The following is a 257,420-nucleotide window of genomic DNA, read 5'->3' on the forward strand; positions in this document are numbered from 1 at the left end:
ATCCAACACTGGGATCCCGGGAGAAAGCAAGGCAAGAAGACTGACAGACTTCAAGGGAGCTCAGACCTTTTCGCTTTTGTCTGGTCCCTCTCGCCCCTTTCTGCTACGGCTGGAAGAAGCAATTGTGTGACACTTGGTTCCTGTGAGCCACGGCTGCTATAAGCCAGCAGAGAAATCCAATGCTTTCTGTCACGGCTGTGCATTCAGACTGTTGTTGTTGTTTGGCTGTGGAGGAATCAGAGCAGGGACTCGGGGCTCTACTGTACACCCAAAGGAGAGTAGATTTCATATTCCAGAGTGAAATGCCTTCTGGCACTGTTCCGCCAGCCCTTGATTTGAATAGACAAGAGCTGCTGGGGAGGATTGAGGGATAAAAGAGGCTGAGGGAGAGAAGTGACTGGAGCCTCAAGAACAGACACAAAGTCTATACGCTGTATCAGCACTCAGACATATGGAGAAATGGAGTGCTGAATGTGAAGTGACACTAAAAAAGAATGTCGTGTTAGGTTTTAACTAGAAACCACCACAAATATAACGTTGGTGGAGTTTGTTTACACCTTTCTGTGTGTGGTAATATATTTAGCCGTGGTTCCCAACCTCTCTGAATTTGCAAAGTTGGAGGGTTAGTTGGATCCAGTAGTGTTTTTAACTGTTCTGTGTTCCTATTTCAGATTTTCCTTTTATTGACTCACTGTTACTTCACATAGAAACATGAAATGTAACAAGCCATACTTTGTATCTAATTAGAAAAAACTAGAAACAATATGTTCTTTTTTAGAAACTAAACAGAGTTATGCCTTAAACACCATACACTGAAATTATGCTGTAATTAGAAACTGATATAATTCTATATTGGTTGCACTATTTCACCAAATTGTACCCTAATTAGAAACCAAATAAAAGATCCTAATACGCTTTCAGACACTATTTTACAAGGTCATAGTCTAATTAGAAATCAAATGCAATGCCATATCAGATTCAAAGTGTGCTACACTTAGATGCTTTTCTATGAATCATTTCCCACGATTAGACACTTATTAGACTCTTGTTAAAGGGTCATTTGCACACACACAACACACAACAGAATCCTTAACAACAAAGTATTTTAATCATAATATTCAGGACACATAAATATTCACATCCACATTATTTTCTGAGGTATTAGTGATGACGACGACTTAAAAATTAATCTACTAAACAGAATATCATTTTAACTCAACTTCAACACTTAAACAAGGCTCTATGTGGTTATAATTAATGGTAATGGTAATAATTTTAAAAATTAATGAAACTTGTAGTGCAACAATATACTGGCCTTATACTTGCCACACTGAAAGTTACATTAACTGATCCATTTTTCTCCTGATCGTTTTGTCATGTGTGTGGATGGGCACAATTGTAACGTTACAGTCCTACGCACCAGGAGAGACAGTCAGACTTCAGCACAGGTCCAGCACACTTCCTTCATCTTTTCTTTTCCTCAGTAAGGAGCAGCCAAAGTTTCCACAAACAGGCCAGCTGTCAGTTTATTTCCATTTTAACAATGACAATAAAACTAGAAAAAAAGAAAGAAAACCCAAAGCTCAGTGGAGATGAAGCTTCATTCCAGCACAGCCTCACGTCACGGGCTGCTTTCAAAACAGGTCAGCACAGATGACTGGCAGATAGCATTCTGCTTCCTTACCAGGGCCACAAGTCAACTAGTGTTAGCATGCTTGCTGTTTACCATTTGGCAAACTCTCCTTGCCAGTTCATGTTGGACAGTTGGAGTCAATAAATTGATCAAGTGATCAATGAGTTTAAGCAAAAATGGAAACATTTATGCTCCAGGAATCAGAAAAGATGGGCAACAGAAACTAGGTTTGTGTGTTGGAAATAATAGATGTTTGCAAATTGCCAATGTACACGTCCTGTTGTCTTAAGGTTTTGAGGTTTTTGAGAGGCATGCCAGTGGTCTTTTTGCTAATTATTTTCTAGTTCTTATCTAATTTGATAAGAAGTACATCTTGTTAATAATGCATCATAAAATAAAGAACCACCAACTGGCCAATTAGTGAACAAGCTGCTCTATTGTGGTGGTAGTGAATTCAAAATGCTATAAAAAAAAAAACATATTTACTGATTTTGTCCTGAATTGATCCATAATTTAAAAGTTAACTCATTTAAGATGCAGATTGTGTTTTCCACTTTTTTCAACACTAATCTGAAGCTTTCATCTGCCATTAGCAGTGCACTGAATCTTAAGCGGTTTCTTACCAGAATGCACCCTGGGAGTTGTAGTTAACTTACACTTTCATGTGCACACTCTTGTACCTTCAACTTTCATTAAAGTACCAGATATTTCCACAGCTGTTAACCTCTACTGCTAATCATTTAATCAGATATTTTGTCTGTTTACAAAATAAGAGCTCAATTTTTGGAACCAGGGCACCCAAACATAGCTCCTTCCACTTCACAAATCTACAATCTAACAAAGCAGTATCTATTGACCTTCCATCAGGGTGTGTATGTGTATATGAGCTGTGAAATCTCAGATAGTGGTTTTAAAACCTGAAGATATGCTTTATTATTATTAATATTATTATTATTATCATCATCATTATTATTATTATAACAAATAAAATGGAAACATTTGAGAAAGTTCAGGAAAAACAAAAGTTATTTAGTTCATCTTTGTGACTGCAAAGATTTTTCCTGCAACCCCAGAGCAAATCCAGTTGGTAGGTGTTTGTGTGTGCCTTTGCCTGCATGGAGACTGTTAAAGTGAATAAATTGGTGGTAAAAGGTATTTGTTAAGAGGAGCTCTGAAACTCTGCACCAGTGACTCTCTATTGACGTCCTGTCTCCTGCAGAACAGCAAGAGGTCAACTATCAGAGCGCTGCACTGAGCATCAGCATGTAGAAGCTGTGCTTCACCACTCACACATGCCTACACGGTTTTTACAATGAGCTCTGCATTTGAAGCCCTGATCTCATCTCAGGTTTTTTTTTTTTTTTTATATCCTTTTCTTTCCCTTGCCTCAAAGGATTAATCAGAGGCTTTTATAATGCAGCCACAAATAAGCAGACATGTTTATTTCTCCTCCCTTTGACCTGAATGCAGCAGCAGCAGCAGCCTTCCTTCCCCTTTAGTAAAGACTGCCATGGGAGCACATCAAACACATGCCCTCTGCACCTGAAGCAATGAAAAATAAATCAACAAACAAATGAATAAGTAATCACAAAGGGAAAAAAACACAAGAAGCCTTTAAAATATGTGTGAAAAACACATTTATCTCCCCACTTCTTATGTTCCTGAGCCTTTTGTGTTTGTGATAATCCAACATGTATTTTGGGAAACATGTCAGTTTCTGGGTCCCTGATCTCATTAGATTTATGTTCATTGTTCTTTTTCTGATCAAGCAAGCTGTAAAAGGCTTCAGTGGGTTGGTTTTGTGTACGGCATTGTTGGCTATATAGTATGCATCACTCCCCGCAGGCTCCTTGAATTTGAACTGTGAATATAGAACTAAAAACACTCCACTGCTGCTGGCTGTCGACTTAGCTGGAAGAAATGAATGAAAGCGTGTTTTGTTTTTTTTTTTATTCTGTAAAGGAATGTATTTTAGAAATAGCTTCATAGTGATGAGAGCTTAGATGCATTATCCAGATGGTCACACCTGTGTGCACAGCTATGTGGAATAACTACGTATTTCATGGAGAAATAAACACAAAGGTACTCATTGAGCTAGGAATAAGTTTATTTTTGAAATCCTATAAAAGTAGTATATCACCAGTTAAACAGTAAACCATTCAGGGTGTAATTAATTACTTGTAGAGACCTTGCAGATGCTGCAATGTTCCTGAATTAAAACAAATGAAGACACTGCCGCCTGCATCTTATTGAATGTAGCACAATTCACTGGCGCATGCTGTTTATAGCTTATGTATACCTGCTGAGCCATGTCAGTCAACTCCTGATGTGCATTTGGTTCAGCTTCCAGTGTTGACACAGAGGTCATTAATTCACATCAAGGACACCTCTGTAATAGACTTGTATCGTGCAAATACAGTGGCTGTTAGTTTGCAACCAGCTTAGCAAGCAGCGAGCGTTCCTTGTGCTTTGATTCAATGCTAAGTGCTTCATCAATCACAATCTCAGACAGATCATTAGAGGCTTCTAGGATGACAAGACCAGCCAAAACATCTACAGCAGATTACTTCAGACCACCCTTCAAACCTTTAATTACACCTGAGGTTGGCAGTTATCAAAGACATGTAGTGATAAGTGACTCACTCAGTAGTGGCCATTAGTTAAAGCAACTTGTTAGTGTCAAGGGTTTTAAATGACTTTCCTTGCACTACGGTATGTCAGACCCAAAGCTACACACCAAAAAGCGGTGCTCGAAATAGCCCATTAAGCAAACTACTTCATGCACAACACGTTGCAGTTTTTTTTAATAACAGAGCCATAATTCAGCTGGTTTTTTGCTTCAGATTTAAGTGGCAGACTTTGTAAACAGATGGTTGCTCCATTGAATCCCCAGTCAAAACATGCTCCTAAGCAAAAAGATTATGAAGATAATGCTGGCTTCAGTTTAATGTAGTTTAAATTTCAGCTTGCTTTTAGCCATGCTAGTGCTGTGGCTTTAAGGATGGCAACATCGGTTGGTTGGTCGATCCACCACATAAGACACTGTTGTCACTGTATACAATACAGGGAAGTGTTTTTTGTAGGTTCGGTCGAGACTGAATTTTTTTGGGGGGGTGGCCATGTTGCTTTCTACAGACAGATATAGTTTGCAGAGGATGGAGACGACTAAATTTGGTGCAGAAATTTAATTCCCCCCACAGCTTTGGTGTTCCCTTAACTTTCCATATGGCACCATCATCAGGTCAAAATTTAAATTTGTCTAAGTCTTTAGTTTATAAGAAAATAGTACATATTACAATAATAATACAATAAATTGATGACATTCCCATCAGCCTCAGATGTAAGATACTTAGTCTTAATTAGCAAAGGTTAGTGTGCCAGGATTAACTAAACTAACATGTTAACATGCTAAACTAAAGTGGCAAATGGTGAAGATTATATTTGCTAAACCTGAAGGCATGTTAGCGTGCTAACATTAGCTTTTAGCTCTTGCACCACTATGCAATAAGTACAGCCACAAAGAACAGCTAGCATGGATGTAGACTCTTTTATTGGTTCATTTGGCACGGCAGTATCATTTTATCTTTTTATCATCATCATCAAATCTCATAAACAAACTGAATTATCCAAGAAAAAAATCCAAGGTAGTCACAGCTTGACGTAAGGTATAAAGGCCTCTGCCTACACAAGCCATAACAGATCCTATCGTTGCATTCATTGTGATGATATGAACTTCAGGGGATTTGCTGATAAAAATATCCTTATCCTTAAACAACCCATTGCTCGACTGCACCTCCTCAGACTCCAACATTAGGCAGCCACAGATGCACTGTGCAGATCCCAGTGTTTCTGCAAACAGCAAGCATAGTCTGTCAACTTTGCCTCAAATAAATACAGGCTGTAAATGGGAATTTGTTCAGTGTGTACTCTCATATTGTAAGCAAAACATGCCCTTTTGTCCTTCCTGCCCACCTGCTTAATGAAAACACTGTGCTGCACCAGTGTAACACCTTGGGAATGATTAGTAATGTGTGTGTGTTGTGGTGGTGGAGTGAGGCTATTTGTGCTCTAGGACAGTTCGTTCTCTTCCAGATGAGCGGCTGGGTGATACATACCAGCGCAGACAGGCGTCGGCCAGGGTCACGAGGTAACTGTCATGGGCCCTTCACCTGTATGTGCACTGACAGAGGAGGATCCTAGAAAGAGCACGTCTAGACACATTTACTCACACCATTCCCTCATGAATTACTCTGAGATCCAAGTGCCCCCTGGTGAACGCAAGGGAGCAAAGTCCCTAAGCAAGATGAGCTACGGGTGACTTCATTTAGAGCCGACTTTCTCATCAAACAACTTGTGTACACACATGAAAATCACATAATTTTTCAGTCTAATCATAATTTAAAATCCAACTACACTATCCAGAGAAATATTCAGCATATTTCTGTAGGGCCCACACTTCTATTACCCCCCTCCCATGTTCTTGCTCTGGATATGGATCCAATGTAGCATCAATGACTACTTGCCTCAGGAGAGTTATAGTGCTTATTCCAGCAGACAGAGTGGGGAGATCACATGAATATCAGCTCCCAGCGGAGCTGTAGCTTTGGCTGCTGTTTAAAGCCTAATCAATGAAAGAAACATGACCTCTGACAATCTGTTGTGTATCGGACGGCAAGATGTTTCTGGGAAAACTGCGTGCTCAGTATGATTCAGAAAAGAGATAACGTGTGAACCGAAAAAAACATCTGCATAGATACAGTTTGTAAATGATTTACAGCACTGTTAGGCATATACTTTAATGACTACATTTAACACCTAAGCAAATTGTTGGCAAAATGCAACAGAAGCTCTGTGGATTTCAGCTTGCTGACTACGGAGCTTTGACTGATTTAGCTTCAGGCGCAGGCTACCTTCAATGTCCAAAGCCATTAGTGATTCCTGTACTATTAAAGCACTGCTCCAGGGTACCCATTTCCTTGCATTAATGTCTAACTTCCACCACAGCAAATCAAAGGTTTATTCTAATGCCTCTGCCTACCTTAGTATGCTCCCTAAATAATACAGGTTAGAAGGCTCGGGGGCTTTTGATGGCCAGAACGAAATGGAGAGAGACAGAAACATGCCACTTTTTCTGTTACATTTGAAAGCAGAACAATTTATTATCAAGAACAAGAATATCAAACAAGAGAGAGGAAAAAAGTTCATCGGTTTCATAAACTTGTTTTCGCTGCAATTTGATCACTTAAAACGCTTCCAGCACAGAGAGAGAATGATTTATTAAGCTTGGAGATTCTTCCATTTAATTTTACACCTCTAATTACAGTTTCTCATATTTTTTTCTTGCCTTATCGTGTAAATATAACTGCTCTGTGGACACCAGAGATCACAACAGTAGTTATAAAGAGGATATTCAAAGGGGTTCTGAATGTGAGGTCCGTAAAGTGCTTTATGCCCCCTTTCTGTCCTCATCACAAACAAGGTGGTGGCTCCTTTGAGTCCAATTTGTAATCAGGTTTTCTTATTGCCAGTCGAAGGTGCGCTTCACCAGCCTGAAGAAGGTTCGGTTGTGTTCCTGTAGGTAGGAGCGGAGCTGTTGGAGGACGGTGCTGTTGACAGCTGGGTGAGGACGTCCCTTAGACTCATGCAGACATCGCTCTCGACCGTCACTTCGGATGCAGTAAAAGCCCTTGGTCTGGTTGAAGTAGAAGTTGGAGGACACTATCCTGGGGGGCAGGTTAAGGAAGCGCTCCACCTTCTGAAGTTCCGGCAGGGGGTCACGGATCAGAGCATCCCCGTCTACGATGTGTATTTGCTCCAGGGGGAAGTGACGCAGCCAGTTACGCATGTGAATGTCGTAGAGGCTCCTCTGAATGGCCTTGTACCGGATATTCAGGGCTCCGTTGCGCACTAGCAGGTTCTCAATGGCTTGCACCGGCTTGTGGTTCTCCAGCCGGTTGAAGTACACCTGGGTGTAGTCAGAGATGACCCGCTCCGCTGGGTCTCGCAAGATCAATAGCAGCTTTATGGAGGAGTTCATGGCACAGATGCGTTCAGGTGCAAGGGCTGATGTAAAGTAACCTGGAGTTTTCTCCACTGTGATCTGGTGTGGATAAGAGTAGGGCATCAACTCACGGTACCACTCAAAGCCCTTGGCATAGTTCTCATCCCAGTCAAAGAAGTGTACCTCGGTGGCAGCAGCAGCAACCTCGGGGTGTATGTCTAGCATCTCCAACAGTGCTCTTGTACCCCCTTTGCGTACCCCAATAATGATACTGTGTGGGGCTCTTTTACTAGTTCCTGGGGGTGGAGATGAGGTCACATCTCCAGAGACATTAGCTGGTAGTCCAGAATCAAGGTCCATGGGTTCCAGTGTTATGCCAAACCCTGGCTGGATGAACTCAGGTGGGGCAGCATACGTCTGGAGAACCAGAAGAAAGGCTGATGCCAGAAAACAAGCCATGGCGATGGACTGAAGACTTGGAGATTGGCAGAGACGGAAGCTAATACCGTAGACAGTCTTTTATGTGTGGACCAGATCTGTCTTAGTGAGCCCAGGGGTAATGAGAGCAGTGGGAAATGCAGTCTTTGTCTGCCAATGAATGTGAACTGGAGGAGGTGGAGAAATCATCGGCAGTCCAGAGCACATCTGTAGAGAAGAACAAAGACAAAAAAAGAAAGGGCTTTCAGATTTCAGGTATATAAAGCAGAATGTCTGTATTGTAGTGAAATGGCACTTTCCTCATTCCCCTGAAAAAGCAATCCAACCACAAATGCAAACCTCATCTGTTATAACTGTATCATCTCAAAAGGATAATCTCGGTTCATCTTTCCTTGAGTCTGTTTTCATCTTCCCTCTTCCCATCTGCTTTCTGCTCTCACTCTGTAGAGTCACTTCCAATTGATACTGTAATTTCTCCGGCTGAAAAACATTTAGCCCGACAGCTCGTTATATGCGAGATATGCAAGTCTGCCTGAAGGCCAGAAGACGAGGCCAGAAGACGAGGCCAGAGCGCTTTGTCTTCCTTCACCAGGTCAAAACCCAAACCAGAGTCAATACACTTAACATGCACCCCCGAGCAACAAAATGAAGGCATTCAGAGGTGTACAAAGACAAATTCATTGCAGGAAATCAGATGAGTTCCCACTTCTAGACGACTTTGATTTCCTATAAGAGCTGAGAAAGATCGATTCAGAAATTCAGCAAACAAGGAGAAGGATTTACAGCATTAAAGTAGATTTATTATATTGCTGAAGGGCCCTTCAAAACCATGGGAAAACAAAACGTATCTTTTTTTTTCTTTACATAATATTTTGCCTTGTTTTCTTACCTTCGATATCCACCTGTCAAATGGTTTACCCTCACTCAACCAAGAAAAAACATGTAAAAATGTCCCTGTGCTCTGTAGCAAACAACCATGAGCTGAAATAGCAGAACAACTTTTTTTTTAAATGTCATGGAATTAATTTAAAAAATAAAAGTCTTCAGATACTTTCACAAGGTAAACAAGCTGAGAAAGCTGTTGCTTACACTGTGGTAGTCAAAACAACCAGGCCGGGCTATGCAAGCATCCAGCTTCAACAGAAAAGGTCATGGTAAGGTAATCTAAACAAACAGATATTGCCTGGCTGGGAACACACACACACACACACACACACGTAGAGAGCATGATTCTGGATGCATATTGTATGCCACTGTACCATAAGTTACAGGTCATTTTAACACATTTTCAAATCAAGTCTGCTTTTATTGAAGTCACTTTGGGGGGGGGGGTAACTCCTGCGCCACTTTCTGCAGATGGCATTTATTGCACATTACATTTTATGGACTTAAAGTTACATTTTTACATAAGTGAGTTTGTGAAGTGAAATACTAAATTCACAGTAAAGACAAAAGTGAACAATAAAATTAAATCAAATTAAAAATGATCAAATTTACAATAAAATAATTAAAATAACTATTACTATAGAAAACTAATTAATAAGAGAGCCAGTTTGTGAGAAACACTCATTATAAATCAATATGAAAGTAATGAATCATTTTCATTTCTTACTGACGACTCAAAATGCTTTGCACCCATTTGCACGCAGATTCATACAGCACATATAGGGCTTTTTCCACTACACATTCACACTGATGATAGATCAGGGGCAATTTGGGGTTCGGTATCTTACCCAAGGACACTTCGAAATGTGGGCTGGAGGAGCCGGGTATCGAACCACCTATGTTCAGATTAGTGGATGACCAGCTCTACCTCCTGAGCCGCAGTCGCACATCTTTGTCAAGAGACTGTCAGTAAATTATGCCTGAGAAGGATCATCGACGTGTGAGGTGTGAATAAAAATAACTGTGCTGGAGTCTGTGTACTTGAGTTGATTTTAGTGACCAGCTTTTATTATGATGTCTCTGCTTGTATAAATACTGTACCTCAGGCACAATTAATCAGAGAAGTTATCTCTCTAATGAAGAACATAATTACCACTGAGCGTTGCACATTTCAACAATGTCACCAGTGGCTTCTTTCTCACCTTACAGAGTCTTTCAACCGTATAAACTAAGGCTATGACACATGCCCCTGCTTCACACTACGATCTGTGGCTTGAGTGTGGGACTGGGCCTGTGAGCTGAATGCAGGAGAGCCGACCTGCACTACAGGGCCCGGGGTTGTGCAAGGAAGCACTTATGTGCTGTGACAGCCGCGCCTGCCTGTCAGCATGTCCCTGGCAGAGAGCTGCCAAGTCCAATGCTAACAGCCAGGCCGCCAGACGAGCTTTCTGTCTCATTCAATTCCCCCCACTCCTCTCACAGCACACCACCACCTGGAAGGAGCCATTGTTTCACATTCCACTGGGCCTTATTGCTTTATTCAGCGCTTGATGTATATCTTTCCAGCTTTTCATTTGGCACATGGCAGCCACAGACCACTTAACCAAGATTATTTCCTCTGAACACTGTGGGGCCAGAGGAAGGTTACACAACACAGGTTGGCAGGTAACACCTAAGGCCACAGTGAGACCTGGGAGAAGAATATATCACTCCTTTCTGATTAAGGTGTTTGCATATTTTGCTTCTGTGTATTTCCTCCAGGCTTTCTGGAGGTGCACCATCTTAATCCTCCACAGTGGTGAACACGAAGGTGTGGTCAGACCAGAACTGGCTAGATGAAATTTCCCTGTGGCAAAAAGCAAGTGGAACTGGAAATACTACGGAGAGAGCTGAAAGCAAGCTAAACACTCATTTTGTTGATGTCCCTGCTCTCATTGCTGTTATAGAGCACCCCCCTGTTCTGCAGCTTATTATTTCACTATGCAATATAAACCAGATCATTAACTAGAGATACACCATTCCGATACTCTGAATCAGTACTGGCACATTAATGAGGGATCAGGCTGTGACGAGACTGATCCAGTTCCTTTATTATTGTCATTTTAGAATTCAGTTGCATTTGATCAGTCACATCAAGCCGCCAGATCAGTTTGTAGTGAGACAACAATTCCTGGCATCATGTTAGCCTAAATAAAGATGAGCCCAGTCACATTGAGAGATACAGGTTTAAAATTTTGGTATCAGCAGCTACAGAGTATTGAGGTTTCTGTGCCCAGCAGGCACCGGATGTCAATGTAATGTCAGAAAGACAGCCGACTAAAATGACTCAAAAGCTGGGCAGATGTTAGATTTCAGTTGGAAATGAATCAGACGTTGGGTCTTGCTCACGACCAGAATGTTGTTATTTTATATACCAATATGGCGTTGGCATTCGACATTTTGGTTACTAGGAAACACAACTTAAAACCAACAAAATATCAATGTCAGCTGTCGTCATTATTCTACATTAAAATTAATGCTTGCATTAGTTGTCACAAGACGACACAATATATAATTCAACCAAATATCAACGTCTAACAATGTTGGTGGCCAGCCATCATAGCTGTATCAGTGCATCCATTGTATGATCAGTTAACACCTCCTGGATTACACTGAATTCCTACTTCCTCTTTTGCTTGACATGGGTAATTTTTCATATTTGTAGGGGTCTTGAACTTGTCATGAATTAAATGAAGGAGATGTGAATTCCAGTTTTAGCGCACTTGGACTGAATTATTTTCCTGTGTAACTGGCCACTAATATGCTCAAAATGTCTTTCCACCTTGCGTGCTGGGATCTACTCCAGCCCCTCTTTGACCCTGGTTATGAATAAGTGGGTACAGGAATTGAACTCAGCACATTCAAAGCCACGATCGCTGATAACAAAATCAAACCTATGCAGCATTTCCACTTGAACGCATGATACGATACAGCGCCTCCACGCGGGAGGCCTGCACTTGGCGACCATTATCTAGGCTTTAAAACTCATCTGGCACCAGGGTGAAAGCGCTGCCTACTGCCTGAGCAGACAGCACAGCCAACAGATCTGCACTATTCATTATGTCCCACCAGGACTAGAAGAGGGCTCCACAGGTTCTCAGCGCCACAGGAAACCAGGTTCCCACTAATTAACCCAAACAGCCGCCTCTATACATCTACAGAGCAAACCCTCATTCATATTCAGCAGGGCCCCCTGCCATTAACTGTGGTGGGCAGCAGGTATTGTACAGGGCCGCTTTGTTTTTTTAATGGCTGCTTATTAGAGACATTAGTACAAAACAATTATCACTGCAATAAAGCTTGATTACAAAGAGAGGCTTTTGTGCTATTAAATGGATTGATTTCAAGTGAGCAAGTTAAATTTATTAATCATTATTACTATTCCTTTTTTTTTGTCATCACATACTTAAATACACACACGCAGCTTCGACGGAGGTTGGAGATTGTTTTGTTTTCAGCATGGGCTGAGACAAAAAATTTAATCTGAGGCAGAATTGAGTGCAGTGACAAACCTCCTTATCTCCTGGTTGTTTCTTTGCTTTTTTTTCCATCTCGGGTTTCACTGGCTCACAGCATTGTTAGACGATCTCCTGTAAAATGTACTGACCCTTCCCCCAAAAAACTATCAGCTGGGACGCAGAAACACACTCACCTTCATTCTATTTTCTTCTGCACTTTCCCCTTTGCTCCTACTCCTTTTCCTCAGCTATTCTCTCCAGCAGGCCCTCAAAAGCCAGTACAATATATTTCTCACCCACACACATCCAACTGTAACTCTGAAACTGAACTCCCACATGCAGGATATATTTTAAATTATGAATGCAATTTCGTTCCCAAAGGGATTACTGGCTCAATTTATTAATTTCTGTTACAACTTCTGGCTTTAGTGACTCACTGAGGATCAAGATGTATGAGTTCTTCTCCCCTCCTTGACCTTATTCTTAGAGACAGTGATATGCTTCATACAACACAGTCCCAAGCTTTACATTTCTCAGGAACCAACACGGTTATTAAAAGAAAACTTTATATTAATTTCTGGGCCAAAACAAAACCAGAAAAATCCTTAATTCCCCGCCAAGTGTTAAGTATCCAAAACACTAAAAATGCACTGCATCAGTCTGCAAGGGATTTTAAAGGGACACCTTGAACACTGCTGAGCATTTTAATCCACACACCAAGCTAACTTGACCGTGATGTTAAGAAATAATGAACAAGTAGTCCCCATCTATTTAGATTACTGTTATATTACAGCCACTTACTGGTGAGTTTATAGGTTGGAGGCTGTGGTAGCTCAAGAAAACAGAGTTGCCACTTTAGATCTCCAGCCTGGTCAGCAAAGAGGGACATGAGAAATGCTCCCCCTCCTCTGGAAACTACAGCAGAGGTGCCCTTGACTGAGGTGCCCAAAAGCAAGGCATGTACCCTCCAAAGCTGCCCTGTGGAGCCATTCAGTGGTAAACGGTAAAAGGCTAGATGGTCCAAGACCATGAGCCAGTTTTTCCTGGATAAAGGCTCAGAGCTTTAACCGCAGTGATGAGCACCACCCAAAAGGTTGCAACCACTGGCTTTTTTACACCTCAGCTGTTCTGAATATGTGACTATGTCTTACTCTCGCTTACTCAAACTAGTTCATTAAATAGCATATGTCTAGCAGCTAGAAGAAGATATGTCACTCCAACAATGCTTTGCTGATTCGCACTGGAGAGATCCAGGGGGCTACAGGTATAATGATAGTGCATAATCATCAGTCCTGCAATAAATCCTAGTTTGTGGTGCTGTTGATGATGCATGATTATGATGCACAGAGGTGTTCCTGTCATTTAGCCTAACCTCAGTGATATTAATGGGGAAATAGTAGAAATATCTGTCAGTATAACCCAATACAATTTCACAGCTCTACAAACCGCAGCCTCCAAGATGACCCTCAGTCAACATGTCTCTAAAACAGTTCCAACACTAACGGAACATAATAACTGAACGATGGATTTATTGCAGGACTGGTGTGCTTAGGTGCTTTAGTTTTAGTTAGGTGTACCTAATAAACTGACCAGTCCGTGTCACAGCAACGCCACAGGAACCTGTATCCCAGTAATACTCGCCTCTGGGGCCACCTGGTGGATATCCATCTCAGACTAGTGTCAGATAATTGTTGCTCCTCCTGTGTTCAAACGTCATGATCAACGTCAGCAGATCATGACGTGACTAAGCAGATACAGGCATCTACAGTATTTCCATTCAATGCATCTTATCAACACATTGTACAATGATTAAAAAATGTTGCTTCATATTTATATCCATATTAATATCTTCATATTAAATCATCTTTGCTTTGGATAAGGGTCACATGCATCCTAATTCTGTTTCCCCTGCCTACCTCGAGAGGTGTGTTTATTCCCCTTCCTCCTTCGTTTATCTGAGGTCTCACAACCCACATTTGTTTTCCACCTCCTCTCAGCTCTCCCCCTCTCTTTACAGGAACCGCAGGTGCCCCCACTGTGACACACCCCGGCCCATCTCTGATCCCTGTTAGACCCTCATACTTAAATCCACAAATTCTGCTCCTCGTAAGCAAAATGTAATATAGTCATATTTCATTGTCTCTGGCCAAATCAATTCCAGCAATACAACTATTACTTCTTTGTTCCTGCAGTTGGACATCTGGGCTTCACTGTGCGAAGTGATGTATGTGCAGAGTTTGTTGTTTGAATCTCTACTGTTAATGTGATATGATGTGACTCATATTCCAGCTTTTTGTTTTTATTTTTCTGGATGAGACCAAAGATTATTTTCCTACCTCTGCTGAACAATAAAGATTATTCTATTCTACTCTTTTCTACTGATAGGTCTGATACAGTGTGTGATTCATAGGATAGATGATGGAAACCTTGAACAGACCTTGAGGCTGAGAAAAGATCTATGCCATAATTAGGACAGGTGTCATCTAATATTGATACTCACAGGTCTATCGGACATCTCAGTGGCATTTCACACAGTGATACCGAGGATGGAAAGACAAAACATTTCCTTGATGTGTTAAGAGATTACACTGCAGCTCCAATGGGAAGCCATATTTGGCTATTTTGGGAGCGTATGAGTAAGACAATGACCTAATCCACACCCACATGTTAGCACAGGCATTCATTACGGATGTGCAGAGGGTGTAATCTGTCATTTGCTGGTGCACCCAGACACATGTGGCTCCACGCACTAATTACAGTGTTTTAACTGTGATCTTCTATACATTGAGACAAACCTTCACATGATAGGGGTCTTTTCAGCTCATTTTTTCCTGCAGAGTGGTTCAGTGTGCAACGTTGTCTCTTCCAATTACCAATCCTTCTGCCCACTGCCATCTGTGCCGAAGTAGAACATGAGCCACCCAACTTGACGCAGGCCTGTGCCTCATAAACAAATATATGTTTATGCTACATTGGCAAAATTTGCATAAAAGATCTGTATCAACAAACAACATCTCACTCCATTTTACAATAAATTTGAGGACAGAACCATCTTTGGTTTTTCTGATGAACAATGCAGCACAGAGCCACAAACTGCCATTTCACCAACGCAATAACCCTCCAGTTACGCAGCCCTAACACACCATAGTTCAACTGACACACTGTCCCCTTAGCAGCCTCTGTTACCTCGCTGAATCCCCTGACCCGGGCTTCCTCCAGTTTAGCTTTGACATTTGTCAATGCTCCGAGATTTATTTCAAGCATCAACTGACATTGTCTGGACTCCCAGGAGGCATTTTCACAGATAAAATTGGCTGACTTGCTCATCACCCTTGGATGAGTGGAGGCAACCAATCCCGGGGACGCTGACTCACTCAGCGAAGTGTCCCGCGGTCGGTCAGAAACAACAACAGACTATGAGAAGGAATTCAATCAGAGAGTGGCCTGATGATGCTCATTCAGACTGCCACTTCTGATAAAGCACCTATGCTTTCCACAGTGTCAAGATCCCCCCACTGCAATAGCCTCTTCATCACCAACACTGAGATGAAGCTAATTCTTCTCAGCCAATTTAATGTTCGTGTAATTCTTATCATGCTTTCCCATCAAACCTTTCCTAGTTTCCACGATGAGCTTGATCTTCTCCGTGTAAAGTAATTGCTCTACAGTTCATCGCAGAGGGAACTCTCTGAAATGTCGACTTAATCAAAACAAATGCACCAACTTTATTCTCTCTTCTTGGGTCTGAGCCTTTGGAAAAGCCGATGCTGCTCTCCAGTCTCGCAGGCGTCCTGCAAACTGCAATATACACATACATTATGGATGAATTACTTCATCAAATAAAAAGCAGGGCATGTTGTAATGAACTGTGAGGATACTCTTAATCTTTGATGAGGCCAATCTGATGAATAGTTTAATGAAAAAAAAAAAACTATGGGAAGGCCTGTTGGGTGCTGACAGAGATATCAGAGCTCTGAAGAGCAAAATGCACAGTGTTTAGAGACTTTTATAATCTGGTGTTGTTTATTAAACACCATCAATCCTACAGCTCATGCACAGTGTTAAGTAACACAAGCAGAGTAATTCCACCTGAGCCAAGTCTTGACTTATGTACTGTGCAAGCTGTACTCCAGGGCACAGTATTAATACATATTAACTAAGGTATATGTACACCAGGGGGCATCGTATTTTCTTCAAGGAGGTCAGTGAAGATGTTTTGTGCTCATTTCCACAAACTACAGCTGGTGTGTGCAGTTCTACATAACTTGGAAAACCTTTCCCGCTCTGGCACAACAGCATCCCGTTGGAAGGTGCACGCCACAGATCTGCCAGCGTTTTCCCGCCATCACAAATATGTATTCTGCACAGCAGAACCCGAGGTTTAGTATTTGGACCTTCTGTGATGTGCTGTTGGCTGCCAAGCACTGAAGTGATTCAACACCGGGGCTGCAGTTAGTGAGCTGATAATAATGGATTCAACTTAAAAACTGTTTCCCACAGGGGCGTCCTGTGTTTGCTCGCATCACAAGTCGAAGCATTATACAGTTAGATGTGTCAGTACTGGTTGGGGTGCTCCCTGCAGCACACACCACAGCAAATAAAGAGGGAGAACACTGTGTAGACACCCTGAATACACAGTCAGCAGAAACAAAGCAAGCTGAGGTACAAGTAGAAACCTGCAACTAAACAATCCAGCGTCTTATCAGTGACGATCAGAAAAATCTGATTTAGTTGGAGCTGACCCCCAGTGTACAAGACCTGACTCAAATTAACGCACAGCCTGGATTAGCTTTATTTGTTTGCTCAGTACGTGTGAGTCAGTCAAGCGTGACTGTTTGACATGCAGATCAGAAGTGGGAAAAAGTACCAGACTGACGCTGACAGCGACACAGAGAAAAGACCTTGAGCCTGAACTTTCACAGTATCAATCCACCTCATCTGCATAAGTAATTCAAGTTGTTGCTTCACATGCCGGTCATTGATTGTAACTGGATCAGTGGGATCAGCCTGTGTGGGTTGCGGTGGCTTTAGGCACTTTATCAGTGCGGAATTTGAAACTTGCTAAGTCATTTCTTTCATATATATCCACAAGATTTAATTACAGGAGAGGTTCACAGTTTTTCAAGTGTCTTAAAAAAACAGTCAGATGCCCATATGTGCACTGAAACTGGTCTTGCTTGCATTAAGAGATCCGACACTAATGCGTTTATCTGAAGCTGATATGAGGCTTCAGGGGTCTGAGACAAATCCAGTAGATCTCTTCCATAGTTAGTCTTTAGTTTTATTTTCTTCTTTGTGTTTCCCTTTTGAGCTATTATGGCAGATGGTAACAAAACAAGGAATTTTGTACTAAAGAAACTGTGACTCTTATATCTCTGTACATACTATATCTCTACTCTTTCTCTCTCCCTATCTATCCACACACACACACACACACACACACACACACATATAATATATATATATGTTTATATATACATATGTGTGTGTGTGTGTGTGTGTGTGAATGTGACTTCACAAGCATATCAAAAATGCCCATCAATATGAGATTTTATCAGACACCTGAAACAATGGCTAAAATGGGCTGAACATACTCAGATAGATTTTGGAGACACATATTGGTAACCGTACCCACATATTCTGGTCACGCTCTAAATTGAGAATATTTTGGGGAGAGGTGTTTGATGTGCGCAAGAAACATTTCACCAAAACCTCACACAGGCTCCAAAGGTGGCACTACTGGGCCTAATACTGGAAGGCACTGATGGTAGAGAAAACAGCAGAAATTAAATGTATCATGATCATGTGGCATACAATATATGGACTGAGGAGATATGGGAAATTTACTAGATGGAACAAATAATGTATTCCTTCCTCCATGGCTACACTAATACAGTGAAGTGAACTGAATCCCCCTATGTAATCTGAATATATATATCAGTCTTCCCATTTCATCTCACCTCTTTGAACATATACATACATATACATACACAAATGCCACATTTTAGTTTTGTATTTTTTAAAAGTGTTTTTTTTTTTTTCAATTGATATTGATATTTTTTTCCTGTATCAAATTATTTATAAAGAATGTAGTGGAGAATGGAAAAAACAGCAGGCAAATTTGTGAATATGACTGTATAAGTTTCTGAAACAAACTAAAAATTAAGTTAAAATGCCCATTACATGAAGCCTGAGAGCCCAACATGGTGTCCTCAGATGTCTTGTTAGTCTGACCAACAGCCACAAACCCAAAGATAATCACACAAAACAGCAAATCTTCACATCTAGGGACCTGGAACGAAAAAGTCCTCTTTTATCATTACCCAATTAAACAAACTGAAAATGATCAAAATTGCTTCAGATATATAAATGTAGCCTATATGTTCTCAAAATGACCATCACCAACTGTGCTCAGCATCATTTGCCGTGCACAGCTGGTGACACTGGCACTGCGGAGGCAAATAAAATCAGTGGACTCTGAGCTCGACTTTGAGCAACATCCTTGTAATTTCCTACTTGCAGGGCAAACTAGATTGTAAGGGAAGTGTTTATCTATAATAACAATCTCCAGCTCCATTTCTTGGTGCCGACTCTCTGCCTCTCTGGCAGGGAGTTCTTCAGAGGTCTGCCTGGGCACAGACGCATGAACCATCATCGCTCCACGTGGCTGTCGTAAGATCATTGTTTACTGCATTTGCCTTCGCACTGCTCCACACCACTGCTTAAGTAGCACTGCAGCTGCTCAGCCGCACCTCATTGCTAAATTTCCACACTGCCTGACAGGAGACAGGAGATGAAGACTCTCGTGCCGGCTAAGCTTTACATCTGTTTTAAAGCCGAACTTCCAGCACCGCTCTATTTACAGACATTTTCAAGGAAGGCTAACCACAAGTATTGGCACTCTCTGTTACTTGATACTTTCTCCTCTTGTTCTCTCTGGCGAAGCGGTTTGAATGCAATCCTACCGTACACCTCTTGTGTTCAGCCTGCATAGCGAGGTGGGATTTGCCATCAGTTCAAATCACTAGAGCTTGCACAAACTGAGATGAGGTGTGGGTTTAAAAAAAAAAAACAACAACAAAAAAAACACTCCTGGCTTTAACTGAATTTAATACACGAGAAAAGGAAAACAGAGCAGCTGAGTGAGGTACATGTGGAGAATTCAAACTCATTTAAATGGCTGAAAACACCTGTCTACGACTTAATGACAATATCCGTGCATGTGCAGCACTGGGTATGTGACAGAATCAGGTTAAGAAGATAGAAGGAATAAAACATCATGTCATTTCAGCAGGGTGACTTTCATAGCAGAGCAGAGCCTTGTCTCTGCTGGTGTGATGGTAAACTCACAAGCTAATGTTAGAGCCCTGCTACAGCTTATGAATATTTAATATAATTTTTTATTTCTCCCCCCAAAAAAAAAAAAAAAAAAAGAAAAGAGCACAAGCACTCTGTACTCTATATCCTTTTAAAATCATCATGCTGCATACTGAAATGAAGCCCAGGCCAAAGATTAATCAACTTCAAGTATGAGACAAGTCTTATCAGAACTACATAACAACTTATAGTATGAGGACTTCTCACTGTCAATTTCATCTGTGCCCTCTTGTTGCAACGCTCTTCATGAATAAGTCATCAAATCCCCCCACTATTCCCCTTTGGCTTATTGCTCGTTCCACCGCCTCCATGGTCCTGCAAAACCTACTGAAGTGTTTATGGGAGATAAGAGGCAAAGGAGGTCGCAGGCCCAATAACTCCTTTTATCACCCCACGTTCTGCAGCGAGGGCCGTTTTTATGGGGGAATTTGCTGAAGACGAATTCTTAATTAGAGAAGTTTGTGGACCCAGCATCGGAGGCCTAATGGCGGAATAAAAAGAATCAGAGAAAGGGCGTCTGCAGGATTGCTCGTTGGCCTGCTTTGTTGGTGTGTGTTAGGGCAAAAATCCGGAAACAGCCTTGTGTTCTCCAAAGCGATATCATTGAAAAAGGGAGGCTGTTTAAAAATGGGCTTGTGAGGCCTGTTTGGTTATAGGTGTGACTGCTGTGTTTGTCTAGACAAGTCTGAGTCCTTTAGAAATAAGTTCAGGTTATTGATTTTCTTGGGGGCTCATCTTTATTAAAGGAGTCTACCTTGTCAATGGAATCACAGCCTCAGCCATTAAGGGGAGCTGATTCTATTTCCCATTATTGTAAATTCCTGCCCAAGAGACATAAATGGCTTAGGTTAAAGGGAAATGCAATGTTTTCTGTTCCTGGGTTTATCTTGTTAGTCAAAAAGTTCCCATTAAATTTGGTCTCTTAAATTATATATGGAGTGCAGCAGGGATGATGTATTTTTGTAGGCCAACCTGGATGTTAGCATCAACCTGGTTCCCTTGACAAGAGCCAATGGGATTTTTACATGGGCTTTTGGATTACTGCAGAAAAAAAGCTCAGTGAAAAACAAAAGCTAATGACAAATGTTTTGTTCAGCAGGATAATCTTCACAAATGAAAATCACTTTTGTGACTTTTGAAGCCTAAATACAATCACCAGAAGTAAAACGCTAATGTTGGGCTACAGACGAACTACATCACTGTCACATGACTTCAGCGTCACCACCACTAAACTTCTAACTTGTAGTTTGATTTAGCTCTTTTCCTCTTAGAAAGTTAGTCATAGTTTGCAAAAGTGAGAGCATAAAAATAACAAGGCTGTAAAAGCAGACTGGTGAGTAGATCGGTTTTCATGTTTAATGTCCACGACAACCTGTGTCGTCTCATTTAGCCACTTGTTAGCAACTGGCTTTTTTAAGACGTAAAAGCTTAAAGAAATCATGACTAGGGTATTTACTGAATTATTGTTGTAGAATAAATGTGAAAATGTCTTGAGCTTGTATTAACCACTGACCTTATTTCAGCCATCTAACAGAAAACCCATTCAAATAAACCCAAAGAGACTCTATAGTCTTGTTATGCTGGAACATATATTTTTATAACTATTTATTTTTTATTCTTTCAGGCACTGATGATGTATTTTTGTCTTGATTATATCATCTCATGATTTTATATAATCCATCAAATCATGTCCATTCAGAGAAAACCTTGCTCTTTGTCCTTTTGACCATTAACCTGATAAAGATGAAAGGTTTTTTATTCTAATAAAAGCCACAGTCCAGTGTGCGCATCCTCATGAGATTTTTTTAGCAATAAATCTTGTCACATTTTGTTCTGATATCATGAAGTGCCACCTTTGACAAATATGAACAGGGTGGGAACTATAGCTCAAATTTTAATTTCCTGTGTGAATCCTGAGTTCCCAGTTGCCTGCATATTCACTGAAAAAAAAAGGACCAAATTAATTACACTTTTTTTCCCCAGACCGGGGGAGAGGGATCTCATCCTTGATTGCATGATTTTAAAACTCCATAATTATCTCAACTCCATAGCAACAATGAAGCAAGGGGTAGATACATGGGTTACATTTTCTCCAGTGAACTCCTCTAAGACGAATCAAGGCTCGGAGACTGTCTCAACCTAATTTTGCTTGAAAACATGGCAAGAAGTGGTGCAGTTTCTGAGTTTAGCCCAACTGAATCTACAACTAAATTTAGCAAACAGCGAAACAATGGAACATCAGTCGAGAAGTGTGATGCAATCCTCTCTCCTCCTCGCTCATCAACCCCTGCTGTAAAGCCTAGATTAACCATCTTTCACTTCATTTAGATAGAGGATTGTTTTGGGGTTTGCCTGATTATATCTGTCTCGAGCACACGCCATGCTTCTATTGGTATTTAACAAAGATTAGCTTTAAATTGATGATTAACCTTTGTAATCCTGCGTGCATATTGAAAATGGCTTGCTTGTCTTTACCACAGCCACACAAAAGAGAGGCTGCATTATCGTTCAGGGAAAATTGAGCCTCTGAAAGCAAATGAGGCAGTGTTATCTGCCTGGTGCTTGGCTGGATAATGAAGACGAATCTTCAGACTAGAGAGCCATCTCATAATGAATCCAAACAGATGACTTCTTCTGCGTTCTTAGCGTGCATCTTTTAATAAAACTTCACTGTGACCCTGACAAGCTACCGCCACCCTTATCTTGCAAAGAAGTAGAATTTACTGGTGGGAAGTGAGTGGCTGCCATTGTTTAGATGACTGTATTAGGGAGTAATCAGTCATTAAATGAGTCATTTCTCCATATTTAACTCCAACTGGGGAGGCAATGGTTTAATTTGCTGGGCAATGAGTTTTTCCCATGTGGAGGGCTCCTTGCATTAAATCACAGGCCGGTGCAACTGCATCTGTTGATCTGGAAATCCTCAATGCACAGACACAGCAGCACGAACATCTCTGATACAGCTTCTCTAGTGGCTTCACCCATCTGAAGACAAAAACTCAAATACACCTTAAAGCGTACCCGTGGTAGGTCTGACCAATATGCAAAAAAAAAAAAAAACATATTGTGATCATTTAAAAAAAACTGCACCTCCTGCGAATTGGATATTCCACTGATTTCGTTATCATTAAATATTTCGATTAATTGTTCAGACCATAATATAATATAATTTAACTTTTACTGCTGATTAATTTTTTGTCAATCAACATAGTGATTCATTTACCAGTGGTTTCTGCTCTTAGTGTATTTCATATGAGAATATTCAACTTTTTACTCTCTCTCATCAACTTCCTATCAAAGATATGAACCAGAAAACCTAAGCTAACCTCCAGTGCTATCGCGGACAACAGCCGAAATCATCTTCTTTGTACTATGACACATACTGATGAAATGAGGATGGTATGTTATTCTTTAACACCTTGGAGGCTGACATCAAATGCCATACCTAATACCTACTGTGCCCCAGACATCTGGAGCAGATCATGGCCCACAACTTGAAATCCTATTGCAGTTTATTAAAGGGATATGATGTAAAAAGGAAACCGTGTGATGGAAACTCATTCTAAAGGTGAGGGTCAATTTCTGAGCTAGCCTCAAGTTATCCTATTAACTGGGACAGTTTTTATCACACCTTCATGCTTCAAACCAACTAGAAGATCTGCTCAAACTGAATGAAAAAATAGGAAAAATACACTGAAAAATCTGTATTAACAAAATCCAAAGCCATGTAAGAACCTGGTATGGATGTGTAGGATAAATACTGCATTTATCAGCTCCCAGAGTGAAACTCAGATGAGTGGAAATATGCAGCAAAGCCCCATACTCCAATGATGGAACATTCATACACACACACAGTTAACTGAGCAAATCTTTTGCATGCATGTCATGAAATATTCACCTGACAGTAAAATGCAGACTAGTTAGAGGGTTCATTTATAATAATACATGAATATTGAAACATGGATTTGGACAGGATGTATTGCAAATGAATCATGTCCTCTTACTTAAACGTACTGAATAACAAGGAGAAAAATCAAGCTTTTTAAAGACAAATCATCACCAGATCATTTCAGACTGTGTATTATATACTGTCATTTGCTTGAATCCCATTTATAAGATAATGCGACTCTTGTTTTTTTGCCGGATGATAAAAAACTATCAACAAAAACAATCATTATTATCCTCTTATGCCCAAATTATCACTGCTCAGACTTATTAAATGATCAAACAATAAACTTAATGATAAACATGTCGAACATCTGCTACACACATACAGAAGATTTGTGGAAACAACAAACAATGTAATTATAAGATTAGAATCTGTATACAAACACGGTATCAACTGGAATGGCAAAATGAACAAATCTGAAAGAGCACATGGATAAATTAAAAAGTTAATCTCAATATTTCAAATATCTAAATAAACTTTAAAACTTTTCAGCTGTTTAGTGTGATGGTAGATCCATGCTGATTATATCTTTAAATCCCCAGATATGATACTAAGACACTGTCACAAAGGCTTTTTCTATTTTCGCTCTTTAATATTTGTGTAGTTATATTCTGGAGTGATGTCACAGATCTGGGCTGGGTCAAGTTGTGGCTTCATAACAGATACGATATGCGAGGGAAAAGATAAAACAGCTGTACAGCATTTACTGTAAATAAAATGATCGTTGTCATGCCGACCACAGTTGTTTACAGGAACGTCAGTATGCACAGTAGTTTAACAAGCATACTGTATGTAAGTAGCACTAATTGGTGACACAATTAAACGTATTGTTATCATACTGTTAGGATGGTAGCCTGCCAGTAGCAAGTAACTGGTGATAAGAGAACTGAAACTGGTTTCTCCTTCCCATTTGTCCACTGCCATGTTGTGGTTTCGTCATATGACTACTGACTGCTGCTGTAGAGTGCAGGTGTGAGACAGCAACAGCATGTTGTAGAAAGGCTATGTGTGTGTTCTGCTAGTGTTGAATGAGTGAAAGCAGAATTGTAGTATTGATAAGTATCACCACTGAATGAGGTACTCTGGATTATCATTATTATCATTATTCAGGTACCTGTTAGTGGTAACTTATTGTAAATTTGGTAACACAATCATTTATTTAATTTGTGGAATATTTAAGTTTTAATATCATTTGCAGTCACTCAGAACTTGGAGATAGTGTAACTCTAAATATCATTCAGAAATAAACTGGCTCTGGCCTGGGTAAGACCCTAACTTTGTTTTTCTCTGTGTGTCAATCCAGAGTTTATATACAGGGTACACGGTGCTCCCCTGCCAGTGTGCCGCTTGCTGCTGGTCCAGATTTCCCCCAGGTCTGGTGTCAGTAACAAATATAGCCCCTAACAACCTCCACAAACAAGTTAGGGCAGCCTGTACTTTGCCTGAGAGCCAAAACCCAGGGACAAAAAAAGCCTGAATTAACAGCTCCACTCTCTCCTGCTTGTTAAGCTCACAGCAACATATGGTAATAATTAGACTGATCTACACATCATCCACATGTTGGTGGCTGAGAATGGTATTTATGACAAGATCACAGAGCTGCAATGACTGTTTTCATTGTTAATTAATCTGTCAATTAGTTATAAGTAACTTAAGCCACGAAAATGACCATAAACTTCAATTAATACCTCTCTGAAAGGCTGTCAGTTTCTACAAATGAAGCAGTTTAGTTTAAATTGCATTACATCGTGTTGTGTTTCTGTTCACTCTCTGTGTAACTCTGCTGAAATCTAGAGGGAGCACTCCTCCGACGAGTTCAGAGTTTCAGGAAATGGCAGAGGGTGGAAAGATTCATCGCTTTTATTCTCTTGCAGTAAGGTGACACCAGGGTGCAGGAGGTGAGTGAGAAGCAACATCCTCTTTGTAACAGGAAGATAGCAACGTTACTTTGATGATCAGCTACCAATCACATTGAATAATCATTGATACTGTAAATACACAATCATTGTATTGTATTAAATCTTTGCTTTAGAGTTTAATATACATACAGTTCTCTGTGCGAGCTCTCTGCCTTTGAGCCAAAAACAGAGAGAAAATATAAGGCTGAGGAATATCATATTTCAAAGTTCAATTTCAAGTTTCAGATGAGAGGTATTCCCCTCCAAGGTGGGAAAAAAAGAGGTGCTCATCTGGGCATTCTCCGTCCAAAAAGACAAACGGTTTCATTCAGCACCCTGGACAGCTCCCTGCACCAGAGCCGGTTTAAGCTGCAATGTGAGGGTGGGCTGGTGGAAATAATAGGTGGGCAACCTGAGCGGTAGGTAGCCCAGGGGTTACAGAAGCTGTCTGTCTGCCTGTTTAAGGTACAGTATTTATTACTGATTTCATATGGGCCAAGATCAAAAATTCCTCTTTGTTTATTTCTCACTTCCATTTGACCACATGATTTTCCCAACTCTCCCAACCAAAGAATTTTGAACTAAGAATTAGTGAAATCGAAGTAAGACATTTGTAGTAATCAACGTGGTTGGTGTTTTTTAATTAATTTTCACCAAATAATTTTCAAATATTAAATACTATGTTAAATGAAACATACTGTATTTCTAAGTGTTGAGTGATGACACTGAAATAGTGAGAGTTCACATTAAAATTAACTCATGGTGAGAGCTGTATCTTGCTCTACATGGGATCAGTGTTTTAACTCATGTCAAGAGTTCAGTTTTAACTCTTGAAAAGAATGAGAAGAAGACAAAAATGTTGTAACATTGATATTATCATTAATGCAAAAAGTTGTGACAATCTCATCTTCCAGTCACACATCGTGGACCTCAAACCAGTAACCAGAGGCTTCATCCATTAGACCACAGAGCCAAATACACACTGACACAAAAACACACTTATAGCAACTGTATGTAGTCAACACCAAATCACATCACTGTGTTTATTTAATGCCAAATATTTGGTGCTTCATACCTCTTGGACAGTTTGGTAATCGTTTTTCTACTTCAACAACAGCTCAGCTCTGTTGAAAACTTAACAAGGGCTAAAAGGTTTGTCTCTGAAGGACACTGTAAGGTCATTATTTTCATCTCCTGTGAGCTTAACTTGGAAATCAAAGCACAGACTGTCACCGCTGACTTTGTTAGGTGCTTGACCTTCCCACAATGAACCTAAATCAATGTCTCTAGAGATCAAATTTCATATTTAGACAAACCCAGATCTTCGCCTTTAGAACAAATGTCAAATGTTGCTTCTGGTGGTGGCAAGGCCGCGAGCCAGGAGGACCGACCAACGCTTGACATTTTGTTCTCATGAGTATTCATCTGCTCCTGTAAAATTACTTCCACTGATGTGTAAAGACAAGGAAAAGCTTCAGCCTTACCTCACACACACACACACACACACACACACACACACACACACACACAACCTGTGGTTCCTTTCCAAATAACAGACGAATATTTCCTCTTTTTTATAATACAACAAGTGATCTGGCCTCATTTCATTAAACTGTTACTTAAATATTCAGGCCAGCAGACAGATGAACAACATATTTCACAGACAGAAATCTCATATCACTATCTGTTACTTTCCCTCCCTCAGCTTCACAAAACCGCACACACCCACACAGAATAAATTGATACATATGGCGGCGCGGAGGCATCTGAATCAAAACAAACCTCACTCCACATGACGGGGTCGTGATCTCTCCGAAGCAGCAGATACTATTCATCTGACAAATGCGACAAGACATGGGTGTGATATAAAAATAAAAAAAAGGATGTATGACACGCAGTCACCAATAATGAGGGATGTGGCTGCCTCATCTGAGACAGGCAGAGAACAAAGGTAATGAATAAATAACTTATCCCGTCATCAAGTGGAATGATAAATCTACTTCATAACACTTGGCAATGATGGCGGCGTCAGGCTTTCTTGAACCTCTTGATGAAAAAGTGGCCTGTGAAATGTGCTCGCTGGAAGGTGTCGCTGCCCTCCACTCACCCCTCTTTCACACACTCCTACCCTGCCCCATTATTTCAGAATGGCAGCAAATTAAGCAGGAAGGAGCCTGTTGTCTGATTCTGTCATCAGATCCTACATGCCTTTAATAAGGCTTTCCCAAAGGCTGAGTTCGGGCTCCGAGGCTTTTGATGATGAAGACGCAGCTCCCGAGTCCCTGGCAGTGACAGTCTCTATGCTGCCTTTAATACCATGAGGTTGGTGTACATGGTTGGATGCAACCCCAGAGATATGGCGCGCAGCATATGGACCAAGGTGGCTCTTTGCACCGCTGCCTGCTGAACACTCATGAATTATGGAATTCGGCACAAATATGCAAATCTGGGCATTAGCCTAGTTATGCCCCTGTACTGTAACTTACAGTGACTTATCTATTATGTATGAACCAAGGACTGGAGTGAAGAGGTCCTGGCAGCCGGCTTCACAGCCCTCAGTTGCTGACTTTCACACCATGAAAGAGTATGAATAAGAGGAGAGGTAGCTCCAAAACACTTTCTGCAGCGCTGCATCTCCGTAGACCTGGGAGAATTACCGTTTGCTTCCCGCTCAATTGCCAAGCTACTTAAAATAACAATAGCTTCCACTGGATTTGGAGGCCCGAAAGATACGTAGGGAATAAGCATGAAGTTGTTGCTAATCCTCTAATTTCCCCCCACGAGGCTGATATGAAATGCTAGTCTGATCAGTAATCAGTCCATGGGGGAGCCAGACAGGGGATCCAACCAACTCTACAGGCACACACAAAAATCAGCCTCTGTATGACATTACCATCACAATGCTGGATGAGTAACTGTACTCGGCTGACCTAATCACAGCCGTGTAAATATCCAAAATCAAGAAGCCAGCAGGACTGAGAACCCGCTCGGTCAAACGGCTCCATTTTGAAATCATTCACATATTCTGCTCAGGCCAAAAGCATAATGAATAAGTCCTGCTGCGCCGCGATGAACAGAGTGATCATTAGCTGGGATCAAAGTCAGTCATCAGGCACATGACAGCTGACAATTTCTATTTAAATGGGTGTAGAGGAAATAATGATACCTGATCCTCGTTAACATGGTCACTATGGAAACAAGAGGAAGCCAGTCCTTCACACTGTCCCATTGTCACTGGTCCTGCTTGGAGAATATTTACTTTAGTTGGACTGAAATCTGAATTCTCCTCCCATTCTGTGTCAGGACATTTAAACTACAATGATACAGCAGCTTTTCTATCTGATTCACCATTTAAAAACAGTGGAAACAGTTTCTAAGCTCTACACCTCTAGGTGAGCGTTTCCATGGCAGTGTCTGACTGACATTTACCAGACAGCACTGCGAGGTGAGGCACTGTCAGCTGTGATGCGCTAAGTGCAGCATGTGATAGCATTGTACAGCCTATGAACATTAAAGATGGAGTAAGCAATGCTGGAGAAAGACTGTCGATATCTGAACTCAACAACAAAACAAATCAGCCACACCCCTCCCTTCAGTGCGCCTTCAGAAGCTCCGCCCCCCCAGATTCATGGACATGCTCTGCCAAGGCAATGACATAATGGCAGAGTCCAGAGCGTGGAAGTGAATACTATTGGTCATAGCTGAAACAAAACAAACTTTATGATATAAAGCCTCATCAAACAAACGACATGCACTCAAACATCCAAGACACAACGGAGTAAACACTAGCGAGACATATTTGTTGAGATTTTTTTTACAAAACTGCAGTGACAGAAGAGAGGAACGTAGGATTGTAACTGAGCAGACAAGAGAGCAACGCTACCTGGCATAGCATCTGAAGTTATGCACCCAACCAAGTAGTTTGGTCCCAGCAGATAAATCCAGGGTGAGATTTCTTTCCCAATCAAACTCTACAGTCTCCACCGTTGCAGAGCCTCACCGATGTTAACGCAGCTCTTTGTTCTTGCCTGATCATAGCACTTCTTTTGAAATTTTTGTACTTGATTGTCACAATACGATGAGGTGTCCCGTGACCTCAGTGGAGTCACGGAGAAACGTCACAGGTGCAGCAGCTAACAACATCCCCCGGCTGGCTTACCGCCTGTGTGCCCGTTGGAACTAAAGTTATATTACAAACTATTTTTAGTGAGTGCCCACAGAGATGTTGCACAAATCAAATTACAGCACAGACAGTGTCACTTGGAGCCAATAATTCACACTTACTGAGGACCACAAACATAAGGGGGTAGCTACTATCACTGCAGAAAAATAAATGTGAAAAAAACTCAACTTTTATTTCTACTTTTTGATGATTACAAATAGACCAAATAGGTGACCAAATAAACAGACAACAAAACAAATACCCATGATATATATTCTAATTTCTTAGCAAACATGAATTTTAATTTCTGTTGGATTTAAATACAGAAATTAAGCCCTTGAGATTGCATCGAGCACATTTTACAACAGAAAACACTGGTTCTTTTATGAAAGCTCTTTTATCTCCTAATAAGGGAGAGAATCAACCAACCCCCAGCCACAAAAGAGAAAAAAGTCAGGAATTTATTTGCATTTTAACAAATATTCCCGTATGCCACAGTTTTTCATCCTCTAATTCAGCAAACATAAGTTCATCAAATATTAATTGCATTCTCTTGTTATTTTCTATTGCTCCTGATTAGAAAAAAAAGTTGAGGAAAAGAAAATGCACTTTTTGTTTTGGTGTTCCTCTCTTCCACCCCCCTCTTTGCTCGAGTGGAGCCAACTGGATAAACTCCATCAACAGACATACATAATAACAGGAAATTGTACTCTAGCAACAGTTTCCCTCTCCACCACCTCCTTCTCTTCTTTTCTATCCTTCCCACATGAAACTCTCCACACATTGTGGTGTATCATCCACTGACCCTGTATATTTGTCCAGTCATACATCACAGAGACACCTCCAGTTTTCTTTGGGGATTTAGAAATCACAATGCCTCCCCGAACCACCGTTGTCTTTACACCCTCACTCAGAAACAATCTCCAACTTCACCTTTACTTACGCGTTTGGTTTGAGCACAAGTGAAAGCAAAAAGAAAAAAAAATATCTGTCCCAGTTTAGCTGCAGATGAACAGTGGCCCCATTCATGTTGATTAGTCGGGTATGAAAATAACAAGGGCGACCCTCTTTCATATTGACCTTTTGACCAATTTAATTTCCCACTACAGGAGCAGCTTTTCAATTTAGATTTTTTTTTTTTTTCTTTTGCTTTCATTGTATTACATGTTCTATTTTTGCTGTTTTTAACAGATTCACCCTTTGATTAAAAGTGTTTTAAGATTTTTGTTTACATTTAATTCAGCACAGATCAAGAAGAAGATTAACACTTTTAATATCAAGTGTATCTAGATGAATAAAAGAAGGAAATTTACAGTGTGATCCTAAAGGCTACTGAGTGTTGATTTAAATAAAAGCCTGTGTATGTTACCCTTTACAGTAACCACAGCATCTCTCAAAGTAATGCGCAGTCTACTCACATAAACTGTGAGAACATTAACACCCCCACCCCGCGCTCAGGAACATGGTTGCTAAGCGCTGCCTATGACTAAATACTGAAAAAGCATGAACCTTTTTCAAACACTCACCAATTAAAGCCCACTTTTAGCCATGGGACAGGATGGGGCTGCTGCTGGAAAAAACTGTATGTTTCGTTTGAATTTCATCAGAGAACTTATTCCAGTCAAACACCGGCTTGTACCTCTGAGAAATCCTGCAGCTCCAAGCACCAGCTCACATAGGCCAACACCCACATGCTCATAATTAAAGGTGAATTGCACAGCCTCTGGCAATTTGCATCCTCCTGGAGTTTCACTAGGTAAGCCTGATACCAGATATAGGAGACGTGACGCAGAGGGAAACACAACGCCAGGCTACATCAATACTACATTTAACCAACAGGACAGTGGAAATTGCCATCGGTTGCACATGCCTGATTAAGTCTACCCTGTGACTTGAGCACAAACTGTTATATCAAGATAAAGTATGACATCCTTCAGCTTCAGCAGTCAGCACTGAAAGAAGAACTTCTACGATGTCTGTTTCACTCTGAATCTATTTTAAACTCTCAACATTTCAGCCAAAACTTTTATTGCCTTAACATGTTAATGTGAGGTTGAATTTATGCCACAGCCCATAGGATCTACAAATGATTTTCTTTTTTAAATCTTGGGAGCTTATAAAGCTAATTTATTGGATGTAGCATTTTAATTAGTTTGATCAATACTCTATTACAGAAGATTTAAATGTGAACTGCGGGGAAAAGGCAAGGCAGTCACTTCACATGAATGAATGCTCCTGTTTGGAAATGCCAGAGACTCAGCTTGCAGCAAGGCGACGCTGGATGTATATTATACTCGGTGGCTTAATAACTGATCAATTAAACGCGCATGAACTCAAAAGCAGGAAACATCCTTGTGTCAGACGCTGGAGATTCAAGTGTTGCGTGTGTGTGTGTGTGTGTGTGTGTGTGTGCGTGCGTGCGTGTGTGTGTGTGTGTGTGTGTGAGTGAGAGAGAGAGAGAGAGAGAGAGAGAGAGAGCCGCTGCGTTGTTCCGGAGCGGTGGATTTCACACAGACAAAGTAAAAGGAAATCCTTACGGAAAAATCCGGTTACCTCGCGAAGGGGGGGGTTCGGTGAGGATCTCGCTTCGTGGGTCTGATGTGATCTCAGGTGCGGAGGATGATGAGGATGATGAGGATGATGATGATGCTGAAGCATGGAGCGCACTTCTGCGCACCGCCGGTCCACACAGAAGAAAAGCTTCGGTCTCTCCTCTCGTCCACTCTCATCACTGACTCCTCTGAAAGCAGACACCGGGGGGAGGGGGGGGGGGGGACGGGGGACGGAGTCCGTGATTGTTCAAAGTGGAGAACTCGACTCCGTCTCCGGCTCATGCAGGCGAGCCAGTGCGGGCTGCTGAGACGCGGGCAGAGTTGTGCCCCAGCCGCTGCCTTGCGTAGCAGACTGGAGGGAGCGGGGAGGAGCCGTCTGCCGTCAGATGATCAGGGCAAGGTGTTCTCCTCTCTGATGCTCTGCAATCCGCAGCCTTAGCAGAGCTGCAGTTCAGACCTGAACACTAATCCTATCTAATCATCTACTTTCCGCGGGAAATGCTACTCACACTGCCACTTCTACTGTCTTAGTGTACATCTATGGCAATGTGACATAATGAATTATTTCATCTTGATACAAAATCCGCAGGGAAGCCTATACTATTGTATTAATATGCCTAATGACAAAAAAGCTTATATTTAACTCAGTCTATGATGTGTTTTATGGCTGTGAATGAATACCATGGCACAGTAGACTGCACAGATTTTAGTAAACCCACAGATTTTACTCATGAAGTTCAGTCTACTCCTCATCCTCCCCATCCTTACCTCAGTTTGGGCTTGAACTCATGGGGTGGACAGCACGTGTTTTCAGAGAAGTCTCTCCACAGAGACATTTATAGTGTTGATTTCATTTGCTGACATAAAGAGTGCCACAAAAAGTTAGACTATGCAGCAACAGGGATTTTGGGCCCCATGAAAAGATGGGCCCCACCACCAGAGGTCACGCCAAGCCACTGTGGAGACATGCAACGTTCTGCATACAGTGGAATTCACTATTTGAGGCAAGACCGATGCCCTCTATGAGAGTTGTGCTGAAGGCCTTCTTTTACAGTTTATATTGAAATGGATTTAATTCTTTCACTTTTTCCCCAAAGCTCTCTTGCAATTAGGCAAGTAGCTGATTTAGTATGAATAGTTTTCTAAAAGTTTTCCTGCATTAATTAAATGTCGGCTAAAAGAGGAGCGGCATGTAAATGCTTTGAATTTCTGTGAAGATATTGAGTGAGTGATGTCAGGGAAGCAGAGGTAGCCTGTCTCACTGTGGACTAAGCTAACAGGTTCATTTACACCACCGAAGCACTACACCCACCAGTCTTTGGATGAAATAGGTGACATACTGTTGCTGTTTCTTTTCTCTCCCCAGTTTTTCTTTTCTTTGTTTTCATTTTCAGTAGCCAGATGTCAGATGGTGGAACAGCATCTGAAGCCCCCGCCCCCCACCCTCCACACACCTTTCCCCTCCTCAGCTGACAATGAGAGCTGGGTGAACTTTTCTCTAAAACTCTACTTTCTTTTTCACTTTCTGTCGCATTTTGTGAGTACAACTCTATTAATGCCTTCCAGGGTAAGATCGCCCAGTGACCTTTTCGAAAGTTTTGCTATTGCTACATAGCTAACATTAGCATTAACAGCTGTTTACTTACCAGTCCACAAGGAATGTTGTGCGTTTAGCATGAAACTTAAAGAACTAGCCCCGGCCGTCTCCTCACTTTCCAACTGTGACTCATTGCAGCCTACAATCTGCCCCGAAGATGTGGCGCTGCTCAGAGGGCGTATTATAACCTCTTGTCTTGTAAACACAATGATGGCTGAAGCTTTTGTCAAGCGGCAGTCACCAGCTCCCAGCAGGAAACCACGTTTGGCAGCGGAGAAAACTTACAAATAGCTCCTTTAAAAGATTTCATACTTTGCCCCTTCAGGTGACGGCAGGCTGTGGCTGTCATATCGAGGTTGTGGCCATTCATAAACACTTTTGCCTTTCGTTCAACTTGAGTGGGACCTGGTGACTGCAAAGGCCATAACATTTCCTGAGTGCAGGCAAGTTGTCAAGCTGGAAGACACCACTCCAATCAGCATAAAAGTGTCTCATTATAACTTTGTATTGATCTGCAGGGACCCTCCTCTCTCAGGGCACCAGTGCCAGGAAAATCCCCCACACCTGGAAGCATCTGCATATGAGTTTTTCCTTTAATGTGTCACCAGTCACCTAGTATCCTGTAGTATACAGACTTTGCATAAGAACAGGTGTTATTGTATTGCATTAGGAGGTACTGATCAGGTGGTATTCTTTGCCACCTCCATGTTATGCTGGTCTCAGAAATTGCAGATTTTTCTACAATGTAGAGGAAAGATTTAACTCCACCTTGGTTTAAAAGCAGTCTGACTCTAAGTTTACCCCACACTCATTAACATAAGCACTTTATCACACTTTATCATTCTCATACCCTCTGTCAGCGTCTGCTGGAGTTTGTAAGTCTAAAAACAGACTCATCACCTCACAGGTGGGACATAATGTCTGAAAAAGACAAAGCTCTTTTACAAAGAAACGGTCAGATATGCCTGGGAGCGACGTGTGAATCCAAAATCCCCATTCATAATGGAAGTGTGTGTGTGTCTGACATCCCCACTGACCACACCGACTTCTTCCTGCAGGAGACTGTCTCAGAAACCTGGCTGCTGTAGGCGGATGCCTGAGATGAGAGCCAAAGGGAGGGCGAGCAAATGAAACATTTATATTTCAGCAGCTCAGCCAACCTTTAGAGAGAGAGAGAGAGAGAAAGACAGAGATCATTCTTGATCGCTTAAAAATGTATGGTGTTTGTAGGGCAAAAGATGGCAGCTGTATGCAGATCTTCAGGGTGAGATACAGGGACACTGAACAAGTCACAGCCTAGTCAGCACCAGTGAGTCTGGCATGGGAATCCAAATCTGAAAGGAAAGTCACTTTTAGCTTTAATTGAGCACAAAAGAGCACTTTAAAGTGATGGGGTAACAGTGTGGGGACTGGAAACTAAAATTCTGTCTTTCTTAATAAAATATGGAGCCATGTCAGATGAAAAATGTTGGGATACGGGAAATCTAAGACCCCAAGGGTTTCTGGCCTTACTTTGAGGAGTAGTGGGGTATAAGAGCTGGGAATAGTTGCAGGTTGTACTTTGCAGACGTATTTGATAATTTATCAGGCGCCTGTACTCTAAGAAGCAGCGTTAACGTACAGCCCACAGCTTTCAGGATACTTCCAGTCATGGGGTCTGATGCTCAAAATGAACTTTTAATGCTGGCTCAGTGATATTTTTGATAGATATGTGAAAATCCTGTCCTTAATATTGTTAACTTTTCAGGGAGACTCTAAGATAAAACCTGCAGTGCAAGCTAAGGATTTTATATTCATTTTACTGCGATTTTACCCCGCTCGCTCTCTTTCTCCTCACTGGATCATTGCAGGACGAATTATATGTGAACTGACCCCTACATGCATTAAATCACTCACCAGTAGCTCCTCTACAATTGCTTTTTGATGTAATTTGAGCGTACTGTGTTTGTTGTGGCTGTATGTTGTGTAATCTGCTTCCATGACACTACCAGAGAGCCACACCAGTGCTGCTCAGACTTGTCCCATCCTGATGAAATTTTCATTGAGCAGAGGAAGCTGAGTGTAGTTTCATAATTCCCCAATGGGTTGCATCAGCTTGTACTGATATCATTCTATCAAGACCCACTAAAAGCGTATTTGATGTCTTGATAGCTCAGAGAACCTATTCAGTTTTGAGGGTGATCCTCCCCTTCACACTCATGGTGCATCTGCTGTATTGCACCATGTTGTTTTGTGAAGACAAGGGACTTTCCCTGCAGAGCATTTCAGCTGTCAATACAATGATGCTCTCTGGTTGAAGTGACAAGAGGACGACGAACTTTGAAGAAATGCCCAACAGGGATTGGGCTGCTGGAATATCTTATGTGAACCAGACAAAGCAGATATTTCAACAACGATTTCTTTGAAAGACTGTAATAGTGGGATCCATCAATAACTGTTACTGCAGGGATTTAAGCATCCCCACGGCTTCTTGATGTACAGAATTTACTGGTAATCCTTGCAGAAGTCTGTGGTTAAAATTTAATGCTGATTCAAACATGCAGAGATGCTTGAGATTCCTATTAGGCTCAAGCCAGGATGGAGATGATGATTTGCTCAGTAATGCATCATCACTTGCCAATGGAGCTATTTACCATATTTCCTTTTCAGTGCGTCTGAAAAGTTAGAGCATCTTGCATCACTTCAGACATGTTCAGATACTTTAGTGTTGGAGTAAAAACAATGAAATGTTTCTATCGCTCTTGGGACAATGTGTCTTGCCAAACTGTTGCAACTGTGGCATATGCTTCATGTTTATTTAAACATTTGGAAATCAGAAGAGGCCCTTGGTTAACACTGGACCCATCTGACAGTTTCCATTACATTTCACGTCCATAAAAACAGGACTGTTGTTCTTTCAAAATATTTCAACCCTGGAAACGATTCTCGACTCCAACTTTTTCATCTCGTAGCTGAGATCATTTGATGTTTTACCTCCAGATTTTACTTGTTGCATTTCACAAGTGCTTAAACAGATGTGTTAAAGTTTTGTTCCAGTGGTCAGATTTGTCACATTTACGCTCTTGTTTTGCCACTCTGTGTTTTTTCAGCCCTAACAGCCCAATGTACCAGCTATACAGAAGTTAGCTGTCCGTGGCTAACGAGGTGCACACAGACCATGTGTGTGTGTGTGTGTGTGGCTGTGTGTTTCTGTGACAGCGTTCACAGTGACTCATCTTGTTAACGCTTTGTCACTCACCAGGAACTCACCAGTTCTTTCTGTTACACTGAAGTTGCACAGCAGCGTCCAACAAGTTTGGTCACCTGGGGGGCAGCAGGCATGACAGGAGCAAAGGGAAAAGTGTGGTGACGTAGTTTATAGAGCGACAATGTCCACATCAGAAGGAGGTTGTGGTGGATGGATGAGTCAACAAAACACAGGAATATGACACAGGAGAGCGGTGTTCGATTCCCATGTTAAAGTAGCAGTTTATGTTGTTTCTATTATCCATGACCGTTCTACAACCACTTTGACCATGTTGACCACTTAGTTATTATTGTAACCATGACAACAAAGGTCGTCTAATGTTAAGCAAGTACTTATTTTAACCCAAATCTTTTCCCAAACATAACCAAGTCATTACTGTTATTATAGGAACCACCAACCAATGACCACTAACCATCAGTCTTTTGGGAGAGACTCCTTCTATCAAAGGGTTGGAGAAAAAAAAAAAAACACCTTTATGGTTGTTCAGGTTGGACGACGGGTTGGTTTTTATCAGTAGTGCAGTGTACAGTGGGAGTATCATAGTTTGTTTTGCTGCCTGCTGCATTTGAAAACAATAATTATATAAAATTAATGAAATAAAATTAATTAATAAAATTAGAGAGAGTGGAGTAGGGTTCAGGAAAACTAAATCAATGAGCTAAAAGTTGCAACACTCAATAGAGCCTCTAGATACTTGGTGAAAATTCTCTGAGTTTGTCACTACAAGGAACCTCTTCTACATTACTAATAGTCATTTCATTCATTGTTATTGTAAAAAAAAAACATTGATTAATGAGACTTTAATCTGTGCTAGCTATAGGAAATTTAACACCCTTTGCCTTTTTATGCAGTAGCACCACCTGTAAAATGTACTTCATGTCCAGTCTGAATGTTTTATAATAGTTTTCAGCCTAAAAAAATCCAAAAAGAAATGACTCAAAGCCTCACTGTGACTCTATGAGAAACTCTCCAGGTCATTTATAGTGACTGCTCACTGCTGCTTGCTGAATATGAACAGAACAACTCTGTTTAGTAGAAACCACCACTGACTGAGAGGTGACTCAATCACCATGGTCACAGAAGAGGCCATCCCATAAATTCCTCACATGGCAGTGAAACACTTTAGTTTCAGGGAAGATGGGATGTAGAGCTGTGACCTCCCCCGTCCTCTGCTCATTGACTTACGACTACTGATGAGTCAAAACACAGAGCGCTCTGATTATCCCGTGAACAAAGCCAGATCACGGAGGGCTGTGTTGACCTGTGAGGTATGTTTGAGGCCTGTGTGACATTGTCTCACTAGAGGAGCTGAAAATAGCGTTGGATGTGAATCTAATTTCAAAGAAACTGAATATTAGGTACATCTTAGAGAAATAGTTTGACATGTGTGACACATTTTTCTTGCTCAGAGGCAGATAATAAGTTCAACATTTGACTCTAAGCTTAATATGACGCTACAAGAAATGGTTAGCTTAGCCTGGCATAAAGTGAATTGGAAACAGTCCATTACCCCACCCCACTACGCTTTGGTTTTTGTCCAAATTTAACCTTTAAAAAAATCAGATGTTAACTAATAAGCTTTAGAGCTGCTGCGAGGCAAATGTTGTTCACCTACCTTTGGCCGAAGCCAGGCTAGCTGTTTCACATCGTTTCTGGTCTTCAGCTGTGTCCCAATTCAGGGGCCACATCCTTCAGAGGCTGCATTTGAAGACAGACAGCATCATAGCAGCGCGGAAAGGTCAAGAAGTGCAGCCTTCTTTTCCTTTTCCATCCCAAGATTAATTGAGCGCCGCTAATGAAAATAATGTTGCAGCAAACAACTTCAACAGAGAGCCCGAAGATTAAACTTTTAAATAAAGTTTAAAGTACTGGTCTTCAGCTCAGTTGAAAAGCAAGCAGTACAACTATGAAAAACCAAGGACATTTAAACTTTAAGTTTCCGTTTAAAAGAAAAAAAGAAGTTAGGAGCACCACTTTGCGACTGAACAATAAGGGCAGGCACAGCTGGCGTCGAAAATCCTCCATAGTCCAGTCTCGTTTCGGTTTGGCCTTCACTGTCTATGACGCCCACTTCATGATGCCCCAGGACTGCCTCACAGCTTTTATGCTGATCTAATCTAAAAACTAACTGGCTGTAGCTTCACATTTAACGTATTTAACATTAGTGTGGTATCAGTTTTCTTATCTAACTCTTGGAAAGAAAGAATATGCATATTTCCTGAAATGTCTAAATATTCATGTAACAATAATATGAATCAAAAACAGACTCAGAGGATTTTCTTGTTCACTTTGGTGGATTATCATCATTTACTATCATTATTATTTCATCACCAGCTGAACAATGGGAAAAGAAAGAAGAACCGTCTGGTTTTAAATGACTCACTTTGTGTGTGACAGGAAGTATTTCCAAGCTGTCGTTCCCCCTCTCTGTCCAGCGCCGAGGCTGAATCCGAGGATCTGCAGAGCTAATTTGGAGCAGGTGATGAGGGAAAGTTATAATTGTGCTTTTGTTCACACATTCACAGCTGACAATGTACCACCTGCCACTGTGTGAATCGCACATTGATAATATGGTGCCTGCATTTGCCATGTGGTTTACACCCAGAATTTGTGTTACACATTACATCTAGGCTACTTAAATTCAGAGATGCTTTGCAAATAAGCTCATTAGAGATTCAGAACATAATCGTCTTTAGTGGCAACATATTTAAAGTCCAGAGAATCATTTATGCATTACTTCATGTTTAAATACATTAATACATTACCATACTGTCAATTCAAGCAAGGCTGTCACGACTGGCTGCGACTGTGTTTGTGTTGTGGGTGTGGCTTACCTCCACAGGCTCCTGGCTTCTCTCTACACCTGTCTACAATCAACTCATCACCTTTAGTTCAAGTACTCGTCGCCAGATTGTTCAGCCTGTCAAGTGGCAGACTTTCTCTCTCTCTCTCTCTCTCTCTCTCTCTCTCTGGTATTCTGAGTTTTTTCTTGTGCTGCTCTTCATGCTCTGAACTAACCACACCTTGCCTCCAGACTGCAGTGCCAGATTAATCCTCCCTTTCACTCCGCCAACTCATCTGCCAGACCATGCCACCAGTCCTCAGCCTTCATCTGGTCGCCATCGCTCCGTTCACCTGACAGCCTGCCTCCCTCTGCCCTTGCCCCCAGCCAACCCTTCAACCCTCATCTGCAACTTTATCTTATTAAATCATTTACAAACCCCTCTCTGAGTCCTGTGTCTGCTTCTGGGTCCAAACTAACACTAGGCATTACAAAGGTATTATCTGACACCTAAGTTGAAGTGCATCGTTTCATTTGACTGTGAAATGTGGCCTGGCTGCTGGAGTTCATTACCCTGCTCTTGACCTTGTGCCAGTTAGACAGATATCTGAGTTCAGACCCCTCTCAGATGGTTTTTAGTTAACTCACTTTAACTAGTTTATTCTCACTCGCCTATGAAGCCTCTCCACATGAGCCGCTATGTGTGACAGGCAGGGTATTTTTAGACATGCTATTTGGAAGTGACTGAGGTGCATGGCTTCCCTGTCAAATCTCTGAAACTTTTCTTTTAACCATGAAATGCCTGCTTCGATTGAAACTGATCAGCCCCTCTACTCGAATGAAACAATGCTGCACAGTGCTTCCCGAACCTACCACCTATGTAGTTACTTGACAAAAGCAGTGTTGTCGAAAAGCATTTTGTTTCCCTCCTTTAAAACCTACATCCTGCAGGCTATTTCTTGTTTGACACAACTTCAACTCCCCCATACGCCCTCAACACCCTGAAAAAATAAAAAAAGAGACTTCATCAACAATAAAGAGGCTGACAGGAGCGTGATACAGGCCCATGGTGAGCAAATCTGACAGGGCTACACCAAACGTCTCCTTGCTGACTTATTAGCATCCAGAAAAGTAGGTCAATCAAGGGAGGAGAGGAGAGGCATGTTTAAAAAAAAAAACATATTTTTGTGTCGGGAATAACAGCTGAAATAAAACTGGATTTAAAAAAATGCACAGTAGGACTTTGCTTATCATTAAACTGATTTTAAAATGATATAAATAAAACATGCATAGAGGCCTAATATTGTGAAGTATTTAAGTATACCAATTTGAAACAAAAACAAGTTGCAGGGGCATTTCAGGGCCATCTTTAAATAACTAATCATTGCTCACCAGCACTGTATCGTCTCCGCTTTCAACCCACTATGGTTTCTTACCAGCTAATTGCCAATTAATTCATGTAACAGTCTTCCAGAGCATTCATTCCCCACAGACGGGGAATGAATCTCAGTTTTCCATTGTTGTTGCCAAGCACTCAGCAGGGCACGACACATCCGTCTCAAAGTCAACCAGGCCTTATTGCTCAGATCTCTATCATTGCATTATGACCTTTAAACGGCAATCATTGCAATCAAGAAACGAAGTTCAGTTCCCTTTAAGAAATGATGGTGTAAATTTACATAGGAATTCCTCTGTTGGTATCAACAAATGAATAATAAATGAGTCAATCCTAAAATATGTGACGTGTTTACAGTATAAGACAAGTGCCAGGGAGTGGATGTGATTTTTATCTTTTTAAAGGCAAGATCATCATCAGAGAGCTAATACTGTACATTGTCACACTGTGATAATGATGACAGTGGTGTAGTTTTCGTTTGGTTTGAAGCTAGTTTGAAGTTGGAATCCTTTAGATGTAACCTTGCTGCATTAATGATGATGATGATGATGATGATGATGATGATGTCAGCCTCTGCAGATGAGAAATGGTGCAGATGAAGAAAACGTAGGCAGGCAGGTGGGAGCAAACCAAGCCTGATGTACAAGTAAAAAAAATACTTGGTGGATTAATGTAATGCATGGAACGGGATACAGAGTGTAGGCACATGTGTATATGTGTGTGTTGTTTACATAGTCTATAACTATTTTATGCAGAGTGTCTAAATATTTAATGGCATGTAAAGGCTTTTTTTTTTCCTGGATATGCTGTGTTTGCATATTTATTTGCTTTTAAGGCTCAGCAAACAACTGTGTTGATGGCTCACAGTGGATTCAATAAAGTTGTGATTATGGGGAAGTATGGGCTTTTGCAAATGGACTCCTTGTACATTTATCACTCATTTCACTGGGCCTATAATTCACTCTCTGGCCCATAATTTGAAAACACAATGCACAGCACATAATGCAAATGCACAAATACAGAATAGAGGCCTTTGATGGATTTGTGTTATAGTGTGTATGCAACATCCTAATTATTGTGGCTGCTGGAAGGCCAGGATTACCAGGGAAATGCAAAGCCAAAGTGCCTTGGTATTGATAGTACAGTTGCTGATGGCCCTAGGGAGGCCTTTTTTTCTTGTCTTTTGTAGTCATATTGTTGTCATGGTGGTGCTGGAAGCTTTCCAGGCTAACTTTGATCACTTCTATAATCATGACCGTAGAGGAATCACCAAATATGATGGCTTTGTCCCGCATTCAGCTCTGCCCTCATCCCTGGAAATAAAAGAAGAAGAAAAGGAGAAAGGGCAGTACTTTTAGGGTAATTTTTTTTTCTCTACATCTTTGCCTTTTCTCTGACAGATCTTTGAAGTTATTTGCATCCTCAGGCAAGGCAGACGTACTGAGTGTGATATTTTCTTATTCACTGTTTCATTTGGTTTTTGTTTTGTTTCTCCTCTCAACTTTTTGTTATGCAGTGTAGCATATTTTAGACACACTGATGGCGGCTGAGCCTAAGGGAGTTACAGCTTGTCTGCATGCAGAGTGCACTTGTTAGGGTCTCTAGGTTCTAGCGATGGAGATCAAAATAACACTGTATGAACAGAAAGATACTGAAATGTTGTAGGAATGTGGCAAATTTTCATGACTGTGCTGCTGACATATTTATTTGTTTAAAGGCCTGTTTGGTCCTTCACAGCCTCAACTTTTGACCTAGGTTTGATGATAAGTACCTTTTCAATAGAGCTGAGCTGTCGCAACAAAAACTCCATATTGCACCAATAAACATGGCACTTCTGTTGGGTTTTTAGGTTTGACGTGCAATCATTCAAAACAAATGAACTCTGAGTTTAAGTTAAGATTTAAAACAAGTCTGAAGGGTCAACAGCCATGCTAGCAGCTCTGTGAGGCTGTACTTTGACACAGCTAAATGCTAACATCATCATGTTAAAATGCTCACAGTGCAAATATAGAAAATCTTTCCATTAGTCAAGGTTGGTCCACTTTAGCTTTGACACACTAAGTGGTGATGAAATGCGTTTTCACACAGCAGGGGTATTGGTATTGGTAAAGTACTGGACAAACTGAAATGCCAACCTTTAGTGCCAGCGGAAAAGTGACAGCAATAATTATCTGGTAACAGTTAATATCTTTGCAAAGTTTTGTGCCAGTTGGGGTGAACAATAAGGGTGCCCTGAGCAGTGAGTCCCAGTACCACTTGCTGCATGTTATTAATGTCATACATGTCATTGTCTCTCCTTGAATCTCCTGTCCATATCCACTGGCACTTCCCATAAAATGGCCAAAAGAAATAACTTCAATAAAATTTGAAAGAACTTTATTTATCCATTAACCAATGTAATTTGTGTAAAAACATCAGTGCATACACAAGACACAGCTGGACAAATGGAAAACACAAAGTAGACAACAAACAAGTGCAGCTTAGCCAGTTTAAAACACTTTAAGATAGCAAGGTTAAGTGAGCTTAAAAATGTCAGTAGATAAATAGTAATTAGTCAATAAGGTCAATAAGATCAAGGCCAAATGGCTACTTCACCAAAGTGAATTAGGATTAGAGGATAAATTAGGATTCATCATCTGGGCACCATGAATATCTCTACCAAATTTCATTTGATAGATATTGATTCAATAATTGACAAAACATTTTACTAAAATCCAAAAATCTCAACCCCATGGTGACACTAGAGGAAAAGTCACCACAGCTACTTAGATTCCTTCTTCTTCTTCCATGAATGTTCTTGTGCAGAATTTCATGGCAGTCCAGACCATGGTGGATGGAGGACAGACCAATGAGAGACCAGTCTTGCCATCACCATACCCATACACATGCTGGTTTGAGTATTTTACATTTTATAAACTTTGGTCTGTGGTCTTAACTATAATGAATATTCTGTTGTCTTACAAAAAAAAAAAAAAAACACTCTAGTATGTTTGTGGTTTTCATAATTTGAACCATTACATTGTATCTACAGTATCTGGTGCCTTATAACGATGAATTGATGAGTTATTTTTCTTGCAGATGCAGGTGTTACAAAGTTTTTAAAGGGTTGAAGAGTTTCTCAAATCCACTTCAGGTGACCTGCAGCATTTTGCATATGTGGATCCAGTGGGAACCTGATGTGGAAACAAGTTGGCAGCACATCAGAGGATATTTTCAACTGACTTCTCATCAACTGTCTGTGTCAGCTGTGAACTGTTCAGTGGGCCATTCAGAGCCAGCAGGGACTAGTTTTCTGGCAGGTGAAGAGTACTGGTTGATAAGTGTAAGCCCGACATAATTTAAGCGTCTGAAACACTTGTGATCAGTTTTGAAAGGTTGATACTGCACACAGAGCGATTGTCTATTTGGTTGTGCCTTGTTGTGCCACTTTACTTAGTGGGTTATTTTGCACTTCACGTTCAATGGCGTTTCATTTTCGCACCTATTTAGTGGTTAATAAACCATTGCATGAAAGTTTCTGTGAGTGCTCTTTTAATCACGGATGAGTGTAGGTCTGATCAGACCTGAGTGTGGCCATGGGGGGTATGATTCCTGAATGACTTCTCGAAGTGCTTTGTAATTCACTGAAGCATATGCTTGATAAACCCAACAAGTTACACAGTCCTCCAGCATAGATGGATCACTGAGCAGGCCTATAGGGCACAGGCCCACTGGTCCAAGGACACAGAGGCTGCTGGACCAGAGCCTCCGTTTAACTTGACTATTAACATTTTTTTTTGGAAGTAAGAGAGCTCATTTAAAAGGAGAAATGTCTTGATCGTGTTTTTTTTTTTTTTTCTAAGGCTACAGTAAAATTTTATTAAAATATAGTCACATTAGTGAGGCAGTTTAAAGCAGAGCAGCAGAATAGCTCTGCTTTAAGAACTTAGAACCTGCATGTCAGGCTCTCTATGATGATCTTGATTCTGTGTGGTATTTTGTATAATATCTGTAAAGAGGAGTGTCAGTGTGGATCTACTCTCAGCTCTGGAGTGGGACAGCCTCTCTTCATCTCTAGTGTAAACAAAACTGAAATTCAAGGTGCAATTTTTTTCAAGATCAGTGCCTAAGAATATGATTCATCTAATAAATGTCCCTGAAAGAGAAGCAAAGGGACACAAAACTACAACAGAGACTAAAACATTTAAAAAATAGACATAAAACAACCACAAAGATACAGAAAATGACTACAAACAGACAACAAATGACGACAAAGAGACACAAAATGTCTACAGAGAAACAGCAAATAACAACAAAGATGCACAAAATTACTCAGACAGACAACAAATGACTACAGACACAAAACAGCTACAGAAATATGCAACACAAAGAGGCACCAAATAACGACAAAGAGACATGAAACAACTAGACAGAAAAAGGTTACAAAGAGATACAAAGTGAAACATCGAGACTGAAAGAGGCTCTGGGTGTCTTGCTTTCTCTTGTGAAGGAGGGGTGGGAGGAGTTTTACATTTCTGTGCCCGAGGGTCCATTTTCTCATAATTCATCCATGAAGCCGAGGCAGGTTTCCGAGGAGGTATCAGTGAATACAGCAATATTTGCCTCATATCATAATGTATTTGCATATTGTAATTAAACTCTCTACACCTTTATGTATATATTTATTTATTTATTCATTGTGTTCAAAATCTGTTCAAAAGAGTTGCCAAGGTCAGACCCATCAGATCTGTACACTGTGCATGAACAGCAGTGGTGACTTGTATATTTATTTCTTTGCATTTGCAGCTCCTCTGGAGCCATATAGCTTCAAATGTGTCAGTCATTCAGAGTTAAATGGCATATGCAGGGCCTAATGGATTTGCCAAGGCCACACTTTGCACTATATTCAAGGCTGCTGGCTTGACTGTATGGGGAACACACTCACAGAAAAAGAGGCGACAGTTGGAACATTCATCATAATAACTGAGCTATTGTGACTCCTTTGAATTCATTCATTTATGAGGTTTGATTTCTTATTCACACTATTCATAGTTGTTAAAAAAAGACAGATTTCAGTGACAGCGTTTTTTCACCTCGGTGACATTGCAAAAATCAGGCACATCCTGCCTCAAAGAGTTGCAGAAAAACTAGTCCATGCATTTGTTACTTCCAGGCTGGATTAGTCTGTAAAGACTCTCCATCTGATCCTGAACGCTGCTGCATGTGTACTAACAAGAACAGGGAAAAGACATCATATTACTCCCATATCAGCTTCTCTGCACTGGCTGCCTGTAAAATCCAGAGTAGAATATAAAATCCTTCTCCTCACCTGCAAAGCCCTTAATGGTCAGACACTGTCATATCTTAAAGAGCTCATAGCTCCCTGTTACCACACTGTAACACTGTGCTCCCAGAGTGCAGACTTAAGCCAGGCTCAGAATACAGCAGTTTTCAACCCTGATTCATCAGTTCCCATAATTGGTGGAGAAATCTGGTCCTTGATCTGTACCTTTGTTCAGCCCAGATTATCTGCTAATGTGAGGGGTTCACAGATCCAGCCTTAAACCTCCTGAACTGCTCACAGGCTCAACAGAGCTGCTTCGAATATTGTTAAACGTTTCATGTTTAAATATATGTTTGATATTTAAATGTTGGATTATTATGATTATGATTACATCAGAGCATCTGACAGTGTTGCCAAGCAACAGTAAACATTATGGCCCTTGAGGCTGACGGTTGCTAGCATCCGACTGACAGTTAAAATCTCATCTTCAGTTCTCACTGCGTCTCCTGAACCATCTCCTCACCCAAACTCTTTTAGTCTCCTGCTTTTGTTTTTTCTCACTGGAAAGTATTAAGGTTCACATTACACGTTGTTGCACCACAGTCATTCCCCATGAGATCGCACGAGATGGTGTGTTTTTTTTTCTGATTGCTCCCTCTGGCACGATAATCTTAATATCCTGTAATTTGTGATGCGCCATTGTTTGCAAATCCTGTAGTGTGTGTGTGTGTGTATGTTTGAGATTTGAGAGAAGAACATCTGTGAAGTTCCTCCTTATGTGCTTGATGCAACCTGATGTCAAACTCAGTTCCGATTTTACAATTCCTGCCGTGTGAGCCCGGATTTACTTGTGCTTCCTAGAGTCTCCACCAGCAGAACTGGAGGCAGAGCCTTCAGCTGTCAGGCTCCTCTCCTGTAGAGCTTCTCATTAGTTATGGTACTATAGGCCTAGATTATCAGGGGACTTCCCATGATGCACTGAGCTCCTCCGTCCTCTTCTCCATCTGCATTATTATTATTATACATCTCTGTTTTTGCCTGACAGCCTCTGGGCTGGTTGTCGTGGTTAATACTGACTTCTCCCAGCTGACTTCAAGGCAGCATTAAAGTTGGTGCTGGCTTTCCATGCAGAATGGAAGAAGTTAGGTTGGCTGGAGGTGGTGGAGTTGGAGGTGGTCAGCCACAGTAGCGTGAAATCTGCTGCTCGGATGAACAGTGCCATTGTTCTTTTCCTGGACCAGGTGGACTGGCTCATATATCAGGCGTTGTCATCAGTGGCATGTTTGAGAACTGACGAGTTCCTCAGCAGAGAGCCCTCCCAACACAGGAGAGTTTGTTCCCAAATTAAAAAGATTTTTTCAGCTGCAAATCTCCTTTACTGAAACACATGGCGTCTCACAGACGACAGCTTTACATGAGCTGGGATAAAGAGCTCAATCTTCCACATGAAGGTTAATGATTTTGACTATGTTCTCTTTGCTGCCTCGTCAGTTATGAAATGTTTTGATTGCAGTGACACACAGTCCAGGCCTGTCCCGGTCGAGGAGAGTCAGTCTGTTCTGGCCCAGGGGGAGCTACTGGCACAGACTGGTACGTCGCTGCCAAGCGGTCTGGTTCCGCGGAGCGCTCTGGTGCTACAGCGCAGAACAGCAGGATGGTGCTGGAGAGCCGCCCAGTCGCGACAGTGCTGTTGGTGGGGACAGTGTACAGGACACTGGGAATGAGGGATTTACACGGGACACAGACATGTGGTGAGGATGAGGTTGGTGAAAGTGAGGTCAGTGGTGAGAAAGAGGAAAAAACAAGTGAAAATGGTGTGTGTGTGTGTGTGTGTGTGTGTGTGTGTGTGTGTGTGTGTGTGTGTGAGTGTGTGACACAGGTAAATAGGACAGGTGAAACTAGTAACGTATGTTATGAACAGGTGGAGGAAGCTGAGATGGTGGAGCAGGAGGCAGCATGAAAGCCTGCTCAATGCAAACGTAGGAGTAAAGCTAGCGAGGCAGAAGCAGGCAGAGTGAGTGCGGACAGGTGAGAAGCAAGTGCAGTCAGACAGCAGTGGTAGTGAGGAGCATGTGTCAGACAGAAAATGAGAGGACAGAGAGACGGGGAATGACATGCAGCAAAGAGTCTGGGAATCAAACCAGGGACTCACTCGCTCAGACCATATGCGCTCCTGTGGTAATCGCCCCATTTGTGCTCTACATTAAAGTGATAGTTTGGGTTATTTGATGTGGAGTTGTGTGAGGTACTTATCTGTAGTCAGTCTATTACCTGCAGCAGATTCAGATCAGCACATTCCCAGTTTAGAGAATTAGCCGAGAGCACCGGCTCAGAAGCTGAGTGATGCGGTGCTGTGGACGAGGCGTCAGAAAAACATATTTCAGCCACTTAAAAATACCCCCAAAAAAACTAATATTACTTAAGGTGTGCGCTTTATTCTGAATATTTTCAACGCTTCATCTTGCTGTCACACAGCCCTTTCCTTTGGAACTACATTTTTTCAACCATTGACCTACGGTATTACTATGCACAAGTGCACCTATACACTGACTCAAACAGCTGATCTGCGGAGTAATACAGAGCTCTTGTGCGTATGAATACAGCAGTTCACAAACCGTCTGTAAAATCTCACACTCTGTACAGACACTGTTAGAGTGGGAAGTCTGAATGTAAATGGAGCCAGAGAGGCAGAAAAAAGGGCAGTAGTATATGAATAATGTACTTTTTTCTTTTTTTTTTTTTTTTTTTACAAGAGACACAGTGATGGAAGCAATGAGGCAGACTGGAGCAGATAATGTGAAGGGGGAGTGATTTTAAGCCCCAACACGACACTCAGTGGAGCAGTGAGCTTCCTGTTGTCAAGAACTGTGTCTGTAACAGAGAGGAGGTTCCTGTCTTTCTATGCTTCAACCAACAGAGCAAAAAGGAAGTTTTCATTTTTTCTAAATTAGCAACACATTGAATGACTGTGGTTCAGAGATGTGATTTTTCATTCTTGCGTCAGGATTTTAACTGTGGAACAAGTTTTTAGACTGTAATCATGGAGACCTTGCCAACACGCCCTCAGGCAGCTGATCTACTCTGACGGCCTGGTGGATGTGTGGAGAGGGATGCACACAGACTCCAGACAGTACACATGGTCCCACCTATGAGAGGATAAGATCTCCTCAGCCTGACTGGACCGTTTTTATTGTTTAAAACACCGTTATATTACTGAAATTTTAATTCAACGTTGAATGGTTTAGGGATGCTCTTAGTTATTAATGGACTGCTTTTAGACAGAGGAAGAGTGATTTCACTTGTCTGAGACAGCGAGTGAAATTAAACTCCTGTGTCAGCAGCACACACTCAATGTTACAGACATCACCAGATCTATAAAAGATCTGGAGGCTGATACTGTGGAACTGGAAACAATGAGTCAGTCCACAGGAAATCGAGGATACATTGAAATGCTCAAACAAAAACAGAAAATAATAGAATTACCGTCTCATGGTTGTTTGTGTGAAATTTTGTCATAATTGCTATATGAAGTCTTGAGTAATGGCCAAAAAGTGTTCCATGAGATCACACTGATCTTGACCTTTGACCACTAAAAGCTAATCTAATAAATTTGTCATTGAGTCCCAGTGAATGTTTGTGCCAAATCTGAAGAAATTACCTCAAGATGTTACAGAGATATTGTGTCCACAACAATGGGACGGATGGACAGACAACCTGAAAACAATATGTCTCTGGCTGTGGCTGTTAGCAGAGGCATAAAAAAACGGACTTAGCCAACCTGCAGAACACAGGATGATCTAGAAGGTGCAAAGTCCAGGACATCACAAAGACGGATGCTCCCTCTAGCTTTTTCTTTGGCCTGGAGAAAAAACAGGGACAGATAAAGAATCCACTCTCTCCTCTCGGACCTGCAGGCCAAGAACTAAGAGAACCTGCCTGATAAGAAGGAGAGCCGCTGAGTTTTACTCCTTCTACACCAGTGAGTATGAAGAGAATGATACACCGTTCAAAGGGTTCTGCACTCAACAGCCTCATGTATCTGAAGTCGTCCTTTTTTGTGTCCCCTGGAAACACTTCCATTCTGTTGTGAATATTATTGTGAATTTGGTCTGTGTTGTATTTGCTGAACGTGTTGTCAAACTGATTACAGTTTTTCTGAATTTGCTTGTGTTTTTTCAGCTGTTTGCATGTGTTTTCTAAGTTGCAGTGCGTTGAGCTCTCAGGGAAACCGTAGCTATTAAATCTGGGCACTTTTTAACTGTAAAGATGTGAAAACACAAACTCTCTGCTATGGTTGTTGAAGGAGTCACTGGATGTCTGCAATGAAGCCACACCCAGGCTGATGGTTGCGATTTGCCAAACACCGACTTTGCCTGAAGCAGCTGGTGGGAGACTGTGGGGTCTCTGATGGGCGTCCAGGTGGCTCAGTGGGTCCTGAAGCTCTGGAGGCCGAGCCTCATCATGGAGTCCAGCTGGGGAACCACTAAACCCGACCACAGGGACCCCGTTCCCTGATATTCTCCTGATCTCTGTACTGAGCAGATCCCTGCTGACTGTATTTCACCCTGAAAAACTGAGCCTGCACTGAGGGAACAAAGGAAAACCACTCATATACATGAAACTGTGTGAAAAGCATGAATAGGATGTGACTGAGCCACAGACCACTCACTGTGTGGACGAATACACTAATAGGAGACAATGGACCACACAATACAAAGCTCCCATCAAAAAGTCGACAGTGGAGGACATCACAAAGTGCTATCACCTCAAACACTTTTATCTCTGTTCTTAACCCTGCTGTTGCCAACAAATGTCCTTTCTGTGATCTACGTCTATATTTACTGTGTGCAAGACACTCACAGCGTTCTTCACTCTGTTAACTCATGTTTTAGTCCGGTGACAGGTTGCATTTTAGGTGTGGGTGCTTGGTCATGTTGGGAATTGTTGGGTCTCTGTAAATAACATTGTAAGGATGACAGTCTAGACCTGCTCGATAAGAAAACTGGAGATAACACCTGTTCTGATTTGGTGCTATATGAATAATATTGACTTGACTGACTTGACTAGAAATCTGGACGTGGACTGTGGTAAATCAAGCCAAATGTGTGACAGGACTTGTGCAGCTGATTTGTGCCTGTTGAGAAGCTGATTGCCCTGTGGATCTCATTTCCCATGAAAGCGACTCCCACAGATTATAATCCACTTGATAAGAGAGCGATTGTTCCCTCAACGACAAAATAAATCTGAACAATCTGAAGTGCCACTATGTTGTATAACTACGAGTGCTGTTGACTCAACTAAAATCAATCATGTGCCTGTTACTAAAATTAGATTGGAGAAAAAAAAAAGCTTCATCAGTCATCTGACGGAGCCTGTGCTCATGCAGTTTTCACACATGAAGAAAACAGAGTGTGTAGCCGTTTGTTCATTTAAATTCCATATTTTCAATTCTCCGTTAAATACCCCATTGTAATTAGCTCAGTCACTGAATCTTGATGAAACCTGATCATCAAAGAAAATGATGCTGAATGTCATTCCATGAGCTTATCAACTTATTCATTAATTAATGGGGAACTTAACATAGAAGAGGAGTAATAAAGTTAGAGAAAATAATTAGTGCCTGCTTAAGCCCTCATGAATTTATAGCTATTAGGATTCTTTGATTAAAACACTGCGTGGGTTTTCATTCTTGAGAAAAGGAGAATCTGGGCAATTAAATCATTTTTCATGTTAGTTTAACAATGTAAATTTGAGACTGTCCTCCTGTTAAAAAAAAAAAATCTAGTGGTCGTAGTAATTATTAGTTGTTATTATTGTAACCATGACAGCAAAGATTGTCTGATGTTGAGGAAGTACTTCTTTTATCCCAAATCACCATCTTTTCCTAAACCTAACCAAGCCATTACTGTTAGTATAGTAAATATGGGGACGAAGGTAGGTACGCCTCTGTCAGTAGAGTCTGTGTGTTTATTTATTTTAACCATGGCAACTAACCACCAGTCTTTCAGCTGAGACTGTTCCCATCAAGGGGTTGAATAGGGTTCTATTATCTATGCCACTCTTGGTACGGTTGATTATTAATGTAACCATGACAATCGGTACACCTGCCGCTGTATGGGCGCTGTTTCTGCAGACACTCCTGTGGGTCGTATCCGAGGGTTGAGAAAAATAACCTGCATGTTTTTTCAGGTTGGAGGACTGGTTGGTCAATTTGTATAGTGAAATAGGACCAGGTGAAAGAAAGAGAAAGACAAGAAATAAATCATTTTCTAAAGCTCACTTAGAGAGGATGTAGCAGTACTTACAGATGGCAACATGTTTCAAACTCATTGCACCATAGGCAATGAAAAAGGAGACAGGAAGTTTGAAATAAGAAGACAAAGATGTGACGTAAAATGACCTGGAGAGACTTCTGGTTGTTAAGGTTGATGGACTTAAAACCATATAAAGTACCACATTATAGTTCCATTATTGGTATTATTTAAAATGACCATTCCATAGAAAGAGGCTAAACTAGCTGTGAGAACAAAATGTTGCAAGAGGCAAAAAAAAAAAAAAAATAGACAAACAAAGTTCCTTATTCAGTCTGTCTGCTATTTTGGGCCCAGATCAAAAATCCATTTGGCTTCTGCCTGAAACAGAACCTGATTTCAGCCTCAACTGCTGGTGGGGAGTTCAATCAATGTATGGAGCAGAATTTTAATACTGTGTCTACAGATATATGGTCTAGGAAGTGGTTCACAAGGGGGGAAGATGAGTCTGTATTAATGCTGCTTTAATGTCCACATACAGTTTGCAGTTTGGAGGCAGGGCCACGGAATAGCAGGAAACACTCTTCCTGTCCTCTTGCTACTGTGGTGGACTACATTGAAACCCCTTTATAAAATACTTGAATGAATCACATGTGAGTTGATTAATGTTGTAATCCTTATGATTTCAGTCCTAGGTGATGTGGTGACCCGTGTGGTTATTGTTGGCAGCAGAAAGTGCAGTTAAAACTGCAGCAAACACTCAGGTACTTGGTCAGAAATACTACAGAAGAGCAACAGGTGTATAAAGAACTGGCTCCTGATGTAATGAAGAAATCAGTCGGTAATTAACCTTCTCCGTCATGGCATGAGCATCCATGATCTGATTTCACGCTTCACATGGCAATAGCAGTTTTCCACACAACAGCAGGCGATCACCTGCAACGACAAGAATGATCGAGGTCAGTGCTAACCTCTGTGCAGGTTTCCAATGAATGAAGCCTTAGCTTGACGCTCTAATGAGTCCCCCCGTCTTAAAAAAACATCCACAGAACCACTCAGTGAAATTGAGCTGTTTACTTCGACACACACACAAAAAACCATTATTGGTACAGAACAATGTTTATTTCCAGAGTAATTAAACTAAACACAAAAGAGCGAGAGACAGAGAGGTAAAAACAAAAAAACAGTGTGACTCCACTCTCAGTCTGCCATTATATACACTAGAGCCCAAACGTCTGAGACCACTTTCCCAGAAAAGAAGATAGACATGTTTAAAATTGATAAGAAAAAGCTATAAAATTGGAGCATATTATACCACATACAAAATCATGATCATATAGCTATTTGCAATATATGTACATACACAAATTGTATTATTACATCTATGTTATAAACCTTAATCTTCATACATGCAAAGGGTGTATAGATGTGTTAATAATATAATAATATGTCCCCTTATAGGTTACATAGTATATGGCAACATCCCTCTTGATATACGGACACGTGTATGTGTATATGGACATAAATGGACATATATGGACATAAATAGTGCCAAAATCAGGGTTTAATTTCCTCAAAATCTGAAGGAAACATGTTACTTAACATGTGTAAAGGCTGATATCTCAGGACATACATTTCTGAAAGAAAAGTAATAGGAAGCAAATATTGCTGAATGTTGCCTATCGTCCTGATGCTCTTAAACAAAACGCTTATCCAAACAACACCGACTCAAAAGTCCGTGCACACTGACCAAAAACAATTTGATGGCCCTCATGCAAACACCCACACAGTCACATTCAAATTAACAGGTGCCAATATCACTTCAGGCTATCTGCGGGGGCTTCAGAGTCCACCTGGGCAGAGCAGCTAGGCCGTGAACTCTCTGTGACACCACCGTGCGAATGTACCTCAGCATCCATCCCTGAATAATTTGTGGGCTGCCAGCTGAACCGGGTTAAATGGTCTCCTTCAGAGATGCACTCTGCTCTGCAATCTCAACTGGTCCACATTTCATGCATCCGAGGCTGCTTTTCTTTTATGAAAGAAAAACAAGGTCACAAAGTGGGGCTTGCATAACAGATTTCTCAAATATGTATGTGCCACCCTATGGATGTTTCCCAAATCGTTCAGTTTGACTGACATATACGCAGAGAATGACACATACTCTACATATTTAAATAAGAGCTGTTGTGAATATTGCAGGTATCATGGACAGCTGCCAGCAGACATCATTTCCTCATGCTGAAGAGTACTCTGAGTTATAGAAAATGTGTTCTGGCCTTTTGTAGACAAGATCATTTTGATCCTCTTACCTGCATGAAGCAAAATGTTACTAAACAGTAAGCTACTGACATGTAATTTACTGTCAATGGAAAGGCTGGACTTTACATATCGTGTGCCATAAACACAACATCTTAACATGCATGCAAATTAATGCACATGCATGTGAGAGAAAAGCATTAGCTACAGGATAAGAAACAGGCAGACAAATCAAACAAAAATGTAGGCAAGCAAGGTGGTTGAGGTGAGGACAATGGTTTAGTGTTCTTCATTCAAAGCTAAAATATTTGCATTTTAAGCAGCTGAGTTGAGCTTTTCTTCACCTGAACCAAGGTCTGTGCCACCCAAATCATATTCAAAGTTGTCTAATTCCCAAAACGTAAAGCAGCATTAATAGATTTTTTTCTGTCATTATTATTATTACAATTAATAGTATTATCGTCTTGTTATTGTCTGATTTTGTCGGTCACTTGGGGCAGCAGAGAAGCTGTAAACTGCGTCACATCATAAACTCTTAGCATGTTAGCATCATTCGTTCATCGGGAGTTGTGCTCCTGTCTGCTTGGTAAAAGTAAGCCCAGTATTCACTCCTCTGGAGTCTGTTTTGGTTTCAACCAAATATCTGGCTCTTTGCCTGTTAGATATTACTATTACTAAATATGTTGGTCACTAACTTTGGCTGCATCCACAGCAAACGATCTCCGTCCAGATGAGCGCTTTATCTCCATATCAGAAATGTAAATGCATACATAAATACATAAATACAAATACATACATGACCATTAACTCACACCGGGTACGTGCATGCTGGTGTAAACAGGAAACAGATTGTCAACTCCGAAGTTTGTTAGTTGCAGGAAATACTACAAAAGAGGAACAGCAAAGGCAGTTGCAGCTTTGAAATGCAGAATTTAACTGCGCAACAGCTGCTAGCAAAGACAACACAGTCAGCAACGATGGTAACTCATTATCCATGCTGTACTCACCACTGGTAGCCAAGCCAGGAGGAAAGCTGGAAAAATCCAGAGTAGTGTGGATGCCAGGTGTAAATGTAGCAAAAGTGATGTGGTAACTAAAATGTATCAGTGTGGATGTAGCGTTTGTCAGTCTGCTGTTTGGTGCTGGGTAGGAAGCATACGATCATCAGAGCTTTTCCACAAGGTTAAATAGTGAGGGGAACCAGAACTGTACAGCTGCAGGACGTAAAAACCAAAGTAAAGAGTGGAAAGATGCTTAAAAAAAAAAAAAAGATCAGCAGAGTCAAGGTGGGTTTGTCCTGACAAGCCATCCCTTTCACAGCAACCATTTGTGCTCAGCACCAGGGACAACAAGACAAATTCCAGTACGTATAAAGTGCTTACCCATTAAATGATTTTGAATTATTTATGTTATTGCAATAACGGAGCAATAATGGCAGCGAACTGTAGACAAAACAAATCAAAAGAGAGATTACTGATGCGTAAGATGAACAGTTATCAAAAGATTTAGGGTGTCCAGTGAGATATAACTCCACAGTATTGTAATCACAGTCAGTTCATCTCCACTGAGGATACATCACAAAGATGTAAAGTGCTGGTGGTTTTATTCTTTGTGAATTGCAACACATTATTTGCAGGGTCGTTTCTCCACTGAGATTACTGATGCATGCTTGACCAAGTAGGAACAATGGGGATATCAATTAGAAGAGTGGCTCACCCACCTGTCTGGAAGCCTGAGCTGCCTGTATGGGCCATCTGCAGGCTGAAGCAGACTCACACATAGATCTTCCAATGAGCCAAAGCTTAGGGGGAAACATTGGAGTCACACCCCATTTAGCCCAATATTAACATAAATCATTTTGGAATAAACACTTCTACTAGCTGGAACTACACTGGAGCTCGGCAGTCTATACTCTCACTCTCACTTTCTCACTTTATTACTTCCATATGGTTTTTCAATTTCTCCTTATTAATGATGCTTTTTAAAATTATGACGAGGGATTATGAGCAACGAGGGATCTCAAAGCTAAAGCCCTCAGTTTTCCCACAAGGTTTATGTAGAGTTTAGTATCCACCAGAATCCATTTTTTCACTACTTTCAGAAGTGAAATATTTATTTATGAGCTAAAGCAGAATTTAGTTCCACGTAATCTTGTGTGATCTAAGGTAACTTAGAGTTAGTGTAGCTCTTGCCCCTTGGCACGTACACTCAGCTGTAACTGAGGCTTGAACAACAGTTTAATTGCTCTGAACACTGCAATCATCATTCACCATGAATGCATTTGGCATAAGTGAAAAGAGACGTTGCTAATGTTTTATTTAGCAAACAGGCATCTCATGCCCCTGTTTATCAAAGCTAACTGCTAAGGTGTATGACCTCCAGGAACATTACAGATAAACCAGACCAGACCATGTCCTGTCACCTGACCTCGCCACTGCTCACTATTTAACATAGCATTATTATATTATTGTATGTAATATAATAATATATATGATATTATTATTATTATTATTATATAATTTAAACAATTTAAAATTAATATATTGTACAAATATGTAAATAATATTTATTATGTTGTCAAAATACCACTACACTATTGTCATGTTATTTTACACTATTTTGTTATCATATTAGATATATCATGTATATATATCACAATTACAATGACAGGATATCTTCACAATTATTATTATATATATATTTTTTTATCATTATTATTACATTCTTTCTACAATTATATTAAGGTCACATCATTCATTTCCACTATACTTTGTTCTTCACTCGCTCCGTACATGCCACCATGCCACACTCTCTACCCCATAAACCAGTTTACCCAGGGTCACAAAACACAGATACATACCCAGAGAGAAAGATGCATCTGGCCTATACATGGGTCACATGCTTGTGTCTCTTCTGGCCCAGTATACACTGCAGTTGGCCAGATTCTACTTCCACATCTGGACCAATTCTAGTGCACACATAGAAAATCTTATATAGCTGTCAGCCAACACTGAAGGATAACAGCTGTAATCTACCCAGATGTGGAGGTATCTGGGCCAGACTCGGGCCGTGGAACCGGGGTGTATACTGAGCCAGATGTTTCGTTTTGCTATCTGGGTATAATTACCTCGAATATAAACATCAAATCATGTGCACACACATTACTGAGTCATACCATACACATCATATTCTTATCATTTTTACGTCTCTATAACCCACAGCATACAGTACATGATGCACCTGCTTCATACTGTGTAATATCACATGTGCTATATGCCTCTCAACTCTGCTTATACATTTACTTACCATATTTACTTATGTCAACTTTGAGTTTATAGATTTGATAATAATTTTTTCACCTGAATGAAAATGTGTGTTGCATGATAACATATTTCTGTCACTTTGGCTGTACTTGAGAGTCACTTTATCCTCCTTGCTTTTCAGGATGTCAATATTTAAGACTAATGTAGTTTGCAATGCTGAGTACAGGAAATTATTTTTTGAGTTATCATGGTAAATCCATGAATTATTCATGTTCAGGAAGGTCTAAATGACAACGCACTCTTTAAAAGCATGTATACATGTATTTGCTTTCTGCAGAAGCAAGAATAGCCGAGGATAAATCACTTTTTTGCAGGCATTTGGCAGCGCGAGTCAAGGGTGTGACAGCTACTGTGACACAGGAAGCCTTTGTGGCGTTTTGTCTGCAATCAAGCATTTGCTTTGTGTTTTGAATTGCGAAGGTTTTTATTATACGGTGTGAGAGCTGGTGTGTTTCAGAGACTGCCACCGAGTCATGCTGTTTGCAAGTTGTTGGAATAAACATGGGATTTAGTGCATCACACGTGTATGACAGTTTAAATTTTAGGGAAGACTGAAGACTGCAGCGCTGTTGGTGACAGGCAGTCTTTATACTGTTCTGCTTACAAGTAGCAGTATTTGAAAATAAAAAAATGAAGGTGTGAATATGTTGTTCTCCTTTGTGTAACTTTTCTCCATGTGCTCCAGTTTCATCCCACAGTTAATTGACTCAGCTGGAGGAAAGACGTGTCCACCTTCCTATGAAAGTGAATCTTAAGCCCGTTCCAGACAAAGAATATGCTGAATGCTGGAAGCACTGCTGTGATCCTCTATCTGTGAATTCATGACACAAGAAAGCAGAACAAGTGCATTTAATTAGATTTGTGCCGTGCTGATTGGGTTATGGAAATGTTACTAGGTGCGATCTCGCATCGTAACTCAATGGCATTTATTCAAATATTAGAACAGCACATTAAATTGCTGTCACATTTACGTATATGATAACAAGATGCATGTATGAAAGGGGCTTGAAAGTGATTATTTATGAGTGCTAGCTGGTGAAATAACTCCTGTCTGGATTGCATCCCTGACTTACGCACAAACACCATAAAATCTCCAGAATCCTGCAACCTTGAAAAGTATGAATTACACAGAGGAAATGAAGCTGTAGTGATTGGTGATACACTGGATGCCGAAATGTGTCACTAATGCAAAGCTATTACTACCAGTGTGTAAAATAATAGAAATAACCTTTATCATAATATCACATATCCCTGTGCATCTGTGACTGTCCTGCTCCGATAAACAAAAGGGTTTGGTGCGTTCAGCTCAGCATAAACATGTTTCTTAATGCTCTACCCTGGGAAAATCAAATCCTAGCAGCAGATAATTTATTCATATCTTCCTATTTCTCCATGGCCTGGCACTGAAAATGAAGAAGAGGAGAAGACAAGAAAGGTGTTTTTTTCCCTCTCTTTTGAAAGTCCTCATTCAAAATGAATGGTCCTCTTATTCAGTGGAAAGAAGTCTGGGATAGGGACTGTCTCCCAGATGGAGATGGGCAGAGTGAGACCTCAGTCGGCCCAAGTTAAATATCTACACCTATCCTTTCTTTCTATTTCAGGCAAATCTGGAAAAGAGCATACACGCTCAGCAAACCGTCACTGGTTTAAGGTTTAAAACATGTAGACTGTGGCTGAGATGACTATTCTCTTCCGATGGTAAAAATGGTACCACAGCTGAGTTAATGTCACTCAAATTAAGATCTGTAACAATTTCTCATTACTGTATTGTCAGTGACATGCTGGTAGATCAGACTGAGAACTGTCACAACATCGTACACTGATTAATTCTGCTTTGTTCTTGGAGACACATCAAACCGTTTACACTCCTCTTCAACAGGGTTTTATCTCTGGTGCAGGGGGAAAGGAGAATAACCACACACTAAAACCTCACTCTAGTAAACTTTATCTGTGCAATGTTTCAGCTTGGCTGTGAAAGTTTGGCAACATGTCACCTACAGAGCATCAACACTAGGCTGAAATAGTGCAATATTAAAGTTTTCCAGTGGGCAGGAGGTGTTGAAAGTAACAACTAACTTCCTTCAAGCAGACTCTAATCATTCTTTTCTTCTGCTCATGTTGGTCTTTAGGTGAACAAAAACATACATTAGTTTGAACCACAGCACAAGTAAAAGGGGAAACATTCAGTGTGCAAGTTTTTCTTCAGTTCTCCAAATTTAAAGCCAAAATATGTTGCACCTATGATGTGAAACCAGCCCCCATTGGCAGTTTGACATTCATTTGCTGTGCCTTCCAAAACCATTACAAAGCTCTATTGAAAGATAAATCTGTTTTATGATGTTACAATAGATAAGGTTTCGGGGGGAAAAGGTTGGTCAGGTTAAGAAAAGATCATGGTTTTAAAATAAGTACTTATGGGGCCATGGTCTTCATGGTTACAATAAAAACCACTTCAGGTTCAGGTTTAGTAATGATTGTGGTCGTGGTTTAAAGAAAGACGAAAGAAAAAATCTGCTGGACATAGAGGACAAACAGCAGATCCCATATTAATGTGCAGTGTTTTGTTGGTCCAACCATCCTCCCTGACCATAATAATCTCATCTCACTGCCTCTTTCTCTCCTGTCATAATTACTAAATCTGCTAGACGGCTTCATCATTTGAATGTAAACGTGGTGTTTTGGGGCACTTAGTGAAAAGGCTGATGCTGTTGTTTTTCTTGGGTGGACATTTTCTTCCATAAAGATGACATAAATCAGAGAGTTGCATGGTGCTTGATGGTCTTCAATTTTGCTTTCAAAAATGACTCATATGACATTACAAAACAATTCATGAGAATTTTCTAATCTACCACCTCTGTGGTTATTGTTTGTTTGCGTTTAGACAGCTAAGATTAGGTGGTTAGGGTAAATGTAAGAGTAGTGATGTCATTGTTTGTTGTGCTCTCTTAATTAACCTCTCAAAGGCATTTAATACCATTGATCATAAAATCTTATTAAACAAGCTACAGTCTATATTTCTCAATGATGTCACACTCACCTTACAGAGAGCTGATGGTTGTTACAGCTGATGATGAGTCAGGACTCATGATCATCAGCAATGAGGTACCACAGGGATCTATTCTCGGTCCATTATTATTTATGTTGGTTATAAATAACATTATCTTCCCTAACAGGCACTTGAAATATACATTTCTATGCAGATGATACAACTTTAGATTTCCCTAACTTCACTCTAGACCAGGGTCTTGGATATCTCCAGTTCACAGACTTGTTTAAAATGCAGATAAGACCAAGAACATGGTGTTCTCTACAACCTGGGTCAGGGCATTCATGAGTGTTGGTAGGAAACAGCATGTGAACTGCTGCATCTTATCAAAGTCCGACCCCTTGTATATCCAACCATCCACTGACCGGACTTCCTCTCTAAGATGTTTTATGGCGCTATAATGACATCAGTCTCAGCTTTTTGCTTCTGAGAAAGAACAGTCATTATATACATGACAACAAGAGATCAACAACAGCATGAGCATTACCCAGAGGAAATTTTGCTGTCTTTTCTTTGTCTCACAGAAATAAATCAGCTCTTACTTGGAGATTATTGAATTCTGACCTGTTTCTCTTAAACCCCCTTTAGGAGAAGTAAGGAGCAAAATAAGGTAAGATCTAAGAAATCAATCCTGTCCAGGAGAAACACACGAAAGCAGGAGATCTTTCACAATTTCAGGTGTTGTGCAGGTTTTTTTAATTAATTAAGTTTTCTTAAGGGTCTTACTGTTGTCTTAAGAGCTGATTATTTCCAACATGTAAAGATCAGAACAGTGAGAAAAAAAAGAGTATCTTAAATTGAAGATTAAGAAATATGAAAAATTGGCAAAGTCTTTTATTAATGTTAAAGTAAGATCAATTATATCTAGGAGAAATAGCCTAGCCATTGAATTTGCCAATATGTGAATCTGCCAAAGTTAGAGCAGTTTTGGTTGGGAACATGCGTCACATGTCACATACTTCTCAGCACCAGGCAAATTTAGCTACATTTGAATCAAAATCTGAAGATACTTGCTCACAACGATAATCCACAGCATTAAAATCAGTTAACATTTATAATGTTGTGGCTGATCAGTTTATGTTGTATATCAAATGTGATGAAACCACACCTACACACTCCTGATGAAACAGTAGCAGAATGAAAATGTCAAAGTACCCAAAGATGTATTTTTATTTAACTTTAACCTGATGGCTGATTATTGAGTGATGACTATATAATGTAATTCAATGTTTTTCTGGTGCAGACGGTCTCAGCATAGTAGTCTCCACCACATACATACATTCAGACATAGGGTTTGAATGATGCACAGTAAAAACAAAAAAAGAACATGTTCATTCCTCAATTTCTGTGTTCCGAAAGAGCATCTATTACTGTGAATGCATAAATTGCTCTGTATACCACAAACACAAACACGCAACATATAGAGACACATATAATGACAATGGCACGATGCTGAGTTGTGTTTGTAGCTGTGAATAATTCATAAAGCTTGTAGATTTAATGATGTGTGCATCATTGTGGATGGAGTATTCCTGGTCAGCCGAGATCCCAAGCCCTGTCTGAATCAGAAGCAGAATACCTAACAAGATTGGCAGGCTGAGGATACCAGCATTTTGATCCGTGTGTGCGTGTGTGTAAGTCTGTGTTTCTGTGTGTGTGTGTGTGTGTGTGTGTGTGTGTGTGTGTTGCACTAGGGAGTGGTCCTAAGATCACAGGGCGAAGGCCGCAAGCAAAATGCATCTTTAATTCCGACGCTGTTTATCTTTCCTCCTGTTAGAAGTGCAAAAGTCTGTATGATGGAGAAAACCTCAGCAATAATTACACTCAATTTCAGTTGATGCACTGAGGAAATAGCTCTTGGAAAATCCTGAAAACAATCTCTAACACCCTCAGAGAAGAGTGTTTACATCAAAGAGGCATCAATAATTCCTCGCTGAGACTAATTTCCTACAGGTTAAACTTGTGTTTGTCCCTGAAAAGCTTAGTAGGGGTGGTACAAGGTAAATCGTGAAAGTAAACCATGTCCAAGTGTTTGAGATATTAGGTAATTTTCTTCACTAGCTTATTTAAAGGCATGCAATCTTTGCAACACCAAAACATTCTTTAAATCTTTTTTTTCTCTGTCTATACAGGCAGCAGTGAGGAAGGAGCGCAAGGGCTGAAGCTGCTGTAGCTATTACTGGATTTACGCTGCATTTGCATGAGCCTTTTCCACACTACATTAGGCAGAAAGTGGAGACAGACCTAATAATGAGAGCCCCTTCTTTTCCTACAGTGATGAGCTAATTTCAGCCATTACCCTTGAGAAATCTTCTTTATTACTTTTAGGGTGAGTTTGCTGAGCAGGCATGCTCCTCTTCACTCACATCCTACCGCAGGATTCAAACACTTTGACTCTTGGCAACTTACCAGGGAAAGCACAATGGCACAGGTTACCAACATAGATGATGTCATCAGGGTTAACTTGGTTTGGACTTGGCCTGCCTTAGGCTGGATGTGTGGTGTTTGAAAGACCAGGATGTTTACCAGGTAGGGAGTGTTCAATGAAAGATGGCACTATGGGAAATTTAGGATCCAGTGTATTTTGAGCTTCTACAATATAAGAGACTAAAAGTCATTTTCGCCTCTGTGGCATCGATTTTGATGATTTTTTTTTTTTATATTTCTCTCACATGAAAGTATTATAAATTGCAAATGAAATAGCAAATTATAGTAAGCTGCCAAATTTTGGATTTTACTTTATGCATGGTTATTCTAAAAAATACCACACCGTAACCTACCAATTATGTATGAAAAGGAATTGAGGGAACCTTCAACAGCTAAAATGTTGCTCCAGTTATTTCCATAATAACAACACTTCAAGGTTGGACTCAAGTGTGCAGCTACGGTGTTGTCAGTGAGGTTTGGAGAAGGATTCTTTGTTTCAGCTCGTGATAGTCCTCTTTATTTGAGCAAAACACCAACACCCAAGTTCACACAGACACATAAGCACAAAGAAACAAGTTTTTCCAGGAGATGGTTTTGCAATTACAATAAATACCAGCGGCCCAGTGGTTCAAAGGCTACAAACACAGGTAAGGATGGTTATGAGTCATAAATTCAGCCTTTAGAATAATTGGTTCTAAGAATTCCAGAAAATGACGGACACCTGCGGTAGACACACGCCCCAGGACAAGTCTTAGGCAGCGAGCAACCCAGAAATGAACCTTATTATTATTATTATTATTATTCAGCTCAGAGGTAGGTAAGTCATTACGCTGTGGCACTATAACAGCTGAGTGACAGCATCATTTACCAGTATACTGTGAACATCTGATGTGTTGTATTTGCATGCTGATGTGTGAAACACATTTCTTCTGTGGCGATGTTTTATTCTCTCACTGGTGACAGCTGTTCTGTCTTCAGCAGAAGGACAGTCGACGTGGAGATGGAGCTGATGGGAATGGAACCAAAATTACTGCTTGATTAATGGAATCAGTTCTATAAACAGACTTCTAAATTGACAGATTAAACTAATCTTAACCGTTGATTGAATGTAATGGAAACTAATGAGATCCACAGACACACTTATCTTTAGTCACTGTGTGCAATGTTAAGTTTAATGTTTAATAATTGCATCATTACATGCCATCTGTTATTGCTAATGGAAATCAAAAGGGTTTTAAATTCTTAGTTGTATAACAAACACTAGAACTAAAAACCTTGTAATTCCTCAAAAGCCGCTCTTCAGACAGGATTAGTTTAGCAAGTACTCCCCCCACCCCACCAAATGGGGATGATTGTAAGGGCCTGTGATTGACAGGGGCCACAGAAATGATTACTAAATTATTAGGTAATTTCTTTTCAGTATTTAATTATTAACCTATGATCATTAATAGAATACTTTATTTTTCTTCTCCTGTTTTGGCCAAAAGTAAAAATCTAGAGAGCTCAGAGTTTATTTGCATGAAGTGGTTCGGCCTGTAGCCTAACCAGATGCTAGTGAAACTGGGCTAGCAGTGAAGTGTATGTGCATGTCTCAGCCTCCTAAAGAAAAATTTGGCTTCTAAAAATGGAGGGAAATTATAAAAAGAAAGGAAAAATAAAACTGGGGGCAGCAGTACATCACACAGTTTTTCTCAAAGGCTGTGGTCTGTGAGTGGTGTAAATGAATCTGTTATCTTAGTTTAGTGAAACTTTTGCTCCACTAACATAAGCTACAGAAAATTTGAGTTTACATTTCACTCCTCTTTTAGCCGATATTTTATCTTTTACAGAACTATTCATACTTTAACCAGTTGTCCTCACTCCTGCCTGGTTCCAGATCCAACAGATGTAGCTTCAGGCTCAGCAGCCCTGTGTCCCCGTCCCCATTACACCACCAATGAACCAGCCCCACTCCCAACTGAAGAAGGAGGTGAGCACCACTGTGTTGAATTACAAGTAATTTGGCTTAACTGCAGGGGTCTATGGGAAAAAAGGAAAATATGTATTAATATAATCTGGACAGTTTGATGCATTGAGTGACTCAGTTTGTATTAAAGTGACAGCCAATGTTAAAATAATAATCATCATCATCATTTGCAAATGAGATCTTAGTACAGAAAAGATCAAATATAATAACAATATGAAATAGTAATGATAATAACAGATAAAATAATATAAAATATGTATTACTGTAAAACTGTAAACTATAAAACAGCAGAGATCTGAGTAATACATCCATATAGATAAAATGACAAATCACATATACATATATACGTGCATTTTAATTTGAATTATAGTTCATTTAAGTCAACAAAATGGTAGTAACTGAACTTTTGTGATGATGGTTATGATATATTAATAATTTTCAGAGAATTTTTAATACAACATTTTCATTCAAATTACATTCACGGCCTTTAGCACATTTCTCATAGAGGGTATCAGTCTTGCATCAAATACTGATATTGTACTGTACGCAGCATTGCACAGTCTGCACAGTGTTATATTTTCAGGGGTGGCGTGGCCTGTGGTGGTAGTGGGGCCCAATGGGATATCTCCTCATGGGGCCCAAAATCCCTGGTGGTGCCCCTCAGAGGCTGGGTGATGTAATCTTTGCCAGACCACGTCTGCAATTTCCATCCTGTCTGAATCTGTGGTAGCAGCTATTTTTATGGCCTGCTCATACCCACACCAGTAAAACTTCTGTCCCTGCCTTCTTTATGATGTGCAGTGAAAATAACTTGTAGAAATACGAGTCCAGGTCAAACTGACATCTCTGAGATTGTTGCAAAACATTGGGTCATTTTCTTTGGAAAAGCACTTCTTCTGTATGGTAACGGACCATCTCCTCAAACTGCTATTGGCAGCAGATTTCAGAGCTGCACCAGAGTCTCAACTCTGGCCTGGTGGCGACTCTTTCTATTTGTCTTCCTGCAAATATAACATTTGATGTCCTGGAGTAACAACTATTGTCCTGCAAACTCTGAACAGGATTTAAGGCTGGAGGACAGAATTGCATGATGTCTGAAGTTACATGTGCACAGTACTGTGAATTTATCTGATAAAGCACATAAAGGTAGAATTTAGTATTTCTAAAGCCTATTATTTTTCTTTGATTTGATCTTTTCATGCACCCAGTTTCCCCACGTTTTACTTGGAAGTTGACTTTCAGAGGAAACAGAATTACTTTGGGGGTTTTAATGACTCTAGACAGCGATTTGATCAAGATTAATTCAAGGCATGCAGCGGACTTTTATGAGGTTTGAAGCTATTTAATCTCATAATGCTTTCTACACAATGTTCAGTAAACAGATATGCTTGTTATTAAAAATACCATTACTTGCCATCTTCTCGCCTTAATTTGACCTGTCATCGAATGGCCCAGCGGAGGCCTAACAAATGGTTGTGGACAGCTTAATGCCTGTCAGACTGAGCCAGAGATGTAATTATTCCACTTAAATAGCGTATTGCAGTTGCATTAAAGTCATAATAGACTACAGGAGAGGCCGCCTTGTCATGCATTAAGATCAGATAAATACAGTTAGACAGCGCACAAGAGGTTAGTGTTGTTTATCAGTCCCTCTGCTCAGAGGCCTCGTGTCACAGCAGCATCCATTCTTCTGATTTCAGCCAATAGAACATAGTTCATTCAGTGATCAAGTTTATTGGAAATGCATTAAAAAGCCACAAATGAAGGAATATTTATGGCGGGGGTTTCGATTATTTGTGTGAAGAACTGCAGCATTTTCTTTATCCTGTGTGTCTGTATCAATGTGATGTTTTGTTCTTGGTTTTGTTGAGTACAGTATATTCATGCATGTTGTTGCATTGAGCAAAATGATAAAATTCCAATAAACAAATCTGACAACACTAACTGTTACATTTTCTGTTCTTTTCCACAGGTTGATTTGTGCAGGAAATCGACCACACTGCTTAACAGCACAACAGAAAACAGTGAGAAAAAGACTCTTTTCTACCATCACAAACAAAGCTGAAGGTGTCTGAGCTGTTTTGTCACTGTGGTACAGTCTGTGGTGGAAGTGGTGGTTAGAGAAATCCTGCTCGCTCTATATTGTTTTCCAAAGTCCAATAGAAAACAAATCCCTCTGAGAGGAGGCAGTGTCTTCTTTGAGACAGAAGGAAACAATGGTGTCCTTGTTGTAGTCTTGATTAAATATTAAATAATTGTGAAAAAGGTGACTTAAAGCATGAGACAGAATATGTTTAAGTTTCCAGTATTTAACAAACACTATGTCTTTTTGTTGCCTAAAACTAGGGTTGAATGATATGCAAAAAATAAAAATAAATTTAAAAAAAACTTTGGCAGATCGATATGAGTCATGATTTCAGTTGTAATAGACATTTTTGCATTTCATTTTCACTGAAAAACATGTAAAAATGATGATGATGATGATGTGATATTTGTTGGGTCTTGTACTAAACACATATGTTTCTTTACATCTGGAGAATGTTGTGATTTTGATAATATGTCGATTAATTGTTCATCTGCATCTAAAACTAACCAGATGCAGGATTGATGACATGAACCCTGGTTTCCTGCGTGGTGCTCACCCACCATCCACCTCGACCTACAACTTGTGTGTAATGCAAACATGTGGCACTGCATTTAATCTTAACAAATGAAATCCAGGCAAGAGTTATGTTTCTCTCAAATGTATTTGGCAAAAGAAGAAAAAAACAAACGTAAGACAGGTTTGATTTGTAGCACGACTATACACTGTCCTATCCTGTGCCAGTTATCATATCACTGTGCTTCAGGCTTCCTCAAAATATGAAATCCATCCAATTATACGATCCAGTTGCAGAACAGGACTAATGTGTTTTCACCTTGAAATCATGTGACAGAGTAACACAATGCAAACGTGTGTGTCCTCCTGTGTCAGGCAGTTTTGGAGGTAGGGTTGTTATGTATGTATACATCAGCTGATAACTGACTTGGAAATAAAAGACTTCCCGTCATTGCACGCAGTGTAATTATATGTGTAGCTGTAAAGTGGGCAACACAGCCAGTAACACAGCCTTTGATTATTAAAAATAAAAAGCTAATGAGATTTTGCAAGCAAATATCCATTTAATGGGTCACTCAGGACACGGGATGAGACCTGGAAGGGACAGAAACTGTCATGATGCTCATCACACAGGACAAGACAGAGACTGATCAGAGCAGCAGATGAACTAACTCTAAACTATAAGGCTATAATATTCATCCTGAGATAGTGGGTAAAAAAAGAAGTTATTCCACTGTGTAATTCCATTTTGTGTTTTAGGGGTAGTAGATTATTATTAGATCCAGTTATGAACTGACCTTCATGTTATTAAACTTTATTGGCAGTTCTCTGTGGTAATATAGGAGCTTATTTATCGACAGCAGTGGGCATGCTGGGAGGAGCAGAGGTGTGAGGGTGTTAGAGGTAAATATTTGACTTTCTATGTTTGCACTGTTTGTTGACAATTGTGAGTTCGGTATACCAAGCACTCCATGTGCAGGGTCCTCTCTTCCTCCGCGCTCCTCATCTGCCTATCCATCATTTCTCATGCCAGTCCCTCACTCTGCCTGTCAGTGTCCTCTCCTACTCCATAAATACGACCCTGTAAACACACCTCTGCATTCCTGACATATTCACTCTATAGGACCTGGTGTGTTTTCAAAGTGTGCGTCTGCAGGTGTGTGTGTGTGTGTGTGTGTGTGTGTAGGTGTAGATAAGACAGCAATGTGGGAGTGGTTTGATTAACACTTGAGGAGCAGAAATTTGTCATTCATTAGCACAGACACTAGAGCAGTATTAATTGGATACATGCAATCCCACAGGAATCAGGCTGCAGACGCTCATCGGATGTGATTTAATTTTCACGCTGTTGAAAATAAGTCTTAGCATGTTTTAACCCCCCACACCCCACACCCCCACCAAGAGACATTCATCTGTGTCACTTTTATTTCCCAGTATATTTTTAACATGGTTATCACTATCACTATTATCACTCATATTTCCAATATCATCTGTTAATGATTGCTCACAGCCAAGGTGATGGAGTCAGATGTAAGGATGTGATGAAAGTATGATTTCATCACAGACTTCAAGGTAAGAAAGTCATTTTAGCTCCTTTGCTATGATTTCAAGAGGGCATCCATATTTTTTGTTTTATAAATCAATATCTTTGATTAATAAAATATATAGAATTTTTTTCATAATGAAAAACTGCCAAGATTTATGTTTGTTTAGAAAACATCATAGATAAATTGATAAAATCTACATTTGAGCCTTTATTTCTGCTTCATTCATATTTGCAGGCTGCCACATTTCAGCTAAAAGCTCAAAGAGGTCGGGGGTCACATGCATGCCTGAATATCTGGCAACTCAATTAAAAAAAACTCAACAGGGGTGAAATGTAAAAATAGTTACTCCTAATTACTGAGGCATTTCTTGCATCATTTTAATTTCATGGGCATTTTATGAACGTGCCCTCGCTGCCCATTAACCTCTGGCCCTACTTATAGGTCATTAAACATCATTGGTTTCATAAGATTTAAAAATCCAACCACTTAGCGGGATGACCTTTTAAAGGGTCAAACCACCATATTTACAGTAGATTCTTTATGAGCTTTTGAATGTCATTCTTTAAAGCTTGTAGGAAACCAATTATCTTGTGTCATTTTATTCGTATATGTTATAATTTGTATCCTACAAGCCTAACGAATGACATTTAAAAGCTCTTAAAGAATCTACGGTAAATATTAAAGCTGCACCAATAAATATTTTCATATTAACAATGGGTTAAATGGCTATGTGTAATGTGAAAGGGGCCATTCATAGTGTCAAACCCACAGAGAATTATCACCTGACTCTGCAGTTCCTCTCAACTACAGAGAAACTCATCCAGTTTTAGTTCATTGTTTTGTTTTTTTCGCCACAAAACTCACTGCCTTTGTCAATTTCAAGAAGGGATGATGAATAATAACTTCTGTAATGATAATTAAATGTTCTTTTTTAATTTCAAGGAAAATAAGGGTTGTAATAAAGAACAGGGAGCTTTTGAAAAAAATATGAATCTTAAAGTGCTTAATTTTAGAAAAAAGATACAAAAAATGAAACTGCTTTATTCAGTGTTTCTACTGGTTTGTATCCCCTGGTCCACTGGTTTTGGAGAGGAGGAGACTGAAGGAATCCAAACTGGGAGAAGTTTACGCAATGGTGGTGATGACGATAACTCCCATGATCCCACGCCATGTCATGACATCACCCAACGCTGTCTTTTTTTTTTTTTTTTTGATTGCAAGACCCCTAGTGGCAGAAGGTACATGATGTGCATTTAACAGTCTCAACAAATCTCAACACATCCTAATAACAGCTTTAACACCTCCTTTTCTCTTTCTTTCTAATTTCTCTGACTATTTCCCCTGTGTGTGTGTGTGTGTGCGTGTGTGCGTGTGTGTCTAACTCACTGACTCAGTCAAAATATAATAATTCCCAATAGTATAAGTTATTTATAGGACAGCGTCTGGGTCCAGACCTGGACCGTGTATGTTCTTCTGTGTCTGTTGAAATGTTCATAACTGTTAGCTAACACATTTACACATTAGCCATATCAGCTTTAGTATGTTAAGCTTTACAGCTTGATGCTTAATTGCTGTTTTAATGTGGATATTTCAGATTCATTTAATATTTCAGATTCATATTTGTCTAAGTAGTTAATGTCTCAGTAAAGAGTGCCAATGTAAAGCTCAAAATCAAGCTTTAGTTTTACTCTAATTGGTTATTACTGGCAGAAATATCTCATTATCTTTTAGTTTACTCTGCTGTCTCTGCTGTATCTGTGGAGGATATGTGGTCTCCAGGTGGTGTTTTGGCAACCGTGTACCTGGGCAGCCTGCCATTCCCTCAGAGGTGCCAATATTACCTGGTATGTCATCTAATATACTTGGGTTTAATTGTAGAGCTCCATGTTCAAACTCTAGTAGATAGTTGATGTGTTAGTATAAATTCTCTGTACAGATGTCAGCCAAAGGACGAGCCGTTAGCGGACGGCACCAACACCCTGCTTTATTTAGCAGTGGTGTTTTTATAGCTGCTGAGGCTTCAGTCATTGTGGACTCATGGATGCAGCCCCTGTTCCCGCTGAAGATTCAGCTGCTGTTACTCAGATGATGAACTTATACACACTGAAGTCTCAGCTGATGAAACTTCTCCTGCACCTGTAACAAATGACCTTGATCTGAGGGAGAAAGATTCATCTCCCAGTCGCTCAGGCGTTGAAAGCTTGTTATCAAGCCATGGATGCTGCCACTGGTTCATCTGATGATGATGAGGATGCAGGCGCTTCTGCTTCAACTGAGAACGCCTCATCCTCACCTGTGATGACTGACCTAAATGATGCTGCTTCAGCTCTCAAAGGTGCAGTCACTACATCTGCAACTGATACGGCTTTGATTGATTCAGATGAAGCTGTTCCAGCTGATGAGGGTAGAGTAATGTCTGTCAAATTTTCCCTTGAGGGACAGTAAAGATCTCTGAAGCTGCTTCCGCTCGTCTAATGGCTGATTCCACTGACGTTAACATCGACTCTGCAGGAGTCTCAGCCAACGGCTCCACAAACCCTCAGATCAGAAGATTCCTCAGCAGGAAGATGTTTAAAGCTCAGTTGCTCTGATTTCATGTGATGATTTACCATATCAATATGCATGCAATTTGTCATATGTTATATTTATATCAAAAATGAGTCTAAACATGAACATGGTTGTCTGTCTCTCTACTTACCTGTCCAGCATCTACCCCGTTTCTCGCCCAATGTCAGCATAGACTGGCTCCAGAAAAGTGTCCCCCTGTCTTTGTGTTTTGAGTAATACGGTTTCAGATTAATTTCAAATAATTCACCACACACTCACCGAGCCATTTAGTGAACAGTGTAGGTCTGTGGTTGACAAATGTTATACAGTTTCAAGAAAATAGGGCCCCAGTGTGTGGCTCCATGACTGTGGAGAAGAGAATCACCTTTGAAAATACACCAGCAGTTAATACCATTCACACTGGCTCTAGACAGAAACAGACGATACAACAAATGCACAGTGCACAGTGTTTTGAGAAGTAGTTATACTGATGTACGACAATTTGATATCTGGAGAATCTTGTTTGGGAATAAATGTTATGTCATTTAATGTGGAAAAATATCTGCCAATCAAAATCAGTCTAGATATTATTTGTTTGTATCTGTCTGTATAACAGTTCATCATACAGAACATACTTTTTCATTTTAAGAAATGTTTTCTCCACTGCCCTCACTGTCCAAAAGCACTGTCATCAACAGTTTTCACTGAGAAATGTTCCATATTTTACACTTTTCCTGTGTTTTATTTGAAGTGTTCATCTCCATAAGAAGATATATTTGTGGTTTTAAGAACCAAAAATCATCTCAGTGTAGTTTTACTTCTCCTCTCTCAGGCTTCTCTCAACAACTGGTCGGCGTACCAATCAGAAGGGAGACTCTGAGCCTCTCTTCTGATTGGCTGACTGTTTTCTGAGTGATTGAATAAAAATACAGCAGATTTCAGGTAAACACTCAGAGAAACCAAATCCTGCAAGGTTGGATGATGGGTCCAGGTGGGTGGGGCTTGGGGCATGATGAGTGTGGTGACTGCTTTGTTGTGACATCACAAAGTTGCAGAAGTTCTGACAGCTCGTTTTAAGGCTCAGTTTCTGAGTACAGGCTGTGTGCATTTCTCTGTGGACTGAGCACGTTGATACTTTCACAGTAGATCTCACTTTATACAATATGGGACCATTAAACAGTGAAAAACAATCCACAGCGTTGTCAGTGGCCTGACCCTTTAATAAATATTTTTACAGTATCTGAGAAGCAGGCAGCTGTGGCTCCGGAAGTAGAGCAGGTTGTGCTCTGATCACAGCCTTGGTGGTTTGATGACCTTCTGTCAACATGTTGTCGAGTCCTCATGTAGTCAGGATGGTGAGTGAGGCCAGGACCTTTTTGGCTGCCATCAATATGTAAATGGGTAGATTGTGAGGTACTTTGCATAAAAGCACTTTTAATGAGGTCTATTTAGAAGCATCAGATACAATTATGAAATGAGAATAAAAGAAGAAAAGTTAAAAGCGCCTCAAACTGCATTTGAGTAAACAGCAACATTTGTATTGTTGTTCTCCACCTCTGACCAAATGTTCCCAGAGCTGTGTGCATGTGATAAACTGGAGCAGCAGCTCTCCCAAAGAGGACAGACTACAAAGAGAGACGGCTTTTCTCTGCAGGATGCAGTCATAAAAAAAGAGCATTTTTCAGGGGCTGTGGGTATTGACTGTGTAGGCCTGTCTTCTCACATGATCAATAGCAATGCGTAATGTCTGCTCTCCACCGCTCTTAATAATGAGCTTCAAACAAAGCCAAATTCTCCGTTTGTTTGGCGTTCAAAGAATAACGAGGTTGTTAGTCACGAAGCTTATATTGATTAATATCCCTACTCGCCCATGCTCATCGATGGACTGGTAATTCTTAATAAGGGAACATGCTTTGCTCAGATCGATCAGGCTTCGTGGAAGTCATGAAAACCTATCTGGCTGATATCAGAGAAATTAATTAGAGGACAATCACCGAGGGGGGGGGGGGGGGGGGGGGGGGGGCAGTGAGCCTCTGCTTATTCCAGACATCTTAACTTCATGGAGCAGAGAGTGAGTTAACAGGACAGATAAAAATAAAACACAAATCACGCATTGACAGTTGGTGTTTTCTGCCAAAACTGCAGTGAATCTACACAACCAAACCCTCCTGAGCTTGATGTGCAAAAATCTACTGTATGTGGGTAGTGTGCTTCCAGCCCACATCCTGCTTGACTCATTTGATTTGTAGCCAGAAGTGATAATACATATGGCAGATAAGGCACGCTGTACCCTCAGATAAACCCTCTACCACACATCGAATTCTGCTAAATGAGGCATATTTTTGTCACATTCAAACAAGATATTGCTATTTATTATTAAATTGTTATTTTTAAGTGAAAGAAGAAAAAAAAAAAACAATGAGGTTCTTTTCTGGCTTCCATGTGGCATCAGTCTGGAGGTGAGGGGGAGATGCCATTTTGATCATCTAATCCCCTCCTTCTCCGCTTCTATACACCGCTCCTGCCTATCTCTGTGACTGAGGCAGACATCGGCGGAGGGCCAGATGGTGTGTGTTACACTTGTTTTGCTGTCGTGCGACTGTTATTTATACGCCACAGAGGCAGCAGCAGCAGGCCCCCTAGACGAAAGTTGTTTTTTTTTCCAGAGCTTGAAGAGAAAAGAGGAGGCGAGGAGCGAGGAATGAGCGGGAAACAAAAACAAATGTCCCTATTAGATTATCACCTCAGCCCCTGTGGAAGAACTCTCTCCTCCTGGCTTGTGTGTGTGCGAGCTGTGCTGGTGTGAGCGTGGGCGTGTGCACCCCCCCCCCCCCCCCCACTGCCAGGAACAGCGGTCTGATATCTCAATATCACTGGTATTAGCCCAGGAAAGAGGCCATGGATCATTTTAATGCCACCTCATGTACAGGAAGCCCGCAGTAGCAGATCGATGATACATGTCCTCCGGCCACCCATGACACCTATCAGCCACACACACATCCCCTCCAACCTGGCTTGCATTCCTTCCTTTTTACGCTGTCACACACACACACACACACTTATACTCCTCCCCTACCCACTCAATAAACTGGGAAGAAAAAGCAATATCGCTCTCAAAGGCAGAGGAATATGATTAAAGCTTTTGCACTGCTGTTATCATCGCATGAACCGTTAACACTGAGCAAAATGAAGCAAAGTAAATTACCTCCAGCTGTCACCTTGTAGCCTGCAGGCCCAGAGTCAAGGGCCTGTAATGTTCAAAACATTGTTGACGCCTGTAATGACAGATAGAAGTCAAGAAAAGCACATTGGGCCTTTGTAAAGGGAGAATTACAGTTGTGAAAAGTTTCTGCCACTGGAAAAAAAAAAAACTATAAAAGTGTTTATTGTTACTGTCTGGAGTGCACAAACATCTTGATATTGAATGGACGTGGCCAAATCCACCTACTTGTGTGCTGAAAGGCTCTATACTGTAATTTTTCAAACATTGGCTCGCCTGTAAGGACCATCACCATCTGTTTATGTCACAAAAATATACCAGAGGCGAGCGTGGCTGATGTTGTTAGAAATCCTCCAGTCTGCTTCATTTTATGCTTTATATTGTTTTCCACTGGTGTTTATACTCCCCCATAGGTTTAGTGTAATGTTTTAAACATGTACCAGAATTATTCATTCGTTCATTAGCCATGCTACTTATCCTTTTTGGGGTGCAGGGGGGCTGGAGCCAATCCCAGCTGACGATAGGCGAGGGCGTGGTACCCCTGGACAGACAGAACCTAACCTGCATGTCTTTGGATTGTGGGAGGAAACCTGGGACCTGGAGAGAACCTACGCAGGCACACAGAGAGCATGCTGTGATCAGACTGTGAATAAAGATGGACGTAGCCTCTGTAACGTCACCCACAAGTTCCTTAGGAGTGGTTTTGAAGCTCGGAATGGGCTGCTCCGCCGTCGCCATCTTGGCAGTGCCTGACTCTGCCTAACTCCAGGCTAAAATGAGCAAAGTGGTGGCACCATGGAGCTGAGACTCCGATGCACACCAGTTTGTAGCAAGGATACGCTCATCCACCTGCCACTCAAAGCTACACATCCTCAATCATGCAAAACTTAAAGCCTTAACAAAATGTAAACAGGTGAGTTATATCAAAATCCACACACATACAGTTGTCATGAAGGAGGAAATTAGCTATAGAACTATAAATTAGCTATAAAACTGTCTTTTGTACCAGACTGTAAATATGTTTATTTCTACTGTAAAGTTGGACATTTTACCATGAGAGTCTATGAAGACTGACTCACTTTTGGAGCCAGGCTCAAGTGGCCATTTGGAGAACTATGATTAAATACATAATGTAAAACATCATTTGTATTTAAATGACATTGAAGTAAAATCAACTAGTGGTGAAAATAGAAAAAAATCACCAACCACCTCGCATCATTTTCTGTTAAAAACAGCTCAGAAGCTCAGATTAATGATTAAAAAGGAGAAAACTATTGACAAACATTTGAAACACTCCCTTGACCATTTGCATGCAACTTTGAGCCGATCCCTACCCTCACCTCCTCATTTTCCTGTCCCCTGTCCAGCTGCACACAGTACCAGACTTCAGCATTAAAGACTTTAACCCTCCTGATGTGTTAGAAAAGGGTTTACACCTTAGTGTTTAAATTCATTAACAAACACTGAAAAAAAAACACTAATTATCATCCAGTAAAATGTTTTATCTGCTTATGTAACTTATTATTCATCCCTATCTAAAATAAATACATATATTTACTTTGAATTTTATGTACCTTAGACCTCATTTAACTAATTGTGTTTTTAGTTTAAAATAGGCACAATAGATCTTGATTGAGCTTATTGTTTATGATGAAGGCAACATTTAAACAACCCTTAATTACTACAAAACCACACTTTAAAACCGCACTATAACTTTTTTTTTTAATATTATTTTCAACAGTTATTAGTTTTAACAGGGTTTTTTTTCCCTGGCCTTTGTCAGTGAGCAGTCCTTCTTTGCTCATGCTGTGTGGCTCTTATTTGAATACCAGCGTCTGACTGTTTCTAGATATTAGCTGTATTGTGTTGTTATAGTGGAGCTCTGAATATGAACAACCGTTTGTACTGTGCTAATCAGAACAAATAGTGTAAAAAAACTGTGCTTGTTTAGGAACTTATTCTTAGCTCTTACAAAGAAATCAAACATTCCTTCCACTAAATAATAACAAGAAATGCAATATAATGGCTACATAAGCTGATCTTCATTCCCTTTGATTTGATTGATCTCAGGTCATCATGTGGTGTTTTGTGAACTGTGGCTAAAGATCCAGAGCCAGGTCAGGCTGCCCTGAGTTACTTCATATCTGCTCTCTGGAACAAACTGTCTGATGACCTGATATTGTCCTGTCTTCATATTTAGAAGAATAACACTCAGAGAAAACCTGTCTATGTTTTCAGACCTGGGATTAGTCCCTCTGTGTTTTATCTCTGTTTGTGAAGTGTCTGTGGGGTGGACATCTTTTGGAGGAATGTTTTTCTTCTGTGTTTTTCTTGTAATTGTTTTTTTTATCGTTAAATTTTATTTCTTGTATTTTCTGTACTTGGCGCTGTATGAAGCAAAATGAGTTTACCTGTAATCATCTTATATATCATGTGGATGAAATTGCTTTGCCTTGACATTGGTGTTTGGGTTAAAATAGGGCTCCTCTTCCATATGATATATATAGACTAGAATTACCACCTCACAGTTGTTTACCTCCATTACACAAGTCGATTTACAGGAAATATGGTCACAATCTCCTCTTCCTGAGTTACAGCGTTGAATAATGGCCACAAGTGTTTTTGAAGAACATTATGATATCGCAGTGAAGTTGACCTTTGACCTTTTGGATATAAAATGTCATCACTTCAGTTTATCCTTATGGGCATTTGAGTTAAATTGTGTCATTATTAGTGTATGAATTTGTGAGTTAAGGCCAAAAATGTGTTTTGTGAGGTCATGGTGACCTTGAACTTTGACCTTTGTCAACCTAATTCTAATCAGGTCATCCTTGAGTCCAAGTGAACATTTATGCCAAATTTGGAGATTCCCTCGAGGTGTTAGTGAGACATCATGTTCACAAAGCCAAAACTATGATTGACAAGATTACCAAGACCTTGACCTTTGACCTTTGACCACCAAAATCTATTCAGTTCATCCCTGAGTGATTGTGTCAAATTCTGTCGCTGATGCAGAGGCATAAAGAAATGTCATTTACCTCTCGTGGAATCTATCAAATAACAGCAAATAAAACCAATTTATTTTTATTAACGGCAGGTTGATATTCCCTTTCATTCCCTTTGCTCTGACTGATCATCATCATCCCAGGTGTGGGGTTAACAAGACGACTGTGAGGAGGTGTGTAATGTAGGAAAGTTTAAACTTAAAATCCCTGTCATCTCGCTGAGATGTCTCTGTCTCCTGCGGCGTGTTGAGCTGTTGGATTCCATATGGATAAGAAAAGGCAGCGATATAAGAGGAAACGTTTAGTCATTTACTCAGTTAATCCCATCCCTCGTCACTTCTCTCACTGTTTCCAGAGTGCACTTTGTTTGGTGGGGTGAAAACATCACAGAGAGTGAGAGAGAGAAATGGGTTATAAAGACTATCATTAGAAAATGTAAAGCCAAGGATTTTGCAATTCTTCAAAGATAACATTAGGCCTCACCATCAAACAAAATATCATCAGGTCTGGCTGCTATGCTAATCAGCAGCAGCAGCGACATGAGAAGAGATTCAGACGAGAAGAAAGAAAGTGAGAGAGACGGAATGGGAGGAATGAAATGTGAGGAGACTGATTGCAGCCGTCTGTCTGATCCCTATCGGTCCCCCGTTTGATTGCAGCCCTGTCAACCTGCTTTTTTGTGGTCGATGGACAATATAATGGTTTAGCCTGTGATCTGTATTTAGATGTAGGAAATTCAGCAGGTAGAGTCGTCCTGTCAAACCTCAGGAATCATTAGCGTTAAAAGTAGTGTGCAGGCAAAAACCAACACAACACAGCGACGGTTCCCGCAGCGAGCTGTCATGTGAATGAAAAGACAGCGTGTTGATAAATTAAGTCAAATAAATTAGGACAGGGACTCATTTTGTGCCAGACTGACAATTAAAGATGCCTTGGGATTCGTCCAGTGATAGCATCCATTTCCTCTTTTAAATCCATTAAACAGGAGCAATCATCCAGATTGACACAATGAGTGCTTGTGAAAAAAGGAGACCACGTGGCATGTCTGCTTGACTGTTCAGCTACGACCTCAAAGATCAGTCATCTAGTTAGGACTGTCTTCTGCACCAGCAGTCAGTTATCTTAGCTTAGCATAAGGAGGGAAAGAGATAACAAAATTCAACTGGGAACCTGGGTTATGTAAGGGACTATTTTAGGCAGGGACTTCCTGAAGTTTTGTGATCACCGTGGCCTTTAGATAGAGCCAGGGCTAATTGTTTCTCCCTGTTTTCAGCAATTTTATAAGCCCCAGGCTCCACTCCAGCCCAAGCACTGTCTCGTCTTCAGTCTGCTTTTGATGACATCCAACTGTGTCTCCTTAATCACAGATTAGTTTTAAATGCAGAAAAAAAACAAGTACATGGTTTTCTCCACTTTCAGCGGTGACCATCCCACCATTAAAACTTTACTCTTACTGATTCATACAAATACTTAGGAATTTGGCTTGACAGTAGATTATCTTTCAAGGTTCATATTCATCACTTGATTCAAGGATTTAAAATGGTTCCCTGTATAGAATTAAAGGATGTCTGTCTTCTTCCAGCTGTAAACCTATTGTGCAGTCAACCTTCATGTCCGTCCTTCGCTATGGAGACATCTTGTACTGTCACGCTGCCCCATCAACACTCCAGCAGTAACCCCCTGTGTATCATAGTGCACCAAGCTTTATCACAAATGACAAATACCAAACTCATCACTGTGGCTTGGACTTCCTAACAGTCAATAAGAAGCAGTCATCTCGCATTATTCATTTATAAAGCTCTACTGTCAAAGCTTCCAAACGACCTCACATCACCATCCAGTAACTACTTCACCCTCGATATCCCACATGTTCACTCTAACATCAGCAGAACTGCTTTCAGGTACTATGCACCATTTAAATAGAATGATCTACAATAAACTGCCCTCAAACTAGACTCTTACATTTCCCTTAGAGATTTTAAAGTTTTATTAATTGAGGTATTTTATCACTATTGTATATGTTATTGTTAATTATTTATTTCCTAGTTTCTTGTATTGTGTAGTTGTGTCGTCTTTGTTGTTGACTGTGTCTTGTGACTGCTTCTTGTTCTCAGGTCTCTATCGAAAAAGAGATTTTAATCTCACTGAGACTGCCTGATTAAATAAAGATTAAATTTAAAAAAATTTTAAAAAAAGGTTTGAGTTTGAAAACACTGAGATGGCATCTGGGTCTGGACGGGTAAAAATGGAGACCTTTGGAAACAATGACGTAGACACACACGTTCAGACCCTGATTGGGTCTCACCAGCCTCAACTACTGGTAGTTGCAACACAGATGATGAAATACAAGCGTAACTGACCTTGTTGTCTTTGCTAGCTGCTGTTGTGCAGTTAAATTCTGCATTTTAACACTACGACTGTCTGTGCTGTTCCTCGTTCGAAGTATTTTCTGCAACTAACCTGCAGAGTTGACAATTTGCTTCCTGGTTACATGAGCCAGATTTCAACTGCAGTCTGTGATTCCACTGAGTTATGTGACGTGAATAAAGCTGCGTTTTTTCTCGTGATATGATTTCAATTAAACGTGACAACACATTTCCAGCAAGTGTTTCCAATTCAACTTTGTGAAATATTGCTTTGTCGAAAAAATCTGAAAAACAACCTCATGCCAGACATTTGAGAGTTTTTTTCAAAATTCATGTGTTTTCATTATTGTTTTTAAATTTGCAATTCCAAATTGTACATTAAGCAGGTTAATGTAAACACACCTACTGGCATGCACGGCCAGGGTACATTAATGGTCTAACTAGCACTATGCACTTTCTGATGCACTTCCTTATATAATCTCCCAGCACTTATTAAATAGATGTGGTACCTAATAGTTACACGAAGGTTTCCCACTGCACAGCTTTAGCTTTACTATTGTCCTTCATTTGTAAGTCACTTTGGCTAAAAGCATCTGCCAAATGAGTAAATGTAAATGTATGCATTTTCATGTGTGTTAGTATGGACGGAGATTATTTCTAATTCAGAGCTAAAACACTCATCCGGACAGTTTTTAAACGTTCATGTAGTCTAAGTCTGTGCAACGCGAAGCTTGCCCTCTGCTGGCTGTAAGCTCCACACTGTAGGGGCACTTAACTCTCAACATGAACAGCACAGTTGCACAGCTTGATGGAGACAAGTTGGCTTCATCAGGGGTTCTGACGTGACACTGCTCATGAGGCTGACGTACAGTATGTCCTGTTCAATCATTCATCTGGTCTCAGTCAAGCTGAGGGTCAGACTTGATCACACCGCTTCTATGTCGTCAGTGTCAATCAGAGGGTAAATACAAAGAATGTTACAAATATTTCATCATCAAAACTGAAACAACCGTATGAATGATTTAGTAACGGTCATGTGGTTTTTAGAAGACAGTGTCCAGATGACATGGGCAGCAGATCAGAGAGTGCTTTTATGGGTCTTTTTGGAAGGCAAAAAATCTCCCAAAGCTTTGAGCCACATTTTGTGGCCTCGTAACCCCTGTCCGTATTCAGACGCAGTCTTTCATTATCAAATGTGAATGACCTTGATTTATCTCCAGCTCTCCACTGACTCCTGGTAGACGGCTCTAACACCCAGCCAGTCGATGATGTACTGTAACTGGTTTTTGTCTGGTGTTCACGGGCAGCTTATGATGTGTTCATTCAGTCTCTTGTCCAGAGTCCTTCCTGTTTCACCTGTACTGTTCTCTACAGCAGTAAACAGACCTCGAGTTACAAACTCTATGTCAAACTCCAGTTTTAAAGGTCAAGAACGAACCTTCAAGCCCAAGCTAAGCTATATATAGTCTGTTTTATGTGTTAGACCAGTGCTACATTTTCCTGCTGAGGGGTTTCAGTTTTTGTGTTTGTTATGAAGAGGAGAGAGGAGCAGTGATCAGCAAGCAATTTTAAGCTCATGTAAAGTGGAGATGATGCAATCATAACTGTGTAAATGAAACAGAGTTTCACATTGATCAGAAAATCAAAGCTGTTGCTGTTTTGTGCATGAACGTAACCCAGCAGATTTCACACCTGCAAACGTGAAATTAACTGCAGGGAGGCTGCCAGCCATCCTGACAATGATCTCAGTTTACAGTCATTACCCTAAAAATGATGATTTACTGATAAAACTCCACCTTTAACAAGACAGGACGGGAAAGCAGACGGGGTACAGCTTTGCTTTCGTGTGCTTATCCAGAGAGGCTAAAGGTAATACTTCACTGGAATATTGTCAACCTGCACAAAAGACCGAGCCCTTTATGTTTTCATTTTTCACTCAACCCATCAGGACGGCGTGTGGCTCGGCCCTCGGGGATGGCCAGACGTAGGTGTTTACTCAGCATGAAATGAGGTGAAACCTAAAAATACATGGGGGTCGAGTGGGCGTTGGGCAGGGTTAAATGGTTGGCCCGCCATTCAAAGAGCCACAGAATGAACAGCGCCGCCTCATTAGCAGCTTGATATGGAAGCAGGTCCATCTGGAATAGCAGGCAGAGCAACTGGAGAGACTGGGACTCAGCATGGGGAGGGGTGGTGGGGGGGGTCAGCAATGGCTGAAAGATGAACAGACTGACTGCAGGACACACACACACAGACACACACAGACACACATATATGCACAGTTACAGAAGCAAGTGCACAAAGACTGGCATACAGAGAAGCTCACACAGACGCTGATTAAGTCAGAGACAATGCCAAACTCAGACAAAACACACACACTTAGCTGTACACAGCATGGAGACGCTGCAAGCAGTGACATATATTCAGTCACATGTACACTCACACACACTCCCATACTGTTTATACACACTGTCGTCCACCTAAGTTTTTATACTTAAAATTTGTTTACTTTAGCAGCTGCAATATAGTTGTGCGCCTGCATGAAGCAACTGAGAAGATTAGAAGATTATGTGGTTTCTGAACCAGTGTCAAGTGAGACGTAGAGACTCTGGAGCAGATTTTACAAATCCAACAAAGAGTGTGAGTCAGTCGTAATAGTTTTAAATATCTTTATAATTTATTTTTATCTTGATGTGAACGTGCAATCCAATGTATAACTTGTAAGTGGGACCTGTTCTGATATAGGATGAGGCAGTAAACATGACACACATCTCTCTCCCTGAGTGTTTTTAACTGGTCATGTCTGCACTGGATATGCTTTGCTTACTTAAGAGGGGCTGCAGAACTTCAGCACTGTCATGAAGTTGTGGGGATTCGGGCTAAGCCCCGAACCACCACAGACTTAACTGACGTCACCTGCTGAGGCTGCTCGGGCTCCAAATGGTATAAAGAGGAATTTGACAGCACTTTACCTTGATGACGCCAAAACATGTTGTGTAAAGCTGTGGGTTTGGATTGTTTGACTTTACATTTTTATTCCTTCCCTTTGCTGTCTGGTAACCACGGTAACCTCATGAGTAACGTCACAATGCTATGAATGGTGGGTAATTTCCTCAGGAAAAGTCTGCAGAAATGTGGACTTTGTGGGGCCTTATGAATTAAGGCCCCACAATGTCTGTTAGAGATTCCTTGTGCACTTTATGGTTTTACAGTGTGAAAGCCCTGAGCCCTCATGGGCTCGCACCTAAAAGTCCTGAGGGAGGACACTGGGATTGAGCCAATGGTCAAAACATCCTGATTTCTACTCTTTTTGGGTCAGGCTCCAAAAACCCTGGCTCCTTCATTTCCCATAATGCAGCCAATAGCAACACCATTATGAACTCTTGTCTCATCACTTCCTGACAGACCACAGATGATCTGACTACAGCTCGACTGACCATACTAATACCCTTGTTACATCAAAATTTATAAGCGGTATGAGTGGGTTTTTTTAAATGCAGGTAAACCCACTAAAGCACTGCAAGTTGAATTTTCCTCTCTGTTCGGGGGCACACACAACTGCAAGGAGCCATGTCATCACATACGCTTCGAGCACACACACAGACGCAGCGGAGAGACGGTGAGCTGCTAGCTGCACTGCAAACTGGTAAAACAGATCTGTGACATCTCATCCCCGGGTCGGTGCTCCTGTAAAGGTGTTGGAGTCCCCATGTGAGATGTTTCTGCCAGTTTTTAAAACTTATTTCGAAGCTGCGCTCACTCTTTCATCCCAGAGCACAGTGTGTCTGCGGTGTCTCTGGTTTAAAAGCCCTGTCCTGGACAGGTGACAGGTCAGTCTACAGTGACCGTGCTCCGACAGACATTACAGCAGCAAAGAGGTGAAAATTTAAACGCAACACACGGGTTCACCCTGTCAGAGCCGCAGCCGATAAATGCCCACATCTCCTGCACCTGTCATGTGACCTGGGTCTCAATGCTGATTGAACCCTTTTCCATTGTTGACAAAAGCCTGATGTTAGCAGGTCTTAGGGGGTTTTTGACCAGTGGAAAAACTGTGTGCTGGAGGGATTTTCTTGGATCTACCCCATTATCTACCTCCTGTAGACTGATTTACTACCATCAGGAAAAGCTAATCTGATTACAGATGTACTTTATTGTTGGTCTGAGGCTGGTCACACTGGAGGAGGAGGCTGAGGACAGAGTTCTGGCAAAACTGCTGAAAATCATGGACAATGTCACCCCCCCCAATGAAACTCTAGACAAACTTAAGAGCACATTCAGCAGCGGTTTCATACAACTGTGCTGAGCAAGGGAACAGTACAGGAAGTCATTCCTGACTACTTTAATCAGACTCTGTAATACACCTTAAGATTCTTTGTACATGGGTCCATATACATATACTAATATTTTTATGCATGTGTGGATCTACTTTCTAATTTCCAGTGTAGAATTTCTGTCTTTTGTGTGTACTGTATCTTATTGTATTTTAATTAAACTGCTGTGGTACTATCTATCTATCTATCTATCTATCTATCTATCTATCTATCTAGGATGTGCGTGATGCAGGTTATTTGTTGTGCTGTCATTTCAAATTATTTAAAGCAGCTCCTGTAATTACTGCAGGAGATAATCACTTAAACACCTGAAACATTAATATACACACAGGCAGGAAGCATGATATCTATCTATCTATCTATCTATCTATCTATCTATCTATCTATCTATCTATCTATCTATCCACTTGCACACATGCAACCGTACAGACACATTATGGACACACACTGTAAGAACACACATTCGCACAAAGACAAACAGATCAGATTCTCTCCCCCTGCTCGTCTCTGCCACAAAGCTGAGAGCAGAGGGAAGAGTGGAGTGTGGTGACATGTTGCAGCAGATGGCTCATCTCCTTCTCCTCATCCTCCTCCTCTTCCTCTCAGTCCTCTGCCACCTGTGGAGGATGACACAGGCTCTCTGAAACCGTCCGCCCTCCCTGAAATCAAGCATGCAGGTCATTTATCTCGTGAACAGAGCAGGTCACTTCAAATTAAAGTTTGTGGTGCAAGCACATGATTTATTTATTTTCTCTCTGCACATCACTCTGAACTTGTCAGACTGAACGAGTCTGTAGGTCACAGTGACACCGATGGCTTGGTTTGTCTCGGAGAGCGAATTCTGTCACATTTAAATCTTCATTTGATTTGTTTTGCTTTTTTTTCAGGCTAATTAAAAGGGCTCAGGTTTTGCAGAACCTGGTATTTAATCAACATTAACATGCACTGTATCTGATCTGTGCAGAACTCATACACAGTGACAGGGTCATGAGGAGAACTTTAAAAAAAAAAATCCTTTTCAAGTCTTTATTTGTATTTAATGCAGGCGCCCCAGAGCTCACAGTCTCCTCCTCCCTCTCTGTTCTTGTGGCGGCCACAGCCTTGCATCGGCTTCACTTCTCTCTGCCTGAGCTGATGTTGTGACAGGCCTTGAGAGGCAAGGATACACAGTGTCCTTATTCTGTCACCTTCCCCCATTGGCTTCGACTGGCCCCAACACATGCATTCAAGCCCCTACAGCACAGCCAATAAATCACTGTCTTCTGATACAATACAGGAAAAAAGTTTGCTCAAGGAACTGGGCTCAGACATTTTCAGCGTTTGGTCCCAATCTATTTTGGTCCTCTCCTTTTCAGTCGCTGCGCGTCTGACATGAAAGGATAGATCCGCCAGTGGCTCAAACTGTGATGAAAACTGCTCTTCGCTGCATTGATGGTTTGGATAATAATCAGACTGATCTAGTTTTGTGTGTCGGCTCTGCTTCCTTTTTCGGCACTTCGTTCACAGATGCCTGCTCTCACCTCTGAGCAATGTGTCCTCACAATTATTCACATTACGCACTTACTCACTCATCATTCATCACGACCTTTTGTCACATAACTTTGAGGGGAAAGTGACACTTTGTATTCTATCGTCAGAGCGTCTCTGGGGAATCTTTATGGTTGATGCATGTTCCCCCAGGTACATGTGTCCTCCTCAAAGACCCACCCATTAATCTCTGAGCACGTCCTATCAATGCAAACTGTCCCCATATTATCAACTCTCTCAATCACCCTCATAATATCTGCAGTGACAAATTGTCAGAGCTGCAGAATGACCTTGTGCCCTTTTACATTGTGATGTTTCCATGGACGAGTTGTGAAACATCGTGCCCCTGAGCACAGGCATGTGAAAGGCCACCCACCTCCTTGTTCATAAGAGCAGGACATCGAGACGGAGAGAGACACAAAGCGGCCACAGAAGGAGGGTGTGTCATTTTAGGCTTGCTTTGTGGTCATTTTGCAAAACCTTGTGGTTGTTTTGCATCTCTATTTTATATTAATCTGTGGTCAATTAGCATCTCTTTGTGGTAATTTGTGTCTCTTTACTGTCATATTGTGTCTCTTTACTGTCATATTGTGTCTCTTTACTGTCATATTGCATCTCTTTACGGTCAATTTTAGTCTCTTTACTGTCATTTTGTGTCTCTTTACGGTCAATTTTTGTCTCTTTACTGTCATATTGTGTCTCTTTACGGTCATTTTGTGTCTCTTTACAGTCATTTTGCATCGCTTAGCAGCTACTTTGTGTCTGTTTGCAGTCGTTTTATGCCTCTTTGCAGTCGAATTGTTGACTTCCCAATAAGAAATGGCAACAGTCACTTTAAACATTCATGGATTAATTTCTAAATAGGTCTGTCAGACACAAGCCCAGAGGGCTGGGGGGGTCAGGGGGCCTCTGAGCTTGTGTCCAGCCGACCAATTCAGTAATCCATCCATAAATGTATCCCAGTGCACACGTTTGTTAAAAGGTCAGGAACGAGGCTGCAACGCTAAGAGACACATACCATCAAGGTGTCAATATAAAGCTCATGGGCCATGATGGATCTGGCAGAGTTAAAAGAATGGGTGCCAACTGGCGATGATTGAAGGCTTTGCTGCTGGAATGCCACTGAGAGAAAACTGGGGGATTGGAAATGATTGCATAGGTAGAAATGAAAACTGATTGGATGCCAAAATACATTATTGTCAGCAAATTGAGCACTTTTATGCAAATTCCTCTGAGCAATTTTTCATATATTCACACATCTGTCATCTCAGTCAGACCTCAGACATCAAGTATGCAAAAAAAGGGGAGTGTTTGTCAGACTGCAAGGAGCCAAAGGAAATGATTTGCATAGAAAATGGCCACATGTGATGTGGCTGAAAGTGACGCATAAACAAATGTGTTTGATCTGAGGGTTTTGAGTTGGACCCCAGAAAAAACAATATCTCTGGATGAAACTGAAATTCAGACAGTAAGGAGTTAATGACATTTCCACCAAATATTCAGACCACAGAGGACTCAAAGCTCTCCTGTGTAACTTTGAGTTTTAAACATATTCCAATAAAAGTCAAGGCTGTTTTACTGGGAGATGATAAAAAAAGAGTCAGAGTCAGACTGTTTGTTGCAAGGGAGTAGGTTTGTTTTTAAGTTTGGTATAGATACGTTTTCTCTCATACCTACACACACTCACACAGACAAAACGCCAGCAACTCAAGAGATTCCCGCAGCTAATGAAGTGATGCTTCAACCCATCTCTTCACTTGGATATATTTTTAATTATCTCCTGAACTTATTGCCGGTGAGGTCACAGTGACATCAGAGCCTGTGTTTGTTCTGTGATCTGCCACTGCTGAGAGGATATTTCTGATAAAATGGCAACTGCTATTCACAAATGCATCAGTTTGACATGCAGATGCTGATTTACCTCATAACCGAGTAATAATACCAAACAATAACTCATGATCTGCTCATTAATAAGGACAAGGTAATAGGGAGTTAATTTAATTAATATTCATGCTACACATGATCCAGTATATTGATGTCAAAGATGATAAATGTTTGATCTGATTACAGAACTTTATGATACTCACATTCAGGTTCTTTTGAAAAAACAATTTTACGTCTCTTATGTGTCTCATCATTTACTTTTTGGGGGAAACTGTCATCAAATGTTTCACATATTTCAGCAGAACTCCCCAATAGTGTCATAAATATACAATAATATTAACTAGTACTGTACTGTGATGTTTAAATGATCAATCAATAATGTGCTTCAAATGTACCACAGTCCATCAGTGGTAACTGACACATTTACTCATGTATTGTAGTTGAGTGCAGTTCTGAGCAACTTGTACAATACTTGAATTTCTATGCTACTTTACACACGACCTCGACTGCATTTGTGTCTGGACTCTCCAGTCATTTTGCGTCGCTTAGAAGCTACTTTTTGTCTCTTTACTGTCAACTGTATACTACTAACTCTGTACAGATGTGATATGATTGCTTTGGCTGTTCTATGGCATGACTCAGGTTAGACACTTTGCAAAACATGAATGCCACAGAATCTCTCTTTTATTACACTGGAAACCTCTTATAGTGATCAAAAAGCTTTTTGGGTGTCTTGACAACATATGGAAAATAATTTTAAACTGTTGGACTCTGCTACTGTGAGCTGTCATATGCTGAGTCACTCCAACTTCTCCAACAGTCTCTTGACTCATCCCTGTGTGTGTGTGTGTGTGTGTGTGCGTCTCACCCACTGACTCAAGTTGCAGTGATTGGATGAGTGGTATCACATGACAAATACTGTGCCAGTTAAAACAGAAATACTCCATCAAAATGTTATAATTCTCAGTACTGTAATTTATAGCTTTTAGGTCTGAGCATCTGGGTCTGGACCCAGATGCTGTCTCCCTATCAGTGGCCAGTGACTGACTAAGAAATCAGTTCTTCTTTGCTGCTCTATAGCAGTAGTTGCCAGTGGCTGAACAGCACAACTTCCTGCGTAGGGTTCTGTTTTAGAGCACTGAAGAAGAACTGATTCCCGGGAAAACTGCTGTTTGGGTGTGAAACTATAAAGTTCATCATTACATTACATTATGTGGTATCAGATCCGTGCACATACTCGAGTAATTCCCAATTTCCAAACCAGTATTTCAGGCAGTATCGGAGGCATTTCCGATACTAGTATCACAATCACAACAACTCTACTTTTTACTAATATATTATGTATTGTTATTGACGAAATTACTAAAACTATTATCTCAACCTTGCATAAGTATTATCAATCCAATAATAACTCATGGTCTGATTTTCATTTTGGATGCAGATGCTCCTTAAGTGAAGAGTCTCAGTACTTCTTGCACCACTGCCAGCCATCATCTCACAGATGCTACTGACTGTGCTGCAGCTGGTCGATATTGTGTAGTACAGCCTGACAGTGATCACCTGGTCAAGCATCTTCTATATCCTGCTCTTTTAATCTCAAAATAGCCCAGTGTCTGCAGAAAACACACAAACCTGGCAACTCTGCATAGACCTTAACATACGGCAACATTATGAGGAGTTACCATGACAAGATCATTTATAGTGATAATAAATTTTGTGTTAGAATTAGTAATGGACTGAGGTTCACTAAGGTTAAATGTTGATGCACTCCAGTGCTGTGCTGTAATTGTTGAGCATTCACAGCTGTTTCCTGCAGTGTAGCCGGATGAAGTAACTAAGAGAAAAGATGGTCTCACCTAATAATCTGTGATACCTTGCAAATATATTGTTCCATAGGGAAAGGACATTGGAGCTCATAGTTTTGCCACACTGCACTTAATTCTTTGCTTTTGAGCTTTACACACAGTTTAAGGTTCCCCAAGACCAAAACAACAATGTGTGAATTCTTAAATTGAGTGCTACAGCCTCTAAATCCCTTTACACTAGTGAATATTTAATGTGAAAGAAGAAAGAAATCCCACTCGCACTTGGAAAACAATTAGGGAAAAAGAGAGCAGGACAAATGTAAATTTATTGAGGTCAGCTTGATTTTATTTTACTCTGGAGAGAACTCCAATTTTTTGGTGGAAAAAAAAAAATCCCTGTTTTAACAGCAGAAACATTAGATAACCCAGGAGAGCAGGGTGCCTGGTTAACACTGCAACCCAGAACCTTTAAAGTTTGTTTTGTGTCAGGGAGGTTGAGAGAGCAGCACAGCGGGAGAGATAGAAAGACAGAGACCAAAAGGGGGAAAGAAGACAGGGTGGAGGGAGGAGGGCCCAGGTCAAGTCCTCAAAGTGCTGGACTGTTCTACTTAAAGATCTTTAAATAGGGTGATTCACTAGAATGCCTTGCTCTCATCTGCTCTCATTGAGGCACCATGGGATAAACCAGAGGCTGAGCATCATGGGAAAGTGGGTTGGGGTGCGGACAGCAGGGCGGGTTGTGTCATCACTGAGAGAAACAAGTCAGACTTACCCAAACTGCCCACACGGATCAATAAAGTTTGTTCATTAGTGGGTCCTTGTCCTACAGGGCCACCGTACATTTGAAAAATAAGGACGCAACTCTTGATAAACAGCAGTCATACATAAAACATAAGGCAAAGTCAAAGCAATAAGATAATGGATGTTTTATGCACTGGAGCCAGAGTCACAGTGAATGCCAAGATCCATCCATGTGGTTAGTGGACTCATTTACCTTCCATCTGAATTCTTCATGATTTCCCGGTGCAGCTGATTGCCTCTAATTTCAGCCGAGCATCTGGGGAAGGGGGCTCCATTGTGGAACAAGAGCGGAGGCTATGGGTCTTTGGATAGTGGAATGCCAGCTAAATGAGCTCCAGTGGACGTAGGTTTAAATGGAGGCTAAATGGCGACGGCGAACGCTCCTCTTTCTGAAGCTCATTACCCGCCTCTCAATTCCCTGGAGACCTGGCTCAGCTTCATGCTGAGCACTTTCCTGCCAGGAGGAGGGTGATTATAACATTTTGCTCAACAAAAGCTCCCCTCCCCCTCACTTCTCCCTTTGCTTCCTGTCTTCTCCATCACCCTCCCTCTCCCTCTCTCTCTGTGGTCACCCCCTTCCCTCTGTGCTTCTCTCAGACGCTCTCTCTCTCTCTCGCTCTCTCTCTCTCTCTCTCTCCTGCACCTCGATGGCACCCCAGGCGATGCGTACTCTGACTGATTTGTCTTTGTGTCCTGCCTATGATTACAACACTTACAGACAGGCAAGACATGAATGGTGAAGGAGAGTGTTTACTCGCTAACAAACAATAGTGAATAAGAAGAATTATGAATCATACAGCAGCATGTAATCCAGACAACAACAGCAATAATGGCAACAACAACACAAAAGTGTATGGAAATCAAAAGCTGTTTGAAAGTGAATCACAGGAGAGCTGCAGAACAGCAAGCAGATGGGATAAACACGGATGTACGCGGAGAGTATCATCCAGCCGGGGAGGAGTGGAGGCCTACGCATTTCTCTGCCAAGGCTCGATGTACTCGAGACCCAGATGGGCAAAGATGTCCTTTTCAGTCGTGGCTGCCAGGAACTCTTTCTAGAGAGAGGACAAACAAAGAGAAAGTCATTGACTTGTGCATATATGTGCAGGAATTTGTCTCGGTGACACTAGAGCAGAACCACAGATTCTCAACTCCGAGCTTCACTATTCCTGACAACGCTCAGGTCTTGTACTCGCAGCCTGACTGTGTGTGTTTGGGCTTGTGTCTCCACTGCAAGCTGTCAATTTCAATTTAGGATTTTATTCACCCACTTTGAGCCAAGGCCCAAACATGCCGTGACTGTACCGATTTACATTTGCCCGTCCACCTCCCCGCCGACCCATAAACACTCTAACCTTGCTCTAAGTGATCGCACTCTTCAGCAGATGAGCATTTTCCCTGACAAATCATGACAGGGCCATTAACTGCTGGCCGTCGACCAACGCCATGTGATGGGTTGTGTCTCTATAGGAGTGGTGACGAGGCCTGACTCACCTTGGGAGTGAGACAGCCTGGAGAGAGAGAGGTCTGTGATTCTGACACATCCTGCCTTCAAGTGCTAAACTGGACCTGACACGTTGCTGAGAGATGGCAGAAAAACCATGAGCATGTCAGCTCCCACTGCCAGCCGACGGCAGAGAAAACCGAGAGCAGCTAGCAGGCAGCCAGGGGAGGGAAAAACACTACAAGACACTTCTCCCTGCGTACGGGCTTGTTTTTTATAATGCAAATGACAGGTTAGCCATGCGGCGGGAGGGTCTGGGTGCACGCTGCATGAGGCTGTGTTCATCTCTTTGAAACACAGTGGTTAAAGCTTGTTTCTTTCTATGGTTAAAGCTTGTTTCCATCTATGGTTAAAGCTTGTTTCTTTCTATGGTTAAAGCTTGTTTCCATCTATGGTTAAAGCTTGTTTCCGGCTTAATTTATGGTAACAGTGAACAAAGTAACTGATCTGGGAACGTGGCAACTGGCAGGCAAAGAAATGAGGGCAAGAAAAAAACATTTAGTCAAATCATCCAAATCACTCAAAGTAAAAGTGAAAGGTCTGTAAAAATCCCCCACTGCGCAGGAAAACTGTCTGCACCATGAAGTGTGGATTTACAGTGAGGAGATTACAGAAATCTGGTTTCCCCAGGTAGATTTCTCCTGGAGAAATGTACAAGTAACCAGGTTTCTAATTGGTTTTTCACAAGTGTGCAAGTGCATCACAAAAGGCTGCAGACAGGGAAATTAACAGCGGATGAAATTAGAAATGTGTCCTTGTATTTGAAAAACTCCATCCAGTCCAACTGAGACTGAAACAAAAACAAAATTGGTAAGTTGGTTTGATTATTTGTTAAATTCAGACAGATGTGATGTGTCCTTGTCCTTCTCTCACTGTGCTGTCAGTCTGCTCTGACACAGAGACACACACTAGGAAAATAGTCAGGTAACAGTTTCTTCTATCAGTGAGAGAGACACACTTTCAAAACAAGGTTGGGAGAGGAGGAGAAATCTGTTTAGAGACCCTCTGCATGTACACGTGGATTTTCAGTTACAGGTAACTATGGTGGATGAGTAACCTGGTTAGTGAAGTACATGTAAACACACTAACTGTAACCATGGACACTCGATTGATTCTTAATAAAGCATATAAAAATAATGATTCCTAGACAAGATCCAAAGTTATAGGAAGAATCTTCTTTATGGTTTATAAGCAGATTCACAGTTTATTGTGAATCGGTTTATCAGAGGTTGGACTTGGTTAAGCCAAGTGGTGGACAATAAGAAAGTACATTTACTTGAGGGCTGTACTATTTTTCAAGTATCTGTACTTCACTTGAGTATTATTACTCAATTTACTCCACTACATTTAGAGGATGGATATTGTACTTTTGACTCCTCTCCATTTTCATGAAGTACTTTGAGGCAGCTTTTAGTCAGTGAATGAATTGTCTTTTATTTTGAAAATGTGATAAACCATAGACTGTGTTTGTCACAGGAGAAAAACCCATCACAGCCAACTCCTACACTGTCAATCACGTTGTGCTGCTTGAAGTTTGTGTTTCAAATATTAGAAATAAAGAGAGATTCTTACCAAACTCCATCACTGCCAAAAAAATGCACCGTTCAACTCGAGAAAACAAGTTGAGGTTTGTAGCTTTGTTTCATTCCAGATACACTTTTAAACAGACAGCTTGTAGTGGTTACAGTTAGTAGCTATTGTTATGCTGTGTTTGGTCAAATTACTTTTTATGGATTTTGTATTTGGTGCTGTGTGAATCCATGCTAACACATAGCATACTAACAGTTAGCTAATAATCATACTTAATGAAGTCAATTCTACAAGCTTTAATTTCTACAGGTTCTTCAGTCAGTCAGTCATTCAGTAGGTTCTTTCAGTCATGAGGTTCTGTAAATGTGGAACAATACAATATGTGTGTTGTGTTGACATAAAAAAAATACTTTTGAATACTCAAGTATTTGTAAAGGCAAGTACTCCAGTACTTTAAGTCAACTGAACATTTGACTTGTGATGGAGAAATATCTGACCAGAAGTATCTATTCTGTGACTTAAGTCCTGGAGCTGTGAACTTTGTCCACCTCTGGTTCAGACTCTGAAAAGAAGAGGCACCAGTTCAGATTCAAAAGGTGAAACTTTTATAATCATCTGACTGTATTACTGTATTATTTTTGTATTACTTGCCCCTATGGACCATGTTGTACCTGCCTTGGGGCTGATAACAGTAACAACCGAAAGTACAAAAATAAGACCAAAGATGTAATAAAGCAAAATTACCTCTCTGAAAATCTATGTTTAGTTCTGTCTCCATCGCTCATCTTTTCTCTTTTCTATTCGTTTGTCTCTTTTCTCTTGCACAAAAACACACGTAATCAGTGTTTTCCTGGGAAACATTATTCCTCTTTCACAAACAACAGTGTATTGTTGGTGAAACAGTATTTATATTTGAGTGAAACAATCCCAAGGCCCATTAAGTTGTCCACTACAGCCTGTATTCTTTCACTCTTCTCATAACCTCGAGCCCATTTATTGCTCTAACCACTCAAAACACATGAAATGCAGACACACAGCGCTGCAATTTATGGTGCTGTAAGCCATACTCTATTAAACATTAATATGAAAGATATGATAAAGTGATAAAAAGAAGAGGCAGGGAGTGGAGGAGAAACAGAAGAAAACAGGAGGGAAAGGAGAGCGCTGGACAAGGCTGATGTGATTTGTAGTAAATCCACATTTCTAACAGCACATGGCAGGGCTTATTGCTCTGAAGAAACACAGGAGGTCCAGCTAAAGAGGGAAACACAGGGCGCAGCTGTGATTCTCAACATTACCAATTTGGCCATTGTCCTGGATCAGGGCTAAAGCTGTCTCTCCACTGCACTGTCCACTTTCCTCAGTTCCTGCAATCCTCACATGCCCTGAGGGAAATGCTGACTTATTTACTTAGCACAACACAGTGTGGGCTCTCTGAGAGATAAATCCACAAACCTTATGTAGCTCTGAGATCTGCCCTTCAGGCATTCACAGAGAAACTACAGTTGAAATGGCAAAAGCAGCTTTTATTCCAGAGCTTTCTGGTTTATCAAAAGCAGCTTGGAGTTTAGGAACAGAGCAGCGGTTAATTAGACAGACAGGTTATCAGCTTTAGACACTCAGGTTCTCAGTGACTGGCAAGCCATCAGCACCACCAGCCAGGATGGAAGAGGTGTGTGTTACTGCGAGCCAGTGTCCTTGACTTAATAAGCCACTAATCAGCTACATGTTTCTCTGTCCGCTGCGTAATGACATCCCTCGTGGACGCGAACACGTATCAGTTCCTGCAAAACATCTGCCCCTTCTCTGCTGCCCGTCATCCTCTCTCCACCACCCAGCTCACTGCTTGATGGATGGAGCTGATGGACATGGCTGCCTGCCCGACTCCAGCCCGGCACATCAAAGAGAGAGAGGGAGACAGAGAGACAAAGAGACAGAGGGACATCCTGGAAAACCTACCAGTCAACCTGCCAACAGGCGTTTGAAGGACAGACACATGAAGGAAGCTCAATATCAAACCAAATAAGCATTTTCAACACTGGCATGGTGAATCTGTAGTAAATTCTAGTATATCATTAACTCCATTTATATAAGGTTCATACATTTAAAGCTGTCAATTTAAAATCTTTTGAATTGAATTAATATCCTGCTGAGTTTTTACTAAACTCATTAAAATAAGTTTCTACAGAAACGTGGTAATAAAATAAGCATGGCATGTGGGTTAAAACTCAACACACAGTTTTCTTTCTTCTACTACAGTAAGAAAAGATCCCTGATAGCAACTTGCAGTGAAAGCCATTGTCTCCTCTGATTATAACGAAAGCCAGGATACCACACTGAAGGTTTATGTCTATGTCAGTCAACAGACATCTACTTTGTTTTTCAGACATTGTAGTTTTCTTCCTAAAGTCTGGCAAAGATGGCTATAAATACTATGATACCCATGAGCCTTGGCTGCAGCTGCTGAGAAGAAGCCAGTGTAACTTTACTTTTTCATTTGGACACAATACACAGTGCCAAAGGAACCGACTTTAAACTGCTAAATAACTGGTCAGACTGGACATCTGGGAAAAAATATCCCAGTGGGCTTTTTACCGTCCCTGTCAGTGTCTGTACCGGCTCTCTCTGTGTGCCTGTCATTCAGGGTGCACATGAGAGTGGGCTGTGTGCATCTTCCAGGACTGGGCTCACTGGCCAATCACAACCAGGTTTCAACCCTTACAACCCGACTCAAGAACTATAGGCTCTTTCAGCTTATTTTGAGGTGGTGGAGCTAAAACGTGCTGCTGCTGCTGTCCTGCTAACATGCTGCTAACGCTAGGGCTCTAAACACAGGGTGTGATGGGCCATTGCAAAAAGCACCAGTATGAGGGGCTCCCTTTCCTCTTGGGGGCCTCAAGCATTTGGCTGGTTTGCCTCTCCTGACAGTGCACCTCTGGGCACACACCCTCGCTGGACTGGCTCATTGCATCGTTTTTTGTTTAGTTTTGTGCAGACAAAAACATGCTATCATGGATGGAGGGATGCAACATGCAGCAACTCTAAATGCTGGATTCATGTTTACCAGGTGGCCAGAATCATGACTTCAAATGAATGCTAATGTTGGTGTGTGTCTCCTGGATGTGTTCATAAGGCTGCTGTTTGCTGAGAATTTCACCTAACTACATTATAGGATGAAAATATTTAAATGAAAGCTTGCTGCGCTGCCTCATATGGCCAAAAATCTGTTACTGCAGATGCTGAAAATATTTTACAGTACAGGTCATAAGAAACAAACACAGTGCCTATGGACAAACACAGATGGAGGTTTATCTCATCTCATCTCATCTTGATGTTTACACACATTTGTTGTAGACTGCTGCTGTATTTACACACCTAATGCATGTAACGTCAGGTTGTTGGGTTAACTGTAGTTCAAAGACAGAAATAAAGGAATAACATGTGATGAATTATCTTATATAAACACCGCAATTCTAACAATTAGACAGAGAGGTATGTTTAGAAACACAGAGAGACAAAAACAGAACAGACGTCTGCTAAGAGAGCCAAGCTAAAAGGTCACACAGAGCAGTATGCAAACACAACCTGAAATCCATGCAAATTCACTTATACAAACTCACTGGTAGGAAAATGTACCTGAACAAAAAAACCTCAGTGAAATTGCTGTCATCTCACTTTCAGTCCTACTGTCTGCTCGGCCACAAAAGCTGACCCTGTATCAAGAGCACAAGTCTTGAGGTCAAACTAAATGGCAGACGCACATAAAGATTTCAAAAGCATCACTTTAAAACATGCTTTATTTTCACAGGTCTAAGGGTGGTAGGAATATACTTGAGCTAAAAGACTTTATGTTGGAGCCAGCCACCTTCATATAAGGAGCCCAAGGTACAATTTTTTTCACACATATTTCAGGTTATCAAATCAGCGAATGTTCTGTTTCCTTTTTTTTTTTTTCATTTGGACTCTCTTCCTCTCACTGACAGTTAGAAATAGATTACTTTATTGTCAAGAGATCAAGGGAAAAAAATCCTTTGATTGCCTCTAAGTTAATTTGTCTTTATTGCAGCACACAGGAAAGGGCTGACAGGGGCAGAAAAAGTGGGAAGTCAATTATGCCCCTGTGTCTTCCTCCTGTAACGATCCGCCGTACGCCCACGCCTCCCCTGTGCTCCAGTCTGCAAGAGCTCAGTTCACAGGACAGCTTGAGCAACCGGAGAGGGCACAGACACCTCGCTAATCACACCAGCAATTAGTGCAAGCGTCATAAAGCACCGCCGCCTATAAAACAGCTATTGAGTTTAGTGTTATCGTCATTACCTATCCTTCCTCGGCTTGCTAATCAGCCCATGCACTGGGCAGAGAGGCAGAGGTAGCAAATAATGAATTCCTAATCAGAAACAATGGGATCCTCACTTGACATCCCTGGTGTTATGGCTCTTTGCTCCCATGGAGGAGTAAACATTTGCAAATCAAAGTTATTTAGTTGATTAGGCTGCCCAAAGGTAATGAACTCATACAGCACAGTCTGAGAGAAGTGTAATAAAAGCTCTGTGTTTGGGTTCTTATAATGTTGTCAAAACAGAACTTTGAAACTCGAAGAAAAGACACTTCATGACATATTTAATCAGTAGATTCTGTTGTGACACAACAGTTTCTTGCTCAGCATGAATGCAAAGAACCTAGTTATATGTTAGGACACTAAAAGTTCACACATTTTCAATATATTTATCACTTCAACCTAAACGACTATATAAGCTGTTTTCAGGAGCTTCTCCTGATTTAACAACCCTTCGGCCACAGGAGACATGTCCCAGATAAACTGCTGAAAAATAAATGACTATTCAAATAACATTTTTATGATGTGACAGTGCTATGGTGAAGGTTGAGTTTAGTTCTGGCACAGAACAACTTGGTAAAGTTTACAGAACGATCATTGTTTGTTTTAAAATCAGTTCTTTGTTAAAAGAAATAATGCTGACCATCAGTAATACCCAGAATGCACTGTGCACCATCTTGCTTTTCATTTCGGTGCCCATGTTAACAGATTAAAGTGGACACACTGACTGTGTGAGACACCTGTCTCGTGTGCGTCTCATGCCTCACGGCTGTGTGGCATGATCCAGAGATTTGGCGCCCGGCCTATTTTTGATGCAAGCCGCTCCCAGCAAAAACACACAGGCAAAACATCTGTTGATCGTGACATTGGTATGATACCAGCAACATTACACAAAACTGATACCTTTCACTATAGTTTCAATGTCTAGGCTGCATCTGAAGATCAGACAGACATGAGAAAAATATAAATATTATATTTTCTACCCATTTTAGTAACTGCATGTGGAGCCAGTGGGCTCCATACGTATTATATGGTCATAGCAGAAACCCAGCGTAGGCTAAAATTATACTACATCAATAATTTAACAGGTGAAGGGCAGTATTTTGCCGGTGCACACTCTCTCAGTGTGAGTGTCTTTCTCTGAAAAGGCCAAATGAGGCTAATAAGGTTTATAATGAAAAGAAATCGAAGATTTGTGTATCAATGGTCATATCCAAGGCAAACTCAGTGTAGAGACAGAGAGCTGGCAGCAGCAGTGATGCAGCAGGTTAGCGACGCAGTTTCCCCGCACACACAACGCAGGAAGTGTGTCTCGAAACAGAAACAAACAGCATTCTTATGTATTAAAAGTCCAAGGTTTTGTGGACTCATCCATCTGCTCCAACCTCCTCCCCATGCAGAAAAGTCATTCGATCGATGGGTAATGTGAATACAGATGTGATATTTACTAAAGTAATTAAGTTAGATGACACTGCCATTGTTAAGCAGAGCAGAGCAAACTGACAAACAATCAATATGTCTGAGTTGTGGAGAAAGAGTGTGTTCAGCCACAGGAAATTGTTGCTCATTTATCACAATACTCCATAATACAGACAGATATAATAACAACAAAACATCAAATATATTTATTTCAAATATAAAGTATTATTAAAATACTTCAACTCTCATTAAAGTAAGACTAGGTAACTTCTGAGGCCTGCCTCTGACTCATTGACTGACCAACCAACCGACTTACTGACTGATAGAGTTGAGTGATCATTGGTCAGCTGAATACCATGTGACTGAGTTGAAGTTTCCCCATTGGCTGTTACTCCTTCAAAATGAAATGGTGCAAACAGTTTCTATTAGAGGGCGGAGACTTTGTACATGTAGTCTTAATGGGCCACATTTCAGCCATTATTTCAAACTTGTTCGACAACAGAAACAAAAAAACATGTAAATGAACTCAGCTGTATTAAAATATTAATATAAAATATTAAAATGGAAGAGACACAAACAAATGAAACCAGCTGACACACGGCAGAATGCACATACAACTCTAACACTGGCTGTTTACAGCGGTTCCACAACAGTTTTCAACTACGTCCTCAATTTCACACATTGACCACACACAGTCCAGCCACATACTATGCTTTGACCCTGTTTTGTTTACACATGGAAGAGTGAATTCAAAAGCAATAGTCTTACTTGGTCTGGTATGTCCAGTAACTTATTATGGCTGATGTTAGCTAATGTTTACAAAGTTTACATAGTCGTTGCAATATAAAAACGGGAGGGCACAGTGACGACTGTTCAGCAGAAGTTTCACAGTCTTGCATTAAAGCTCATAAGAACAAGAACTAAGTTGTTAGTTAACTTTTTCTTCTCACTTCAAGTGGTTGAACTTCTCATCTTGGTGCGTTAATGCAGAAGAGTACTCCAGGATGTGTCAGTACACCATGACATCACTGAGGGGTGTGGTTAGGTAGTGGTAGTGCTGCAAAATACTTTTTTAGGTTAAAATATTTACTTAATTAGTATAATTATTCCCCCTAAAATACAACACGTCAACTTGGTTGATGTTTATTTGCTGCCATCCTTTTAATATGGATTTATTAGCGTCTTCATCACTGAAGTTCAGAAGTCTGGTGAAGTTGTGACGTGTCAGATTGGCTGTCTGCCACAGTCGTATGAAGTTCTCTCTAATCTGCAGAGCCTGTAATTGTAGCTTGACTCGTCCTCATATGGACCCAAACAGAACAGTCTTCTGATGATAACAATAAATTAACTTTCTCTGCTCCACTGAAGCCCATAAATAATTAATTGGTTTGTTAAAGAGGAGCTGGTTTTGCATGACCAATTTGTTTCCTGCTCCAGACAGTGTGATCGGATGCTGCAGCCTCAGCACTCCTTTCATTCTGCTCAATTAAAACAGCACATTGGCAAAATATGAGCTTTGTTTGGGACTTTTCACGTTGTCTTACTGATATGAACCAGGATCTTCTAAATCATTTGTGAAGTCACACCATGGGAGACACAGCAAGTTATGGGATGGGGCAGGAATATGCCATACCTAAAAGTTGGAAACGCAGACTGTGGCCTGCAAAGAAATTCTATAATAAACATACAAACAGTACTCGAACATTTAATAAAGTAAGCTGCCATTACATTTGCACTCACACTGTAGTAACAGACAAATTTAGGTGGAAGTTGGAAATAAACAGGCCACCATCACTGTGGGGTGCCCCTTCTTCAGCTTTCTCAACCGCACTGTACTTTAAGAAAGCATTTTCCACTAGCTCTTTTGTTGTCTACTCTGTATTTTTCATTTCTGGCTACATTTTTCTTGAGTTTTTAATACTTAACACACTACTAAACACACACACACATACAAACACACATATATAAGAATTCACAATGAGGACGTTATGACAATATCTATAGATATCAGTCAAATTCATCTTTATTCTGAATTTTTTTTTCTATTTTGACAAATGAATTAGAGTTAAAAATCAGTAACTGTAAGTTAATGCATAGTAAATGGCAACCAGCTGAACTGATAAACAGATCCACAAAGCCCACCATCTGCCATCAGTATATTATGTGTATTATTAACACGATATCTAATTTTTTAAATATCATGGTTGTCATAGATATCAATATACCTATATATAACAGCCCATAAGAGAGAACAGCACATAAATCCATCAGGCACCTGTGACAGTTCTGGACTTTCTGGATGCATTTTCGCCACATGCACATACTGTAGCTTTATTTTCTTATGGCACTCATCTTGTATTTTGGTAACTACAGTGTTGTTAATGTACCATCAGGGAGACAAAGGTGCAATATAGTGTGTATCAGCAATAATCAAGCAGTGTGGGGTAATTTTGGTGTCGAGGTTGAGTTTCATGGCAGAGGAATCAGTCGGGTTGTGTGTTACTTTCATGGCTGTAGCAAACACTGCACATACCAAGAGATCCTAAAACCTAAAAATGAAAGATGGGAGCATGTAGTCAAATGCAATACCTCCTGGCCAATTTCATTTGAGGTACCATAAAGTGTACTGAGACTTCAGAGTCCAGTTAGGAGAGGTTTTTGTGACAGAGAATCTTTGGTGATGGATTTTGGTCTGAATTTTTCTCTTTATTGCAAAATAGTCAGATAGAGCTTGGTTGCTTAGAGCAGCCTGCTTTTAAAGGAAATGAAAAGACATGATCTGATGTGTCATGACTCATGTCAGAGCCTACACTGGCTGATTAATGTATTCCTCCTAATCACACCCTGGTTCTAACACAGTGTCGCTGCGGCCACAGGGTGACAAAAAAACATCAGTTGCCACATCCTCACGCCTGCACCATTGCAAAAATAGAGCCTGGGATGAGCCGCGGCTTCTTATCTTTGCTTCGCCCTCTCATATTTCATCCAAACGAACCAAACACAAAATGCATCACCTCAGCCCAGGATGGCTCTGATCAGTGAACAGTGTTCAGAATAGCTTGTGTACAACCTTTCATGAACTGGGTACAGACTGAATCATCTCGGTATGACATCAACTGACAACAGCGTTGCTAAACAGACGTTTTTATATGAAACATTTGGATATTTTTAAAAATACTGGCAGCCCTTCAATGTGCTCTCTGGTAATCGCCCATAGTTAGATAACAGTTCATATTTACATGAGTGTATTATAGGCTGGTTAGTGGGAGCCACCACAGTACCTGTTATTATTTTCCACCTGTTCTGCTTAATGATCAGCCTGTCAAAGTTGCAGAGGAGTTCAAATATTTAAGAAGCTTTTTTAGATTGCACTTTAGGTTTTACAGCCAACACAGAAAGCATTTTTTAAGAAGCAATACAGCGCTTGTATCTAACCAGGAAGCTGGACTCATATGATATAAGCTAGAGCATTTTTGAGACTGTTTACCAAAGTCTTGTGGAAAGTGCTTTAACTTTTAATATGTGTACATGGTATGGCCACTAGGGGTCTAAGAAGAAAAACAGACTGACCAGGATTACAAACACAGTTGATAAAATTATTGGGTTAAAGCAAAAACAAGTGGAGTGTATATACAGACTGCAGGTGAAACAAAGCTTCTGTTCATCCCCTTTTCAAAGAATTCACAAAACTGCCCTCAGGAAGACGCTGCAGAACCGCAACAGCTACTAAGACCATTTACAGAACAAAAGCAGTAAGTTGGTTAAACTCGTAAGCATTATTCACACTGTAATCATGCCCTTTATTGTTGTCTGTTCTGTGCATGTTGTGCTAATTTACACATGCGTGGACAATTAAGATTGTTATTATATCACATTTACACCACTATATAGATGATGATCACGACTACAGGTGTGAATTATGGCTCACTTTGCTGATTCAAATGGTTTTTGTTTAGTCCAGCTCAAGATTTTTAATCACTGACTTTGTAGCTTGTTCATTTTTGTCAGTGTGTAGTGATCTCACCACTGTTGCACCTGTATATATGTCAGGTCTGAACAATGGCTTGGCCTCAGATGCAGACAGACAGAGTTTGCAAGTTCTCAATATGTCCTTTAATAAGGCAAAGTCGGTACACGGGTGATCAGTCAGCGGAGCAAAGGTATCCAAATCAGCAGGCAAAGGCAGGGTCAAAAACCAAAAACAAGACAAGACACTAATAAGGCTCACGGGGAATAAAGGCTGGAACGTAGTCACAAAGAACAAGACGAACTGGCACAGAAGGAAGGGAACACTGAGACTAAATACTCTGGGAGAGGGAAGACAATGAGACACAGGTGCAACACATTAGGGCAGGGCAGGTAATCACACAAGGGGAAGACACATGAGGGCAGGAAGTGAAGAACCTGAAACGAGAAAAGAGGTGAGTATCAGAATAAAACAGGAAGTACAAGACAAAGAACACTGGGGGAAACAACAAGGAACTCAGCTATCCAGCTGAGGTATGACAATATACACATCATCAGTAAGTGACACCACTCATAGCGCGGTGATGTTCAGCGCGGATTCTGGCTGTCATCAGTTTAGTAGAATGCTCAGATTTAGCACTGTTCTCCTATAACACGAACGAGCAGTTCAACCCGGCAGCTGATAGGTCGGTCAGAGATTCAGGTGCGTTATCCTAGTAGGGGATAATGAAGCCTGGAGCTGCTAAAGTTGAGATGAGGAGCGGGTTACAGAGGTCTGGTAAGATCACTCCTTTTTAACTCCACACCTGCAGAAGTTTCTCATCTCCAAACTTGTAACATTCAGCCCCAACACCTGGAAACATACTTTGATGTGGAGTTTCACTTTAAGTCAGTTGCTGATTCCACCTGTTATCTTGAGTTCAGTACAAAAGTAGCTCTGTCTGGGACTGTCTCATTCACTGTGTGGGAGGTAGTGGGTAAAGACTTCAAGTCTGAGAACTAGCTGGTAGCTTTGACAAATCTTGAGGAAAAACATCTGTGTGTTGCTCTTTAGGTGCCCAGTCACCAATGAGGGGAATACTGTTTCAGTCAGTGACAATGGTGATTCAGTGTAGTCAGTTCATATTAAAGATTCAGTACAAACATTAAACACCTCCAATTTCAACATGACTTATCTTTTACTTCAATTTTCCTGGTGTTCTTCAGTGAAACCACCCGTGGCTTTAAGAGGAGACGATTGTACAGAGATAAGTCTGAATCAGCCACAGGACTGTTCAGCCAAGCGTCCCTGTAAATAAATCATGGGGCAAACTGAAACGGGAGCCTCGGACAGGTCGGTGCCTGTGCCACAGCAAAGCCTGTGTCAATTAATGTTACACAACAAGCGGACATGGCCCAAAACCAGGCCTTCCTGAAACCTTCAGCCATTCACCTTCATCAATAATGGAGCAGGATTTGGCTCCTGAGTGAGCTGACACCCTGGTTCACCCCAATCCCCAGCCCCCCCAGCTCCAACATCCTTCTCCCTCATTATATTCCCTTTCTCTGGCCTCTCCTTCCATCTCCCAAGTTCACAGATTCAACTCACTTTTTTTTTTCTCTGTACTCTAATTCCAGAAAAATAGAGGATTCGGTGGGAGGGGGGATAATAGCCTGCTATTGAATTCCATTTTTTTAGTCATGCAAAACACAGGCTCAATAGAATCTATAAATACTTCCCATCTTTTTTCTTTTTTTTTTTTTCCCACCCATTAAGTGCTCGTAGCAGGCACTGCGTGGGTGGATGGGAAGCTGGAGAAGTGGAGGCAGAGGTGTAGTGGGTGAGGTGGCAGTGGTGAAACGGGTGACACCGAGGAAAGAGGGGGTGGTAGAGCTCAAGTACAGTGAGTGAACAGGTAATATTCATGCAATTATCCTGAAGGCGCTTCTTTTAGAAATGTTCCTTCCTTTGAACGTGTCCATCAGTCTTCTTTCCCCTTTAATTCCCCTTAATTTCAGTCTATTTTTCAACAGCTCTGCATTCCCTCCTCTATCATTACCCCCCTTCTGTCAGGCAATAGCTGTCAATATGATTTATCATTGATGCTAACTGATGTAGTTGTCCCACTGTGAAGGCTGATTAGATGACCATCCTGCTGACACAGCCTCGACAGGGATAACAGTCTGCGGGAAAGGCAGCAGAACCATCCTGTCTCGTTCCCTCTCTTCATGTGTCTCTCTCAGTCTGTCTCTCTTGTTTTATTGTCACAACCGCTTGCCTTCCCTTAGCACGTTCCCACATTGAGCATCACATGCCAGCCTCTGAAAGCTTCACTAGGCAACTATTGCATGGAAAAATATACTTTTCCTGTCAACTTCAGTTACATTTTTCTTTATTTATTTATTTATTTTTTTTTGTGGATATGTCCTCTTCCCTGTGACACTGTATTTTGCCCCTAGTTGCCCCATGAACAAAGCCATGAACAAAATTTTCTCCACCCACAGAAAGTGAAGCACTGAAAGCAAAGCACAAACAGCAGTGAGAAGCACTCCATTCACAGAAAGAGGAAGTCATCACTGTTTCATCCCTTTGCCATCATTTGGTAAGAAGTGCATGTGTCACCAGTTCACTTATGCTTTTACACGACACTCGAGCGGCGTCAGTTTGAAACCAGCATTAACAGTAGCATTCTGACATCAGTGTTTAGCCTGTATGTTGTGTAACATGTGCAATGGTTGTGAACAGCGTGACTGATTAAACTTATGGAAAGTAATATTTCTGGAACCTTTTTACCCCAATTACATGCCTAAATTTAGCCCTATATGAAAAATGTAACAGAAAAAAAAACCCTCAAAGAGAAAAAAATAACTACAACTATGATTATCAGCATAAAACCGAAGCATTTATTAACTGGCTCTGTGACACTAGGCTTACTCCAGCACTGTGCACCATTACTGCAGCAGCCCTCCCACTTCACACTCCCCAATGATTCCTATTAACGTCCCTTAATCGTTTCTCTGACCTCTATGTGGAATGACCCAGTCACATGGCAACAGTATCCTGAAATGAATGTCCATATTTGCATCTTTCAGTTGTCATGGGGGCGTCATTACTTGGGTGGTTGGAGCGAACAGGGGAGGGAGGACAAAAGCGGGGTTCTCACACATTTGTGCTCATAAATATTTCCATTTTTCAATGACTGTGGTATCACATGGCAAAAAGTGTTGAACTGATTTTAATTGTCCAGCCCTTCCTTTGTCCATGTACAACTATTACTTGAGATCGGCTAAATAAAAAAAACAAACCCTAGAATTAGGTGGTTGTTGTTTTCCTCTGCCAACCAGCCAAGTTGCAGGAAGTAAGGTCACAATCTCCTCCTCCTGAGCTACACCATTAAAATAATGGCCAGAAGTGTTTTTGCAGAGCATTATGATGTCATAGTGAAGTTGACCAATCAATGACCTTTGACCAACAAATTCTAATCAGTTCATCTTTGAGTCCGAATGAATATTTGAGCCAGATGTAATGATATTCCCTCTGGGCATTCCTGATATGTTGTATTCACAAGAAAGTGAAATCACTGTGACCTTGAACTTTGACCTGTGATCATCCCAATCTAATCAGTTCATCCTTGAGTCCAACTGAAAGTTTGTGCCAAATTACCTCCAGGTGTTACTGAGATATTGCATTCATGAGAACGGGAAGGACGGGCTGTCACCAGTACAGAGGCATAAAAAAAAATCATATACTGACTTTTATGTGGTATTTTCTCAAAATAACAGTAGAGCATAAATAATGACAATGGATTGTAAAGAAAACCTCAAGAGAGGAAGGAGATGTCACCTCGCAGTACACTCAGTGAATGCTGTTGCTGTACAGTCCATCATGCACCCATGCTGATTTACCTGTCTGCATTCATTCCATTTGGCTTCCATCTTACAGTCAGAGCCTTTCAAGACCAACTCAGGGACACAGAAAACGTCCAAACTGGCACGATCAAAGCAAATCCTTGAAATTGAAAATTCCTTGAACCTTTTTTTTTGACTGGCAGAAAAGAAAAATAAGAAATATGTGCAGGTTTTTTCTGGCAAACCAGCAAACCCCCGACTTTCTAATGCGGAGTGGCAGCTCCCTCTGAGGTCAACGGGGATTTTAATCAGAATAAATGCGAGAAGACACTCAGACCTGTTGCGTGCCCACGGCATTAGCATGGACAGAGAACTGACAATGACACTGCAGCCTTGTAGAGGAGATTGAGATTACAGCACCTGCACACAGACTGGAAGCAAATGACTACCAAAGATAACATGAAGCAGAAAGTGTAATGATAAGTGATGAAACAAGCAGGTTTTCTATGTGTTTAAGGATTTCATGAACATGTGTGAAAGCACAAAGTAAAAAAGTAAAAGAGCTGTATCGCCTCTTTTACCAACTGCTGTGCCTCTGTGCCTATAAACAAAGCACTTAAATTGTTCTAATGGAATTGGTTTCTGCGAAAGAATACAAAGACTTCATTTACAGCCCTAAGAATACAATCTGGATGAGGATATACCATCCAGATAATGAACAAGCTGATGGTATTTGCTGTTATCTGTGTTCTCTGTAGTCTTTATTGATTAGATCCTACTTTAGATGAGAACAATGCAAGGCAGGTAAAAAGGTGAGGAGGTTTGTATTGAGAAAAAAACAACAACTTTACTTACAAGGATTTTGTTGTTTTATTGTGCCATGGTCATTGCAGTGACCAGGTAATGAATCCATTCTTTGACATGTGTGGGACTTCCAGATATGAACGTGTGACCGGAAATAATAAACCCTCGTTCAGCTCCACCTTTGTTCCTTATATACGCTGCCACACATCCTGGCAGTGACGCAGAAAGGGACTGAGTGTACCATTGTTTAAAGCCATCATGCAGAGTTAATGCTGCTGATGATGGTGGATGCTACTTTCTACCGATGCTTCATCCAAGGTCATCCCCTGGTTTGCAATCTTAAGGGACTGATATCAGGAGATTGTGGTGGCCGGGGCAAATTGGTTGTTATACCCCACAACTGTATTGTGATGTTATCTTACTTCTTATGACCCGAACCACCGAACACCTATCATGTTCATCTTCCAGTGGCGGCCACCCTTATAACCAGCATTTTGAGACTGCCACTTTCCAAGAGCCAAGCAGCTCTACAGGGTTGTGATACTCAGACTCACCTCTCTGACACACAGGTTTTTATCTGTCAGATCTGGCTTTAAAGCTAGTCACAGTAATCCTTTCTTCAGTAGTGTGTGGAAATTGCACACCCAGCTGCATGAATCTGTTAGTGTTGGACCACATTTACGAAGGGTGAAGGAGTGCTCATGTTTTTGCAGGGGATGGGTTTCTTTTTTCTGTTCTCCAAGTAAACATCAAAAACAAGACTGGATTTATTTCTCTGGGAGGTGTGGGGTTATTTTAACATTACCTCAGGTCAGTGATTTTAATCCTGTCCAAAGCGCATATATGGATTTTTCACCTTTGCCCCAGAAATGATTACAGCCACAATTACCTACTGTATTTTTCGCAAACATCACACAACAACAGCACATTTATGATTCACTAGCAGCATTGTAAACCGACCTGATGCTGCAGTAAGCCGTTTGTACGTGAAATTTTCAGGGACCTTCTTCCTTTTAAGTCCTCTTTGTCTGCAAACTCTTGTTATCTAGCAAGCTAACTTTAGCCTACTGTAAAACTCACAACATTAGCATTAGTAAGGTGACTTGTTAATGGTGGTTTGTTTATGAATGTAATTTGGAATTTAAGTTGGCCAGACCGTACTGGAAAAGTATTCATCCTACAATAACTTATTTTTATATAAACATTAAAATAATTAGCAATGAGAGTAAGGTGTTGAAAATTATAATTGCCTTCAATAATACTTTTTCTTCTCTACTTCTTTTCTTAACTTAAATCAGTTTTATTGAATGTGGTCTTGTTATACATGATTAAAAATTATCTGTCACGTCACATGATGAAAAAGTTGGCTTTACAAAGAACCAACTGGTTTCAGCTGATTTACCTTTATATTGCAAGTCACTCGGTTCTCAGTGGCAGACTGCCTGTCAGTCAAATCCCAAAAGTAAGATGGCAGCTCCCATATTTACAATATATTTTCATCCATGTTAATATACAGTCAATGACTTAACTATATCAACATGTTTCATATTTGCACTTTAAGATTTCACTGAGTTGTGACTCAGAGAAGAAGTAAGATTTTTCACTCAAACTAACAGAAGAGGAAATGATCTTCTCCGAACCTACAGCTATCACTTTTCTTCTGAGTGTAACTGAGTTTGACACCTTTAATGCCTTTAGGATAAACTGTTTAAAAGTTTGTGCAGTTGTCCCCAGTTTCACATTTCATAGAGTCTTGCCCCTGTGACGGCAGATTTCACCCCACTTTGAAGTGTGGCCATTTGAAACGGATAACACTTCTGCCTTTTTATACAGCTGAACTACTCTTAATTTCAAACATACACTAGCTTCAAGAATAGTAAAAGCTTCATCTTACAAAACAAAAAAAAAACTGAAAAGAAATGTCACAGCTTTAGAAGAAAAGCTAATTGTCTAAACAGTAAACACTGAGAATGTTTCCAGCTCTTGCTGCAAAACCAAAGCTCCTGGTTTCCACAGCTGCACAGCCCTTCTGTTATCCACATGTTTCTCACTTCACTTTCCTTCCTTCAAATTATGACTGCCGCAGGATTTTATTGCTGGCGTAGCTCCATGCTTGTTTTGGGTTTGTCACCACACATTCCAAGAATGCACATGTTTGCAACATTTGAGATGGGCCAATTTTACAAATCCTATTTACAAATCCAAATTAATCTTGTAACCTATAATTTCCGGTCCTTATCTCACAGCTAGGTGGGAGCTTCTCTTGGAACGTAAGACAAGGTTTTATGAGAGAAACCTAGAGCGGACAGTCTGTAAATATGAGATATGTTGAGATTCTTTAAATCCTGCCGTCTTATCCCATCTTAAGAAGCTACTCCTCATCCAGCTCTCCTCTGCTCCAAGATGTCTTCATGCAGTATATTGGTCTATTTTTATAACTGCCCAGGACAGCGCTGTCACATCACAGGGTGATGTTTTTGTGAGGTTCTTGTTGGCTCCAGGGATGATAATCGCCCATCTGTGACCAGGAGTGGGGGACAAAGTGAGTGTGTTATTACCTGAGATGACGAGATGACGTTTCTACCTGCAGTGATGACATTGATACCCATGGTGATGACATTTCTATCTGCAGTGATAATATTTGTGCCCACAGTGATAACTATTCTACCCACAGTGAGGATGTTTCCAGTAACGATGACGACATATTTACATTTCATTACCATGGCAATGAAGCGTTTTGACGATATTTCCACCAAATAGTGATGACAGTGTAACTTGCAACTGATGGATTCACTTACTGAAACAAACAATGAATTGCTTCTTGGGGGGGGGTGGGGGGGGGGGGGGGGGGGGGGGGGGGGGGCAGGGCTGGTATGCATAAAACGTATAAGAAATGGTCTCAAGAATGGTCATAAATATAATGATAAATGTCCTCAAGTGATGTCACTTGAGTCAGCATCAGGTGACGCTGAAGACTACAAGACAGAAGTGAGCAGACCTCTACAGCCTGCTGCTCATCTCTGCCTGAGGTTCCAGGCTGAAGGTAACATTAGCCACTGACTCAGATGACATCAAGTGGGACTGGGAGAGAAATTCAGCCCTCGACTTATGGGGTGGGGGCTCTGGTTGGATTGGTGAGGGTTATTACTACAGTTGCAAAGATTGCAATTTTCTTGGTCGATTCTAATTAACAATTTTTCTAAAAACCTGACCTGCCAATAGTGGTTTTGGCCCATTCCAATTTTCTTTCAAAGAACTATATAAATGACAGGTTCAAGTGTATGTTCACAATGAAAAATAAAATAAAACACTATTTAACTATTAAATAATTGGGTGAAGGGCTCTCTCTCTCTCTCTCTCTCTCTCAATCTCTCTCTCAAAGGTTATACAAATTGCAAGCTTTGTGCCTTTCTCACTCACAGTGAAGAATTTCCATGCTGATGCCATGTTGTGTGTCTGTGTAGGTGTGTCTGTGCTGTTGTGTGCATGACATAAGTCATGCACACAACATGTGGTGTATCAATGTACATTTGACCAGCAAAGACTCGGATATCTGAGACTAATCATCCTAGTGCACTGTGCTGATTACGATACAGCGCAACCACATTGCCGTGATGCTGCAATTGCAGTTACAAATGACAGAAATCCGCCGAGTGAAACGCTTGTTAGAAAATAGTGTTTTCCATGAAGACACCTGTAAGAATTTGTCGAGAGCTGGAGGCAGCACGAAATTTGACTGAGGCGGCCGCCCCCTAATTCTCTATGCATGGAAAACCCTCTAAACTCTTCTATCTTCTTACAAATACATTACAATTTTGCATACCTACGACCAGCATCTTACTCTAAGTGTCTTTACACATACCAGTCCTGATCACCTCTAAATGGGACTACATGCCTCAACATATTCCCACCACAATGTGCATTAACACCTTCAACTTACTTTTTCTTATCTGGGCATTTTAAATTCTTTAAAAGGTGTAAATGAGATTGAGACTGAAGCTGGGGCACCCACATGCATGTTTTATGCTCCATAATGCACTCCATAAATTCTTGGCCAATTTATGTGGCTAAATAAGGGTTAAAAGGAAAAGAGAGAGAACAATCTAATACTGGCTGCAAAATCAACCACTAACAAACCGCTCGGAGCCTATAATAAAACCGACCATCCACAAACAAGCAGGAAGCCTGGAGGAAGGGAGGAAAGAAAATAAACTTTGAATCAATTTCTGCTCCTGAAAATAGAATAGCCAGTGTAGCAATTACCAGTGTAATGTTCCTGCAATACTCTACTTCCATAATAATACACAGTGACAATGGTACAACTTGTAATCCACTTAGTGCGCTTAATGAAATTCTACATATAGTTTGTATCTGTGTAAGACAAAGAAAAAAAAAATTAACTTTCCCTCTGGCTTCTAACTCTTTAGCTTCACTCAGCCCTTCTCACTTATGTTTCATATTAATATCATGAGGACACTGAGCAGAATTGGGCACATGTCTTATTTTAGCAGCATGATTCTTGCTCTCCCTCCTATTGGTTCATTAGAATGTGGGCAATGAACAGGGATAATTTAAGGCTTTTTTATTGCTTATTTTAAGCAGCATTGGATTAAAACTGTCAGCTAAAGGTCTATAAAGGAAACAGAAATGATGATAAAGTAGCATGAAATCCCTGCGTGCTTTTAATTGCTACAGGATCATATTTGTTCTTTTATGATCACAGGGTTGGTGGTTTTGATGCTAGCTTCAGTGAGAATCTATAATTCTCATTCATCATGGAGAATAGTGCATCTGCAGTGTGTCCTGCTACAGATTAAGATAGGTGTACAAATTAGTGTGCGAGTGTGTGGTTCAGTAGCCATACGTGCGATTTCCTTTTTTGGTTTTTCTATACTGTGATCCTCTTCTTTCTATTATCACCAATAAACAGATACATTCACTATTGCACCAAATACAAATCTATTTATCTGGTTTGAAAGCTTATAGTTGCACACAGAGCATGGAATGAACTGACCTTAAAAAAAAAAAAAAACTTCTGACCTCGAAATAAAAGAAAACATCACAATGTAAGGCTCCTCTGTCAAACACAGCTACACCAGGTCTATTTAGCTACCACTGTTAATTAAAATCCATATCCAACAGACGTGCCACCAAGGTTGAAATGAAACGTTTGCAAATGTGAACGGTTTCTGAACAACACCCCTCCCCACCCCCACCCCCCCCCAAAACGGCCCACTTGTACTCCACACATAACTCCATTTATAAAAGCCTAATTTTCCAGTTCTCCCAGCACCGGGATGTTTTGAGGACAGAGACCGCACCTTCCTCGGCCCGCTTGTCTGTCACAGAATATGCTCAGGTGTGTGTGAGTGTGTGTGTCTAACAGTATGTAACACCCTGAGGGTCCGTGTGCCACCATCCGCTAAATTAAACTTCTCCTCCCCTTCCTGTGCTCGCTGAGAGGGGCCTCCTTCCAGGTGGCTCCCATCCTCAGTGCAAACACTGCCAGCGTGAGCGCCAGCCGAGGGATTGTTCAAAACTGTCGCTCCCCAAAGCCCAGTGCAATTGCCCTCTTATTGTCCACTCATCCACTGCTCAGAGGCTGGAGGAGGGTGGGGGGTCGAAAGAGCAGTGAGCACTTTACGTCCAAGATATTGTAATTTGACAGTGAGCTTCATATTACCCAGGTGGCCAGATGAAGAGAGGAAGTAGTGGAGGAACACACAGAACTATCTTTATTTTGTAATCACTTTTTTTCAGGGGGAATTAGAAAAGCAATCTGCAAAATGATGTTCACTTAATTATTTTAAAAATTTAAAAGGAATTTCTTGCGGACCTTTGTGCTTCTGTTTGAACTCAAATTTGTGCACAAACGCTCTGACAGAACAGAACCTTTTTTTACATATTAAAAGCCGGCCTGCAGGAATCTGTATTTGAATTTTGAATGTTTCCTTGAGGTCTTTTTAAAATCAAGGCTTTCCCGGAGGTCACACATAATGTTTTATTTGCAACTACATCACTATGCAAAAGAAGTTCTTCTTTATTATGAGAGGTTTTGTTTTCATCACTAAAAAAAAAATAAGTTTTCAACAATATAGTTTGTCGCCTGCTTTCAGCCCAGATATTCTACATGGAGCCTGTAGACTTTAACTGCTACAAATGTCATTAAATTCCCTGACACACCCAGAAACCTACTTATGATAGAAAAATCATCAAATTTCACTTTAGAGTTTGTAGGTTTGGAAAATAGGTAGCAGTATTAAATAACCCTCTGAGGTGTTACCATTTTTTCTGACAGGCTAATCCTACTGTTACCATCCATGTGATTAATCATGTGATCACTTGAGAGCTGCTCATTAGGGTCACTGTAAGCAGGAGTAAGTTTCTATTTAACTTATTATTATTATTTTTTTTTACTTTAAAGTTTTTAAGTCTTAAAAGATTGGTAAATACATTGCGGTTTCTTTGGTATATGTACAACATATATAATGGTACTAATATTTAAAGGCACAGTATGTAATTTGCTCTCAATCAAAACAATAATAAAAAACAGAGTTTGGGTGGAGTCAGCTTCGCCTGGTTAGGATGCCTTCAGTGTCAGTCATTCAGGAGGTTTTTACTGCGGTCTCCTCCTCTCCAAAACAAACTGTGGCTTTTATCCCGTTAAAATATATAGATAAAAGTGACCAAGATCAAAAACGGTATTGTAAAAATGAGGCCCACAATACATAAACATCTATTTGGAGATTCTGGCAGACAACAGTGCTGCTGCATGCACAGGGGGGTATGATGCCACTGACAAGCAACCAAATTAAACTGTTGTCTTGATTAAAATTACAGATTTCTCTCATTTTGAACATTGATGGAAACATCTGGGACACAATAAGTACACAACTTAACAAAATATATGTTGTTTTTAGACCTTCCAATGCAGAAAAATTACATATCATACCTTTAACTGCGATAAAACAATGAGAAGCAAACTAAACAATTTTATATGTATATATTTATTTTTATAAAAGTATAAAAGTGCAGTAGATTTTATCATTATAAGTCATAATCCCTTACATTACAAGTTTCTTTTTGTTCACAGCTGATATTACATGGGCAGTGCTGTATTTTGGTCGACACTGGGTTAGTTGAAAGCTACAGTGAAGTGTGGTGTAGAGAAGGAGATTTGTCAGGCGGAGAGAGAATATGAAAGGTCCTCTCATATCAGTAACTGTGCCTCAGGACTAAAGCCAGGACAGCTATGCTCACAGCCTTTTGACCAGAACCTCATTAATCACACTCCTACACATGACATAGAGTAATTACCCTCTAAGAAAGACACATACTGACACACACACACACACACACACACACACACACACACACACGGTATATAATTCACTTTGTGCACATGGTATGTGAAAGTATGCATAAAAAGGCAGAAAAAAAAAACGACAATGAAACACATTTTTAACAGGTGTACTTTGGTTTGCAGCCTGGGAACCCCTGAGCGGCACCTCTGAGTATTCTCACACTCTCACACTCTCTCTCACACACACACACACACACACACACACACACACACACACACACACACACACACACACACACACACACACTGAGTTTCAAGGGTAGATCCTGCCGCACACAGAGGGGTGTGTTTTTTCGAGGTGTTGGGCAGGTCATGGATCCCTCCTGCCCGGGGAGGGAGTCAGTCTGTCTAGGCATGATGAAATCCTACACCTGTCCTCATTCATCAAGCCCACTACACATATTAATTATCACAAACCTTCAGCCTTACAGCAGAGGACACGGCCAGCTCCTCTGGCCCACACCAGTCCCTAAGACCTACACTTCAGTTAAAGCTCATCGGTGGAGGCCAGATACTGATGGTGGTCAGCAGAGCGTTTTCAGAGGATGCCTAGATGTCAGTTGAGTTTTATTGTTGTGTTGTGTCAGTTCTGTTTCACAGCCACCAGTTACAAGAAAACCGGACTGACTCTGTAGCTTCTTTATTGAAAAACAGAGCCCTTCTACACAGCCAGACCTTGAAACCAAAGGAACAAGGATCTGAATTTGGTTCCTGTCACAATCAGTGCTGTTGCTTTCTCATTACGCAGGAACTATGAGGGTGGGGGACATTTTCAAAGAAGAGATTTTGACAAGTTACAGCGGGAAAAGCAAAGGGTGTGATAATATTAATGATGGTTGAATTCCATTTAGCTGCTGCAGTTTCAGGATCCTGGTGTTGTTCATGCTGGCTCACTGTCACACTGTCATGACTTAGTGTGATACATGAATAGAACAGAGCCATCATTAACGCTGTTAGTACCTGTACCTGTGCTTATCATTCATACAATGGGAAAAAGCTGCCAGTATGACTGGGGACGGCAATCTGGCTGCAACTAATAACTATTTTCATTATGAAATGAAAATTTATCATTGAAGCATCTACAATCAATATGTTTCAAATAATAATGCATCAAATGTCAGTGTGAAAACAAGTCACATTGACATTATATAATTATCACCTGAATCTGCTGCTCACCTCCACTCATTGAAAAACACTACAAACCCACTGACATAGTTAGCGACAAGCTGGTGAACACAGTGTAGCATTTAGTAGCAGAAGAGCCAGATATTTTCCACAAATATCAAAAAGACTTATTATATTATTAAAGTTATTGAATTATATGTAATATATATATGAAAATACACAATGTGCAACATAGACTTGTAATATCTACATAAAATAAAAATATATATACCTGTATAAATATATACATACACAAATAAACAGTATACAATGTATAACATATAACAATAAATAAATTACAAAATAAGTTATACATACAATGTACTGTATACTGCATCTACACCACAATAACTATTTGTGCACAGTGACAATAAATAAATAAAAAAATGCCAACACTGTTCCATGTAAATAAGCAACTGGCTAAAGCTTTGTCATATCAACTTGTTCAACATGATTCTGCTGCCCCTAAGTGGCCTAAAAAAATGGGGTTATCTATTACATTTACGATTATTTTTTAGTTTATCTGAGTAACTGTTTAGATAAAATGTCACAAAATAGTGAAAATATGACCAGCCCCAGAGGACTTCTGCATCTTGATATATGGGATAAAAAATGCAAATTGGCATAGACACGTTTTTTTTTGTGAACTGGCCAAATAAATGAATCAACTAAATGTTTCATCACTAAAGCAGAAATAAATAATCACAAACCACTTGTAACACATTTAGTTGTCGCTATTTTGGAGATTGGTGCTCTGATGTTTTCAGACCGTCTCCAACTCAGGAACAGAAAACCATCACTATGGCTCTGCTGTTGTCACTGTGTGTGAAAACTGCCTCCGTGACAGATTCAATTAACACACTAGCTGGATTTTAAATGACTGATTTGGTTCCTTCTCGGGGCTCTGTATTAAAGTTTGGTAACTTGTCATCATGTGGCAGGAGGAGGAAAGGCAGAGGTGGAGAAAATGGTGGAGGCAGAACAAACTGAGCATCACAATATGACTGTGTTTACTATCAAAGAGCTGGAAATGGTGCTCCTCAGCCCATAGTCTCAGCACAGCTTATAGTCTGTCCATTTTGTTGTAAAAGGCTTTATGAGCACGAGGAAGTCCAGCTGATACCACCCATCTCCTGATGCCCATAAAGCCTTGTGTTGTGGGGTCATTCCCTGTTATTGGTTTGTATTATATATTCCTGCTTTGGACCAGAACCTGCATCTTCAGCCATTTCACTGCTTTTTTGGTGGCACCTGTGTCCAAATGACATCATTTTAAACCTATGCAGGCAAACTGAATCACAGTAAATGCCTCAGAGTGAAAACATGTCTTTTGTGTATGGACTGTATGTCATTGTTTCTCTGTGACAGTTGTCAATTCCCCCTCCCACAGCGATTCAAGGATTCCTCCTGAGTCTGTTCTTAATTGGGAGGAGATCATTAGCTTGAATATAACCTTCTAATCTTTTTTTAAGCATTTTATAATAAGACAGAGACCAGCTTGTACCCATTGAGAGCCTGTCTGAAGCCCACAAGATTAAAGTCCTCTAAATGACCGCCTTTAGTCCATGAGATGAGCTGAGATGTCTCCACTATCAGTCCTCATCGCTGCCCTGCTACTCTGACACCAGCCACACGAGCAGGGCTGAATCTCTCCAAAACCATCGGCCAATTAGAAAGAACACGAAAAAGATGAACGCGCCATCCTCGTGTCGTCCTGGGCTACAGATCGAACCAATTAACAGCAATGAGTGCAGACAAGAAGGAGGGGACACTCCTCCTCTTCTGTCCAAGGCGAACATTCAGCTTTGTGTGAAGGCGGTGACAGGACACACACCAGGACAGTTAATTGATCTTCATTACGTTAATTACGGCTGTGATGTGGAGCGAGGAATGAAAAACGGGTCACACTGCCGTGCGATTCTGACTGAATGTACCACGTTAAGCTGTCTGCTGACCTTGAAACTAGCCTGGGAATTGATGGCGCAGCTTAAACGAGCGAGTGTGTGTGTGTGTGCATAAATAAGTTTGGGCTGTTTTACTGCACTTTTAAATCCAGACGTCCTCAAAAGCTTTAATCTCCTGTTGTTCCCACATTTCCTCTCTCTTCACACTTCATAGAATCTACAGCCTGACGTACTTTCTTACTCCATCAAACTCCAACAAACACATGCGACAATCCTGTAAGACAGTGTGTGTGTGCTTGCATGTTTGTGTGTGTGCATGTGTGTGTGTGATTTCTCCCTGTCCACTCCAGTGCACGGATGGCTGCTCTGTCAGCAAGCCTGGCTCTGTCCTTGCATTTGAATAAACACCATCTGAGTTGGCTGCTTGTGTATAATATCTGTCAGGATGCTGCCACCCAGTGATCCCGGGGACTCTGACCTCTGTCCCCAGGGAGCCACTGACGGGACATCACAGTGACAGGGTGTCTCCCCTGTCGATCCATGCAATGATACGCCTTACACCCTTGTCCCGCTCCGCTCGCAACTCATACGGCTTTCTGCTCTGCCCTATGCATTGGAAATGAGATGGGCCTGCCTTACAGGATGCAATGAATAGTCGCAAGGATAGGATAAACACAAGCTTTGGAGATGCCTGTCACGAAGATTGATGGTTCCCTGGAATTTCTGTTGTCATCTTGCCAGTACTATAAACTTTTCCCTGCTGAATTAATGAGTTCTTCAGCTGAAGAGTCATGTCAATCTTTTTTAAGTTCACACTCAGGCACAATAAGTGCTGTATCTCACTCTTCACTGTCAGTCATGAGGATAAAAGAAAGCTGATTCCAACTGATGTTCAACATACAAATGACTTATGTGTAGATTTCACACAAAGACTCCACGTGGCTTCATTGATCACAACATGTCAAACAAACTTGAATTTGTTTGGTCTGCAGTTAGCTATATCTTAACCATACAGCACATTATTCAAACTCCCTCAATTGTTGCTCTCGCAAAAATCACTGCTACCTGTCACCCTTTTCTCTGTGCTCAGGACACCTGTTGTCAAAACTGATAATAAGAAAATGACTTCCGGGGCGGCCCGATGGTGGAGTGGTTAGGGCGTGTACCACATGAGCGGAAGCTCTTAGCAGCTGAGCGCCGGTTTGACTCCCGACCGGCCCGACTCTTTCCTGCGTGTCATTCCCCTCTCTCTCTGCCCCTTTCCTGTCACTCTCTACTGTCCTGTCAATAAAGGCCCAAAAAATATCTTAAAAAAAAAAAAAAAAAAGAAAATGACTTCTCTGCATTGGTAAAAATACATGTTGATCATTTAGTTGATACAATGCCAGAAAAATCACATCAAGTTTATAAAAAAGATAAAACAAAGCTTAACATCTGAGAAGTAAGAATGTGGATTAATTGGCTCAACACTCAGTAGAAATAGTGTGTAATGTTAACTGACATACTGAAAAGAAAATTACCATGAAACAACAGAGCTTCTCTGTATGTCACATTCAAACAAAACAACAACCAATTGTGTGGATACTGCCTCAGACAAAGACATCACTTTTTCATCTTTTATCAATCTAATTTGCCATGTCATTCTCTCAGTTTTTCAGCACAAAAACAAACGGCCAAAAGAGACTTTTGGTCCCTGATTTAGTTTCTGAGTTTAGGGTCTAAGGGTCTGTTTGGTAGAAAAAGTGCAATGGTTTGGAACGAGTGTATCTCACTGTCTCATAGTTGGTTTGTTTTGTGTTGTATTTACTTAACAGTCTAGAAGAAACATTGTTAATTCGGCATCAAACTTCATTCCAATTGTTTTGCTTCCTTTCTTTCACTTCTTCTCCTCTAATGCTTACCAGTTTACTCCAGCCCAGTTGGCTCATCTGGTCACTTTCCGATACCGAGTCACTGTAGTGTCCAGTCTGCTCTGGTGAGGTAGCGGTGCTCAGAGGGCCTCTCTTTTATATAATGTAGTAATGGCCAACTTAAGCAAACAGCTGTTCATGCTAACTTTGGCATATAGCAATAGCAAAACCTATAAATAGCTCCTTTAATCATATTGCAAACTATTCAAACTCCCTTACTCATTGCTCTGTGCATGGAAACTGTAAAAATCACTTCCATCTGTTACCTCTGCCTCTGAGCTCATCATACCTGTCAAAACTGATTTTCACATGTGGAAAAATACTTCTCTGCATGGATATAAATATCTCATGTAACATGACTGAAGGGGCCAGCTTTGTCATAGGTTACCAGCCCATGACAGCCCATTTTAACAGCTATTATCACCACCGCATGAGACTTTCAACCACTAGATGAAAACAAATGTACCCACTGTTTTATCTCTTCTGAAGCTAATTCAGTACATGATTCAAACACAGGCAAGGCAAGGTGTTCCTCATCAAAACCTAATTAGCTCCAGCATTGTAGGCAAGTTAAATTGTTAAGTTGCAGGGTCTATGCTGTAAAAACATGTACTCTCCTTTACTGTGTGACTTTATATCAGTGTATAAGGTAAGATGTGGTTTATTTAATTTAGAAATGTGTAAATAAACTCCCCAGTGCGATTACCTTTACATTAACAAGCTTGTGCTTTTACATACTGAAACATTAAGATGCTTTTTGTTCACTCAACTTGCTCTGATTTAGTCATGTTTGCTGTGCATCCATTTGTGTGTGCATCCATTTGTGTGTGTGTGTGTGTGTGTGTGTGTGTGTGTGTGTGTGGGATGACGCATTGCAGGGCATCTGGCCAACTAAACCCTGTCCACCTCCCACTAAGCACAGTGCTATAATCAAAATTATTGTTCTCACTCCAGTATTAACTGTCTGCTTGCTCAGAATGGAAACAAACATTGCATAGAATAGATGATTTACCAAAGTTTCCTCAGGCTGAGACCTTTGGACATGTGGCCCTAATCCTTCCGGTAACCTTTGAGGACTGGTACTTCAGCAGTAATTCACTCTGCAGATTCATAAACACATACTCAGGTGTGGAAGATCCCACCAAATAGTATAAACACTGTGGAAAACACTGATCCGATGACCTTTGAACTCACTGCTGGTGGATTTTGGTTCACATTCTTTCAAACACTCTATTTCTATGTCTGTGTATGTTTGTATATGTAGATAGTAGTACATTTATAGTATATTTTACACAGGAAAACATTGTGCTTGTGTCCTCCCCTGAGACTTGAGACCACTGAATCACAACCCATTCAGTTTGTTCAGTGATTCAAATAGGCTGGTTTTTGTGAGCTTTGTAAGCAGGCTAGCTATAGCGACAGCTACAGCTAGAGGTGTGACTGAGCTATCATTCCTGCTAGATTGTGTGGATAAAAGAAAGCTGAAATTTGGTTTGCAAATTAATCTGTTATCATATTTGCTGTTTTTATGTAATTTCAATAACGTTTGTTGCATGGTAGAAGCTGCAGTTTAAGGTCAGTTAACAACTGTTACCTATTGGTCAGAGAAAAAATTCAAAATGAGTATCCTTACAACTGGGCATACACTGGACGAGTGTATAAATGTCATTGTTAAATGAGGAAATCGTCTGTGAAGCCAGTTCATTATTTATGTGCTTGCATTGTATGGTCCAATCATCAAGCCACGACCTGACTGCTCACACTGTACATGTGAAATGGTCCTGTCAGCCCCTGTGGAAAGCCCCTCTAATCAGGTAGAAGTTTGTTTCAGCTACCAAAGAAAGCTCATATTATCTCTATCTCTATGTCCCCCTGTCACACATGTCCACACACACACACACACAGGTCATCAGTTCCAAAATATTGATAAGCTTGCTAAATCATAAGCTTGGCGCCTATTTCCTGCCAACATTTCTCTCTGGTATATCGATCGTGACAGGAAGAGGAGGAATCATCAAAGAGGCACAGTTTGACCAACTGGCCTCCATATTTTCTGTCTAGATGACGCAACGTGTTCAAAAGTCTGAGACCACTAGTGATGTGTGGTATCACTCCTCTCTGATCTGATTATTAAGCAAAACCCTGGAGGGTATTGCCAACACCGATACCATCAATATTTTGTACAGAATACATGAATCTACAGGTTACATCAGCTTGCTATTTTATACAGAATCCTGTGTTATTGAAACTGAAATAAAAAATGTCAGCAAAATACAAAATGAAATAAAGAAATGTGTGTTAGTACCTGCATTTTGAAAAATTGTCAGCTGTCAGTCAAAACAAATGAGACTGAACATGTTAGCTGCTCATAAGGTTTGCTGACTCTGGAGCAAATAATTTAAAATGGATTTGTGTCATTAAAATATACAGAGTATTGGCAATAAAACAGCCATTTCAGCATCCTGGGCTTTGAATGTAACAATACAACTGATAAATATTTTATCAAATTAGCTGACACATTTATTTATATCCATTTGAATGACACGGCTTTCTGTGGTATTAAGAATGTGGGGAGCTCCAGTTGTTTGAACATCAACACACAAACTGAAGCCTGGACGGACATGAATCACTTCCTCACAGTCAGTGACAGTGAGAAACGTCACCAATAGCTACTCTCTCTCTCTCTCTCTCTCTCTCTCTCTCTCTCTGTGCCTGGATGATGCCACTGACAAAGGACTCTGTGAATGAAGTCTGTGTCAGCCTAGCAGCACCTCTGCTGCTCTTCAAGATGCCGCTGCATAACCTCATCATATCCTGTATTGTGACTAAATCTGAGACACTTAACAAGGTTTGTGGTGTTGCCACAGTACTTCACAGCCCTCCCACACACATCACATACAGTGTCACTGCTTTTCTGAGGGCTGCAAAAGTTCCACGCAAGGCGACATTTACGGTCAGTCATCATAAATGTCAACACTCTGATCAGTGGCTTACGTTTTTAATAGAGCCATCATTCGCATGTGACTGTGACAGGTGGAAGGAGGAGTCATTTCTATCAGCTGGGTATTTTTAGGCTGGTGATAGATGGTGGTTACATTCTACTGTGTCCTTGTTGATGATAAAATACACATTTACCCCAAATTAATGAGTTCAGATATCAACCTTTTAATATGAAAATCAATCCTAGAACAGAAGCACTTGGGATCGGAAGTATTGATACTTCTCTCCTTTTTTAGCAAACCCTTCTGTAAATGAAGGGGACATATTTTGAGGGGAGGTTGGCCAGCTGCAAGTCTTTGGTTTGTTTCTCTCAGAATAGCTACAGGTGAGCTGTGGTCCTGCATTAGTCTGACTCACTGGATATAGGCTGCCACTGGCCGCGTGTCTTATGTAGCATTCTCATCCCTTTCCGCCTCCCCTGCCTGTCACCGTTTTCAAAAGCCTCTTTGTTTCAGGAAACACCAGCCTCTGAGCTAGCAACCTACACTGAGGATGGCAATTTATTTGACAGAGATGTAGATAATTTAATCACGGTAGCAGACATACACATTTTGCTGTTTTTTGTGGCTTTGCAGGGAATTAGTTCCACCAAAACAACTGTCGCTGCATCCTGGGCTGAGTGCCACCCAAGACAACTGTGACTGGTTTAAGAATAATAATAAGTCTGTCATGTGCCTTGCATTGTAGCTGTTCTTCGTTAATCATTTAACAGTCTACCAGGGACATCATCTTCCTTAGCTACACAGCTAGCTACCTACCTAGCAACATTAATTTAAAAAAAACAACAGAAAATTGCAGACAAACGTGGATAGATCGACACAACTGTACAAGTTGTTGAAAGTTCACTCTCAGAATCTACATATTCCTTTGAGCAACATAAAAAATAGTATCTGCTTTTAGCAACCACAACCACAACCTCTGTGATGATTGAAATTCATCTCAGTAGGATTGATACATGCTCACCAGCACAACGTGCCCAAGACTGTATGAGCTTAGATATTCAGCATACTTCAAACTGTTCATAAATCAGGATGCAACAAAAAATGTCCCATCCCCACAAACTGAACTGACACTTTTTTGCCTTTACTCTTCAGAGAAATGTAATCGGCAGTACTTTACCAAACAAATCTGAGCCTTTCTCATACCTTTTGAATACATTTGGTATTTGGTATTTCCACATAGACCATAATGCCTTCTGCTGGCAGTGGTGGCACAAGTTCCAGTTTTAGCTTGTATGGTGAGCTGTTTATGTATTTGTTTTTAAGTTTTTGGCATCTTCTGCTGTGTGGAACATGTTTGACATATGGATGGGCAGCAAGCAGGGAAGTGGATTCTGTAGTCAGAATCCTAAATTACAAGATTTTGTATATTTTTAAGATATTTAATAGCATAAATCAAAAGGTTAGAGTAATTATGTCCTATATACAGTGAGACGGTCTGTGGTATTTCACTCTGGACCAAAGAGTTTGAACAGTATTTGTATGCAGTATTGTGGCTTGTTCAACTCACACTGCTAGTATGAATATTATGCAATAAATTATTGCTGATTTTTTTAATGTTATTGGCTTACTAAGAAAGAAATACGTTCCACTAATTATGTATGTGCTGATGCACTGAGTACCTTGGTTTTGTCGTACAGGCAGTGGTTGTCCAAAACCATCTGACGCTCTGTTTGAGCAAACCTCCTCAGGTCTCTCTCAAACTGCTGTGGAAGACAAAGATCAATAGTCTGAAATCAAATATCTGTTTCATTTGTCTGTTTTTATGGCACTGAAAGGAAATAGTGATTGCATTTTGTCTTCCTGGAGGATTTTCTAACTTTTTATGTCATAGCAAGAGGCTTTTTGGATATCAGACATTACAGATATGGTATTTTTATCATGGTATACACTTGCACGACTTTGTATATTTTCACTATCTTTTAAGGTTCTTTCAAGGTCACCTAGATGTTAAAAATGCATGTCTCCTTAGAAACAGACTGTAAATTAAATCCCTTCTAGGCAAAATAATGTCTACCTAGACCTTGATATGGTTCTTGCACCCAAAGAACCTTTTGCTGGTGTTGTCACACACAATGAATGATTAGAGATTTTAAAAAATCTTTTGCATTTATCCTACTCATGGATTCCACCTGCAGCAACTTCAGTGTCATTCAGTCTCTATACTCCTTCATACCCTTGAGCCGGTCCAGCCCAGAAGAGCGAAGGCGTAGCGATCCATAGGTGGCGACACCAAGTCCACACGCACCGCCCTCCAGCACCTGCTGTCCTCCTCAGCACTGTTAAGACCTCCCTCCACTTTGCTTCCCTCCAGCCGCAGGATCAGGAAGCACTTTGCAAAGTGGTCCATAGCCTCAAACCTGTGGCAGGGAAGCTTGGACATATCGAAGGTGGAGGCGTGGTAGTCCCAGTAGAGCAAAATACCCTGGTAAAGAGAGAGAAATAAAATATTGTTGCATGAAGAACTGTGGAAGTTAATAATTTATGTTTTTATAGGTTTTTATAGATGTACATTTTCTTCATGAAATAGCAGTTAGATATTCTCTACAACAATGAAAACATAATAATATTTGGAAAATCTATTGGATAAATAAAAATATTAAATTTAGTCATTAAGTCATGCAACTAAAATGATGAAAAAGCCCCATGGGTCTTGGATAGCGACTTTAAGGAGGACAGTCACTCTATCGAGCTCAAGCGAGCACCCAGGGCCCCTGACAGCAAAAATCCGGTCATCTGTATCCCAGACTTCAGAGCAGTCAAAAACAGCCCTATCTGAGGATCACAGTCTGCACACTGGATCACAAAAGGTTAAATGTGCTGGAGTATAATCTGAGCTGTTGATCAGACTTAAATCTGACAAATAAACTCTTTCATCAACTCCAGAACTGACACTAAAGATCGGACGCCACACCTGAAGATACAGTATGTGGTCACTGAGGAGTCCTGTTTTGTCAGCATTACAGTCATTTAGATGAGAGGAGGATATACCAGCCTGGGTGATGATGTCTGTCACTGACTGGCAGGAACAATTTCATTTTTTAATTTGTTTTCAAAAAACTCAATTACTGGAAGGTTTAAACTTGGATCAAAAGGCATAGTAAAATGTTTAAGTGGGTGGCTTGATGTCATTTGTTAAAGGACAAATCAAAACAACTTCTCTTTTGTCACAGATTAACTGTAGAAACTCTTCAGTCCTGTACATCTGTCCAAAAGTGATGCAAATCTTTATTAATGGTTTTACTGGACGGACAGCTAGGCCATTCTGCCAGACAACTGATGACAATTGCTCCTGCTGACTGACCGAAATTGAGCCTTTAAGTACACCAATTCATGTACAGCCGGAGACAAAACAGCCCTTTATTTGAAATCTAGCGAAACCTTTGGGATCATCTGTGGCCAAATGTTGTACTTCACTGCAACAGCCACATCACACAGTGTAGCTTTGTTTCTTGATTCATTATAAGCTCATTCAAAATCTCAACACATACAGTTTCAGAGCTGTGGTGGTGCTGTCAGAAACCTGACTGCAATTTTTATAAAATGTTATTGCTCTCCATGAGCACTGTGGCCTTCTTTAACATCAGACTCTTCATGGAGGTATTGAAAATGGTTGAGTCAAGGTTATGTTTCTTTAAATGAGGTTGGATATTTGCCATCTTAAAATAGTGGGTGGAGGAATGAGATGAATTTTTAGGAGGAGGAAGATGTCTAGTGGACCAGTGGATGGTAATATTTATAGTACTTTTTTGTCACGTGAATGGGTTATGTGACGCTCTTAGTCATTTAAGAAGTGTGGCTCTAGGAAGCCTATCAGTCTGAGGTCCACTTTGGCCTAGACTGAATTTTTTCAAAAACTACTGGGCCATGAGGTTTGGTACAGAGATGATGAATTCTCATGACTTTGGTGAACCTCTGATTTTTCATCCAGCACCATCATGGGGTTGACAATTATGGTTTTAAGAGACATCTCACAGCAATCCCTGGAAATTTGGTACACATTCATGTCCTCCTCCCATAAGCTCAACATTTTAATTTGTTACTTTGGTTTATGACAAAATGCCTTCAAAACTGGGGGAACTCCCATTAGCAAATGCTAACATGCTAACACACTAACCTAACAAGGTTAACATCAAAAACATCACACCTGCTTAACATCACCATGTGAGCTTGTTAGCATCTAGCTTCAAACACAGCTGTGTCTAAGTACAGCCTAACAGAGATGCCAGCATGGCTGTTGACCACTGATGGGCTAGTTCTGACTCACGGGCCAAATCAAGCCTTATAACAAAAATATCCCCCCACCAATATTAGCCACCTTCAAACTATAGAATTTATCCCTTTTATGGTCTATACAAAAGTTTTAAAGCAATCTTAAATACAAGGTTTGTGTAAACCCTGATAAATATGACATTGCAGCATCTCATAATAAAAAAAAAATCAGTAATTTGTGTTTCAAACACAATCAGGTGGCAGTGTAACAAAAATGGTGCTAATGGTGCTATATATACTAATAAAATCTATGGCAACAACAACAACAACAACAGACCTTTCATTCAACCCTGACTAAAACAAGTCAGGTTACTGAGTGGCTCACCTATTACATTTCAAGTGCCATTATGCATCTCACCCCTTTTGTAGGAACACTTTAAGCCATGACTTAGTAATAGCTAAAATGACCTGGGCTCAGATAAAATCAGAAAACAACCAGATTTATATGTCTGAGATAAGATACAAAAAAAAAGAATAAAAGAACTCTGCAAAAAAATAAAACACTGACAACATATATAGTGCTGCATCTCTACCAAGCCTGTATACCTATGTTGGACATCCCACTGAAAAATGCTTAAAAAACTCATATTTTAGAGGTGATGTTGCAATCAAAAAGAGCTATATTTTAGATTCTGCAGTAAATAATGTTAATACTTCTAAGATTAATACATGAATGAAACCTGCTTAGTGATTATATCAATGGCAAATCAACTTGATTGGATAAATTCAGCTTAAAAAACTGTGACTTTTGTCATGACAAATGAAGAAAGGTAGGCAGTGAAAGGGCTCTGTGACTACTGTGTGAACATCTGCTCAGACTTGTCATCAGACTGATTTGAGCCTGGAGTGGTGAAAAAAAGGGGATGGTAGAGCATTAGAGCCAATAGAGAGACGAGCCTCCAGTCAGCCATAGTAGATGACTGAAGCCCATTCCCTGGTAAATGGTTTCACTCCTTAGATAATGGAAATCTCTGCCAAGTAAGATGTCAGTGTGTTGAAGGAGAAAGGGCCACTGATGAGAAACAAAGAGTAAGTGTAGAGAGAAGTGAAATGGAGTGAGTGCAAGAGAGTTAGAGAATTGAGTGTTCAACCTGTAGATAGCAGGAAAAACAGAAAAGGAGAGCGAGGAAAAAAACAGGGAGTTTGTGAATTGATTTCCTCCAGGCCTCGCCCTGGCTGATTATGCTTCTCCCTGGATGGAGGAGTGTTAAGGCGATTAAGATTACAAATTGTCAATTTAATTCCAGCACCCAGCATAATTGTTGGGATACTACTCTCCTCTCACTGGCCATAAATCTGCCACACACTACTTAAAGAGCAATAATTGGAGAAGCGACTGCAGTGAGCAGCCACTCAGCCTGTCCAGGCGATGACTTAGGTTAATCACAAAACATTAAACACCTTGTCAGCATAGCCGCTTACTAAACAGTCCTGCCTGACTGTCGAACCGCACGAGTTATCAGACGAGGACAGCGTTTCCCAGAGGGCACTGAGGAAAGGAAGTAGCGAGAAATCCAAGGTGGTGATGGTGAAAACCTTGAGTGACACGCAGAGGGAGCAGATCTCAGAGAAATCGCCAGCTCCCTTCTCTAATTATCTTCAGGGGTCGACTAGTTTGTCGTGTAGTTGCAGGGAAAAAGTTCTCGATGCCACCCTCTGCTGCACCCCTGGATCACTCTCCCTCTGCAATTACAGATAACCATTCACCTTCCAATAATAGGCAGGGAGAGGGATTCTTAAACTTCCCTTTACATTCTGTAATAGCTTTGCTAAAGGCAGTGGCAGCTCCCACTTAGATAATGAGGCCAGAATGACAGCATAAAAGCACTTAAACACTGACTAATCTGAAATTAAAATCCCCTCGAGCCACACTTCAGACAAGTTGTGGGAGAAGGTCTGCAACCCATCTCATACATAGGGCTGCAAATGTAGGTCACTTCTTATTCCTGTATTCCAGCAGATATTCTGGTCCCTCCAGGCAGTACATTTCTCTCAGCCCTGAATCTTATTGATGCCTTCCGAGAAAAGTATTAATGCATTATGGCAACAGTTGCACAGACCATTAAGTACCTCAATATGGATGCCCATTGTTCAATGAGGTTTACGGCCCTGCTTCCTATGCACATACAGTACAGTACAGCTGCGCCGCTTTCTCTCAGTCTCTCTCGTTGTGTCTGACACACATACACTCGCAAATCCACCATAAGAACAGGATGTCATGAGGTTCCCCGTCTCAGCATCGCCGGGGGCTGTTTAGCCCAGTAGCGCTCTGTAATCATCTCCCACACAGCAGGTAATGTCAGCGAGCATCTGAGAGTAAGCTTATTCCACCAAAACTGTTTACAGAGGGAATTACAGAGGAGGACAGCGGGAAGATAATCTTTCCCCCAAAGCTTTGCCTGTGAGCGCTGAAAGAAAAAAAGAGTCAAGTGAACATGACTTTTGAAATTGTGATCTAAAAGCTGAGCTTTTTTTTTTTTTTTAATTTGATTATTTACTCAGGGTCTTTTCTTCAGAGAGTGTGAAGTGTGGTCGCAGTGTCCAACGCAGCCACCTGCATCCAGAGGACCAGCACAGGCGCTCAGATCTCATCTCGCATTCTCTTTGACTCTCAGAAAGAGACTTCAAAACCTGCCTTCAAGTCGCAGATTAGCGTGTGTTAGCCGGGACCATTTGAACTGCGCTTTGACTTTGATTTGCAGCTTCGCTGGAATGAAAGAGACTGATTGCTGAAATTAAAGTGCAGCGGTTTGTGTGTCTGTCTGTTTGTGTGTCCTCTCAATGTCAGTCAAAGTAGCCTTTACTGCTCAGATTTTATTTAGATCTCACAGTGACTAACTCTGTGTGACTGGAAAATAACCTCAGCTATATGGGCAGCTCTGTTTGAATAACTTATTCAACCAAAGAGAAAACCCTCCGATCCCTAACCACATCGACTCGCATCAAATCCAGAACAATAAAGCCTGAGCTGAATGGCATTATAATGGCAGCAACACATACACAGCTCAGCCTTCAGAAAGCAGCACTTATACAGTATTTAGAGACGGAGATGACAGATGGATGGAGGATGAAACACGGCCCTCTCCGTCTCTCCGTTGCTATTAGCAGGGCCACGCTGAATCTCATCTGTCTGCCACAGGAGCTGGTGACTGACCTTGCCTCTGCCCCCAAGTTATGCTTTCAGAATATCAGCAGGAGGAGGGAGAGAGAGGAGAGAAAAAATGATGAACCTGATTTTACAAGGACGTTTTTAGATAGATGTATTTTTAACTCCCTGTAGGCTGATGAGGGGTGCTGAATGTGAGAGGGGGGTGCAGGGGCTGCCCATGATATCAGGCCTGCGTGAAGACACGTGGGCCCCCAGGGGCTTGATTGCAGATGACAAGGTTACACGACTTAGAGTCAACCTCTGCTTCCTCCACTTAATCACTGTCTCTTGTGTCCTCGTCCCTGCAGACCAGTCCCCGCTCCAGCCCTACTCCATCCAGCCTGCTGAGAAGAAAGGCTCTGGCTGTATCACGCTATCTCTTTATCTCTCTAAGCCTTTTTAACACCTGCCCTACCTGCCTAATTCACTGTCTCACATCCATTCTACCTCCTTATCCCTGCACATTCACACATACTTTCACACCTTCACCTTGTTCCCTCCACTTATAGTGCATCTAAGTGGCTGCAAAAGGTGTGAGCTTCCTGCGATAACATACAGAGAGGAGGAGGTAATTATCATCTGGATGGACCTCTGAAGGAGTGGGGAGCCATGTGGAGGTGTAGATGGAAGAGTGGTGGAGGACAGAGGGATTTATTTTTAAACCCAGTGATGACAAAAAGAAGCCTGCAGCTAGACTAGACAGCGAGGTCCTGCTCTTCATCAAACACTTGTCTTCTCTCATGACCACCTCCAACTATGCAGCATTCATCTGAGGGAGAGGACTGTGTTGACAAAGAAAATTCCTTCCCCATCCTCCCCCTTGTTTTTCACTAAATGTCAGGTACTGTACATTTCCTGTAAGTGATATTGCCCATATGTATTTTCATTTGTTTTAGGAGATCCAGTTTTGTTGAAACATGCTGTGTCATCATGTTCAGTGGAAACTGCGCTGTCTGCATGATATAAGTATTTTATTTGTACAACAAGTATATATGATCTGTCCAGATTCACAGAAGACTGCTGTGAAATGCATTAACATGCATGATCAGTGGTTCAATCACAAGCTGTCAGCTCTAAGTATGTCAATTCACATCTGGGATTAAAATGCGTCTCCACATACATCTCAAGTGACCACTTGAGATCAGATCTCACCTCCCCGCTCTATATGCATATAAACACATATACCTGAATGGGTAAGTAGTCTCAGACTTCTGGACTCCACTGTCAATCATTTCTGTTTAGAGAGACCAAATATATTGTTGTTTTGACCAGTCCGACCATGACTGACAGGACTGTTGTCAATGAGAGAGAGAGAGAGGGAGCAGGGGGGTGGAGGGGATGAACCAATCAATACAATTTGACCCTTCTGAAATAGTAAAATACTTTCATATTCCTAAAAGAATGTGGCCATGTGCAGCTCAGACCACCTCCTGATGTGAAGTGATCGGATCTCAAAAGCATCTTCAATGCATCTTGCACATGTTAATACCAGGTCTGATCAGGGTCATCATTAATGACTTTTTAGAGATATACAGTTTTCATAAGACATTGTTGCATACAATGAAGAAGTTTTGGGACACTAATTACTCCCCCTCTCTGTATTAGTTATGTAGCTCAAAGCTTTTTAGAGCAATGCGCTATACAAGATGGCCTCAATCCACAATTTCTCTCTGTGCAAAAATGTGAAGTGAAACTCAGCCAAAGACAGTATGAAGCCTCGGCAGTCAGAGTTAGCCAAATTGAGTGTTAATGCAGGTGTTTTGCATGGTGTGAAAACAGACTCAAAACTAGAATTACAGCCGATGTACAGTTGCACGCCTCCACCAACCAGTCAAGTTGCAGGAGATATGGTCACGATCTCCCCTTCCTGAGTTACAGTGTTGAATAATGGCCAGAAGTATTTCTGCATTATGAACTATGACAGAACTATACATATTATGACGTCTGGATATAAAATGTCATCCCTTCATTTATCCCTATAGACATTTGAGTTAAACTGTGTCATTATTAGTGTATGAATTCATCAGTTATGGCCAAAAACGTGTTTTGTGAGGTCATCGTGACCTTGACCTTTGATCTTTGACTGCCAAAATCTTATCAGTTCATCCTTGAGTCCAGGTGAATGTTTGCGCCAACTTTAAAGAAATTCCCCCAGGGTGTTACTGAGATCATGTTCACAGGAATGGGACAGACGGACAACCTGAAAACATACTGCCTCTGGCTCTGGCTGCTGCTAGTGCAGAGTGCAACTATGATGTCAACTTATGTAACACGTAAAACACAATGCACATATAAGTGCACAGTGATTTGCATCTGAAAATCTGTATCTGTGCCTCTAATTTACACCTTGTATATTGTATATATGTAAATTAACTTAGAATTTTTCACTGGAAATATTATTGTGAATTTCAACCTATTTGTGTAGATTCTTTTGAGACTGTGAGAGTTATCTGTATCTGTGCTCCTAATTCACCACTCATGGATCCTTTTGTGTCAGAGATGAAGGAGGGCCCAGCTCTTTCCAGATGTACAAATGATGGTATATGAGTTGTAAATTGAGGCACAGATAAAGACACAGATTTACACATGCAAATCACTATGTCAAGTTGTGTAACCTGACATTTGTTTGTGAATATTGTTGGGACCCTTTTAACACCATAGTTTTGTCCTTGCAACAAATCTACGCGTGTATGCCTGGACACTTCCACCCTGTACAGCTGAGCAAGGAAACGCTGGCCATAGAAATACAGAAGAAGAGAGAATTTCGTACTGAAAACAGTAATTTTTTAAGACTGAATTTTTTAAGAGAGCCGTATGATTGGACTGGATGATTCATTTTAACTTCAGTTAAACTTTACACTACATTTTCACTAAAATAAGTGCTGTGGAATTTGCCACCTGGTTTCTTAAAGTGTCACCTGGTTTCACCTTTGACTAAATGTATTTTCAGATAGCCTATTGAAATGTGAAGCGAAAAGAGTTAAACAGACATTTTTCTAATAAAACCAATATTTACAGCCTTTCAATAACCAATGAACACATTGTATGCCATTTCCACCTGTGTTCTCCCTGCCATGGAAATTCAAACCATCATCATCATCATCATCATCATCATCATCATCATCATCATCATCATCATCAGAATAAATGTTTTTAACAAGGAAGAAAACATTACAATCTGGGTGTAACAGAAGAGCCTCTCGTCTTTTGTATGGAAAAACTTTGGCAGTTTAGATAAAGTTAGATTTGCATTTCTAACTAATGAGAAACATGGAGACATGAAGTTCATGTTCTTAATATTCTTAATGTTAATGATATTCTAATCAAATTCTACTTTCGAAAATTGTGATGGGTTAATGAAAATGCAACAAACACATGCGCTGAATGGGATTGGGAAAATCTTCCAGCTTCAAATGGGGCATAAGAGAAACAGTTTAGGAACAACTGCTTTAAACCCTCAAAGTTGCCCTCATAAGTGCTCATTCATGGATGAAAAACAACTATGTCCCTTTTTATTTTTTATTTCTGATTCATGTTTTCTAACTGCACACCCCGTCAATGGTTGTAAAACTGAACTTAGAGAACTTGTATTTTCCTCTTGAGAGGTGGCACACAATACATGTTATTATACTGTTTTTTGATTAAATGCATAAGGTACTGTTGTTGAAATTTCCATCCTCGTATAATCGAGGTAAAAAGAACGTAAAAGCAGTGGGGTATAAATAAATATGAAAAACACTTGACTCCTGTTTGCACTATTGGGATTTAGACCTTATTTTAATGTAATTAGATGAGTGTGTTACATGCAGTGGGTTTTAATTGGACACTTCTATAGCACATTGATATTTGTCACATTACTGTGATATTAGCAGCAAATAATTGTCATCATTTGATTACAGCCAATAATTAAACCACTGAGTGTATTTAAACATAGCCTGCCATTAACATTGTTTGTTTCTGTGTTTTATCTCTCGCTCACACATTTTCTCACTGTTCTCACTTTCTACTTTCTCTCTGCTTCAATCAGCCGTTATCTGTCTCTTTCCCACATTCATCTTCTCCCTTTTCTCTCCTCTCACCCACCTCTCTTCTTTGCCCATTTTCCACTAAAGGATCCATTTTCCATTTAGGGGTCTCCAGTGCTGCCCAAGGTCCTTGAAAGTCCTGCTAAAAGTTCTTTAAGTAACCTACCAGACTGTACTTTTTCTCTTTTACCTGATTCACTCACCTTTCAAAATCTCTTTCTATTAAAGGCAGTGAAATCAGTAGAACCACGACGACCTTTCTGTCTAAGTTTTATGAAAAGGCTGCAGTAATTTTCCAAGGACACAATTCTGAATGATGGAATAGTGCCAAACTCCATTTAATGCCTTATTAGTGGAGCATACAGTATGCGCTGCAGTCAGAGATACAGTATGTCCTTAAGGCAAGAAGACTTGTTAAAAAAAAAAAAACACAGTCTCCATCAGTGGTCCATGGCAACACTGTTTGCACATGTGCAGCTCATGGATGTCTGTCTGCTGCCGTACAGGATATATGTGCTCTGCCTCTCTGCCATGCACTCACAGGTAGATTTGTTGCAGGGAGAGGTGTGCCTTTCATTCATGGAGCATTACTTAGCTTCTGTGGAAAGTAGCTAACGTTTAGCCAAAAAGTCACTAGATTTGTTGCTGGGTGCTTTTTTCACAAAAAGCCATTAAGTTTGCATCAGTGGCAAAAATGGTTACGTTTAGTAATTTCAAGGTCAGGAAAACACCAGACAGTCAGAGCACTGGTTGTGCTGGTCATTGCACTGCCACAAAAATAAGCCCCTCCCTAGTTCTCTGTAACTGTTGATTAGATTCAAACTAATGATTTTTTAAATGTGGCCACTCTATTAAAACTTAAAATAAGGTCTTAGCTAATGAAAACCTGTGTAAAATCAGTTGCCAGGAAACATCAATAGCATCATCTAATCAAAAGTAATTAACTATATATGCAGGAAGCCTCTATAGCATCTCACTGCCAGAGGACTGTTATACAATCAAACTACATATTAAATGTGACTGTCAATCCTTTGTAAACAGACATTGAAAAGTATATGTGTCAGAGTTAGTAGTGGAGTTGGTAGAATGAATAGAAAATACCTGATCATACTAACCTTACCAATGCTATTTTGTCATTTAGTGTAATGTTGACCATGTTGATGTAAACATGCGGACCATGCTCCATATTAGCTATTTTACTCTTAAATTTATATAGGTCAGTTATTAGCATGCTAACATACAGTTGGTTCAGTTACATCTTTCAGTACTAGGTTTTAATATCTAAGAGCAACTTTTAATTTGTATTCTGTACTCTGTATTCTGTACCAATCTTCTTCACTTCTTTAAAGAGCAAATTAAAAGCCAATTTTAGGTTCAAGATCAACAGCGTAATAAATTGACCATGCATGTAATTTACTAGCATTACCATTATGAACGATAGTTAAGTTCTGGCGTTCTGAAGCTCTATACCAGTTTCAGCAATTTAACTTTCATAGTGTTAAAACAACTATTTCTGTAATGAAACAGAAAAAGGACTTTTAAGAGGGTATTCTATGATACCCTGTTTATCATGTTATTTCTTCCACCTAACTGTGCCATTGTATTTACATTAGGAAGTTGTTTTTTCCAAAATATGTTTAAATTCAGTGATTTGGACTTAAACCAATTCTCCAAACAAATTAAAGAAAACATAAAACACAAAACCTGAGTCACAAAACACTTCAACATCCTTATTACTTCCCCCAAGTGCAAAAAAACAATGAACATACTTACTTGTTGTGTCAGTCTATCAATAACGTCAGGGAGTAGACTCGTCTCCCTCCCCAGCTCTGGTGTGGTCACGATGAAATCTACATCATGACCAAACTCCTTCCCCCTGGAGATAAAAACATAACACTGTTAGACACTCACTGTGGCCATGAAAAATGACAAGAATTATCTTTCAGTCACAGTCTTTAACTGATGAAGAGGGAAAGTGGCAGAAGGAGCTATTAAAAGCACAGGCCAAGCTAATGACACTAACTTTTTTCATTATTCAAACAAGTCATTTGTACTAAGTTGTTAAGTGTAAATGCTCCCTCTTTGTTGCCGCAGCTGTCACAGCTTAACTTTTATGAGAATCATCATTTTCTACTTGGATCAGTGTCATAAAGCAGACCCGTATGGAGTCTGACTGGGCTTACACAATGCATTTTCTCTGTCAGCAAAGCTGCAGCAAAGGGGTGTTTCAGTACTGTAAGTGATTGTCAAGTGATTATCAGGCAGAAACAGCTACAACAAAAAGCTCAGCCAGACCTCTGTCTGGAATCAGCCCAATGAATCAGTTACAACAGAGTTGTCAAATCAGAACACTGACTGAAGATGCAGACTACTATGATTCATGTCTGACTGTTTATTTCAGAAATATGACTTGGTTAAAGCAGGTTTATAATTTCAGGGTTGGAATTGTTTTGTTACAAGTGTGGTACAATTTATTGAAATGCATATAAATAATTGGTGAATCTTAAACTGGCTTTTGTGATAACTAATAAGAGTTGTTGTAACCTTTGACACCAGACTGCTCAGTGTCTGAGATGTGGTTATTGTAAACTGCTCCTACTGGACTTTGTTATTCAGAGAAGAGACTAACTATGACCTTGTCCTCATTGCAGTTTGATACAACAGGCTGGTGGAGGAAGCAGTAGCAGATTCCATACTGTATCTCACATGTAGAGGTTGTTTCCCCGGCCCAGAATAAATACATTAATTTAAGTCAACGGAGACTGACCAGAGTCTGTTTTTTATTCATCAATTTGGCATTGTCAGCAGGATCAGTAAAATAGTGTCATGAGCGCTTCAAACTTTTCTGCTTGCCTCTGTATTTTATTAGTTAAACTTCACTATTATTTAGTCATTATGTAGTTGGAAAACTGTCGAGTCTTGACCTGAGAAGTCGGCCCTCCTGTGTTGAGCCAAGCATTTATTTAGTGGTTGTTTGGTTTCACTGATTTATAGGTGTGTGCATTCCTCACTGCACTGAACTGTGAATACACTAGATTGCTTTTCTGGGTGTGCGATGAGCAATCTTTTGGATGTAGCAGTTTTTGTCTTAGTGTGTTGCTGGGGTTGAAAAACGCAGGGATCTGGCGCTTGTTGAAGATCTTCTGGAGTTTCTCAGATACTATAGAGAGTATCGGATGACAATTTCGCTGCGTTTAGTCCTCTTTTCTTCACCACCTACAGTGTCGGTGTTATTCCTGGATCTTGCGGCTGTTTGTGCTCATTCTTGTGCTCATTCATGACCAGTTGTTTGTCTTCATTCATGAGCACAAACAACTGAAGGATGCATTTGAAGCTTGTGGATACCCCAACTGGATCTTTTTGTGAAAATAACCGCAAGATCCAGGAATAACACCAACACCAAAATCACGCTGGGTGACTGAGAATCACAGACATAGAGGATGGGGTAAGCATGGCTTGTTCAGCAGCGATATCCACTAACCTTGAACCTTAGGAAACAGAATCAGTATCGCCTGTGTGAGCTGCATATGATGTAATATCCAACTGTCATGAACCCGCTGAGTTTCCACAGTGCACCAGAGTTGGGCATATATGCAAAATACAGAAATGTGTCTGGACATACATTGTCGAGCAGATGTTTCAGGAGGCACCATGACCACTATAACCCCACCTGTTTCAATGGTTACAGTATAACCTGAAAAATATTGGGAGTTTACAACAAATCAGGCCACAATGATGTAACTGTGTAAACCAACGTGACCAGTTTGGATGGATTTAAAGTGGAGCCCTACAAACAGAAATATTAGAGCTGGACAGAATGGTTCCTTCGTAGCCTGATCTATGAACAGCTGTCATATGCTCTGTGGCACCAGTGTTTACAATATGCAAAACAACATAATGAACAAATCCTTACACGTGGAGTCCATCACAATAGGGATTAACTTTTCAGCTAAAACACCTGTGGCAGCAACAGCTTTCAAGCAAGCTGACACCTCCTGTACCACAGGAGGCAGCTTAGACAAAAAGAAAGCCACAGTGTGGTAATGGAAGCCATAATTCTAAACCAAAATGCCTGAGGTGAAGCCTTCCTTCTCATGCATACACAGGTGAAAACTTGTAGTCTGGCAAGCCCAAGACTGGTGCAGATGTGAATACAGCCTTCAAGTCTCCGAATACAGCTGTCATAAGTCCATGATTGAGCCCAGGTAGGTAATACTTGGCTGACAAACCTCCAGCTTGGCAAGCAATGCTCTATGACCTTTAAGGAGGCAAATGGAGTCTGTTTTGCAGGATTCCTCAGAAGGAAGCCACAAGGAGATCGTCGGCATATTGAAGTAATAAACTTCCACATATCGCCTTTTCATATGTGATTTGCAGAGACTGGACAGTTCTCAGCCGTACATGTTGCTGACCCTCAAAGTTGAAAGCAGAGAGATACTGGCTATCAGGATGCAACGGAATAGAAATGAGAGAAAGTCTACCACTGCATCAAATTTAGAAATGGTGTGACACGGAGGCCAAAAGTGAATTAACATCAGGCACAGTGGGTGTTGTAGGAACAATAATAGTATTAATTGCTTTTGTGAACTTGCATGAAGCACAATTCTCCAAGTCAGTCAGCTTTTGGGACGTTTGGCCTGATGTGTGCCTACTGTGAGACCTGTGATCTTAACTGCTTGTTAATACTCCTCTGAACATGGCCACTATACGGCAATGCAAGACAGAATTCATAGTAGGGATAGAAATATGGCCTATGAATAATATTGCAATATTTTTGGGCTTTTTTGGACATAGGGTTGGAATGTAACCCTTTGATGCATAAAACACACCAATATGATGAGTCCCTGCAACATTTGCCTGCATAACATTTTGTTTATTGTATATGCATTAGTGGTTTCTATTGGAAAATGTTTTAATTTGCATGCAAAAAGGGGGAAATCACAACCAAGTTAAATTTGACCCTTAACAAAAACAGAGCTCAAAATAACAAAAAGTGCATTCAACAAGATATTTGACACAGTGCTCTCTTCTGAACCAATTTGTCTGCCTCCATCTTCAATTGAGGTACACGTATAAACTCACTTTGGTGCTTCACTTCTTTCACTCTCTACAGTTCCCTCCGCTCCAGATACACAAACACACGGCGGAGTTTTCTGTATGGGTGGGGGAGAGCCACAAAGCGAATTTCATGCCGGCGGCTTAAAACTTCTATGTGATAATTTGTACTTGATGTTTGCGGTACAGTGATTTACTGCATTTCACACGGAAGAAGCCACGAAACATCGAATATATTCATTATATCGTGTATCCCTAACTCATAGGCCATCTGTGGGATAGACAGTTTTGCTTGATGCTGATCTTGATCGAAAAGGGGAGAAATGTGGAAGAATTTACTGACACTGATAAATAATATTTCATTCACCTATAATAATTAAAAACCCATAAGGGTTGCTGTACTTCTTCTTCTAAACTTCTAAAAGCAAGGTGACAGGTTTTTCTTGAAGCTTCTTGAAATGTTAATTTCGTCAAGATTGTATGCACTAGCAGCATCACCTGTCCTTGGAATCAAATTCATCTTTGTACAATTGTGCTCTGAAGAACATGTAAGGAGATGATTTGATTGGCTATTAGTGAAGCCCACTCCATCTCCACCTGCTGATAATGTATTCCTCCTACAAGCAACATATTACATCATGTTCCAGCCAGTTCTCCAGATTGGTCCACGCTGTGCCAGGATTGCACATGTACCTTCAGTCCACACAATTACAAAAGCAGTTGGCCACACCCACGTATGTCTACACAGTGAGCTCATATGTGCATTCCTGCTTACATCCAGATTCACGAAAATATATTTAAGCTTGTAGACTCCAGTAGTTTAAGTTTCCTGTGAAGTCTCTGTAATTCAAATGATCAAAGACAGAATCCAAAGACGTGTACCTGCCAGTTGTGGGGATTGACTGGCTTTAAAATGACGGCTTAAAAAAAACACAAACACAGGTAACTCAGGTAAAGTGGAAACCATTCTTAAGTGTTACTATGACAGTGAATGCGTCTGTTTGTGTAAGCTCTGTGATGGACCAGCCACCTGTCGAATGCATTTCCATTCCTTTAACTCAGTCAGAAATGCTGAATTGCAACAGATTATAGAAAGGCACTAAAACCACGTCACATGGCAGGTTTTTCCATCCACAAAGACACAGCAAACACAAACACCCAGGGCTGAAGTTTCCCCGTGAAATGAGAGAGGTTTCTCTCTTCCTCTTCCATGCCTCACCTACACTGGCGCTACCTGCCAAAAGGCCAGGCATCATTTTCAACTGATCATTACCCAACACCCACTCACACACTCACACTCACACTCACAAACAGTACTATGATAAACAATAGGCACAATCATACAGACTTAAACACTAGTGTCACAGCTAATAAAGCGAAATGACAAGGGGTTGATCTGGCGCCTAAGACGCCTCGGCAGCAGCAAGGCTGCGTGTTTGATCTCTCCTTGCCGCCTCTAACAAATGAGTGACGGCAGCGAGAGAGGGGAACATTAAAGGAATGGAGAGAGGCATGAATGGCTTGTGGGAAAGCTTCAAAGGTCACTGTGGCTAATTCAAGGAGCAAGGAAGTATTAAAAACAGCCATTAGGGCTCCAGAAGGCATGATAATGTTAATGGTTAGCATTAGTAGCAGGGAGCATGTACCCCTGTGGCATTAACGGACTGAGTGCCTGGCTCACAGGTTCACTCAGCAGATGTTGCTTTAGTCACAGTCATTTGCACTGTGACTGTATATAATTTATTCTCTTTCTAAAATAATACAAGATGTGGGAGTACTCACTTTTACATTTGCTTTAATACTCAGCGGTGTTCACGTAGGCGTTTTTGTGAGTTTACACTCTTTAAATGAGTTGACCCGTAGTACGCAGCTATTTGAGAATGCATCACAGATTTCCATCTGCTGAATGAGCAGCTTTACTCCAAAACTCTTAACTGGCAAAGCTGAGACTCAACAACACTTCCAGCTTGTACAGTGCACTCAAGTTGTTGAGTGAATCTCACTGCTAGCCTCTGCTGCGCTGGCAAAACTCACTTGAGTGCACTGCATAAATGTGTGCCATGAATAGCAAAAAACCAAAGCGGGAGAGCGACAGAGGGATCATCAGCATAAATTCACTTTACCTCCAATCAGCATTTAAAAAAACAACCTGATGTTATCGAAGCGTGGATGTGTGTGAGAGGCTAACACAGGAATTCATGGTTATTTGAGGAGAAGACAGCTCCTTCTTGATTGCATCAGAGCGTTGGTATGTGTCGAGTCTGTGCAGATAGCTCCTCTAATTCAACCCCAGCCAGCGGAAATTAGACAACACCATGTCAGACACATTCTCTCCAGCATTGAGGGTGTTTTTCTTCTTCTACTTCTCTGCCTCTAATGGGGCACCTTCAGAGCGCTGTTTTCATTTAACATTAGGAATGCTTTCCTGGTCAGTGGGCGATGTGGCTCGGAAGATTCAGCTGAAAATATTAACTTTGATGGACTGTGCCCAGTAATGCTGCCAGCGTGTCTTCAAATTAAGTGCAACGCAGAGTGGAGCAGTAGATCTCTAAACACTTTGTGAGAATATGGCTAGTCTACTCTTTTATTGCGTGACAGAAAATGTTAAATTATTAAAGGTTTCTGCACAAATCCCATAAAATATATATGGTTATTTACAAATTTTGTGTGGACGACAGTGCAACATGTATGAATAATACAGATGTGGGAAGTGTTGCTGCGACTGGAAATTTCACAGCATGCATTCATCTGCAGGAAGGACAGGGCTCAGCAGCAGTTAAACGTAGCTGTAGATATAGAAGCAGCTACATTTGTCACGATGCATTTCACCTTCTATCTCCTTTGTGATCTTTTTCTTTTTTTGCTGACAGAGAAAAAAAGGTGTTATCAGGAAAAAGTTTACATTGCATTATCAAACAGCTTGTTTTTCTCTTCCCCCTGTAAGCTGATAGAGTTAGTTTAAAAAATCACGACACCCTGAACTGAAGTGACAAGGATTACTTATCTCAGTTTTTGTTCCAGGGAAACAGTGCAATGGGACTCAATCCCTGTTTGAGCATTTGAAAGCAGACGCCATTGGCCCCCCTCGTCAGTGTCACTTTGAGTCTTATTCCAGACAATCTGATGTTAAATAAGATCCACAGCGGGGACTTGCTTCACACTGAAATAAATACAGTGCTCCACTGATACCACGTGAGCCTTTCACACACACAGCGGTGATAGATGCTGTATTTTCAAGCCTAATCTATTTTTAATCCCCCACCCAACAAAACCGCTTTAACACTTGTCACCCGCCTTCCACAGCTGTCCTTTCAATGAGGCTAATGTCAGTGGCATCAACAAATCCTCGCCATGTTGTTTACCTCTGAAGTGGATGACAGCTTGAGTTTACTGGAGCACGGTGCCTATTTCATGAAACTTTCGGAAGCTGAGTTATTTCTTTGTGTATCGTATCCAGAGATGAAAGATACGCCAGAGCCAAGTACATCTATTTAAAGAGGTATATAGTATATGTGTATCTCCAGTTTTGACAAGGGCTATCGGCTGAGGAGATAAAGCTAATAAGAGACTCTTCATCACACTAGAAATTATAGGTAATTAAATTGTGCTTTGACAGAACTTTAGAAGGGAGAATTTTCAAATATGTCACACTGAAGAGAATTAGTGGGTTATTAGTGGTGCTGCTGGCATCTTAGAGAGCACATGCACTATTTAGATGTAATAGGCCTTATAACGCTTCCTGCTGCGTTTAAACTATGTCTGGAGAATCAGCTTTTCAACAAGATAAAGGTAAATTACTTACTTACTGAATTATAATGTACAAGTCATCATTCTTCAATTATGGCTCTGCATGATTCCAATTAGGTCTCACATAATACTCCCCAAGCCTACACCAAATATGAGGCGAGGTAAATGTCTGCTTCATCTCCCTGAGTCTGCCATAAAAGCTCTCTCACAGGCCCTTTACGCTTTGCAGAAGACTCCTGGCCCATAAATCTTGTGCAGTTCCTCCCCTTCATTCTTGATGTTAACTATCCATGATGCTCTAATCACTTTCCTCATCTCTTTTACCACATTTCCCCCCCAAGGAGCAGATATTTACATAATCAGATATCATTCTTGCTGTCATTTATTCTCTTTTGAAGATTAGAGATATTAGATTTTTTTTTCTTGTGCTGTTTGATACCATCTTTACTTGGGAAAGTTATGAACCTATAACCACAGAGAATAATTAAATATACACCATAATCCAGCCATTCAATTGAGACTATGTAACTTTTGAGATGAGAAATAACACAATCTTCCTCTTGAAGGAATAAATAGTAAAAGGCATCTTTGCTCAGTTCTGTATTGATTTTATTGATTGAGTTGCTGTATTGATTTTATATTGTTCTTAACTGGCTTGCTAACCTACTGGTAAACCTACCTTCTGGAATCTTCTGATTTAGTTGAGAGTTGGTAGGGTGGTGTAGAAATGTAGACTGGCTGCTTTTTAAACTGCAGTGCATTGTTTTGTATTTCTACCAAGCATCAACCTGAAAAAATATGCAGTTCTTTGAATGGCTGCTTGAGGCAGAGTGAGTCAATCCCCACAGACTCCAGTGTTAAAATGCTCAACTTTTCAGCAGAAATAACATGTTTACAGCCTGGTACAAGAAATAGTTTTGGTCTCTATAGCTAATTTCCCCCTCCATGACAACTGTACAGGGGTGAATTTTTATCTAACTTACCCACTTAAATGTCATTAAGGTTTAACATTATGCATAATTTGAGTGCCGTCTCAGCAGAGTAGCCGCTCAGTGTCTCGCTGCTATCTGTGTGCTAGGCGTCAACTCAGCTAAACTGTGTCACTGAACGTGACCTTGTGGCCATGTTTGTGGCGTTTGTGCCTTTGGGAGATTTTCATGCAAATATTGGACAGATAATATGGCTCAATGTGTTTAATTGACTAACAGAAGAGTATTTTTGAGGTGTGTGTCTTATTTTGATTATATGTTAGCACTAATTAGCACATATCGCTGTCTGCGCTCACCATACCTGGCTTGCTAGCTTAGGTTGTTAACCTGGCTAATCAGTCAGCAAATGAATTAGCCCTGCGTTACCCTTTGTGCAAGATGCCATGCTAATGACGCTAACAGAAGTGCATGCTTGTCACAGTTATTAAACCCACATGCTCCAAATTCTCAGCTCCACATACGAAACGTATTGGTGACGACATCGAGGCTATGTCCATCTTTATTTACAGTCTGTGAAAATGTGCCATGTGGCTATGGAGGATTTGAATTTTTTTTTTAAGTCCCCTTTGTGGGAGCTGAGCTAAGTAATAAAAGTAATGAATAATACAATTACTATTTGTTTTGTATTTTGTAAAGCAAAGTTTTTGTTAATATATAATGAGTTAAAAATTAGTAGACACCAGTAGATGCACACTAATTCTAAGCAGGTTTTGAGTAGTGTGTTCACATTGGAGTAATTAGACAAATTAGTTTCAAATTAGTCATATGGTTAATCTTTGAGTGAGCTTTTAATAGGCACTATTCTCCCACGATGCAATGCACAAAGGAAATGAAACAGCTACTCAAAGCTGAAAAAAAAAAATCCAAAACAAATTGTGAATGTTAGTGAAACTATCTCTAGAAACAAAAATGAACTAGTTAAATCCTCAGCTGTCTCTTTGTTAAGTTTAACTGGCAGTGACAATTTAAAGTCACAGACTTGTAAGTACTTTATCATTTCCTGTTAGTATGAAACAATTTTTTGTGTACAATCTGCAAAACAATTTACAGTACTATGTATTTCAGTGTATAGTGTTCGTACACTACTAAAACTAGTATGTGGCATAGAACTGGCACAGAACTTATGACACTGTTACAGTGCTTGTTATTTATCATAAATTATTTAAAAGTCAGTCTACAATAATTTTGTACCATCCTTTGACAAACTGGAATATTTACAGCAGAACAAACAGAGAAAAGTGAATCTTTTATAAGGTTTATAAGGGGAAAAGATGGCAACATGTAAAGCTCGTAGTCCAGCCACTATTAAAGATCATCAGCTGAACCATGGCAGCTCTGCCACCCCTGCTAAGAGGCAAGTTCCCGTCCTCACTGCCAGACTGCTTTTGAATTATTTACTGTACACGCCACTGGTTGTGGCTGGACTTTTACAACACCACAGAGCAGAGTTCTCCACACTTACTCAGGCACAAAAGAGCGCACATAAAAAAAAGGAACAGTGCAAAGTCGACGCAGGGAGGCACCAGCTGTGAACAAATAGTCGTGCTCAGTAGGTAGCTTAACAAGAGCACTCACCATGCACTCTTAGATTGACAAAGTAATGCATTTCAGCATCTGAATGTAAATGCAAAAGATGTATGATGTGTGCTGTGCACTCAAGTTTCCTCTTTCATTATCAAGAACAAAGACTTTGTGATAATCATCAGACTTAGTGATAAGTGATAGCCACATGGGATTCAAGCAGACCTCCTGAGACCTTTCTAATATCTTGGCATTTCTCTGTTCATAACCAAAATGAGTTTAACAATAGCAAAATAGGAAGTGCTGTTCTGTTTCAACCAGCATATCAATACTGAAAGGAGGAGACAAGTCTTGTACCTGCGAAAGCCACCTGTCAGAGCTATTACAGCGTCCGGTGTGATCGCATGGACAGCTTCGTCAATAATGTTCCCCAGGGCCCGGGCCTCTGCTTTACTGACAGCCCTAGAGATGTCTTCATAATGCAGAAAACCTGCAAGGAAAAGACCACGTGGTTATTAGTCTGGCAGTCAGCCATCAATCATAGCCATTTGCTCTGGGGAGGTGGGGAGTCAGGGTGAATTAAAAGTAAGGTAAATGTGATGTGCTGCCTCCCGCAGATATAAGAGGATTGCAGCTATTGTAGAGGCTGAGCTAAATTATGACTGATGGATTGATGGGTATCTTGTTGATTTTATAAATCTCACTTCAATTTTCTCATTTTTCTTTGCTACATAAAAAGCTTCAATAACCTTGTCTTTCCCTTAGAAGAGACATAGCTACACCATCATTTAATTACAAAATCTTCAATTATATTTCTGTCTGTACTGTAGTAAAAGAAATGAGATAATTCATGTTTCTGCCATTTCAAGATTTACAGAACACAGTGGCGAGATCACAGTTCAAACACATTTTCCATGTCAAAAATGTGCATTATTTCTCTGCACGGAGTGGAGGCCACAGTGTTCCCAGTGATGGATTATGACCAGTTTGATAAAGATGTCTGTCAGCATAATACATCATCAGATGGGAGTTTCAACTGAATGGGACTATGTAAGCAGTGTAATATCATGTTTTGAATTACCACCTCATATAGTGCCACAGTGCAGTATCACATACATGCACACAGTGACATCCTGAGCAGCAGAGGAAACAGAGAAATGCTGCAGAAAAATGAAAGGCCGCATATCAGTGCTTCCCCTTAAGACATTTAACCATGTAAGTTAAATGCTCTGTGGGATTTCTATCACTGGCAACAATTGAAGCTGATGTTATCTGCATGTCAGGCTGCTCCTTCACTGCTGTATTTTTGTTCACTCAGCTGTTCCTTTCAGATTTCAACATTGCATCATCTCAGAAAAATCTCTCAGAATATGCTCTAAACTATAACTTCTTGTTCTGCACTTCCTTCTATCCTGTTTGTTGAACCAATATATTCATTTGTTTTTGGTTTTTTTTGCCGTGCTAGTGACACAGCTCTAGGGCTGAAATATCAGAGGATCTAATCCATGGATTACTGTTACATTTTGTCCAGACATTCATGGTTTCAAGAGGATGGTTTCTAGTGTCATCATCATGGCATATCTTTTATTAAGGAACACTTTGGTTACTGTCAAATACTTTCAAAATGAATGACAATTTCATCCATCGTAGCTTCACTTTATGCTATTTAGCAAATGTTACCATGTATAACATGGAACATGGGTGGTAACAGTGGTAAACGAGTGGTAAATGATGAAACTCTTTTGTTTGAGACCTGCCAACCTTGGGAAAATATTTTGAGTACAATAATACTTAGTTCACATGCTTCCACACCACTTCACTTTGTGCACGGCCATTTCCCTGTTGCATTTACTTCACCTAAAGATCAAAAACTGAAAAAGATGAAAAACTAATTTCAGATCTCAGTTTTTACTGATGCAACAGTTTGTTTTTGTTTCTTTTTAAATGAGCAATACAGCTGTGGCTGTAGACTCTGAGTTGTTCAAACATGTTTTAGCAGTAAATATCTGCTCTGGAAACCTACATCCAAACTCAATCCATGATTAAACTAAATAACAATACAGAAGTAATAAATGGTGATTCCCTACAGAAATATGAACTAAACTTTCAAATCATAACTTTTCTACTGTCAGTCAGCAGCTTCATATGGTCTTTGCTTTCATGGCCCTCTCTGACCAGATGATTGATGAGCGCTTGTTCCACGGCAACCATTCCCTTTCACAGTCACTATTCATTGATTTTTATTAAAAATGCTCCTGCTGCTTTTGCATTGTATTTTCACTGTGAACTCCCCGCTGGTCACATCTCATCTCGCTTCAGAGAAAACACATTACGGCTCAAGCCTCACATAAGGAACCTCCTGTGGGACAAAAAAAGAAAAAAAGGACAAAAAAAGCCAAAAATGATATGCAGGCCTCCTCTGGAGACATTTAACGATTAGGCCTTTGAGTCTTTCTTGGAAGCAAACTCGAGTTGTATTTTTCAGTCGACAATCTGAATGGCAGAGTGGAGATGATGAGATGTTGATGTACCAGTTTGTTGCATCTGGTTTAGTTGAATGCTGGGATCTGTGAGAACGTCACTGAATGAGCGCAGCCCTCCGCGGTACCACTTCTCCGCCGTCTTAGGTCCAACCCCAAACACACTTGTGAACAGCTGGCAGGAAACGAGGTAAGGACGTAATCAAGAAGACATGCACTGAAATGACAGGCTCTTCTCAGAAGGGGTTAGCATTCAAAGTTTTGAAGAGCGCCATGTCCTTAAGAGATAGCAAATGCAAATCATTTTCACAGCGATTTCAAGGCAGCAGGATGGAGAAAGCACACCAACGATGGCGTTGTTTTTCATTCTACTGACCTTTAGTGTTTGATACCTTTCATCAGAGAGTATTTTCTCAACTTCAAACGAGCGGCCATGTTGAAGGATCTCCTGCAAAACATAAACGTAGATGATATTAGGGAAAACACTGTTGGTGTCAGCAACGGCATGTTTTCCACTTGGTTTATGTTTCATGAGCTATTAACAAATGGCCCCAAATTGCTGCACATTTACAAACAGCTTCCACTTAAATCAGATGTCCTCATTTAATTTCTTTTCAAGATATAATGACTTTGTTGTTGTGAAACCTGGGATTAACACCGATTTTATGGCATTCATAAAAAGCCCAAGGTAATATTTTCCCCAGCTTCTATTGTTTTCTCTGAAACAACTTTGTTCTGCCTTTAATTGTCTGCCGTTCTCAACAGAGCACCGGTAATTTGCTGGTCACATTTTAAGTGTCTTCATTATGTGAAGGCATAAAATCAAACAGCAGTTATCCGGTTAATATCGACCATCTTCCACAGGGGAAATTGTAAAAGTTTTTAATGTTGAAAATGAGCCCTTGCATGTTTATGTTTTACAAGCACTATCCATGTGCATTTTAAGCGCATGTGTGGCGGGATGACATCTAGCTTCAATGAACCAGTGAACCTGATCCAGAATGTGAGTACAGTGCAGTTTAAAGCTGCCTTCACTGCTCAATGATGCATCCACCCATCCACCTCTGCTTTTCAACCCCCCAGCTAAGTCCAACCTCAAACGCAAGGATAATGCTTCAACACACTCCCTGCTCCGGGGAAGACATACTTCGTCACATGCACAACGCCTCTCTCTCTCTCTCTCTCTCTCTCTCTCTCTCTCTCTCTCTCTCTCTCTCTCTCTCTCTCTCTCTCTCTCTCTCTCTCTCTCTCTCTCTCTCTCTCTCACACACACTCTCACACCCACACACACACACACACACACACACACACACACACAGAAAACACATACTGACTACACACACTCACACGCACACACACACACACACACACACACACACAGAAAACACATACTGACTATTCATCCCCACCCCTGCCTCAGTGCTCCCAGACTTTCATGTCAGTAGGTTTATATCTTTTCCCACTTTGGATGTTCAGTCAGCAGCGAGCAGTTCAGTCACTGCTGACAGAGTGTCACTCCGATGTTCAAAGGCACATCAAGTGTTTTGTTTTTACTCTGTTTGGTTTCACTTTGTTTTTCGTGTCATGTCATTTTCTTGTTTTGAGCCGCGATCTGTTCAAAGAGACAACCTAGTGGGAAAAAAAAAACAAAACACACAGCTGTGCTCACGTCTGAATCACATAAGAATAACAAGAGGGAGAGGTCAGTCACAGCCACTCTATTTTGGCCTCTCTGGTGCAAATATGTTTTTGTTTAATTTTGTTTAATGAATCAGACTCAGTGCTGAGAGATTTGACAGATTTTGAAACTTGCTCAGAGACCTGCCGTGTTTATGTTAGGTTTAATGTGTCAGTGAGTTGGACTGTGGAGCTCACCTACAGGGATTTAGCGTCCTCTCCAAGAAAAAAATTTTTGACACTTCCTCTGACAACCAGCCATGATTTCTGCCCTGAGCACAACTGCAGGTGATGGGATGATTGCCAAGTGATCCAATAAGACTTTTTTTTTTTTTTTCCTTAAAAGACAAGGTAAATTTGTGTGATGCTTGTCAGTGTGTGCACTCATGTGTGAGTTTTCTTAGCTCGTCTGTCTAGGACTTTCAAAACCATTCTTGATATCTTGTTGAAAGATTGAACTCAACAATAAAAGTTTTTTACCCTCAATATCTCACAGCAAAGATGGAGTTCCACTTCAGTGTCCACAAAGCATATTTGTTCAGATTGTTAATATTACAAGAAGAAAGATTCAGCAACATTCTCCTTGACAGTGCACAAAAACAACCAGAGCAAGATTTTTGAAATACCACATGTAAGATTGAACCAGTCTCTCTATCAGAAAAATGTGTCAAAAAAATCAAAACTGAGTACATGGTGAATATGTTCCTTATCTTTGTAAACTAAAAGAAAGGTGTAAAATATTTGCAATACATGAAATACATGTACATGAGCATCACACATTTTCCTTTTTCATAAAACTGAAAAAAATGCATCTTTAAAAAAAAATACATGAGTTGTATTAAATTGTATGTTCGCCGTTGCCATTTAGATGCTTTTTAAAGAGTCTTTCTCTCTGACACGGTTTCACTTAAATGGAAGTGGACCTGCTGTAAACCTCCAATTTACAACTGACAGTTTCACCAAATATTACTCATTCATATAATGCAGCACTAAAGCACACCTTGACATATTGCTGAATGGATAGGTTTGTTAGTTTTACAGAGCTACATGATTTGGAAAAAAACATTGTAATAACTTTAACTGTATAGGCTATTATAGTCTACAGATAGTTGCTACATAGCAACGCTCTGCATGCGCTGTGTTTCTATTGCTCTTGCATCGTGCCAGCAAAGACTTAGTAGTTGTCATGTATGTACAATTCAAATGTTAACTAACCATCACACTCAAACTACCTACTCAAGTGTGTTTATATGAGATGCTTTAGTTATTCCATTGCTGCAATATTAAATGTATGTCTACCTTAAGTTGCATATTTGTCAGTGTTACTAATTTAGACTGGAGTTAGCCACTTCTCTCAGTCTTGTTGGACTTCGTATTAATCAGTAATAAAAGTCCATAAAGGTCACGGTTTACTGCAGCATTAATTTTGACTGTTCCACTTCATCAATCACATCTCCTATATTTAGCATTGCTGCTGGCCATTTTCCAATGCATTTTCCAAAGTGTTCAGACTGACTTCCCACCTCCGAGACAGGCACTGATTTCAGATCATTTCACAACAGTATGAAAATTTCGTTTGAGAGACTTGAAAGTCATGTGGTGATAGAGGTAATCCATCACATTAAACATTTCATCACTTATTGTTTACGAGCCAGGGCTGATTTGAAAACTCTTGTTTGAAAACTGAATCGCTGTCTTATCCACTTAGTATGGCTGTCCAAATTAAACAATATTTTTTCACGACAACACTACTCTCTACACATAATACAAATGGATTGGCTGTCAGTTAACACTGCATGCAGACTGTAGGCCTTACCTCCATGATGGCCTTAGTATGTTCCCCCAGGCAGGGCAGATCCTGAGTGTCCTTCAGACACTGAACCACAAAGGGCAGACTCTTCAGGACAGATGTGGCTCTCCTGAAGGCCAGACACGGACCCTCGATCTCGTTGAATTCATAGATCTCTGCCAAAACTTCAAATGCATCCTATGGCGAGAGGCAAAGACAGGTGAAGGGAGGTAGAAGACTAACGGTAAAGAAGGTAAGGTAGCAAAAACACAAATCTTCACTTGTGAAGTAAGCAATATAAGGCAGGCTTATTGTATTTACACAAGGGATGTGAAAACCAAGGGAATAAGAGACCAATCGAAAATGTGTCAGGTGTGCATTCACATGTGAGATGCACTGAACCAGACAGGAAACCAGACAGGGAACTGAACTCCCTCCAGTTCCCCCCCCCCCTCCTCTGTCAGCCCTCTCTGTCCCTGTTCCTGTCCCTGTTGCTGTCACTGTACAGCAGGACCTGCTGCATGTTGCTTTCTTCTGGATGACCGGACAGAGACATTAGAGGCTGGTGAACACCAGATTGGAATCCGTCATTTTCCACTTGTTCACAACAGGCTACCCAGAGGGACAGCCATTGACTTTCCCCTTACAAACGCCCAAACACTGAATGAATGAATCTACTGTAGAGAACACATAGAGGGCGCACAACTCTGCTAAGCCCACATATTCCTCTCTTTTTAAATTCTTTATTTGTTCTTTCAAAGCTGCGCTCAATATTCATATAACAATGGATCAATGGTGTACATGAAAGTGCACTTATAGAATTGTACGCAGACTCTGTTGTTCACCTCAGGTCTATGAACTTGGTTCCGTCTCGTCGCATCTTTTTTGGCTGTAGCAGCACAATGAAAAGTAAACAGCTATTAATGCTAACGTTGGCTATGAAGCAATAGCAAAGCTTACAAATGCTCCTTTAATGTATGTGTATGAGTCATATAAATTTTGCTTTAACTGCACAGTGCATTCAGGGATTATGGCAATTCATATTGTTATGTTTATACAGCAAAAAAAATCAATTTATGACTTTTTTTTGGGATAAAATTTAATAACACAATCAAATTTGGTAAAGATTGGATTAAATATTGGTTGAACAAATTTAAATCAGCAGAATTACTGCAGGTTGATGTGTTGAGGAGAATTATGTTATAAAATTTCCTACATCTCATTGGTCAGGAGTTATGAGTAAAACTTTATTAAGTGTTAAATAAATGGCAACATGGTGGTGTTATCCTCACAAAGTTCTAGTTCCAGTTCATCCTGGTTATTCTTTTGTCTATGGTCTTTTTTTGTTTGGTATTTTTTTAAATATCCTGGTATCTTAGAGGGAAGTAGATGGAATGATTCTGTTTGTGTTGAGGGCCATTCTGTATCACTTGCATTGAAAGTTTAAACAACGTACTGTTATTGCAGAGAAAAACACTTCACAAAACAACTTCACTGTCACACTTTCTAATATTGGCACACAGCTGAACACTTGGCTCCGTTTTCAGCCGGACCACTTCACGGTTTGCTGCTGCTCAAGTGATGAGCTACTGTTGCAAAACCAAATGGAGGAAAACCTGTCACCATAGACGAGATGGATCATCAGTAAGGCCATTCATTAGCTTAATAGCTAATATTTTTAGGTGGGTTATGACAAAGTATTTCAAATGAAGTTTCTGTCTGGAGCAGGTTGGTGCAGTGAGGAATGAAGAGCTGCAGGTGGGCTTTGAGTCTGCAACATGAGAACTCCATCATTTCCGACAGCACTTTCCAGAAAGAAACAAGCTGTTTTTTTGTTGACGCAAGAAGATGGTACGAGGTGCCAGGTGTAGTTTTACCTTTTGAAAGATATTATAAAATTAAAGACGTTAACCATAGCTAATCAGAAAAACTACAGAACAATATGTGACCATTTACTCAGACTGCTCAAAAAAGAATTCTGTAGCACTTCTAAAATTTCATGGGAAAGCGACTTTGTACAATTATCACATTTCACTCATTTATACAAGCACATAACACAACATGCTAATGTGTCATTGCATGAAAATGTATTCTTGCCAAAAGTCCTTAGCATTTACTGTTATGTGCTTCTCTAAATGAGAGAAATGTGATAATTGAGTTTTGAGTTGATGTGCTATCTCACTATGTCGTTTTAATTTGGTGTTTTTACTCTGTACAAAATCTCTTCTGCAAACCACAAGTTTTATTATTAAGCTCAGAGAGGAAGCTGCCATCTTGCCAATTTGTCTTCTTTTTAGATACCCATTAGGGTAAAGCTATGTCCCTCCTTCTTTCCAAATTCTGTGTTTGGAATATTGTGTCTGTTCAGGCTATTTCCATGCATCACCAATAAATGACAAAGGTCTGAAGCTGTGTAAAGCTGCTTCTGAGATAAAATAAAAGTTTTTGTGCAACAAATAATGCTCAGAAGCAAACCACTTGTTCTCACCACAAAGGCTCAAACTGAAAGAGTTGAATTAAAGTGTCACCCATCAAAAGAGTCAAACCTACACGAAAGAGACCTCTGACGACACAGCAATGATGTTATTGACGTTATTTTCAGAGTTCAACCGAATGCCAACTTAAATTACCTCAAAGCAACCTTATGGCAACAGTATACTGCCAGCTCGCAGCTGATGTGTTTGCAAATTATTCACAAGTGAATTAGGTGTCATCATAAGGCACTGAAAGACATGTTGTAATTACTGGAACACCATTGTGTGTTGTTGAAAACCAAGTGGTGCAACAAAAAAACCTAAACATAACACAATCAACACAGTATAACACAACGTAAATCCAACAGAACTGTTATTGCAGCCCTGCAGCAGGTAACACAACGCAATTATAGAAGAGGCAACATGGGCTTCACATTGGAGTCCCAGCACTCAGTGAATGCAAGTCTAAGGGCCTGGCTTGGAAAGAAATAGTTAGTATCATGTGTTGTTCGTCCACGTTGGAAGGAAGTGGTTATAGCTGGTCCAAATGGACACATTCAAAGGTGGGTTGGTTTGAAAATAAAATAATAAAAAATAAAGAAAATAAATATGGCATTAACTGTGCATGCTTTCAGTTTCTCCTCGAAGGCTTTCATAGTGTTGCACACTATGAAGTTGTATGAAGAATAATAGAAGTTGTGTCTGCCGCAATTACAATGTTGCAAAGGTTTTGTGAAAAGAGGGTCTCACACACTGTTGAACCATCAGACTTATAGACTTCAGCACCAACCAACGCTGCTTTAAGTGACATCATTTGAACCAGTGTATCAGATTTCACACAGCTTCCTCTGGAGCCACACAACACTTTACACAACTTTTTACTCATTCGCAGTAGCATTCCCCAAGACTTTCCTCTTGATTGCTGTTTGTTCCACCAACTTCTGAGAAACTATACAGGGCTCTAACAGGGTTTTCCACTAGTGCATACAATGTTCAGCTGGGTGAAAATAGTAGCCTGCTGGGGATCTGGGGAGCTTGAGGGAGGCTGTTGCTGCTGCCCAACCATGTCAGCTTAAGCTGTCTATCATGTTTTTAAGTTGTTATTTAACATAGATGGTAATAAACTGGATTCAATGTACAAAGTAATGTTCAATGCACTTTTCTGTTGCTAGGGGTCTCTCAATCAAAACAATAACAAAAGATAGAGTGCAATGACATTGTTAATTAGCATGGGATCATGGGATTTGTTGTCTGCATTGTTAAATATATATATATATATTTTTAGGTTAGGATTCCTTCTGTGTTCATTGTTCAGGAGGTTTTTACCAGGCGCCAAATTATCTTCAGAGGTCTCCTACTCTCCAGAACAAACAGACCAGCTCATTAAAACCGGTAAAAATGACAGAATCAAGCAGTTTAATGCTAAAAATCAGTGTTTCTCTGATGCTCTTGGGCCGACACAGGACATCAGAGTGGGGCTGCGATAGCAGCTCAGCTTGTTTTTTTGATAACTTAAGATCCAGATGTCCGATGACTAAAATCATTAATTTGGTGAAAGGTTATAGTTATAAGGTTATAAGGTCATACAAAGTGACGGTGACATGACTTGAAACTGTTGGAATGTAGTCAGCTGGAAATGTTTTAATGTACGGCCATCTGGACATCCAGCCAGGCACTTATGGAAAACTCTGCTCTAACACTTGATTCACGTAGAGCCCTTTACCTACTCCTCCACCTCTTCAGGCTTGGCAGGTATAGTACAACAGTCCTTTTTCACAGCTGACATTTTATCTTGTCATGATCTGAAAAGCACAGGTGTTAACTTATAACACTGACAGCTGCTCAGTTCTATTCAAGTGTCCCTGAAAGCCATGACAGTGTGGCACTGACCCTGAACTTGGGAAATAGATAGTAATGGAAGATTTCAGGCGCTGCTGAGGTCCTGTTGCCGCTGTGCAGCCAAAGGAGACAACAGTTGATTCTCATCGGGATTGACACCGCAAGTGTAAGAAAACAGTGTGAAATATCTTCTGTAAAACCTTAAATAGCACAAGGAGCTTAGAAATTAGTCTGTAATCACTCATGACATTTGGGTCAGCAGCATGCCATTGCTCTGCTCTTTATGTAATGTATGAATTAGTTATGTTTAAGAATAATAATAACAACTTCATATGAGTGAAATACCACACAGCTGATAAACTAGTCTGCCATGGTACAGTGCCTGAAGGACAAATACTGAAAGCCACTATAGGGACTAAAAGACTAAATTGTAAATCCAGGACCTGGACTTGATGCAGCCCAGTGTGACCAAAGCTCAGGACAAACTCAGCCATATTCATGCCTTCGTTTCCTCTCCTCTAGCCAAGCCACAATCTGAGGTCACTGCACCAGCAGCAGTCTTGTGCAGACATGCAGCCTCAGGTCAGTGAGCAGCAGACTTCAGTCCAGCTCACCCAGGAGACGCAATGACCCGTTTACTGCAGCACATGGGAAGCAACGACCCTTTACATCCCAGCACACACACACACGCACACAAATATAAAAGCACATACACACACACACACAGCTGGGTTTTCCTCGCAGCATGCGACAAATAGGGGAAGCAAGCTAATAATTGGATAGGTGATAGGGCACATTTGTGTTGTACCAGTGGTTAGTGTGCAGGGTGTGTTGCAAGAAGTTTGGCTGGAAATGTCTGGTTTAGTGTTCCTAGCACCTCACTAATAATAATCACTGGGTAAACTATAGATTATAAAAACTAGACACTCTGTGGTACAAAATGCACTAGGACAAGAATGTCTTGTGGTGTGAGGCCAGTGCAAGATTCTTTATGGGGATAATGAACTACATGAAATGAAATCACTCAGTCTGCTAAAAGTGAGGGTAGATATAAAATCTGAAAGTTAGAGTCACATACAGAAACTACAGAGGTGTAAATCAATATTTACACAGTCTAATGACAGTTGAAATACAGTTTTCACTCAAATGATTCTATAAAATGATTCCTGTCTTTGCTAATTAGCAAAATCTTAAAAAAATCTTAAACTAACTTAAGATAGCTTTAGCCTAGCTTACGGTAGGCTAAAAACAATCCTGGACTAATCTCTCCACTGAAATCTTAAGAGGTTAAAACACAGTAGTATCTGTCTTCTTATTGAAAGCTTTTCTAATTAACAATGGGTCGGCCTTTTATTAACATTAGAGCAGAGAAATATCACTCAGCTCTGCAGTTCCCCACAACTCTACAGTGTATTTTAATATTGTTTAGCTAATTAGTTTCACTTTACATCTTACAATTTTATTATTTAGGTTCAATCTCACCTCTGTTATTTTCAGAAAACAGCTGTTTTCAGCAAAAGAGCTACAATAAACCCAATGCCTGGTACCTGCCTGACACCGGACAGCTGACAGAGAAATGAAGCAATTACCCAGTAAATATGATGGAACATTTAGCTGCCAAAGAGTCAGATATTTCAGCTTCAAACTATTGCTATTGTTACTCCGTATCTGCTGGATGTGTAAATAGGAAACTGTTTGCTAACAGAATCAACATATCCACTATGTCAGTGTTGTGCTTGCAGTTGGTGCACTGCCCCCAAGTGGCCAGAAATCGATAGGTTTAATTTCTTGGAGCAAACAATCAAACCTCGGAAAATTATAGCGTAATTCTTTAGTTTATTTAGTGATACTAGATATTATTGACTGAGTGGAACACCCAGTTATACCAACTAAAACACCTAAAAACAGGATTTTACAACCCGACACACACCCACTAAAGCCAGTCTGTCAACTGTCAAGTTGTAGCAACTGCATGAAATCAGCGCTGCAGGCTTCAAAACCCATCCTGCATATGCATTTATCTAATTAATCAGGAGTTAGGGCTGGTAGGGGTACTTGGTGCGCAGGGACGTTGATATAGCACGCCGATTTACCCCCCGCCATCGGATATCACGGACATGCCTGCAAGTCATGTTCGCACAGCAGCCCATCTCACTGCATGCACAAAAAGAAACCATGAAAGGAGGTCAGAGAACCCACTGAGAAGAGTTTTAACACGATTAACAGCTACGAGATGGATTTTATCTATCTCATATCTAATGAATAAGTAGAGGGCATAATTCTAGGGGGGGGAGGTTTCATATAATTTTAAGATTTACCTCAAATGATGAAAAGAAGGGTGTCTAACTTGTTTTCTAAGAACACCTTCAAAGAAAAGTTCAAGGCATTTTAATATGAAATTTAACAAGATTTTATGAAGGAAAGAGTAATAAAACCTTCAGACATCTTTCCAAAATAAACCGGACAAGTACTGACAATGCAGCAATGCCTGACCCATTTCTGATCCTTATAGCTTTTTGTTTGTTGGCTCTTTAAGTTGTGAATGCTAACTCCGCTGGGGGATGGAAGGAATCAATTTGATGCATTTAAGGTTCAGTGCTCCCATACCCCCATCCACCCAACTCCTCATCCGTGGCGTGTCTGCTATCAGTGCATTGGAGGCCTTGTGCTGCAGGGAAACAAATTCTGGATGTTTAGCCCTTTCTCTCGCTAACTCCCCCCCCCCTCCTCATTAGTCTGGCATGCTGTGTGTGTTTCTATGTGTGTGTGTGTGTGTGTGTGTGTGTGTGTGTGTGTGTGTGTGTGTGTGTGTGTATATGCCATCAGAGAAAAGGTATTTGATGCTGCTTGTCAATCAACCCAGACACAAATGTCAATTTTTGTGTCATCGTGTACCAGCTTTATGGTAAAATTGTGACAGCAGAAGACTCAGGACTAAGCAGATAGAAACAAGGGAGGGTGGAAGCTTGACTTGTGTGTGTACTCGCGCAAAGAGTTGTGAGTTTTTCCCAGTCACAGCGAGAGCAAGACAGCAAGAGACAACAAGAGTGAGAGAAAGCACAGTATGAAGGAGTAGATGGGGGCAGCGGGGTGGTGTTAGACACAACAAAAGGCCAGGAAGAAGTGGTACAGGGGGGAGGGAGTGCGAGGCAGAGATGGTGAGGGATAAAGAGGGAGCAGGGATGAATAAATCAATAGTGCACTGCTGTGGAATGAAGGGCCGCTTGCTGCCAGTGTGTGATTGACACCTCACTGGGGTGCTGTTGCTGAGATGATGCTCATCCTCTCTTCCTGATCCTGACACCTCTTCACAACACCTACTTCCTCCTCCTTCTCCAGCACACCCTGCCTCTGCTCCCCTCCATCCTAAAATCATCACAGGTTATTTCCTCTGACGCTCCCTCTGTCTGTCTAATGGATCGTTCCACACATACAGTTGTAAGCACAGACAGCTCACACTAACGCAGCAGTGCACAATCACACACACACATGAATGCACGCACATCATTTAAAGCCCCTGGGTATTGTGTATGTGCCTTACTACATTGTATCTTTGGAAAATAAATTGGTCTGGTTGATTAAATAAATTGGTTTTTGATAGTGGTGAAAATCGAGTGGGTTTATTATTTGTCCTTGGGTAAAAATACCAAAACAAGCAACGGGTTCATTTAAAAATGCTGATGTTAAGCAAATCCCCCCTGGCTTAGGCTCCATAATTAAAGCACAGATATGAGAGTGGCATCAATCTTGTCATGTCATTCTTTACAAGAAAGTGAATTAGTGTATTTCTCGAAATGCTGCAGATGTGTTTCTTTAAAGTTACTACAGAGCCAAGGTCCTGACACCTCCTCCTGTCTAGCTGCTGTTCCACGAGCTTTTATAGCTCAAATCTCTCTTTGACTTGTCTTTCTGGAAAGTGAAACACGATCCTGTGGTTTAGTATCTCTATTCTATAAATATATCTCTATCTCCTACAGCACTTGCTATTAGACGTTAAAATCTTTCAGCAAACTGGCAGTAATCAATATTTTTAAAATAACAATGTCCCTACCAATATTTAAGTGAACTTCCAGTGTCTGCTCCCAGAGGCCACATCTCCAAGTCAACTGATTTAGGAATACTAGGATTTGATAGGCTGAAATGATGGGGACTATCTGGACACTCGTGTATGAATATCGCACATTCTGCTAGACACAACAGAGGCGAGAGCGGATCAGTGTGTGTAAGTTATCAGGGTCAGTCCAGACCTCAAACATGGGTGAAAATGTAGTATTTCAAATGACTCCCTTTCTTCTATTGCCTGAGCACAGCACACATAAGTTAATTCTGTCCATGCCAACACATTTATCATGACACCAAAGAAGAGACATCAGGAGGTTTTTCACCTCCCAGAGCATCAGTAACAGGTAGTGAACTCACCAGCCAGCAGCCACAGTGATTCAAGATGAAAACCTGCTATAGCGACTATCATTACCAGTCTGACATTATTAGACTGTTAATATTGATGCGTCACTCAGATAGCAGCATTTTACTGTTGTAGCTGATCAAGGTGGAGCTAGTTTGGAATGTGAAATCCAGGGGAAAAGGGGAACGGCAACCCTGGTATGACGGCTGAATATAAACATGTTGACGTTGAATACAGAAATGCAAAAAATTATTTCTTTTTTTTCTCATTTCCATTAACAAGTTTACTTTATTTTAGTCTTTTATCAGTTACGGTGTATGGTTTTTATTTAATGTCATATATGATAATAAACTCTTCAATGACAGCATTTAAAAGTTCTCTTTGTTTTGGAGGGATGGGAAAGTTGTTGTGTCCCTACCACTGCTAAGACCAAACTAGACTCCATTCACTGTGCAGTCTGCATTAGTGACATAAAACATTAACTCTGGGGGGCAATATTAAAGAAAGTTGTCCTGGTAGAGTGCACAATGTAAAGGTCCAGTGCAAATGTTGGATTGGCAGGTCTTTCCTTTTTTTTTCCTTTTTTATGTACAAAGATAGCCGCATAAATAATGAAAAAAAACCCTGGATATCATTTGAAGACAAAGTCATATGGTTGTGGTTGCTAGGTGACAGTGGCACTGGCTAGCCATGCCATACAGCAAGGCATGTACCAAAAATACTGCTTGGCCCCACATGTCTGCGCTGCTGTATATGAGCAGCCTGAAAGAAGATAGAGAATAATGTATCCACATGGCAGCTCAGCAGTTGCGTTCAATAAAGTCAGGGGATTTAAAAATGTCTTTGTTCATGAGTGCAGCAACAAATTCACATCACTTCTGTTACAAAGGGAGAGTTAAATATTTCTGATGGGGGTCTATCTCCGCTGCCATCAGACATGCCTCTCCTCTGACACTCATCGCCGCAGTGCAGTCAACTGATATCCGATTCGCTAATGACTGAGAACTTTTCAAGAACATGTAATTAGCAACAGTCATAAAGAAGCAGCAGTAATCCATATTTGGCCATTTTCCAGCTCGCAACGCCTCCATCCAACTACTGCTAGTATAACTGCAGAATAAATTCTGTTTCCAGTATCCTTATATTTCAATTATGAAATTCTTTATGAAATACATTCTCAGAAAAATAAGAATTACATGAACTAACGAGTTCTTGATTGAAAGAATAACTTTGTTCATATCGGTTCTGATTTGTCTCACAAAGATCACTAAGAGATAATTATCAACTCTTTAATTTGCCATCAGATCACAAGCACACACCCATATACGTAATTGCAATCACAAAGACATTCACACACAAACATTTTAAAGTATCTCCAAAAGATTTTTCATTAGACATGAATTCACAGGGACTACATCATTATTGTGACTTGCAATCAAGCAGACAGCAGGACAGATCAAGGACTGCTTGTGGATCAATCGCTCGCCCTTCATTATCACTACCACAGTACAGTAGATCATATGATTTGCTGCTTCTTATTTCTAATCAGAGACTTGTTTTACAGTCAAAAAGCAAGGGAACTAAATTTTCTATTTCTGTCTGACACAGATATTTCAAGTCATTGCATTTTGTCCCCCTCAGTATGAGTGTTTTACCTTTGGCTTCCTCAAGACCACATCTAGTGCAACATTTCTCTCTCATCAGAGCATCTTCTCTGATGTGGCTTTATATGGAGATAATGAGTTAATCGCAGGAATGAGGAAATTGAGTAGGATTATGGTGTTAATGTGAAAAGAAACAGAGGATAAGAAATTGAACAGCAGCTCTCCCCAGGTGAGACGTGCGTGGGTACGCACATCTCTACATGTCTGTCCACGAGAACAAACACGCGTGTGAGTGTGTGAGAGTTTTATTACATGCATGCAAACATATGTGTGTGGATTTCTGTACATGTGTGTGCATCTATTATGTACGTTTACCGTCACTGGGAAATAGGAAGTCATTATGGAACAGATGCCAAACATGCCCTCGGTAAGCTGTGCTTAATAGGTCTTACAGAAGCTCATCAGCAGGTCTCCACACTCCCACACAAACACACACACATAGGTTTTGCCAGTCACCTCACAGTGAAATTGAACATCGCAGACCTCCAGTTTCATATTCTGTGCTGAAAATAGCATCAAAACAAGCAAAATGGAAATGGCAAAGAGTAAACCAGTGTTGGTGTGTTTCTGAATATATTCTCTATTTCGTCCTTCAGAGAGAGTTAGTGAATGTTCCTTGAGGTCTCAGCAGCTCTATTAAACATACAAGTAATTACGGTTTTCATTATAGCTTAATCTTTCAATTATTTTATGACTAATTATTTTCTAGATTAATTGTTTAGTCTATAAAATGTCAGAAAGTATTAAAAACATGTCTGTCAGGATTTCCCAAAGGGACATCTTCAAATTGCCTGTGAACAATCCATAAGCCAAGTCAGGCCATTTGCAATATTAAGAATGCAGCAAAGCCTCGCATTGATGAAGCTGGAAACAGCGACAGTTTGGCATTGTTTCATGATAAATGCCCTTATTGATTAATCACTTATCAAAAATGTATGTCAAATAATATTTTCAGCAGGAGCAACAAACTTCTCTGTGGTGGTTTATTGTTTGTTTGTTTAATTCATTGACTGTATGTAAATACTGGCTTGTTCCTGTTTCCTGGTTTCCCACTGTGCACCTGCAGCTACGCTGCGGTATCTGGATGTGACACTGTTTCCCCTGTCTTTCACTCTCATCAACACCTAAGCCAATCAGCCAATCAACCGCTTCCCCGTCCCGTGCCGGAACCTGAGCGTCCCTTCCTCAGCCACCCACCTCAGCCACCCCTCCCTCCCACCCCTGCACAACCAGATGGCAGAGGGACAGATCCATCATCGCTTGTGAGGAGTGTCACGTCCATCGCCCATCTTGGCGTAGCGCATGGCGCCTCAGGGCGTGTCCGTGCCAGCCCCCAATGCCAGGGATCACGGGCATGTCAGCTGTCGCACCTCCGACGTGCCACAGCTGCAGATGCTACTCATTTGCAGGTTAATGTATTTTGGGGAGAGCTGTGTTGGAGCGCTGGTGAGTGAAGCAAGCCATCCGTCCAATTAGAGCAGAACAGATTAGGGGGCTTTTTACATTGTACAGCCTCTGGTGGACTAACATGAAAAAGTGCAGTCGTGTGCAGAGTGAGGGGAGACAGCAGTTTCTTACTGTGAAAATCTTGTTATTGTTTTCTGTGGTGGTGCGTCTCTGGCAGGCATATCGAGAAACTGTGGCCACAGTGGTGGGTGTAGACCTTCCTGGAAATGTAGACAAGGTTTCCTGCGTAAAAAAATAACCAGAGACTCATGAACACACACGCATAGTCATATATCATCCTAATTTCGGAGCCTTTGCAAACTGTTGACAGGCTGAATGTGTAAATGTGTGTAAGGTTACTCCTGACTAGCACAGAGCCAAGCGTTCAAATTGAATTACATAAAAATGTAGCCATTTGCCTTGGAGAAGTTATTTTTATGACTGTGTGTCTCCAGGGCAACAGGCTAATGACACTCATCTCACAGTCTGATGGCATCCAAATCCATTACACTACCTATCCCGTGGCATTACAAATCTGCTTGCCATCATCCAATTTGCCTCCTGTAAATTGCCTTTTCATTCTATGAAGAAATGGTTCCCCATTTGTAATATATGTGTCAAAAGGATTACCAATGTAATATTAATATTCTTGCAGACAATTAGACATCACAAAAGGGAACATTGTGTCCATAAAATTACCCATGCAATGGGCGGGAGAATGATACAGAGAGGGGAGGAAGAGGAGAAAGAGGAAGATGGAGATACTGTCACCGAACCGCGCTGAATGGGATCGATGCTGCAGAGGGAACAGGGGTGTCTCAAAAAGATAATGAAAAGACCTGGTTACTCTCACACTGCTGGGCTGAATCAATCAGTGAGGGATTCAAAAAATGTTCATCATTTATTCTCTGCCAGGAGCCTTCCTGTTCTCTACAAAAAAAATTGAATAACTTTGAATATATTTCACAGCACAATTTTTCTGCCAATCAAAAGTAAAGCTGCCTTAGAAACTCCCTAACCGTGCTCCTTCTAAATACAACAGGAGGTTCTGCCTCACTCTTCCACCTCAGCTGCAGTTTGTTTAATCCAATATGGTATTGTGGGTCCGTGGAGACAAACGCCTGTGCATCAGCATGCAGAGGCTGGTTTTCCCCATCTGGGCTTGGATATTTTACAGGCCTATAACTCTGTGGCAGCTAAAGCTCTCAGACTGATCTCAGAGGCAGCGTATCCCCTCATGGCTTTCTCTCCAGTGTCCTCTCCACCTTTGCTGTATGGCTTAGATGTAACTAAACCAATGTGTGCAGCCTACATGCCACAGCCTCGTTTCACCACCATCTGCTGAGATGAAAAGGTACAGGAAGTGTTGCAGGACCTCACCCACTCCTGCACCCTCCTCTGCACTGTAGAGACACACCAGGCCTCTTCTTCCCTTCATGACAATGCCTGTCACACAGGCACAGGAGTGCACTCAGGTGAGTAAATGAAATCCTCTCGGGCTGCTGAGCAGGTTAAAGGTCACAGAGGGTCCACCTCTTAAGGGAGTCTGCACCCACGCACCTATACACTAACCCAAATACATCCTCCTCAGACGCCCAGCCCACCTGTCTGCTAACCAGAGTGAAAGCAATCTCTAAATCCCTGGAAATCATTTCCATTTTTCTTCCTGTTAAGCAGCATATTCTCACATCATACCACCTCTCCACTTAAACAGGCTGAGCAGCCTCTCTGCAAGCCAAGAAGTAATCGAAAATGTTACATTTCAATGGCTTTAATGCTTAAAATTCCTCCACAACTTGCTGTAGAATATTTATGATTGTGAAATACATTGCATTTTCTGACTATCAAAAGGAGCTGCAGGCAAATGTGCCCAAGAAGTAGCCTGTTTGGGGAATATTTTATCTCATGGTAGCCTCTTAAATGGATTTATCTCTCATAAAAAACAATCTCCTAGCGCCATGCAGATAAATGCCATCACACATTACCTTGTTGGCTTCGGAGAGGAAAGGCATCACAAAAGCCAGCAGAGAAGTGGGCTTGCGGTTACCTGGGGAGATGGGTCAATAAATGCCAGCATGGCATCATTAGCCTTGTCACTTAATGATGCAGCCGACTAAAAGCATGCCACTGATGTGCCACACTGATGTGGCTGTGTGGAAACAATGCTAGAGCAAGACAAAAGCTTTTCTGGGGTATTTCAAATGGAGGCATAAACACAGCGAATGTCACTGTGACCATTAACGCCGTCACAGGCTGTTAGAAGGAAACATAGAGTGAAGCTGGTAAATGTGACTCCAGGAGTTGAGTGTTTTTCCCTCTCCACCGTGGGAGGAAAAGGAGACAACATATTTCTTTATTTTGGATCCATATGCTGCCAAGCCCTCTGAGCGCAATCCACAAGGGAAAACAGAGTGTGTGTGTGTGTGTGTGTGTGTGTGTGTGTGTGTGTGTGTGTGTGTGTGTCTATGTATGTGCGTTTTACTTAGTGGGCTGCTCGGAGCCCTGACATCCAGCTGATGGGTTTATTTGACACCCCCCTGCAATATGGGGGATGTTTTGTTGCCATCGGCAAGGTGAAATGTGGTTCTACGCGCAGAGACAGAGGGAAGTTAGATTTGTCCTCCCTGTCAGGGGGCTGACGTTATAGATTTGCAGGCAGAAGAGAAGACATTTGTTACATATATGTAGATGTAGAATATACAAAAATACCTCCACAATGTGCATTTCTTGCATAAAAAATAATAAATTATGTGTTTCCTCAAAGCATCAAGTACTGAATGCCTATCTGACATACCCAATAAAACACTTCCTGTTTGGCTCGTAGTGCCATCTAGTGCTTCCCCTACACCTGCCTGGGTATTTCTGTCTAGCTTGTGACACACACAAACCTGAATGAGATGTCTGGTCTCCACAGCAACAGGTCTCCCCTCTCTCATGCTGTCAGTGAACCAGCTGATGTCCAACACGTGCACACTGGGTAGATTCTTCATTTCACACCCCTTAAGCCACGTCCACAGTGACGACGCCTGGCTGTCCTCTGACACAATGTGAGTGACAGCGTCGCTGTAACGATAGGGGACAAGATTTTTACATTAAAGTTCACATGGCTAACATAATAGCAAACTTTTGCCTATTTGTATAAAATTAGCATTTATTTAAAGTCATGTTTCTGGACACTTGGCAAATGTAACTAATATTCACTCTTCTTTTATCTCTGTTTTGGTCTCCACCAACTTCTGACATCTTAATCTGCTGCTAAATGTGTCACTGTGTTCACCGGCTAGCCTCTAATTCTATCTTTATGCCATCTGATGCTAGGTAGTTAGCGTCCAGTGAGTTTTTAGAGGTTTTTTTGATGAAAAGTGAGAGTGAACCAAAACAGTAAGTTGAAAAGTTGAGGTTGAAAACCAAGTTGAAAAACGCTAAAAAGAAGCTTGATAGAGCTGAGGGATACTGCTTCATCAGATGATAATTCCCTGTGCCTTCAGCACCATGAGCAACCCCTTTCAAGTAGTCATGGGATCAATTGTTGATATTAAAATATTTAATACAGCTGCTTAAATATGCCTGAAAACTTAGTTTTAAGTATTTGTCCAAAACATTCAATGACGACAATTAAGTAAGAATTAACATGAAAGTGTTGATTAAAAATCGTTGTGTGAAATTTCTTTGTATTTTACCACTGGTGTTATCAGTTTTCAATGACAGCAGCCTAACAACACAGCCCCTCAACTGCCACCTGATTTTGAGTTGATGCTAAATTCTGATTGGTGCACAGAAGCATGTGACATCACTATTTTCCCACTGAGCCCCACCCACTCTAAACCAATCAGTACAAACAAAAATACAAATAGAGAAATCTCTGAGATGAAATAACCTAAACTGATGGAATATTGTTAGAAAGTTTTGTGTACAACCAAATAAGTCATAGTAAGAGCTTGATTGATTGATTTAAGTTATTATGTTTCTCTACACATAAGAAGAAAAAGCCTTGATTCCACATTAACTAATTAGTAGGGTTCCCAGGAAGCTTGAATTGACTGGAAGATTTCCTTCACAGTTTGATTTAACAAAACAGACCTTTCCTGTCTTGATCTCAGCAGCCTTTAGAGAATGAAACAGTTCAAGTGATGCTTTTGAAATGCAGCTCAGATCTCAGCATCATGGTCTTATCCGTGCTGTTGGGGGATAAACACTGGGTGAACAACAATCAGCACAGACCCTCAGTGCCTCCCTCCACTGTTTGATAGCTGAACTCATTCAACCAGTGCCTTCTACAGCTCCACTGAGACTTTCAACAGACTTTTTATCATGGTCTCCTCCCCTCTGCTTTCTGCAACAGAGTCTAACTACCATACCCAATCAGAGCACCCAGCCGTGCATAATTACCCTCGCCACACTCCTCCTCTTCCTCACTCCTGACGTGGGTAAATCAGTGGAAAGACTCCTTAAGGGAGGTCCCAGCAGAGCTCAGGCTGAGGCCTAATTGACCAAATCACTGGCGAAACTAATCCTCTAGCTGTTTGGCATACCAGTCCAGCCACTGATGGTCCATGTTTAAAAAATAAAATCCTTCCCAGTACAGAGTCATGGACAAAGAGCCTCTAACACAGACACATTTGACAAATCTAAGGGGCACAAGAGCTTGAACTCACTTGCCGTGAACAGCTTATCTAACAACAGTAATAGAGAGTTGGTTCTTAGGTTGATTTTCCTGTAAGATCACAAGGAGCTGAGTTGCTATGTTGGAACAAAATTGAGGATCATAGAGAAAAATAAAGCACCCTCTCCTTGGGCCATGTTTACCAAGATATAATCCAGCCCCTGAATTTGGATCCTTATCTTAACGTGTAGCCGCACAGAATGTAAAACGGCAGATTGGCATGCAAATTAGCTGAAATGCAAGCCCAGCACCAGATTGTACTTCCCTGAATCAGTGGGACTCAGAGCCCAGACACAAGGACAGGCTAAAGTCAGTGGGCTTTGATATGGAGAAGTTTCTTGAGTTGTCTGTCTGCCCAGTTCGTTGGTGGCCACCCTCCTATCCTTTCTAAAAGTGAAATACAACAATCAGATTTAAAAGCAAGTATGTCCATAACAGTGAGGTTTCATCTGTTTGCCTTTTACAGCTGCTCCTATGAGCCATCTTCACTGAGATATACACAATCACCATCAGACGATAGGCAAAAAAATCACTAATAAATAAATTAAAAAATCTAATTAGATCAAGCTAGCACATCAACTGTGTAATATGTAAAATAAGGTTATGTTTGATGAAACAGCTGCCTGATCCTTTTTTCTGATCTAATTTTTCCTTATCATACTTAAAGCACTAGGACTTAATAGCTGTACACTGCTGTACAGAGCATTGCTTTTTCTTTGTTTCCATGTCTTTCCTAACCCATTAGCTTAGGACAATATGTACACAGGCATCATGTACATAGTTGAGAGCCCTTGACAGGGTTCTCGTTTAAAAACAAGTCAGCTGAAAGCATTAAAAAGTCACTCAGAGAACATGTTTTCAACTGAATTGTGATGCAAACACCTTAATTTGCTAGCTACAGCTGATAAAATCTGCAACAGTCATCCAACAAAATCAATTGTCGCCAGCTAGAAATTATTTCTATCACTGTCTGAAACCAAAGATTTTTTGCTTTAAAAATTACTAAGAATTTAGAGTTTTAAATATGCCTCCTTGATCATTGTCAAATACAAAATCAGAAGCTTGACAGGTACAGCAACGGTAGTGGAAGGAGACAGGACGCAGCGAATGGTTAATTATGAGACCCACAGTCCCTGATCTGCTGCTGTGTGTTCACACCGGCTCCGTGTCTGCTGCGTCTCTGCCACTGCCAGCTGTATCTGTCTCCATTGTGTTTGCAGGATACTTGAATGTTGGATTTCTCTCCATTTTAAAGTAATCTTTCACAGAAAATGAATCTAAAATGCCACTGTCTCCACATGCAGCTGCTAAAATATTTAAAAACATATATTCATCATGTCTATGAAATGTTCAGATTCAGCCTAGACATAGAGACTATAGTAGAAGGTGTCGGTTTTGTGTAATATTACTGGTATGATGTCAATATGACATCAACAGTTTTTCTGCAAGATGCACATAATGACAAAATAGGTCAGACACCGAATTTCTAGATCCCGCAACGCAGCCGCGAGGCATGTGACATGCATCCCATGCATGCAGTGTGTCCGCTCTAATCCGTTAACATGGGCATCAAATTGAAAAACAAGACAGCTGCCACGCACACACGACACATCCAGTGTTCCAGAGCACTTAGAGTTAAGGTAACAATTAGGCTTTGGTTAAGGTAAGGGTAAGGGTTGGGGTTTGGCATTTAGTTGTGACGGTTAAAATTAGGGTGAGGGGCTAGGGAATACATTATATCAGTGAGTATCCTCACAGCAAATGTAAGACCAGAATGTGTGTGTGTGTGTGTGTGTGTGTGTGTGTGTGTGTGTGTGTGTGTGTGTGTGTGTGTGTGTGTGGACGTGTTGTCCTGCAGTTCGTGAAAGAGCATTTATTGCAGATCATCAATCAACCAGGACAAACTTGTCGATATCTGGATCCAAGTTCATGTGCATCAGACTTAAAATTAGGACAAAGGGAGACTGGTGTGTGCATGTGTCATGTGTTTGTGTGTCGGTCTGTGTGTGTGCATGCGTGTGCACATGCCTTCATGCACAGAGGAAAGCACACAGTGTATCAGACCATATGCTCAAGGCAGCATGCCTATAACTTGTGTAAGTCTAGATAACGGGAGGTGTTGCTATCAAACTGCAGCTGATATCAGTTTTGTCGACTTGCAGAATTCGTGTCAGTTTGAGGCAGGCACGCTCTACTTCCTGTCGTTGGTTTCAAACAATTGTATCAAGCCAAGTGTAACCGTAGGAGTGCTCAAGCTGTGTTTCTGGGAATGCTGCCATGGCCGAGCTGGCGCACGGCTGGCAGGCACACTTAGACATGCATTTAAACACTCACACTCACACACACACATACACACCTGCTGGTTATACTATACTCCTGAGAACCCTTTATTGACTACATATAAATCACAAGCTAATTTCATCCTTAAGATAACTTTAATTTGGAAAAACTGCCCTCACTGTGTATGTCTTAAAGTCGAATTAATTCTTAAAAATGAAAAGGAGGAACACAAATACACACACCTGCTCATCAGAGGAGCTCAGAGTCTAAGTACGAAGCTGCCCAGGCCACAATAATAAAATCAACTTTTAAAAATGGGAGGTGGCATCAACGGTATGACAAGCCTCAAATGAAGCTGCCTCTGTAGTGGACGTCAAGCAGAGGACCTCTGCTGTGTTCATGGTTTGGGATTCAAAAGATACTTTCAACTGGAGACAGGAAAAAAAAAAGGAAGAAAGCATGCTGCTTCCATAATTACCACACATAGATGATTCATCATCACAAGAAACAAGCTCACCAAGTATCTCCCCTTAAGTGCAACTTAACAGAAAACTTTCACCAAACTCATTAAAATAAAGTTTGTGTGGGCTCTGTTACCTTTCCTTCGATGTTTTTAGTCTCCTCACTACCAACAGGCTGTAGCTGCATTAGCCCATTGCCTCCCTTCCTTAACGTATTTATGTAGGACCTGAGTTATGGCTCAGAGGGAAAAATCCACTAAGGTGCAACAGGGGCAGGATTTATACCCTGGCCCCTCTTAATTAAGTATTCATGAGTCAATAGTGGCTTGCTAACTAGCTAATTGAACCTTAACTTCTAATAAAAGGTAAAAGTTTTTAGGGAAATGCCACAAAGTAATAATGAATATCTCACAGGGGGACTGGTCTTTTTAATTATACCCTGACCTTTTTTTTTTCTTGAGAAGAACAGTTTAACAGCCTGATCTGTCCTTTCTAGAAACTTCTGTGGTGCAGGTTCAACTTTGATGGCTGTGTAAAGACAATCATTACATTATCCACATCATTTCTGCTTCTACAGACTAGCAATTAATGTTAATATAAGCAATAAAATGAGTATATTTTGCATTTGCTGGCCAAGCTGCCATGCTCAAATAGGTCTTTTGGCAATACTGCGACTGTCTATTTCACCAGGGGTAGAATAAAGGCCTCGAAAGCTAAGGTCAAACTGTTCTGGCTAGTACCTGAGCAAAAAAACACAACCACAAAAAACAGCTACCTCTGACTGCACCTCTCTAAGCTGTACATTAATGTGCTGTCCTGAGTTTCACATTCAGAAAAGCTTTTAAGTGCAAAACCCTGCTCAGTCAGTGAACAACAAAATAGGAAGCTTTTTACAACCTGAGGATGTCTTCAACAATAAAGCCCTTTGACCTAGCCAGCTGGGTCAGAAAGCTTCTCCTGCTGCAGCCCATTTTCCTTTCCACCAGGTACAGTCTGACATCCTCAAACTTCACCTCCTCACGCCTGGGAACACTGGCTTCCACTGGTCGCGACCTTTTCCTCACACGAGGTACAATGGGAGTGTGGAACATCTCTTTTGAGGTGAGCTTTCCAAAGTATTTCTGAACCTCTAGGAAATTTCTGCTTTAGTGAGCTTTTTTTGTTGTTGCATGCCACTTAACTTCCACCTAGGAAAAACACCCACTTTGATAAGGCCGTAGTTGTTTATTTGACAGTTGTAGCTTTCCTTTTTTTTTTCTTGCCTGATAGTGGGACAGTGTGTCAGTTGGAGCAGGGTTGGTGAGAGTTGGCAGACAGGAAAAAGCTTCTGGCAACAGGTGTTGAGGATTTGGTGTTTACCAAAAACCACCTGCCAAGATCGAATGATTGAGGATGTGAGAAAAAAAAAAAAAAGATAAAAACACCCAGTTGGCATGGCATTATTCACTCCCAGTAAAAGTTGTTCTGCAAACACACATGAATGGAGGAAATAAACACAGCCTCATCCAGTTGCTTCTTAAAAAGCAACTCAAAAGTTTTCCTGCAGTTGTAAATTTACTCTCTTGGCCGGAGTAAAGTCTCACTCCTGGGAGATGCCTGAATCCTGGTCACCTCACAAACCCCTCACAGCTGTCCTGCCATGTCCAGTTCGTCTCGCCACTCACTGTCTCATTATGTCCAGCCCAAGTCTGCACCATCTGCTCTACCACTTTAATTAGCTTACTGCCTAAAATGAGAGCCTTTGTGGGCATTTCCCAAGAGATCCCAAAAGCTCATGCCCGGCCTTTGCACGCACAAAGGTACTGTATATGCAAGCCACTGATAATCAGGAACATTTATCCAGGGAATATGCAGTGGTCAGGAACACAAACTGAAAATGGATTTAATCTGTTTAACTCATCTATTCCTTTTGTTTCCAGGGAGGTAATTACAACATGATGCATCTGCTTCAGCAGACCAAACAGGAAAGATTTGTTGATTTAGGCGAAGAGGGAAAAAAACATCATTACAGGCCTTGATTCTACATTTAATTACCACTCTGTTCATTCTCTCGCTTTAATAAGCACACCTTGCTTCTGTCTACTATACAGAAATTATTACACGGCTCTCATTAGCGTGGAGTTCTGGGGGTTAACAGGTGTCACAGGGCAGACGCCACTAATTGTTTGAGAATTTAGCCCCCCAATCACTCAGCTGTATATGAGGGTGCTGGCCCCCATCCAGACAGAGACCGATGAAATTTTCGACATCACTGAGACAAATGGCTCTTACACTGCCAGCAGCAATCACTGCAAGAGCAACGAACCCAATTTCTCATCTAACTTTCTGCTGTAGCTCTGTGGGTGCATGATCAGTGTCTGATAATTATAATTATCATATGTATCTAATTTGGTTAGAAAGGACTATGTGACAGTAAGTGAGAGTGTGAACCAAACTGTGTTCTTGGTCAAAACCACAGGACTTCATTTTACAGTAAATTCTAGTGGAGATACTAAACAGCTATGTCAGGTTGAGAAATGTGTATACATATAGTAGTACATAAGTAGTGTTCTTCAGTACAATTTTCAGATATTTGTACTACACTTGAATATTTCCATTTTATGCTACTTTATAACTACACTCCACTACTTTCAAAGAGAATAATTGTGGTTTTTACTCCAACAACAACAGTGTAGCTTAGCTCCACACTGACCAGCTGTGACATTAAAATGCTACCTCTACCTCTCTGTTATTATGTCAGTAATAATAACCTGATATTAAAATATAACACTTGAATGGGGCCAATCTGAGTGGGCTACTTCTGCTTGAGAAAAGCAGTTGTAACTCAAATGGCAATGTGAAAACAACGTGACAGTGAAAGGAAGCACTCAAAGTGATAAACCTCTCTTGAATCTGCAGCTTCCCTCAGCTTTACAGAGCTTTAAAGTGAGTAAATTTACTGTTTTGGTTCTTGTCTCTCTCATAGTGTCTTTTTCAGCCACACAAGGCAGCTGCTTTCAGCAAAAATGCTCTAAAAGCCCACTGTACACCACCTGCTCAGGACCAAACAGCAGACAGAAACAGTTAGAGACTAGCTAGTGAACTTGGTGGGGCATTTAGCAGCTAAAGAGCCAGATATTTATCTCAGGTTTGGTAGAGACCACAGTAGAGGCCAAAAACAAAGCTAAGAAGCTAAGGTGAATATTAAACTAGATATTCACAAAATGATCAGAAACACAAATGAAAATTGTTTGGCAATACATACATTTTTATTCACAAACAACAAGTAGCATCTTAAATGGAGTTAAACAAAACTTTTATGAAATCGCTTTAAGTATGTTGATTAAAACAAAATAAAAAATAAAAAAACAAGAGATAAAACTAGATTGTTTTTGTTTTTCAATGGACCTAGCTTTGAACGTAAAATATACAATGATAGGAAAAGAACATGATGGTATCAGAGGGGCTTGTTGCAAAAAACAAATATTACAAACATAATGCTGAAAGTGAATGTGTAGTATTGAATGAGAAACCTTGCAGAACTCAGAAAAACACTGGGAGGAATCAAACGGATCCATTTGTAGCTTGCAGTACTTACAATTACGCCCAGTCCAGTATGAAAGGTGTTTAAACACAGCACAGCTATGTTATTGATGCTATCCATACTAACTAGCTGCCAGCTGTCATACAGACCCACTGAATAAGTTTAAAAAATACACATTTACACTTACCAAGCGAAGCGTCTCACACAGAGGTCCTGACACTGAGCACCAACCTGCAGATGAGACATGACAGATCCATTTTACCAGTCTGCACAGCGGCTAGCAGCTCACTCTCAGTCCTTAGAGAGTCACTCTCATCTACTGGCAAAGAGCCAGAAGAAAGTGGCGAGGGAGAGGGACATCTGGGCAGCCCTGTTGAGATTGCTGCCCCTGCAAACCAGCAACAGAATATGGATGGATGGCAGGTGATAAACATAACATTAAATTGATACATCTCATAATACTTTATGTGGAGTGGTGGCAACTGTTCATGAAATCACAGAGGAACAGGCTTCTGGTTCTGTGCGATCTGAGCAATTTAATGTTATGTCCCCCAACTTAACCTTCGTCTAGCCAACTAAGTCCGCTAACCTGATTTCAACATGCTATCGATGCTAAAGCTCGCACAACTTAATTGCCACACACATTTCATGTTCAGGTCTTGTCGATTTTAAATAGCTCCAGCTCAGTGTAATCTACTTTCAACATAATGCTTTTTATAAAATGAACAGCATATAACGTAGAAGATTTTCGGCTTGAATAAAATCTGCTCGGCAGTAGCCAGTTGACTAAAACATAGATTGTGTTGTATGCAAAGCAGTTCCAAGTATTTTCTTTACAAATTTATTTAAGTGGTAGTGTAACTATTAGTTACTGCTACTGTATGACACAGTGAGGGGCAAAAAGGGAATTTGTCCCTGGTCAGCCAACTCTCCAGACAAAGCATTTTCGGGGTCTGGGCCTTCAGATACAGTACCTTTATTCCTGCACATGCAAGAATGAGAATTTTATGCCAGTATTTTATTGGCTCACAAAATAAGCCAATAAAGTAAATTTTTAAAACTAGAAACACCTGTCCAGCTTTCCTCAAGTAAAGTTAACACCTCACCTGAACCTTTTGATTACGACAAATAAATTATAGTGTACATGTTAGCCTAGTGGCTGTACAGACAGTATTTTTACTGTCTTCATCGTCTTACTAAAGAGAAAAGACAGGGAGACAAGGTTAGTCTTTGGCCTCTGCAACAGTCATGGTGGTAACAAGCTAATTTCAACCAGACAGTAGCTACAGCAGGTTGAGAAATACAGGGCCAATATTTATCATTTTAGCAGTTTTTGTTTCATTAAACCGACAAAAAAAAGTTCTTACTTGTGATTAGTCTCTAAGTTAATCAAACAAAAAAAGAGTAATCCATCATATTAATGTCTCATGGATACTTGTGTTAGCTACCTCATTAGCCACTGCTATTGCTAAGAGGCAAGCTAGCCAAATAATTCTTATTATCCTCAACCTCACCATGTCACTGGTGCTTAGCCTGGGCCCTGGGGGCTGTGTGGGGGCTGTGTGGGGGCTGTGCCGACTCTGACTCAGCTGTTTTGTTCATGTCTTCGTCTCTGCTGTCTGTCTCTCTGGGCTCATGTTCCCCCCTGTCGCCGCCAGCACAGCGGCCGCCTGCCGGGTATCCTCCCCGGGAACCGTCTCCACTGGTCCTGTGAGAACGAGCTGCGCCACCCAACGAAAAGTCAGTCATTTAAGTAACACCTGCCTGGAGCGACTTTTATTCTTCTCCCTCAACTTTTCAGCACCACCCTTGCGTTTCGTAGCATGTTTTTTTATCCATGTTTATTATCCTCTGATACGTGGGCTGGCGGCTGCGGTGCGTTTCATCAAGGTTTGGTCTCGAGTGTCTGATTGATTGACAGCAGCGGTGAGAAAGGGGGTGGGGCAGACCCAAATTTAATTGGCTTGAGGTAGGGATAAGTAAAATTATTTGGTACACCATAGCCAATCATATTATGACATTATGAGCCAATCAATCAAGACACATACCAATTGGTGCTCCCAGTTGCCAGTTTTCCCGCTGGGCCGCTGGACAAATGGGTCAATAAGTATCAACATAAACAAATAGACAAAAAAAATCTGTAAACATAATATATTTTTTATGAAACTACAAAATATACAAAATATATACACTGTGATGCTAGATAGTGTGGAATAAGATTTTTTTAATAACCTTATAATCATTTTTTGGCCACTGGGAGGAAACTGCAGGACAAGCATAGACTGTATATAAAAAGGACAAGCTGAGAGCAAAGCATCTTTGATATGGCCGAGGAATTAGCATTGCGTTGCCTTCTTAAACTCACAAATAACTGTAAACCCACAGTTACCTCAAAACTGATGCAGATTCTATTTGATCTGAAAAGTGAAGCCAATGCTGAAGAGCCTTAAACCTGCAGTCCATCTAATGACTATCAGGGGGCGACTCCTCTGGTTGCAAAGAGAAGTCCAATTGTGTTAAAGTCTATTGGAGAATGGCCCTACTTCTCACTTGACTTATTACCTCAGTAAGATAAAGTAAGTGTTTTCCTAACTAGTTTACGCTCTCAATCTGCAGTTTCAAGTCTTCTTCAACACAACATGATGTTCATTTTTTAAATGATGGTCCCATTTAGAGGAAAATAGACAATAAAGCAGTGTACGGTGATCTGCCTGACAATCAGGACAGAGTACAGAGCTGGTCAGCTCCACCCCTCACTCCTCCTCAGCTCCACCTTCTCCTCCAAATATGGTTTCTTCTGGTTTCAAAAGACCAAGATGGCGACGGACAAATTACAAACTCGAGGCTTCAGAACGGCAGTGGGTGACACCAATGGGTGACGTCAAGGTGGGTTGCCACTTGGCTGTGCATGATGTACTGTCATAGGTTGGTTGTTGGTAGGCCGTCTCATAGGCAGTTAGGATGGGATGTGCATTTATTTTCATTTCTGTTTCTAGTCATTTCATTCTCATGTTTATTTCACCCACTGCCTGCCCGTGTTGAATTCATTTTTACTCATGCCACCCGTGACCGCAGCTGTCTGCTGCTGCTGGAAACAGGCTTAGTTACGAGAAAATCCTAAAACAATTACCAAATCCTCTGTAAAGCTGAGTGGAGCTGCAGAGTTGAGTGTTTTTCTGTTGGTGTCTACAAACAAACCCTTTTCACATCAGTTAAATAGTCATTTAATTTGATTTTGTAAAAATGTTGAGCAGTGTGTAGCTTTAAAGCTATTTGTGTGAAAACTAGTGGGAAGAACTGAATGTAAAGTGTTTAAAAGTGTTTTCTTCATAGATAGATAGATAGATAGATAGATAGATAGATAGAATTTTTGTGTTGTAACACTGATATAAAAATAAACCTCAGTGCTTGAAGGAAACAGCATCGTTTTGACAGCTGTTTGTTTTCTTATGTCTGTTCCCATAGCATGTCAAAAAGTGTCAGGTCCAGTAGGGTTTTGCATTAAATATTTTGAAATCAATAACCAACAGAGCATCAAAAAAGAAGAAAACACAGCCTGAAGGTGAGTCTTATTATCCTGGTTTCTTGCTGAAGAGTTGCTGCTTTGTAACATATTAAAATATTTCAGGTCAAGGATGCTTCCTATCAAAGTAAAAGGCTGAACTGAAGAAATATCCAGCTTAATAAATCAAAGTGATAAGAAATGGTTTCCTGCTGTTTTATTGGATACACGTCCTTATTCACATTTGAAGTGTGTGGCTATGTTTTAAGGTTGTGTTCAGTATTGAAGGGGTTTTCTGTAACTGAAACATGTAGGGAAAAAGTAATAATAGAAAAAAAAGGGAAAATGTTATAGTCTTCTGTCTAGAGAAGTGATGATTCTGTAGTTTGAGAAAACAAAATTAAACAACTTCCGACCACAAAGACTCCTATTTATCAGTCACACTTCCTGCATTAACAGACCAGTCGAGCGGGAAATAAGCTTATTTGCTGTATTACCAAGATGTAGATGATACGATTGATATCACTCCTGTATCTGTGCTTTAAATAGGGAGTTAGAGCCTAGATGATGAGCTTACCTTTTAAACACTCCCTAGTTTGAGGTAACTGCACCCAGCCTGTGTTCAAAAAGAAACAGCTACAGCACGAAATTCCCTAAACCACAACTTTTCTTTTAAAATAGCTGCTCATCCAAAGATATCTGAAACCAGCACCTCTACAGCTCACTAATTAACAGGTTATTGCTCATTGTGCTCATCTGCTGCTACAAATCTGTTGGATGTGGAAGTGGGCAACTGCTAGGCACCAGTTTTCTCATTTAACTCTCAATAAGGAAGCTCATAAAAGAAATAGCCCAAAATGTTTAACTGTTCCTTTGATTACATAGTAAATAATGTCAGAAACTCGCCCTGACTGGTACAGTACATATAGCTAACATCAAGTAACAAAATAACATCAAATTTAGTGGTAGAGCTTTGTGATCTTCAGTCTGATAAAACAGAAAATAATAACAAACAAGTATTTTATCATATGTTGAGACATACCCAATCACAGTCATATTACTTGTATCTGTGATGCTAGTCCTTTCACTTCCTCTCTTAATGAAAATCTCCAGTCAACACATGCTCTATATAACAATGAAAGGAGTTTTTAAAAATGTGTAATGTTTTTAAAGGTCATTTCATTTTAAAACACATACACAAATATATATTGTACAGTTTTGTATATATATATATATATATATATATATATATATATAAGGTGTGTGTGTGTGTGTGTGTGTGTGTGTGTGTGTGTATTGCTATTTGGTCGGATGTGGGCTGCCAACATTTTTAAGATTTTCAAGTGGGCCATGATTTGGAAAAGGTTGGAACCACTGATAAAGGAGACTTTCAGAGTGTAAAAATACTATATGTATAACAAATGACACACCATTGCTGACTGTAAATGAAGCGTCTCTGAGCTGGGACACCCTATTAAGACACTTTTATTTCTTAAGTCTCCTCTATTTATAAGGACTATGAGGAAGTCCTTGCTTCCCTTTTGTGGATGCTTCTATTGCAATGTCAGCTACAACTTTAGATTTTTACACAAAAAAAAAAAAAACATGAATTGCCACATTACAGCAGAGACGGAGAATATCTTTTGGCCTTAATGAGGTGACCTCCCTCTGTGTTCTTCTCCCTGCTGAAGCTGGCTGATGTGTCAGTGCTGTGGTGCGTGACCGGTCAGTCTATTACTGTACTTCCAAGAGCTCACTCCTGCTCTGAGCTTCCCCATTGAGACAGAAATGAACCTGCCGTCCAGAGAAGAGTGCGAGGGGTGGGACCATGCGCAAGTGGCCTTCTTTATGTGCAAGGTGAGTACAAAAGAAAAAAATGGGAGACAAAATAAGGTATTATCACAAATCCAACTTTGGAGGCATGTTGACCTATTTTCACATGATTTAAAAGTTGTTCAGCAGCGTATTGTGTTTGAGAACTCCTTGTCATACATACGGTGCAGACAGTATATAGCTCCAAGTGTTAAAATAAGGAGCTCATGACAGGAAGTATTTTTGGGATTAAATTGAGTTAATCTCTGTTTTTAAATGTAAATGTCAATTCAGACAACTGAATCAATGTGTTTACTGCCCTCAGAACAAAATGCAAGAATGTGCCGTCACCGTAAAAAGACTGAGAATTAATGGACAAAGGCTTCTGGTGAGTCAGTCTCTTGCATTTTTCTCTTCTCCCATAAATTTTCCAGAAAATAGTCTTTTTTTTTCTGTCTCTCCTTGCCATTACATAATCTACTAATCCATTCAGGATCAGATTGGGACTGTGGTTGTGTCCAATTTGTTATTCTAATTACATCAAAATGGACAAATCCTCCCAAGCAATCACTGTTACTATTATAATTATGGTATTAAAAACAGCAGAATAATTACATTTCCTGGAGTTGTTTGTGCCTATTTCACTAAAATAAATAAATAAACAAACATCTAACAAACTGAACTTAGAATGCCAAAATTGTGTATAATTTTGACTCTTATTATAAGGCCAATACTGCTTGCAGGAGTTTGGGTTTTTTTCTTGTTTAGATACATGAATCCTAAACCTTTAGATTGAATCAATTAATGAATATCTTAAGCAGTAATATATGAATTTACAGAGTTGAAAAACAGAGGAGAGTTTACAGGATATGAAGCAGGACTGACTCGCTTGCATTAGTTCCTACACTCATCAGTTTGTAATGAACAATCCTTCTAACATGGAAGTAAGTCAGTTGCAACTTCTGCTTTGATATCACTCTCATTGCTTTGTCACCGTTACTTACGCAATCTCTGAGGGCCGACACAATGAGCACAGGTGAAAGCTGCCTGTGTCTCCGTTTGGGAGAGAGCGAGAGCCGTGAGGTGAGTCACAGGGCTATTAAAGCTGTGATCCCTACTTATTTCAGTTAAGTATCATTAAATCTGCTTCAGTCATGAGGGAGAGGAGGATTTTACGCAGTGAAATAGCTTAAGCACAGGTTTATAACTTCTTAATGCTTAGTTTTTTGAGGAGCCTAATGATACCTGAGCAATGCCTCCTGTGCACTGGTCTGCCTCTATAAACATTCATTCATATGCTCCTTTTTTGTGGCCACTTATACACACTTGTCACGCTAACAAATGAGAGCAACAATCAACACCTGTCCTCATTATTCACTGCCCATGAAGTGATTTCATTTCAGGTGGCATACTGCATCGCTGAAATAATTCCCCCTGTCTCTCGCAGGCTATTCTTCCCCGAAATATGTTCACTGTGGATTTTTAAGTCAAAATGATGAATGTTTCAGAGCAGGGGCTTTGATGTGCAGATTTCCAGTGCAGAACTGAAAGATGCATATACATACACCCAGTATGTGTATTGACTGATAGATCCCATAGCTACAGACCCAGCCAGTACACCAGAGCTCTATGTAGCTCTGGTAAGCACATGCTCATATTGAACCAGAATATTTCATCATGGCCGTACAGCTGGCCACACACACACCTTCACTTTTAGCAACTGTGGAGTCAGACAAAACATTCAGTCATACACAATCTGTTTACATTTTTGTACCTACAATAGTTGTGTGGACTTTTATTTGTTGTATTTATTTTAAGCCCCATTAGGCATGGCTCAGTGTCCACCTCTGGTGCACCTGGTCTAGATTTAAATATCTCAGATATTGAATTGCCAATGAATTCTGTGCAAGCACCCATGGCCCCCAGAGGATGGATTACACTATTTTTTGTGATCCCCTGGCTTTTCCTTGTGTGCCACTATGAGGCTGACATTTGGAGTTCAGAGTGAAATATATCAACAACTATTTAATGGATTCCTGTGCAATTTGCGGCACATGTTCAAAGTCTCTAGAAGATCAATTCTAAGGACTATGGTGATTCCATGTACAGATCTATAACCTCTTCATTCAATATTGACAAACTAACAATGACTTAATGGCAGCCTAATTTTTTTCTATTTGTAGCCACACTAACGGTGTAGCGTTATGGATGGCAATGTCAGTCAGTCAGTCCACCGACTGGCCAAGACTAAAATATCTGGACAGTGATTGGATGCAGAGACCACATCAGTTCCTATTGTATGGGCTGGCTCCAACATTTGTGCTTCCCAAATTACTTATTACTAATTACTTTTTCCTTGGGCACCATCATCAGCTCGAAATTTAAAATTACCCAAAACAATGACCGAATACACAAAACTATTGGCTTTCCCACCAGCTTCAGCTGTACTTTGTCTTTAATGACAACTAGCAAATGTTTCCATGCTAACTAAACTTATGCAGTGTTGTCAGAAAGTATCATTGTGTTGTATATTTCATTCTAAAAGGATAAAAATGCTATTTTTGCGCATCAGCCTACAATCAATAATCCACAATTACAAAGTGAGAACACTTTTTAGACATTTTTGAAAAAAAAAAAAATCTTTTATTTACAAAAGTATTCAGACCCTTTGCTGTGGCATTCTAAACTTTGCTTTAAGTATCCTTGAGATGTGTCTAGAACTTGACTGGAGTCCAACTGTGGCAAATTGAACTGATTGGACATAGTTTAGAAAGGTACACACCGACACAGGTTTATATAAGGTTCCACAATTTACACCACATGTGAGGACCAAAACCAAGCCATGAAAGCCAAGGAACTCTCTGTAGATCTCTGCAATAAAGTTGTGGTGAGGCATTGACCAGGTTAAACGTATAAAACCTTTTCTAAAGCTTTGTGTGTTCCCATGAGCACAGTGGCCTCAATATTTGTGAAATGGAAGAAGTCTAGAAACACCAGGACTCTTCATAGTGTTGGCCATCCAGCCAAACAGAGTAACCAAGCAAGAAGGGCTTTGGTCAAGGAGGTGACCAAGAAGCCACCAGTCACCCTAAGAGATGATAGAACCTGGTGGGAGGACGACCATCTCGGCAGCTCTCCATCAATCAGGACTTCACCTTAGAGCAGCTAGATGGAAGCCACTTTGAATAAAAGGCGTGTGACAGCCAGCTCAGAGTTTGTCAAAAAGCCTTTAAAGGACTCTGAAAGCTTGAGGGAAAACATTCCCTGGTCTGATGCTTTGTTACCATTATTCCACGTTGAAAATCGAACCCTTTGAGTACTGAGAACATTATGTCTGGCAAACGCCATACAGAGGGGTCCTTGAAAAAAAACCTGCTTTAAAGTACATGTGACCTGAGACTGGGGCTACAGTTCACCTTTCAGCATGACAGTGAGCCAAAGCATACAGCCAGCACAATGCTGAAGTGGCTTCAGGACAAAGCTCTGACTGTCCTTGAGTGGCCAACCAAAGCCCTGACGTAAACCTTATAGAGCATCTGCGGAGAGACCTGAAGACAGCAGCGCAGACAGTACAGTACGTTGCATGATCCAGTGCCACATACCAGAGCATAGATGACTTTAAAATACATATAACTTAACAATGAAATACATACAGAACAGCACAAAACTCAATAAGGAAAGAAATCCGAACAGCACAAGACACAAACAATTTACAAAAAATAATTTAATAAAAGCCGCATACAAACTACAAAAACATGACAATATACTGTAGGTTACTTGATAGATTACCTGCTAATATTACACTGCAAAGAGAAAACACAGTGAATTTTCTCTTTGTCCTTGTGTGTCCTTGTACTTCGTACTGCATACCACGCTTGACAGAAAAGTTTTAATATTTATTCTACAATCTGCATTCTCACAGATTTTTGTATTTAATATTTTTAGCTCTAAAAGTCATTACTCTAAAGACATTTGTCAGTTTGAGACAAGTTTTCTCTCTGCTTATCTTTTGACGGAGTGAGTTTCAGTAGGTGGTGCTCTTTACTTCTTCAAGCCTGAGTGTTGCTGCTCATTGTAATTATCCAGTTCCTCTTCTGTTCCTTGGCAGAAAAACAGAAGTGTTTTTTTTTTTTTTTTTTTTTACAGTTGCCTCTGGCAGTGAAATGTCACTTTGTGTTGCAGGAGGATTTTACAAGAGCAACTGTAAACACTTTGATGCTTCAGTGTAAATTGAATTAATGTTGTGTTGCAAGGCAGAGTGAAATAAAACAGATATACTTAGGTGTATATTTAAAGCCACCCTCACCAAAAAAATTGGTTTTCCTTGCAATTAGCTTAGATGTTTGCCCTTCACTTTGCAAAATGATGTTTGCGTAGAGTCCCTGTAAGTCTGTTTCTACATTATCTGAAAGTGTAAAGTTGAATCAGAGTTTAAGATGCATGCAACCTGTGATGCTGGAACCTCTGCACACATACTGTATGCTGAGAAAGACTTTTCAGTGACCTAGGAGACATCTCTTTATTTGAATTTTCTTTGGAAAAACCATGACAGACACAATATGTCATTCAAAGGATGATATTTCCATATGTCTAAAAACATGTCTGGAGAGAGTCTTAATACCATTAAGACACATTTCTGTGAATTTAATATACATGCATGATCACAAACATTTTTGAAACCTCTGCCTGCTAAAAACAGGAGGAGATATTGTTTAGAGTATGTTGTGTTCAACTCATCAGGAGCTCCGCTCAGCATGTGTCTAAGGGCAGAGAGGGCCTGAATGTCATCCAGAGAGTGTGCTGCTGCTGAGCTTTGCCTTTGGCTTACTTTGCATATTCATACGATGTTTATACAGTAGATGGAGCAAAGGTCATAAAATCCTTAAGTAAATAGATACAAGTAAGTAGGCAACACAGATCTAAGCTGCTGTCATAAGACAGCATCAGGCTCTGCCTCGAATGCATCCCCTTCACATCACACCTGCAATGTATCCTCATCAGTTAAAAATTGTGGGAGAAAATACACAATCTAATTCTGTCTGAGCGTTGGATGGCAGTGCACTACAGTGTGGACAGGAATAACATTCAGCCAGCAAAGCATGGATAAAGGTAATCTCCATCTTACTGATGCCATGTTCGATCATACAGGTAGACAGATTAAAAGAGACAAGTGGTAGATCAAAAGAACTGTCAGTCTCCATCTCTGTGACGCTGCGGCTGGTTGAAGACGTCACTTTCAACTTCTGTGTATGACATCAACACTACAAACAAAGGCCATTCAAAAGAGACAGCCTATGCACACATCTATGGCAATAGAAATCACAGGATTTCTTTGTTGTTGGTATCAGAGGTCTGCAGAGGAATGCTGACACACAAATGTGCTTTATAAAGACGTTTTTAGAAAATGTATATATGGTGTAGTTGAAAAGAGAGGGAAGGGATGAGGTGTTAATACAGTCCAAACCTTAGCCTCACTGAATCTAATTTGAATTTTGACACAGGTCCCTTCTTGAGGAAAAAGAGCAGAAAATTATTCGTGAAGGAAAAAAAAAACACCTCAAACCAGAAATATCTTGTAACACCTGTAATTTTGGGATGTTTAGTGTGAATCTGTGCACATGTGGAAAGTCTCACTGAATGACAGTCATGAGACCTTGCACAACTGCTGTGAAAGAACCGAAGGTAATTTTGTGGGCATGTAGCTGCGAAGCTGTTCTCTGTATCGTGAAATGAAACTCATCATCAAGGAAAGCATTAACAAATGTTCCTCATGTCGAACCCTCTACTTGCCATTCCCAGGGAGAGCCACACGTGAACAGAAACAAAATGTGGTCGTTCATGTGCCTGTTTTTGGGTGAAACTGAGATTTCGCACTTGGTAATGTACCTTAAGCTTTGGCAGCAGAGATGACAATATATGAAGTATATTAGGTTGCTTTAGGTACCATGATATAAAGGGACTGTTTGTAAGTTTTGCTGTAGCTACATAGCCAACGTTAGCATTTACAGCTGTTCACTTAACAGGCGAGAAGTTCAGCATCAACCTTTATTCCTTTACTTGACAAGAGCTGTGTCCTGTGGTGGAACGCAACTCACATGCTACTTCTATCACTTCCTTTCATCTACTGAAGTTAGCATGCTGTCTCGTCACTTTCATATACCGAGTCACCGCTGCGTCCAGTCTGCTCTGAAGAACTCGTGCTGCTCAGAGGGTGAATTATAACATCTCGGTTGTGTCTGAAATCACTCACTCACTCCCTCCCTACTCACTCTCCAGGGACTTCTATGTAGATGACTATGTAATGAGCTCATCAGTAAAATAAAAAAACACACTCGGACACTGCTCGGGTAATTTTCTCTGCGCCATTCTTCTTTCTTTCAGTGCGAGCGCATTGCATGGTGGTATATATTGATTTGTTGTTTAGTTGTACACTACTTTACATGCATGTATTATTGGATACTATGAGTCCACTATATAGGGTATAATAATTCTCATCATACATTCAGACAGCACTATAAAATGGCTTAAATCACTATATGGTGGACTACATAGGGAATAGTGAGACACTTATAGTTGGACCTATATTTGGACACAGCCACAAATTGCTCCTTTAAAGCTGCTATGTGTGAATTTTTTTTTTTTTTTTTTTTTTTTTTTACATCATTATAGTTTTACCATGACTGTAAATTATTCCTATTTTAGACAAAAGAAGCAATCCAGACAATGTATGTCCCAGCCTGAATGTCTTTTTAGCCATGCTAGCAACATATTTCTATGGATGGCAGTGTCGGTTGGTCCACAGCTTTGCACTTTGAAATATCTCAACAGCCACTGGACTGATTGCTGAAATTTCATGGTACCCAAAGGATGAATCCCAATGACTTTAGTGATCCCCTTGACTTTTCCCTAGAGCCAAACAGGTTAAGTTTGTAATTTGTGTAATTAGTTTGTTTTGTTCAGTTTTGACATATGGTATCTGCAGAACTGTAGCCTTAGAGTCAGTTTTTGGTCTTTCAGAATTAGTTTATCAGAAATCAAATTTTTTATATATGATTGGAAGAGAAAAGCCTACTTTCCAAGTGATGGGGGCACACATTTTCAGACTCTCCTGAAAGACATTCAATGTTGCATTTGACAGCACACATGAAAAGTGCCACAAACAGCCATATAATAAGTTACAAATGGAACTAGAGAGAGTCTGTGCTCTAGGTTCAGCCCATTTAATGAGATGAAGATATTTTGTATTCCTGATGTCTTTGATTTTTCTTTGTTGAACCATGCTAGATGCTAAATAGGCCAACATGTTGGTCTTACCACATTTCTGTCTATTAGATTGGCAAAAACATTTCCATACAAAAGTTAAATTTCACAGTGAGACGATTAAAAAGAAAAGAAGTTGAAGGAAAAGCAGCTCTTCTTGTGGAAAAAAAAAATCCGGATCCACTAAGATGTTTCTCTGGATGGGACTGAAATCACAGGAAGACCAGCAAGGTCCCCATAAAATGAGCAGGTTATTATGGCTGTAATTAATAATGGGGTGGGGGTGGAAAATTACCCACATACTCACTCCAGATGGGATTAAAATCACTGACTAGAGCAGGTGATGTTAAAATCACCCCACCTGCTCTATTAAAGGAAGCAGGAAAAAAATAGAGGGACCAATAAAGCGCACATTCAAATAAGCTGCAGCTCAATATCTGGCACAAACACATATCACTATTTACACAGATCATATCATTGCCAGCAAGAAGCTAAATAAAATTCTGTTCAGATATTAATTGGGCTTTATGTAAGTTATAAAAATGTGTAAAAATGAAGACGTGATTTAGAGTGTTGTTTTACACTATGAGTGAGGGCGATAGTACAAAGGAGAGGCTGCAGCTTGTAAAACTGTTGTGTCTCATTCGAACAAGCACAGACAATCCTATAAATAATTCAATGTGGGAGCCGTGCCTGAGTATCCACTGGGGCGGACTATTTGATATTTCATTCAGTGTCAAAAGGCTAAGTCTGATTTTATACAGATAGGATTTTTTTTTTCCCTGTAAGCCAGTGGGATGATCAAGTGTGTATCTGTGAGGCCAGGGTTCAGTTCTTTGAAGGAGGTAAAGCCTTTCATATTAAGTGATCTCACTCTCTGATTTACAAATGATTAAATAACAAGTCCTACTTTAAGGGTTTTTCACTGTGCCAGGGGCTAGAGCAAATGCATGCCTTTGTTGCATATTCACACACTAAGGTAACGCATTATCAAGCCCTCCCGCCCCCATCCCCACAACCCCTTCTCACCCCATGGAAAATGTCTAATAAATCATAAACACCTTTGAAAAACTACCATACAATCAGCTGTAGGCCTCTCAAAAATACATTACACGTTTCACAGGAGACGCTGCAGATAAAGAGCCCTCCATACATTATTCATATCTAAATTAACTCGCCGTATTAGACCCATACCTCACACATTAACCTCCTCTAACAAGATTTTATCTATTTGCTTATTTGACAACTTAAGAGAACAGTGAAGACTTTTACAAACATCTGTTGTCATGGATCTTCATCACGTTACGACAAATATAAAACAGAATAGCGACAGAGCAAGTAACGACCTGGAGCAATGAATTATGAATGAAGAGGGGAATACATAATTTAGTGGGATATGTTGCATATTTTATGGTAATCATTTTCCTTTCATTTACAAATCTCGATTGCCTTACTGTAACACAGACATTAAAATGCAAGAAAAAATTACAATTCAGCGGGTAGTCGGATAAACTTTTTATAAATGTTTGATGATTTTTTTGAAATTGTGTAATATGTTCATGTTTTTTTTTTTTTTTTTGGCTGAAGGAGAAAACTCTTCACCTGAAAGTCTGCACTTTTTATTCACTAAGAAAAGGAAAACCAGGTCACAGAAAATAAAACACATCTCTTTGTCTGTGCTTTTCTTCTGTGAGATTGTGTCTCCTGCTTTGTGTTCTTCTTGTATATCACTGTTGTTTCATTGTTGCATTACATGAGTTCATAAATAAAAGGATTTGACACATTCTCCTACTTTTATATCATCAATGAGCCCTTGACCAAGTCACCTGACCTCTAACGCCTCCACGGAGGTGCAGCAAGATCCGACCTACAATACTGTGAAACTGGGTATTATTATAATATATGTATGAATTTAATGTATGCTACCATCTCTGACCCTGCATCTCCCATAATGTCTTTCAGAATTAGCTCCCCAGAAATAAAATGAGGGTTACATTAAAATAAAATAAAAAACTAGCAGTGCATTAGTGAGATGCTGCCATCTCCTGTCAGCTAAGAGATAATGTTTTTTTAGAACTGCTGCCACCACTGCTCAGATGCATGTGTTTGGTGAAGGTGACATACTTGCAGTATCATCTCTGCTATAAGGAGTCACAGTCGTCTGTGAACTGCGTGATCGCTAATTTATCCCCGACTTGTCCCCGTGTGTTTAACTTGATTTCTCTGATGCTTTCACAGAACCTGTCTGACAGTGACATGAGCAAGTTTAGTCTCATCCACCGACCGTAAGTAACACTTCTATACCGCTGTCAGTCATACCCCCACCCCCACCACCCATCACAGCAATTCATTTACAATTTTACAATTAAAAAAAGAAAAAGTACAGTGTTGTATAGACTGAGGGCCTGGGGCCTCTCTGCGTTCTCCCTGTGTCTGAGTGAGTTCCCTCCTGGTACTCCGGCTTCCTCCCACAGTCCAAAGACAAGCACATTAGGTTAACTGGTGACTCTAAATTGCCCTTTGGAGTGTGAGTGGGTGTGTGTGTGTGTGTGTGTGTGTGTGTGGTTGTTTGTCTGTATGTCTCAGTCGTGTGATAGACTGGCGACCTGTCCAGGGTGTACCCCACAGTATCAGTTTGGATAGTCAATTTCTTCTTCTTCTTCTTCTTCCGCTTCTTCTTATTATTATTATCATTATTATTATCATTCAATTAATGTATCTATTTATTTAGTCATGTAAAATGACAGGATTTTACATGAAAGCAATATTCCTTATTCCTGCCTGTGATCATTATAACGTGCATATTTGCAGGTGTGTGTAAATGCATAAAGTTAGTTTGTATTTGTACACACGTACAGCTGGGTTTGTGTGTGTGCCTGTGCAGATGTGTGCAGAGAGCTCTTGTCTGCCTGTCTGACTGGACTGCAGCTGCACTTTTGTCAGCATGTGTTTGCTCTTGTTTGTGAGGCATGTTCCTGTTCATGTATCCCCCCGTGTATGCGTGTTTATGTGAGTATGTGCACGTGTGTCTCACATAAACTGACACTATTAGATTGAAACAAGTCAGTCAAAGTGACACTTCATTGTGTATCAGTTTTACATTTTTCTTTTTAATTTTTAGAATTGATAAATAACTAATAAGGACATTTGTGTCTGAAAATATGTCATCAAAGGAAAACCTTAGTGGCAAAAGATGTAAGATTCAGTGTGAATTTACAATTTAATATGGATCAAATTATTTAAAAATTCTATTGCAAACTCCGACTATTCTTTAATTTATACAATGTAAAAATTAAAATCCATTTCCAAATCCATTCACATTCAATTTCCATATAAAGATTGTTCTTTTGAGCCCACTAGAAATTATTTGTAAAGTCTTCATTTTAATTTTTGCATTAATGGTGAAGTTTGATAACATGCAGATAAAAACTGAATAAAACATTTGTTGCACAGTATATCCTGCACATATATGCCAAATTAAATGTCTCTTAATTGTATTGTTTCAACTTCCATACTTTCCTCTTTGAGTGCCTGTTTTTATGTGATTAATCTCACACTTGAACCAGGAACTCATGTTATTTCTATAGCGTGCAGTGTATCCATTGGTCCTCCTAGTCAGTTCAACTTAATGTTGGCAAATTTAGAAAGATTTGTTGAACAAAGAAAGAATGAACAGGATAACACTCAGTGAGGCGACAGGAGTTTAAATTTCCCTTCTAAGCATATAGGTAATTTCACATTCATTTCCAGCTGAGCAGCTCCAGGCTGAATCTTGACTACAGGCTTTTTTTCGTATGATGAATCACACACAGTTGGTTCCTTAAAAATCCAAAACTGTCTCCTTAATTCTTGAAAGATTTGGATGTTTCTCACCAATGACAGCGTCTTGGTTTCTCCTCTCTGTGTGATTCACTGATCAGAGGTAGAGCGGACATGTTTCAGACATTTATTTTGCAAAACATCGCCATGGTGATCACACACACACACACACACAAACACACATATGTTGGTCTTTCTATAGTTGTCATGTTATAGTTGGCTCAGCCCTAAAACCAAGTCATGACCATCAAACAGCCCTTTCAATTCAATTTTTCAGCCAAAACTCCTTAACAACCAAAATCTCAAACCAAAATTAGTCTATACAGCTATATGGAGGCACGTGGACACAGACACACACACACACACACACTGTGATAGATCATCTTCCTGCCAGTGAGACAGGAAAGGTTGCGCACTCTTCTATTCTCCATATATAGAAAATTCTCAGGATTACAACATGGTACTTTCCATGACAGACCATGCGTGACCTTAGACACAGACCTGTTGAAAGCTAAACACAGACATGGACGTCCAGCGGCAGCAGCATCGGTAATGATAATAATATCTGTTGTGAGGAAGGAAGTTGGAGTTTGTTCAGAAATGAAAATAAACATTTGCGTGTGAAATGGTGGAAAGTGAACAAATGACGGTTTCAAAACATTCATGAACTAAGTTGAAGGCCTCATCCAGTGACCTCATTCAGGCAGAGGTGGACAAAGTGCACAACTTTATTACATGAGTATAAATGCTCCTGGTCAGATATTACTCCAATACAGGTGAAAGTTGTTCAGTTACATTTTTGTCTAAGTCTATGTAATGAAGTATTTGAGTTTATCAATAGCAAAGTATTCAAAAGTACATTTTTCTATGTCAGTGCATTGTTTTACAGACGCTCATGGCTCTGAAACGACCTGCTGACTGACTGGCTGACTGTAGAACCTGTAGAATAAAAAACGTATAGAATATGATACAAAGATGATAGAAATGGCCATAAATACATCATTAAATCAACAGAAGAACAACCAGCTACTACAAACTGTCTGTTGACAAGTTCATCTGGAATAAAACAAACATCACAAACCTCGCCGTGCTTCCTCGAGTTGGGCAGCAAAGTTTTGCAGGCAGTGATGGAGTTTGATCGTGGTAAACATTAACAACAAAAGGAATCTTTCTTTATTTCTAAAATTTCAAACACAGACTTAAAATATAGCTGAGGTACTTCAAAGTACAACATTTGTCTTTTAAGTGTAGTGGAGTAAAAGTCATAAGTTAAAAAAAAAAAAAAATGCTAAAGTAAAGTACAGATACTCGCAAAATAGAATTCAGCAGAGTACTCAAGTAAATGTACTTTGTAACTGCATTCAGGTGATATAGACAGTTGTCAGCAGAAGTTAAAATGGCTGTGTCTGGATGGAAGTGGAATTGAAGAGAGTCAAGAGAGATGTGATGCAAGAGGTTTGTCGAAAGTGTGGTCACTGAAATCTGTTTGTGTGTGTGTGTCTGTGTGTGTGTGTGTGCACGCGCACGTGCACGCGTGTGCGTTGGGGGTGAGAGAGGAGTGGAAAAGAGAAGTGATTTTTCCCTCCCCTCAGTGACAATGACGTGACTTGTAGCCAAACACAGAGTTCATTTATGCTCCTGTCAACATTGTGTCAGCGCAGGATCAGTGCACGAGAGGAATGAGACGCAAAAATGCAGTCTTCTGTATTAAACATTAATATGGATACGTTAGGCAAACTTGCTGCTCCTGCCACAGCAAAGATTCGGTAAGAGTCTCGGGTTAATTTGAAGTTTTCTCTCTATGTAGACGATGACACACTGTCACTTTTAGCAAACCCTTTATATATATGTGAAACTGTGACTATATGTGGCGCTTTTTCTTCCATGTGTGCACTGTAGCGTTAAGAGAAGCTGGTCATTTTTCTACTCAAGCAACAAAAGGGTTGAAACGGCAGCTTGTGTTCATTTCCTGAAATCATCATTATGTGTTTTGCAGGCAGCTTCAGAAGATTGTTCAGGACATCAAGAAAAACGACGGCAGCTTACTGAATAAACTAAGAAGGTCAGTGTCTAAGCTTTCCAGATCTTTACCGCACTTTTGCTACATGATAGTATTATAGGAAAAAAACACTGTGGAAATACATCAGTGTAAATTAGTTTGAACGGTTAAGTGGGTGACAGACCTTTGGGAAATTTGTTGATCTAAAAAATCTCAATGCCATGGGTATATATGCATCAGTGGAGAATGTCAATTCCTCTTTCACAACCGTTGGAATAAGATAGAGAGACCCACAGACCAAAAATATCTTCAACAGATGTCTGTTATTTCACTTTCCTTTCCTGAAATGAGTCTTCTTTAGACACATGAGGATAGATAGTGTAAAGGCACCAAGTATTTCTAAGGAAATGTATTCTCATGCTGTCTGGAAAATATGCACATCAGTGTGCTAAGTACGTTTAGGTAAATATAGACCTTTCACAGTTTTACAGTACAGGTGTCTGCTGTGATGTATGGAAATGAAAAGTGCCTTTCACCAAGACAAAGTGTCAGTACTCAAACAATCACACTTTGATACATTGGAGCTTGACGTCTTCTTATCAGAATTGACATCTTGTATTAATAGTACAGGGATGTGTTCACACTCAAATCACTGTCAAATCACTGTTGATCGATCAATATCTCTCTGTGTGGCAGACTGAAAAGCAAACCACTTCCAAAGGTACCTGCGCGAGACTACAGAGGTAAGAGCTTTTTGCCTCATGTTTTTAACATTTTTAACTGTAAATACAAGGACTTGTGGATTTTGGCCCAAATATTTCACATGGACATATTGTTTCTGTGGGAAGAGGATGTTTAAATAGCGTCAGTGAAATATTTCCAGTGACCAGTAACTGTTTCAGTGCACATCCTGTATATAAACTGCACATACAGTGTTGATGTGAGGATTGTTTTAAGACTGACTTGGAAAAATGAAGGAAGAAAGAGTGAGCAGAAGAGCTCAGAAGAGCAGAAGTTTGGATTTTTATAACCAAGTCTCTGCAGCACATGTACATCGTACAGGAGAGGTGTAATGATTATTCTCCACACAGACAGTGTTAAATTTTACATTTTCCAAAGCATATACCCAGCATAGTGTTATCGAAACCTAATATGATGGAGTCTCTTTAATGATAATTTATCCCGTGAGGATTTATATTATACTCTCGAAGGAAAGAAAATCCTGCACACTGCTCTTGCCCAGCATCACAGTTTACTGGTCATCATCATGTACGTCTGACAGAGGTCTAGAGAGACCAAAATGTTAGGATGACTGAGCAAGAGCAGTGGTGGGGGATTTTCTTTCTTTCAAGAGCACATTCTCCATCACACCTGCATCAGATGTCTGGATGTGCGAATTACCATATTGAGAAAATTAAATTATACTCTATATTACTCGCTGGGCAGAATAGTGTCTTTCAGAGTATTATATTCTCAAGTCATGTATTTAGCGTGTAGAGCAGGTCTAGACTGTTCTCTCTATAATACAGGGACACTACAATTCCCACCATGCACAGGCACTTGGTGACAGTGGCAAAAGGCTGAAACCTTGAGCTGAACCAGGCCCAGGGGGTGGGCGGCCATCTGGCCCAACCAGTTAGGTTGAGAGAGAGATGAGAGATGAAACAAGGACAGGAAGGAGAGAGAGAGAGAGAAACAGAGAGAGAGAGAGAGAGAGAGAGAGAGAGAGAGCGTTATTATTGTTGATGTTGTTGTTGAATTAATAATAAAAATAATAGATATATATAATTTGTATAAATACTCAACTAACTCAAAATTGTAATAAAGAACAATGTATATAAAATGATGTGTGTTTTGTATAAAACGATGTGATTTAAAAATCACTGAGCTCAGGAAAATTTACTTTTTCTTCTCATGTCACTAATCACGGAGATAATATTGAGATAATTCTGCCTTTGATAATCACACTTTGCAAGTTTCATATCAGCAGCAACTGTTGACGTTCACACCACAGTTTCACTCTGCTTGCAAACAAGTATATATCTATCTATATATATATACATATATATATATGTAGATATGCATGTGTCACTTCAGCTGTTTCCAGATGTTGTTTTGAGAAACATGCTGTGCTTAATTATGTGCAGCTTCTGTTCAAATTGGATCATACAAATTAAATCACAATAAAATCACATGTTGACAGAATCTTCAGCGGTTCAAGAGGTGAGGAGACACGCTCTGCTGGTTCCTCAACAGGCCTGCTGAGGCTTTGTTTTGAAATTACAAGAAGTGCACCTGCTTCGATTGATTTAATGCTGGTACTTAATGTGTTTTAGGCAGCTGGATTTAATGAAATCTGCTCTTACATGTCTGGAATCCACCTCAGGCTTATATTTCCCCTTTAAATTTCTGTTCACAGATGACGACAGGGAAAGTGATGAACTGTCTGAACCTGATTATGTAAGTTGGAAAAAATGTAAATTGTAAGTCATTTAAGTGGTTGTTTTTGTCCAAGATTATTTGTTTGAAACACTGGAATTATGTTGTTCCCAGGATAATGACACTTATGAGGATCCACATGAGGACCAGGACTACAGTTACGAGCCTCCGCCCAGCCACAGAGTCCTCCCCGCAGCTCCTTCTGCTTCCTTCCCACGGGGGGAGTACCTCGGTCAGTACAGTCATTTGACATGAAGAACTGCTCTCACCTGTGCTGTTTTTTTTAAAGCCTCCATCTTCAACTTTAACTGTATTTTATCTGAAGTGTTGATATCTATTACAAAATATATATTTGTGGTTTTAAGAACCAAAAACCATCTCAGTGTAGTTTTACATCTCCTCTCTCAGGCTCTAGTAACAACAGGTCAGCAACTTTATTTGAAATGCATATACAGGGTTTTAGATAGAAGTTTACGTGACACAGTGTTTTGTGTCTGATAAACTGCACACAGTTCAAAGCTCCCATATTTTACTCTTTTCTGGTGTTTTAGTTTAGTCAGCCAATCAGAAGAGAGGCTCAGAGCCTCTCTTCTGATTGGCTGACATATGGCTGACACATCTGAATATGTTGAATTTTTTACTTCTTCTAGAGATGTAATCTAAAATTTGCATGTGTTGGGTGAGTGTTGAGTTCTGATATGTTTCATAATTTCTCCTTCACTGTCATCACTCCCTACCTGCTGAAGTGGAATTGGTTCATTGAGCCTCCTCAATATACACACTGTTCATCCACAGCCACAATACACAGAGGGATTATAAGTAGTCCTTCATGCAAATGCTGATGTCCTGTTTCTGTTTCTGCTTCTGCTTCTGCTTCTGCTTCTCCTTTCCAGACAGCTGCCGTAACCGGCCCAATCGGCCACCCAGGAAGCCCCTCCACCCAGGCAGAGCCTCCAAACAACTGCCCCCTGAGCCCACCCACATGGGGACCGATGATGTAAAGGAGTATTTAAACTCCAGATTACATAAATACTGTACCACAGGCCTGGATGTTGCTAATGCTTCATCTTACTTGTGTATTGGTTAATAGCTTCCATTGAATGTTGACTTCTGACATAGCTCTTTTCTTTCACAACATGTTGTTTTTTTGTTTTGCAGGAAGACTATGTGAGTCCAGACGCCAGCAACGATGACGACAACTACATAGAACCTGCAGAGAATCCACCTGCAAGTAAGATACACATCAAAATATAGAGGAAAAAAGAACTGGGAAATAAAAAATACGAAATAAATAAATAATACTCTCCATGCCTCTCCTCAGATCCTGTGATGCATGCTGGGAGAAGAGCAGGGAGGGACCGGCCCATGTTGCCTACACCTTTACCAGATCGTCCACCCAGTCCTGGTAGGTACAACAACAAACAGAGTTTCACGTGAGTTCACACGTTACTAACCCAACTCACCTGCACTCGCCACAGCTATCCTGCAGTCTAACCATGGGTTGAATGTACGGTGGAGTCCGAACTGCTTTCCCATTCAAGTGAATACTGTATTTGTGACACAGAAAGAAACTGTGCTTGATGTAATGGGGTGAACCCACTCCTTGTATGATTACAGTTAATTAGTTGCTAATTTGTATCTCCGACTAAGGTGATGTCAGAGAGGTTGAAAGATAACATGAATTTGACTTGGAAGAGTTTATTATCAGTAGCTTTAAAATGAGGCTGTTTCCTGAAGAGTTTGTGAAAAGTTTTTGTTTGTTTGTTTGTTTTTTTGTTTTATTTTTGAATCGAATATTTTTATTTTCCACTTTTAACAAGAAGGACATAAACACAGTGATGTACAGCCAATGAACACAGTGTAGCATCAGCATCAAGTACCCTGTCCATAAAACCTAAAAAATATTTAATTAGATAAAGTTAAATGTAAAAAAAAACATGGAACGTGGAACATTTTTTATAAGGAGCTGTTGGACGGCAGAGGATGATGGACTGGAAGTAGGTTGTGAAGAAAACAGATCACAGAAGACACAATAGGCCCTTTCGTGCCTCAGCCACTGAGAGCCACACATTCACATTCAAAAGTTGACATTTTTGAAATAAGTGTTTAGTGGTGATAAATAAAACAATTAAACAATCTACAGCCAAATTTAAAGCGGCGCTGTAATCACTCTGCGCTTTGAGCTAAAATGCTCAGCTAAATGTGAATGTTAGCATGCTAGCAGGTTTTCTGTATACCCAGTTTAGCATTTTGCATACTAACCTTCGGTAATTAGCACTAAAGTAGTAGTGCTAAAGCACAGCTGAGGCTGATGGCAGTTTCATCAGTTTTGCAGGGGTTTTGGTTATGAACCAAAGTATGGGATTAACCTTTGACCTGACGATGGGGCCAGATGAGAAGCTAACTGATTACCAAGGTTATTACAGTTCATCCTGAGGGAAACAATGATGTTTCACAGCAATCCATCTGTTGTTGACTCAAAACCAAAAATGCTGACCTCATGGTGACACGAGAGGAAAAGTCATGGAATCACAAAAGTCTTCAGGGTTCAAATTTTATGTAGTTAAAAGACATGATGTATAAAATAAAAGCTAAATACATTTAAAAAAGTAACAAATATAGGAGTGTAAAATGAAAGCATATCACGGTCATAGATATCCACTCCATCGATCTTTATAGGTCTAAAAAAGGTCCTGGAAGGAAGAACCATCATCCGAATTACCTTTTAATCTGCCCTTCGATTTGGAATTTTAGCTTTTTTTCTTTTCTTTTTTTTAGCTCTAAATATTTCTAGAGGCTGTAATACTACCCACCATAATAACTGAGAATGCACATTTTGATATAGGCTGCAGTGTTTTTTACTTTAGATCAGTCCTCCAATAAACATCACACAGGACTGGACAAACCAATGACCCTGCACCTCCATTCCATTGACCATAAACATTCCCATACACAATATATTCCATCCTGCGCCTCCAACACAAATCCTCCTCCACCAGTTTCATTGTGTGGAGCCTTACTGGAGTATATATCTGTGTAATAGCTTATACTGTGTAAACTCCCCTTTTCTGTCCTTTAGAAGTACGGTACCATGAGATATAGTCAAAAGCAGTTACACCAAACACAAAAAACAAGCTGACAGCCAGGCACTGTTGTATGTTGAAGACATAGTAATGACAAAAACGCAGCAGTAAATGGTGACTATTGTGCTTCTGCTGCCTGCCTAATTTTGGCTCTGGTTATTTTTTCAGATTTTTATGAAGTTCCTGACAAAGAGGTAAGCTGTTACAAAAATTTACAAGCATTTCTGAGGTGCTTTTACATGTGGAATTAAAAGTTGATTACATTTTATGGCATCTTTACAGGAGAGCTCATCAACTCCTCCTGCAAGCAGGTCAGTTTTACACTTCATTCATTCAGTTGTATGGACTTATAGTAGGCCATAAGATTACAGTGTTTTAGAAATAATTCCCACTAATCGTTTCCTTGCATCTATCTTGCAGACTGTGTCCAGTCCCCACAACACAGTCAAACTCTTTACCACCGAAACCCAGCCCCAGGTACGACTGACAGCTCATGTGGATGCCACAGCTTTGCTTCTGTTGTTTTCATTACACTAATACTGAGTTGTTGCTGCTTTCAGAGTGAATATGAGGAGATCTCCCCTTCCTGTAAGTGAGGACAAATGTGCATGGTTTTATTCAAAAGAGGTGTTTTGCTTCTGCATATTCAGCATATTCAGATATTCAGGAGGACACTAACTTCTTGGTTTTGTGACTTTGCAGCTCCAGGAGCCCACAGATGAAGATGAATATGAAGTCTGTGATCCAGATGATAGTGAGTATTAAATCAACCTACTGTTTTCTCCTTGATTTGTGTTCAGACCTCTGCCATGAATCAAACTAGCATGGTGTGCCATCTAGTGGCAAGTCAGTGGCATGAGAACAATAGATTCCTCCACAGTCAGAATATCTGGTGGACCCCCTACATTATATCTGGATTATGTGCTTCTCTAGATTCCCAAAATAAACCTGCACAGGGTCCTCCCCCACGTCTACCCAAACCTTTGCCCAGAGAGTAAGTCTCACTTATCTAACATTTTCCTAATTACATATAAATACAGAGTAACTTATTTGAATTTTAAGATAACTGATTTTCTGATCATCTCTTTTTTTCTCTCAGGAGGTCACCAAAACCCCCTGTAAGACCGGTAGGGATATTTTTTTTAATGCCAAAAGCCAAAGTACTTGCAGCAAATAACACAGAACATCATCCTCGTTTTACTGTATTTTACTTTGGAAGTTTTTCACATGATGAACTGATGTTGAATGACACTAAAAAAAAACATTAAATATGACGTTTGTTGCAGAAGCCAGATTTAAAGCCAAGGGAATTTGAAAGTAAGTGTTAACATTCATTTGCATTATTTTATGAAACACTGGACAATCAGCCAGTTAGAGCCATCTATTCCTGTGAGTGATGTCTTTCCCTGAAACCCACATTTAAATCTTGCCAGCATGCTTTTCATTTACTCTGTGGATTTTCTGTAAATTAATCCTCCATTTGAAGGCAATAATGTGGTCCAGTTGCAGACTTGATGATGATCTAATTAGATACATACCTGCACATACATATGCTGCACTTACTACGAGTGTCTATTGATGTGCACTGATGAGATCGGTTGAAGTAGAAGTCACCTGACAGATTGTCCACATTGAATATATTCCTGTAAAAAGTGGGTGAAGATTAACAGCTATAGCAGACAGTTGAAGATGTGGAGTATAAGCCTAAAAGATTGGAAACTACAACAGATTTCATTTGTAGGATTTGTCTTGTTTTACTAAATAGTGAACAAACTGCAGATGAATCAGTGTATGTCTGGATTTCCATAGGCCAAACGCTGCCTGTGATGCAAACTGACCACAGAGTTCCTCCAAAGGCTTTTACACTGGACTTGAAACGACCACAGTAAGAACTGCAACATGCAGCTTTACACTATATGTGACAGTGTGCATTGTAGACTTTTAATGCTACCTGAATTAGAAAAATTGCCTTTAATCACAGCTGTGTGCTGTGTATTTACCGCACAGCAGTAAGTGCTCTGTTCGTGGTTTGTATTGCAGGATTCCTCTTCCACAGTTTACCTACCTCAGTAAGTACAGCTCCTTGTGTCTGTGTGATCATGTGCACAGAAGTTAGCATAAAGTGACACAAATTTGGACATAGAGTGTTTGCATATTTATAACTTTATGTGCTCTAAAAGCTTCATCATAACAAACTGTGTTTGTGTCTCTGATGTCCCAGAACCAACTGACAGACGAAGTGTTTCTGCTGATAATGGGCCACTAGATGAAGATAAGGTGATCCACATAAACATGGCGTTGTAAAACCAAATGAACCGAATGACTCATCAAACTATATTCATATGTTAAAAAATCTTCTGTTTCCCTCTGAATTCTTCTCAGGATGCAGATGTCTATAATAAACCCTGGTATGCCAGCTCATGTGACCGCAAGACTGCTGACGACGTTCTGCTTCGCTCAAATAAAGTGAGAATCATTTTACTTGCTGTTGTTCATCCATCTGAGCAGTACGTGGATTATTTCCCATCATCCCCTGCTGGGTTCGACTGTGAGCGCTTTGTGCTTTGTGTTCCAGGACGGGGCGTTTATGGTGAGGCAGAGCTCCGGTCAAGACGCACTGCAGCCCTACACTTTAGTGGTGTTTTACAAGGGCAGAGTGTACAACATACCAATCCGCTTCATAACAAGCACTCAGCAGTACGCACTGGGAAGAGAGAAGAGAGGGGAGGAGGTAGAGTGGAGAACGTTTCCTTTCTCTCATTTTGACTGTGTCTAGCGGTCGCTGTGGCCTACACCCTGGAGTTTGCAGGCTTTAATCAATGCTTTGCCCAATATGCTTTAAGTACATACAAACTGTAGAAAGAGCCATGTTTACGTCTGTCTGGGCAGTGTGTCCTGGGTGAGAAAGTTTATACAAAAGGTGGGAGTAAAGTTTGGCTGCAGCTTTTGGTTTTCAAGTCCATTAAAGCTCAACTTGTCTGGAAAATAATGTTTAGAACTGAATTATATTCAGGATGAAAAGGCCTTGAAATAACAGCTCAACCACAGGACACTTAAAATTCATATGAATGTACATGTTCCAATGTCCTCACCTCCTTCAGGCAAGGTCAGGTAGGTTTTACTGCATGTTTTATTCTGAAAGGTCAGATCCTCACCTGCTTCATACTGCACAACAGGATTTTTCACAGTAGACATTTTGACTTCTTATAGCAGGAAAAGCACAGGCGTAACTCAGTCTTTTCATGTCCCACTCAGCCGCCATGACAACTACTGTGGGACTTTACAGCTCTCAGCATCCATCCACAATAGTTGTTATCACGCCTATAAAACGTGACCCATCACATTGTGGGGTTGTTAGCAGGAAATCATGAGGGTGCTCTAATAAGCATGAATATTACACTCAGAATTTGCACACTCAAATTAAATTGAGAACAGTAAATGTGGCGCACTGTGTCATAACTAGGGCGTGATGTCAGACACAGATGGTGATGCTCTAAAACTGAAGCAGTTAAATGGAGCCATCACTGATTTTAATGTTGATCCTTTTCTTACTGTGACATATTAAAAAAAGACCCACATCAAATTCTTATAGAAAGGCTGTAGTAGTTGGTATTGTGAGGAGCACATTCTGGTCAACATTTGAATTCTTGATTTCTTTGTGCATGTTTCCCCTGTGTTCCTGGCAGTGGACAATGTTGCAGGTTTTCTGCCAAACCAACACTGAACTCATTTGGGTGCTGAATGTAGGAAGGCTGAGACCTGTGGGAAAATGATTCAGTGTTTGAATTAAAATAGTCTTATGAATCAAATCAATTCATAATACTCAGGTTAGCTAAAAAAAAAAAAAAGAGTGGCTTACTGCACTGTACTTGAACATTATACTTCACCTAGAAATGGGAAAAGGTGGAGTCAAACGCAGACAATATAACTGTCAATCACCTCAATTGTAGCACAGATCATCTCATAAATCAGCTTTTAAAATCATTTTAAAAAGCATTGGGCAACATTTGGAAAATGTAAAATTTCATCTGATAAACTCCATGTGATAATTTCAGTGGAATTTAAACATCTTTCTTCATCCTCCTTTTTCTTTCAGTATTTCAGCAGCGTCTCCCACATCATTGAGAACCACGTGAGGAATCCTCTGATGCTGATCGACACCCAGAGTAACACCAAGGACGCCACCAAGCTGTGCCACCCCATGAAGCCTTAGACGAGCCGGCGAACGGCCGAGTGATCGGGGTGTGCATCCCAACCTGCTGGGTTTCCTGTCAGACTGTTCACAGCACTGATCATGCGATGCTTCTTTCTTAATTAATCGAGGTGCTGTGTTCAAAGGACTGCACGCTGGACTTGCCTGCACTGCTGGCCATGCAGAGCTCAAGTAGCACTGACTCAGAAGACTTTTTAACTCATGTTTTATTAAGATTTTTTTTTTTAATGCTCTGTCAGTAAAAAAGTGTATTAAAGTGAATGCAAGGAATGAGACAGTGTTTCTGCAGCAGAGAGAAGCAGGAAGACAAATGATTCAGTTGTGACAGCAGTACTTTTAAAATGCAAGGTTGTATATTTTGTTTTAATTAAACTCTTTTCTTATGTTGCATCACTCAACTCACATCTTCAGCCATCACAAAAAAATACAACCAGGAAATGACAACAGCTTCATTTATTCTCTGTTCAACAAGTAATGCTATCATACTCATGCACATCCGTTGCATAACAAAAACTCGTAGGCACTTGGTGAAAATTCTCTGGGAATATTTTACAGTACCTCTAGCTGGACTATATACAATTATAAATCTTTTATCTAAATTGAAAAAGTATATATATATATATATATATATATATATATATACACACACATATACACACACACACACACATATATACACACACATATACACACACACACACACATATATACACACACACACACACACACACACACACACAGCGAGATACTGACTCTCCAGAGCTGGGGATATATGCACGATTTAGGTACATCTGTCCAAATTTCCTTGACTGACAAACACACACAAAGAGGAGCCACAGTTCCCTTTGCTGTGAATACTGAGGGATCATGGCTGCATAAGGAAATGTTTAGCCACAGTAGGACGCTGGTTGAGATTGTCAAAGGCTTAGGCCTGATAAGGTGAGGTAACAGGAAATATAAATCCTCCTTTCATAGTGCAATTAAAAGATAAGATTATCATTTCAAGTCAAACGAGAAAAACTCGTTGAGAGGAAGAAAAAAAAAAAAAAAAGGCCAGGCCTCTTAATCTTTAAAAATCCAAGTGTTTGAGCCACATCACAAAACAATGGTTTACTTTTTTAAATGAATCATGTCTTTAGGGATATCTGCTCCCACTGAATGAATGCATGAAAATATACCTCTTACAGATTTGAATATAATTTGGGGTTTATAAAAAAAAAAACCTGTACAAATCCACTGATTCATCCAAAGGCCCAAAAAAAGCATAAAGAAAAGTGTATAAAGACTAAACCTAAAGTCATAAATAAATGTTGAATAAAACAGCTTATTATCCTTTTTTTTTTTTGTTGTTTTTTTTTTCTCTTCTTTTTCTTAAACACAGTTTTGGTATATCTGAGTAACCTGTGGGTCTCTGCGTCCCATTCCAAAAACATAAATATTATAGCTACCACACTGTATAGCCTACCCGTACATAAACTGATCCATAAGATGGTATGGCAAATATACATGACAGTGTTCTATACAAGACTCCATACGACAGTGTACTTAAATCACCTTAAATAAAGCTATTGCGTAGACAAAAATACAAAAAAATACAAAGAACTAAATTGTCAACACCATGTCATTGTGACTGTAGAAAGTTTGTATCAAGCTACTCAGACTGGGAGAGAGACAAAGGTAAATGTTTAAATTACCCTGAGAACTTGAACCCTCCAGGAAGCGTGACAATGATTTGATTCTCCAACCACTCTTCATTAAGACCTTAAACAACTGAGGAGACTGGATCTCACTGTTTCCATTGTTGTTTTGTTGTATTGCAACGTCGTCTTTTTCCAGACTAGTTTTTGTTTTTTGTTTTTTTTTTTTTCATCCAGTGTGTGCGACATTCAAGAGTTTTCACAGTTTGGCCTCTTCCACTCCATCAGGTGTCGCTGCCGATGGACCATCCACGTTTCCTGACTCGCAAAGACCCTGCCGCAAAACCAGCAGCGAAACTTTGTCGCAGCATCCCTGCTGGGGGAGACTGCGCCCACTACTTCATACTTTTTCCTGCTCAACCTGCGAAATTTCATCTTTAAAATAAACCTCTCCTGTACTGAGTTATTACCAGACCCCACAGGGTCAGGTGGGGCATCTGTTGGGTCATTGGTCTCAGGGACCTCACCGTTCATGGCTGAGAGAGCCTTCAGAGTCCTGCGGGACAGCATGACCTTCTGCACCTCTCCTCTGTACCTGTTGACCACCTCCATGATCCTGGCCACCTCAGGGACGTCAGCATCTGGATGATTTAGCACCACGACAGGCTGGTCTCCCGCTGGACGCTTTACCAACTGAGATGGATTTATGGCTACTAACTTCAGGGTCCTCTCCTGGTTTTTTGGGACCGGTTGCCACCGATGCCCAGAGGCTGGTGAGGGCTCCTGTTGGATGGCTTTCCCCACAGGCAAATGGGTGCTGCTCAGGAGATCTGGGCAGGAGTGTGCAGGCACTTCTGTCTCTCTCTGCTCCAAACAAAAGGCATGGCTCAAATCCTCCAGGTTTACCTCACCTGTAAGATAAAGGCGACAACGCTAATTTGAAAATGCTTTTTTTTTTTTAAAAAAACAAAACAAAAAAAAAAAAAAAGGTTCTCTAGAACTCTTAAAATGTAAAATTTAAACAAAAATACTAAAATGCATGTCAAGAAAATACCATTGCTTGTTAAATCTTTAACTATAATGTCTATGTTGCAACTATAATTTGCAGTCTTACCCTGTGGCGTAATAACGGGTTGGGAAACAGAGGAAGACTCTGTGTAACTGCTGTGAGGAGTCGCTCCGTCAGCTGCTGAACTCTTCTTATTGTCCGACACATGGCGGCCGATACCGCTGCCTGATGTTTGCAGGGCTACGTTCTCCACTCCAGCCCCTCCTACAGCTGTTGAACTTGACTGTCCTGTCTTAGCAGCTGAACTTCTCTGGTCAACCTCCGTTTCTGAGAACTGCTGCGACTTCTCGGCATCATCTCGCATTTCTTGATGGGTCGACGGCGAGCCTTTGAGCGTGCAAGGCTCATTTTCGGCCATATTCTTAGACCCCATTGGCTTTGCAGCGCAACTCAGGATGAGTTCTTCTTTGCCTGGTTTCGACTGCAGACCTGCAGCGATGCCGTCTGGAGGATCATGCAGATCAGTCTTGGAGGCTTTGGTCCATTTCTCTGTTGGTGGCACATTTTGAACAAACTGTGTTGTCTTCTCTGTTGTTCTATGAGGGCTTGGCAGGCCTTGATAGTCATCCATGGGACCACCTCCTGATGGAGACAAAGAGCTTTGTGACACCCACTGCTTCTCCTTCACAGGATTCTTCTTCAGCACTATCTTTAACGGCAGTCCTGACGATCTTTTATCCACTTTTTTAGCAGCAGTCTTTCTTTTCCGTCTTCTTTTCTGCCTCTTATTTTTTGGTGGGACTTTGTTAACGGATGGCTGCTCTGCGCTCTCATTTGTCAGCTTCAGCTCACTGGAGATATTAATCACATCTTCATGCAGAGGCTCCTGGTGCTTTTTACCATGTTCCTCGATTTCCATGTCAGTCTTTAATACCTGATTCTCTCTGTTTTCCTGCATTTGAGTGCACTCGGATGCCCCACTCTGGGCTGACGCTAAGACGTCATTATGTAGTTTGATTTCAGCCTGCGGACAAGTCGTATGGTCATTCAGATTTGACTGACACCCATTTTGGTCAACTACACACCGAGCATCTTCAGCAGCACCTTCAGGGAAAACGGTTTCTTTATCTGATGGCGTCCCCCTTTTCAACCTTTTGGCGTAAGCAGCACCGCGCTGAGCTACAGTTATCTTGTTCTTGACCGTGAGGACAGTGAGATCCGACGAGTTCGACATGATGACATTCTCTGACTTCGGGTGGAGATTCACATCTTGAGGGACATTTGACAGAACAGTCTTAAGAGCCTTGGTCCATTTCTGGTCACCGGTTTCCCCGGCAACAGATTTCATCAAAAACTGTTGTGTCTCCTCTAGTGTTGTTTGTGGATCTGACAGATGGCAGTATTTATCCAGGAATTCTCTCCCTGGCAGAGACAGGCAGTCCTGTGTCAGCCAGCACATTTCCCTAACTGCACTTCTTGTTAATCTAGGCTTCATTTTTGGGATTGGGTCATTTGGTTTCACTGCGATGGAATGAAGCTCCTTCTTCTTCTTCCTCTGATTGCCATTCTGGCAGACATGGACAGCTTTAACGTGTTTAGTAATCAACCATTTCTGAGACGCCTCATAGCCACAGTGCTGACAGCGTAAAGTCTGAGTGGTTGTTTTAGGCCCAAACTGATTTTTGTCCTTTGTGAGCAGCGGTAGATCATCATCAGCTCCTTCCAGGCCCAAATTATGTACATACATGTGTTCTAAAAATACTTTAACGTCACCTGTGGAGAACCTCTGACACGTTTCACATGAATATTTGCCATTTTGGCAGTGACACATAGTCAGGTGAGCACTGAATTCAGGCCAGGTGCGCTGAACGTTGTCATTACAAATGCTGCAACTAGAAAAAGTGTCCTTGTGGCTTAACAGATGAACCTGCAGACAGGAGAACTCATGTGCGTTAAAAGCACACACGTGACAGGAAAAAACTGGTGGGCTCCCTCTGTGCTTCTCCTCAAAGTGTCTCACCAAGTCTTTGGGAATATATTCCGAGTTGTCCCTGCACTGAGAGCACGTGAACCTAAGTGTATTTCCACTGTCATTTGTCCTGGACTGACTCTGCTGTGCTTCCTGGGGGGTCTTCTTTGATGAAGGCCACACTTTGCTTTGCTCCCATTCTTCCGCTATCTTCTTTGGTCCACGCTTATCTTCACTTTGCATAGTTGGGGGCTGAACGGCAGTCTCCCTGAGGTGGAGCCGTTTGCGCCAGTTTCTGCTTCTCTTGTTGAGATGGTGTTTTTTATCTCCTGTGGAGGTAGCTGCAGAAGTATCCATTGAATCCATGAGTTTTCAGCTTTCTGAAAGTGCAGGGGGGAAAAAAACAACACAAATAACCAACTAGAAATAATGCAGCTTCAAGATGAATGTAACAACTCAATGAGTGCTTGTTTCATTCACTTTTGTTATGAAATGCTTTGAAAAGACCCAGCATGTTCTGTGTGCTAGACTGCTGTTACACACTGAACCCACAAACAGAGGCTGCATTCACGGTCGTGCTCTGCATACTATTTTACTGAAAGTCCACCTGTTGCTGGCCATGGTTCAAACTGGCTCTGCATGGATATGAATTCATCACACTCACATCAGGTATAAAACAAGGAACTCGGATCCTTATCAGCCTCCAGGTGCAGGAAACTGCACTTAAACTCACCTGCTCACACAGTAGTTACAAACTTCATACTCTGCCAACACAACTAAATGCGCGGCTAAAAAAAACACCAAAAACTAACAAATGCACTTATAAAAATACCAGAATTGTGTTCGGCAGGGCTTTTTCGCAGCAGGTAAATCGGCAAATCGAGTGGCCATTGTGTAATTTGACTTGACCACAACAAAGTGATGAGACTGCCTTTGTAACGAGCGACAAACGCCTTGGGAATTGAAAAGTTCCGATAAAAGTACCACACAGTGAACCCGTCAAAGCCCCTTCTCCCTTCGCGTAAAACACACGTTGTTACTTAGTAACCGAACCAACCGCTGTAACGTTTTTTCCGAAATAACGTTGGAGTGATTTGAATTAACGTGACGCACAAGAGCTTAGAAACACGAAATAACTTGAAGAATAAAAAGCGTGGCAACAAAGTTACACCGGACCCGTTTTTAAGCTTGCATCGAGTTATTACTGCAGCTAAACGCACCGGGTGGTGCAGATAAGTAATATAGCTGTAGTTCTTTGTGTAGTTGTCTCGGATTTTACCTTTTCTTTTGTGGAGAGCTTGACAGCTCAGCGAGTGGCAGCCATGATGGTCTCATCCGGGGATTACAGCCTCTGAGCTGCTTTAGCCTTTAGCTGGAGCCTCCGACAGAGCCGCGCCGTCTCGGGCCTACAGCCACACCGACGTGTTTCAATGCGAGCACCGCTCTCCGTGCACTAGTATCGTTATGGAGATAATTAACTTCAGTCAGCATACCGTAAAACAACACTAAAATGCTGTAAAATTACATTTCAGGCGATCTTTAATAAACCTCCGATAAAGCCTGCCTTCACCAGCCGGTAGCTCTCCAACAAATTAATTGTTAAAGGTCAGTCAAGACTGCAGGATGGTAAACAACTGGACTGAAATACGGTTACTGTCGAGTACAGTCAATGCATCCTTGTAAGGCTGCCAGGCAAGACCCCTGCAGTGATCTGCCCCAGATATAGCACTTTGCCCCCACCACAACACCCAGGTGAACTATACAAATGTGTTTAACTATTGAATATACTGCAGCAGTGCAGATTTGGAGTGAAAATACAAATGTCAGCCTATGAACAAGGCATTCCAGGACTTTGGTGGCTAAAAGGTTAGAGGCTCCAGGGCATCACATAATTAAAATGAACTTGTGTAAATGTGGAATGATTAAAAGATCAAAAATGCATGAATTTTGAGAAAGTTAAGTATAGACGTACTGTTACTATTAAACTTTTTGTATTAAAGGGCCAGTATGTGAGTATTTTAGTCTGAAGAGTTCAAACCCTTTCTAAGATTATCAATAGAAGGTGAAGAAATAATGATAATAATACATTTTAATGTTATGTCTAAGATCATCAATGTAGGTTTTGCAGCGATATCTACAGAAGTTAGCATGCTAATCAGCTAGCCCCAGCTCATTATACCACTCCATGCTTAAAGAGGTGATTGTGAGTCACTATAGTCTGCCCTCAGTCCATCATGAAAGGATGACGATGTTGTGACTGTGAGTGGGCTATAAACCTGTGTCGCAGTACAGACAGTTGAGACAGGAGTTGGTGCACTTAGTTTCCTGTATCTGTGATGCCTGGGTTTCACCCATGCCCTGCCGCTATAGGAGACTAGCGGCAGGTCTAAGTCTATTCACTCCAATGGGAGTCGTTAACGTGATCACAGATTATGATAAATTCTTTCACCTTATAGTCAACAAAATAAATATTGGATCCATTTTTCAGACAGACAAGTCAGGAGGAAGTTAACTTTGTTCGAGACCTGTCTCCGTCTCAGAGACTCACTCTTGTGAGACCTGGCAACACAGATAACTCTCGGTGGTTCTGGTCTGGTTTCACTGCTACAGCTGACGACGTCGCTTTCCAACCAGATTAACAGATGTTTAGAGGGGCTTAAATACAACTCATTAGACTGATATGACCTTGTACTTGGTTGATCAGATATTAAGCTTGCAGATAAACACAAGCAGCAAAACAATGCACAAATTTGTTATGTATCTAGTGTTGTATTGTTTTGTATTGTATTGTTTTCATGTTTTGACATGGACAAGTAATTGCGACCACACCCACTTAGGAGACAGGAAGTGTATACCATTTCATAGCATTGGTGCTACTTGTAATGTGTCATCTTTATTATAGAGTATCTTTGGTTGCAGCCACCCTCTCTTGACAACTTTCCTCCACTCTTTCCTCAAGCTCAGCAATTGATGCTGCTGCTGAAGCTGCTCTCCCTCTCCCTTGTGGTGCGTTGTCCTCTACTCCTCCGACCATTACATCTTCCCTGACTGACAGACTGGGTGTGAAATCATTGTCGTAACTGAAGAAAACAACCTCTCAGTTAGGCTACATAATCAGGTTTCAAGGTAAATCTGTGTGGAAAACATTGTTCCCAACATGTCAACAACTGCCCTGTGCTGAGGGTAGATTTGTTCAAGTTAACGTTAGCTCAACGCGAGGGTGAGTGCGGTAACTTGGTTGTGATTGGCCAGTGAGCCCAGTCCCAGAACACGCACACACGCACATAATGTAAAGCCCTTTATCTTACAAAACACATGGGAAGTGAAGCTGTAGCATACTTCTGCTATGACAGAGAGAAGCAGGATGCCCTTTGTGTCTGTCTAGCAGTTCACAAATACACACAATGAAGTGCTGCTCCCCACAGTTCAATAACAGCCATAAAAGTAGCTGACTGGGCTTGAGTTCAGTATATGTGAGACACTTTATTGCATCTGGATTGTAGGCTGTAGATTCATTCACCCCAGTCCTCTTTTTTGTAAAAATGTATTCACTGAGCAGCTTTAAAAACATGTAGCAAGTAATTTTAATATTTAACTTCATGTAGTTAAAAAAAAAGCATCTTGTCATTTTCTACTATACTGCCTATATACTGTATATCCTGTACACATAACCTTTTGACCTTTGGACAGAACAACAAAAAGATAAGGTAAAGATGAACATCTGAGTTGCCAAGGAACCTCTGATGTGCAGCAGAAAATCAATGGTTTAAAGTTAGAAACCAGATGAGTCATCCAAGATCTTTAGCATCACAAACACCCCCCTGAGAAGATAAAGTTCCCCCTGCAAACGCTCAGGAATCATTACACACCCGCCGATTCAATGTTACACCACTGAGTGGCAGATCGCTGACAACCTCTACTTCATACTTCTGTCAGACTCTTCTTAGAGAGAACAGCAGTGGGTTGTTCACACTCCTGAGCAGGTCAATGGCTGTCAGCTGCTCTCCACCAAGGAACTGCATGACACCAAGGGGAAGAAAAGCATAGAAGGGACAGCTCCCATCTCTCTCCACCCAGGACACCCTTTGTTTCCTGTGGGAGACAGTTCCAATCCATTAACAACAAGGCTACCCACCAGCTCAGATAGTATTACCAATCCTCTTAAGACTCACCCCCTGCATGCAACTGCAACCTCTGAACTGCTGTTTTTTATTATCTAAGCACAACATGGGACAACTATGATGTCTTTTTCAGTACATTCCCCCTCTTTCCATACAGACATGTTACAAAGAACATGCTTTATAGTTAATTTTCCGGACAATAAATGTCTATACTACAGTGAGATTGCCCCAGAAAGGCTTACACCCTTGTTCTACTTTCAGGAGGTTTTTAAATACATTTTATAATCTCAAGAGACTTCATTTTTCCCCTATAGCTCCAACCATAATCTACTGTACTGCTTGAACACATGTAACTACTGAATACTGTATGTCTTTAAAAAGTAATGCATATAATCTGCTGAGCCTTTAATGACATTTACAAACAACGTTTTTTATGCGTCATCATCAAATTCAGTTGTTCTGGTAACATGGATATAGTGGATTAGCTGAAAGTCCTTTTCTCTTGAAGGACAGTGAAGCCATTGTGTAACATTGATGTTGCCTTTAACCTATTTGGGTCAAATTGAATTGTGCTGTGCTGCTGGGGAAAACTGACCCATTTTGAATTTGAAATGACTCTGAGCATTTTGTCAACATTAAACATGCATGGCTTCTTTTTTGGGAGGAGCAAGTATGAGAATCGTTTCAATAACAACATAAAAAAATGTAATTGTTAATCAACTGAGGGGGTCAGACAGACCTGGTGAAACCAGACTGATTTGATAAATTTACTAATTACACTTCTTGTAACATCAGCTGGGTCTGAATGAAAATAGAACAAAGACAACATATCAAATGATGAAATGCTGAAATTTTAATGTTTTATGAAAAATATATGCTCAATTTGAATTTAAAGCCAGCAACACGTTGGGGCAGGGGCATGTTTTGAATTCAAATTAAGCATATATTTTTCATACAACAATATAAATTTCACAGTTTCAAAATTTGATATGTTGTCTTTGTTCTATTTTCAGTCAAATACGGGTTCACATGATTTGCACATCATCACATTCTGTTTCTATTAACATTTTACACAGTGTCCCAACTTTTTGGAAACAGGGTTGTATAATAAAACTGAAAACTGGCAATATCAGTTCAAAAGAAGCAGACTTTCTAAAGCCTAACACGTAAAACTGAGATTATTTCTTTTCTCTTCTTACTTCTAGCGTTGCTAAATGGCATATATCATTAACTATGAATAAAATGGAATATAGATTTTATTTAGAAATTGCTTCAAATGGCTTAAAATGTCCCAGGTTAATTTGACCTGGCTAATGTCAGCATTACCAAATTAACAAAAGGTGACCTCTTAGAGTGGATTAGTTCAAATGTTTACAATCTGCACATGTGCAACAGTGTTTAGATATCTCACATGCTACAGAATGCCATTTTCTGTTGTCCAAAAACGTATTCTTTGATGTCCCAGTCTATATTTTATAGTGGCCGAAGAGAAGTGGGCTAACTGATATGGCTATAGAGTTTATAGAAAGATTTTGTTTATGGTTTTAGAGTGATTAATTGTAGGGTTATCCCAATTAAGGCTGTATTTTTTAAATACAAGCTTACAGTAAATACTTTCCAGTGTACAAAGTGAAAAAAAGGTTACCAGTAAAAAGTTGTTTGTTTGTTTTTTTAACACATTGGCTGTTGGAAAACGATGTAGAGAAAGAACCTGAAATCTAATCAGATTCTCAATAATAGTATCAGTTCCTTATTATTTAGGTTTCCAACAAATTTAGAATCATCAATCAGTTTACATGTTAGAGTCATCTTACTGTCGAATACAGGACCTTTATGAATCATAATCTTTCCATACCCTCTTACTGGATATTGGCTACATCTGGCTGCCAGCAGTCTGCAGCGATTGGATATTGACAGTTGTTATACTCACTTGTAATTGGCTGCGTCCCGTGTGCACTATGAGTGCCAGTAATGGAATGATGCTTTCAATTGCTAATCGGAAAATACTCACTCGTTTCAGTTGCCTGACAGACAGTATAAATTCAGACTTTATATTAGATTGCTTGTTAAAAATTACATTCTACCAAAGCGTTTATTAGTCTATTTATTAGTCTGTTTTCCAATTTCAACAGTGAATCAAGGCTGTATGACGATGTTTTTAGCCTGCTTTAAAAAAAAAGATAAAAACATAATAAGACGTGATGCATAATTTAGTCTTCTATCAGAAAAATTGGTATTGATAAAATACAAATAATAATAATAAATCTGTTTTAACACCAGTTTTTGTGATTTTCCCCGTAGCTTCATTTCCGCCGGTCGTACGTGCGCTCTGAGCTTGAAGGCGTGTTTCCGGTGGCACTTGAAGGCAACTGCAGCGTTTGCTGAACTCGTGCTGAGCTGGGCTGACTACAAACAATGAGTGTGTGCAAGCATGTCCGGCTAGTTTGAATTGAACTTTACTTCAGTGAAACTGCCCGTAAAATTCTCTATATGTGCTCGTTGGGTGAGTCTCCTCTTGTGAACCTCAACATTTTTTATTCCCTAGTTTAGAGAAACACAGTGACCGACAGGAGATCGATCACGGTGCCCAGTCTTGATCCGGCACCGTGAACAGTTATGTGGGTGTTGCATGACACTGAGTTTAAGTGTCATTGTGTATCGGATAGGCTACTATCCTCATCTGCTGCTCCAGTTATTAGCTGATTTAGTTTTTGTCTCTCACAGGTTTCCAAAGAGCAGTATTAAATGGAGCTGGAGGACCAATGGTGGAGAGGACAGCTGGCTGCAGATATCTACCAAGCGCTACGGTACAAAGTGAGTGGGACACAATAAGTAGTGTGATGTCTACCAAAACATGGAAGACATGGAAAAAAGTTATTCTGGAGTTGTTTGTTTGTTTGTTTTTGTTTTGTTTTTGTGTTTTTTGTTGTCTTGTGTCTCTTGTCAAATTTATGCATAAAATATTGTTTTTGTTTCTTGCAATTTTATTTATTCATTTGTATTTCATCGTCTTTCCATCCCCCTGTTAAATCTGAGTTCTATGTATTAAGTGCATATCTGTGTATGCATTAAGGTCAATTAAACATTTTTGATAAAGGTCCCCCTCTGTTTTTAAATTTATTTTTAAGAACTATCCCTGCAATATATAACCCAAAGGCAAGAGAAAGATTTGCAGTTAAAAAGTTAAAAAGTAAAGTTGTATTTGCGGTCTGGAACTGTCTGATGGAATTATTGTCTTTGAATTATGCCAAGCACGTTTTTGTATTTCTGTACTGCTGTGCCTTATTACATACCAGCTAACACATGCTGATACCAGTATCTCTGTGATGATCTTATATCGGCTCAGACCAATTTATCAATCTAGTATAAGTGTGCGTTTGTATTGCATATATTTTCGCAGGTATTTTGTGTATACATAGTATTATAACAGATTATAACTAAAATAGAATTTGATGTCCATCAAGTTACTGTGCGCTGAGATCTCATCCACAACATGTTCTCTAACAGGAGCTCAAGTTGCCGTCCTACAAAGGCCAGTCCCCTCAGCTGAACTTGAGACGATACTTTGCGGACCTCATAGCCATCGTCAGCAACCGCTTCAGGCTGTGTCCTGCAGCCAGACACCTGGCGGTCTACTTGCTGGACCTCTTCATGGACCGCTATGATGTCACAGTGCAGCAGCTTCACATGGTCTCACTGTCCTGTCTTCTGTTGGCCAGTAAGTGTCACTGACTTCACACCACAGTGTCAAACCAATCAGTGTCTGCATTGGTGTTATGCTTGGTGACCGTGCAAATTTTCCTCTCTGCAGGTAAATTTGAGGACAGGGAAGACCGGGTTCCAAAGCTGGAGATCCTGAACAGCCTGGGATGCATGAGTTCCATGAATCTGGTCTTGACCAAGCAAGGTTTATTACACATGGAGCTGCTCCTGCTGGAAACCTTCCAGTGGAACCTGTACCTCCCCACAGCTGCTCATTTCATAGAATACTACCTGTCTATTGCCGTCCATGAGGGAGACCTCCATGATGGCTGGCCTATGACCTGCCTTGAGAAGACTAAACTATACATGGCCAAGTATGCTGATTATTTCCTGGAAGTTTCCTTGCAAGGTAAGTTTTAGGCCTATTTCTCTTGGAGCAGTTCAGCTGGGTCAGAGAATTGGGGAAAAGTTCAGTTTAAATCAAAAGAAATGATTCAGATTTGACATCGGTTTAACTGTCACCCTCCATACCGCCATAAAGGACTGTAATGAAATCACACTGCTGAGTTATCCTAACAGTGCACCACTGCACAAATGCAGAGGGCAGTAACTACAAAGGTAATTGAAAGAATGAAAAAAAAGGTTTTTAAGTTTTAAGGTTGTCCAGCAAACTGAATAACAGATATAAATACTGTAATCTGATTTTGGGTTGATTATTTTATGCAACAAAAAAATGATTGCCTTTGGATAATCCTCACAGAATACAAGAGGAAATGTACTATCTACCATCATCTTTGAGCTTTTCTTTCACTTTATCTAAATGGTTCAAGACATTCAAGATTGTTTGATTATCTACAGTAGAGCTGCAGAAGGGATTAAATGCAACTGCTTTCCTTCACATCTGTCTATCCACTATTAATATTTAGATTGGTTTAAATTTAATACTTTTTAATAATATATAAATTGATTTATTTTAAGTGATTTAAAGGTATCTTGACCACAAGAAATCAAATTTCTAAAGCTGACATGGCAGTTACTGCTACACCGCTAAGCTAGTTAGCTTCAGGAGTACGTTAGCTAGGTTTTTACGCCCTGTCATGATTGGACTTATGTGGCATTTATGCAGTTATGTGCAACAACACCCTGAATTATTAAGATGTCATTTAATCAAAATTGATTTTTTTCAGTTACACACGACAGTCAGGGAAAAAGTAAGGACTTTTAGTTTTTGCCCTAGCTAAGGCTAGCAGAGGCTATGTCGCTATCTAGCTAGCTTTCATTTGCTGTAGCACTCTTGTTGTAGCTGTTTAGCTGGCTGTCTTTCTATGGCCAGGAGTCAATGAGGACAACAGCTGCTTCAACAACCCACAAATTACTAAACCAGTGTGAAGTTACTAGAGTCTGGGCAGAAATACAAAGCCCAAACCCACAAACTTCACAGCCAGAATGCAGTTATACTGCCTTTTTTTTGGTTTTTAGCTCTGCTTTGTGGTTGCAGCAAATGTTATATGATGTTTTCATTGAACTTTATGGATTAATAGTATGAATATGAAAACGAACATCAGAAAGTCAGATTCTGGCCTCTTCTCCATTTTGACAAAATATGAAGTGACTGCATTTTTTCCTTTGCGTAGGAGTACAGTTTCTCAGCGCATGTGGTGATGGATTGCTGTGTTTTTTTTCTTTCTTCCCTCAGATCATGTGTTTTTGTGTTTTGCCCCCTCACTGGTGGCCGCTGCGTGTGTGGCCGCCTCCCGCCTCATCCTCCACCTGTCCCCTACGTGGCCACCCCGCCTGCAGAACCTCACGGGCTACACTTGGGACAACCTGGTCCCGTGTGCTGAGAAGCTACTCATGTGCGTATCTGTGTGTGGCTCCGATAACGCTGAAGTCCCTACACACTTGACAGTTGATAAAAATGACTGTAGTCAACAGGGACAATTAGAGACAGGAGTGTATCTTGGTGAGAGTGATGCAGATAGATGCTGACATCTCCCAGTACACGCTGACACACATTGTACAGTGACAATAGGATCGCACACACAGTAGGAGCAGACATTACCCCAAACAGTTAAGGCTACACATTCAGCAAGAGACGCACATCAGTGCATCATCTCATACCAAAGAATGTTTTCATTAATCAACAGTGAAACTCTTTGTCCCTTTTTCTTACTCAGGGCACATGACAGTGATGTCAAAGAGGCCAACAAGCAGAAGTGTCAGCAGCCTGGCCAACAGCAGCAGCAGCAGATGGTGTACCACAGTTCAGGCCAGACAGCCACTGTGGCCCAGTACCTGCACCGGCCCGGCGTGCAGTATCCGCAGCAGGCTAACCACAGGCCTGCGTCCTACCTCAGCCACTCCACCACCAGCCTGCAAGCTGCGAACGGCCCCCAGCACGGCAGCACCCAGCCCATCACCGCCTCACTGGATCCAAAGTCCAACATTACCAACAGGGCTTACCAAGTCAGCATGCACTACACCTGTGCTGCGCCGTGCTTTGACAGATGATGGATTTCCAGGAATTCTTCATTTGTGGGAAGGAAAAGAAAAAAGGCGGCGATCTGTTTCTCTTGAACAGAACAGAGTACACTGAAGGAAAAAGTGTGTTTTTAATTTGAAGAGACTTGATGAGATTGGTGCAGCACTTTGAACCATAAGGTGTTCGCAATGTGCAATATGCATGCTCTGCTGTAATTTTCTATGGCGAGCCTGTGTGAGGATTTTTTTTTTTTTTTTTGAGATATCAGGAGTGAATGTTGCTGTGAGCTAACTAGAGGCAGAGTTTGCACCACTGTACCGACTAGTGTTACTGTATAATTTAGCTACAGACCAAAAGTCTTGTATTTAATTAAGCCAAAGTACCTCAGAAGTATTGAACATATTTACCTTGTGCCTGTAGTCTTTATGACTACTACTATGCTAAGTTAAAAGGGCAGTAACAAAAGGGATTTACATGGGTTTGTGGTTGAGATTTAAAAAAAAAAAACACAGTTTGTGTCAGTGTTCTGTACCTTGTTTTTTTTTCATGAGTGTCATTTGTAAAACTTGGAAAGAATATACTCCTCTAGATGTCACAATTTATTTGCGTAATTGTTGCTCTTCTGTACACAGAGGATTTCAGTCAGTGCTGTGCACTTCTATGATGATAGTTTTAAATAAAATACATATCTGTGAGATCATTGTCTCTCTCTCTCTCTCTCTCTCTCTCTCTCTCTCTCTCTATAGTCTTTCTTTGATATGTCATGATATTGCCATAAATAGGTTCTGGTTTAAAACAGTATCTTTATAATTGCGCTGTCAAAATCCTGAGACATGAGTGATTGAGGACAACATCAAGCATCAACTTGTTTTTGTGTCTGTGGGAGAAAACAAATGTCTGAGTTCAGGCGTCTCAATCATCCAGTGCAGCTGAGACCAGTGGTGGAAAGTAACTGAGTAGATTTACTCAAGTATTTTAAGTAAGTACATTTTCTACTAAGTTCTATGTGTACTCCTACATTTCAGAAGAAAATGTTTCTGCTCAACTACATTGATCTGATTGCTTTAATTATTTTGCAGTTTAACATAGTGCACAGTGCAGTCTATTACTGGGTCCTAAAAGTCCTATTTTCTTTTAAACAAATGAAAACATCTGTCACTGAAGTGAGATCATTTCGTCTTGTTTTAATAGGAGTCAACTCATTTCATGAATTTTCTAGTATGAGGTAAGATTTTTCTGAACCTTCTGATCCTTTTTCTGAAGCAGATCCCTCATTCTGTCTAATTTCAAGATTCTTACATCAATTTCTAAAAAGAAGTTGATTTCCATCAGTAACAAGATGAAATGATCTCACTAGACTTTTTTCCATCAATTTGAAGAAAGACACAAGATCGTCATATAAAATAGTTAAAATCAGCTCCATCTTTATCAGCTTACATTAATTTGTCTGTGCATAGACAAGAAACATTTAGATTAAAAGGCCGTTCTGCCCGCTGATTATTTTTACTTATACTTATTACACTGTGCTGATAACATTTATGTAAATTTACAAAAGTAAAACTTAAACTGCAGGACTTTACTATCAAGTAGAGAACATTTCACATTGTGTTATTGCTACTTTTACTTCAATTAAGAATCTGAGTACTGCTGGCTGAAACACAGGAGGCTTCAAGCTTATTTTTGACCCACAGTGACTCGATGTGGTTTTGAGTATATGCACAACAAATATCCTCCCCCTCTCATCTCAACTGATGTAACATGAAGCGTGTCACAAAACGAGACAACTGTATGGTACTGAAATAACAATGTGGAGAACAGACCTTCGTGTTTCTTGCTTGTTACTGATGAGTTACTGTTTTTGACATGACAGACACAAAACGTCCCCACTGCAGTCGCAGCGATGCCAGAAGCTGTTCTGGATTTGGCATGTTTGCTGCTCCTCAGCTCAGCAGTGAGAGCAGCCAGTTAATAAAATGTGATGTCCAACCAGCAATATGTCATTCAAAATAATGAAAGTAAGGGTGCCCAAGAGGTGAAGGTGCTGAACGTAAACTGCAACATTCTCAGTGCACATCTTTATTGCATGTCGTTCCCCATTTCTCTCCGTCATTTCCTGTCATTTTTCTATCCAATAAAAGCATAAAATGTCCAAAGACAGTGAAAGTAATGCATCATGGATGGCAACTGAACGGGGAACAAAACAATATAAATGTGGAACTGAAGCTCCAGAGCAGCTTCACTGCTCCTTGGCGTAGATGCTCCAGGTGTGTGGAGAGCACTGCCCAACATGTCACTCCAAAATCTCCCATAAACCATTCACTGACCCCTTGAACCTGCATGAAGCATTTACATTGATTATCTTTCTGCACTTATTCCTTTAATTTTTTCCCTTGATTTTAATTTGTCACAGTAACAGCTCCTCTTTGTTGAGTGTTAATATGTTAAATCGTGTGTATGGTAAACGTATGGAGGGACCTTTTTGCACAGTTTTTAGTGGACACTGAACCACACCTGTAATACAACCACCAGTTAATAACTCTTTATACTGTTTGTGATCTAGACACTCTGTACAGTGTGTGACTCATACAGTGTAAATATAGGAAACCATCATTAACAGCTTAAGTCCAGTGACAACCCTCAGTCTGCAGAGGGCAGTATGTGTCGCATTTCTGCTGAGGCCTTTCACTTCTGTGTGTGCTGACAGATAAGCCCTGACATTAAACTAAGTAATGTCATAAAACATATCAGCAGTCTGTGTTTCCATATTTCTGATGTGCTGCTCCTGCACTTAGGATTTTGCCTCTTTAAAATCACGTTTTTGTTCTCAAGAGATAAGTCAGAGTTGCACAGTGGATTTTTCTATTTTTGATCAATTGGATTGTTCGGTCAAAGCTTGGAAAGCTAAATATTTATTCTAGTATATCAAAATTGTATGTCTGAGGTGAACCACATGCCCAGAGGATAACTTTAGACACAAAGTCATTCTCTCCTCAGTTACATAAACTCCAAATGACTTTGTTTTCCTTCCACTTCTCTGTTTTGTTTATTCACCTCTGACTCTGGACACTGGGGTCTTGATAGATCCTAATTAAAGTCACTTCCTGTTATAAAACAATGTGGTCTAGCCGAAGTAAGCCTCTGATGCAGTCCTGATTCTTATATGTCATGATGTGGCAGACTTACTAAAATAGCATTTCCGTTCTGGGAATATTTGCTGCAGAGTTTCCTGTGGAGGAGGAAGCAGACTGATGAATATGGTGACGAGGACCAGAGTCGTTCGCTGCTGTCGTTCGTTACTTCCCCCTCCCAAACACTGAGGATATCAGCTCAGCAGCCAAACCAGTAGGTGGACCAAGATTTATGAAGTGAACCAGGCAGTTTCACCACTCTGCTTCATCCTAACCGCTGACCTGTGTGCGGGCAGAGTAGCTACTAATCCACACACCTTTCAAAATACATATTGGCTCTGTGTTAATCCTTTTGTCAGTGTTGTCAGGGTGATGACCACCAGGCAGCATGGGAAACTTGAAATCTCAAAACCATATGAGCTTTTTTTTTTTTTTTCTTTTTTCTTTTTTTTTAACATTTCCAGACAAAGTTCGGGGAGAAAAGCTGTAAAAGGAAGAAGTTCAATGACTTTCACATGCTCTTCTGCGGTGGCAGAGATGTTGAATGTCAAAAACCCAACCACCCACCCATCCATCTGTTACACTAAAAACAAGCACTAGAAAATTTTCTACATTCTACATATATGCGTCATAATCGGTGTGATATCATCCTGAGGGTGACCTCAGAAAGAACTGGTGTGGTTTGTCTTGGTGCCAGAAAAAAAACAACAGCAAACCTGCCACTAAGTCAGAGATGAAAAGTAAAAAAATGAAACATCGGTAAAATAATTGGTCAGACTGACGGGAGCTAGAAGCTTCTCTAAACTAAAGTACACAAGATACAAGTCACCACCACTTCCTCTACTGTAATTCCACGTGTTATTAGTAATGGAAAGGCTCCAATCAAATGAATAAAACCTTTAATTTATTCATAAGACATTTTGTGAGATCTTGATAGACAGGTCCTGAAGATAAACAGGCTGAATGAGACATTGTTCTGAAGAAATGCACGTTCTAAAATAAACATATTTCAACCTGGAGAGACTTCTGGGTGATGGGAAGAAGAGAATGCTGAAGATCTGGAAGTGAGGATGAGGAGTGGGGTGGAGGAGGGGCACAGCGATACACACTAAAATGACAGCTGACAGCAGAGGAGAGGAGAATAGATTTAAAGTTTCGCATTGAATCTGATTGGTTTCCAAAAAACACCTGAAGTCAGCTGATTACAAGAAGTGAGGTGAGAGAGCGAGAGAGAATTGTGAATGAATGAGGAATAAAGATAGTCTTCCTGACTGAACTTACGCTGAGCTACAGAGAAACAGAATAAACGGAGCTGAAACAGAAGGGGGCCGAAAGTTGATCCCACCCCAGGTAAGATGTGTGGAGATGTACGGACTTCATGCAAAGAGGAGGAAGCACAGAGGTTCATCTAAAAGATACAAATGCAACACAATAAAAAAAGAGGGGTTGTGATTCAGGTTCGTCTTAATTCCTACATGTTTGTATATAAGTGGACTCTTTCATTTGAACTCCAGTGCAGGGATATTAACACAAAGAGTGAATTCTGTCCTAAGAAGACAGTAACTTTCAAAGTGACTCACTTAATTTCACCAACTGAGACTGCTGGAGCTTCGTTATCTTATAAATGCTGCATTTAAGCCCAAGAGGTGTTAGAATCAAACATTAGTAGGGATTTATTGACCTGTGTTATAGCTGTATCTCTTTAACCAGACTGGGAGTGTGACAGCAGCTGTGGGGAAACCTGATTTGTTTTTTTTTTAATTGAGTAAAACTGAGGAAGAGAAGAGGATCAAAGTAGAGAAACAGAAACAGAATGAGCAATAACAAAAAAGTTTTGGTTATATCTCTTCCTCAAAAGAGCGTGAAAGCTCCTGGACTTCAAACCAGAAGCAGTCTGACTTATCAAGCTATTCTACTGTGAAAGTGCTCCCTCGGGACATCCAGCCAAAAGCTCACGTTTCTCTGTCTCCGTTTGAAAGACAACAACAAAGGGAGAGTGGTGTAAGGACGGCTCCAAGACTCACTCTCATACATTACTGCTACCAAGTTGTTTTTTTGTGTGTTTTGCTTGGGCTAAAAAAATCACCCTTTCTCATGTGGGGAGATAATTATCGAGAGGACAATAACAAAAACATGACATCATTTTAGCTCTAACAAATAATGCCTGTGTTCACACTACAATAAGAGTGATTATTCAAAGTTGGAGCTATGTCTGGTTTCATCTTGGATTATTTTTTGGATAATTCTGTTAATGAAAGAATGAAAATATACATGATGACTCCTCTGAGCATTCATCTACTTTTATGTCACTCCCCTCAACCAGCTTGGGGTCGTAACAGACCTGAAATGAAACTTGACATGAAATAAAAGTGTCATTTAGAACAAGAATTACAGCCTCACGGTTGTTAGCCTCCACCAAACACTTGGACCACCAAATTCTAATCATTTCATCCTTGAATCCAAATGAATGTTTGTGTCAATTTAGAGGAAGTGTCCTGAAGGTGTTACTGAGATATCGCGCTCACAAAAATTGGACAGACAGATGACCTGAAAACTGACTGCGTCCAGCCCCAGTGGCAGAAAAATGCCAATAAAATTAAAAAAGACTTTAAAAAAGGGGGCATTATGAAACAAAACTATCTGTAATTAAATAAAAATGATATCCTATAAAACCTTATTTTTATGATGATTTGATGATGAAATAACGTAACGTAAATAACACGTTTTAATAATTTAAAACAATTTGTTTATATGATTGTTTATTTAAGTTAAATATTGATTTAGTTAGTTAGTACTCTCCTTTCACTCTGTGTGTGTCTTGTCTCAATATCCAACTGCAGGTCATTGTAAAGGTATATACATATATATATATATATATATATACATATATATATATTTTTTTTTTTTTTTGTGGAATCCCTGCTGTGGAATCCCCAGCAGGGATTCCACAAGAGGTCAAGGTAAATGCTCACTCTGAGGTCACCATCAGATATGTCTGCCTCTTGACTGTACTATGCTTTGTAGTGTGAGAAGCTTTGTCTTGTAATACCATAAGGACGTATTATAGTGTGCAGTGTTCACTGGTGTGATTTTGTTGTAATAGTGTTACATGGGACAGCTTAGTCACAGATTAAACAGAGATCACATCAGGACATAACACAGGGAGAATAAAAAGCAACTTCCGTCACATTGTCATGCTGCAGGGACTGGCGCATCCTCCTCCTCCTCCAGATTCATCAGCTCATTACACACAAATCATGGAAATCACATTGTCCACCGCCTGAAGGAGGATTAATAAGCCCATTACATAGATACAGGTGACATATTACAGTTTCATAGTTTCGACGATCTAGTTGCTTTCAAAAGGCAGGTGGTACAAATGTAAGCCAGCATGAATGTATCCCTGAGATCTCAGCAGTGTATTCAGATAAGATGAAGAGGCCTGATATGTCACACAGCAACATACTGTTTGTGACTGTAGTGACAGAAACTTTTGCAGCTATAGTTTGTATGTTTTATGATCAGATCCCATCATATTTTACATTCACCAGATCTGTTTCTGTCTTTTTCCACTTCACTGCAGGGCTTCCTGTAGGAACTCTGCCTCCGGCATCTGAATAAACACTTGAGTGTTATTTGCTCAGAATAAAACCCCTCATGCCATTTACACACACTGTGATTCTGAAGCTTTGTCTATTTTTAAACATGTTTTTTTTCACTGTTTCTGGATTCTGCCTCAATTTACCGACATCAGGAGGTGAAACAGTGTCAGTTCAGATTGAGACACTGTGGGCATCATTGTCAGTTCTAAAATAAATGTGCTCAGTATTCAGGTGATGGGAAGGTGTTGAAAGGAGGGTGGTGGGTGGCATTAAGCCCAGCTATGTTCAAGTCAAGCTGCTACGTCTCAATACTGCAGTCTACACTGAACATATGTGTCTTACACAATATTGTTGTTAACTGTTGTTAACTTCTCAACACATCACCCTTTAAATCAGTGGTTCTCATACTTTTTCGCATCAAGGACGCCTAAAGGGACAAATTAGACCATGGGCCCCCATCTGATGAGATTTTTGCTTTTATTACTAAAGTACTAAAATTAGTCATACATTCTGTCATCGTGTTAGTTATGGATGGAGTCACAGTGAAAATAAATTATTCCTCTTTTTGCTGGGAACCCCCAGACTCCACCATGTCTGGGTTGTGGACATGTTCCAGTTTTACTTAGTTATAAGCAAAATAAAATATGTCTGTCTGTCCATCGTTCAATTGTCTCAACAACCGCTCATCGGATCAACTTCAAACTTGACAGGTGGACTGCTGAGAACAAGTAGACAGACGTAAGGATTAAGAGAGTAATGTCGGCCAAAATAAACAAGTAAATACACAAGTAAAAGCCAAAGTTATGGAAAACTACCTTAAGCATAATTTAAGATCTACGAAGATGATACATGTGAAAAGGAGGAAGCTGAGGTATTGCTGAGCTTGAAAGGGTTTTTTGTAGAAGAGACAACAGGACAAGGTTTTCAGTGAGACCAAGCAAAAGGTTTCAAAATAACTTGGTCAAAAATCTCACCATCATAAAAAAAAAAAAAATCTTGCACTTTTAGAGCCATTTAAATGGAGTGGTGAATAACTCAAATCATGTCCCTCCACAACCAAAGCCTGTTCCTAAAAGCCTGCCTGCAGTGCCTGGTGTGTTCATTAACATCAGACCTGTCAGACTCAACTAGATCCACTGATCCAGAGGCGTCCTTGCAGCTGGGAAAAGCTCAAAATGGAAGACCAGCAACAATAAAACAGCTACTAAGGAGGGATATGATGAAGAATGTGGACAGGACACTGGCCAACCTGATTCAGGGCAAAATTGTTGGCAGTGGAGCATCTGTATCCTTTGAAGACAATGAGGGACAGGATCTGGCCAAGAAAGCACTCTAAGAGATTGTCATCCTACCTGCCTTCAGACCAGAGCTCTTTAGCTCCGGCATGTGGTTTGCTTTTATTTGGACCACCTGGTAATGGGAAAACCATGCTGGCCAAAGCAGTCAATTCAAATTCTCAACATCAGTGCCGCTGTTTGGGCTCTAAATATGTGGGAGAAGGTGGGAGGTTTGTTTGCTGTTGTTGCAGTTGCCAGAGAATTGCAGCCCTCTGTCATCTTCATCGATGAAGTGGACAGCTTGCTTTGTCAAAGGAGGGGGAGAAGATACGACGCCTCTCGCTGATTAAAAACTGAGTTCCTCATTGGCTTTGACGGGGTGGAGGGCAGGAGGAGATGATGGGGTGCCAGCAATAGGAGCAACTAGCTCAGTGATGCAGCTCTGGGGGTTTATGTTGTGTTGAATTGGAACCATGGGAATCCTCAGAGTGACTGGGGGATATTCAGAGAGCGATCTGGCATCATTAGGAGAAGATGCTGCTCTGGGGCCAATTAGCGAGCTGAGACCAGAACAAGTCCGGTGTGTGGCTGCTAATGAGATACATAACATTGATATGCATCAATGCCAGTCTCAGCCAAGACACTCTGGATATGTCCACCAAATTGAACAAAGTACAACAGTAACAGGGGAACACTTCTAAAGAATTCAGGCCCTGAAATAACCAAAATATCAAGTGTTAATAAAGAGCAGCACTTTGTCTCAGTTGTTAGCATTGTTACTTCACAGCAGGAAGGTTGTGGTTTTCAGTCAACTGACCAGCTGCCTTCTCTCTGTGTGGAGACTGCATGTTCTCCTTGTGCTTGCGTGGGTTTTCTTTGGGTGCTCCAGTTTCCTCCCACAAACTTTTCAATAAAAAAAAACAAACAAACAAAAAAAAGGTTTCATTTTAATTTTTTGTCATGCTTTTCTTATCATTTACTGTCAGAAACGCTTCTAATAAATGGGTCATAGGTCATGGACATGTTTCAATTATACTTAAATGCAAGCAAAACAATGAATAGATAAATAAAACCAACAATGTGTGCTAACACATTAATTAGAAAAGCATGTTGATCATTTAAAAATACTTTGCATTGCCCCGAAGAGATAAAACAGGATTTACTGAAATCTAAACGTGAGCACACATAGCACTCCAAACTGCCAAGCCCTGTGCTTATTTTAGATATTGCATAACAATGTTTCATAACCAACATTCTGCAAACAGACAGGATGTTCATTATATGATAAAATCATTTCAAACTCTATGCAAGTACTCTGTACAGTGATGCCTTCATACGGTGATGAACAAGATAAGAAATGCAGCTCTGTCATCTCAAATCCTGTTCTCTTCTGTAAGGTATGTTTCTCCTTTGGTGTTCATCCTACTGTATAATAATGGGGTGATCACATGCGTGCAGTGTTTCCTCCTCCATACAACAGTTTCAGATTAAACATAATTATCAATAAAATTATTTTGGATCTTTTGCAGAGAAGAGTTCTCAACCTTGGCCTGTGAATTTAACAAAAGGCTGCAAGAAGAAAAAAAAGGGAATAAACCTTCAAACAACAGAGGTCGTACTGCACTTGTAATGTTCAATCATCACATTTATGGAAGAAAAATAGGATTCCTCCTTTGGGATACTTAAAATTTCTGAGAAAGAAATAAAATCTATAATATGAAAGTCTCCCAATCTGAAAGACCATGAAATATTATGAGGACAGACTGGAAAAAGGTCACCCCCATAAAGTCATGCCTTCCTCTCCTGTTCTCTCTCACACTGTACACTAATATTTCAACTACACTCGCTTACACAGCTGCTCTGGAAACAAAGGGTTTCTGCTCCAAAGCCTCTCAGTAAAAAACTGGCATGACAGCAATCAGGTAAATGTGAAAATTCATATGCTTAGTGAGTGTTAGTCTCTCAGTTGACAGTTTTTAGGATGTGTGCTGGTTTAGATGTGTTTTAAATGCCTTTGAGCACCACTTATTTGAATAATAGGCGTATACTGTGGGTTAGGATCTCTGCAGTCATATGGGGACATTTTTCCTGACTTGTTGGGACATTCATGCCATAAGGAAAACTATGCATATGCAGGAAAGAGGAAAAAGGTCATAAGGAAAAAAATCAGAGGTAATGTGATTAGATAAAATGATTAAAATACAATTGTGAGGTGTAGGTGTTGTGTAACTGTGTCTGACAGGTGTACTAACAGTCCCGCTGTCATAGTGCCAGGACAATAAAATACATATTTTAATTGCATTCTGCAAATATTGTAAGATGCCAGCGGTGCAACATTGCCCACTGAATTGTCTGCATATTTGGCCAGCTGGATAATCCTGCTTAAACAGCAGCTATCTGAAACACTAAGCATGATTAACCTTTGCTGAATGGTGTTTTCTAAAACACCATTCCTAACTCAAGGCTATGCAAAGGATTAGAAAACCTTTGGCTTTTCAGGACCATGGTCAGCTCAGGCTTCACTTGCAAGAATAACCGTAAGCAACGTAAACAAAGCCAAAAGAATTGCGAAATAAATGTAGAAACAATTACAGCAATTTGGTATCCAGAGCCCCAGTGTTATCATTCAGACAACATAAATGAATGACGTCTGGCTTGCACATATACAAACGTATACACAAGCAGGTACACTTAAATCTGTATTCATTTTGGTTTTTAGATAAATTAGAGCCGCGTTAAGTACAACAACGTATCTAACATCAATGGGAAAAAAATGTAAACTATCCCTTTTCGTTTTTCCCTTTCCATTCGTTTCCTCTTTTAACGTGCCTTTTGATTGGTTCTCCCCGATGCTTCTAGCCAATCAGCCTCCGCCTGCTATGGAGGAAGGAATAAATGCAAGATGGCTCCTCATATAAAAACAGTCTTCTGGGTCGCCCTCAACGTGCAACAAAATAACTCTTTACATCTTATTAGGTTAAAATATTTATCCGCGAAGAGTTCTGAAGGGTAGCTTGAGCTATAGATTGATATGCGTATGGTACTTGGCGATATTTTGTGGGAGAAGATACCGAAGAGACAAGAGGGACAACTTTGAAGCCATGAATTGGTGGTGAAGGCACTCTCTTCGGTAGACAGAGTTGCGGTGGCCACAAGCAGAAGCCTGGGCCTCGGCTAGCTAGCGGTAGCTGCTAACTAGCTAATGACTTCATCTACTGTTGTCTGTCGCATTGGAAACGTTAAACAGCAAAGAGGGAGAAGCCTCAAATTACCGGTCGCCTGTTGAATGCGGGGCGTGAAAGGCCATACATTTTCTGACCATGGCTGTATCAAGGTAAGTTTGACCGTAACCTAAATACTGACTCGGTTCTGTCTGCCCGACTTTCATTAACAATTAGCTAGCTAACTTGCTAATACCTGCTAGCTCTTGATTTGGCAAAGAATGGCATGGCGACGGCCGACTAACGGTAGCCCGTAAGCTAACTGACTAACGTTATGGTGTAACTTAGTCACCGCTCGTTGCTCCAGTTTGCAGGCCGGTGACGGACTGGGCTCATAAGTCGGTGTGGACTCATGTTCACTGCAGGTGCGAGATGTCATTTCAGATGAATTTCACATCTTAGTGTTACACAGTCTGCTGATGCTCTGCCGTCAAACACCGGCTAACTAACGTTGTTGTAAAGTTGTGTCAGGAAAGCCAGTTTGCAAACACGAGATACCGTCATTGGTTTACCTGTCTAGAGCAAATGTTGTGAAGCGGAATAGGAACACTTGTTGGTGACACAATTTACTCAGATCTGATTTAAACACAAGTAGCTTGTCAAAGTGCAAGTTTGCAGCCTGCAAATGTTTACATCGTGGTAATATTCATCGTCAGTGAAGTGCTTTGGCTAACGTAGTTTTGAAGTGGTCTCATCTTGTGTTTTCCGTTTTGATTGTTGTGATAATTCCACGTGGAGTCAGTGGTCTTTGCATATCAAAGTAGACTAATCTGTAGTTCAGCCTAACTATTTGTGGTACCTGGGGTCACGCCCGTACATCTCTAATCCACTCCACTTTATTAATAGACTGCTAATGACTTCAGTGAAAGAGCAGGATCGTTAAACTGGTTACCTTGGTGCAAAGCCACACAATTAATAATACATAATGATTTCATTCGTGTGTTGCATTGAAAGCATCTGACATAATGAAGATAACTATTATATTTATCTATTATTTAATTATTTAGAATTTAAGGATGAAAACAAGGCTCATATTGATTTACACAAAGATTTTGCTAATCTATTCCGATTTTTCTGATGAGCTTGGAAGTGGTCCTTGCACAGTACAGCACCAAAAATTGGAGAAGAGGGACCAGGATGTTTGTTCAGTGCATGGTCTGTAAGGTGTCTGTTGACCATGTTTTATTTTTCTTACCTGTCTTTAGACTTGATCGTTTGTTTATCCTGCTTGACACTGGAACAACACCGGTAACCAGGAAAGCAGCAGCCCAGCAGCTTGGAGAAGTGGTCAAACTCCACCCACATGAACTTACTAACCTCCTATCAAAGGTGTGTATTTGATATATATTTTTCCTAAGAATCTTATCGTATTTGGCTATCCCTACAGGGAAATGTATAAAATAAAATAAGATGCATTATACCTTGACAAATGGGCAAAAAAGTTTTGTGTCGACTGTTTTACTTTCTCTTCTCTTTATAGGTCAGACAATTTCAGTCCAAGTTGTAAGTGTAGTAAATTAAATCTATTTTCTGTCATTTACAAGGTCTTGACCTACCTAAGGAGCCCCAACTGGGATACTCGTATAGCAGCAGGCCAAGCTGTAGAGGCCATTGTAAAGAATATTCCTGAGTGGGACCCACCCCCCAAGCCTAAAGAAGGTGAGCTCGTACACTTGTTCACTGAAACAGTTATGTTTTTTGGTTGTTTTTTTTTTGCCTTTGCAGTTACAGTACATGTTTTTGTGAAATGATATCCAGCTTTGTTGTGTTCCTTGGATTTAGTTACAATGCATGTGATGTCATACGTGTGGGCTGTTTTACAGTTGATTAGTGTGGATGGAAGGCCGAACAGGGGGGAAAAGATGCTTTGTTGAATTTATCTTCATTAGTGTACTAATGGCCTCAGATTCATTAAGCAGTTACATGGACAAATGTGCAGTGATAAGACATGTTTGTTTGTTTCCTGTAGAGTCTTGTGAAGACCTGTCACCAGAGGACTCCTCCTGTGACCGGTTGAGTTTCTACCACTTTGATATCTCCCGCCTACTCAAACATGGGGCCTCTCTGCTGGGATCTGCTGGGGCAGAGTTTGAGCTGCAGGATGACAAAACTGGTTTGTAGTAATATCCACACTGTTACACTTTTGCACAGACATGGAAAAGATAAGATAGATTGTTCCACTGTGTTAATTCTAAATCTGCGAGAGAATCTGAGTGACCTGAAACTGCAACTGTGAATTTATGAACGGCATTTCAGATGATGCTCTGACCATTTCAGACACCAATGTGTGTGTGTAAGCTACGGCCTGCTAGCATACATAACATATGTGGGGCAACAACCGATGAACTATGAGCTAGGCAATCGAAAACGACATTTCTCCACTTGTGTGTGTTATGGACCTTCTCTAGATGTTTAGACAGATGGCTCCTGCACTTATATGCAAAAGACTTGTTGCACATGTGGAAGCGAGAATTGTCAGCATCGACTCCAGAGAAATGTAACCACACTTGTAAATGTTTAGTTCTCTCCCTTGTTACCGTGTGTGTGTGTGTGTGTGTGTGTGTGTCACGTAAAAGAGGTCTGCCTGCCTCTTGCACACTGCCTTCAGGACACAGATCTCTCCTCTGAGTGGGAATTGTGAAAATGCATCATAGACTAATGTCTTAATCAGTTGCACATTTTATCTCAGTTGCTGAGATAAAATGTGCAAGATGACTTTTATGTGGCAATAATAAGTAGGAAATCTATTTTCCTAATTTCCCCAGTACTGAGAGCAGACTTAGTATTGTCAGAGCTTAATGATACTGTGGTCTTTAGTAATTTAGCCCCGGAGCCTGTTTTTAATGCTGGGTTTCAGTACCCATACCTACAACCAGCTGGGCTACATAGTCAAGACTTTGAATATAATTTGGATAAGGAAAGCTGCTCATCCTTATCTGTTTTGGTCATTTGAATTTGAGCTTATCAGTTTTTCTTTTTCTGCATTATGTTATACCAGTAGTTTTTCTCTGAACTCATTTCTCACGTCAGGTGCCCTGTGCTGTTGAAGTTTACCAAATTTAGCAACTTCTAGGTGACTTTCAAGGGTATTTATGATACTGTTCCTGTGTTTATTTGCAGCCCTAGCTTTAATCATTTTGCCACCTAGCTGCATTTAGCTCCAGAGTGACTCTCTGTTATACACACACACACACACACACACACATACATACATACATACATACATACATACATACATACATACATACATAATCAATATTCCTCACACAGTTACAATGTAGTCTTCTCCATTTTTCCACATCATCTAAAGTTTTCCTCCAACTTCTTGTCATTTGTTCTCAGGTGAGATGGACCCTAAGGAACGCCTTGCTCGCCAGAGGAAGCTTCTTCAGAAGAAGCTGGGTCTGGACATGGGTGCTGCTATCGGAATGGACACAGAGGAGCTGTTCAATGATGAGGACCTTGACTATACCTGTCAGTCCAGTGGGCTTAAAGCCCATGGAAGCAAAGCCACAGCTGGATCCAGCTCCCGCAACCATGTAGTGGGTCTCACTTTAAACTCTTAACTTTGATTTTTCTTGAGCATGCACTTTTGTCCTTTGGTTTACTAATGTTCTGCAAGCTATCGCCTTGGATGGACTGTAAGATAAAAAACAGGTGAAGATGATCAGAAGTTTGAGGCAGGAAGTAGGCGTCTCTGTTTGTCCCTGTTTCTGTCAACATTGAATGTTGCTGTGTAGTGAGATTCGGTGGCTTAAGGTCATCGCCTAACTTATCTGGTCAGCTTGAGTGAAGAGCAGAAAGACAGGCTAAAACTTGTCTCACAGTGACAGAGGCTGTTGCGGTGGAGCTGTGAGCTTATAACGTGTTATGTTAATGTACAGCACCCAGGGCTTGTCTGAACAGGATATCTGTTCAAAGAGCTGTATTGTGGTCATGCTGATTGTGTCATCTTCCTTTTAGCCTGACGGTGTTGGTGAATCAGTTTTATTCTCAGGCTGTTATGAATCAAACCTGGGTTTTCTTTTTGTTTCCAGTTTTTGTCTTGGATCATGTTGTCTGTGTGCCTCTTCTGGGAAGGGCTGCATGCATTCAGTTGTTCTGTCAGTGTAATGATACAGTAGAGTGAGCACCTTTTTATATTTCTGCCTCATTGGCATGTTGTTTGTCAAATGTGCCTCAAATAATAATCCTCTAAACTATTGTGTGGCACAGGTAGCTGCAATGGAACTGGCAGTATGGGTCTTCATGAACAGACAGTCTGTGCCTGCATTAAGTCCTGTAAAATTTAAAACATTAAAATGACTTGTGCGTGAATAGGCAGGGGGAATGTAGTTAGCCTATAAAAGTTTGTGTTGATCTGGATAGGGAGGGTTAGATTTGCTTGAGGTGGTAGGAACCACTTAGAGACTCATGACATTTTAAACTAGAGAATTAATCTGTTAAATGATTCATTCTGTACTGTTCTATATTATAGTGTATCTGATGGTGTGTGTGCTCATTCAGTAATGTCTCAATGTATAATCAGCTCCACTGTTCTGTTTTCAGCCCATTCAAGCTGCTGAGTTGATTGACTCAGAGTTCCGGCCAGGCATGAGCAGTCGTCAGAAGAATAAGGCTAAGAGGATGGCCAAGCTAGTGGCAAAACAACGATCCAGAGACATGGATCCAAATGAAAAGAGGTATGATTATGCATTCTGTGTACCTACACCATGTTTGACTGTGGCTGGAGAGTCGTATCATCTAGATCTCTGAAAAGACACACCCAGGTAGAAATAACTATACTGGGTCTTTAACAAAATTACACATTTTGGAGAATCTTTGTTTCTTCATATACAGGCAAATGTGTATTTTGTCGTCATGGTTTGGACCCAATTCATCCTGACAGATCTAGGCTTTTTATATGTGAATTTGATTAGTTGTAATGATTAAATGATTTACTTTGTGATCTCTCCATCTTTTAGTAATGACAGTTTTGAGGGTGAACCTGAAGAGAAACGAAGGAAAACCACCAATGTAGTTATTGACCAACCGGCAACAGAGCATAAAGTCTTAATCGACAATGTTCCAGATAACTCCAATCTTTTAGAAGAGGTAAAACAAACAATTCTCAACAATTTCTATTGCTATGACTGCTATACATGTCACATTAAAACAATGCAGATTCTATGGATGTTGATGTTCTACTGTGTTGTCTTTAGATACATGAGTGGCCTCTGGAGAGCTTCTGTGAGGAGCTATGCAATGACCTATTCAATCCTTCGTGGGAGGTAAAAACAAAGCATTTTTTAAATTATGTGATACTTAATTTTAGCTGATAGTGGATAGTGTAACATGAGGAGTTGAGCTGAGGTTAAAGGCACAACCTGTAGTCAAACTGTACAACACCAAAAAAGAAAAATTCACCTTTGACACTTTTTATATGGCCCATGCAAAATACATATTAACAAATTAAATTGTGTTGTATGTGGTTGTTTTCAGGTTCGTCATGGTGCTGGTACAGGTCTTAGAGAAATCCTCAAGTCCCACGGTGCTGGGGGTGGGAAGCTGGTGGGAAGCACTGGAGAACAGGTATGTCTTATCCTTGTCCTCAGGTTTTTCAACATTTCAGTGAGAATTGAACATGACACACAGTCTCTGTCATTTCGGTTTAGATGTTGCGGCAGCATCAGGAATGGATAGAGGACCTGGTCATCCGGCTTCTCTGTGTCTTCGCTCTGGACCGCTTTGGGGATTTTGTATCTGATGAGGTAGGACTGTTTTTTTTTTTTTGCCAGACAACTGAGCAGGATGTCTGAGGAAAAGTTACTGACTGATTTTTTTATTATTATTATTATTATTATTATTATTATTATTATTATTATTATTATTATTATTATTATTATTATTATTATTATTATTATTAAGAAATGAGCCAAAATAAGATGAAAACATGTAACACCCTTTTCCATCAAAATTAGAGGGTATAAGTGGGTTTTTTTGAATGTGGGCAAACCCGCTAATAAAAGCTGATTGACGCCTTTTCCATTGCCAGTTGTATTTGCCTGTTTGGACTGAGGACACACACAACTGCAAGGAGCAATGCCACTACATGCACTTAAAGCACACACACAGAAGCAGTGGAGGAATAGTGAGCTGCTAGCCACCCTACAAACCGATAAAAGCCTGTTAAAGTGTCAGAGCCTCCATATGAGATGTTTCGATCGGTGATAGTGTGTTTTCAAAACTGCTGCAGCTCACTCTTTATTCCTGAGTTCAGGGTAGCCCCGGTGTTTATGGTGTAACAGCACTGTGCTGGATAGGTGACAAGTCTGGATAGGTCAATGTCCGTGTGCTCTGAAAGATGTTACCGTAGGAAAAGAGTGGGTTCACATCAGTGTATTGACCTTGTGTAGTTTTTGTTTCAAGGCGTGTTAACAACCTCCTTTGGACATACTAGTATATGTTGATAAGATGCAGAGGAATATGTAATCAAACGGCATCATGTGTCATATAAATGGTGGCTGACTGGCCAACTAGACCAGTGTCAGCCAAATATATTGCCACCTGCTGAGACTTAACTAGTTATCCAGCTAAATCTATATCATCCAATTTATTTCTCCTGTATCTCTCTCACCTTTCTAGGTGGTCGCTCCTGTCAGGGAGACATGCGCCCAAACGCTTGGTGTGGCCCTTCGCCACATGAATGAAGGTGGCGTTTCCATGACAGTAGATGTCCTGCTAAATCTGCTTAAAGAGGACCAGTGGGAAGTCCGTCATGGAGGCCTGCTAGGGATCAAATATGCCCTGGCTGTCCGACAGGTACCATCTGTTCTGTATATACATGATGAGCTGTTAAAAAGCATAGCAAGGTTCTGCAATGTATTTGATTCGAGCGCCATATGGCCATGAACACAAACTGTGGGGGTAGGAGGGTATGTGCATGGACGAAAAGCTTTTTTATTTTTTTGGTCAGGAAGCATATGTGCTCCTTGTGGAGAGATGTCACTGTAGAGGCTGTTCTTTCTTATCTCTCAGCCATACATCAGAGGTGATCTTCATCTGTCTTCTCCTTTGTGTTTTCAGGATTTGATCTCTGTCTTACTGCCCCGGGTGCTCCCTGCCATCACTGTAGGCCTGCAGGACCTAGATGATGATGTCAGAGCCGTGGCAGCTGCAGCCCTCATCCCTGTGGTGGACGGCTTGGTACAGCTACTGCCAAATAAGGTCAGAGAGATAAAACCAGTACCTTAACAACTGAGTTTTCAGTTCTGTGTCACCTCCAGGTTTTTTTCCGGTAGTCTTTATTTAGTTGTAAAATTCTTTGTGTCTCAGGTACCCTTTATAGTGAACACACTATGGGATGCTCTTTTAGACCTCGATGACCTGACTGCTTCTACCAACAGCATCATGACGTTGCTGTCCTCCCTGCTAACCTATCCACAGGTCCGACAGTGCAGGTCAGTATCTGAAGGTTGTATAATAAATACTGCTGTCTCAAAATGATACTGATTTCTTATGTAATATGAGACCTCAAGAGGTTTGTATTGTAACTGAGGGGGACAGCCAGCTCACTACCAGTAGTATATATTGTAATATTGGCATTACGCTAAAAAGAGGATACAAGGTTAAAAAAAAAAAGTAATGCTGCTAAATTGCTAAATGCTTTTACCATCAGAAATGAATGGATGTTGATTTCAAAATAGAAATAGAAGGATTCATGGTATAAAAGTCAAATGAATGTCCTGTATATCCTTTTGAATAAATTTGTCTGACTTCAAGCAACAGTGTAGTGTAAAAAAGGGATGGCAACGGAAGGCAGTGAAGAGTCCAATGAGGGGAACTGTATTACGCAATGTGTGCTGAAACTATGGTGCACTGCTGTGTTCTTGTGAGATAAGATTGCAGATTTCTAGCCAAATCTGATTTGAGTATATTAAAGATACGGTTACTGTTCAGTTAAACAGTAGATGGAGTTTTGTCTATTGGGGCCTTAGCATATAGTCAGAGTTACTAGAAGCTCCCTATTGCTCATCTATGTTGTCATTAAGCTGAAGGTAGACAAATGATCTCCTCTTTATACTATGGTTGTGTGTTAGGTGGAGTATCACCACTGAGCCAGGAGGTCAGACAATGTATGATTTCCTCAAAGCACACAATTAGATGAGTGCTGAATTTTGAGTCTAAGCAGGGTTATGTGTGTAACTTTGTAAAAATGCCTGACTTTATTTAATTTCATTGTATTTTTTTTGACACTGTTATATGACCCTTCCTGACTGTATTTGTATTGATGCACGTTCTTGTCCACTCCAGCATGCAGCAGTCATTAACAGTTCTGGTTCCTCGGGTTTGGCCGTTCTTGAGACACACAATATCATCAGTAAGACGTGCAGCTCTGGAAACCCTTTTCACTCTGCTGTCTAAAGCTGACCAGGTAAATTTGACACTCATGATATATGGCAAAGTACTTGTCATTTTTGCTACAGAACATATACATTAAACAAGTACATTGAATACATTTAACAAAGTATTAAAAATGTTATCCAGTTAGCTTATTTATATTCACTACAACCAGTGTTAGGTTCACATTTTTTGGTGGACTGTAACAGCAGGACCAGCCCTATAAATGCAAATGACTGACTGAGTGAGTGATCAAGTTACACCATTGGTCAGCCAAATGCTGAGTGACTGAATGATGAAGATATGGCACAGATCAGCTGGCCATGTGTTGGAGTTTCCCCACTGGCCATTGCTCTTTCGGGATGAATTGACGCGAGCAAGCAGTGTTGCCAACTTGGGACATTCATCTCTATATTTTTTTCGGACTCCTTTAGTACTTTCTTTCTCTCCTCTCAGTGAGCGGCAGAAAGGTAGAGTATCAGCCTGTTTCTCAGACAGAAGCTGATAAAGTAAAGATATTGCTTCTAGCTTTATCCCCAACTGATACTTTTGCAAGTAAATATAGGCAAAATCACAGCACAGTCTTTGTTTTTATTTTATGTGTTTGTCAGATGATGACGTGGTTATAAAATCAAGATTTTTGCAGAGCAGCAGCTTGGAAGTAACTGCTGGTTAACATGTATCTTAATGTGCTCCATTTCAGTCATTGTTTGATACCTGTTCCCTTGTCTGACAACAGAAACAGAAATCACTTAAATGAGAACACCTTTCTTGCAAACTCAGCTGTATTAAAATACTGTGTATGTGATCACAGAGAGAAGCAAACAGAAAGTGCTGAGACACGCTGACACTAGGCAGAGTGCAAATATGATGCAATGATGTCAGTTGTTTACAGTGGTTCCATAACAGTTTACAGCTTCGTCCTCAATTATTGACTATACACACATGGTACAGCAATTTAGTAGGTTTAGGCCTGGTCTTGTTTTTAGCTCACAGCTTGACTGTGGTTTATGTGTTTTGTTCTTCAGAGCTGTGCAATGTGGATCAACCCCATCCTACAAGATATGCTCCGTCACATCTTCCAGTCCTGCATACTGGAGAGCAATGAGGAAATCCTTGAATTGATCCAAAAGGTTTGTAGCATTACCCACGTTAATTAATTTCATTTGAGTGTTAAAAGTAATAAGTTGACCTAAAGTATGACTTTTGTCGGTACAGAAATTTCTGCCAATTCCATTTAAAGTTTTAATCATTTTTCCTACTTGGATAAGTTTCATTTCTTGTACACGAATGACCTTGCAAGGTTTTTGCCTTGTTTTGTTAATGTGTGTCGTCGTGTGCAGGTGTGGACGGAGCTACTGTCTCAGGCCCCCCAACAGTATGTGGTAGCAGCCAGCTGTCCATGGATGGGTGCCTGGCTCTGTCTCATGATGCAGGCCTCACACATTCCTATAGACCTGAACATGCTGCTGGAAGTGAAAGCCCGCTCCAAGGTTGGACTCTTCTTTCACAGCTAAATCTGACTACTTCATTGTTATGCACTTCTATTCTCAGCTGATTTTTTTCTCTTTACAGAGTGTGTGTGGGTGTAGTGGTTATGTCAGTATGATATATCTCAGGATGGTTGGGGGTTTCAGTTGCAGAATTTACCAACCATGTAATGCAAGTGACGTCAAGAACATCACACAGAGTTAATGCACCCTGCTGAGGTTGCTAGGAGGCAGATTAGCAGACAGTGTGAAGGTAACAGAAGAATCTCACAGCCATGGTTTGAATGGTTTTCTAGCCAAAGGATCTTTAACAACCTGAAAAGTCTGAGGACGTAAAGACAGAGGAGGAGAAGCATATGTTATTTCAGTGATGACAATGAGCTGCTGGTTACTTTGCCTGCCCAAAGCGACATTTATAATGCCACATGAAATTTACCAGGCGTTTCAATTAATTTAACTGTAATAATTAACATTGTGCTGATGCAACAGGATAAGGCTGGTACAAAGGCACGACAGGGGACCAATCAGGTGAAGGAAACGGTCCAGGAGTATATAGCCGGTGCAGAGACTGTGACAGATGACCCAGTGACAAGGGACTATGTGGTGGTCCGAGCTCGCCTCATGGCTGCCAAGTAAGTTTGGATTGTTGCATTAGTAGGAAAAAGTTATCAGTTCTGATCTTTAGGCAAACTTGTGACTTTGTCTCAAGTAAACTTAAATTGCTCAGTAAACAGTTTTAAAAGATGCTAACAGCCCTGACGGTGTTTCCCTGCTCTCTTTGTATCTCTGTAATCCAGATTGCTGGGGGCTCTGTGTAGGTGTATCTGTGACCCTCAGCTCAACGCTGCATCTCAGGAGATACGACCAGCTGAGTCTTTAGGTCATCTGTTGCTCTTCCACCTCAATTCCAAGTCTGCCCTGCAGCGCATAGCTGTGGCTCTGGTGCTCTGCGAGTGGGCTGCACTGCAGAAGGTGAAAAACTTGGGCACTGAGTTTGTTTATTGTGGAATCATTATACATTGGTTCACCACTTTGTGGATCTGGTGTGAGCCTAATAGAATCATGCATTTGGAGGCCTGATTACCCTCTGTTTACTTTTCCAATTTCTCTCTTCCAGGATTGTCAGGTGGTGTCATCCATGGTGCAGCCTCGTCTTCTGGCCATTCTGTCTGAGCAGTTGTACTATGATGAGATTGCCATCCCCTTCACACGCATGCAGAATGAGTGCAAGCAGCTCATTGCGTTGCTAGCTGATGCCCAAATAGACCTTCAAGACCGCCTCAATTGTAGTGTTTTCACCATTGACCAAGCCAATGAACTAGTAAGTCACTCCACACATGCCCACGCACAGAAAGATAAAGTTTTTCACCATCCACTCTAATCCTGAACTGAATAGAAATTAGGTAAATGGATGGAGAGATGGATCAAACCTAAAGCAGAAATGCATGACTTAAAAATGATTTTTATTTTTTTTTTTAAACAACACCTTCACACCATGTCAATACCTAACCCCTCCAGTTTAACTCTTCTAATGCACCTTAATTTCTGAAAAATCATCAAACAGTGGAGTCTTACTTGTCAGTGTTAACGTTTTATGAAATAAATTAAGAGGACTGAAACTTTTGCATATTGTTACACCAATAATTGGAGCAAATCATCCAGTGCAGACATCCTGCAACACTAGTACTATTTGGCTGCTGATATTGTGACATGATTTCCGTCAGCTGTAATTTGTTTTCTGTCAAGGTTTTTATTTCCTGAACTGACAGCTTTGGTATTATGGTTTGGTACCCAGCTGAATCTCAGCTCCAGAGGTTAATGGATATTGCTCTCTGTAACAGATCGTTTCCATTCCAGTCACTCAATTTCTGCGCTTGCTTGTTCCCTAGGTAACCACCATCTTCACTGAGTCAACAGCAGGTCTGAATGTGAAGTCTAAACAGTGGCAGGCGCTGGACAGTAAACGACAGCAGGCTCAGGCAACAGTGATGGAGACTAGCACAGAATGGCAGCAGCTGCATCTGCGTGTTCACATGTTCACCGCCTGTGCAGTTATTAACCTCCAAGTGCTTCCTGACAAGCTCAACCCACTGGTCAGGCCTTTGATGGAGGCCATTAAACGAGAGGAGAACACCCTGATTCAGGGTTATGCTGCTGCTTTTATAGCCAAGCTGTTGCAGCAGTGTGCTGGACGGTCACCATGCCCCAACCCCAAGATCATCAAAAACCTCTGTGCCTCGGCCTGCGTGGACTCTTCGGTCACACCCTTGTCTGCTTCCCCCGTGCCCCCCACACAGGAAAATGCCAAAGGTAAGAGCTGTTGAAGCTTGGACATGTTCTCATTAATTTCATTAAACTTGTCAGTTACCAGCAAGATTAATCATTTCACTGATTTACTTTTCTACAAATGCAAAAACCTAAAGTCACTATGTTGCTTATTTTTAAGTCACTCTTGAAGAACAGCAGCTCTCTGATAATCTCGCATCAACAATGAGGAAGTGCTTGCTTTCTGCTCACTGTGTTTCTCTCTTTTTCTCCTGCTATTAGGCGGTGGGTTGGAGAAAGACGGCATGCATCACATGGTCAACAAAACGCGCGGCATCATTACACTGTACCGTCACCAAAGGGCAGCATTTGCAATCACTAGTAAGAGGGGTCCAGCCCCTAAAGCCCCAAAGGCCCCCTCCACAGAGCTTCCTCCTGGCAGCACCATCAGCACTGAGAATGATGAGGTACTGAGGTTTACTGAAGAACATTTAGCTCATATTGACTTCAGGTCGAGTTTACTATTTTTTTTTTTTTTTCTGTTTTTTTGGGTTTTTTTTTTTTTTTTCCTTTTTAGAGCAAGAAACCATTTCTCATCCAAAGAAGAGGGGCAGAGTTCTCCCTAACAACTGTTGCCAGGCACTTTGGTGCAGACCTCACCAAGTCCCTGCCGTACCTCTGGGAGAACACAGTGGGGCCACTGAGGACAGCGGTGACTGCAAATCAGTGCATTGGTATGCTGACTGGGTTAATCCGATTTGAATCTTTGATAGACATTAGCAGCAGAAATGTCTCACACTTGCAAACTCAGACTCTGTTTAGTGTGTTTTGAGAAAAGGTCAGATACCCTTCTGGCCAGTTTTATAATCAGCTTGTATACGTTTGGCCTTTTTAATACAGCTTGAATGCTGTCCTGATTGTAGAAGTAGAAGTATCTATGATCAATATCAGCAATTCGTCTGTGTGTGTCAATTCAGTTCACTTTATTTCACCAAGATAATCCACTCATTCATGTACTGATGTGGATGCTCGTATACAGTCCAGAACATACGCATTTGGACAGTTACACGTGTTGTTTTTCAGGCTCTGAGTTTCAGCACATAAAATAATAAATACTGCATCAAAATGCCAGGTCTCAGCTTTAATTTGATTAGGTTTACTTAATATATGAAGATCTGTGTGGGGGAATATAGCCCTCTTAACACAGAGTGCCCTATACCAGCCAAACATGCACAGGCCATAACGGAACCACCGTGTTCAACAGATGAGATGGTGGCTTTGAATCATGAATTCTTTGTTTCCATACTTTCCTCTTTCCTTGTTTTGATGGAAGTTGATTTTTGTTTAATCAGTCCATAGCACTGAGGTGTACCAGGGGTTTGTATCTCGTGGTGAATCCTCTGAGGCTCTGGTCATGATGAGGAAACATGCCCGCCTACATTCTTAACTTGCTGTGCAGTCATGGAGGGGTTTTTCCTTCTCCATGCAAATGATTTTCTGCTCATTCATATTGTTCCTTTATCTACTGGCTCATTTGACATTTTCTAGTTTCCCTGTGTGGGCCTGCTTCTTTAGATCCAACTGTTGATTTTGGCAAATCACCTACCTTTGATCTCTGATAGATTTTTGTGTGTACATTTACTTCTGAACCCTTGCAGTTAGGTCTCTATGTCTTAAAACGGCTACATCTCCTACACAGTTCTTTCTGTATTGACGTAAACCTACTCAAATCAAAACTGAGACTTGGCACTTTAATGTAGTATCCATTATTTCAAATTGAACGTGCTGAACCACAGAGCCTGAAAAAACAAATGTCTAAATCCTTAGAGTACTGGCTTCATACAGTCCAGACTTAGTGACTGTCCCACTGAATCAATGTGTGTCTCTTGTGTGTTCTAGATAGGCAGGTCCAGCTGGAGAGGGGAGACACTGCAGCTCAGGAACTGGTGAACTCTCTGCAAGTTCTGGAGGTCATGGCTGGGGCCATGGCCTCTGAGCTCAAACCTTTGGTAAGACTGACTCACTGATACTCTCTCTGATACTTTAGGAGAAGCACTGGAATTGAAGCCAAGTCTTGAATGACCCTCAATCAAATGTCTCTGCTCTCTTTGTGGTACTCTAGCTACTGGAGCACGTACCACATCTGTTCACCTGCCTGCAGCACCCGTACACAGCGGTGCGTCACATGGCAGCACGCTGTGTGGGTGTGCTCAGTAAGATAGCCATGCTGGAGACCATGAACAGTTTTCTTGAGTGTGTCCTCCCGTGGTTAGCTGCTATTGATGATTCCACCAAACAGGAAGGTGCCATCGAGGCTTTAGCATGTATCCTTCACACACAGACATCTTCAGATTGTACCTGGAACAATATAAATGTTATTTCATAACAGATATGCAGTAATGCTGTTTTAAAACTAATTGTTAGGATGAAGAAGGTTTGGACCCTGCAGTCGTTGCTGTGTTATTTCTGTACAGTACATTCCTTGACCAACATCTGACCAGGTGTCATGGAGCAGCTGGAAGTGGACATCATACCCTACATCGTGCTGCTGGTTGTACCAGTTCTGGGCCGCATGAGCGACCCCAGTGACAGCATCCGTTTCATGGCCACACAGTGTTTTGCTACACTCATCCGGCTGCTGCCTCTAGAGGTAGGAGCGCTCAAACTGAAGCAGGGCTTTTGGCAGGGTATTACCACTGATTACTAATTTTGCTTGGACATGAATGAGAACTAATGCTGTAAATTACCTGCTGCTTTATTAAACAAATGGATCTGGATCAGTTACATTAATACAGTGACTGTAAAATGCATATGTTTAAAGATCAATCTCAAGATTTAATGAATCAATTATTCATATGAAGATCGATATAAATTAGAAAATCAATTACTATTTTTTTTTTTTTTTTTTCCCTTCTTCAAACCCAGCCATAAGCAGAAGGCTAATAAAATAGACCGGTCACTTACTTCATACACTTCATTAGTGTTTTGCTTCTGAAGGTAATATTTTTTCCTCATCTCTACCAGGCAGGTATACCAGACCCTCCAGCCATGTCTGCTGACCTCATCCGCCAGAAAGCCAGAGAACGCCACTTCCTGGAGCAACTGCTAGATGGCAGAAAGTTGGAGAACTATAAGATCCCTGTGCCCATTAAGGCTGAGCTCAGAAAGTACCAGCAGGTGTGTGCCAGTTTTCTGGGCTCATTGCATCTCATCTCTCATCCCCCTCAAGCAGCAGAATTAGCACTGTCTGTTTTTACTCATTTAAACAAATGCTGGAACCGTTAAGTGTTTTGTTTCTGACCTGCCTCTCCACCTTGAGACTGAACATTTTTCTGCCAGATTCAGGAACGAGGTTTTGTTTTAAGTGCTGCTGGCTGGAACAGAGATCCATTGTTTTCCTGACAGACTGGGTACATATGTGTGTTTGTATCCAGCTAGAAATGTTGGTTGCTTGCAGCTCAGCTAAGACAGGTTATCAATCTCTTTAATGGAGCAGTGCAGAAATCCAGTTTAAATGCTGCTCGCCCATAACTGAGTCAGGAGAAAAGTTTTTGTTTCTTCTTGCAGGATGGAGTGAACTGGCTGTCCTTCCTGAACAAATACAAGCTGCACGGGATCCTGTGTGATGACATGGGCCTCGGCAAGACGCTGCAGTCCATCTGCATTCTGGCAGGAGATCACTACCTCAGGTACCCTGCCCAAACAGCACTGTCACTGTCAGTACTGTGTGATGCTGTTTGACCTTCAGCACATGGACTCAGTCTGTCACTTGACTACATATATTGAACCATTCAGAGGCAACAGAGGCAACAGATAACATTAAAGCTGCTGTATGTCATTGGTGTCAGATAGTGATAACACTACCACTGCTGTTATTAAAGCACGGAAAGGAAGACTTGTGTTCTTTGCTCATTTTTTTTTAAGTAAATGTAAAGTAAACAATTGGCAGTGCAAGGAAATTCATATCTCTACATGAGACTGAATTCATGTCACTAACATAAATGTATTAACATTTATTTTCTAAACACAAAATACCTTTTGCAAGGCAACCAATGAAATTTCTCATTTAAGTTAAAAAAGTAAAGTTAGATTAGTTTGGCTAGATTAAAAAAAATAAATAAATAAAAATAAAACCTTCATAGGCTAATTATGTTAAATGTTTTGAATATGAGAGAGTGGTGTATAAGATGCTGTTCTTGGTTGACTAAAATGTCATGTCTGGTACTGTCACACAACAGACAAAGCAGGTTTAACAGTTTGAACATCCACAGTGATTTGTTTCAGTGTTGTTGCACTTTTTTGATCACGTTTTCATTGTTGTCCTTTTATGTTTGAAGGCCTGTGTAAGTAAACCTGACTCAGCCTCCTGTATGTGTGATGTTTGTTCAGGGCTCAGGAATACGCCAAGACGAAGGCTGCAGACTGCAGCCCCATGCCCTCCCTGGTGGTTTGTCCACCCACACTGACGGGCCACTGGGTGGACGAAGTGGGCAAGTTCTGCAGCAAAGAATACCTCAACCCGCTGCACTACACTGGGCCTCCTACAGAACGAATGCGGTGAGGATTAGTTACTGCAAGAGAGACTCATTCAGGTTTTCTCAAAACTGAAACAGTGAAGTTTGTTTTTTTAGATATAGATTGGGTCGATAAATATACAATAAATATTTGTATATAGAGTTCATAAATTGAAGTTTGTGTACAGCTAATGTAAGGTTTAGGTCCTCTCAAGAGAATCGATAAAGCTAAATGAACATTTACCTTTTCAGGTTGCAACACCAAGTGAAGAAACACAATCTTGTAGTAGCCTCTTACGATGTCGTACGTAACGACATAGACTTTTTTAGGTGAGTACTTTTTCAGTCATAATAAGCCTTGTTTTGTGTTTGGGAGGAAGGCGTCCTGTTGTAAAAGTATCTTTCCTAATTTTTCAGAAACATCAAATTCAATTACTGTATTCTTGACGAGGGTCATGTCATCAAGAACGGGAAAACCAAACTTTCCAAAGCCATTAAGCAGTTGGCTGCCAACTTCCGAGTCATCCTGTCGGGGACACCCATTCAGGTTAGACGCCGTCTCAGATCTCAAATGAAATTGGCCTAAGAAACTGCAGTTCTTTCCTTAAATCATGATTGTCTATCCTCAGAACAACGTCCTAGAGCTGTGGTCCTTGTTTGACTTCCTCATGCCGGGCTTCCTGGGAACAGAGCGGCAGTTTGCTGCTCGTTACGGTAAACCGATCCTGGCCAGCCGCGATGCCAAAAGTTCCTCAAGGGAACAGGAGGCAGGTATGTGAGCTCTCTGACTGTTTAAAAACACTGACATTTTTCTGTTATTATAACCTTTACTAACATCCCATTTCTACTGCGAGGCTAATTAAGATGGGGACATTAACTGTGGGTATTATTGATTTGTCCCTGTAGGTGTCCTGGCGATGGAGGCCCTACATCGGCAGGTGCTGCCCTTCCTGCTGAGGAGGATGAAAGAGGATGTCCTCCAGGACCTTCCTCCTAAAATCATTCAGGACTATTACTGCAACCTGAGTCCTCTACAGGTGACTAATGACTGTGATGGTCACTTCCAGTGCAAAAACCAGCTGCTCTGTCACATTGAATAGACAGCATATTTTACCTCTTGTCTGAATCCCTCAGCTTTGCTTTTTTCTTGCTGTTGGGTGTAATTGTAGTGAATGTTTTCTCCTATTGGCCTAAAGTAACAAATTATTAAAGGCTTCTATGGAAGTTTAATACACTGTAAATGGGATGAATGCTTAGATCATTCCTCTATGGAAGTAATGTGACCGTTTTCCACAGGTACTACAACTGGATAATGAGTATAACAACCTGTTCTGCTCTCTCACTGCCTGCAGGTTCAGCTGTATGAAGACTTTGCAAAGTCTCGAGCCAAGGCCAGTGTGGAGGACAGCATCTCCACGGCCTCCACAGAAGAGGAGGAAAAGCCCAAACTGAAGGCCACAGGCCACGTCTTCCAGGTGCTGATCTTTTTTTTCTTTTTTCTAAATGTCTTGCAGGCTTAAAAGATAAATCTGCTCTACAACAAGAGTGTGAGGTCACCTGTAGAGGTCACTGACTAGAATGCAATGAGTGTGTCCTTGAGGTCTAACAGATGTGTTTAATGCATTTTCTTTCTTGTGCTCAACAAAAACACAACAGGGACCCACTCATGAAAAACTGCTTCATAGTGTTGGTAGTGGTTAAAACATCCAATTTACTTTTAAATGATGATGTAAGTGCAGTGTTTTTAGAAGTGCTCAACATTTCATAGAATGCATTTTGATTTTGAGTAAAGCTTTAGTTTGACAGAGCAGATGTGCAGTGGTTTGGAATCAAACCATCCATTGTTATACTGCGTTTGCCTTTTCTCTTTTGTAAATGTTCCTCATTCTCACCATGCAGTCATTTTTATTTCCTTCATGTCTTCAGGCGCTTCAGTACCTGCGGAAGCTGTGTAACCACCCGAGCTTGGTGTTGACGCCGCAGCATCCAGAGTACAAACGCATCACTGAGCAGCTGTCAAGTCAGAACTCGAGCCTGCGGGACATTCAGCACGCGCCCAAACTCTCCGCTCTCAAGCAGGTAACGTGCTGGGAAGTCTGCTGTCAGATCTGCTTCATCATAGCTGCTGGTGTGGGCGGCAGTTTGGAATATATGTTTCACATGATACAGAATAATGTGGATTTTATTAAATTAAGTGTGAAGAATAGAAACAACTGAGAATGAATGAAAATGAAAGTGATGTAATGAGATCACCACCAGAAGATGTTCCCTGATCACTCTCTGTTTCACTCTCTGTTCTCCAGCTGCTGCTGGACTGTGGTCTTGGAGGTGGTGGAGGAGCAGAGGGGGGCACTGAGGCGGTGGTGGCCCAGCATCGTGTGCTCATTTTCTGTCAGCTGAAGAGTATGTTGGACATTGTGGAGCACGACCTGCTCAAACCCAAACTGCCAACTGTCACCTACCTGAGGCTGGACGGCAGCGTGCAGGCCGGCCTGCGCCACTCCATCGTTTCCAGGTCAGTGGATTGATTTTTCGTACCATCACTTTTTCAGCTAAATTATTTATTTCTAAACTGTTACTGTGAATGTGAGCTTCCACTAAAGTCCGATCCTTTTCCCTGGCTTTGTTTTTCCTCTCAGGTTTAACAATGACCCATCCATTGACGTGCTGCTGCTGACCACCCATGTTGGTGGTCTGGGTCTGAACCTGACGGGAGCAGACACTGTGGTGTTTGTGGAACATGACTGGAACCCCATGAGGGACCTGCAGGCCATGGACCGTGCCCATAGGATAGGGCAGGTACTGTTGTTGGACACACTTAGCATACAGCAGAATACAGGACACACACAGCTTCATATTAACAGTGTCATTGACTGCTACTGTTGAACGTCAGCAGCGAGGGTTCCGTCCCACTCGGAGTATCTCAACAGCTTTTCCATCATCATTTGTTTTGTTAAATTTAAATTGCATAAAGTTGATACTGAACTCAAGACGCTTCTGCAGCTGCCACAGTAGGAAATGACTTGTTCATCAGTGTTTACTTCATGCATTATTAAATATGGCCTTTAAACAGCCTTGGACTGTGTGACACTGCTGCCCATGTCTGGAACCACTGATGCAAAATACACTGAAATGAAACTGACAGACTGTCTCATACACGCTGTTAACATTCAGCTTTGTGTGTTTGTGCAGAAACGGGTTGTGAACGTGTACAGGCTGATCACACGAGGAACACTGGAGGAGAAGATAATGGGTCTGCAGAAATTCAAGATGAGCATCGCCAACACGGTGATCAGCCAAGAGAACACCAGCCTGCAGAGCATGGGCACTGACCAGCTCCTCAACCTCTTCACTCTCGACAAGGTGAGGCTCAGCCTGCACACATGTCAGGGCTAAATTACATCATGTCGGTCATACAGATTTTTATATGTTAAAGATGTTAGTTAATTTCTTTTCATTGCTAAAGGCTCTGGACAGAGATGGGTTACAACTCAAGGGTAACTCACAGCCTTGAATTCATCTTACTGTGATCTGATCATTTTTACAACCATCTACGTCAAGTGGTCACATATTTATCCCTCAAAAAATAAAATATATTACACAGTAACTATCAAATTATTAGTAAAATTTCACAGAAACCCAATTAAAGACCAAAAACATTCATTGACATTGAGTACATGCATACAGTGGGGTCTCCAAAGCCTGAGGTGAGTGGTCTCACACTTTGGGACCCCACTGTATGTACTTGAAGTAGACAGGTTGTTGTCAGTATTCTTACATTCTAACATGCAATATCTGGAAATGTATTTGGACATTTTTACTGGAAAAGGAAAAACATGTTAATGTAGGTCTTCATTTAAAGGTATGATGATGTCATTACCCAGATAATTTATCCAGACACAGAACACATGTTAGTAGCAGATGTAAATGAGAGCAGAGTTTCCTGTAGGTGTTTATGACAGAGGTGCTTCACAGATCTCCCTGACTGAAGGTCTATTTCTTATAAACTAATAATTATTCTTTGAAAGTTCAGAGCTGTAGAACAGATGTGCTAATCATCTAGTAACTAAATGAGTTGGGAGATGATAATTATCAGGAGTAAAAACCTTGGTATAGTTTATATTGTTTTCATGTAACTGAATGTTTTTACATTTCTGCAGTTTAGTCTGATTTATTTAAAAAAAAAAAAAAAAAAAAAAAAAAAAAGCCTGGTAGCTCACATTCGTATTATCCCTGACATGCACGCCTCTTCATGTTCTGAACATCATGTTAAGCTGAACTTCCTGGTGTCTAAATGTGTTTCAGGACGATAAGGGTGAGAGGGGCGAGCAGACGGCGTCGACCTCGGGGAAGGCCTCGATGAAGTCGGTGCTGGACGGCCTGGGAGAGCTGTGGGACCAGCAGCAGTACGACACAGAGTACAACCTGGACAGCTTCATGCACTCCCTGCAGTAACGCCCCGCACCGTCTCCATGTGCTGGCCAAGCAGGTCCTGGTCAGAGCCTGAGGAGACCCCCACTGCTGCAATCATCTGCCCCACTCCCAAGCCCACCCCCACACCTTCAACAAGGAGTCACTCACAGCTATTAGTTACAGTACATGTCCCAAAGCAATAACTAAAATAAGAACTACATCTATATTTTAGTTTTACTGCAACAGTGTTGAAACATTTTCTTCAGATGTTTGTGAATGCTGTCAGACACCCCATAATTCCCTGTTGAGAGCAAACCACCCAGGTTGTCAACAAACCTTTTACAAAACTAACAGAGTATAAGGGATGACGATGACGGTGATGATGCAGCGACCAACGTCTCCAGTGTTAGTTTCGCTAACAGCAGCTTCACCACTGCACAGTGATGTGACTCTGCTCTCAGGCAGACACTGTATCATGACTCCACTTCTCCTTACAGCACACTGCCCTCCTCTCACGCTGCACTGCCAAGTATACACCGCTTCAGACACCATTACCCAGTTGGACCCCCCCACTTATCTGCCCCTCTACTCCCCCCCAAATCACAGAGTCTTAAAAGCACTGCTGTACCCAGACACGCCTGTCAGCACCTCTCTGACTGATAGATACAAACATGTTTTTGTATGACAAAGGGAAACAGGGTGAGAGTGCCAGGCTCGCTGGAGAAACCACAGGATGTCATCAGTGTTCTGGCTTTTTATAGCACACTGGTGACCGCTGAGCTCGGGGGCCGTTAGTGCTCTACAAGATGACTCCCATCCTCCAGGTGGCGCTAGTTTTTACCCTCTTCAGGGGAATCTACTCACATGACCTGTGGCCATCCAGAGGCTTTGGTGGAGAATTGATCTGGTGTCCAGCTGGAAGAAAAAGGGCTCTGGGAAAGCACTGCACTTGAAGCAGCATTACGGAGACTGAACATGGGGCCAAGCTGAAACTGGTACCTGAAACCTGTCACAAGTATTTTAAAAGAATAATAGACTTGTACATATTTCTGTAATTGCTGCTTTTTGTTTATGATGGTGGAATTGTAATAAATTCTACAGACCTTTGAACTACATCTGTTTCTTTGTAGGTTATTGGTGATGGCCAGTAGATGGTGTGGTTGTACATCTAAGAATAATAAGACTGATGTATATGAGCCTAAATTATAGTCACATCAGTCCTCTTTTGACACAGGATACATATGTAAGGACCATGTTCTGCTTTATTAGTCACAGTGCAAAGGAAAATGTTAGAAAAGGAAGCAGATGCTGCAGCAGACGGCACTTGAGGAGTTTTTGTTCATGTTGGACTTTAAGTTTAGATTCAGACTTGATTTTTGACCAGTTGAAGCTACTACATGGACCCTGTGGTGTCTGCCTCTGTTATCAATGACTTCAAATCTCAACTTTTAAAGCAGCGTGGATGAGAAACAAGCATTTTACAAGCAACTAAACACCTCATTGTATAATCACTTATGTTTATACAATATTGACATTTAAACATGGCTAAATATCTAACTTGTACGTAAAATATGATTTTAGTTCTTTCCAGACAATAAGATCAAAGTTTTACAATTTCAATTTTGTGTACTGTGACTTTGAGACAACCTTGAGGGTCTCAAAGTCACAGTTACTTGGATTTAAAAATGAACTGATTAAAATATGGGGGCCAAAGGTCAAAGTTCAAGATCACTGTTATCTCACAAAACACTGTTTTTGGCCCTAACTCATGAATTCATATGTTAATTATGACACAATGTAAGTCAAATGTCTTTATGGATAAAATGCAATGATGACATTTTATATCCAAAAGGTCAAAGGTGAACTTCACTGTGACACCATGATGTTCTGCAAAAACACTTCTGGCCATAATTTAATGCTGTAACTCAGGAAGCGGAGGTTGTGACCATATTTCCTGTAACTTGGCTGGTTGGCGGAGGCGTACAACCGTGAGGCTGTGATTCTAGTTTCACCTTAAATTTTGGTATCTGAATTTTTATCGATCTGCTTTGAGCATGTTTTTTTTTTTTTTCTTGTAATCTTAAATCAAAATCTGACTTGATTCAAGTAACTGAAATATATACATTTTAATATTAGACACTTGAATTTTCTATCTGAATTTGAGACCTCAAGGGGAAAAAAACATGTTTTTGAAAAGATCTTCAAATTTCAAAGTATAAATTCAGACAGATGGATTTTCAAAGTAAAATATTTCAATGTAGTACTTCATCTGCAGAGGAAGCTTGTGTGATTGGGTCGAAAGCTCCAGAACAGCTACTTAACAAACCTTGTGGTGAAAATGTTTTGTCAGATACAGAACAGTTGGTGGTGGATGGTTTGTCAGATTACTGCCTCATCAAGAATGAATCCATCGTGCAGAGAGGACAGATGAATGAATATGTGGATGGTAAGTTGCCAGGGGCGTAATGCAGAGTTAGTACTGGTCAGCTCTGTGGTACATGAGAGGACAGAGATGGGAAAGGATGCCATGCAAAAGACCACAAGGTTTCACAGCGTCATACAACTACGTTTAATAAGATTTGCTTATTAGTACAGAAAAAGGAAAAATTAAGGTGGGAACTACAAACTCTGAAGCAGTAGTAAGCATTAGCAGCATCGAGCTCCATGTTTTCAAATCACAGTTATACTGCAAAAAAGTTCAGACAACCATAGGTCCAAGTCAACAGTCTGAAAAGCCTCGCCAAGATAGAGCCAGTGTTCAAGTCAGGAAATAAAAACCTAGAAAACAAAAGCACAGATGCCTTCATCTAAAAAAAAAGAAAGTTACATTTCAAAAGTAGCAGGATGTTTGTTAAAAAAAAAAAAAAAAAAAAAAAAAAAAAAGCACATTACCAATCTGTTTTTCTTCTATTTTGAGATCACAACATGACGAGACCTACAGTGTTTACCTACCCAGAGAACGCCCATGAAGCAGAAGTGAATATACAGTTTACTATCCAAGTCTAGTTACATGAAATACATACGCATATCTATAGAGAGGAATATATAAAATGGTTGCCATCATCCAAATAATGATCTTTTTCATTTGCACATACACTTTGTTTTATAGTTCAGGTATAAATTCCTTTGTTAAGTGAAAGCAAAAGGAAACTGGAAAGAAAAGGCCAGGAGACAGACAAGCACTCGGTGGTGTGGTGGTGAGTAATACTGAGCCCTGGGAGAGAGAGAAGCAGCTTCAGCTGCATGAAGCGGTAGAAAAGGCGCGAAACAACATTCTCACATGAGCACTGGAGGAAGGACGTCAGAAACATGTGGAGACGGGAGCCTCAGCCCCAGTTAAAGAAACTGTTGTGTTATTTTGGGAAATATGTTTATTTTCTGAGGGTTACGTGAGAATATCAACACCACGCTCATGTCCGCACAGTGAACATGAAGCTTGAGCCTGAAGCTGGCTTAAGTTAGCTTAGCCAGTTAGCACAGCGTAGCATAAAGACTGGAAACAGCCAGCCTGAGGCTCACTGACCTACATTTAAATCTTGCTTGACCCCCTACAAAGACCGAAGTGTAAACACACGATATGCACAACACTGTGTCACGTTTGTTCTTGTGAGCTTTACACGTACATGCTCCCTCTGACAGAGCCAGGGCAGCTGTTACCCCCTTTAAAATGCTACGCGGGCCAGCTGCTAGCTGCAGCTTCATACAGATCAAACAGGTGGTCACAGTGGCATCGATCATCTCATCTAACTCAGCGAGAGGGTGATAGAGGATGGAAAACCAATGTGATTTCTGTCTTTAAAAAAATCAAAGAAAGAAAAATTCCTCCCAGCAGCTCGGTGCGAAGACTACGTTTCCCAAAACTGCTCTGGTGAACTTTTGCAGAAAAGAAACAAACAACAGAAAGTTGAATAAAAAAATACTTTATACCATTGCCTACTGTGCATAATCATACATGCTCTCCCCAGACTGTATATTACACAGTGCTTCTCTGTATTTACATTCATTCCTGAATACAATCTCTCTGGTGCACTCTGCAGGGACTGGATCGACTAGAAAGAGGAGGACGTGTGTGACATGGCTGTTTCTTTACGAGGTGCTGCTGAATATTTCACATGTGAGAAGTGTTGTTCTCCAATGCACAAAGTGAGGATGAGTTGCTGTAGAGCAAGTGGTAATAATAATAGTAGTAGTAGTAATAATAATAATAGTAGTAGCAGTATTGGAGTAGCAGAAGCAATGGAAATGGCCAGTGGTGTTGTCCATCTTCCACAATTACATCACAACATACTGCGTGTACGCTCCATTCTGCCATTTTTATTTTATTGCCCATTCATTTGTTTACATCGCGAATCACTTTAACATCACCAACCACCAACCTGCTGTTTGTGAGTAGTTTCTTTTTTTTTTTTCACACTAATGTAAGCAACATCAGCGAGTTAACACATAAAGCTTAGCAGTTCAAGAATCGAGACACTTTAGTAACAATATTACAAAGTTGTTGTTTTTTTTTTCTCAGCTTAAAAAAAATGAAAAAAGTGAACAAACGAAAAAAAAATAAACTTTTAAAGAATTAGCATCATAAAATTAATTTATTCCAAGTAAAAATACAAAATAATATTAATGACATTGACCAGATATGAAAGTCTCCCCCAGAAATAGCTATTAATGGTTGAGAAATAAGTCTGTAAAGAAAAATATGAAATAAAAATGAAAATATGTAAATATGTTTAAATTCTTTTCTTTTTTAGCAAAACTTTCTAAAAATAATGAAAATTTCTCAGTACAAAGGCTACATTACTACTGGAAGGTACTAGCAGGTAGAGTAGGTAAATACACAGTAGAAAATGATTTTAGTGAATCACAATGCTCGCAATGAAAATAATTCTGCAATAAAGATTTATGCCTCTTTTTCTTGTTTTCTTCTTTTCTACAAACAGTACAAACAGTATTGCACATTACAACAAAGAGTCAAGGTTCTTAGCCTTAAAAAATGGGACTAATTCAAGTCTTGCGTGAATAGAAGGCCACCAGTCAATTGATGCACCTTGGGGGCTCTCGATCAAGTTACAGGTGAAAACACTTGTGTCTGTTTTGTGTTAAAAATAACATTCTCGTCTCTCTGCTTCCAGCTGTTCAGCGACTCTCACGAGTCTCGTTTTGTGTTTTTTATTTTTTTTTTCTCCCAGCAATGTCAGGCTAACAAATCAGGGTCACGTTGCTTTTTTTTTTTTACAAAACAAAAGGGAGCACATACTTTTAGGAAACATAAAAAACTTCTCTTAAAAAAATAATGAACAGAAGATCTCTTTCACAACTCTGGTCAGCATAGTAAATGATTGATTATAAATATACAAAAAACGTGGGAAATATGTTCAGTTTTCTTTCTGAGCACCTGATATTTTGTTTTCTAAAGAGCTCTTCTCTTGATGTTTCGTCCAATTCGACCAATGGGACACTCACCCTCACTTCCACTGTAATAAAGTAGACTGTTCTCTCACTAACTGCATCATTATATTAGTTATAAAGCTCTAGCTCCTTCAGTTGTTGTCTTTTTCAAAAAAATAAATTCTTAAAATAAAAGAAATAAGCATGATAAAAATAAAAAAAAATCAACCATCTGTTAAATCATTTCTCTTGAAGAATTAAATTAATATATATTTTTTCATCTGAATAAACTTACTTAGAAAATATCAGTTTCTCTCCTAATATATTTCAAAATTGAGGTATTGCAAAAGATCTTGTCAGTCAGAAAGCACGCTTTGTCGTCTTTTTTTTTCGTCTTTTAACAAAAAGAACTGCTGACTGTCGAAAACTGTTCAGATACAAAGAGTAGTGCATAACAAATATCTATCATAGAGAAGGAACAAACATAGAAAACCTGTCTGGGTGGGGAAAGAAATGTCACAAAAACACCCAGAATTCACTTTCATAGGGATACGTATTATTACTCATGGTTAGCCTCTTATTTCATTTTTTTTTCTACCAGTAAAAAAAGTATCTTCTGCTTAGTTTCAATTAGTTTTTTTTTCTCTTGGACAAGAAACAAACAGAAACATCCTAAATCCTAAAGCAAAAAACAGTTTGCGACTAAAACGAGAAGGGGAGGAGGGGTGGGACTGCGGGCGCCAGCACGGGACAATCACAACACCGATAAAAAATAAAAAAATAAAAAAAAAAAGAGAGAGAGAGGGAGGGGGGACGACACAGATTAACTTGCAATGATGTAGGATCCCGTTCAGATTGTCCACAAGACTGCTAAAACCAGTGTAACCTGCCCCCCCACCTCCACCCATAACCCAAACCAGAGCCGCCCTG

At 40.6% G+C, this 257,420-nt stretch overlaps 6 protein-coding genes, 1 long non-coding RNA gene and 1 pseudogene across 19 annotated transcripts; 5 read left to right on the forward strand and 3 right to left on the reverse strand.

Annotated features, from left to right (window-relative positions):
* Nucleotides 1–3,331: 3,331 nt before the first annotated feature.
* Nucleotides 3,332–32,710, reverse strand: hs3st1l1 (heparan sulfate (glucosamine) 3-O-sulfotransferase 1-like1). 3 transcript variants are annotated; one of them, XM_071481296.1, is made up of 2 exons: nucleotides 32,394–32,710; nucleotides 3,332–8,279 (listed from the first exon to the last, which is right to left on the reverse strand). In XM_071481296.1, exon 2 carries the CDS (start codon nucleotides 8,091–8,093, stop codon nucleotides 7,152–7,154), a length of 942 nt encoding a protein of 313 aa, XP_071337397.1. In that variant the 5' UTR covers nucleotides 8,094–8,279; nucleotides 32,394–32,710; the 3' UTR covers nucleotides 3,332–7,151. The 3 variants fall into 3 exon arrangements, with proteins under 3 accessions (XP_071337397.1, XP_071337396.1, XP_071337399.1); XM_071481295.1 differs by having other exon boundaries at nucleotides 32,378–32,677; XM_071481298.1 differs by lacking the exon at nucleotides 32,394–32,710 and adding an exon at nucleotides 31,367–31,498.
* Nucleotides 32,711–63,551: 30,841 nt separating this feature from the next.
* Nucleotides 63,552–68,296, forward strand: LOC139622453 (uncharacterized). Its single transcript, XR_011691272.1, has 3 exons — nucleotides 63,552–63,885; nucleotides 65,860–65,952; nucleotides 67,922–68,296. It is a non-coding gene; the product is annotated as an uncharacterized lncRNA (long non-coding RNA).
* Nucleotides 68,297–90,894: 22,598 nt separating this feature from the next.
* On the reverse strand, nucleotides 90,895–177,523 carry dntt (deoxynucleotidyltransferase, terminal). 8 transcript variants are annotated; one of them, XM_071481303.1, is made up of 12 exons: nucleotides 177,284–177,523; nucleotides 173,144–176,157; nucleotides 167,731–167,905; nucleotides 164,975–165,085; nucleotides 153,042–153,212; nucleotides 149,925–149,996; nucleotides 149,600–149,723; nucleotides 147,426–147,558; nucleotides 137,530–137,632; nucleotides 126,488–126,736; nucleotides 125,934–126,014; nucleotides 90,895–92,639 (listed from the first exon to the last, which is right to left on the reverse strand). In XM_071481303.1, exons 2-12 carry the CDS (start codon nucleotides 173,335–173,337, stop codon nucleotides 92,553–92,555), a joined length of 1,500 nt encoding a protein of 499 aa, XP_071337404.1. In that variant the 5' UTR covers nucleotides 173,338–176,157; nucleotides 177,284–177,523; the 3' UTR covers nucleotides 90,895–92,552. The 8 variants fall into 8 exon arrangements, with proteins under 8 accessions (XP_071337404.1, XP_071337403.1, XP_071337406.1 ...); XM_071481302.1 differs by having other exon boundaries at nucleotides 90,899–92,639; nucleotides 125,934–126,017; XM_071481305.1 differs by lacking the exon at nucleotides 90,895–92,639 and adding an exon at nucleotides 104,565–104,777 and having other exon boundaries at nucleotides 125,934–126,017; nucleotides 175,957–176,000.
* A 3,385-nt stretch (nucleotides 177,524–180,908) lies between these two features.
* Nucleotides 180,909–205,232, forward strand: blnk (B cell linker). 3 transcript variants are annotated; one of them, XM_071481311.1, is made up of 24 exons: nucleotides 180,909–181,128; nucleotides 181,409–181,471; nucleotides 190,582–190,628; nucleotides 194,159–194,224; nucleotides 194,858–194,904; nucleotides 196,581–196,621; nucleotides 196,715–196,832; nucleotides 197,494–197,597; nucleotides 197,759–197,831; nucleotides 197,922–198,005; nucleotides 199,852–199,877; nucleotides 199,966–199,994; nucleotides 200,104–200,160; nucleotides 200,244–200,271; nucleotides 200,386–200,437; nucleotides 200,617–200,677; nucleotides 200,783–200,801; nucleotides 200,970–201,000; nucleotides 201,493–201,568; nucleotides 201,724–201,752; nucleotides 201,905–201,960; nucleotides 202,066–202,149; nucleotides 202,259–202,414; nucleotides 203,780–204,286. In XM_071481311.1, exons 1-24 carry the CDS (start codon nucleotides 181,060–181,062, stop codon nucleotides 203,894–203,896), a joined length of 1,533 nt encoding a protein of 510 aa, XP_071337412.1. In that variant the 5' UTR covers nucleotides 180,909–181,059; the 3' UTR covers nucleotides 203,897–204,286. The 3 variants fall into 3 exon arrangements, with proteins under 3 accessions (XP_071337412.1, XP_071337411.1, XP_071337413.1); XM_071481310.1 differs by having other exon boundaries at nucleotides 180,911–181,128; nucleotides 200,783–200,810; XM_071481312.1 differs by lacking the exons at nucleotides 180,909–181,128; nucleotides 181,409–181,471; nucleotides 190,582–190,628 and adding an exon at nucleotides 193,749–193,928 and having other exon boundaries at nucleotides 200,783–200,810; nucleotides 203,780–205,232.
* On the reverse strand, nucleotides 204,331–210,375 carry LOC139623242 (RE1-silencing transcription factor). Of its 2 annotated transcripts, none has more exons than XM_071481309.1 (3): nucleotides 209,791–210,375; nucleotides 206,648–208,891; nucleotides 204,331–206,444 (listed from the first exon to the last, which is right to left on the reverse strand). In XM_071481309.1, the coding sequence occupies exons 2-3, from the start codon at nucleotides 208,875–208,877 to the stop codon at nucleotides 205,783–205,785; spliced, it is 2,892 nt and encodes a 963-aa protein (XP_071337410.1). In that variant the 5' UTR covers nucleotides 208,878–208,891; nucleotides 209,791–210,375; the 3' UTR covers nucleotides 204,331–205,782. The 2 variants fall into 2 exon arrangements, with proteins under 2 accessions (XP_071337410.1, XP_071337409.1); XM_071481308.1 differs by lacking the exon at nucleotides 209,791–210,375 and adding an exon at nucleotides 209,245–209,768.
* Nucleotides 210,376–212,837: 2,462 nt separating this feature from the next.
* On the forward strand, nucleotides 212,838–219,506 carry ccnj (cyclin J). The gene is made up of 6 exons (XM_071481313.1): nucleotides 212,838–215,135; nucleotides 215,357–215,446; nucleotides 216,140–216,350; nucleotides 216,444–216,743; nucleotides 218,031–218,190; nucleotides 218,512–219,506. Exons 2-6 carry the CDS (start codon nucleotides 215,378–215,380, stop codon nucleotides 218,843–218,845), a joined length of 1,074 nt encoding a protein of 357 aa, XP_071337414.1. The 5' UTR covers nucleotides 212,838–215,135; nucleotides 215,357–215,377; the 3' UTR covers nucleotides 218,846–219,506.
* A 6,882-nt stretch (nucleotides 219,507–226,388) lies between these two features.
* On the forward strand, nucleotides 226,389–227,223 carry LOC139623445 (spastin pseudogene; annotated as a pseudogene).
* Nucleotides 227,224–229,702: 2,479 nt separating this feature from the next.
* btaf1 (BTAF1 RNA polymerase II, B-TFIID transcription factor-associated) lies at nucleotides 229,703–252,220 on the forward strand. The gene is made up of 38 exons (XM_071481314.1): nucleotides 229,703–230,157; nucleotides 231,250–231,373; nucleotides 231,589–231,703; nucleotides 232,014–232,157; nucleotides 233,387–233,586; nucleotides 234,593–234,726; nucleotides 235,009–235,138; nucleotides 235,246–235,314; nucleotides 235,526–235,615; nucleotides 235,699–235,794; nucleotides 236,669–236,845; nucleotides 237,110–237,250; nucleotides 237,359–237,483; nucleotides 238,337–238,457; nucleotides 239,452–239,556; nucleotides 239,767–239,916; nucleotides 240,403–240,545; nucleotides 240,711–240,885; nucleotides 241,031–241,234; nucleotides 241,803–242,223; nucleotides 242,461–242,645; nucleotides 242,756–242,912; nucleotides 244,078–244,187; nucleotides 244,301–244,502; nucleotides 244,680–244,828; nucleotides 245,203–245,355; nucleotides 245,746–245,867; nucleotides 246,568–246,735; nucleotides 246,945–247,022; nucleotides 247,110–247,239; nucleotides 247,322–247,463; nucleotides 247,599–247,729; nucleotides 248,045–248,167; nucleotides 248,619–248,771; nucleotides 248,996–249,207; nucleotides 249,332–249,491; nucleotides 249,885–250,055; nucleotides 250,998–252,220. Exons 1-38 carry the CDS (start codon nucleotides 230,144–230,146, stop codon nucleotides 251,145–251,147), a joined length of 5,574 nt encoding a protein of 1,857 aa, XP_071337415.1. The 5' UTR covers nucleotides 229,703–230,143; the 3' UTR covers nucleotides 251,148–252,220.
* The last annotated feature ends 5,200 nt before the right edge of the window (nucleotides 252,221–257,420 follow it).

The sequence above is a fragment of the Trachinotus anak genome, unplaced genomic scaffold, assembly GCF_046630095.1.
Source record: "Trachinotus anak isolate AG129_WGS33_773 ecotype Australia unplaced genomic scaffold, CSIRO_AGI_Tana_v1 ptg000007l, whole genome shotgun sequence".
Lineage (NCBI taxonomy): Eukaryota > Metazoa > Chordata > Actinopteri > Carangiformes > Carangidae > Trachinotus > Trachinotus anak.

Coding starts and splice junctions, on each gene's coding strand:
- hs3st1l1 (XM_071481296.1), bottom strand. CDS start 8,093: ATGGCTTGTTTTCTGGCATCAGCCTTTCTTCTGGTTCTCCAGACGTAT.
- dntt (XM_071481300.1), bottom strand. CDS start 173,337: ATGTTCCACACTCCCATTGTACCTCGTGTGAGGAAAAGGTCGCGACCA. Junction 165,086..167,730: donor AGACCAGACATCTCATTCAG/GTTTGTGTGTGT, acceptor TTTTTTACGCAG/GAAACCTTGTCTACATTTCC. Junction 149,724..149,924: donor AAAGGTATCAAACACTAAAG/GTCAGTAGAATG, acceptor GTTTCCTGCCAG/CTGTTCACAAGTGTGTTTGG.
- blnk (XM_071481310.1), top strand. CDS start 181,060: ATGAACCTGCCGTCCAGAGAAGAGTGCGAGGGGTGGGACCATGCGCAA. Junction 200,272..200,385: donor TGAGGAGATCTCCCCTTCCT/GTAAGTGAGGAC, acceptor GTGACTTTGCAG/CTCCAGGAGCCCACAGATGA. Junction 201,961..202,065: donor GGCCACTAGATGAAGATAAG/GTGATCCACATA, acceptor AATTCTTCTCAG/GATGCAGATGTCTATAATAA.
- LOC139623242 (XM_071481309.1), bottom strand. CDS start 208,877: ATGGATTCAATGGATACTTCTGCAGCTACCTCCACAGGAGATAAAAAA. Junction 206,445..206,647: donor ACCCGTTATTACGCCACAGG/GTAAGACTGCAA, acceptor TTTATCTTACAG/GTGAGGTAAACCTGGAGGAT.
- ccnj (XM_071481313.1), top strand. CDS start 215,378: ATGGAGCTGGAGGACCAATGGTGGAGAGGACAGCTGGCTGCAGATATC. Junction 215,447..216,139: donor ACCAAGCGCTACGGTACAAA/GTGAGTGGGACA, acceptor GTTCTCTAACAG/GAGCTCAAGTTGCCGTCCTA. Junction 216,351..216,443: donor GTCCTGTCTTCTGTTGGCCA/GTAAGTGTCACT, acceptor TCCTCTCTGCAG/GTAAATTTGAGGACAGGGAA.
- btaf1 (XM_071481314.1), top strand. Junction 245,868..246,567: donor GCAGGAGATCACTACCTCAG/GTACCCTGCCCA, acceptor ATGTTTGTTCAG/GGCTCAGGAATACGCCAAGA. Junction 249,492..249,884: donor GTGCCCATAGGATAGGGCAG/GTACTGTTGTTG, acceptor GTGTTTGTGCAG/AAACGGGTTGTGAACGTGTA.